General features: G+C 45.6%; 1 protein-coding gene across 6 annotated transcripts; it reads right to left on the bottom strand.

Moving 5' to 3' along the window:
• Positions 1-18,059: 18,059 nt before the first annotated feature.
• NFATC2 (nuclear factor of activated T cells 2) lies at positions 18,060-161,286 on the bottom strand. Of its 6 annotated transcripts, XM_073682732.1 has the most exons (11): positions 138,954-139,406; positions 121,310-122,306; positions 118,816-118,984; positions 92,017-92,219; positions 90,180-90,352; positions 87,145-87,285; positions 74,091-74,146; positions 72,427-72,553; positions 69,955-70,605; positions 36,085-36,171; positions 18,060-23,302 (listed from the first exon to the last, which is right to left on the bottom strand). In XM_073682732.1, exons 1-10 carry the CDS (start codon positions 139,051-139,053, stop codon positions 36,128-36,130), a joined length of 2,661 nt encoding a protein of 886 aa, XP_073538833.1. In that variant the 5' UTR covers positions 139,054-139,406; the 3' UTR covers positions 18,060-23,302; positions 36,085-36,127. The 6 variants fall into 6 exon arrangements, with proteins under 6 accessions (XP_073538833.1, XP_073538836.1, XP_073538835.1 ...); XM_073682735.1 differs by lacking the exons at positions 36,085-36,171; positions 138,954-139,406 and adding an exon at positions 160,954-161,286 and having other exon boundaries at positions 121,310-121,813; XM_073682734.1 differs by lacking the exons at positions 36,085-36,171; positions 138,954-139,406 and adding an exon at positions 160,954-161,286 and having other exon boundaries at positions 121,310-122,303.
• Positions 161,287-284,547: the final 123,261 nt, after the last annotated feature.

A 284,547-nucleotide genomic window follows, 5' to 3' on the forward strand; every position in this document is an offset into this window, starting at 1 on the left:
TGCACAAGTTGCATCTAAGGAATCTCCACCCCTGGATGTCATACTACCCGGTAAAAGCTGTTGCATCCATCCATGATTATACAGAGTGTGCGGACAGGGTGTAATTTTCTAGAATCAAACAAGTAGACCGATAGTCACATCAGACAACTATTTCATATCTTTCGCTCAAGCACAGATACAGTTATATGAAAAAGTTTGGGCACCCCTATTAATCTTAAGCTTAATGTTTTATAAAAATTTGTGTTTTTGCAACAGCTATTTCAGTTTGATATATGCAATAACTGTTGTACACAGTAATGTTTCTGCCTTGAAATGAGGTTTATTGTACTAACAGAAAATGTGCAATCTGCATTCAAACAAAATTTGACAGGTGCATAAGTATGGGCACCCTTATCATTTTCTTGTTTTTAATACTCCTACCTACTTTTTACTGACTTACTAAAGCACTTTTTTTGGTTTTGTAACCTCATTGAGCTTTGAACTTCATAGCCAGGTGTATGCAATCATGAGAAAAGCTACTTAAAGTGGCCACTTGCAAGTTGTTCTCCTGTTTGAATCTCCTCTGAAGAGTGGCATCATGGGCTCCTCAAAACAACTGTCAAATGATCTGAAAACAAAGATTATTCAACATAGTTGTTCAGGGGAAGGATACAAAAAGCTGTCTCAGAGATTTAACCTGTCAGTTTCCACTGTGAGGAACATAGTAAGGAAATGAAAGAACACAGGGACAGTTCTTGTTAAGGCCAGAAGTGGCAGGCCAAGAAAAACATCAGAAAGGCAGAGAAGAAGAATGGTGAGATCAGTCAAGGACAATCCTCAGACCACCTCCAGAGAGCTGCAGCATCAACTTGCTGCAGATGGTGTCACTGTGCATCGGTCAACTATACAACGCACTTTGCACAAGGAGAAGCTGTATGGGAGAGTGATGCGAAAGAAGCCGTTTCTGCAAGCACGCCACAAACAGAGTCGGCTGAGGTATGCAAAAGCACATTTGGGGAAGCCAATTTCTTTTTGGAAGAAGGTCCTGTGGACTGATGAAACCAAGATTGAGTTGTTTGGTCATACAAAAAGGCGTTATGCATGGCAGCAAAAAAACACAGCATTCCAAGAAAAACACTTGCTACCCACAGTAAAATTTGGTGGAGGTTCCATCATGCTTTGGGGCTGTGTGGCCAATGCCGGCACCGGGAATCTTGCTAAAGTTGAGGGACGTATGGATTCCACTCAGTATCAGCAGATTCTTGACAATAATGTTCAAGAATCAGTGATAAAGTTGAAGTTACGCAGGGGATGGATCTTTCAGCAAGACAATGATCCAAAACACCGCTCCAAATCTACTCAAGCATTCATGCAGAGGAACAAGTACAATGTTCTGGAATGGCCATCCCAGTCCCCAGACCTGAATATCATTGAACATCTGTGGGATCATTTGAAGAGGGCTGTCCATGCTCGGCGACCATCAAACTTAACTGAACTGGAATTGTTTTGGAAAGAGGAATGGTCAAAAATACCTTCATCCAGGATCCAGGAACTCATTAAAAGCTACAGGAAGCGACTAGCGGCTGTTATTTTTGCAAAAGGAGGATCTACTAAATATTAATGTCACTTTTCTGGTGAGATGCCGATACTTATGCACCTGTCAAATTTTGTTTGAATGCAGATTGCACATTTTCTGTTAGTACAATAAACCTCATTTCAAGGCAGAAACATTACTGTGTCCAACAGTTATTACATATATCAAACTGAAATAGCTGTTGCAAAAACACAAATTTTTATAAAACATTAAGCTTAAGATTAATAGGGGTGCCCAAACTTTTTCATATAACTGTATCTGTGCTTGAGCGAAAGATATGAAATAGTTGTCTGATGTGACTATCAGTCTACTTGTTTGATTCTAGAAAATTACACCCTGTCCGCGCACTCTTTATAATCATGGATGGATGCAACAGCTTTTACCGGGTAGTATGACATCCAGGGGTGGAGATTCCTTAGATGCAACTTGTGCAGCCACACAGGGGCCCACGAGGTATGGGGGCCACTACCACTTCCATCTGGGTTGTATCTGCAACCCAGTTAACAGTTCTTCCTTTGCGTCTGCAAATTGCCTCTTCACAGAGGAAGAGGACTTGAACGCTATAGCGCCACCTGTTGGAAGCAGCAATCCTACAAGTCACGCTTTAACGACCCTTTAACAAGTCTTGTAATATGACTTAGGATAAAAGCCAAATCAGAATCTCAATTAGCAGACACGGTGTTTCGGAGTATTGCCCCTCATCACTGTAAAGTATGAGAACTGATTTGGCTAGGTGAAAGGCGATACACCGAAACACCGTGTCTGCAAATTGAGATTCTGATTTGGCTTTTATTCTAAGTCATATTGCAAGACTTGTTATATATATATATATATATATATATATATATATATATATATATATATATATAAATAATTTTCTGGTTCGCCAATAAAGGTATCACTCCGAGAATATTTTTGTCATTTTTGACATAAAAGTATTTACATCGATTTTTCTGGCTAACACGGTACCACAATATAACTTTGTATTGTACATCAGTTCTCTATACATAAGACCTAATCGTGGTATGGCTATGTTCACACCACCATATTTTCAGTCTGAATATTTTCCATGGAGAAACCTGACAGCATTCAAATGCTATTAACCTGCAGATATAGGGTTAATGGCATTACAATACTATTCGGCCACCTTACTGAAAGCGCGGCTATCGGGAGAATTTAAAAAACATTTTTTTAGAAGAATGCCTGGTGCCTACAGTGAGACATGGTGGTGTCAGTGTCCTTATGTGGGGCTGCATGAGTGCTGCTGTTGTCGGGGAGCTACATTTCATTGAAGGGATCCTGAATTCACAGATGTACTGCTCTATAGTGTAAGAGAAGATGATGCCATCACTCCGTGCCCTTGGTAGACGTGCACTTTGACAACTTGACAATGATCAATAACACACATTTGTTGCATTTCTGAAGAACAGGGTCAAAGTGATTCAGTGGCCAAGTGTCTCCTAATCTAACCTCGTCCTAACACCTATGGGGAATTCTGAAGAGACAAGTTGTCATCATTCTCAATACAGCATATAGGCTCTAAAAAGGTCATTCTTGAAAAAAGAAAAAGATAGATGTTGAAATCTGTCGCTAACTTGCTCATTCCATGCCTAGAAGACTTGGTGCCACTCTTAAAAATCATGGAGGTCATACAAAATACTAGATGTAGTAGTTTTTGATGTGGGGTGTACTCATTTTTTTGTCAACTTATTTGAATGAAACTGAAGATTTTGTAATGAAAGTTATATCATTACCCTTACTTTCATGTTATGGATTAAAAATATGTTCTATGAAACTCAGTCTTGTCAAAATTTTGGATATTGTTTTTATGTTCAGTGAGATATTGATTAAAATTTAACTTTTCAAAGAGGGTGGAAAAAACATTAATCATATTTTCATATAGATTCGCAAAGGAATCCACACATATATATACACTGCTCCAAAAAATTAAGGGAGCACTCAAATAACACATCCTAGATCTGAATGAATGAAATATTCTCATTGAATACTTTGTTCTGTACAAAGTTGAATGTGCTGACAACAAAATCACACAAAAATCATCAATGGAAATCAAATTTATTAATCAATGGAGGCCTGGATTTGGAGTCACCCCCAAAATTAAAGTGGAAAAACACATTATAGGCTGATCCAACTTTGATGTAATGTCCTTAAAACAAGTCAAAATGAGGCTCAGTATTGTGTGTGGCCTCCACGAACCTGTATGACCTCCCTACAACACCTGGGCATGCTCCTGATGAGGTTGCAGATGGTCTCCTGTGGGATCTCCTCCCAGACCTGGACTAAAGCATCAGCCAACTCCTGGACAGTCTGTGGTGCAACATGACGTTGGTGGATGGAACGAGACATGATGTCCCAGATGTGCTCAATCGGATTCAGGTCTGGAGAATGGGCGGGCCAGTCCATAGCTTCAATGCCTTCATCTTGCAGGAACTGCTGACACACTCCAGCCACATGAGGTCTGGCATTGTCCTGCATTAGGAGGAACCCAGGGCCAACAGCACCAGCATATGGTCTCACAAGGGGTCTGAGGATCTCATCTCGGTACCTAATGGCAGTCAGGAGTCAGGCTACCTCTGGCGAGCACATGGAGGGCTGTGCGGCCCTCCAAAGAAATGCCACCCCACACCATTACTGACCCACTGCCAAACAGGTCATGCTGAAGAATGTTGCAGGCAGCATATCGCTCTCCACGGCGTCTCCAGACTCTGTCATGTCTGTCATTTGTGCTCAGTGTGAACCTGCGCACAGGGCGCCAGTGGCGACTTTGCCAATCCTGGTGTAATGTGCAAATGCCAAGCGTCCTGCACTGTGTTGGGCTGTGAGCACAACCCCCATCTGTGGATGTCGGGCCCTTATACCACCCTCATGGAGTCGGTTTCTAACCGTTTGTGCAGACACATGCACATTTGTACCCTGCTGGAGGTCACTTTGCAGGGCTCTGGCAGTGCTCCTCCTGTTCCTCCTTGCACGAAGGCAGAGGTAGCAGTCCTGCTGCTGGGTTGTTGCCCTCCTACGGCCCCCTCCACGTCTCCTGGTGTACTGGCCTCTCTCCTGGTAGCTCCTCCAGCCTCTGGACACTACACTAACAGACACAGCAAACCTTCTTGCCACAGCTCGCATTGATGTGCCATACTGGATGAGCTGCACTACCTGAGCAACTTCTGTGGGTTGTAGAGTCCGTCTCATGCTACCTACCACGAGTGTGAAAGTACAACCAACATTCAAAAGTGACCAAAACATCAGCCAGAAAGCATTGGTACTGAGATGTGGTCTGTGGTCCCCACCTGCAGAACCACTCCTTTTGTAGCATCTGCGTCTCTGCCCCCTGCCAGACAGAGACGCCGTCCCTCTCACCGCCGCGCTCCCTGCCCGGCGTCCTCCAGCGCTCCTCTTCCTGCTTCTGCTGCCGGCGCGTGCAGCTTCCCAGGCACTGTGCTTAAGGTGCGCGCGCACTCCCTCCCTCTTAAAGGGGCCGCGCACGCCACCCTAAGGAGTCCCCGGCCAATTGCCGGAGGTCCTCCCATATATAAGGCACCTCCTCCAAAATGGAGGTGCCCAAGCAATAGTTGATGCACAGTGTACTTACCTCTGCTTCAGCCCTCAGGTCCTGCTGCTAGCCTGACTACTAGTCCTGCCCGCCTGCCTGACTATCAGTCCAGTCCGCCAGCCTGACTACTCTCCAGTCCGACAGTCCGTCTTCCGTTCAGTCCGCCAGTCTGTCTATGGGCTTAGCCCACCTGATTACCTGGAAGCACCTGCCTGTTACCTGTCAGCCTACCTGGAGGCTCCTGCCCGTCACTTGCCATGACCACCTAACAGCCTACCTGGAGGCTCCTGCCCATCACTAGCCGTGACCACCTGACAGCCTACCTAGAGGCTCCCGCCTTTCGCCTGCTGTATCTGCCAGTTCATCTACCCGGATCTCTCGTCAGCCTGCCTGCTGTGCCCATCTGCAGTATCGCTCAGTCTCAGCCATCTGACCCGTGGGAGTCACCTGCTCTCTTACAAGGTCGTCCCCAGAGTAGCACCTGGTCCCTCTGCTCGGTCCCTCCCTGGTCACGGAGTCGTTAGCCGCCGTACGACCTAAGTCGGTCCGAGTGGATACTTAGTTACGCCTCTCTGGATCCCTCCTTGCACTGTAGCACAGAGGTTCCACCACCCGCATCTGTAACACCTTTATTGAGTGTGTCTTGATAATTGCCAATAATTTCCATCTATTGTCTATTCCATTTGCTCAACAGCATGTGAAATTGATTGTCAATCAGTGTTGCTTCCTAAGTGGACAGTTTGATTTCACAGAAGTTTGATTTACTTGAGGTTATATTCTGTTGTTTAAGTGTTCCCTTTATTTTTTTGAGCAGTGTATATGGTTACAATATTCATGTTCATATGCTTACTGTTATGCACTTGCCTGGGCTTGGCAGGGCTTCACCACCTTCCCCTATGGCCACTGCCCTCTGCTGCACTCTACGTTGAATTTTACAAGTGGCCCTCCATGACATCATCTGCATATTTAAAGGGAACCTGTCACCAGGTTTGGCCGATATGAGATTCGACCACCACCTTTCAGCTCTCATATACAGCATTTTATAATGCTGTATATAAGCTCCCTATCCGACCTACAAAACAAGGAAAAGGGCTTTTATTATACTCTCCTGCAGGGAGCTCCGGCCCGAGGGGTATCGCTTGTCTTGGTCCGGCGCCTCTCTTCTTCTTCCGATACCATCCTCCTTCTGGCTTTGTGTGGATTACGCATCCCTACGTCATTCACACAGTCTCCCGGGCATCGCGCTCCTGCGCAGGCGAACTTCCCTGCCCTGACGAGGGCAGAGCAAAGTACTGCAGTGCGCAGACGTGGGAAAAGGTCCAAGAGCCCCTGCGCATATACACTGCAGTACTTTACGGTGCCCTAGGCAGGGCAGAGAAATACGCCTGCGCAGGAGCGCAATGCTGGGGAGACTGTCTGGATGAAGTAGGATATGTCCCCATGTGAAGCTAGAAGGAGAACGGCATCAAAAGAAGAAGGGAGGTGACAGACCAGGAGGAATGACACGCCTTGGACTGCAGCGCCCCCCTCGGTGAGTATAATAAAAGCTCTTTCTCTTCTCTTGCAGGTCGGATCGGGGGCTTATATACAGCATTATAGAATGCTGTATATGAGGGCTGAAAGGTGGTGGCTGTATTTCATATCGGCCAAACCTGGTGACAGGTTCGCTTTAAAGGGAACCTGACAGCTGATACATGCTGCCCGGTCCATATCAAACACTGACTACATGATTTCAGCCATGTATGTTTGACTCTAAAACGCTGCTCCACAGGCAGCATGTATCAACTGTCAGGTTCCCTTTAATCCCTACCTTAACAAAATGGCAAGAGAATCTAAAAAAGTTGACAATTATTGCGCAAATGTAGCTTGCTCCATAATTTACGTCTTTTATTTATATATCTAAACCTTTCATATATTAAGCTTAATTCAGCAGCTTGACAAAGCGTATCATGTGTGATACAATCTCATACTTGGGTGTAGCTAAGCCTATGTGTCACAGTACTACTATACCAGTTATTCCGACTCCTGTGCCTTTTGTAGCTGCGCTGTTCTCCTATGTGCGCTTCTCATAGTCTCCACCATGTGGCAGGACTTCACCTTCCCTGGGTGATCGGGTATTTTCATACCTGCTTATTTTAGCATCTTGGGTTGGATTTTCTAATAGTGTAAAAAGTTCTAAGCTTCCCAAATCTTCACACAGGCTTGTCCTGGCAGTGATCTGATTGCTACAGGCTCCATTTTATGTCTTATGTCTGAATATAAGGCTTACATAGAGAGCTTTGAATATATTATTGCAGAGCGTTAGAGGCAGAAGATAAAATAGTGACATGGATGAATCCCATCATGCTCATGGAAATGCAAGTGATTGTATATTAAGTTGTGTGGCCTGTAGGTGGCACTTTGAACAGTAGATTGTAATAACACACACAATCCCCTTGTGTCCAACCGTGCACAGATCCTGTATAATACCCAGTGTAAAAGCTCAGACCTAAACCAACGTTAGGTTTTGGGTTTATGTTCAAAAACATGTTTTCTGTTTTAATCAATATTATTTTTAAGCAATGGGGAAAAAAATACTGTTTTATGTTGACAGCTCCAGTTCGGAGCTATGTGTCTCCATGGTAACAAAATCTGATCCTGCGGTCAGGTGTCACTCCTTGTCCTGGTCTCTCTTCTGGTTCCAATTTATGAGCGTGTAACATGGTACAGGACTGTAGGACGATAGCCGCCGCCCGCTGTGCTCTGTGTTTCGTCACATTGGGGCGCCTGGTCTTCATCCTGCACCTGGTGCTGGTTCTGTGTGACATGATGTTGAGAGTAACGCTGTGCGGTTTATGTGGGTGTCCCGGAGACATGTGCTGAACGCTTCAGTCTACTGTTTATTTGCTTGCTGCATTATGTTGGTTCCTGGTTTACACCAAACATCTGTGATACAAATACATAAATCTCCGAGAAGATGGCGGCTGTGAATCCTGAGCAATGGCCTCCTCTGCAGCAATGGGACACTCTCTGACCACAACGCTCGGCATGTTCTGACATCTTGCATTATTACTGCAGGCCGAAGGCTTTTCAGATAATCTGTAACTACTACCCCCAGCATGCCTACTGTTGTAGTTCCACAACAGCTGGCAACACTTTGGTTGCAGGCCTCTACTTTGTAGCAATGTGGTCTGGATGTAAAAATGTTCAATATTCAAGGAGTTTTAAAGAGTAACCATGATTTTAATTTTTATTTCATAAGTCAATAGTACATGTGAAAATAAGAAGCTTTGTAATATATTATTAGATAAATCTGCTTCTTTCTGCTAGAAATGATCAGTTATTATCAAAATTCTTAATTCTGAGGTAAAATCTGTATTCAGTGAAGACAGATTGTTACATTACTGAGATAAGAGATGGCGGCTGCTAGGTAGAACCTGACAAACCCGAACTTCCACAGGTCTGCTCATCCCTTATTGCTAGGTCCTCAGAATCAGGTCGGCAGGGTTCTGATTTCCAGTAACCGCCCCCTAACTGTTGTTTTCAGCTCTGGCGGAAGCTGAAAAGAATCGAATAAGACAGCTCCAATCACCGTGTAGTGGGAGATCCCAATGCTGCAGCTCAGGTCCTATTGAAGTGAACAGATGGTGATCTGCAGCACCCATAAGCAGCCAGTACGGAGGCATGCTGGGCGGTACAGTTCACTGTTTACATCCAGCCACCGCCTAAGGTGGCAACAGTAAATCGGTGTCGGATCCCCACCAATCTTATACTGATTACCTATCTCAGGGACAGGTCATCAATACAAAATTAGTCTGGAGCCCCTTTATGGATTATTGATTGTGATTTCTATAGTCGCTCAGATCTTTACACATGGGATGGGAATTGGAGACGATGCATATGACGCGCCCCCTGGGACCGTGGGGTACTCGGTAGCCGGGCCGGTCGGTTCTTTTGGGATAGTCACAGCGGCGTGACCCGGACCGTGGCCCCTGGCGGTCAATAACTAAGAGGGGAATAAAGTTTTGGGGATAAAGTTTCGTGACGCCACCCATGGTAAGCGACTATAGGTGGCCGCCGCTGCTGTTCAGATCCACTGGGGCCGTTGGTGACACAGCAGAGACGGTTCAGCTCTCCACAGGTAGAGCTAGGCCTCAGGGCAGTTAAATAGGAATTTTTGATGTTGGTGGTGTAGTGCAAGGCAGGAGACGCAGCAATTAAGTCAAGGACACAGCGGGATGCAGTCTTCAAGTTTTTACTCACAGTTTTTACGGTGCTCCAGGTTACAACTGCTAGCCATGTTATAACAGCCCACCGGGTTCTGTGTCCTCCGGGGAAGTGATCCACCCAACTCTCGGATAACTTGGGTGCACTTGATCGGGACCCCCTTCTTGTGTACCTTCCCGGGTCGTCTCTCTGCGCTGGCTGTGTCCCGCCTGCCCTGCGCCTCACACACAGTGTCCTGAGCCAGTGGCCTTGTCGGGCGACGTACTCTCTGTCCCCTTGGTCCTATATGGCCACCTTTTCAGCGAATGTGTGTTGTTTTTGACGCGCCCCCGGGGCAGTGGGGTACTCGTCAGCCGGGCCTATGGATGCTGGGGGGGTATGTCACAGTGGCTGGCACGGTCCGTGGCCCAGGGCGGTCAACCGAAAAGGGGATTGTAACTTGGATAGAAAATAAAAATAAAGTAAATAGTTTGTGACGCCACCTGTGGTACCTGGTAAGGTTTACCAGCGCTGCTGCAGACCTCCGGGGGGGGGGGTGATGGGATGGCAGCTGAGGTGTTTCTGCACCCCACAGGTGGAGCGGGCCCCCGGGGCAGTGTGGAGTTTGATGGTGGGTGGTGATGCTGGGGCTTGTAGTGCAGGCGGATGGCGCAACCGGAGTAATTGACCGAGACAGGGGATTCGCTTCAATACCTTTACTGGTGCGGATGTCAGGTACGGTCCAGGGTACTCGGTAGGATGGGTGCACTTCAGGACTTCTCCCCAGTGAGCGGGTATAAGGCCTCCTCGTCCGTGTCTGCCTCTCTGTATGCTCCTGGCCAGCCTGCAACTGGGCCTAGCTTATGTGTCGTGCTGTTCCTTCACCTGTCGCTCGGTAGTAGGACCTTCTGCTGGCAACCACTATCCCTGGGCGTCGGGGCCTTCATGGTTCCTGGTCCGGTAATGGGTCTAGCTTCAGGTCGTCCAGGGACTTGTAGTCCTCCTGGAATGCCGGTGACCCCTACTCGGTATAAAGGGACCCTGTACGCGTGGACCCGGTGTCCGGTTTGTATATCGGGGTGAGCCTATGATGCTCCTCTGCCCCCTCAACTCCTCTCTCCTTTCTCCTCTTGCCTTCGGCCACACTCGGGTCCCTCAGAACTCAGCAGCAGACGTGCTGCGTCTTCGCTGCTCTTAGCGTCAGCACGCTCTCTCTCTGACTCTGTCTGACTGATCTGAACTGCCTGGCTCCACCCTCCATATATATATCCCTAACAGGCTCCCTCTGGTGGTGTGAGGTGGAAGGGTGGAGGTGTTTGAATGTAATGAGGGCCTCTTGTGGAGAAGTCCGTCCATGCTCCCTTTTTGGGATCTGTGGTACCTGTGCACAGCAGGGTGCCACATTTTGGCTACGGCACTTAGAGATACCGCAACCTCCGGTTTGCTAGCTGAGTCCTGCAGTCCTCCACTAGTCTGGGGCCGGTCCCCTACTGCGACCTGATTCCTTCACGGTCGGCGTGACCTCGGGTGCACGGGTGGACTCCACACTTCCCGTGCCCCTAAGATCTGTTCTCTGTCTCTGGAGCCCTTCTCTCTGACTCCCTTGCCCCTCTCCTTCTCTCTCCTACTGGGCCCGTCTGACTGGACCCTACTCCTCAACGGTCCTCACTCACTGCACTCTTGCTCCTAGGACCCTACTCCTCAACATTGACAATCTAACACAATGGGCAGCACTTTGAACACATTTTATAAGTGGTCATAAACTTGTAAATAACTCATGAAAGCATAAAGTTATGTTAAAACCAAGTACACCATTGTTTTTCTTATGAAATTCTCAATAAGTTTGATGTGTCACATGACCCTCTTCCCATTGAAAAAAATAAAGTTGGATCCAAAATGTCCGACTTCAAAATGGCCGCCATGGTCACCACCCATCTGGAAAAGTTTTCCCCCTCCCATATACTAATGTGCCACAAACAGGAAGTTGATATCACCAACCATTCCCATTTAATTTAGGTGTATCCATATAAATGGCCCACCCTGAAGTATATATTCTATAGTGAGGTTGTGGTGTCGGCACTATAACCAGATATTCATGCCTTGACATTGTTGTGGGTGTTTTGCAGATGGACAGACAGGAGACTGAGGATTCAAGGGTTTTGTCCATTGACTTTGCTGTCAATATTGTGGTCACTAATCCCTCAGAAACACATTCCTCCCCATCATTTATATCCTCCTTGAAAGGTTCGGACAGGAGCGGTCAGAGAGCTTGGTATTGACACAGACACCACTTCCTGCATTACTGTCAGATGTGAGGATGTTAATGTAGTCAATCTAAAAATCCATACAAGAGGGAAGCGTAGAATCCACCGGTGCCATACAGATCCTGAGCGAGGGCGATTAGTGACACCAACGTCACGAGACGTGTAGCTATAGGTGTGTGTGTGAGACTGTGACACTGTGCCCATATAACTGGGCCATCATATCCTGCAGTATATATATACTAGCTATTGAGCACGTTCTACGCCCGGGTGGCGAGCATTTTTATTGGCATATGGTCCCCCATCCTGGTATTTGTGCTGCCCCCCATCCTGTTCCTCCATCCTGTTATGTGCTGCCCTCATCCCTATCCTGGTATGCATGGCACCCCTCACCCCCAATCCTGGTATGCATGGCACCCCTCACCCCCAATCCTGGTATGCATGGCACCCCTCACCCCCAATCCTGGTATGCATGGCACCCCTCACCCCCAATCCTGGTATGCATGGCACCCCTCATCCCCAATCCTGGTATGCATGGCACCCCTCATCCCCAATCCTGGTATGCATGACACCCCTCATCCCCAATCCTGGCATGCATGGCACCCCTCAACCCCAATCCTGGCATGCATGGCACCCCTCATCCTGGTATGCATGGCTCCCTCATACCCAATCCTGGTATGCATGGTACCCCATCCCTCATCCCTATCCTGGTATGTATGGTACCCCTCATCCTGATATACATGGTACCCCTCATCCTGATATACATGGTACCCCTCATCCCTATCTTGGTTTGCATGCCCCCCCAGATCCCTATCCTGGTGTGCATGGTACCCCTCATCCCAATCTTTGTATGCATGGTACACCTCATCCCTATCCTGGTATGCAAGGCACCCCTTATCCCAAATCCTGGTATGCATGGCACCCCTCATCCCCAATCCTGGTATGCATGGCACCCTTCATCCCCAATCCTGGTATGCATGGCCCCCTCATCCCAAATTTGATATACATGGCACCCGCATCCCAAATTTGATATACATGGCACCCCTCATCCCCCAATCCTGGTATGTATGGCACCCCTCATCCCCAAATCCTGGCATGTATGGTACCCAATCCCTCATCCTGGTATGCATGGCTTCATCATCCCCAATCCTGGTATGCATGGTCCCCTCACCCCCCAATCCTGGTATGCATGGTACCCCTCATCCCTATTCTGGTATCCCTGGTACCCTTCATCCCTATTCTGGTATTCCTGGTACCCCTCATCCTGGTATGCATGGCACCCCATCAATCATCCTGGTATGCATGGTACCCCGCATTCCTATCTTGGTATGCATGGTACTCCTCATCCCCAATGCTGGTATGCATGGCACCCCTCACCCCTCAATCCTGGTATGCATGGTCCCCTCACCCCTCAATCCTGGTATGCATGTTCCCCTCACCCCTCAATCCTGGTATGCATGGTCCCCTCACCCCTCAATCCTGGTATGCATGGTCCCCTCACCCCTCAATCCAGGTATGCATGGTCCCCTCACCCCTCAATCCTGCTATGTATGGTACCCCTCATCCCCTCAAACCTGGTATGTATGGTACCCCTCATCCCCAAATCCTGCTATGTATGGTACCCATCATCCCCAAATCCTGCTATGTGTGGCCCCCTCATCCCCCAATCCTGCTATGTGTGGCCCCCTCATCCCCCATTACTGGAATGTATGGTACCTCTCATCCCCCAATCCTGGTATGTGTGGCCCCCTCATCCCCCAATCCTGCTATGTGTGGCCCCCTCATCCCCCATTACTGGAATGTATGGTACCTCTCATCCCCCAATCCTGGTATGTGTGGCCCCCTCATCCCCCAATCCTGGTATGTGTGGCCCCCTCACCCCCCAATCCTGGTATGTATGGCACCCCTCATCCCTTTCACACTGCACACATGCAAAAAAAAACACTTATACTCTCCTTTCTTCCCTGTGCTCCAGCGCTGCAGTGCCCTGTTCTGCCGGAGGTCGGGGGAGGAGTGTGGCGCCGGAGTACGCGTGTGCCCATACCACGCTGTCCGGTGCCATTTTGCTGAAGACGCACTGCAAATGTGTCTTCAGTAAAACGGCGCTGGATAGCACTATGCGCATGCGCCGATTCTGACGCCTTCACTCCGCCCCTGGTCTCCGGCCAGAAGGGAGGCAACGCTCCTCCCGATCAGGTATGTATGTATGTAAGTATGGCGCTGGAGATTGCGGTATGCATTCTGTGTCTACGCATACCGCGATCTCCTGCGCCATACACTTCCTCTTACCTATACCGGCTCCATGCATTCTTCTGTCTGGAGCCAGACTGCGCATCGAGCATGCGCAGTCTATAGAGGCCTCAGACAGAGGGACGCTTGCAACGTTATATTATAGATATGTATTGGTTATATGGCTGTTTCATTAGTTTTTTTTCCAACATTCCAAAAATAATACTTGGCTTTCTGAGAAATTGTCCAAATGTGAGTGAGTATAGATTGCACTATCTCTGTACAGCGCTGCTGAATATGTCCGTGCCATGAAAGAAACGAAAATGATATTTTCCCATATTACCTAGCAGAGCCATAATCTGGAGCTGTCCAGCAAGCCACTGATCTCTTTTCTTACCGATTTATTAACTGAAGACAGAAATGTCTCTGGAATAAATTCTGTTCTGTATTGTGGCTTTTTGAAGACTGTTATGGATTGTGTTATAGATTAGATAAATCCAATGTCACTGGACGCCTGGCAGCATCTCCTGTGTGTAGATAAATTAATTACAGAGTAGCTGACAGTTTCTGAAAGAACATCCATGCATATGTCTGTGATCACAGGACCCAAGTGCTTCTGTTGGTTCAAGCACTAGGATTTTTGTCCCTGGGAAACCACATTAATGTAAAATCAAACCGAATTATGGATAGTCATTTTTGGTGTGTCTATGGTGGTGAAAGTATGCTCAGAAATATGGCGCTCATATTATTTCAGCAGGAGATTCTTGTGGGAAAATATAACAAATTAGATTTACGTCTTTTCAGCCATGTTCCTTGCATACAATTATCCATCCTCCTCTCACCTGACCAGCAGCTGAGATGAGGGGTGCAGATGAGACCGTTTATAATATCTCATCCAGAAAAAAACTCATTGTAAGATCCAGCAGAGACAACGTGGATTGTATGTCTGTCCAAATTTCTGCTGTGATTTCCTCTTCCCGAATTGCTCAAAGATCTAATTCGTAAGACGTTTCTGTATTTATCCTTTTAATTTCATACTGTTTTTGCTTTTACATATATCTTATTATTTCATCTTGTCATTTTTGCAAGCACTGTACTTTTTTTTTCGTATGTTACATCTAAAATGTATTTGATTTGTTCCTTGCTGGCTCTAAACGTACCCACAACCTCAAAGAGGGAAAGTATATCCTGGATGTGTTAACCTGTGTATCCCAGAGTGCAAGAAGAGTATCTATCCAGTGCTTGGAAATACTGGATGCTGTGTGTTACCAAGGGCAGGCTTCCTTGTGGCCTATCAAAACGGCGAGTGGTGGCTGCAAGACGTCTTGTGTGGATGTGTGAACTGGCTGTAGGGTGCGCTTAGCTCATTGTTAGACTATTCCGAGCAGGCGGTGTTCATGACCAAGACTATCGGCCATTTACAGGTGCAACTCACTAAATTAGAATATCATCAAAAAGTTAATTTATTTCAGTTCATTAATACAAAAAGTGAAACTCCTATATTTTATATAGAGTCATTACATACAGAGTGATCTATTTCAAGTGTTTATTTCTGTTAATGTTGATGATTATGGCTTACAGCCAATGAAAACACAAAAGTCATTATCTCAGTAAATTAAAATAATTAACAAAAAACACCTGCAAAGGCTTCCTAAGCGTTTAAAAAGGTCCCTTAGTCTGTTTCAGTAGGCTCCACAATTATGGGGAAGACTGCTGACTTGACAGATGTACAGAAGGCAGTCACTGACACACTCCACAAGGTCCCAGAGTTCCAATTTTCATTTGGAAATTGAGGTCCCAGAGTCTGGAGGAAGAGTGGAGAGGCCACAATCCAAGCTGCTTGAGGTCTAGTGTGAAGTTTCCACAATCAGTGATGGTTTTGGGAGCCATGTCATCTGCTGGTGTAGGTCCACTGTGTTTTATTAAGACCAAAGTCAGTGCAGCCGTCTACCAGGAAATTTTAGAGCACTTCATGCTTCCCTCTGCCGACAAGCTTTATGGAGATGGAAATTTCATTCTCCAGCAGGACTTGGCACCTGTCCACACTGCCAAAAGTACCAATACCTGGTTTACAAACAACAGTATCACTGGGCTTGATTGGCCAGCAAACTCGCCTGACCTTAACCCCATAGAGAATCTATTATAGAGAATCTATGGGGTATTGTCAAGAGGAAGATGAGAGACACCAGACCCAACAATGCAGACGAGCTGAAGGCTGGTATCAAAGCAACCTGGGCTTCCATAACACCTCAGCAGTGCCACAGGCTGATCGCCTCCATGCCACGCCGCATTGATGCAGTAATTGATGCAAAAGGAGCCCCGACCAATACTGAGTGCATTTACTGAACATACATTTCAGTAGGCCAACATTTCGGATTTTAAAATAATTTTTCAAGCTGTTGTTATAAAGTATTCTAATTTACTGAGATAATGACTTTTGTGTTTTCATTGGCTGTAAGCCATAATCATCAACATTAACAGAAATAAACACTTGAAATAGATCACTCTGTTTGTAATGACTCTATATAATATATGAGTTTCACTTTTTGTATTGAAGAACTGAAATAAATGAACTTTCTGATTGTATTCTAATTTAGTGAGATGCATCTGTATGTTTGCACCACGTGTAAGCGGCTTTAACGCTTCTGGACAGTGGTGATGATGTCTGTAAAACGCTATGGTATATGATGGCACTTTCTACTGTACGCAAATAAAATAACTAAATTCACATGGAGGTGATTTGGATCTGTATACAGTATATCAAGTGGTAAAATATGATTGTAGCTGAGTAGATTTTTATACAGGGAACTTATAATGATTTTGGCATTAAATACTTGTTCTCATGTGATGCTCGGAGTACAGGCTGTTAGAACTCCCGTATTCTGCAGGCGAGACCTACAGGGTACAGGTTGTGGATCTGCAAATTGCCCACATGAGATATTTGAGCCTAGCGTTTTTTCGTTTGTCATTTGATCGCAGGGCATCAAACAAATATTTGTACGAATGATCGCCAGGTGTAAAGAAATAAAAAACCCTTTACAGAAGTGTTAAGGTTTGGTCCCAATGCTACATTACCCCTCAGCCCCGATCAATAATCACACAGAGACGGGTTATGATATACTGAATATAAAATGTATTTATGTAAAAAAAAACCATGCTGTGTTAACATCTGAGAACATTTCCAAGCTGTACTGCGGCAGGAGAGCTGCGTACACTGTTATAATGAGACATTGTACAAAGTGATGAGTTGTATTTATAAAAGTGCAAATTGTATCTGTCGCCCTAGGACGCTGGAACGATCATGGATCTTTGGTCCAGTACATGATCAGACAATGAGACAACTCGATAACACTAGGGAGGACTACAAGTCACATAATCCATGGCCTCTGTCTCTATTACCTCTACATACAACTATTTACAATGTGTGGTGAGAACAGCGGTTATTCCTGATCGAGAATTTTCTCAAGAACTTTACTCTGTCGGCTAAGCTGCTCCAAAGAGTTTACAGTCCAAAGAAAGACAACATACAGATGGAGCAGATTTTTGTGCAGCACATGGTACTTATAACAATTATACCTGATTATTATGGACAGCACAAGCAAATATCGAAGACAAAGCTGAGTTAGGACGGGCGCAAAGTGAGTGAGAGTCTCTTTTGTTAGATGGGTCATATTAAAGGACTGGTAAATTATTGGTTTACAGAGGCCCCTACACACTGATTATTAGGGAAGAGTCAGGCAGCCATATAACTCAGACGAGGATCGCAATGCAATGCTTGGACTGGCCATCAGTTCTGCCAACCCGAGTGTGACAACTGCATAGAAATCAGTCAGGACAACCGCCGGCCAGTCCGAGCATTGTGTTGTCATCCTCATCCAAGTTATATGGCCGTGTGAGTCTTCCCTTAGGCTGGAAATCTACATACATACATGAAAAAATGGTACTGGTGTCATCAGTGTGTCCGTGTTCACCATTAGTAGTGTGCCATCAGTGTGTTATTCATGTGTTATCCATGTTTCATCAGTGTGTTATCCGTGTTTCATCAGTGTGTTATCCGTGTTTCATCACTGTTACCCATGTGTCATCCGTGTGTCCGTTTTTACCATCAGTGTGCCATCAGTATGTTATCCGTGTATCCTTTTTTACCATTAGCGTGTCATCCATGTGTCCATTTTTACCATCAATGTGTTATCTGTGTGTTATCAGTGTGTCATCCATGTGTCCGTTTTTACCATCAGTGTGCCATCAGTGTGTTATCTGTGTGTCATCAGTGTGTTATCTGTGTGTCCGTTTTTACCATTAGTGTGCCATCAGTGTGTTATCTGTGTGTCATCAGTGTGTCATCCATGTGTCCGTTTTTACCATCAGTGTGTTATCTGTGTGTCATCAGTGTGTCATCCATGTGTCCGTTTTTACCATCAGTGTGTTATCTGTGTGTCATCAGTGTGTCATCCATATGTCCGTTTTTACCATCAGTGTGCCATCAGTGTGTTATCTGTGTGTTATCAGTGTGTTATCTGTGTGTCCGTTTTTACCATTAGTGCGCCATCAGTGTGTTATCTGTGTGTCATCAGTGTGTTATCTGTGTGTCATCAGTGTGTCATCCATGTGTCCGTTTTTACCATCAGTGTGTTATCTGTGTGTCATCAGTGTGTCATCCATGTGTCCGTTTTTACCATCAGTGTGTTATCTGTGTGTCATCAGTGTGTCATCCATATGTGTGCCATCAGTGTGTTATCTGTGTGTTATCAGTGTGTTATCTGTGTGTCCGTTTTTACCCTTAGTGCGCCATCAGTGTGTTATCTGTGTGTCATCAGTGTGTCATCCATGTGTCCGTTTTTACCATCAGTGTGTTATCTGTGTGTCATCAGTGTGTCATCCATGTGTCCGTTTTTACCATCAGTGTGTTATCTGTGTGTCATCAGTGTGTCATCCATATGTGTGCCATCAGTGTGTTATCTGTGTGTTATCAGTGTGTTATCTGTGTGTCCGTTTTTACCCTTAGTGCGCCATCAGTGTGTTATCTGTGTGTCATCAGTGTGTTATCTGTGTGTCATCAGTGTGTCATCCATGTGTCCGTTTTTACCATCAGTGTGTTATCTGTGTGTCATCAGTGTGTCATCCATGTGTCCGTTTTTACCATCAGTGTGTTATCTGTGTGTCATCAGTGTGTCATCCATATGTCCGTTTTTACCATCAGTGTGCCATCAGTGTGTTATCTGTGTGCCATCAGTGTGTCATCCATGTGTCCGTTTTTACCATCAGTGTGTTATCTGTGTGTCATCAGTGTGTCATCCATATGTCCGTTTTTACCATCAGTGTGCCATCAGTGTGTTATCTGTGTGTCATCAGTGTGTCATCCATATGTCCGTTTTTACCATCAGTGTGCCATCAGTGTGTTATCCGTGTGCCATCAGTGTGTTATCTGTGTGTCCGTTTTTACCATTAGTGTGCCATCAGTGTTTTTCATGGATGGATACAGAAAAAAATAAATTACATCTTCTTCTATACTTTACAATGATAAACATGGCTAGTACACAGGTGCCACATAGATGCCATTCGTGTGCTGCATGTGTTTTTCACAGTCCCATAGACTTGTAGTGGCCCTTGTCATCTGTGCTGCTGGAAAAACACGGAAATGTGAATAGCACCATAGATTATAATGGGTACGTGTAAAGAACAGATACAACACATACAGGCAACGCGGATGTGTGAATGAGGCCTAAGAGAGTTATAGGATAATCCCAGACTAATGCCCTTTAGAGGATGGATGGATCAGGCACCTGCAGGGCTAAACACTACACCCAGAGCTGCTCACATTCCTGAGCCACTCTTCTGATGCCATATTACGCTCATGGAAAATCCATCAGAACCTGCGCAGCCGTCAGACAATGTGATATGAGATTCTTTGGTACAATGACAGGAAGGCACTGTGGTAAAAACATTCACATTGTTGAGGAAGAACAGAATTTCCTCATGTGCAAATATGGCCGTGGTCCAGGCAGCGCAAGTACATCTCTCGCATTAGGAAAACACATTAAGTCTTCGCTAACAGGGTGATGCGGAGGCAATGACAGCAGCCACCCGAAAGTTGAGGAGCAGCCGCATGCCTCTTTCTTTCTCCAGGAGGGGAGTGTCGATGAGCAGAGCTGTCAGGGTGCAAACACCAGGGATTAGGCTCTACACACACCCTGCTGTTATCTACTTTTAGGGAGAGACATATAGAGTGATGTGGAGTAAAAACTAGATATGGCACCCCTTAAGACATAGCTTTTACACTAATTTTGGGTGAAATTATTAAAATGCGTTACAAACACCGCTCTGCTACACTAATAAATGATAAACCATTTAGGAGGCTAATTGGCAAAACAAGGGGAATATAACTATGGGGTGGACTATAAACCATGGGTGCTGCCTATAGTGTTAGGTTATTAGCAATTAATTTGGACGTATTTTTAAAGGGAATCTGTCGGCAGGATTTCGCTATGTAATCTGAGAGTGCCATGATGCAGGCAGAGACCCTGATTCCAGCGATGTGTCACTTACTAAACTGTGTTTTGCTGTTTCAATACAAGCAGTGTTTTATCATTAGGAGATTATGACTACAGGACTAGGTGCCTTGTGCTTCCTGGTCCAACCAATCAGTGGTGTGGGTGGGGTTATACACAGCTCAGCATTCAGAGCTCTGCTAGATCTGCAGCAGAGAAAACTGTGATTCTATCACAATTGCTGCATCCAGTATACTAAGTGATACATTGCTGGAATCAGGGTCTCTGTCCCTACATCATGCTGCTGTCAGAATGCAAAGTGAAGCCTGCTGACATATTCATTTTCAGGCAGATTGGTAAATAAAGGAATCAATTACTATGGGGAACATCCCTGAATCTGTTACTGAGCAAGTGCAGGGAGCACAGGTTCCCAGAACGATGAGAATAAATGCCCGACCATCGATGATCGTCTTCTCTTTGGCTTTCCTTGGATTACTCCTTTGACCCATGCTCTTTGGTTTATGGCTTGTTATGTAATTTGATTTGCGCCGTTCCTCAAATTGATTGTATTTGTTCCTTTTTTTGTCTACTTTTCGGTGCTTTTCATCTGTTTTTCATTTGCGCCTAATTGTTCTATTAATTTGCGCCTTTTTTCAGGTCACTTTTTTGTGTTTTTCGGTTTTGTTTTTTTTTAAGTTCACCATTATGGGTAGGGTTTGGAGTCTTTAATGTTTTCGCATGTTTTTTACGTTTTTTGACTTTTTGATTTTACTTTTTGAAAAGTCGCAATTGTTTTTGGTGCAAATAGACTCTGCTCCCTCCGGACCTGAAAAGATTTTATGTACAAAAGAAATTTTTACGCAGTTTTTGCAACATTTTGATAAATGCACTAAAACATTGCAAAAAAAATTAAAGTGACTTTAGAAAAACACAAATGATGAATCAGGCCCTTTATCTTTCTGCCCTCTCAGGGAACTATTAAACTTGTTCATATGCAGGAAATTTGACCCGCATATAAATATATGGGCAAAAAAACTATCTGCAGTCTCGGTATGCCCAAATGTGTGATAAGCAAGACGTCGCCAGTGAATGCCCAGGTATCATCTCCTAGAGGCATTGCTTCTAGGGGAGAATATCACGGCACACAGAGTGCTTATAGCTCCATAATAAAGACTAGGACACTGTGTGCCGCCATCTGTGTATGCAGCTATGCTGTGTTCATGGATCCCAATTCCAGTTTTACATCTGACTGGGTCCTCATTGTACCAAGTCACACTTTGGGCCCTTGATGCAGCATAAATATACAATCCGCAAAGAAAGAAAAAGCATCCCAAACTACAGCAAATCCAAGAGGATTTTACTGCGATCAGTGAGCAATCAGCAAAGCAAATATGTAAAAAAAATAAAAAAAAAATGAAGGAAAAACCCCAAAATGTGCAACTATAAACTATGGCATGCCAAGCCCTGTTCTTGTAACATCTGGTAAATTACTGCAGCATGAATATTTCCTTGCACAACTATAGAGTTATCAGAAGGGATAGTCTTTGGTTTACTGATATATGGTCCTTGGGACACTTCGGATAAAGATTTTTTTTAAAGCATTATATACCACAGAAATATACAAAGGCGGCTCTTATATATAACTATAAAACAAGCAAATTAGTTAAATTCCTCGTTCTAAACGTTTGATTAGACACAATAAATAACATATTCTGCATTCAGTATTTACAGTAGCTGTCGGGAGGTCTCTACTCACAATATAAAGCAGGGATCAGTCTGCAGATTTTGGGGAGGAGTAAACGGGGACTGTACATATAAGAGGCAGGAACGGGGCGTCATTCTGGGGCAACTGCCGGCTCGGAATTTTACGGGATCCCTGCTTTAAATGGCACAAATCCTCTATACAAAAAAACAATATAAATGTATGTATATAATATCTATCTTAGATAAAATATAATAAATTTTCTACTTATGCATCTTCTGGATTGTGATAAGACTGAGGGGGCGAGGCAAAGAAGAGGCTAAAGAAGAGAATTAAGGCGACAGCAATGAGGAGACTGAGGACGTTGTTTAAGGCAGTGCATATCTCCATCGTCCTTCCAATAACAAGAGTAATGTAATAAAAGCAGATTGTACAGCACGCAGAGTGGCTCCCCGACAGTAAGGCATGCTGGAGGAATGGAGTTCAGGTAGCCCTTTTCTCAGTGTATCGGCTTGTATGGGACCTAGGTTTGTTATGGATGATTATCATGAAGGAGCATTCCTAGGAATGTTCCCTTCAAGATAATCTTGTAGTCTAAACAGGCTGCTGATCACCTGACAAAGAAGCAAAACTCTTGTTCCTAGGGTGAAATGATCTTTTGTGCTAGACAGAAGATCGTTAATCATGGCAGCACACAGAGCTGCAGAGAACAAGTTGCCAGTGAGCGGTTGTAAACAAACCCTTAAGCTCGGTTCACATCTACGTTGAGGTTTCCATTTGTAACGCAATGTCAGATGACACCGCATGCAGGGCCTCCTATGCAGATGTGAACATAACCTTATCTGTGTCCTTTAGATTATCATGGGCACCGTTCCCTTAATTCCACTGCTTCAGTCACGGACGCATCTGCCTTGCGACTCATTTAATTTCCTAAGTGTTGTCACTTTGATTGTTCTGCTCAGATCTTGCAGATCATCCTTCACATCTCACAGTCCTAGAGATGTCCCTTTCCCGGTCATCGGACCTAGCATATTTTTCTTATGACAGGACAATGAGTCTTACGGCTTTGATGTTTACAGAAGCACGGCGGAGTTCGGTGCCAGATTATTGTTTGTGGTGCTGGAGTCGGCAGCTTGCAGTGAACGTAGAGGAAACAGAAGGTGGGGTGTATGAGGCGGGAGGATCGCAGAGGTCGGGGAAGGAAGCGTTCAGTAAGAGAGGTCCTGGCAGCGTCACTCTTCTATGTTTGATTTCGAGCAGGCAGCACAGAGAACTCCTTCCTGATAATTTCATTAACTGTAGGGAAAAGAGAATATAAATAAAATTATTCCAGACAAAGTAAATATTCACAGATTCACAGTCAGCAAGGAAATGGCGGGGGGAGGGGGCATTCAAATAAAAAAATTTGTTTCCGTCCCTGTCACATCTTTATGTCCTGTACAATGACAAATTCCTTCATACATATTATACTATATCCTCTAGGTCAGGATGTAGAAATTCAGATTATTGACGCTCATATTCTCATCCCCCGATAATTTTACAACTTTTGCAATTTCTATTGAAATATACAGCGGGTGAAATAAGTATTGAACACGTCACCAATTTTGTAAGTAAATATATTTCTAAATGTGCTATTGACATGACATTCTCATCAGATGTCGGTAACCATTCATCCAATCCAAACAGGCCAATAAATCAAACTATAGATGTCCATAAATTAAGTTATGTGTAATAATGAGAAATAATAAAGGGAAAAAGTATTGAACACATGAAGAAAGAGGTACAAAAATTAATGGAAAGTCATGACACCTGCTGAAATCTATCAGTAATTAGAAAGCAGTCCTGCCACTTAATGAAAAGTAACATCGATTGGTTCAACTGATGGCCTATAAAAAAGGTGTCTCATTACCAAGGTGTCAGACAAGAAACATCTCATGATGGGTAAAACCAGTGAGGTGTCTCAAGACTTTAACATCCCTATTGTTGCAAAACATACTGATGGCATTGGTTACAGAAGAATTGCTAAACTACTGAAGTGTCCAGTGAGCACAGTTGGAGCCATAATTTGGAAATTCAAAGAACATAATTTCACCATAAACTGGCAAAGTGCTCACCGCAAGATTTCAGACAGAGGAGTGAAAACAATTATCAGAAGAGTTGTCCAAGAGCCAATTACACCTGTGGAGAGCTACAGAAAGTCCTGGAATCAGCAGGTACAATTGTTTCAAAGAAAACAATAGGTAATGAACTCAAACTCCATGGCCTGTATGCATGTTCACCACGCAAGACTCCATTGCTGAACAAAAATCATGTTCAAGTGTGTTTAGTTTTCTCAACATTTAGACAAGACTGTGAAATACTGGGTGAATATAGTCTGGCCAGATGAGAACAAAATTGAACTCTTTGGATGCCATAATACACACCATGTTTGGAGGACCAAAGGCACTGAATATGACCCCAAAAACACCATACAAATAGTGAAGTTTGGAGGTGGGAACATCATGGTGTGGGGCTGTTTTTCAGCATACGGCACTGGCAGACTTCATGTAATTGGCGGAAGGATGAATAGAAAGATGTACCGAGATTTCTTGATAAAAATCAAAAGCATTTCTGGCTCAGCACATGTCACTCAGAAGATGTACTGAATTAATTAAGTGGCATCCAATACTTAATGAATTTGGCGTCTTGTACTCTATCAAGACTGGCATAGTCTGAGCATGCGCTACACCAGTCTTGATTAATTACCCAAATGTGTTTTAGTTGAGAATCCATCCTGACTTTTCTGTCCATTTCTTTTCTATTCATTTGTTAATATTGTATTTAACCTAAAAATTAATTCTAAGAGATAAAGTTAGCAGAAACAAAAAAATCTGTTTTGAGTAGGTCATAAACCTTAGATAGCTGCCAACCAAACAATGGGCTCGGCCAAGCCTGAATGTGTTTTCAGTAATAAGACTGGAGAAAGTCCCTGCCGAACACCTCCAATGGCAGCTCATCTCCCCGGAGAACAAAAGCATTGAACAGATGAAAACCAACAACTGGATTCTTCCCTTCCCCAACAGCTGCCATCAGTGGAGGGCAGGGAGGCAGCCATACACATTACATGGTCATCCAGGCCTGCCAAAATCAGCGGGTTTGGCTGACAAGATCTAATGTGTATTTGCTTTAGTATAACAGGTTTTTCATACATTTTGCACATTTATCAGCCTTTGGTCAAAATGAAAATTGTTCCTAGTAAAGTAAGATCTTACATATGATGAGAAATTGTAGAACTCATCGTTGTACAATAAAAATGAACTTTTAAGACTAGAAAACCTCTGTAAGACTATGTGCACACGTTCAGGATTTGCAGCAGAAAATTGTGCTGCAAATCCTGATGAGTTGGCAGGAAAAGCTGCAAATACATAACTCATGAATAGCGTGACTACCTGGCAGCAAGGTAACTAATCCCCTAGTGATAATCTCTTGCAGATAAAACAATGATTTTATCAAAACTACAGCAAGTAGCCCAGTACACATGATTGGAATCAGGGTCTCTGACCCAACATTATGTTGCTCTTAGATTAGGTGGCAAAAATGTAGTGATAGTTTCCCTTTAAAGAGGTTGTCTCATGAAAAATTACTTACTAGTCCATGTGAAAAGAAACATATTTGCAATATACATCAATTAAAAATGGTTGTGCTGTTTGGTGCGTATACAGTAATGATATTTTCCTCTGCAGCAGTGCCCCCTGCTGTTTCTCCTGTGGCAGGAGTGCAGTTCCACCTTCAGTGGTGGACGCACATGTTCAGTAGCTTCCTTGCCATGTCGTTGCTCATGCTGTGCAGTGACTTGATAGTCGATGCTATGTGGTGATGAGAGGAGAAAGAGCATGTGCAGTATATGTAAAAACAGGGGAGTGAGAGAGAGAGAAAGGAGTAGATAGATGTAACCATCTTCCCACCCACAGGAAGAGAAAAGACAAAAAAAGGAGGGTGGGGGGAGTTCCTTGCACTGGAAAAATGCTATTTTTGTACATTGATATAGTTAAACTAATAACGTACAATACTCCAGAAATTTTTTATTGTTACTTTTCAAATCGTTGGACAACCTCTTTAAATGTAAATTACAGAAATTTTATTTACCTATGAATATAGGATTAATGTGCAGGTAAAAAGTTTTTTAAACTCTTTCCTGCCTGCCTTACTGGAGCTTCGGCTACAGCGAAAAAATTAACTTGTATACTTCGGCTCGCTTTCAGTCATAAGGGTCAGTGAGCGGGGATGGGCTACAGTCATTGCTCAGTATAGTCATGGCCAAAAGTATTGAGAATGAGACAAATAGTAATTTTTCCAAAGTTTACTGCTTCATTTTTTGTAATGGCAATTTGCATATACTCCTGAATGTCAAAGAGTGATCAGCTTAACAGCAATTACTGTACTTGCAAAGTCAATATTTGCCCAGAAAATGAACTTTAACCCCCAAAACACATTTCAACATCATTGCAGTCCTGCCTTAAAAGGAGCAGCTAACATCGTTTTAGTGATTGATCCATTAACACAGGTGTGGGTGTTGATGAGGACAGGGCTGGCGATCAATCAGTCATGATTAAGTAAGAATGACATCACTGGACACTTTAAAAGGAGGCTGGTTCTTGGTATCATTGTTTCTCTTCAGTTAACCATGGTTATCTCTAAAGAAACACGTGCAGCCATCATTGCACTGCACAAAAATGGCCTAACAGGGAAGAGTATCGCAGCTACAAAGATTGCACCTCAGTCAACAATCTATCGCATCATCAAGAACTTCAAGGAGAGAGCTTCCATTGTTGTCAAAAAGGCTCCAGGGCGCCCAAGAAAGACCAGCAAGCGCCAGGACCGTATCTTAAAACTGTTTCAGCTGCGGGATCGGACTACCAGCAGTGCCGAGCTTGCTCAGGAATGGCAGCAGGCTGGTGTGAGTGCTTCTGCACGCACTGTGAGGCGGAGACTCTTTGAGCAAGGGCTGGTTTCAAGGAAGGCAGCAAAGAAGCCACTTCTCTCCAGAAAAAACATCAGGGACCGACTGATATTCTGCAAAAGGTACAGGGAGTGGACTGCTGAGGACTGGGGCAAAGTCATTTTCTCTGATGAATCCCCTTTTCGATTGTTTGGGACATCTGGAAAACAGCTTATTCGGAGAAGAAGAGGTGAGCGCTACCACCAGTCTTGTCTCATGCCAACTGTAAAGCATCCTGAAACCATTCATGTGTGGGGTTGCTTCTCAGCCAAGGGAATCGGCTCACTCACAGTCTTGCCTAAAAACACAGCCATGAATAAAGAATGGTACCAGAATGTCCTCCAAGAGCAACTTCTCCCAACTGTCCAAGAGCAGTTTGGCGCCCAACAATGCCTTTTCCAGCATGATGGAGCACCTTGCCATAAAGCAAAGGTGATAACTAAATGGCTCATGGAACAAAACATAGTGATTTTGGGTCCATGGCCTGGAAACTCCCCAGATCTTAATCCCATTGAGAACTTGTGGTCAATCATCAAGAGACGGGTGGACAAACAAAAACCAACAAATTCTGGCAAAATGCAAGCATTGATTATGCAAGAATGGACTGCTATCAGTCAGGATTTGGTCCAAAAGTTGATTGAGAGCATGCCAGGGAGAATTACAGAGGTCTTGAAGAAGAAGGGGCAACACTGCAAATATTGACTTGCTGCATTAACTCATTCTAACTGTCAATATAACCTATTGGTACTCATAATATGATTGCAATTATATTTCTGTATGTGATATAAACATCAGACAAACACTAATAAAAACCAGAGGCCAGCAGATCATGTGAAAATATAATTTTGGTGTTATTCTCAAAACTTTTGGCCATGACTGTATACTGTGAGTGTGGCTGTAATCACTCCCCAGCTGTTTGATTGACAGCTCGCACTGCACACATATGCTGCACAGGAGGCTATCAATCAAAGTACCGGGAAGTGACACAGTATAGTGACCAATGACTGTAACCGCTCTGTGCATCACCCCCTATGACTGAAAGCAATTGGCTCCTGGAAGGATATCAGTTAATTTTCTCCCTGTAGCCGCTACTCCAGTAAGGCAGGCAGGCAGGCATGGATTTACCTGCAGATTCCCTTTAAATTCCTTTCTGTCTTTTCTTTCTTGCCATAATGTAGTCAGTACATACTCTGTGATCTAGTCATCTGGTACTTGTAAGGTATTAGCAAGATCACATCACTAAGGACAGTATAGATCAAGTTATCCATACAAGCAAGTTACAACACAATGCACATAATGGAAGAAATAGTCTATTCAGATTTGTGGGCGTGTTATGGAGTTCACCGTTGGCTTAGCAAAATGTGGGTCTGTGCCTCTATCTGAGTGTTACATACAGTGCCGGACTGGAGAGCCAAGGGCCCACCACTAACACCGACTCTGGTGGGGGGCACTGCTTAGCTACATGCAAATATCACATTACCCTCCTTCAAGAGTTTGCCTGTTTCTATATAATAATAAATGGGGTTGTTTGTTAAATGAATGATGAGATGCTGCCCTAGTCTATACAAATGTGAAACAAATGTATTGTGCCAACTTTTTCACATACAGTACAGGTGGAGTAGGGCCCAACGGGGGATTCTCCTGTTCTCCTGTGGGACAGTCCGAGCCTGGTTACATATGCAGATATTGAAGAGCCAGAAATGGAAGCTTTTGCTGGTTTTGTCTCACAATTGTAACAAATACCCAATATCAGCAAAGATGGTGTGATTGGCTCCTTGTGCCCGAATGCTTGGTTATCTATAAATACATCATGTGAGTATTTCTGTAGCCAGGAAGTTAGATGTGAAAGTTAGAATGAGTGGGTTATGTGATAGTCAAGCGTGATACTGACTCACGCACTCTCACTTCATATGTCACCCATATTGTACATCATGTGTCTTCCATAATGCCAGGTTAGCTTACATAATTGTTAAGGAGAGATCATTTAGAGATGTGGTGACGGAGTGTGAGCTGAGCTGCCATGACATCTGCATAAACTTCTGGCAGTCATGTTCACTATTAATTTAGATTTTGCTATAAAGATTGGGGACTTTAATTTGTACAACTATATCTGCCTAAACATATTGAAATTTCCTCCAGATTGGAAATTTAGAGCCACCTATTGGAAGTAGCAATCCTCAAGGTCAATATTGACCCTTTAATGAGCCTTGCAAGATGACTAATAAGAAAGATACTCCATCTGCAGACACATGTTTTGGGGTGTTTGCCCCTCATTAGTGCAAAGCAGAGACTTGCTTTGGCTGGGTGATAGACCTCTGATAGGTGGTCTAAGGGGTAATGTTTCTCCTTGTGGAGAGTGCCAAGTCAGCATAAGGAGACTTAGAGGCCATGCATGCTCCTTGGGGATTTTAAATATTCAAATAACCTATGTAAATAAGAAGAGGACTGAAATCTCAGTATCACCTATTGGATGTTGCAATCCAGCCAAATCAGGCCTCTGACTTTGCACTGATGAAGACCCCTAAACAAGTGTCTTGAGTGTCTGGTTTGGCTTCCCATTCAACGTCATGTGGCAAGGCTTGATAAATGGTCGATATTGACTTTTAGGATTCTAAAAAGTTGACACTGGATTTCTTGTCCTATTCCTAACTGAAGAGACAATTTGCATATTTAAAATTCCCAGAGGAGCATTGCATAGATTATACAGTGCTGCTCACCATTATTGGCACCCCATCATTTTTTCATAGACTGTACAATATCTTCAGAAATAAATGGAAATGTACCAAAGTTATATCCTCAGGATTTTTTAGATGGTGGTTAGATTGTTTTACAATTTCCATGTTGCAATTTCAAAAAAGAAACAGAATAAACAGCATGTACAGCAAAAAAGGCGCCCCTAATTAATACTTGGTTGCACACCCTTTGGCATTGCTGACAGCCTCCAAACATTTCTTGTAGCCATCTATTATCTTCTTGCACTTCTCAGCTGGAATTTTCTCCCATTCTTCCTTTGCAGTTTGTTCAAGCTCTTGAATTTTTGCAGAGTTTTTTTCCCAATGGCAGATTTCAGCTCACCCCAAAGATTTTCAATGGGATTGAGGTCAGGACTCATTGCTGCCCATTTTAAAACAATCAATTTTTTTCTTTTCCAACCATTCCTGTGTACTTTTGGATGTATGCTTTAGGGCATTGTCTTGCTGGAGGACCCATGATCTTCAACTCAAACCAAGTTTTCTTACGCTGGATAGGACATTTAGCTCTCTTGATAATTCTCTGATTTCATGATTCCTGTGATACGGTCAAGGCCTCCAGTGGCAGACGCAGCAAAGCAACCCCACCGATTATGGATCCTCCACCATGCTTAACTGTTGGTATGGTGTTTTTTTTCCCTTATAAGCTTCAATGCGCCATCTGTAAACAAACTGTTGCTTTGCATTGCTAAAAAGCTCTATTTTTGTTTCATCTGTCCACAGAACATTTTCCCAGAGGGATTGTGGTTTGTCAAGGTACTCTTTGGCAAAGATCAGTCATTTCTTTTTTATGTCTTTTCTTCAGCAATGGTTTCTTCCTTTGCCTTCGCCCATAAGGCTCCTTTGTCTTCACTATTGTAACAAAGGATCAGGGCCTACCATGTGGCTTTTTAAAACACTGAAGTCATCATTCATTGATTAATTCATGTCACACGGGCACATACAATTAATCTCAGGAGAATCTCTTGTGATTTACCACAGGCGAGTCAAATGGTGTTTCCATACTAAATTAATGTAAAGGGTGCCAATACCAGTGTCACAGCAAGCTTTAGGTTTTTCTATTTTTCCCTTCCATTGTTTTTTGTTTTAAATTATTGTTTATCATTTGTTCTTTGGCATTGAACACGAGTGCTCTATACAAAAAAACTGATTCACTTGATTAATTTGTTTTCATGAGATATTTCACATTATGTACTTAAACTTCATGGGTGCCAATAACAATGAGCAGGACTCCTTATGCAGACCTGGCACTCCCCACAAGAAGCAACGTTACCCCTTAAATTCTCTGCCCATAGTTATCATTTTTGACAACAGATTTTTTTGAAATTCGATTTCATGGACGAATAAAACAGTCTTCACACATTACATTATGCAAAGTGATAGTATACAATGGCGCACTTCCATTACTGGTCTGTGAATACTAAGTTATTTGAAAAGCAAAATTGAAGATAATTTGCAGATCAATCTCTACTTTGTGGCCAGTTGTAGATTTTTATTCATTTGGCTTGGTCAAATAACCGAAAAAAAACGAATAAGTCAACTTTTCAGCTGAAATCTGCCTATGGTTTTTGGCTGTCAGGCACTTTTGGATGATACAAATATCCAACAGTCATCAGAAAATGGCCCAAATTGACCAAATCTCTAGTCAATGGCAGCTTTGGTTTGTTTTATTTCTTTGTAATATCAGTATTTTGGAAACAGATTATCTCTTTAGTCATTTCCTTGGCAATCGCCTTATGTGTCTATTAGTTATAGCCACATGTAGTACATTTGTTTCAGAGCTTTCTGCATCTCGTCCATTCTTTCAAATGGGGCTTGTAGAAATCCATAGTATTTATGAAGAAACTACCCAATTCGGATCAATGCAGCTAAACATTAGTTGCAGAAAGTTCTGCAAAAAATCTGGCACATATGAATATACCCTTTAAAGTCCACATATATGCGTTCTCCAACCAGTATAGGGAAAAATTGAATATATTGCCTATTGTTACGCACTCGCACCTCTCCAGTCCGTCCTTAACCCTGCTGCCCGACTAGTTCATCTCTCTCCTCGCTACTCCTCTGCTTCTCCTCTTTGCAAATCCATTCATTGGCTCCCAGTTCCCCAATGTATAAAGTTCAAACTACTAACCCCTACAAAGCCATCCATAACCTGTCTTCTCCATACATCTCCGAACTAATCTCCAAAATATTCCCTTACGTAATCTCCGGTTCTCCCAAGACCTCCTTCTCTCCTCCACACTTATTTGTTCCTCACCCAATCACCTCCAAGACTTCTCCCGAATATCCCCCATCCTCTGGAATTCTGTGCCCCTACACGTCCGATTATCCATCAAATTTGGATCTTTCAGACAGAACCTGAAAACACATCTCTTCAAGAAAGTTTACAGCCTGCCATGACCCTGTTGCTGCTGCCTCACACACACCGGAGCTGCTGCAACCCCCAACCTACTGTCTCCTTCCCCACCATCCTGTAGAATGTAAGCCCACAAGGGCAGGGTCCTCTTCCCTCTGTACCTCTGTCATTGTTAGTTCGTTTACTGTAAGTGATATCTGTATTTTGTATGTAACCTCATGTACAACAACATGGAATCAATGGTGCTATATAAATAAATAATAATAATATTGAAGCTTTTGAATTATTAATGATCAGAATAACAATAGTTAATGATTCTACTTGCAAGAACTCAAAGCCTCGTCTGTAATTATTGCAGCTGAGTGAAGAATTCTGGCTAATTTGGCTGCTTTTATGTGTTTGTCCATAAGGTTTAAATGCCCCTGATGGAATTAATTTCCTGACACTTTCACCTACAAAATCTGTCAGAAAAAGAAAAGATATTTAGGCCACTTTCAACTAGGAGCTGTAAAAATCTATATTACAGTCCCCGCTGTCCATGAATGGGCCTCTGTTTGGCGAAGGTCTGGTTTCTGTGCCAGTCGCAGGTGCTGCCAAACCTTTAGTCATTGAATAGCGGAGTACCCAGGAGTACCTGCGGGCTACACAAAAGGAGATGTTCTTTACAAGTGCATGCTGGGTGGTGATATTGTGATTAGCGCAGGGCTGGAGGTGAGAAATATATTGTACAGAGCACTCACGTCACAGTTTTATAGCTCAAATTAAATCAGAAACCGTGAGAGCTAGAAAATGAATCAGGAGCAGTTAATCAATGATCCACAGGGCGTTCCGACAGTCCGGACTGACAGAATCTTGGCTGCGGGAAAAGGGCAATTGTTCAGGAATGGAAATGTTGTAAATGCTAGAAGTGACAGAGAGGTGGCCAGTGGCCACATCCAAGCAGAGCTGAGGACTAGCGGTCGGGGTCACCATACAGATGACCATATATAAAGGATGGACAACAAAGGTTCTCCATTATTATTCTGCGTAATGGTTCATTAATATATATTGCAGACTTTTTAAGGCTCTGTGCCTCTCATTATCGATATAAACTCCTAACATAATGGGAAATTTATATGAAAGGTGAAAGTGCAATAGTTGCTTATACAATGCCAATGTGATCCCACATTTCATTTTTAAAGACCTTTTGAAAAATGGAAGCCACAACTTGATGTTATGGACAACCACTCCACTATTGCATCAGTTTTTATATATCCCTACTAATGTTTGCACAAATGCATAACATTAATATATAGTTTATATACTTTTATGTATATGTTTATTCTTCTTATAATCTTTGCACAAAGACCTATTGTCCAGCATGATTTCATGCGATAAAGGGGGACTCCGCTTCTCATGCTTAATCGCCAACTCACCCCACAGCCTGTTCACACATCCGCATCACACATCTTGCTGTCACCACTTGTCGTTTTGTTACTGCAGAGAGACGACTGCCCTGGATCGCACTACTACACATGCACACCCAACTTTCGAAAGCACCTGATAGGTACACTGCTTCCACTCTGGCATACACAGGGTAACACAACCTGACTATACTTTCTCACTGCAATTTGTGGGTAGGTTTAGAGCAGCAAGGAACAAACTTAAATTTTATGTTTAATGTTCCAAAAAAGTAAAATGCTCACAAAAATTACAAAAGGATGAAATGCTAAAAATACATACACACAATACAAAAGCAGTGGGAGGGATAAAATACAGAAATACCCTATACATTGCATCTGTGAGACCTTCTGATGGAGGAGTCGCCGCTGAAATTTGAACAGATCTACCATTCATGTTGTTTCTCCTGGGTCTGACAATGAGATCCATGGGATGAGAGATTTTAAAGGGTCCCATCCACACGCCTCCCCCTTCCTCCTAGTCAGGTGAGAGGAGGATAGCTAACTGTATGCAAGGAAAAATGGGTGCAGGACATAACTCTAATTTATGACATTTTCCCACAGAAACCTCCTAGTGGGATAATATAAGCGCCATATTTCCAAGCATGCTTTCCCCATTTTAGGCACACCAAACATGAGTATGATACATCCATAATTAGGGTTGATGTAAACTTTTTGTCATTTCCCAAGGCCAAAAAACCTGGCACTTAGCACCACAGAAGCGATCATGTTCACTGATCATAGATATATCCGTGGATTATTTTGACATCAAATTATTATACAGTAGATATGTCATTGAAATATTGCACTTTTATTGTGCCATGTGATGTCCCCGGTATGGACTGGAGACCACTGGTCTACCTCAGGGACAACTATCTTCCCTGCATATATTAGCACCTCTTTGCTAGTGATGAAACACACAGGGAGAATTTGGTCTCCCTGTAGACTGGCTGACTCTTTGATAATTAAATTATCTACTCACAGAAGAAATGCTGCCAGTTGTCCAGTGATATCATATTTGTGTTTATCTAATCCATAACAGTAATAATTTGTTAATAGTCTAAAGGACGCACATTCAGCTGAAATTTATTGCAGCCCAGAGTCCTGCCGACTCCCTGCACTACAATACAAACGGCGTACAAGTCACTGGGGGCGGGCGCATGGCAGTGACATCATACGCCACGCGTCACTTGCATGCTGAAGTCAGCTGTCGGCTTCTGCACTGGCTACAGAAGAGGACACCTCCCATTGTTGGAGTGGGGTAAGGTAAGAATAATCAAGTGGGTTTTTTTTTCATTTGTTGGAGAAGAGCCACAGAACAAGGACATTATTACTGGAAGAAACCTAGGATGGGGAACAATATACCAGGATAGGTAACATATATTACTGGAAAGGGCTCAGGGTGGGGGGCATTATACCAGGAAGGGGCCCAGAATGGAGGAAATTATACCAGGAAAGGAAGACCTAGTACCAGGTAGGGACCCAGGATGGAGACATTATACCAGGATGGGGGACATTACTGGAAGGGGCCAATAATGGTGGACAGTCTAACAGTGAACATTATACCTGGAAGGGGCCCAGGATGGTTGACATTATTACAGAAAAGGGACACAGGATGCAGGACATTATTACAGGAAGCAGCCAGGATCGGGGACATTATTACAGGACGGGGAACACTGGTACATTGGAGGCAAACAGGTATGTGTTCACGGGATCTGGAAAGCTACAAGGGCCCATACATTTGACAAACATGAAGGTGGGAGCTCAGGTCCATATATTGCACTGGGGCCCATTGGACACTAGTTACACCACTACCCGGCAAAATGGGTGGCTAGGAGTGACGCTGTTAGGACATTGAGCCAAAAGGATCATGACCTCGTTGTTTTTTTTAATGAATGATTGGGACTCGGAGATGTTGAACCTCCACCAGTGAAAATGTCATCACATATTCTGGTGATATTAGAAAATGTTACAAAATAGAAGAAACCCTTTAATAGGCAGTCTACTTTCATTCATACAAGGCTCTTAGATATTTATATGGCCAATGATAAATAATATGATGTTAAAAATATCTACATAACATATCTACCAAACACGATTGTAACACTAGATGAAACAACAAGTGTCAATTCATAAAGATCTAGTGACATCACCAAAAGCTGCTCTGTATTGATCAGTGATGTCACAGGTTAACCCCATACAATCCATGCACAATCACAACTTCTAAAGATGAACTAAAAAAGGATAAAGATACTAAAAATATACAATGAAATGCAAATGATAACTACAGGCTTCTCTAATAAGGATTTCACAGCTGTCGCCATAGTTCTAAGAATCCTATGTAGATAGATTACCCCAAGTTATAAACCGGCCAGAATCCTCCCACAGTATGAAGGTGTCTCACAGCCCAGGGAAGCAGTATAGAAGCCTGAACCGATACTTCTGAGCAATCTCTCAGAGAAATTTACAGCGAATCAGAAAAACAAAGTTCTACTAAGTGAAAAGATCAGAAATGTAAGAAACTGCCAGGAAAAGGGAGTAAAGTGAGGAGTTACCTTTTACTTTCAATTCTCGCCTCATAGACCACTGACCTCGGCCTCATATAATGTTTTGTATCCAGCTAAGGTTTGTATCTATCAGTTCTGAAAAAGATTTGCAAAAAGCAATTTTGAGTTTCGAATAGATACAAAGAAAGGAGAAAAGAAAAAAAAATTCTACAACTGCAACTTTTTTTTTTCTGGTTTAAGGACCAGATAATTCTTTTTCCATGGTACCTGGGGCGGTTTGAGTCCAAAGAAATATATAAACGTTGACCAGCATTTGTCATTTTAAAAGCCTGGTGGCTATGCTTTTTTGGACTCTTCATAGGCCCCAGGCAGCATGTAAAATGTCACAAACCCCAACAGAAACCGTATATTCTGCAATAATTCAGAACACATTTCAGTCGTGCAAAAATATAACATTATATAGATCAAAAGTATCATCATCATCACAACTTGTGGCAGAACCCTGCTGACAGTGTAGAATTTATCAACGTAGACTTCCTCAACACAACACCGGAATCTCAGACACTGGATGGGTGTAGTACAGTGGTCTACAATATGCTGTAAGACTCCAACTCCCTACATGCCATGTGCTGACAGATCATGTGAGGAGTTGCAGCTCACTAAAGATAGACATTCATAGCTTGAAGACCACTGGCTGAGGGTATGTGCACACAACATCTTTTTCACGCGGATTCCATTTGGAATCCACCTGAAAAAGCACAGTAAAAGCGCTCGAAAAAAACAAGAACATAATGCACAGCAATGTAAAAACTACATGTTCATGGATTAAAATCCTGCAGGGCACGCAAGGTTCTCCTGATCACGCCATCACATGTCCAGGCCCGTTTGAAGTTGGCCAATGACCATCTGGATGATCCAGCGTTAGCATGGGAGAAGGTCATGTGGTCAGATGAGACCAAAATAGAACTTTTTGGTATCAACTCCACTCGCCGTGTTTGGAGGAAATAGAAGGATGAGTACAACCCCAAGAACACCATCCCAACCGTGAAGCATGGTGGGGGAAACATCATAGTTTGCAGGTGCTTTTCTGCAAAGGGGACAGGACAACTGCACCGTATTGATGAGAGGATGAATGGGGTCATGTATCGTGAGATTTTGGCCAACTTCCTTCCCTTAGTAAGAGCATTGAAGATGGCTCATGGCTGGGTCTTCCAGCATGACAATGACCTGAAACACACAGCCAGGGCAACTAAGGAGTGGCTGCATAAGCATTTCAAGGTCCTGGAGTGACCTGGCCAGTTTCCAGACATGAACCCAATAGAAAATCTTTGAAGGGAGCTGAGACTCAATGTTGCCCAGTGACAGCCCTGAAACCTGAAATATGTGGAGAAGATCTGTATGGAGTAGTGGGCCAAAATCCCTGATGCAGAGTGTACAAACTTGGTCAAGAACAGGAAAGTCTGACCTCTGTAATTGCAAAAGAATGTTTCTGCACCAAATATTAAATTCTGTTTTTCTATTGTATCAAATACTTATTTCATGCAATAAAATGCTAATTAATTATGTAGATTTCATACAATGTGATTTTCTGGAGGTTTTTTTAGATTCTGTCTCTCACAGGTGAAGTGTACCTACGATACAAATTACAGACGTCTCCATTCTTTTTGTCAGTGGGAAAACTTGTAAAATCGCAGTGTATCGAATACTTATTTTCTCCACTGTAGGTGTATGGTATGGGTAAATCTTTTTATTACATTTAAGCTAGGACGACTGTATTTTCTCTCATCTGAGAGAATTGGGTCAATTATGCTAATCGCACTATGATCAGAGTGTGATTCGATTTTCTCAGATGAGTGGACAATGATGAAAAAAAATTATCCATTTTCTCCATTGTCTCAGTCTATGAAAATTGAACTGAACTCAGAAGTCATACGAGTGTAGTATAATTATTTTTTTCCATTTACTTGCATGCCTGACTGCAATCTGAATATCGGATGCAAATCGGGCAATCTGCGATTTTGTTTTTTTCCTCGGTCCGACTCTGTCTGAGGAAAAAATTGGACATGTGCACAGCCCCATAGAATAACATTTGTCCGAGTGTGATCCGATGTTTTGCATAACATCTTTATAGGGAAGTCATCTTTTTGCAGGTGTGACCCAACACAGGATGGTTTAAATTACTTTAACCTTTTTTCATATATACCGTAGATATTTTTAATATAATGTTGTTACCATGCTAGGAGTTGTCATACATCTGCCCCCACTGTATTGTACATTATCTAAGACAGAACAACATCCTTTGAGATATTCTAGATTTCTTCACATAACCTCTGACTACTCTACTACGATAACATCAGTTATATCCGCCAGTATGTCATATATCAGAGTGGGTGATGTCAATGATCCTATAAGAGCAGTAGACTTGCATACAAGATATTAGATGCCCGGCCAGGGTCCTGCATGGACTGTAGGGTCCTTTTTAACAGTGGTAATCATTGGGGATTCATACCGCAGCCATGAGATGTGCAGAGGAGTTTTGCACAGCTATACTTGTAATCAGATGTTACTTATCTCTGTAGAAATCATCAAGGGGAAGAATATGAAACCACCAGACATTGAGGTTTACTGTAAACACAGTGACCTAATTTAAGGCTGTAATACAGTTTTGCACCAAGGCAAACAACCTAAGAGAGTCCTGTTAGGAGGGGGAGAAGAAGTACAGTAGACAACTGAACTACTGGCATTCCCTGGTGGACATGGACGAGAGGTCTTCTCTTACTGACCACTTTGCTTCTCTTCTCTCACTGACTGGTCTATGTATAATGAACATGATTAGGGATTATCGGACCCGTGGAAGTTTGGGTTCTGGTACCCGACCTGAACTTTATTCCAAAGTTCAATTCAGGTATTCGAACTGTACCTGTACTTGAACCATGACCCAAACGCCATTGAAAACAATGGGGATCCTAACTTTTGAGCTGAAAAATATTCTCTCTCTCTATAATAGACTTTCCTCGGAACTCTGAACATCGCAACGGACTCCCAGGAGAAATCCATGTTCGGTGTTTAACACCGGACGCTGACTGTCCAGTACGAATCCAAAACTTTTAAGTTCAGGCTCGCTCATCTCTAAACATGATCTCTAATATCACCACTTTATTCTGTGAACTTCTTGGCAGACTGCAACACAAGCAAATAGTGATTCTAAAAAAATTTGTCGGATGCAAAATCTCCTCTTTGGCACATACGGGCACGAGCAAGGGCCCAGATTTGTGCACCAGTGGATATTAAATAGAAATGGGAAAATTAAGCTTCTTTAACGTTTTAATACTTTGGGTTTTTGCTTTTCACCATTTTAAAGATCTCTTCTTGCTGTCAGTGAATGTTTACATTCATACACAGCAAACTGGTACAAAGCTCATCGTTCTACTTTCAGCTGAAAAATGGATACAGTCACATACAGTCTAAACACCACTCTAATATAAGGCTCTTTTTTTGGTTTGTGTTTTTTGGGGGGGTAAAATGATGGATGCCATAATAGAAACCAGATGGACATCATTATAGTCATTTAGGTTTTGTTACTATCTCTCATTTAAAGATTTGTCCTCTGCATGAATCCCATTTTTCTCCTTCTAAAACGGATTTGCCTAAAGGATCGTGCACATGAACGTATTTTCCGTCTGAGTGCAATCAGACAAAACATCGGATCACAGTTGGACCAATGCTATTCTATGGGACCGAGTCTGTCCAAGGAAAAAAATCACAGCATTCACAATTTGCATCCGTAAATCAGATCGCACTCGGCCATGCTTTCAATGGGTCCGTGAAAAAAATTGGACCACACGCTGATGACCTCTGAGGGCTGTCTGATTTCCACGGACTGACACAATGGAGAAGATGGAGACATTTTTTTCTCCATCTTCTCATCCGAGAGAATAGTATCACACTCTGATCAAACTCTGACCAGAGTGTGATTAGCATAATCGACTCAAATCCGGGGTGAGAGAAAATACAGTCATCTGTACCTGCCCTAATGAAGAAGTGAACGGAGCCGAACAGCTTGAACTCCAGACTGACATATTATGGCAAACTAGCATTTAAACGTTGTATCCTTTTCTTATCTGAGAGCAGAACTACTTATGTATTCTTTGCTCCTTCTGAAAGTGATGTGTTAAATATCTGTGTGTCAAAAAGACAAAAGTATTAATCATAAGAAAAATAATACATGCACCTCTGACGCCACGAGTCGGAAGAGTCGCCGGCCAGTCAGCACAACTGCTTTCCGATCTCACTCCGATTTATATGGCTGTCTGACTGCACTCTATCAGTATTTCATTCAGGTCTGTAATGGCCTTTCTTGCTCTAGCTTTATTATTGCCATGCATCAGGAGAGTGACCTAAAATAATTTAGTGCTACTACCTCCTCCAAGACAAGGTCCTCTAAAAAGCATGACTTATGTTAGGATAAGTTCACATTAGGTTTTTGCAGCGTTTTTTTTCTGTAGTGTTGGCAGGAAAAATGTTGGCAGCGGATAAATCTCTGTACTGTCCAGCCGCTCAACAGTGTATATACACTGCTCAAAAAAATAAAGGGGACACTTAAACGACAGAATATCACTCCAAGTAAATCAAACTTCTGTGAAATCAAACTGTTCACTTAGGAAGCAACACTGATTGACAATCAATTTCACATGCTGTTGTGCAAATGGAATAGACAATAGATGGAAATTATTGGCAATTATCAAGACACACTCAATAAAGAAGTGGTTCTGCAGGTGGGGCCACAGACCACATCTCAGTACCAATGCTTTCTGGCTGATGTTTTGGTCACTTTTGAATGTTGGTTGTGCTTTCACACTCATGGTAGCATGAGACGGACTCTACAACCCACAGAAGTTGCTCAGGTAGTGAAGCTCATCCAGGATGGCACATCAATGCGAGCTGTGGCAAGAAGGTTTGCTATGTCTGTCAGCGTAGTGTCCAGAGGCTGGAGGCGCTACCAGGAGACAGGCCAGTACACCAGGAGACGTGGAGGGGGCCATAGGAGGGCAACAACCCAGCAGCAGGACCGCTACCTCCGCCTTTGTGCAAGGAGGAACAGGAGGAGCACTGCCAGAGTCCTGCAAAATGACCTCCAGCAGGCCACAAATGTGCATGTGTCTGCACAAACGGTTAGAAACCCACTCCATGAGGGTGGTATGAGGGTCTGATGGGGGTCAGATGGGGTTTGTGCTCACAGCCCAACACTGTGCAGGACGCTTGGCATTTGCCACAGAACACCAGGAATGGCAAAGTCGCCACTGGCGCCCTGTGCTCTTCACAGATGAAAGCAGGTTCACACTGAGCACGTGACAGACGTGACAGAATCTGGAGACACTGTGGATAGCGATCTGCTGCCTGCAACATCCTTCAGCATGACCGGTTTGGCAGTGGGTCAGTAATGGTGTGATGTGGCATTCATTTGGAGGGCCGCACAGCCCTCCATGTGCTCGCCAGAGGTAGCCTGACTGCCATTAGGTGCCGAGATGAGATCCTCAGACCCCTTGTGAGACCATATGCTGGTGCGGTTGGCCCTGGGTTCCTCCTAATGCAGGACAATGCCAGACCTCATGTGGCTGAAGTGTGTCAGCAATTCCTGCAAGATGAAGGCATTGAAGCTATGAACTGGCCCGCCCGTTCCCCAGACCTGAATCCGATTGAGCACATCTGGGACATCATGTCTCACTGCATCTGTGACGCCTCAATTCTCGAAGGAGCCCTTTTAGTTTTGAGTTTACCCTGGGTGTTGGGGGACTCGGTGTCGGGCCCTGTGATGGAGAGGTGGGATGCAGCCGTGGCCCGGGCCCGACCCATGCTCAGGGCCGTCACATGAAAAGGAAGATGTTGTGGGCTCGTCCGGGTTGAGTGGCTTATTTTAACGAAGGGTTACCAGCGCCGCTACAGTCCGCTGAGGTCCGGTGTCATGGCGGCCAAAGTTCTCACTGCTCCCCACAGGCGGAGCAAGGCCTCAGGGCAGGCAAACAGGATGGAGGGGGGGATAGTAGCGCGGGGAGTACGGGCACCGCGTCGCATGGTATGGCGCATAATGAACAGTCCGGAGGCCATAGGGGTGTACTTCCAAGGCTTTACTCACTTAGAGATGACAGCGGGAAGGCGACTCCCTGCTCCCCATGGAGTCCTGCGGCCACCAGGGACGGGGGTCCGACTACCTCCGAGAAAGTCCAGTGTTCGCTAGCGACCCTACACCAGAGTGGTCCAGCACTACAGACTTCACCCTTTCCCGTCTGTGCATGTGTAGATAGGCCAGGTCTCCCTCTGAGCTCCTCTCAGGACTAGGGTACAGGTGGCAATTCCTCTCCATCCAATGCAATCCCATCCAATGCCCGGTGGGATCCTCAGGGCCTAACCGGGCTTTCCCGTCCAGGACATACAGTACAAGGTCGGGTGTCGGGGGCCGGTACCCCTCTTGCAGCCGGAATCCCTCTGAATAGATCAGGTAGGCGAGGACAGGTGGCGTGTTCCGCTCCGTCTGCATCCTCCCCGGGACCCATTTGCTGGGGAGCCACACTCTAAAGCTCCCGGGCCTTCTTGATCCTGGTCCTTGGCCGGGTTGAGACATTCCTTGTCTACAACCTACCTCTCGTCCCAAGGCCAGGGTACGAGGGCTGTGTCCCTTACCGGTGCAGGCCCACACAGGATCTGTGCTCCCGGAGGCAAGTCATATTAAGATACAGTAGTTTGACAGCGCAGCACGACCAACTAATCGCTGCAGAGAATTAGCAGAAGGACCAGCAACAGACCGCTTGACAGACGGACTGCCAGAGACCAAGATCAAAGATGGCTTTTTTTTAAATATGAAATCTAAAGTGTAACTAACTTGTAAGTCCTCCACCCTTACCCACTAACTGGTTCCTACCACTTTGTGTTCCCCAGTCTCCCTGTAACCAGGGGAGCAGCACCTAGTGCATACTAGCTCCCTCTGGTGGAGAAGTGTGGTGTTGGATGCAAGGCTGGGTCATGACTATCACACTGGCCTTACCTCAGAGGAAGAACACCACACTCCATTAGAGAAGTGCAGCATCCCTGTGGCGGTCGAACCCTCAGGGGCGCCACACATCCACCAACGTCACGTTGTACCACAGACTGTCCAGGAGTTGGCGGATGCTTAGGTCTGGGAGGAGATCCCACAAGAGACCATCCGCAACCTCATCAGGAGCATGCCCAGGCGTTGTAGGGAGGTCATACAGGCACGTGGAGGCCACACACAATACTGAGCCTCATTTGGACTGATTTTAAGGACATTACATCAAAGTTGGATCAGCCTGTACTGTGTTTTTCCACTTTAATTTTTTGGGTGACTCCAAATCCAGGCCTCCATTGGTTAATAAATTTGATTTCCATTGATGATTTTTGTGTGATTTTGTTGTCAGTACATTCAACTTTGTACTGAACAAAGTATTCAATGAGAATATTTCATTCATTCAGATCTAGGATGTGTTATTTGAGTGTTCCCTTTATTTTTTTGAGCAGTGTATATTTATTCAGGAACAAAGGTAAAATAGCTTACAACTGGTAATTCTTATAGCTTAAGATCTTAGAATCTTGTCTGTCAGCTTGCAAAGTAAAAGTAAACTGCTCCAGCAACACACACAGTGAGCAGGAACTTCCTGGCTCCTTTTTTTTTTTCTTTAAAAGTGCTTTACTGGCAATATAACACTATTACTGGAGACAGAAACTCATGCATTATTAAACAGTAGTAAATAGTAGTTGTTGCAATGTATAAAATAATATGCATTATTGCAACGAAAAACGCTGCTTAAAATGAGCTGTTTTCTTGTGTATTTTTCATGCGTTTTTAGTTGCATCTTTTCCATATTTATTACAATGGGTGAAAAAAGCTGAAAAAAGTGGAAAAAAATGATATGCTGCAGATTTTAAAAAAATGTCCAGTTGCTCAAAAAAACGCAGGGAAAAGAAAAAGGAGAGTTTTTGCTGCAGAAGACAAATGCAGCCAAAGAACACTGCAAAAATGCCATGTGTGAACATATCCGTATACTGCTGAGTAAGGGGACTGACTGATCCTCATGAGATCTGCTATTGTCATAGGGCAGGACGATAAAATACGGTGCAGGGTGATTACACGTTGTTATTTCCTGCTCTGTGCATTTCCTATCAAGAGATCTGATAAGCAAAATGCCAGCCCACGCTAATGTAATATATATATACATATATATATGTAATATATACATAGCCGAGAGCGGGAAAGTGAGAAAGGTGGACTTTCCCTGCTACATTCAGGACATTCATGCAGCACCCAGAGTCTTTGAAGTGTGTGCTGTCAAATTTCTTCCCCAAAGCCCAAATGAGGGGGTGCAAAAGGTTAGTGGTTTGGAGACCGGAGGTTTTTTTTATCATTATAGCTACACAACAAACCACATTGTTTATCTTCAAGGTGTGGAATTTACAAATATTGTGATCACTTACATACCACTAATTGTCATAAATATATCATAAGTAACAGAATATCCATTACTGTAATACAAGTTGCGGAAATTTCCCCACTTTTTGTAATAGTGGGGGGGCGACCGACCACACGACACAGTATGATTTTACCTCCTCAAACTGCTCGCTTGTGAATGATACCATAAAGGTGTGAAATAAGTGCTACATTACTGCAGAGTCAATCATGGCAGACAGGTACTTCCCCAAGGGGATGAATGCCGGTAAGAATATGTGATTCATACTGTATTACTTGTATGCATCATCCATGCATATTGCCAGGTAGAGGTCAGGCAATGGTTAACAGGCGCCCTACTCTCTTCTGAATATAAGACCCATGTAATGGAGTGGGGAAAAAAAACCAAAAAAATACTAGAAAAAGACCTTACATCTCTAATGCTGATGCTTCCTCATGCATAAAAGATAACATCTCAAAGAGCCCTGAAGGCTTTGCACTGAGAACCCTTGCTTAAAGGGAATCTGTCAGTAGGACCAACCCTCCTAAGCCGTCTATATGGTCATGTGGGTCATAGGAAGCTGAATGAAATGATACCTTGATATCTGTGATCTAATGTTTTATTCCAGAGAAAGCCACGTTTTTCTTAATATTTAAATGAGCTGTTAAGATCTATGGGCCGGACATAGATCTCCCTGAGAATCTGTCTCCAGACCTTATTGTAAAAGAAAGAGGGCAATACTAGTGTGAGACATGTAATGACTGACAGACTGCTCTCCTGATCTACATGTCTCACACTGGTGACATCCCCTTTCATTTAAAATAAGGACTGGAGGCAAAATCTCAGGGAGATCTATGTTCGGCCTATAGATCTTAACAGCTCATTTACATATTAGGAAAAAAACGTGGATTTCTCTGGGATAAAACATAGGATGATATCAAGGTATCATTTTATTCAGCTTCCTATGGCCTACATGCCTATATAGACGGCTTAGGAGGGTTGATCCTACTGACAGATCCCCTTTCAATTCATTCATGTTAGCAGTGAGTGTGATTGAAGCTATACAGTATAAGATCATGTCCACACATTGCATCTGCACTTGGGCAAAAATGTGCCCTCCGCAAAGCTAAAACTGTGTCAACCTTTTAAGCAGTGTCCTTATTAACACAGCTAAGCAGCAGCAATTATAACCCAATTTCACTGTTTTTTTGGCAGAAGCTGCAATATATGAACTGGGCCTAAATTGTACCTAAATACTTGTGAACAATTGGGATGCATTGGGAAAATTTATGGATGAAATGAGACCAAAGCTGCACGCTTGATGTGATTTGTGAAATGTGTGGAGAGCTACAGTTATATGAAAAAGTTTGGGCACCCCTATTAATCTTAAGCTTAATGTTTTATAAAAATTGCTGTTTTTGCAACAGCTATTTCAGTTTGATATATGTAATAACTGTTGGACACAGTAATGTTTCTGCCTTGAAATGAGGTTTATTGTACTAACAGAAAATGTGCAATCTGCATTCAAACAAAATTTGACAGGTGCATAAGTATGGGCACCCTTATCATTTTCTTGTTTTAAATACTCCTACCTACTTTTTACTGACTTACTAAAGCCCTTTTTTTGGTTTTGTAACCTCATTGAGCTTTGAACTTCATAGCCAGGTGTATGCAATCATGAGAAAAGCTACTTAAAGTGGCCACTTGCAAGTTGTTCTCCTGTTTGAATCTCCTCTGAAGAGTGGCATCATGGGCTTCTCAAAACAACTGTCAAATGATCTGAAAACAAAGATTATTCAACATAGTTGTTCAGGGGAAGGATACAAAAATCTGTCTCAGAGATTTAACCTGTCAGTTTCCACTGTGAGGGACATAGTAAGGAAATGGAAGAACACAGGGACAGTTCTTGTTAAGGCCAGAAGTGGCAGGCCAAGAAAAACATCAGAAAGGCAGAGAAGAAGAATGGTGAGATCAGTCAAGGACAATCCTCAGACCACCTCCAGAGAGCTGCAGCATCAACTTGCTGCAGATGGTGTCACTGTGCATCGGTCAACTATACAACGCACTTTGCACAAGGAGAAGCTGTATGGGAGAGTGATGTGAAAGAAGCCGTTTCTGCAAGCACGCCACAAACCGAGTCGGCTGAGGTATGCCAAAGCACATTTGGAGAAGCCAATTTCTTTTTGGAAGAAGGTCCTGTGGACTGATGAAACCAAGATTGAGTTGGTTGGTCATACAAAAAGGCGTTATGCATGGCGGCAAAAAAACACAGCATTCCAAGAAAAACACTTGCTACCCACAGTAAAATTTGGTGGAGGTTCCATCATGCTTTGGGGCTGTGTGGCCAATGCCGGCACCGGGAATCTTGTTAAAGTTGAGGGACGCATGGATTCCACTCAGTATCAGCAGATTCTTGACAATAATGTTCAAGAATCAGTGATAAAGTTGAAGTTACGCAGGGGATGGATCTTTCAGCAAGACAATGATCCAAAATACCGCTCCAAATCTACTCAGGCATTCATGCAGAGGAACAATTACAATGTTCTGGAATGGCCATCCCAGTCCCCAGACCTGAATATCATTGAACATCTGTGGGATCATTTGAAGAGGGCTGTCCATGCTCGGCGACCATCAAACTTAACTGAACTGGAATTGTTTTGTAAAGAGGAATGGTCAAAAATACCTTCATCCAGGATCCAGGAACTCATTAAAAGCTACAGGAAGCGACTAGAGGCTGTAATTTTTGCAAAAGGAGGATCTACTAAATATTAATGTCACTTTTCTGGTGAGGTGCCCATACTTATGCACCTGTCCAATTTTGTTTGAATGCAAATTGCACATTTTCTGTTAGTACAATAAACCTCATTTCAAGGCAGAAACATTACTGTGTCCAACAGTTATTACATATATCAAACGGAAATAGCTGTTGCAAAAACACCAATTTTTATAAAACATTAAGCTTAAGATTAATAGGGGTGCCCAAACTTTTTCATATAACTGTATATAGACACAAACCAATTTATCCGAAACTGATTAGAAGAGACTCAATAATCTACGGGATCAGAAATCCTTACAGATGGAGGATCAAATTTTTTTTTTTCAATATGAATTATTACAGAACAAAAAAGTTTTTCCTTGTTTCTGGCAATTTTACAGAATGTGACTAGTTCATGATTCCCAGATCTAACCCCCAACATTGTCCCACCTGTCCTTATAGTGACACTCTTCCACCTTACCCTTCTAAGTTGTGCACTTTTCTCATGAATTTTCTAAATCTCGGTAAGAAAACAACAGTCTGCACTATTGAGTAGGGGAACTCTGTTCCCAGGTTAAAAGCTGGACGTCCACACATGGGAAACATGCCTGTTCCATTCTGCAATGCTTTGAGTCATTTACTGTAATTGAGTATTTGTTTCTCATGGTATAAAGAGCTGTAACAGCTGCAGAGGGGCTCGGCTGCGTGGCGTGGGGAATCCTATGTTCTACTTGGCTTCACTTCATCTATGTATCCTGTTTTCAAGCAAATGTGGCCAAAACAGGTAGCTGGTGCTGCGTTATCAGCCTATGTAAGGTTCCCCCTGGTCAAACTGTCCACCCTTCACTGATAGACATATAGCCCGGGCTTGTACACACGTGAAGGTGGGGTGGGGTGAGAAAAGGTGAACTGGCCAACTCTAACAGATGAAATATCTTGTTTTTTAATTCCTTCCTGTTGTAGCTCCTCACCAGAGTGGTGCATAAAACAGGAAAAATCACTCCTCTACTCTGATCTGCGAGTCCTCACTGACCCCGGCCTGGGGGACATGATAATTTCTATGTACTAACAGTTGAACAGTAGATTATCTAAGGCTGATTCCCCACAGTGCCTATTTAGCGTATGTGGTAAGAAAGTGCACATATTTAATGGGAATTTGTCACCAGATTTTTGCTATGTAATCTGAAAGCTGCATGATGTAGGGGCTGAGACCCTGATTCTAGTGATGTGTCACTTACTGGGCTGTGCTTTGCTGTTTCAATAAAATCAGTGTTTTATCAGCAGGAGAATATCACTACTGGACTAGTTTTCTCGTGTCTCCTAGTCCAGCCACGCCCCTACCACTGATTGGCGGCTTTCTGTCAATATACAGTATACACAGAACCTGCCAATCAGTGGTGTGGGCGGGGTTATATAGAGATCAGCATTCCAAGCTCTGCTAGATCTGCAGCAGAGAATACTGTCATTGTACCAGAACGGCTGCACCCAGTAAACTAAGTGACACTTCATTTATTTAGCTTCCCATGGACAGGTGTCTGACTGGACCCCGATCCTGCTCTGCCCCCATCTACATTGAGGTCATCTGACACTAGATGAGGTTTTAATACTAGAGGATAGGACCGTCCCGATTGGGTACACCTTGTCGTGGCGGGATGGCTTTTACACTTTTTTTGATCAAAAACAGTGTTTACTAAGTACCCTATATTATTTATACAGTATGTATTATTACTATTTACAGCAGGGTATATGCTTATTTTGTTTCTGTCTTAGGTTTTGTCTGTTAAATGGCTAGTGTGAACGTGCTCTTATATGTTGCATGTGTACCAACTTATGCTCCGACTCATTTCTTTGGTTTAAGCGACACATCACTGGAATCAGGGTCTCTGTCCCTACGTCATGCTGCTGTCTAATTACATAGCAAAAACCTGCTGACAGATTCCCTTTAAATATATCCAACATATTCACTGAATGGAGGCCAAATCAGTGTATTTTGGCCTGCGTTGGGCTGGTATACCTCATTTTTTCTGCCGTGTGGAATATCATAGTCTGCCGCACAGTACCATACAGAGACATCAAGTTAAAAAAGTAAGCGTAGTTTTGACGAGGGAGTCTACGGATGCAACGTTAGACCTATAATTGTGGCATCCGTCTGAGGGGCAGCCTACCTCATTATACCGCTGATTTATACCGCAAACAGGGTGTGAAAACCTAATTTATAAATTCACTAATGCTACACCGTGTTGATGCATGGAAGAGCTGATAATCATAAGTCACGAAAAATAGACATGTTTTTGAATGCACTGTTACTTTTTAAAGCCACGTTCACATGGTGCCGCTTTTTATAAAGTGTTTGAGCTTCTCCAGTGCATCAAGAACTACAGGTTCCAAAATGGCTTTGACATTATTTGTGATGATGGTGAAGCTGCAGATCGCAGAAAATCATCATTATAAATGCATGTCAGCACACATGGACCACAAGAAGCAGGTTTCTAACACGTTCCGCCGTTACCTTATTCCTGGCCTCATGTCTAGGTAGCTATTTATATATCAAGGATTGTATGGAAGCCCTCAGGCTAATCATACCCAAGTCACCACTCCTAAATAAGAATAGAGTCAGTGCCAACGAGCTCCACGTTCTCTGCCCCGGCCGGCATCTCTCTACAGGTTTAGACAGATCCGCATAACCCATTGTATAGAGGAGAATTCACATTTCATCAGGAAATATTCTTTATATCCAGCCTAGTAACTATGGAGAGACTGCGATCTACTACTGGAATAGAAGGCAGGGTCGTATCTATAATGGCAGTGCTGTTATACCGAAAGCCTAGGAGGGTCCAAAAGGTTCCTTTGGCCCCTATGAGAATACCAATACCATTAAAGACCTGTGATAGTTGGGGGCCCTATTGGAGATTCTGTGTTGGGGCCAATGAGCTTCATGTTATGCCACTGAAGGGGTTACCGGATGAAGATAGTCCCCAAAATGATCACCCTGAGCCAGCAATTTCTCGATGTAATTCAATCTGGTGTGTCATCTATTGTCTCTGGTCTCTTTTTGGTAATGCTCCAAGGGAATTAAACCTTCCTTGCTAATGCTACCTATTAGAGTTAGCTATGGATTGTTTAACGAGCCGTGCAACATGACCAATGTTATTAGCTGAGCCAGCGCCCATCTGAAGACAGTTGTTTCGTGATACTTACCCCTCATCAGTACATAGCAGGGTTTGGTTGACTGACTGAAACCGCTCTTGTTAATAAGAACAATTGTGTATGGGGTCTTATTGTTAAAAAAAACAAACATGTAAATTAGCTCCCACATAAGGAGAGGTATGGCTATGTGCACACAACATCTTTGTTACGCCACTGGAACTGCCGAGTTTTTCTAGGCGAAGCCGCTGCTGGAAAACGCTTATGGTTTGGGAACAATATTACCAGAAATCCCTGAAGGGTGAACATGCTACTTCTTTTAACCACTACATGGTTTCCGAAGTAACAATAGACGGAACATGTGCACAGCAACGTCGTTTTGACATTGCTGTGCAGTATGTTTATTTCTTGTGGCGGTTTTGCTGCGCTTTTCACATGCCTGTAACGTCATGTCCACAATCCCTAAGGGCTCATTCAGATGTCAATTTCTTTCACATACAAGAAAACTGGACTGGTGTTAATTTCTTTCACATATGAGAAATCTGGACTGAGGTTCATCAGTGATTTTCATTAGAGTGTCATCCTAGTTTCATCAGTTTTTCTCATGTAGGTTATAAAAAAAGGTTCTCCACCTTCTTCTAAGAGCCCGTGAAAATGGGACTGCACATGGATGACATCTGAGTGCTGTTGAATTTTTTTTCACGGAACCATAGACTTGCATTGCCGATATTGATCCGACACTGGGATCAAAATCGGACACAATTCCATGATTTTGTGAGAACCATAAAAATCAGAGACCTGAAAACGACCTCATTCTCCAATAGAGTAGGGTCACTTGATTTCTTGTTTTCTCCACATCTGAAAAAAAACAGTGTGATTATTCGGATCAGACTATAATCAGAGTTTGATCAGAGTGGTATCAGTTTTTCTTGGATATGGAAAAAAAAAAGGTTCTCCACCTTCTCCATTCTGTCAGTCTGTAAAAATTGGACCACACTCGGATGACTTGGAGGTCCGATTTTTTTCAGAGATCCATAGATTTGCATTGCCGATTTTGATCTGACACTTGGATCAATATCGGACACGTCTCCGATTTTTTCCGCTGACCACTCGATACGAAGAAAAAGTCGTACATGTGCGCAGTCCCATAGAATGTCACAAACACGAATGCTAGCCGTGAATACCACAGATAGCACTCGCACTCGTATGGTCGTGTGCCCGAACCTTTCTAGGTACGAGTGCCATTCATGAAACACAGACATGCTAACAGCCCAAGACTAGAAGTGGTACGTGTTGTATCCGTGAAAAACACAGATAGCACCCGTACATAAAATACTGACGTCTGAATGACCCCTTACTATTTCACTGGTGTCTGTCTGTAGACAATCCTAGAGGGAGCCGTTTGGGTCCTACAAGCTTGTCACACCGTTATAGTGGTAATATCAGCTCACAATGCACCCTATGTGGATGATGCACCCACAAAGCACCAATGTGCAGGGGATGTCTGCAGTCAATAAGTAGCTGTAAGAGTTAATGGCGGTGCTGGGAGCAGAGCTTCGGTCACTACTGATCACTCCAGCAGAGCAGATGAACTCCGGCATACTCTGCGAGTTTGTTAGCAGCTGTTTACAGAGGGAAACCCAGTTACTCTGCCCCTAATCCATTCATGCTTCATTTTTTCCACCCTTCACGGCCACTGACAAGACTATCTTTAGGAGACCCAACATGTTTGGAAGAGAGATGATGGAAAGAAGACGTCCTTATGCCAGGTTGGCATTCCCTCTGGTGTGGAAAATGAGGAGGTTCTCCTGAGACCCCTTCTTCCACCCTCCCCCTGAAATGAAAGCCTCACTCTTCTTCCAGAAATCACAGAAGCCAAGTACAACAAACAAAAAAGCGGCTTTCCCCAACCCTCCAGAGAAGCCTGTCTCACACTTTTACAATGGTTTCCATAGAACTTGTTTTGCTATCATAACAAAATCAGTATATCCAGGCGCTGCAGAGCACACTGTTTTGTCAAGACAATCCGTTTCCTGGTTTGTCAGGGTGCCAGGGCATTTTTGTGTGGGTGCCACAGACGGGGGACTCCCTGGATACAGTTTCATCTGCCATAGCAAACGCTCATCACTGTCATATTTCATCTCCAGGAAGAGTCACTCCATGGGTGAGGTAAATGGGATCCATTTCAATTTAACACTCTATGTCTGGACAGAAAATCTGCACTATCCTGCAGTACAGTTATAGGAGAACACACATGTAGACACATCAAAGAGAGATGCCTCTATAATGTATGAAGGAAAGAAACCAATGGGCAAACAGAAGCCTCCAAATCCGAAATTCAGCCTCTATATAACTTTGTACTTTAGCTTCATTTTAGGGAAAGTTCAATTCTGAGCACTATATCCCTGTAAACTTCTAGATATATCCTACATAAAATCAGTCTCCGTATATTATATTATTACCTTTCCTTATGCCCTAATAGGGTATAGTGATATCATTTGGAGAGGGGGTCCTAAAAGCTGGAGTGAAGCGCTGCTGACGAGCTTCAGGGTAAATGTGAACCCAGCGAGATCATCTATATAACTTCTGCAGAAGCTCTTCTATTAGTCTGAATTGACACAAATAGTAGTGTGCCACATGGCAATACTAAATGCGTTTTATCACCAATTGACACAGTTTTGATGCCTGGTTATTGAATGTGGGATTGACTATGTAACCAAGAATCGCACCAGGTCAATGTGCAAGCAGAGCGGCCGCAAAGCACACCACTGGTATTCTGAATCTAGCATAAGACAACCCATTTAAATCAGAACCGATTTCAGGAAAGGAAAATAGAAAAAAGATTTTGTTTTTGGATTAAAAAAAACCTAACTGAACTGTAAGGTAAGACCATTATAAGAAAAGCGCATAAAAGTTTCAAATTCATATATAGATTGTATCTCAAAGCTGGTAGAGATGGGAGAATCAAATCGTGGGTCTAAGGTCCATCGGCCAGGTCAGTAATCTGTGACCGCTGGACGGTAGCCTTGCCAATCTCCGATCCTCCAAGCTCTTCTTTTGATTCGCTGGACTGGTGCGCCGCCCTGATGATAATGCGTCAACCCGGGTAATCAAGGAAAAAGAAAAGCCAGAAATGTCGACATGTAAGGATGATGGACAGAGTCCTGCAAATCAATTCTCTCATCTTTACAAACTGGTGTTTAAAGGTGGAAATAAGAAATCAGAAAATAATATATTGTTTAGATAAAGGAAAATTAACATGTTATTTGCTAAATATATATATGTATATATATATTTTTTTTTTTTTTCTTGTAGTCTTCAATCTAGCTGACACCTGTTCTGTAGAGATCACTTTTTATTAGTCATCTTATTGGATTAGGCTGGATCGCACACATACTATATATATTTACATATAAGCTCCACTATTTGCAATAGGTGATATTCACCACTCCCCATACCTCTACACAAATCACAGAGCATGCCTGCATTACCTTCCCATAAAAGTCAATAGGGCCGATTCATCAAGAATGGCATAGCGCACACTCGCGAAAGCAAGAAAAAATGTACTTAGAAAAGCCGTCCGGTGGCTTCTCCGCGCCCCACTGCCCTAGACTGACAGGTGTCTCCCTAAACACACATAGGGAAAGGTTAGTCATCCGAGACACATAGTTCTCGGCTGGCTTTTCAAAGTATGCTTTCCTCAAAATGCCGTTTCAGAGTAAAACCTACACGTCAGTAATAACACAGTCTGTTTCTGATTCATGCTGCTCACTGCTTGGGCAGCATGAATCTCCTGTCGGGGTTCCTTTAAAAAATAATAAGGGAGAGTATGGTATAAGCAATATATATTAAGGTCTGGCTCCATGATGATCTCACACTAAGGACTCATTCATATGTCGATGTTTTGATCAGAGTTTGATTAGAGTGTGTTCCGGGTGTCATCTGTTTTTCTTGTACGTGGAACAATTAAAAAAATGTTTCTCCACCTTCTATTATGTCTCAGTCCGTGAATAACAGACCACACTCTGGTATCATCCGTGTGAGGACTGATTTTTTCACAGACCCATAGACTTGCAATGCCGATTTTGATCCAACTATCTGATCAAAATCGGACATGTCTCCGCGATTTTCCGCGAACCTCTCGGTCTACGAGAAATCATGGACTTGTGCACAGTCCCATAGACTATCACAGGTATGATGAGTCCTATCTGTTCAAACCACGGAGAGCACTCGTACGAGAAAATCGGACATGTGAATGAGCCCTAATAATCACACATATGATATGGTATAAACACTAACAATGCGATAAGTGGAGGAGGCTTCAGCGTCTGTCTAGTAGGCAGCTGTAATATCAGTGAAGCACGGGCTGCCTCCTGCCTTTACTGCCGTCTGCACACATGGATAGTGAGAAGCATTTGTATTTTCTGTGGTTAGCATTCTGGTAGTGCCTCCATAGCACAGCAACGTATCAGGCTGAAAGGGTCTATAAACGTGATGAAATTCCACATCTATTCAGGATTCTATCCAGCTGTCAGTACTTCTGCTGTAACAAGATAATATCTGATACATATATGGACAGCATCATGGCGAAGACAAGCAGAAGACTGCCCAAGAGCAAAAACTGAAGAAGGGCCCTAGAATTTCAATAGTTCATTATAATGCACCCTTTTATGTCTCTGCGACAGAAGCGGCTTGCTGCTTTGGAGGTGGTAGTGGCCCCCATACCTCGTGGGCCCCTGTGTGGCTGCACAAGTTGCATCTAAGGAATCTCCACCCCTGGATATCATACTACCCGGTAAAAGCTGTTGCATCCATCCATGATTATAAAGAGTGTGCGGACAGGATGGAATTTTCTAGAATCAGACAAGTAGACCGATAGTCACATCACACAACTATTTCATATCTTTCGCTCAAGCACAGATATCTGCAACCCAGTTAACAGTTCTTCCTTTGCGTCTGCAAATTGCCTCTTCACAGAGGAAGAGGACTTGAACGATATAGCGCCACCTGTTGGAAGCAGCAATCCTACATGTCACGCTTTAACGACCCTTTAACGAGTCTTGTAATATGACTTATGATAAAAGCCAAATCAGAATCTCAATTAGCAGACACGGTGTTTCGGAGTATTGCCCCTCATCGGTGCAAAGTATGAGAACTGATTTGGCTAGATGAAAGGCGATACACCGAAACACCGTGTCTGCAAATTGAGATTCTGATTTGGCTTTTATCATAAGTCATATTGCAAGATTTGTTAAAGGGATGTTAAAGGATGAATTATAGGATTGCTGCTTCCAATAGGTGGCGCTATAGAGTTCAAATCCTCTTTTTGTCTGAAGAGGCAATATGCATATTAAATTTCTCAGAGGAGCATTGCACGGCGAATAAGCCTCCTTACCTTGGCATGCCAGAGCCGGCATGTCACTCTCCACAAGGAGAAACATTATCCCTTAGTCTTTTGTGTCTGGAATTTATACAGAGGTCTGTACAATCTACTGAGGTGTCACCATAGCAGGACTTGTTCCCCGTCATGGCGTTTCCTGCGCACAGCTATTCCCAGTCAGTCCTAGACATCCTTGATCTGACATTATGGGAGGACATGCTGCATTGGATAACGCTACGTTCCAGTGTTTTGAGCTGTTTTTTAGATGTTCACATGATGTAATGCTGGAAGCATGGAAGGGTCTTTATTTCATAGGGTTTCCTCCATAAATAAATACAAGCCATGTTGCTATCTAAGAGAATCCAAGTAATATTACACTTCACTGCCTGGACCAACACACGCGCCAACTAAGCCCCAGTCTGCCACAAATACAGAACAGTCAGGAGGTATTGCGTTCTGTTTTAAACATTTCAGATACTTATATTCCAAGGGTATTCTAGCCTAAACAAGCTATCACCTATCCACAAAATAAGTGATCATTGTTACATCACACCCTTACCAAATGCCAGAATGTGGGACTCGTATCTCATCTTCTCTCTTCTGGTTCACCGATGACTGCAATAGCAGGAGGGAAGAATGGAGAATCTGGGCACTCATGTGCTTTGACACTTTATCTAAGTTAATGGCACAGAAAATGCCATAGGCTTTGACTAGAGTAGCAGGGCGTACGCTTGATCCGCCACATCATGCAACCCCTACTGGTTGGATTTTTGCAGCCTGGGAACAAGTGGAATCATGAATTTTTTTTTTTTTACAGCTAACCTCCCCTGGAGTAGGGTTAGTAAAAGGAAGGCAGTTGGGGCAATAAAAAGGCACCTATAGGGAGGGATGTGAATTACCTGGAGAAGCGGTACTAATAGGTGGACAAGTCGGAAAGGGGCACTAGAGGGGATGCGAAAAGAGGGGCAGTACCTGTGGAGCAGAGAACATCTGAAGCAGAGGTACTAGAGGTAAGAAACATAGAGCTAGGACCTTTGGGGCAAAAAAAAGATATGCACCAGTATGCCAACACTTTGTTCAACAGAGGAACCAATGGGTTGGAACCTAACAAAACCAGGGATAAAAACAAATGAGCAAAATCCCTGCAGTAAGTAAATAAATAGTAAATAATATAGGGAACTTAATTAACACTATTTTGATCAAAAAAGCATCAAAGCCGTCCGACCGCGACAAGGTGTACCCAATCGGGATGGACCCTAACTCTTGTGGTTCACCTTACTATGTGCCAACAGACCTTAAAGAAGAGCAGGACCAGTGCCTGACTGTTTTGCACCAGCCCGTGGAAAGCTATATAAACAAGAGTGGGGAGCCAGATCCCTGTATGTACAAAGTGCAAAAAACTGAAGTAAAACCAAAGAAATGAGCCGGAACATAGGTTGGTATAAGTGCAATGTGTAGGTGCACATTTACACTGTGGCCATTTCACAGACAGAACCTAGAATAAAAACAATGAGTGGGTACCTAGTTAGTCAAGGGGTGAGCGAAAAACAGTTCCCAACCACTGAATAGGTGTCTGGACCTTTGGGTTGAGTTTGATGACGACCTCTTGCCGCCATGCTCACAAAACATTTGGCTGAGAAAGCTGCTCTTTTTGAGAGGTTGCAGGACACTTCTGCAGTGCCTGGGATAGTTGCTAACACTTCCAGAAGTTTGGGAGGTAACCTCTGTTTCTGGGAGTCTCACGGACTCTTCGGGATAGTTGGCAACTATGATTAGCTATATATAAATCTACACTTATATTGTCCATGAGCGCCTGTGTGAGCACTTTGCTCTTTCTAGACTGGCAGGAAATAATAGCTAGATCGAGCCCAGCGCACATTTTCCACTGGTGGCACAGGCCTTCCCCCAAGTTTGAATTGCACCCAATAACCACTAAATTGAGAATTTCATAGTAGACATTTTTCTTAACCTTACTTAGCTTAACACTTTTGATGCCAGAGAAGAGTCACAGGAGGCCAAGAAAAACAGTGCGGGTCCTTCTCCTATGGAAAGAGTCAACTGTATACATACATATATCATATAAACAGTACCGTGTATACATATATATATGTGTGTATATGTATATATAAATATGTGTACAGCTGGGTAATTGACTTGGTACACCCTGTAATTTGTATGTACAGCACATTTTCATGTAAACCACAAGCTACGAGGGTATTAAAACAAGTCTGAAGTGTGAAAAATGTTAAGGGTGTCAACCTGCCAAACTGTTACATTGTTACCGAGCTCATATAAAAAGACGGAAAGGAAAAGATGGTGCTAATTGTTGTATTTTCTGGGTACGATTCTGCTTCACGAAATAACAAAATATGGTTTAATACCATTCTCCAACTCATTAAATACAAAAAAAGACACGTGGCAGGAATCTAATCCATTTGTTACATTGGAAATAGCTTGTCATTTAAAGAGTCACCGTTGTTTCTATTTTACGCCATAAATCAATAGTACACATGATAATAAGCAACTTTGTAATATATTTTATAAGAGAAATCTGCTTCTTTCTCCTCCCGGACTGATCAGTCCTTCTGAAAATTCTCAATTAACGGATAAAATCTGTCTTCAGTGAACACAGATTTTCCCATTATTGAGATAGATGTTCTATGGAGAACTGTAACTGTCATTTCAGGAGAACTTGCAGCAGAATATGTCTCTAACTCCTCCCTGTCCATAGAATTTTATAAGCACCAACTGTCATCTCCTATCTCAGTAATGGAAAAATGTGTTGTTACTGAATACAGATTTTACCTCTAAATTGAAAGTAAAAGAAAAGCCTCAAGGAGAAGAAATAAATAAATTTATCTTATACAAGATATTACAAAGCAGCTTATTTTCATGTGTACTATTGATTCATGAAAAACAAATTAAACTGTTACACACCATCCTTATTGAAAAAATGACCAAGTATGCAATGGACCAGGCAACTGTTAGGTGGATTCATAACTGGCTTAGTGATCGGACTCAAAGGGTGGTTGTAAATGGCTTCACATCCAGCTGGATGAATGTCTCAAGTGGGGTACCACAGGGCTCCGTCCTGGGACCTGTATTGTTCAACATCTTTATCAATGATTTAGATGAAGGAATTGAGGGTAAACTGATTAAATTTGCTGATGACACAAAGCTAGGAGGGATAGCTAATACTAGAGAAGAGAGAGAGAGGATTCAAAAAGACCTAAATAAACTGGAGCAGTGGGCAGCAACCAACAGAATGGTTTTTAACAGGGAAAAATGCAAAGTACTACATCTGGGCAATAAAAATGAAAAAAGCATATACAGAATGGGAGGAATAGAGCTAAGCAACAGTACATGTGAAAAAGACTTAGGTATACTAATAGATCATAGACTGAACATGAGTCAACAGTGTGATGCAGCAGCAAAAAAGGCAAATACAATTCTGGGATGTATTAACAGAAGCATACAGTCTAGATCACGTGAAGTCATTATCGGTCTTTACTCCTCTTTGGTCAGACCTCATCTGGAATACTGTGTACAGTTTTGGGCACCACATTTTAAAAAAGACATAGACAAACTGGAGCAAGTTCAGAGAAGAGCGACCAGAATGGTGACTGGTCTGCAAACCATGTCCTATGAGGAACGGTTGCAGGATTTGGGAATGTTTAGCTTGCAAAAAAGAAGACTGAGAGGAGACTTAATAGCTGTCTACAAATATGTCAAGGGCTGTCACATTGTAGAAGGATCATCTTTATTCTCATTTGCACAAGGAAAGACTAGAAGCAATGGGATGAAACTAAATGGGAGGAGACACAGATTAGATATTAGAAAAAACTTTTTGACAGTTAGGGTGATTAATGAGTGGAACAGGCTGCCACGAGAGGTGGTGAGTTCCCCTTCAATGGACGTCTTCAAACAGAGGCTGGACAGACATCTGTCTGAGATGATCTAGTGAATCCTGCTTTGAGCAGGGGGTTGGACCAGATGACCCAGGAGGTCCCTTCCAACTCTACCATTCTATGATTCTATGATTCTATGATTCTTTAAAGGGGTCATCCAGTCTTTTGCTAATAGTCTGCAGTTACTCCATGTGAATCCTCACTGTGTACGCACCATGCGCTGTCAGCACTCTTCAGCATTGGCGGCAAGAGTGGGCGGTCATGTGACCACAAGTATGCAATATGCAAATGTTAGAAGATTGACATACCGCCCACGTTCCCCTTGAACACATGAGTATTGTTATGGTGTATAATGTGAATTGAGATATGCATTATTGGTGATAATGTTGTGTTTTGCCCTACAGAAGGGAGAGTTAGGGTTAATGTTTGAGACTAGCCCAGATTGGCAGATGATAAGGTGAAGGGACAGAGACAGTTTCCTGCCAAGAAGTCAGATAGGGCCCAGTGTGCCTCAGAAACAGACCTAAAGGTCTGGACAGTAAGCAGTGCTGCATGACATGGGTGTTCTGAAGTGAGAGGAGACCAAGAGAAAGGTTAGAGTGATCCAGTGTAAAGAGGAAGGAAAGCTGACAGAAGGACAGAGTGGTCAACTGGAAACAGTCCTGGGATGGGTAGCCTAGCAGTATGGCCTCAAGTTTATATCTCAGAAAGGTAAGAGGCCAGGATGGGACAGAGAACATGAGACAAAGTGAGTGCCCCGAGTTCCAAGCAGAGTTCCAGTACGTAGTAGAGAAGCTAAGTACTGGCCATATCGGCAACTAGTTCCCTAGAGGGGAAAGAAGACTCGGATTGAGAAAAGGACTCTCACTTACTGGACTGTAGCACTGTTCTGGGTTGTGGTGAAGGAAGGCGAAAAAGTGGAGATAGAGACCAAGTGAGTTAAGAGAAAGCAACAGAGTCTATTGTGAAGGAAATGTTCATCAAGATGTATGCCCACTATCTGCTGTACATAATCCCCACCAAGTTATCTTTCAGTAAAAATTTTAATTTTGACTGGTGGTCTCCCTCATTGAACTGCTCTACATCTGGTCCTAGCCAACCCAAGTCATCGGTAACATGCGGCCTGCTAGGGCATAGCGCCCCCATAGACGAAGTCCCCACACTCAGCCAGGACCCCCACTTTCATGTAAGGTGCCAGTGTGTAAAAGACGAGCACCTCGCCCACGGCTACCACTCTGCGCCACATTACGCATATATGAGGCCACATTCTGACTAGACGTGTGTGGCATCAGCTTATTGCAAATCGCTTACTTGCAGTTACATGACTGTCCGCTCTCGCCAATAATACCGGAGAATCCTGAAAATGAGCAGTGTGCACGCTGTGAGTATTTAGAAGTCTGCAGTTACATAGCGTGACTGCAGACTTTTTAGCAAAAGACCGGACAACCCACTGAAAATTGGACCCTTTTTTTCCATACCAGAAAAATCACTGAAGTCTGAATGAGGTCTAAAGCTTGCAGGATAGTGAGTGCAGCTCTGTTGTATAACACAGGATGAAATTCAGTATCAGTACAAGATACGTAATGTAATGTATGTACACAGTGACTCCACCAGCAGAACAGTGAGTGCAGCTCTGGAATATAATACAGGATGTAACACAGGATCAGTACAGGATAAGTAATGTAATGTATGTACACAGTGACTCCACCAGCAGAATAGTGAGTGCAGCTCTGGAGTATAATGCAGGATGTAACTCAGGATCAGTACAGGATAAGTAATGTAATGTATGTACACAGTGACTGCACCAGCAGAATAGTGAGTGCAGCTCTAGGGTATAATACAGGATGTAACTCAGGATCAGTACAGAATAAGTAATGTAATGTATGTACACAGTGACTCCACCAGCAGAATAGTGAGTGCAGCTCTAGAGTATAATACAAGATGTAACTCAGAATCAGTACAGAATAAGTAATGTAATGCATGTACACAGTGACTCCACCAGCAGAATAGTGAGTGCAGCTCTGGAGTATAATACAGGATGTAACTCAGGATCAGTACAGGATCAGTAATGTAATGTATGTACACAGCAACTCCACCAGCAGAATAGTGAGTGCAGCTCTAGAGTATAATACAAGATGTAACGCAGGATCAGTACAGGATAAGTAATGTAATGTATGTACACAGTGACTGCACCAGCAGAATAGTGAGTGCAGCTCTGGAGTATAATACAGGATGTAACTCAGGATCAGTACAGGATAAGTAATGTAATGTATGTACACAGTGACTCCACCAGCAGAACAGTGAGTGCACCTCTGGAGTATAATACAGGATGTAATTAGGATCAGTACAGGATAAGTAATGTAATGTATGTACACAGTGACTGCACCAGCAGAATAGTGAGTGCAGCTCTGGAGTATAATACAGAATGTAACCCAGCATCAGTACAGGATAAGGAATGTAATGTATGTACACAGTGACTCCACCAGCAGAATAGTGAGTGCAGCTCTGGAGTATAATACAGGCTATAACTCAGGATCAATACAATGTAAGCAATGTAACACATTTTCAAAGTGACGCTGTATTTACAGTACTTTTTTCCACAAAAGGATTCAGATTGCTTACATGAGCAGGTTGTCAGGAGCGCTCTATGTCTCCTCATCTGCTTGATCACTTGATTAAGCAGAAAAATCAGTCTAGGTTCACCTTCCAAATCCAAACCCAAATATCAAACTATTGGTGCCATGAAATGTAACTAAAGCAGACAACATTTTAAATAAGGCGTGTGACTATGTAGGGGCGCTCACACCAGTAGCACTGAAATTCTCATGCAGAAGGGGGTTAGCACAAAAATAAGAGGATTGGAAGGTCTCACCCAAGACTACAACTGTGAAATGGTTAAAAATGGTTTGGTAGCAGGAGATCATTACTAAATTCCGCTTTGGTGGGTTTTCTACACAGGAAATGCCAAACTTGAAGCCAACCTTTAGGCAGTGCACTTAAACCAAACCCAGCTACAGATGCTGGAACGAAGCGTCCCATCTGTGCCAGCATTGCAGTGTATTTGATTTAGTCTTGACTATGTTGACATAAAACACTTCCAAGTCTGTGGTGTATCAGATCCGACCTTAGTGGCATCTTTTAGAAATAACCCAAAGCCTCCCAAGGTCTAGTACTTATACTGTTCAGCTGACCCTGCAATCCTGTCTGCTTGTCTGGAAACGTCAAGATCCGCAGTCACCTAATAACCTTCCAAAATTATTAATTGCTGGACTTGTGTAACAATTCGGTAAAAAAAGTCATTAAAGTGGTTTTCTGTTTTATGTAAGTAAAGTTTAATTATTTTACAATTAAAAGTTTTCCAACTTTCTAAAAGTCTAATCAAAATAGAGTTTCTTATGAATGTCATCATTCACAGTTATACAAGATGTACATAAAGTACACCAAATTCATTAAGGCACACATGCCAAAAAAATGAATTTGTCACATCGTTCGGGCTGCCGAAAGCCAGAATGTGGAATAACACGAGCTTTAAGCTGGAATACATTTCTGCTGTAGTTTAAACTACTTTCTGGTATAAAGTATAGTGCTTGGTCCTGACCCTCCAACTAAGTCCTCCCTTGTTGTATAAAAGAGGCGGAGCTGGTATAAAAAAAGCCAGTTTTATACATAAATTACATGTAGATCTGTGTTTGTATAAGTGAGTGGAAACATTCATTGATTATATCCAAGCCAAATCAGAACAGACCCGATAGCGAGAGTTTGCACCAAGTATTTAGGAATCCTCTGTAAGCTACTGTAGAGGAAATCCAGAGAGTTTCCTTCCAAGCATTAGGCAAAACATTCCCATTAACACACAACAAATAGAGGAATTAATAATGGTAAAAAAAAACTTCTTAAACTATTTTAGCAACAGGAGCCTAAATATGGCAGTACCATACATATAAGGGTATATATCTTCCTTTAAGGCCGTGGTCAGACAAACATATGAAAAATTGTACAAGTTTCATCCAGAAAACAATTTTCAACCATATTGTCATCTGTGTGATATGTATTAGTCAATTTGGCTGAACCTGCAGGTTTCAACAGGACCACCCAACCATATGTGTGTATGGGAGCTTCCTGTAATAGAAAAAAATAAGAATCTTATAGATGTAATACATTTTAAAGGGAACCTGTTGTGTGAAAAAATGCTATCAACCTGCAGATATGGGGTTTATTTGCTGGATAATAATATTCTAAAGCTGTGCGACCACTCAAAGCAAAGCTACGGGGAAGAAATAAACGTTATTTCTCCCGGCAGCCTTGGGCTTTCAGTCATAGAGGCGGGCCAGCACAATTTCAGTCACCACTCAGTACATAGTAAGCGGTGGCACCCTGACACTGACTGACAGCCGGCCCTCCAGTGCATCAGTGCTGAGCTGGCTGTCAGTCAGTGTCGGGTCAAGGTTACAGTTGTCGCTCACTTTGTACTGCGCCTAACTGAAGCTGCACCGACCGTGCATCTATGACTGAAAGCCCGAGGCTGCCATGAGGAATAAAGCTAATTTCCTCCTGGCAGCGGAGCTCTCAATGCGGGCGCCGGGCAGCTTCAGAACACGATTAACTTGCAGATTAACTGGATATCTGCAGGATGATAGCTATTAAAGGGAACCTGTCCTGTCAAAAAAATCTGACAAAAATAAAATAAACTACAAAGCTACAAGCTTTCAAGACTACTTAGGTCTCTTCATATGGCATGATGTATATCAAACTAAACAAAGTATCTGAAGAAACAGACACGCACACATATGTGTAATATATACGAAAAGAGGAAAAGAGCAGAGACTTGAGAGGTTTCATTTTTTAGATGTCCATTTTTTCCACTATGCCTCTTCTCTTTTCATATATATACTGTATATACACACACACAGTGGCTGATAAAGTAGCCTCAAAGCTCGCTTCGTATAATCACTTATTTTATTTTTGCTAGCCATTTAAAGGTATCCTAACTACAAGGCTATTATTTATTTTGTTTCTCTGAGGCTAGAGTCACACCAGCGTATATTCTCTCATCCGAGAGAATCGGGACGATTATGCAAATCACACTCTGATCAGAATGTGATTTGATTTTCTCAGATGAGGAGAAGATGGGGATTCTGTCAGTGCACGGAAATTGGACTGCACTCAGATGTTATCCGAGTCCAGTCCGATGTTTTCCACGGACTCATTGACTTGCATAGCTGAGTGCAATCCGAATATTTGACATGCTGAGATTTTTTTTAAACAAGCCCAACTTTTCCAACCTCCCATCCTATGAGAGGCCTTTCATCCCATGTAATAATCTAGTTGCCTGCCCTTGAACTGATCTAATATCTGAATGCCCTTTTTAAAATGTGGAGCCCAAAACTGGATTCCATATTCCAGATGTGACATTACAAGTGATTTATAGAGGGGCAATAATAATACATTTATAAAAGGGTAGTAATACTTTGGGGTCTCTCTTTTTATACACCCTAAAATTTTGTTTGCTTTTGCAGCTGCTGCCTGACATTGAGTACTGCGGCTCAGCTTACTTATAACCAGAATACCCAAGTCCTTCTCCTGTTCTGTAGTCCAGAGTATATTTGTATGTGCAGCAATATGATTACCCCGGCCGCCCTACATTACTCTAAATTTATCATCAATAAACCTCATCCGCCATGTGTTTGCCCAGGCAGACATCTTATCTACATCGTTTTGTAGTATCACACTATTTCGCTCAGTTTTCGTTACCATACATAGTTTTGTGTCCACACATTGCTGTTACTCCCTTTATAAACAATCTGAACATTAAATAAGTGAAAAGAGAAGATTATTTTGCAGAACGAAGGCAGGAGCTGCAGTCACCTTCCCCGATTCTCACAGGTCGCTGATTCCTAGTGGGGATTTCAAAGTGAAAAAAACTCCCCAGCGCATTAGTGAAATGACCCCACGGCCGTGATCTAGTGCAAGACTGAGAGTCAACGCTCACTGATCCAGAAAGAGGTTTTTTTGGGAAAGCTGCTGCGCACATCGTACGAGCAGCCAGATGACTGCGGGCCACAGAATACAAACCCAGTTATTATACTACACGCAGCTCCGCGTTATTTATAATCCTCAGATGAAAAGGACTCTTATGATCCGGAGGAATGTTACAGAGCAGACAGGACTCGGGGCCATCAACTATCTTCGAGGCGATCACGTATTTTATTTACACACTTAACTGCCTCCATATTGGCAGCCCAAACCTTGGCCGGCGCGCCATGGACACTAAAAGACTGAACGGTAAAGCAGTGGAAAATACTTATCTAGATTTTCACTGAATTTTACAAGACCTATTTAAAATGTTATGGGCAAAAGAATAAAAGTAGCACAGACAGAGATGATGTCAGGGCCGACATCGGCATTACTCAGGTACAGCAAGATCGTCCAGAAAGTGAACGTACGGAGACTGAGCGCAGACAAATCTCATCTTTTTCCTACCTCCCAGGGAGAGATTTACCTTTTCTTCCCATAGTCGGAGCTATTACAGCATTATATACTTAATTAGCATAAGATACATTCAGGTTCTGGCAGGACCTGGCTGCTTATGGGATTATACACACGTGGACAGATGTCTATATCTAAAGTTCACATTGTACCCGGAATAGCAAGAATTAACAGTCAGTCCTCGCTCTATGGTGTCCTTGATAAAACTTGGCCAATACACCATCCGTATTTTATTCACTTGAAATCAACAAAAATGTTTTTTTTTTTCAGTTTTACTTAAAAACCTTAATTACAAATAACAATAACTAAAGGGTTATTCTCATGTTATATATTAGGTGCAGTCAGATAAACACAGAAAGTTTGCGATTAACTTGCTTTTTCCAGCTTGCTATGTATTCAGCTTTATTCTTTACTGACTGTTGACAAGTGGAGCAGCCACCGCTGATAGACCGTGTGCAGCGCTTACAAGTAGAGATGACCGAACCAAACTGTAAAAGTTAGTGGTTCGTACAGGACACCTAGTGTCCGGTGCTGAACTCCAAACTCGGACTTCCGTTTTACAGTTCGGGGAGGAGAGAGAGAGAAGGAGAAAGAGACTTTTTCCTGCTCTAAAGTTCAGGTCTACATTTATTTCTATGGGGTTCAGGTTCAAGTTCGGGTACAGTTCTGTTACCCGAATCGAACTTTGGACTAAATTTCAGTCGAACCCGATGAACCCAAACTTCAATGGGTTCACTCATGCCTACTTACAAGCTCTTTTGTGCCTTTGTTTTTTAAGGGGTAACATTTCTCCTTGTGGAGAGTGACATTCCAGCTCTGGCATGCCAATGTAAGGAGGCTTGTTCACCATGCAATTCTCCTCTGGGAAATTAAATATGCAAATTGCCTCTTCAGAGAGCAAGACTTGAACTCTATACCTGTCTATACCTAAACCTGTTGGAAGGGGCAATCCTACAAATCACTATCAACCGTTTAACGAGCCTTGTAATATGACTTAGGATAAAAGCCAAATTAGAGTCTCAATTTGCAGAGACAGTGTTTCAGGGTATTGCCCCTCATCAGTGGAAAGTATGAGAACTGATCAGAGCCTCTCACCTAGCCAAATAAATTTTCATACTTGCACTGACGAGGGGCAATACACCAAAACACTGTGTCTGCAAATTGAGATTCTGATTAGGCTTTTGTCCTAAGTAATATTACAAGGCTCGTTAAGGGTTGATAGTGACTTGTAGGATTGCAGCTTCCAACAGATGGCGCTATAGAGTTCAAGTCCTCTTCCTCTCTGAAGAGGCAATTTGCATATTCGTTTTCTAAAGCACCCAGAAAACACTCATGAGAATGAACATGTACATTTTCTATGTAGAAACAACTTGCTGGCCATATTTTCAGTCTTTTGAGCATTTTGTAACCACTTCAGATCTCCAAAGACACCAAGCGGTTGAGTCACTAGGCCATTCTTCAGGTGTTTTCTACTCTGTAGATGCTCTATACTTTACAATACAAGTCAAAGGGAAGGCTAAAAAGATGTCTTTTAGAGCGTTTTGTGTTTGAAAAAACAATAGCTGTTTCTTCATTGTTAAATGGAGGTAAAACAAAAGTCTGGAAAACGCCAGTAAAAAACGACGCCCCAAAACCGCTTAAAATAAAAATGCCGGCAGCCAAAACCATAAAAAAAAGGCCAAAAATCCCCACTAAAAATGATGCTTCAGTGATGTGTTTCCTGAAGCATCTTCATTTTGAAAAACCAAGTGGATTCGCCCACCTGTAAAAAAGTCATCTGCATATAACCTCAGTGTGAAAAACCAATGGGTCTACATTGGATGTATTTTAGAAAAGAAAAATCTGTTGTGGATTTTTCAAATGTATATTGCAAAATCTGAGTTAGTTACATGCAGACTTGTCATAAATTTTGCTACAGATGTAATACTTCAGAATACTTCCTTTCGGCACTGAAGTAGTTAAAGGGAGTGTTCCCGTAGTTAAACCTCTCAGAACTGTTGGTAGGCCAAGCTAAGAGGTTAGCATCAGTGGTCCAGTCAGTAGAGTAGAGGGGGGAACTTAGTGCCCTGACCAAGCCTTGAGTGTTATAGAGCTTGGTCCTGGCATAATGCCTTGTGGGCTGCAGTACCTATAATCAGCCACAAAATGCCACTGTCCTGGGTGCAGATGTTAGGTTGAGTCTGCTAGCAGTGTTACAGACAGTGATGGGGTTAATGCTGTGTGATGACAGTCCACAGAGGGTGGGCACATTAGGAAAATCTCCGCTTAGTTTCCAGAAGCAGGAAGTGATGAGTAGTAAGAGATAGGACAGTGAACTGTACGGGCAGCCTGTCTATATGGAAGCTGCTAGGGTAGACGGGAGCTCCATACCCTCAGACAGTGGGATCACCAGTGTAAAAGTCTCCCTACGCAAGAGTCCTCTTAGCTGGCCGGAGAAACTCAACAGAGGTATTGAGGACCCGGGGCACTTCTAGTCTGCAGGAAGCAGAGGAAGATAAATAGGACTCCAGGCTAAGACGTGGAGGAAATATCGGATCCAGAACACTGTTGGTATTGCAGAAGAGTCTCTTGGGCTAGAGATTAGAGTCACAGAGATGCTTCACTTAAAGAGGGAACCAGGGATGAAGATGTTGTCAGCTCCTGTGAGGGAGATAATAACCTGTCGGGCCTAAATACTGTACATATTCCTCTTCCCCAAGTAAAGTCCAAGTTATGGTTAAGAACCTCGTGTCCTCTTAATTTATTACAGCCCTGGTCCCAGAAGAGAAATGCCTGGAGACAGCCGCGATCCGATGGTTTGAAGTAAGTGGAGAGCCCCACATACACAGCCACACATCAGAGGGAGGACACAAATTGTCTGTAGGGTGCCAGAGCGAGAGGGGGCTACAGCTCGCCCACGACTACCTCGCTGGGGCACCTTACACAGATATGTCTCAACGTTTACCCATTGCAAAAGTAGTAATTCGTTATGAAAATCCGCAGGATACAATTTTCCACATGCATTTTGCATGGATTTTTTACTCAGCATGTAGAAGAGATTTAGTCAAATCTCTTTCAAACAAAGCCGCCTGAAGAATGAACATGTTACTTATTTTAGCCGCTTGAAAGTTTCCGAACCATCAAGAGGTTAAAGGAAGTAGCAAAAGATTGAACATGTGCACAGCAATGTCATTTTGGCAATGCTGTGCATTGTATTTATTTTTTACAGAGGCTTTGTGGTACTTTTTCAGGGGAATACCAGGCGTAAACCACCTGAAAAAGACGTTATTTGCACATAGCCTTACTATTCACTTTGGTCAAGTAGGTGGAAAAGCGTGAGAATCCCAAACTGTCTGTCCTCCATTAGTGATTACTAGGCATAAAGTTCTCTGTGACTCTATGACCTCCATACATTTGTTGCATTTTTACTTTTGCATTCTCATACAACTTGCTATTACCGTGACACCTCATCGGCTATATTTAGGTGGAAATATTACTTTTTTTTTCCATTACAAAAATATTTTCACTTTCCTACCACAAATAAAAAAAAGAAAAAAAAAAGAAACTGTTCAGGGCGGCATTGAGTATTAGTATTTCCGCACTAAGCCTCCCACACGTTTCGCAGTCATTCTGAAACGAGTAACTTTCAGACTGCTGCAAAGAGTCAATGTGGAAGTACCAATTAGTGTAGATGTTGTACATCCTAATATGACAATATAAGGTTTATTATGCGGTATAATATTAATTTCACAGCTTGGAAATGTGCAGGCTGAGCACATTTTAGCATAATTACAAAGTCACGGTCCTTACCATCATCCAAGTAGGCCTGATCCAGGTTCTGCTCTCTCTTAACAGTGACTCCTGAAGGTAAAATTTCCTTCTGTTCTGCGGCTGGAGGACCATTTTTAGGAGACCGCTGGCTGTTGGACTGCTGTTGGATTACAGTCGGATAGTTGGTGGGACTTATTCTTTGTGCTTGGGTTGGTCGTGTAAGACTAGGAGTGAAGTCGGAGCACATGATGTGCTGGAACTCTTGGTGGCTTCCACATCTTATCTGATGGTTGGTGGGAGAATAATGGATAACTGGAGATGGCTGATGGTTGGCTGAAGATTGGACTGGAGAGCTGGTATGGACAAGAACTGATCTATGAGGATCTGGAATGGTGATCTGAGAAGTCACCAGAGCGGGCTGTTGATAGCTTAGTTGACTGGGACTAAGACTTTTGCTTCTTTGGTATAGAGCTGCTGATGGGTTTTGCTGTGGGTATCTTGAATCTGGTGATGTGAGGCCAGCTCGTACTTGTTGACAGGAGCCCAAGTTGGCCACTAAGCATGAAGGGGAATCACTGCCCAGTGGATGCTGGGGGTAGAAGGCTTGTGGCGCTGTTCCTAGCCCAGTGAGTGCGCTACTCCCAACTATGGAGTGATATTCATCAAGAGGCTCTGTTTTAATGGATGGCACTGAAATAGGCAAAAAAATAAATAATGCTCCAAACAGTGACAAACCTAAAATATAATGCACACCTCAAAATTGAAATTGCAACACCAAGAAGATAAAGTCAATAGCGTTATAGAAATCACAAGATTGATAGAAATGTTAATGTTATGCAAATGATGAAAAAATGGAAGCAAAATCTGGATTTTTTCAGTATCGAGTATAAGCACCAGGTGCAGATATCATGGCATGCTATCAATAAGGTTAATGATTGTCTCAGGAATGTTCTGCGGTGCTGAATGCACTTTGGCAAATCATCATGTTTCGCTGCTGGCAGCTCCCTTTGTAATTGCCGACCAATTATGTCCTACATGTGCTTGACCATACCACTGGTTTTTCACCTCCAACCCAATCTAATGCCGAGCTGCTAGTGTATCTGGAATGAAGACTAGAGGGGTCTGGCTACCGTACAATTTGCTACCCCACACCATAATTCTGGGAATAGGACTGTTGTGACGTTCCCTCGTGAAGGCCTCTTCATGGCATTCCCATGTGGTCTCATCAGATTCGAAGAATGGGGTATCCATTCTCTACTGCAAGTGAAATTACATACGGAGCCTAAGGCATCACACAGTGTCTTCACAAACAATAGGCGTTTGTACGACGTTGGGCTACGAGCCAGATGTCGAGCTACAGGTGCTCCATTGACTTTAGGCCATCGCTCTCAAAAGGCATAATGGTGCTGAGAAAGTCGGCAATGAAGGCTGGAATGGAGGTCTGTCCTCTTCAGCGATAAGTCCCACTTTTGTCTTGAATGCAATAATATCTGGAGATTCGTCTGGAGATTATATGGGCAACACCATGAAGAGGCCTTCACAAAAGAATATCACACCGGACTGGGATTTTGGTATGGGATGGCATAATGTACAGTAGCCGGACTCATCTAGTCTTCATTCTAGGCACACTATCAGCTTGGTGTTATACTGATTTGGTTGTGGAACCAGTGGTACGGTCCTTTCTCCAAAGTGTCCCAGGAGCCATTTTTCAACATGACAACGGAGGCTACATGTTGCTCTTCCTACTGTGAGCAGTCTGCGAGGCCTAACCATACTACCATGGCCTGCAGTGTCTCCGAACTTGTCTGTCATCTAGCACATCTGGGACACCATGTAGAGGCTTTCACAAGGGAAAGTGAAATTGGACCAGGAGCCATTTTTCAACACGACAAAGCTAGACTGCATGTTGTTTGTGCTACTGTGAGCAGCCCGCGTGGCCTAATCATGCTACCATGGCCTGCGGTATCTCTGGACTTTTCTCCCATCGAGCACATCTGGGACATCACTGATTGGCAAAGGGAGCTGCCAGCAAGTGCATATAGCATGGCAGAACATTCCTTAGACAACTATTAATAAGCTCACTGATAGCTGCCCAGGCTGTAAGTGTGGGGATTTATGACATTCTATGACTAAGGGCTCCGACCAGAAACGTGTCAAAATGTTTCCTGTTTTTTTATTGTATGCATATCCCTCTTTCTATAGACATGAAATAAAGATTGCTAAATTTTATCAGCCGCTAGGATTCCATTTTTTCTCCAGTTCTATTTTGATCCCTGTCGTACATATTGCATTCATTTTTTATAAGTACCCACGTGTGAAAAAGGACTTAAAGAGTAACCATTGTTTTAATTTTCACTTCTTAAATAATGACTGATCAATTTTGGCAGAGAAAGAAGCTAATTTTTCTGATAAGATATATTACAAAGTTATTATCATGTGTACTATTGATTTATCAAATGAAAAAGAAAATGATGGTTACACTTTAAGTAAATATATGTGACGGTCACGTACCTGGCAGGTAGGTAAAGTGCTGCGCCTGGCTTCTTTTTCTTTTCCCATTTATGACATTGAAATTCACTTTCACTGGAGAGTTGATATGTCTATTGCGATATTCTGGCACCTCCACGAACAGCATGCTCTAAACATGACCAGAATGGCAGTTACTTTCTGAAAACCCATGTGCATGCTCACAAATTTAATTAAAGGGGTTGTCCACTACTAGGACAACCCCTTCTTGAACTAAATGTTTGGCCCCAATAAAATAAAAAACCTATACTCACCTCCAGTGTCGGCTCCATTCCAGCGGTGTTAGTACTTGCGGTCCCAGAGCTATGGTCCGGTGGAATGACACGTGGTACCCGGTGCCCAGTCAGCGCTGGCATCACTGTCCCCGCCTTTGTACGGATTGAACATGAAGAGGAAGTCAGAGATCAGCTGCAACCTTAGCTTCCTCTTCATATTCAATCCGTACGAAGGCGGGGACAGAGACCGCGATTGCTGACATCATTGGAACGGAGCCGGCACTGGAGGTGAGTATAGTTTTTTGTTATTTTATCGGGGCCAAACATTTAGTTGAAGAAGGGGTTGTGCTAGTAGTAGACAACCCCTTTAACAAAAATATTTTTATAGATACACTCCTCAACGTTGAAATTGCTACATGAAGAAGGAAAAGCCGTGGAGTTATAGAAATCACCAGATGGATAGACATGTTCCTAATCTGCAAATAATAAAAAATGGAACCAAAAGTTTCAAAACATCTCGATTTATTCAGTATGGAGTATGAGCACCACATGCAGGAATCCCCGCACTTACAGCCTCGGCTGCTATCAGTGAGGTAATTAATGGTTGTCTGAGGAAGGTTCTGCCACACTGAATGCACTTGAGCAAATCATCAAGATCCACTGCTTGCAGCTTCCTTTGTAATTACTGACCAATGACTTCCAAGATGTGTGAGATATTTTGAAAATTTTGTTTCCATTTTTTATCATTTGCATATCATTAACATGTCTATCGATCTTGTCATTTCTATTATTCCACAACCTTTCCTTCTTGGGTTGGTGCTGAAACTTTTAGCAGTGTGCATATGTATATTTATATATATAATAGTATATATATATAGATATAGGGCAGCAGTGGTTAGCATTGCAGCCTTGCAGCGCTGAGGTCTTGGATTCAAATCCCACCAAGGACAACATCTGCAAGGAGTTTGTATGTTCTCCCCGTGTTTGCGTGGGTTTCCTCCGAGTTCTCCGGTTTCCTCCCACACTCCAAAGACATACTGATAGGGAATGTAGATTGTGAGCCCCAATGGGGACAGTTCCAATAATGTCTGTAAATTGTCTGAATTGTAAAGCGCTGCGGAATATGTTGGCGCTATATAAATAAAAAGATTATTATTAGTATTATATATATATATATATATATATATATATATATATACACACACACACATATATACAGTATATATGAAGTCTGTATGTGTGTGTGTGTATATATATATATATATATATATATATATATATATATATACATATATACAGTATATTATTTTTATTGTTTCATTTATTATTATTATTCTTTTAATATTTTTTAAACCAGCTGTTGGAGGCACAGTTTTATCTGAGTTATATATGAAATTATACTCAAGCATCCATATTTTACTTTCTCCTACTTACAGGCTGACTTTTGTCTTTATCCACTGTGGCTTCTGTCTCCCAAATCTGTTGCCCATCTGAAAATAAAAAATATATATATATTTAATTGTTGCAGTAAACTTTTCATAAAATCTGGTACACTGGCAGCAAAAATTATATCCCCTGTACTGTGTATGGCTACAGGATTCCGGTGACAATTGATTTTTTAATATTTTCCAAAATTGTGGAGTGGATCCTGGAAAATGAATAATTTATTGGATCACATAAACTGTTCTGTGTGTTTTCACTAAATGATCACTTATGTCTGACGGGGGTGTTGAAGACTGACATTCCCTAATAGCAAAATATTAGGGTTGGCGGCAAAAAAAAAGGGCTGTAAAATATTAAACAATTATATTAAAACATCCTGTAAATGAGAGCCACAAAATGCGTCATGGATTTAATATGGGTAAGACAAGTGTGAAGAATTGGGATAGAGGAAAACAAAATAATACTTTCTGGATTCTTGCAGCTCAAAAGAAATAGAAGCCTAGATAACAGATGGTATGACTATTTCCCATTGACAAGATACATTAAAGGGATACACCCATTATAAGAAGGTATGGCAAATTAGACATTTTGCAAAACTCTTCTTTGGGTCAATATAGGGATTTATATAGGGTATCACCGCCTTGGCTTTCACTTCCTAATCCATTATCCTTCACTGACTCCTGTGACCAAAGCACATTGTATGGGATAAAGAACACAGTCAAGTAGCGGAAATGTCATTTTCCACTGTGCAGCAATATAGACGCTAGGTAACAATAGCATTTTCACTATTGGGATTTTGTCAGATAAGCAATTTTAAAATGGGTCCTGTCAATTTTTCCTAAGGCTACGTTCCCACTATGTGCTTTTGGTGACTTTTTTATGTTGCAGATTTTCTGCACCAATTCTCCAGCTGTATATGTAAATTAAGTGACCTGCATTTTTTCATTGCGTTTTTTTACATGTGTTTTTATCGGGTTTTTGAACCTGCGTTTTTTTGTCTCTTGTTGGTCTGTCATGTTCTAAATAAAGCTGCTTTGTTTTTCATACTTCCTGGTATTTGGCTTTGACAAAACTTTATTGTTACAGTCATTCGCAGCATCAAATTCGCACCATCAAAAACTCCCCAAAAACTCATTGTGGGCACACAGCCTAAAGGTGTTGCATTCTACCGCCTGATCTGACACTGGGCCTGAAGGGATGCAGCTGCACTCAGCCAGTATTGTGAACGGATCATGTTCTAATCAATCGGTACTATGCATTACACTAGGCGTTAAATGCTTCTGTGCCGCCCTGGGTGCAGTTGTATCTCTCCTTACCTCATATTAAAGCAGTCAAGACAGTTATAATTAATCCAGCCATAGCAAAGCCAGGAAGGCTAGAGTTACTATCATTGCTCTACAGGTTCTGATTAGGTCACCAGGCTGACCCTGCATATAACCAGGCTAGCTGTTCTCCTTAGTCAGTCAACTCAGGGAAGCTGACCAGACTGGATGTGTCTTGTACTGAATGTCAGTCAGCTCAGGGTAGCTGACCAGACTGGATGTGTCTTAGGGCGAAAAGTCAGTCATGTCAGGGAAGTTTACCAGACTCGATGCATCTTGGAGCTGAAGAGAGAGACAGGCCAGGATCCCTCTCTGAGAAGTCTGCACAGGCCATGTTCAGAGAGCCGCAAGTATAAGTGGTTGCTATGAACAACTACTGTTTTGTATAACCGAGCTGGGACTAGCTCAGCTGTGTATGAGTAGTCAGGGTCTGTTCTGTTTAGTTAGTGCCTGGCAAGGCTAGGGATTAATGTTTATGAATTTGGTTTTGGTGCTGTGCAACATGTGTAAACAATAAAAACTGCATGTGCTTGGACCAAAACTGCATTGCCTGTATGAACACTACCTAAGACCTAATGCCTATCAGAGAGAGCGAAACCCTACACAGAATTATAGGTCAGAAAGGACTGGGAAATAGTGTAGTCAGGCAGCATGGTGGATCAGTGGTTAGCACTGTTTTAGCACTGGGGTCCTGGGTTCAAATACCACCAAGGACAACTTCTGCAAGGAGTTTGTATGTTCTCCTCGTATTTGCGTGGGTTTTCTTTCTTCCCACATGCCAAAGACATACTGATAGGAAATGTAGATTGTGAGCCCCAATGGAGACAGTGATGCTAATGCCTGTAAAGCACTGCGGAATATGATGGCACTATATAAGCAAAGCATAATAATAAATAATATATAACATAAAATTTCTTTAGCGTCTATTTATTGCTAATCACAACTGTCACAAAACACCAATTTCCCCTCAAGGGTTAATTAAGCGTGCCTTCATTACATATAAATGTTCGGCAACTGACAACTGTGTTAATTTTTTTGCACTTTCCTGTTTTCTTAATAATCTGTTATCTGGTCCTTCTATCTCCGATTTCTGTCATATGAATCATCAACTAGAATGATAATGTGGTCTAGCAACAATCCTGAGGGCTGAAAACCACACGGGATTTAACAGGTGCAAAAATATTTCATTACTAAGCATATTTTTTTAAAGCATTTAAGAACAAAAAAAAATAGTCTGGTTATCAAACCGCACGTCAGTATCAAAGCAATTGCTCCCTCAGAGGTTTTACTGTAAGTCACAGTATAGTAGAATGAAACCATTTCTGCATCACATGGCTGCAAAATCAGGAGTAAAATAAAATCTATTAATTATCAGCCCGGCCATATACGTTAGATACCGGTTTGCCAAACTCGGTTTCGGCTGACAGTTATCTCTCCTAACCTCCATACACAAGCATCCTCGCCGAGTGCACATGTTTTGTATGGGTGTATAGAAAGAGGGGAAAAATCCGGTGGCATCATATCTTCTTTATGAACAAATGCATCAGGCATGCTGAAAACCAACAGCCCAATCCCTCTGTCCATGTGTAGAACCCCATCCACAGCACATGGTCAGCAGGTTTAGTTGATTTTAGTGTAATCTGTATGATCGGTTTTAGATAGCCAAAAAGATATGTCAAAAATAAATTATCTTAACCAATGTCAATACAGAAATTAAAGGAGTTGTCCACCCTTGGTGACTTTTTTTTTGCAATTAGGCTTCATTAAAAATTTTGCACCATTTGGCTTTTACAGGCTCTTTGTGTCCTAGTACATTTAACTTTGATGTGGTTTGTGGTCATATGTCAGCTGAGAGGAGCTCAGAAAAAGCCCCAAATGTGGATGAACATATATATATATACACAGTGGGGAAAATACGTATTTGATACACTGACAATTTTGCAAGTTTTCCCACCTACAAAGAATGGAGAAGTCTATAATTTTTATCGTAGGCGCACTTCAACTGTGAGAGACAGAATCTAAAAAATAATCCAGAAAATCACATTGTATGATGTTTATATAATTAATTTGCATTTTATTGCATGTAATAAGTATTTCATACAATAGAAAAACTGAATTTAATATTTGGTACAGAAACCTTTGTTTGCAATTACAGAGGTCAGAAGTTTCCTGTAGTTCTTGACCAGCAGCGATTTTCTCTCCTCCACACAGATCTTCTTCAGATCTTTCAGGTTTGCTAGGCAACATTGAGTTTCATCTCCCTCCAAAGATTTTCTATTGGGTTCAGGTCTGGAGACTGACTAGGCCACTTCAAGACTTTGAAATGCTTCTTATGAAGCCACTCCTTAGTTGCCCTGGCTGTGTTTCTCGGGTCATTGTCATGCTGGAAGACTGCTGTCATCAATACTCTTCCTGAGGGAAGGACGTTGTTGGCCATCCATCCTCCCTTCAATATGGTGCAATCGTCCTGTCCGCTTTGCACCCCCAAAGTATGATGTTTCCCTCACCAGTCTTTATGGTTGGGACGGTGTTCTCGGGGTTGTACTCATCCTTCTTCTTCCTCCAAACACGGCGAGTGGAGTGGATACCAAAAAGTTATATTTTTGTCGCATCTGACCACATGACCTTCTCCCATGCCTCTTCTGGAACATCTAGTTGGTCATTGGCGGACTTCAAACGGGCCTGGGCATGTGCTGGTGTGAGCAGGGGGACTTTGCGAGTCCTGCAGGATTTTAATCCATGACAGCACAATGTGTTACTAACGGTAATGTTTGAGACTGTGGTCCCAGCTCTCTTCAGGTCATTGATCAGGTCCTCCTGTGTAGTTCTGGCCTGATTCCTGACCTTTCTCAGAATCATCCTTATCCCATGAGGCGAGATCTTACATGGAGCCCCAGACTTAGGAAGATTGACAGTCATCTTGTGTTTCTTCCATTTTCTATTAATTGCGCCAACAGTTGTTGCCGTCTCAAAAAGCTGCTTGCCTATTGTCCTCCAGTCCATCCTAGCCTTGTGCAAGTCTAGAGTTTTTCCCTGGTGTCCTTAGACAGCTCTTTGGTCTTGGTCATGGTGGAGATTTTGGAGTGTGATTCATTGTGTGGACAGGTGTCTTTTATATACGTAACGAGTTCAAACAGGTGCAATTAATACAGGTAACAAGTGCAGAGTAGGAGGTCGTCCTAAAAAAAAACTAACAGGTCTATGAGAGCCAGAATTCTTGCTGGTTGGTAGATGATCAAATACTTATTTCTTGCACTGAATTGTAATTTAACTATTTAAAAATCATACAATGTGATTTTCTGGATTTTTTTTAGATTCTGGCTCTCACAGGTGAAGTGCACCTACGATAAGAATTACAGATCTCTCCACTCTTTGTAGGTGGGAAAACTTGCAAAATTGGCATTGTATCAAATACTAACTTTCCCCACTGTATGTGTGTGTATATATATATATATATATATATATATATACACTGTATGTATATATATATATATATATATATATATATATATATACACAGTACAGACCAAAAGTTTGGACACACCTTCTCATTTAAAGATTTTTCTGTATTTTCATGACTATGGAAATTGTACATTCACACTGAAGGCATCAAAACTATGAATTAACAAATGTGGAATTATATACTTAACAAAAAAGTGTGAAACAACTGAAAATATGTCTAATATTCTAGGTTCTTCAAAGTAGCCACCTTTTGCTTTGATGACTGCTTTGCACACTCTTGGCATTCTCTTGATGAGCTTCAAGAGGTAGTAAACTGGAAATGGTCTTCCAACAATCTTGAAGGAGTTCCCAGAGATGCTTAGCACTTGTTGGCCCTTTTGCCTTCACTCTGCGGTCCAGCTCACCCCAAACCATCTCGATTGGGTTCAGGTCTGGTGACTGTGGAGGCCAGGTCATCTGGCGTAGCACCCCATCGCTCTCCTTCTTGGTCAAATAGCCCTTACACAGCCTGGAGGTGTGTTTGGGGTCATTGTCCTGTTGAAAAATAAATGATGGTCCAACTAAACGCAAACCGGATGGAAGAGCATGCCGCTGCAAGATGCTGTGGTAGCCATGCTGGTTCAGTATGCCTTAAATTTTGAATAAATCTCCAACAGTGTCACCAGAAAAGCACCCCCACACCATCACACCTCCTCCTCCATGCTTCACGGTAGGAACCAGGCATGTAGAGTCCATCTGTTCACCTTTTCTGCGTCGCACAAAGACATGGTGGTTGGAACCAAAGATCTCAAATTTGGACTCATCAGACCAAACCACAGATTTCCACTGGTCTAATCTCCATTCCTTGTGTTCTTTAGCCCAAACAAGTCTCTTCTGCTTGTTGCCTGTCCATAGCAGTGGTTTCCTAGCAGCTGTTTTACCAAGAAGGCCTGCTGCACAAAGTCTCCTCTTAACAGTTGTTGAAGAGATGTGCCTGCTGCTAGAACTCTGTGTGGCATTGACCTGGTCTCTAATCTAAGCTGCTGTTAACCTGCGATTTCTGAGGCAGGTGACTCGGATAAACTTATCCTCAGATGCAGAGGTGACTCTTGGTCTTCCTTTCCTTGGGCGGTCCTCATGTGAGCCAGTTTCTTTGTAGCGCTTGATGGTTTTTGCAACTGTACTTGGGGACACTTTCAAAGTTTTCCCAATTTTTCGCACTGACTGACCTTCATTTCTTAAAGTAATGATGGCCACTCATTTTTCTTTACTTAGCTGCTTTTTTCTTGCCATAATACAAATTCTAACAGTCTATTCAGTAGGACTATCAGCTGTGTATCCACCAGACTTTTGCACAACACAACTGATGGTCCCAACCCCATTTATAAAGCAAGAAATCCCACTTATTAAACCTGACAGGGCACACCTGTGAAGTGAAAACCATTTCCGGTTACTACCTCTTGAAGCTCATCAAGAGAATGGCAAGAGTGTGCAAAGCAGTCATCAAAGCAAAAGGTGGCTACTTTGAAGAACGTAGAATATAAGACATATTTTCAGTTGTTTCACACTTTTTTGTTAAGTATATAATTCCACATGTGTTAATTTATAGTTTTGATGCCTTCAGTATGAATGTGCAATTCTCATAGTCATGAAAATACAGAAAAATCTTTAAATAAGAATGTGTGTCCAAACTTTTGGTCTGTACTGTATATATATATATATATATATATATATATATATATATAATTTAGCACCTATTCTCCTGTTTACACTTTGTATTAGTTGCGGTTTACTTATCTCTGAATAATTATTACCATTATTCTCAAATCTGATCACTCAAAATGTTTATTTCTGATCAAAATTGATTACACCAGAGTGATTGTTATCAGACGTGTACATTTGCATCTTGTTTCTACATGTTATGTGTCATTATGGGGGGCGGCTATCTTGCCTAAGCTGCTAGTAGCAGCATTTAGAGATGTGCTTTACAGCAGCCAAATGGGGCATAGGCAACAATAGTCTGAATGTTTTGATTGCCTTCTATGGGAGTGTGCAGTGGTCATGTTCTGTGACCTGTGCAGAGGTCATTGTACAGAGTAAGGAGAGGTAAACTGTAACCGTCACCTATTACGGATGGTGGAACCTGTGATATCTGTCATTTTCATCCCGCCTGTGATGATAATGAGATAATTATTGAGAAAGCGATCTCTACAGAACAGAAAGTGTCAGCCTATGATGAGGCTCAGTAGTCAGAGTGACAACTGCATGATTTCCTTTTTTTAAATATAGATAGCGAAATGAAAAATGCAAAAAAAAAAAGTAAAAAAAATATGTTTAACATCAAAAATTTGATACAATCGATCACACATTTCTAGACTAAAAGAGTACTGTACTTTTCTTTATAATGGGTAAACTATAGTTGATGGATTGCCTCCATTAAATGTATTTCTCTGCAAGCTGCAGTGACATTGCTGTCCCTACATGACGGAGAAAGCAACCAGAGTACCAGTCAGGTGAGTGTAGAGCTGCCTACAGAGCAAGTATCATGATGGAGGGGTTACAATCGAATCCTCTTAGCACTAGAAGTCTCTTTGCAGGGTAAACAAAGCCCCCAGTAAAGCCATCGGCGTAGTGATCTATGACTAAGCTTTGTAGGGCAAGCAACAGTTAAATAAATAAATGGGAAAAGGTCGGCCTTTGTGGGGTTAAACGTTTAAGGGGATTGGAAAAAGGGGTGGTGGTGACAGAACGGGCCTATATATAATTACCGGGGGGTTGGGTGCTACTAAACGGCACGCAGGCACCCATGAAAAAGGTCCTGCCCTCCATCCCTGTCAATTTGGGGTTTTAAATAATGCTGAATTATGGGAAGTAGGGTGTGTGCGGGGGTCGTTGGGTCATTTCGGCGAGCGGTGGTGAAGGGGTTCTTGGAGTTGGTGGCAAAATTGTGATGGGGGGGTTGTACATCGGGTAGATGGTAACCTTCCCTTTATGTTCGGATTTTGGTTAATTGCCTGGCAGATTTTGGGACTCCTTAGGGTGGGGAACTGGGAGTCGGTGATATGGATAAGATTTTCCGACAACAAAGGTGCCCCCGAGCCCGTAGTCGTGGCTTGGGGTAATACTGAATGGGTTATTATTATATTGGTTTCCGACAGGTTTTGGTGCTCCAAGATTTTCCGTATTTTCAAGTTATTTATTATTGTAATGTTTGTATAATAAAAGGCAGATTTGGCCACTTAATCCAAAGAACGGTGGTATGAGTGTTTATTGGGACGGGATTCGTGGAAGTGGGGCGGTGGTGTGAAATAGTTGAGTGGTAGCAGGGAAAAGTCGGAAGGGAAGCCTCTACAATACTGCAGTCATGGACTTTCTCACATCACCTACTGGAGAGCAATGTGGATGGGAATGGAGGGAGCTGTGTCAATAGCTGTATCAGAAATAGGTGCCGGGAATGAACGTTGTTCTCCGCCTTCTGGAGTCAAGATAAACCAGTAGTAAGGATAAAAATGTAGGTTTAATGTCTACGCATTTCATAGTCCACCGACTCCTTCCTCAGGATACCCATACATAACAACCAATAGTTAATAGCTGTATCAAACACACATTTCCCACCTTGCACTCTCCTTTGGATAAATAATTCTGATATAGACTAAAATAAAATGTGATATAGCAGAGCTTAAAGAGGACCTGTCACTTGCTAAAAAATGTAGTTAAATACCTTGAAAAAAATCTGCAAGCTCCCCTGGTTCTGACGCTCTTTTCTGTTTTGCGCTGCGTTGCTCCATTGAAATCTCTGCTTGTAATGCAGCTGGGAGGTTCTTCAGAGTCTTCTCTGGGGTCGTGCGCCTTCACTCATCCCACCCACATGCTGTCAATCGCAGGTGCCAAGCTTAGCAGTTGATCTAGCAGTGTCAGACACTGCTGAACTGTGACTGGCAATGTCTGGGAAGGAGTGGTGAAAGTGCACGCCCCAGAGAAGACTCTGAAGAAACACCCAGTTGCACTACAAGCAGAGATTTCACATGCTGTGCTCCAGAAGAAACTAATGTGAATATCTCTGCAATAGATCGACACAAGACAAAAAGGAAGAGAGTAGTAGACTTGGTGGAGCTCAGGGATTTTTTACATGGTATTTAACTCAAATGCCCTTTAAGACATCTTCTTGTCTATGACTGTCTCGCTGCCATAATGACTTCTGCATATGAGCACACACCATAAAGCCAGTATTATAAGAAACCTTCAAGCAGCAGGAACACATATTGCCATCAATCCACAAACGTTGTATGAATGCTCAAATTCATATTTTACTCTGAAATACTAAAAACCAAAGTGCAATAAAATGAGTCACTTGGAGTTTCTGACTCAGAAGGAGAACAGGGAGTTTCTCTAGCCAGACAGATTCTTAAAAAATCAGAGGCCTTCAACAGGTGATGCTTCTTTCTTTCTGAAATTATTTTTTTTCCCAAAGTCTAAAAAAATAATAATAATTTGGTTTCAGAGCAGAACAATCAAGTACAGGCTGGCTTCCATGTGCGCCCCCGTATAGAAGCCAGTGCCAGGACTGCTGGAGTGAATGGTGGATTCCTGTGTTAATGAGGATTTACCATCTGTAAGATTCCAGAGAACTGTGTCACAAAGGAACTTTCCAAAATATTCCATCCGTCTCCCTGCGTTTCTTATAACCATGGTAACTGGCTTGCAAAAGCTCTGTTTCTCAATCAGTGGACTTAGATTTTTCCTGTTTTGCAATGTTTCTTTGGGATATCCCAATTACATCAGAGTTCAAACAGATTTTAGTATTGTGGAGATTTATGTAATAAGAAAGTAACAGACAGCAAGACATTGCAAAATCCCAGGACCCTAAAGGGGTATTTCTATCTTATAAATTGAAGACATATTGCTAGGATATGTCATTGCATTATATTCAGTGGGGTCTGACCTCTGTGACCTCCACCGAATCTGAGAATATTCTTGTACATAGGTTGCGGTATTATGGTAGTTTTTATTCTTGTACATATGAGTTAGCATTTTAGTAGTTATGTTCTTGTTCATACAGTATGAGTAGTATTACAGTAGTTATATTCTTGTACATGAGAGCAGTATTATAGTAGTTATATTCTTGTACATGAGAGCAGTATTATAGTAGATATATTCTTGTACATGAGAGCAGTATTATAGTAGTTATATTCTTGTACATAGGGGGGCAGTATTATAGTAGTTATATTCTTGTACATGAGAGCAGTATTATAGTAGTTATATTCTTGTACATAGGGGACAGTATTACAGTAGTTATATTCTTGTACATAGGGTGCAGTATTATAGTAGTTATATTCTTGTACATAGAGGGTAGTGTTATAGTAGTTATATTCTTGAACATAGGGGACAGTATTATAGTAGTTATATTCTTGTACATAGGGAGCAGTATTATAGTAGTTATATTCTTGTACATAGAGGGTAGTGTTATAGTAGTTATATTCTTGTACAAAGGGAGCAGTATTGTAGTAGTTATATTCTTGTATATAGATGGCAGTATTATAGTAGTTATATTCTTGTATATAAGGAGCAGTATTACAGTAGTTATATTCTTGTACATAGAGGGCAGTACTGCAGGAGTTATATTCTTGTACATAGGAGCAGTATTATAGTAATTATATTCTTATACATAGGATCAGTACTACAGTAGTTATATTCTTGTACATAGAGGGCAGTATTATAGTAGTTATATTCTTGTACATAGGGGGCAGTTTTATAGTACTTGTATTCTTGCACATACGAGCAGAATTATAGTAGTTATATTTTGGTACATTGAGGGCAGTATTATAGTAGTTATAGTCTTGTACGTAGGAGCAGTATTATACTAGCTAGATTTTGGTACATGGGACAGTATTATAGTAGTTATATTTTTGTACATAAGAGTAGTATTATAGTAGTTATATTCTTACATATAGGGTCAGTATTATAGTTATATTCTTCTACATAGGGACAGTATTATAGTAGTTATAGTCTTGTACATAGGAACAGTATTATAGTAGTTATATTTTTGTACATAGAAGGCAGTAAGGAGAACATCTGTAAGGAGTTTGTATTTTCCTCTTGTGTTTGCGTGGGTTTCCTCGGGGTTCTCCGGTTTCCTCCGACACTCCAAAGACATACAGATAGGGAATTTAGATTGTGAGCCCCAAAGGGGACAGTGATGATAAAGCGCTGTGGAATTAATGGCGCTATATAAGTGAGTAAAATAAATATTATAGTAGTTATACCCTTGTACATAGGAGCAGTATTATAGTAGTTATATTCTTGTACATAGAGGACAGTATTATAGTCGTTATATTCTTGTACTTAAGGGGCAGTATCATAGTAGATATATTCTTGTGCATAAGGGGCAGTATTATAGTAGTTATATTCTTGTACTTAAGGGGCAGTATCATAGTAGATATATTCTTGTGCATAAGGGGCAGTATTATAGTAGTTATATTCTTGTACATAAGGGGCAGTATCATAGTAGATATATTCTTGTGCATAAGGGGCAGTATTATAGTAGTTATATTCTTGTACATAAGGGGCAGTATCATAGTAGATATATTCTTGTGCATAAGGGGCAGTATTATAGTAGTTATATTCTTGTACATAGGGGACAGTATTATAGTAGTTATATTCTTGTACATAAGGGACAGTATTAGGCTGTGTGCCCATGATGCAGATCTAATGCGGAAATGCATTAAAATCGCTTGTTAAGATGTCTGCCATGTTTCCCAATGATAATCCGCATGTGCTGTGCACATGCTTTTGAAATTGCCGCTGCGGATTATCATTGCGGAAAAATCCGCAGCTCAACCAATTTGGCCGCGATTTTGCGGTGAAATCACGCCCATTGACTTGCATTGAACCGCATAACATCTGCATGTATACATGTGGATGTTATGCGGTTCAATGCGCGGATGGTACCCGGGTTGGGAGAAGAGGAGACTCTTATCCGACCCAGGTACCATCGTACCTGCAAGTTAAAAAAGAAATATAAAGTAAAAAATATTCATACTCAACTCTCTGGCGGCCCCCGGTCTGCTCCTGACGTCGATCCTCTCTCCTCGGCGTCCTGCGGTGTACTGGCAGGACCTGCGGTGACGTCATTTAATCAGCTGATGGTCACGCGACCATCAGCTGACTGCTGACGTCACCGGTCGCGTGACCATCAGCTGACTAAATGACATCACCGCAGGTCCTGCCAGTACACCGCAGGACGCCAAGGAGAGAGGATCAACGTCAGGAGCAGACCGGGGGCCGCCAGAGAGTTGCGTATGAATATTTTTTACTTTATATTTCTTTTTTAACTTGCAGGTACGATGGTACCTGGGTCGGATAAGAGTCTCCTCTTCTCCCAACCCGGGTACCATCCGCACATTGAACCGCAGAGAGAGGTTGAGTATAAGGTTTTTTGGTTTTTTTTGCTTTTTAATTCTTTTTATTTACACTAGATGCACGATTTGAAGCAGAAATATCCTCATAAGTTGGTCACACAATATAAATCCATGGCAGCTGTGTGGCCATCTTGTCAAGCCCTTTTCCAAGTGATGCTCAAAATCGCTTGGAAAACAACTTGGAAAAAAACGCATGTAAAAACGCTGAAAAAACGCATGTAGAGTCAGCATGCGTTTTTTCTGCCAAGGAGATGCAGAAATGCTCAGGAAATTTCTGCTTCAAATCAGCTTCGTAGGCACAGGTTTTTACATCAGAACACTGGAGTAAAACATTTTGCAAAGTAGCAAATTTTTTGTGCAAAATAGTGTTGCCCAAAAATTTTGCAACTTTTGGCAGTCTTACACCAGTTTGAAGCAACTCCACCAAAATGGGCGAAGCTTATGAGGAGCAGGACAGAACGTGGCTACATCCACCTGTCAAATTCACCAAACGTCTTGTCTTTTTTTACCCAGATACGCTACCACATTCTTTAACGGGAGTGGCATTTCTTGTAGATTAGGGATACTATTGTAGTAAACACTTCATTATAAAAATGGTCCAGTATGTGAGTAAAAGTCACTGAGTAAGGTAATAATGAGTGTATGCGCACCTGACCGGACAAGTAGAATGTGAACATTGGTATGTACAGGGACTGATGGGATTGGAATAACACATATATATATATATATATATATATATATATATATATATATATATATATATATCACATGTATAAATATATAAATCATATATATTATATAGTGACATAACATATATCACTATATAAATAATGGGAACTAAATAATCATTAGTTAATGACTCACCAGGGGTTTTCTCTGTGAATACAACTTTGGATTCAGCTGTAAAATTTTGCCCAGTCAAAATCATCTGCTGTCCTCCATAAACAAGACAACTGTCAATATCCTGCCTCTCCACTAGAGGGAGTTCATGAGCTGATCGTTGAGCTAAAGAAAAAGAAAGAAAAGCAAGTTATAAAGGATATCGGCATCTTCAATATTTTATAAACTAAAGTCACATATAACCCATCCATAACTCTTACAATATTTTGTTCTTTTAACTAGTGCAATAGACAATATCTGATCCATGATTAAGCACAAGCTGCTATGTTTGCAAATTGTACAGAAAAAAGTTATTTTTTTTTCTTTTTGGGACGACCGATGAGTGATGTAGAGTATCTGACCAAAACCACACGTAGGAGAAAAACCCCAAATGTAGAAATAGTTAAGTAGTCCCCAAAAGTTTGTGTCTGTATTTCATTAAAAAGCACTTAGTGGGCTGACGCTGCTCGAAAAATGACTGTCTTCCAAGTCATTCAGTTGCCAATAGAGACCCACTTTTCAGGCAATAAAAATTGACCCTCCCAGCCAAGGTTTTCCCGAGAAATGATCTCAGTAGACTGAGCCGGATTGTGATCAGCATGCCTGGATTTGCACAACCGTTCATACGCTGAAGCTTCTGACACTCACATGGCAGTAACTGCACAGATGGAGTCTTCTGCTCAACGTAGCAAATCCAGAACCCAAAGAGTGTAACGATATTGTACAGGAATACTTCAAAAAACAGGGGCCTACATTAGCAAGGGGTTTTATTTACTCTTTAAGTGTATTTTTAAGTGTATTTTTTAATACGTTCTAAAATCTAAATTTTAAAGGCCATCTCTATGGGCATTTAAAACATTTTACAGAATGGCCATAGTGCGCATATCCATTGGATCTGAGCTCTTCAAATTCCCTACAGCCTTTTTTCACATTGCAAGGGAGTCTTTGTGTTCCCAGAGATCTGGCATAGGCTAAGTCCACACAAGAGTATTTTTGGTAAGATATTAGTTTTTTCACGGGTGCTCGGATCAAAAATACTGTTATTCAATTGGCACAGACCGAATGTCCTCGAAAAAAAAATTGCAGCATGCACTATTTTCTTCTGTATTTCGAATGAGACTTGCCCATTCAAGTCTATGGGCTCGGATTTTTGGTCCAAGCGCGATCCAACAAAACATCAGATCACACTGGGACCAATGTTATTCTATGGGGCAGTACATATCACTGGTCCGATGAAAAAAATCGCTGCATGCCTGAGTTGGATCCGATATGGTTCGCACTCAGCCATGCAAGTCAATGGAAAACATCGGATAACATCTAAGTGCAGTCAGATTTCCATGGACTGACAGAATGGAGAAGATGGAGACATTTTTTTTCTCCATCTTCTCCTCATCAGAGAGAATTGGATCACACTCTAATGAAACTCTGATTAAAGTGTGATTAGCATAATCGGTCTGATTTTCTCGGATGAGATAATACATGGTCGTTTGCATCTGATCCCCCAAAAATTGGATCCCTTAAGAATCAGCGGTAACAGTATCGGCTTTTTATGGATACTTTTATTTCTTTAACAATGAAAACTGTATTTGGTCTTACACTGATGATGTATAAGAACGGATGCAAGTGGATGACAATGCAGATGAAAATTCATCCGTTGTTTCTGGATGAAAATCTGTAATTTTTTTTTATACGCTTGTGTGACCTTATCCCTATAGAGGAAAACATCCAACTATTCACGATTGCAGTTAATTCAATACCTTTAATATCTAAAGCGTCTTTATAGAAGTATATTGCAGTAAGAAATGGCTATGACTTATCTGATCTGTAAAGTATTAATGTAGGAAAGAAGATGCACTTTGCCTAAATTTAAAACCCTTCTGTTAGGCTAATCTCATCCAGAGAAGATACAGATTAGAAATTAGAAAAAACTTTTTGATATTGGGGGTGATCAATGAGTAGAACAGGCTGCCACGAGAGGTGGTGAGTTCTCCTTCAATGGAAGTCTTCAAACAGTGGCTGGACAGACATATGTCTGAGATGATTGTTGGACCAGATGACCCTGGAGGTCCCAACTCTAACATTTTATGATTCAAAGTTGTGAAAGTGTTTGCATAATTCAATGGCAACCAACCAAGCGCAGAAGGCTGCGCTGGCATTGTGACAGATCGGCTCAATAAACCTGGTCATTACCCAGTCACAAGCTGCACAGAAGAACCGTATGCTGAATGATTAAAATAGACTATAATACTCACATGGAAGTAAAAAAACTGCATAAAATGTTTTATCACTCTTAGTTTATTGGTGTCATGAGTATAAATGGCCCTTAACAATTTAGTATATGATGAGTTACATTTTCTATGCTACAACTGCTAGATTGGCAACATTCACCAGGTCTAAATTTCAGACTTGATAAATTGTAATTTAAAGGGAATATGTCAGCAGGTTTTTGCTTTGTAATCTGATAGCATCATGAGATAGGTACAGAGACCCTGATTCCAGCGATGTATCACTCAGTTTATTGGGTGCAGCAGTTGTGATAGAATCACAGTTTTCCCTGCTGCAGATCTAGCAGAACTCAGAATGCTGCGCCCCGTATAACCTTGTCCACACCACTGATTCATGGCTTTCTTTCTCCCTGTTGTAGATGTAATAGTGGTCAGAATGCTGAGCTGTGTATAACCCCGCCTACATCCCTGCCTGGCCAATAAGTGGTAGGGGCGGGGTTACACAGATTAGCCAGACTGCTGTGCACATGAAATCTAGTCCTGCAGTGATAATCTCCTGCTGATAAAACACTGATTGTATTGAAACAGCAAAACATAGCCAAGTAACTGACATATACCTGGTATCAGGATATTAGCCCCTACATCATGCTACTCAGATTACAGAGCAAAAACCTGCTGACAGATTCCCTTTAAAATCGAGGGTGTAGGGGTATCACTACATGACTAAAAAAAAATCATTAGAAAACAAAGGCACTTACAATAAGATGGTAGATAAGTTTGGTGACTTGTACTTACAGCACTCTATCGGGTTGGATGCTGCTTGCAAGGAGACAATCCTCCCACTGGCTTCGGGAATGTGCACTCGGAAGACAATTCGCACTCGAGTGTTCTTCCTCCCAATGTCTGTCTCGCCTTTTCTCAGCTCGATGTCAGCATTTTTTAGCTTTAATATCCCAGCACAATCAATTCTATAAAAAAGAAGATGACATTATTAATCGGCACAATAAAGCCTGAGCACGTAGAATTTCAGATATCAAAGCGACTACAAAAAAAATAGTTTCACCCTAAACTGGAGAAAATGGAATGTGAGATAAGAGTTTTCTAGTGCAGTTTAATGGCTAATTGGTCACCATGGTTAACGGCACTTTTCTTTTTATCTGTCAGGGATACGCCAATAATATGACTAATCCAAATAATGATTCGTGCTCATGATAGTAATGGGTATTTTTAGCAACCAATCAATGAGACTCATCAACAAATCAATTAAATCACACATCTCACACATTTTATGATTTCCTGTGTAGAAAATGTCCCAATCATAGCAAAATATCTGAGAAGGAAAATGACAAAGAGGGGGGTTGGGATTTCCGATAGGTCTAATAATCGTTTACTAATGTGTGTGGCCACCATTAAACACTGACATGATCTATAATTTGGTAAGAGCACAAAAAAAATTACTTTGGCATATTCCATTTCATTCTTTACTAGAGCTAAAAGGTATCTGTCATCAGGTTTTTGTTATGTAATCTGAGAGCAGCACGATTTAGGGTCAGAGACCCTGATTACAGGGATGTGTCATTTATTGGTCTGCTTGGTGCAGTTTTGATAAAATCATTGATTTCTCTGCTCCAGAACCAGCAGTTCTCTGAATGCTGAGCTCTGTATAACCCCGCCCACACCACTGATTGGCCGTTTTCTGTGTACACTATGCATAGTCAGAAAGCTGCCAATCAGTGATGGGGGCGGGGTTACACAGAGTAGGACGACTACATGACGCAAAACAAGTAGTCCTCTAGTGATAATCTTCTGCTGATAAAATACTAATTATAATGAAACTGCAGCAAGCAGTCCAGTAAGTGACACATCGCTGGAATCAGGGTCTTTACCCTTACACCTTTATGCTATCAGATTAAATAGCAAACCCCTTCTGTCAAATTCCCTTTAAGCAAAAAGATTGGTAGGGCCCTAAAACAGTGGCTGTATTGGTAGTCCGTAGCCGTGACCAGTACATTGTGAGCCTCATACAACCTTAGCATCTATTGTGATTATTAGAACCTTGAAGTCATTATAATTCTGGCATGACACAATCAGGAGGATGTCATGGGGACTTACTAATGAGAAGAGGTAAGGGGATGTCACAGATATTAGGTCAATGGACCAGGGTCCTTCAAAGCTTTTTGCTCAACTCTATTCTCTATTAGGTTCACAACAACATTTGGAGTTTTCTGTTTTCTTATAGAAACAGAAAAACAGAACTCCTGAAGGAAACTGATCCGTGCCATGATCTACCCAAATGCCACAAGATTAATTCCATTTAGGTTCCCTTACGGTGTCCGGATAGCGTACATTCTTCTAGTGAAAATTAACTGGATTCCCCTAATGGAGGCTGTGACGTCAGTGTGAACCTAGCCTTGAAAAACGTTGGTGTTGATGAATCGGGGCCAATATGTCTACAACTGAACGTCTAATTGTTGTTTGTCTTTTGACCGCTTACCAATATTATCCTCCTAGAAAAGGTTAAGTGACATTAAAAAGTGAAAAGTTACAGGGAATGTCCACCAAAACTCACATATACTGTACAGTATTGTATTTGTGAAATATTAGAAAAGTATATCTTAAACTCCCAGCTTACGTTGCTCTCATGTTGTTCTTTGGCTCCAGCGGTATCTCCAGGACTTTGGTGTTCCCAATAATTTTTTCATAGCTGGTGGTAGTAACAGTTTTTCCTGTAATACGATGGACCTGGTAGAAAGCATGAGGCTTTAGGATCCGTTCGTCTGCGGTACCAATGAAGGTCTGAAGTCCCAGAGGCTTGTTTTCCATGTAGCCATGAAGCTGTGGAAATAGAAATGAATGAAACGTTGTTTAAACACAAAACACCATGTAAGGCCGGGGTCACAAGAGCGTATGAAACATCGTCCAGAAAACGCAGACGATTTTTATCCATATTATCATCCGTATCCGTTTTTACATCCGTTTTCATATACGTACATTCAAAAATGTACATGATCAAATACAGTTTCCTAGGTTAATAATGGAAATTTATCTGTAAAAGTTGGATGCAATATGGATGATCTGATTTTTTTTGTGCACCCAAAGATTAAAATGCGCAAGTCTCATCCGAAATACGGAAAAAATTAGTACATGCTGTGATTTTTCCCAAGGTCCCTGAAGGTTCCAAGTGAAAATAAACTATCATCTGAACAGCCCAATGTAGTTACTTTGGTCAGTGTGCTATCTTATTTCTACTTGGACAGCACATATCCAAGTTTGGACTGGCCCACAGGAGAACAGGAGAATCCTCCGGTGGGCCCCCATCCAGGAGAGAGCTACCACCTTCTTATATGATCAGTACTTGGCACAATATACCTGAATTACTATGTACAGACAAAAACAGCAGCTTATTCATGTAACAATCTACCCAGTTCATTGTTATATAAATTTGTGATTGAGGATAATGTCACATTTGCATGTAGCTGAAAAGTGGGGCCCTGGAGTTGGTTACTGGTGGGCCCTTGGCACTCCAGTCCAACACTGGGCACATCCATATTATACTCTCATCTCAACGAGCAGCCATCAGTTAAAGAAAAATGGTGCAAAGCGCTTGCACAAAGGTGCAAATGGTGAAATTCTACAACCTGACAGATCATATTTTCGGCAGGCACAAGGAGAAACAAGCAATTCAGCTGTTGTGTAAACCATACAGATTAGAATGTGCATTCTCATGGTAAAGCACATTGTCAGTGCGATGTACAGCCACTTACTGCATGGCAAAACTTCACCCAGTTCACCAAAAATGACTATGGTTTTGCAATTGAAAACGTTCAACCATGTGTATTTTCTAAGATGTGCAGGCAAATAACACATTGTAAAACAGTGGTAATTTGAGCAAAACATGTGCGGTTTTGCCACATGGCACAGTATCAGTGCTCTTCTGCTCGTTTTTAAATCATAACTCAGAAAGCCTTTCTATTGCGCACATAAATTTTATTCTCTTTTTGAGATTTAAAAAAGGTTTACTTTTCTGAAAAAGCGCCACTCTTGTTAATTGGCCATATGTGGTATTGCAGCTTAGCCTCACTCAAGTCAATAGGGCTGAGGTGCAATATCAGATAAACCCTATAAAAACGTCCATTTACACGTCAGATTTAGCACACAATGTGTCATAGTTTCCGCACTGGAAACTCTGTCAAATTCTATGATGATCTGCATTTCACACATAAATAGGGTTTCACCAACCTCATTTATATACCATGGAAAATTTGTCTATGGATTTCTGGCTGTGTTGTGTAAAAGAATCAGCTATTTTATGGGAATCTGCACAGCCGCATCACATTTGCACCGAAAACCTGAGCATCAACCTTGAATTTCTGCTGTGGAAATACACATTCGATTTACTGAACATGCTCTTTAAAGCGCACCTGTCAGCAGGACTGTGCTCAGTAAACCACATAGACTGTCAGGTGGGTGCCGTTACACTGATTAATATGATACCTTTGTTGATGAAATCCGTCCTGTGGCTCTTTTATAATCTTTATTTTCATTTCTTCCATAATGAGATGCAAAAAAGAATTTGCCTGCAGCAACATGGCGCCACGAGCCGCGCATGCACAGTAGCATCTCTCGGCACCCAGAGATGCTACTGCGTATGTGCGGGTCATTTTGATGCATGTAAATTTCAGGTTTGGCACACAAATTACACAAGCAATATTTAAAATAGTAGGCAGGTCACTGAAAACACAGTGACCTGTCAGAAGGCAGAGATATGAAGTTGACGCGCCCCTGGGCCTGTGTCGCGCTGCGTTGCGCACGCGGGAGCTTACCCGGAGCCGGATCTCTTGAGGGTTGTAGTCTCGTGGCGGTGACCCGGTCCGTGCCCAGGGAGTCAAACTGAGCGGCGATGTAACAGCGGTAGATGCAGGACGACTACGCCACCCGTTGAATGCAGCTATGGAGCTGCCGCTGCAGGACAGTCCGCTGAGGCCGGTGGATGGATGGTGCAGCGTAGATGGTATAACCCCCAACGGGAGGGGTATGGCCTCAGGGCAGCAGATGTGGATGATGGGGGTAGCAGGAACCACTCAGAGACGGTGCGGTGTAATTCAGGGTCTTTACTGGTAACAACGATAGACCCTCCCGGAGTACTTGCTAGTGAACGGGGCCTGGTCAGTCCTTGAGCAGATGGGATCTCCCCTGGCCAGGCGGAGTTGTAGGCCTCCCAAACTGACTGTACTCTTCTGGCTACCTTGCTAGAAGCGGATATAAGAAGCCCACGTCCCTGAGTGTATCGTGTGGTGCTCACCCGTATGGCCGGTGACTCGGGGCCTTCTAATGGCTTCCGCTCCACGATGGAGGTGCTGGTCCCACGCGTGTGACCGTGCCTTCGGGTTTCAGGGCCTGAGGACCTGAAATCCCCTGCCGGTCGGCTTCTGCTGCTGGGCAAGAGTTAGTCCCCACAGCCTCGGACGCCGGGTCCGGTAAGAAAGCTTCTCAGTCAGGGCGAGCTCTGCAGCTGCCAGCCCCTGACTCGTAGTAGTATTGCTTCTGCTGTTTCTTGTCTCTACTCTCCTTGACTGCTAACCCTGCTTCAGCCCCGGGTTTATATAGGGGAAGTTCTTCCCCTCCCAAGACTGGGCAGGAGGTGTGGCATGCACAGGATCCCTGACCAAAGGACCTCCCACCTGCTCTCAGACATAACATCTCTATCACTGTGGCAACCAGACCCCTGGGGTGTCACATTCCCCCCTAGTGAAATTTAGTACTCCGGGACTAAACATATTTTAGAAAAACATAACAAGATAAAAACAATAATAATACAATAAGAAAAACATATAAAGTTGGTTACGGCATGTCCGTAACCGGGTGCAGTCTTTGAAGAAAAGCAAGGTGTCCATTTCACCAAAACAGGGAGACGTAACCAGGTAGGGGTTTGTCCTACCCCGAGTCCTTAACAGTCTTTAGTCCGTCCTGGGTTATGCTCCAACTATGTACAAGGATTCCCGGTAAATCCACCAAGGATTCCTAAAAATAACTGGAAACACAAAATTATACACAAGCAACAATACACAGATAAACATATATAAAACAATTTATACACTTCAAATCCTCCAGCGTGCGGGTAACTGGCCTCTAGTGGCCCTAGTGGACCTACGGAGCTGACTGTCTGGCCCTGAACTACAGGGTGTAGGAGCTGTCAAGGGTAAACTGGGCAGCTGTCTACCGGCTCTTTGTCTCACTAGGGGTACGGCAGGCTCACTATAAGCAGAGGGTTGATCCTCCTGTTCTGTTTGTGTGGAATCTTCTGCCTCCTGGACCGGCTGTTCTTCCAGCTCTACCTGTTGCTCCGTAGGTGCTTGGGATGCTGGTTGGAGGAAGGTGAGTACGGGTACCACAACTGCACCATTGACTTGAGTCCAAGACCGAGGGAAGTCCCCGAGCACAGTACTAACCATATCTTCCCTTTCCTCTACGGGTCGATGGTCTTCTTGTTCCTCTTCAGGGTTCCTCAGTTGTTCGGGACACTTCTTCAGGTGGTCCCGGGATACAATGGCTGTGGTTTCCCCTCCATCTTTACTGATGGTACAAACCTTCGGGTTCTCGTGGCTTGAGGGCAGTACGGTGTACGGGTCCTTCTCCCACTGGTCGTCCAACTTGTAGAGCCGTCTCTTCCTCTTCAAGACCTGCTCTCCGGGTACCAGGGGAACAGCGGGAGCATACTGGTTGTAAGTTTTCTCTTGTCTTTCCCTAGCCTGACAGAGACTTCGCTCCACGCTCTCCTGTACTCTCCGGTACTGCTGCTGCCTCTCTGTGTCCCAGTCTGTTTCTGGTGAAGTGTCCTCGGGTGTCAGGACTCCCATTTCCAGGTCAACAGGTAACTTACCAGGTCTTGCCCTCATTAGGTAAGCCGGGGTACAGTTGGTGGAACCTACCGGGATGTGGTTGTATAGGTCCACCAGATCGGGCAACTTCTCAGGCCACAGACTGCGTTCTTCCAGGGGCAACGTTTTTAGAAGATCCATTACCACCTGGTTCATTTTCTCACAAAGTCCATTAGTTTGCGGATGGTAGGGTGTCGTCCTTATCTTCCGGTAGCCATACAGATTGCAGAATTCCTGGAAGACCTCCGCTTCAAAGGCAGGTCCCTGGTCCGTCAGCACTTGGTCCGGGTACCCGTGTGGACGGCAAAAGTGCTGCTGGAAGGCTCTAGCTGCTGTTTGAGCCGTTAAGTCCTTGACGGGGACGACAACCAGAAACCGGGAGTAATGATCCACGATGGTTAACGCGTAGACGTAGCCACTTCTGCTTGGGGTCAGTTTTACATGATCCAAGGCTACCAGTTCCAACGGTTGCCGGGTGACGATGGACTGCAGGGGAGTATTCTGGCTGGCACGGTCCTTCCTTCTCAGGTTGCACGGGCCACAGTCTCTGCACCACTTCTCGATGGTTCCCCTCATGCCTACCCAGTGGAACCGCTCGCGCAGCAGGAACTCCAGCTTCTTCCACCCGAAGTGTCCAGCTCCGTCGTGGTATGCCTCCATCACCATGGCTGCGTCTCTTCGTGGCACCACTACTTGCCAGAGTAATTCATGCGTCCGGGAGTTAACCATTCTGCGGCACAACTTCCCTTTGTAAAGGAACAGTCGACTCTTCTCTGCCCATAGTTGTTTGGCTTCCTCCGGAGCGTCTGGTTCAAGGCGAGCCTCCGGCCGAGTCAGCATCTCCTTCACCAGTCGGACGGCAGGGTCGCTGTCTTGCGTTTCCGCCCAGTTGTAGTGGGGTAAGGGGTTCAACGTAGCAGCCTGCTTACTCCTTACCCGGTGGGAATACTGGATAGTCCCATGACGGTGGAACGCAGGGAGTTAAACTTCTTCCAGTCCCTCCGGATCTTCTCCTCCGTCCGGCAGGTTGGGCATCCTGGACAGGGCGTCCGCGTTGGTATTGGAGCGTCCTGCCCGGTATTTGATTGCGAACTCATAGTTGGACAGACGGGCCATCCACCTCTGCTCCAGGGCACCGAGTCTTGCCGTGTCCAGGTGTGTCAACGGGTTGTTATCCGTGTACACGGTGAACCGGGAAGAAGCGAGGTAATGCTTAAAGCGCTCGGTGACTGCCCATACTACGGCCAGGAACTCTAGCTTAAATGAGCTGTAATTCTCGGGGTTCCTTTCGGTGGGTCGCAGTTTTCGGCTGGCGTAGGCGATTACTCGTTCCTTCCCCTGCTGGATCTGGGACAGTACGGCTCCTAGCCCGATGTTACTGGCGTCGGTGTAGAGGATAAAGGGCTGGCTATAATCCGGATACGCCAGGATTTCGTCCCCCGTGAGGGCCATCTTCAGCTGGCGGAAGGACTCTTCTTCCAGCTCCTCCCATTTGAAGGGCGGCTTCTGGTTCTTGGCCTTCCGGGACTGGCCTATCAGGAGGTCCTGCATAGGTGCTGCCTTTTTGGTGAAACCGGGAATAAACCTTCGGTAGTAGCCTACCAACCCGAGGAACTGCCGCACTTCTTTTACGCTGGAGGGGCTTGGCCATTCCTTAATTGCGGTGATCTTATCAGGGTCGGGAGCCACTCCGTCAGCGCTCACCACGTGTCCCAGGTACTGCACCTTTGGTTTCAGGAGGTGACACTTGGAGGGTTTCACCTTTAGGCCGTAACTTGCCAGAGCTTCGAACACTTCCGCCAGGTGTTTCAGGTGGTCCTCATACGTCTTGGAATATACGATGACATCGTCCAGGTACAACAGGACTGTCTCGAAGTTTCTGTGGCCCAGACAACACTCCATTAGTCGTTGGAAGGTTCCCGGTGCGTTGCAGAGTCCGAACGGCATGCAGGTGAACTCGCTAAGTCCCATCGGGGTGGTGAATGCGGTCTTCTCCCGGTCCGCCTCTGCTACAGGAACCTGCCAGTACCCGCTAGTGAGATCCAAGGTAGAGAAGAAGTTAGCAGATCTTAAAGCAGCCAATGACTCCTCTATCCTTGGTAAGGGGTACGCATCCTTGTGTGTGATACGATTGATTTTCCGGTAATCTACACACATCCTCATGGTGTTGTCTTTCTTTCGGACTAAGACTAGTGGAGCTGCCCAGGGGCTACAGCTATCCCTGATCACCCCAGCCTCCTTCATGTCTCTAAGCATCCCCTTGGCGTGTTGGTAGTGGGCAGGGGGTACGGGTCGATACCTCTCTTTTATAGGAGGATGGTCTCCCGTGGGGATGTGGTGTTCTACCCCCTTGACTCGCCCGAAGTCTAACGGGTGTTTACTGAACACTCTCTCGTACTCCTGAACCACCCGATAGACTCCTTGTTTCTGGTGGGCGGGAGTGGAGTCAGTACCCAGATGTAGTTGCTGACATCAGTCCTCCATGTTTTTCTTAGAGCCGTTACCTTCCTCCGGGTGAGATGGAGGCAAGGGTTCCACAGATTGTATAGAATTTTGGTTAATGGTATATAATTTGGCTAGCGTGGCATACCGGGGCAGGTACACTTCCCTCTCCCCGATATTTATTATGCGAACGGGCACCCTCCCATGGCGTACATCAATCACCCCCGTGCTGTCAAAATGGTGGGCCTACTGTCCGAGTAAACTGGTTCTACCATTGCCTGGTAATCTCTACCTCTCAGACCAATAGCTGCCCGGCACCAAATCATCATTTCACTTTTTGGGGGCATGGCAATAGGAAAAGGGTCACACATTCTTACGCTACCAATCTCACCGCCGGAGAGTTCCACCTGTTGCCGTCGCATCAGTGCCCGGAACTCTTTCTGGAGCACCCGCTGCTCGCCGGAGCTGGCGTTCTTGGCAACCTGCTGTAAAAGGAAAATCACCTCTGCAAGACAATTTTCAATTACATTAGTTCCTAGAGTTATTTTTGGGTGACTCTCATGTTTGTCAATATCTACAATGATCAGTCCCTGTGCTGCCAGTTCGACTCTACCGATTTTGATGGTCACCTCTTTAAATCCGATCTGTGGCACGGGCTGGCCATTGCTGGCGATGATACTCAAGTCGTCGTCAGGGTAGCGGGTAATATCCGAGTCATTCCAGTACTGCTTAAAGAGCACGTACGGGATGGTGGTGACCTGTGACCCGGTGTCCAGTAGGGCACTCATGGGAATGCCATCCAGTACCACAGGCAAGACTGGACGTCCTCCCACATATCTGTCGCGCCAGTTTGATGGGCCTGGTGATCTTTTTCCTGGGGGTTGGCCCTCTACCCCAGGTTGTGCCCGTTTAAAGAACAGTACCTTGCCATATGTCCAGGTTGATTGCAGCGGCGGCAGATGGGTCGTCCGTCCTCGCTGTATCGGTCACTGGGTCTCCCTCTGGCCGGTGGGGTCCTCCTTGGTCGACGCCACGGGATGTCCTCCGGTCCGGATGCCAGCTGGATCTTCCCTGGGGTGGAAACCTGTAAAGACTGCACAGTTCGGGTTAGCGCAGCAACGCTCTTAGCTAGCTCTTGGACCTGATGGTGTAGGTCTGGAGCCGGGTCATTGTCCAAAGCCTGCGCATCAGCTCCCACAGGCCCTGCCGACAAGGGCGCCGCCTCCTGGTGGTAAGTGATAGCAGGGCGCTTGTGGGTCACAACGCCACCCGGTGCCGGTTCTCGGAGCACCCGGATGGCTCTGTCCTTGAACTGTGCAAAGCCCAGATGGGGATCCTGTAAGGCCATTGCCCGCAACTGGGTTCGGTGGGTATTACAATACAGTCCCTCTATAAACTGTTCGGTCAACGGCCTGTCCTCGTTTCCCACTCCATCAGGGTCGGTCTGCTTAATGGCCCTCAGGGCCTCTTGTAGGTTTAGTGCATAGTCCCTTATACTCTCATGCGCTCGCTGCTTGCACCCGTAGAATCTAAGCTTAATCTCGGCTGAGGTGCGGGTATCAAAGGTGTCCTTCAGCCGGGTTAGTATCCCTGCGACAGTCTTCCTCCCAGGTGGCCAGGATTTTACTTCCCTTTTGGCTGCCCCGGTTAGTTGGGCCACCAGGATGCTCACTTTTTGCTCTTCTGTGAGGGGGTACACCTGGAAGAGGCTATCCAGCTTTTCTCTAAAGTCATGCAGGGTATGTGACTCCCCTGAGTACTGGGGTAGCCAAGCTGCTCCCGGGATATAGGGCATGGTGAAGGGCATAACTGCAGCAGCGGTAGCGCTGGCGGGGGTTGAGGCAGTGAAGCTCTCCTCCGTATCCGACGTCTTCCTCCCCCCTAGTGGACCGTGGCCTACCTTGCGATGATCCTCTTCCGTAGGCCGCGGCTCCGCAGTGGATCGTCAGGGTTGAGGACCTTCCGTCGCGCTCCTGTGACGTCGGCGTCTGCTGGGCTCCTTCCAGGACCTTACGCAACGTCCGGACGTGAGGCGGGGCTTCAGTTCTCGCGCGCTTTCGGAGTCCACGCCCCTCTTCTTCCCGCGCGGCGTCCTCAAGATGGCGTCCAATGGCGAGAAGAAGGCTGAAGATGGCGCCGGATGGCGGGAATCTTCACCACAGGTAAGTTTGAAAAGTCTCTTTTTCAGGCACGCAGTACCCGGTGGTTGCGGGCACGAAATCCTGCCGACTACGCCAAAGTTGACGCGCCCCTGGGCCTGTGTCGCGCTGCGTTGCGCACGCGGGAGCTTACCCGGAGCCGGATCTCTTGAGGGTTGTAGTCTCGTGGCGGTGACCCGGTCCGTGCCCAGGGAGTCAAACTGAGCGGCGATGTAACAGCGGTAGATGCAGGACGACTACGCCACCCGTTGAATGCAGCTATGGAGCTGCCGCTGCAGGACAGTCCGCTGAGGCCGGTGGATGGATGGTGCAGCGTAGATGGTATAACCCCCAACGGGAGGGGTATGGCCTCAGGGCAGCAGATGTGGATGATGGGGGTAGCAGGAACCACTCAGAGACGGTGCGGTGTAATTCAGGGTCTTTACTGGTAACAACGATAGACCCTCCCGGAGTACTTGCTAGTGAACGGGGCCTGGTCAGTCCTTGAGCAGATGGGATCTCCCCTGGCCAGGCGGAGTTGTAGGCCTCCCAAACTGACTGTACTCTTCTGGCTACCTTGCTAGAAGCGGATATAAGTAGCCCACGTCCCTGAGTGTACCGTGTGGTGCTCACCCGTATGGCCGGTGACTCGGGGCCTTCTAATGGCTTCCGCTCCACGATGGCGGTGCTGGTCCCACGCGTGTGACCGTGCCTTCGGGTTTCAGGGCCTGAGGACCTGAAATCCCCTGCCGGTCGGCTTCTGCTGCTGGGTAAGAGTTAGTCCCCACAGCCTCGGACGCCGGGTCCGGTAAGAAAGCTTCTCAGTCAGGGCGAGCTCTGCAGCTGCCAGCCCCTGACTCGTAGTAGTATTGCTTCTGCTGTTTCTTGTCTCTACTCTCCTTGACTGCTAACCCTGCTTCAGCCCCGGGTTTATATAGGGGAAGTTCTTCCCCTCCCAAGACTGGGCAGGAGGTGTGGCATGCACAGGATCCCTGACCAAAGGACCTCCCACCTGCTCTCAGACATAACATCTCTATCACTGTGGCAACCAGACCCCTGGGGTGTCACAAATACATAAACAGAGCACCAGTTACAGCCCCTCCCCACAGGACGTCCCGGAGCATGAGCATCCCATTATGGCACAAATGAAAATAATGATTATAAGAGAACCACTGGATGGATTTCATCAACAAAGGAATTATTTTACCTTACAGTGTATGTGGTTTACTAAGCACAATCCTGCTGACAGGTGCGCTTTAATTCACATGCCACAAACAGATCCCCCTTCTATAGTTTGTAAAAAAAATAAAAGGCACTGATAGATATCAGCATATGATTTTAAAGACGACCTTACAACAGGTCAAAAGTGGCCAATTTTTGCTTTTATTTTATTCTTGCTGTACCCCTGAGTATTCAGGTTTTTTTTTTAATCCATCATATGGTTCCTTTTTATTTAATTTTATGGTATTTACCACAGGGGCGTAGCTCATAGGATAATAACGCAGATCATCCTAAAGACACGCCCCAGAGGATCCTCTGATTTACTCTCCCTTGAAAGGACAATGAGAATTAGCAATAAATTAAAAGGCCCATATCTCTGGAACTGTATGAAGGATTAAATAAAAAAAAAAAAAAAAAAAGAAAATACTGAGGGGAGCAGCAGGAATAAAATAAAAGCAAAAATTGGCTACTTTTGACTTGGTAGCCAACAGGTCCTCTTTAAGTCATTTTAATTTTTATATCATAAATTAATAGTACATATAAAAATAACAAACTGCAATATTTTTCATCAGATACATCTGCTTCTGTCTCATCCTGGACTGATCATTCAGTCTCAATCCATGGGTAAAATTTGTATTCAGTGAAGATGCTGGGTGAGAGCTGTCAGACAATTTGCACATTTCCCAGAGAAGCATTGCGGCTTGAAATGTCTCCTCACCTTGACATGCTTAGCATGTCGCTCTCCGGAAGGAGAAACGTAACTTCTAGATACCGGTCTGACGCCTCTCACCCAGCCAATTTAGAACTCACACTTGGCACTGACGAGGGGCAGAACCCCAAAACACAGTGCCTGCAAATTGAGTTTCTTGTTTTGGCTTATATCCTAAGTCATGTGATAAGGCTCGTTAAAGAGTCACTATTGACTTTTAGGATTGCTACTTCCAATAGGTGGCACTAGAGTTCTAGTCCTCTTCCTCTCTGAAGAGACAATTTGCATATTGCGGCTTGAAAAGTCTCCTCACCTTGACGTGCTTAGCATGTCGCTCTCCGCAAGGAGAAATGTTACTTCTTAGATTTAGAAATATACACGCAGGGGCGATGAAATAATGCAGAGAAGCATCTGAGCAAAGTATACTTCAACTATTCCAAAAAGATCATGTAAATATCTTGTAATGGTCATCTGGATTAAACAAATAAACTGCGCGATTCTCAATCTTGACGATGTGCAGTCCTTATCTAAGAGGAACTATAAGCAAATGAAGTTTAGTCTGTCACTGGCTGGTGCCCCCTCGTTTTACACTGCGAGACACAGTAAAGGGAAGCCATGCAGACTCGCTAGCCTTAATCCCGTGAGTTAATGAATGTGACCCTGACAATGCACGATAAAGCTGCTCATTAGAGATGAGCGGACAAAGCAAAATTCAAATTTGCCAGTTCACGCGGATTTTATCAGGGAATTCGATTAGGAGAGAAGCTATTCTCCGCAAATGTATTGTTCCTTGTAATGCTCTGGGGTCTGGAGATAAGTCGTAAGATGTAAAAAATAAACACTTATACTGACCTCACCGCTCACCTCTCTGGTCACTGCCACTCTTCCCTTCCCACTGTCCGGTCCTCCACATCCGGTGTTCACTCTAGGCTGAGGCTTCTGGCCCCGCAGCATGCACCATGAACTCCAGGGCCTTCTCGCAGGAGGAAGTCCTGACCTAAAGTAAACACCGGGCTGGAGATGTGATGTGAAGGAGGCAAGGAAGACCGGGCAGTGGGCGGGGAGCAGTGGGGGCGTCCGGAGAGGTGAGCAGCCGGCAGAAAGTTAAAAAGAAAATTTCTCATCGCTCACACTTCCGGTCATACCCACAGGTCGGTCCTCAGAGTCTCCGGCCCAGTGTTCACTCTAGGCCAGCGGGGGAAGACGGAAATAGGTGAATAATGAGTATGTTATTTTTTTTTCTTTTTAACCTATTGCCAGCCCTATTCTGTTAAGCAAGAAGGCGGCTACAGCCGGCCGCCATTTTGCTGAATTCGCGCTGAGGGAATCTAAAAAATATATTTTTTTTCCAAAATACCATTTTTGTGTAAAATTCAAATAGAATTCAATCCAATTAGATGGCACGCCAGGTCTGCCAAAGTTGTCAGGTTTGGCTGACAATAATCTAATGTGTAGGGGCAGCTACATGACAGCCTTACATGGCAGCTACATGACAGCCTTACATTACAGCTCTACCTTTTTCCTCCACATTGGTGGCCGATCGGCAGTATGACGCCGAGTTTCTCTCTGTATTTAACATGCACAAAGAATATCCTCTCCAATGTCACAGGGACATTATTTGCTCTGCTTTGTGTGCACAGGCTTAGCCAGTGTGTAAGTACCGGATCCTGGTGATCATTGAGGGAACGTCCAGAACAGCATTAATGCTTTCATACAATCCTAAACAGTAAAAAATAGCCATTTTTTTATTCTAGATAAAATTTAACATAAAACAAAATGAGCATATACCCTGCTGTAAGTAGGTAAATAGTAATAGTGCATATGAATAACATTGGGTACTTAATAAACACTGTTTTTGATCAAAAAAGCATAAAAGCCATCCCACCGCGACAAGGTGTACACCGCCTTGGAGGCAGGGCAGGACCGGGATCTGACTGTTCAGACACCTGGCCATGGGAAGCTATATAAATGAAATGCCTAGCTCAGATAGTACGATAGTATTATTACTATTTACTTACTTACAGCACGGCTCATTGCTTTGGTTTTGCTGTAGTTTCTTGTACTTTGTACAAACAGCAGTGTGTTCCCCTTTTTTGAGCTGGGCATTCATCTACTAGCTTCTCATGGGCAGGCGTCTGAACAGTCGGATCCTGGACCTGCTTGGCCCTTATCTACATTGAGGTCGTCTTACATATGATGAGGTTTTAATACTAGAGGAGAGGACCGTCCCGATTGGGTACACTTTGGCACGATGGGATGACTTTTACGCTTTTTTGATCAAAACCATTATTTACTAAGTGCCCTATATTATTTATATCTACTATTACTATTTACTTACTTACAGTAGGGTATATGCTCATTTTGTTTCTATCTTAGTTTTTGTCTATGAAATGGCCACAGTGCCAACATGCTCATACATGTTGAATGTATGCCAACTTGTGCTCCGTCTCATTTATTTGGTTTTATTTTGTACTATAGGAATAAATGTATGTGCCAGGTGTAATGTGGGGACTCCCAGGTTGAGTATGTAGCAACATTAGTAGCGTAGCGCCAATGATGGCAGATCATGCGGCCGCTATGTGGCCCTTGAGTCGGGGGGGCGGTGCCAGCGCCAGTACCACTCCCTTAGCCTGGCATTGTACTTTCAACTGTATCGGCATCCATCACTGTGGAAGTATCATACTATGTTTCGGGCAGACACTATAGTTGGCATCATACTTTATTGGGTTAATGAAAGGGCAACTTAGGGGCTTCAATAGGAGGAGGAAAGTTTTCTGTGCACATACAGTAAACCAAGTGCAGCAAGAACCATGGCACACTTGATATACCCAAATAAACCCATAGGAATGTATTATGGAAGACTTTTACAATGTGACATTGCTTCTTTTCGTATAATATTAATAATAATTATTATCATCATTATTGTTATTAAAAATAATAATATTTTTTTGTATTCCGCAGCACTTTACAATTCAGAGATACATGTGAAAACAATATCATGAATTACAGAGTAAGGATACGTTCACACGTTGCGTTTTTGCAGCGGGTTTTTTTTCTCAGCGTTTTTTTTAATGCGAATTAAAAGCTTCTTTTTACAGCAAAAGCTATACGACTTCAGAAATCTCATGCACGCATTTGTTTTTTTTCTGACTGAATTTGAGAACTGCAGCGTTTTTTAAATCCGCAGCATGTCAATTCTTGCAGCGCTTTTATCCACCCATAAAAAGCAATGAGAAAGTGAAAAAACGCTGCAAAAAATGCAACAGCTTGACTTTTTGAGCGTTTTTGGTGTATAAAAATTAAACTTGTACTGTAGACAAAGCACACAAAATTTTCCCCCTAAAAATGCTGCCAAACACACCAAAAAAATGCTGCAAAAATGCTGAAAAACAGTCGTCTTGAATGCAGAGTTTTTACTGCTAAGAGATCAAGTTTTGACTACAGAAAAAACGCTGCGTGTGAACATAGCCTAACACATAATTCACACAAGAGCAGTGAGGCCCAAGAATTTCCAATCCATGAGGAAATGGGGTTGACCCAAAAGTTCTGCTATCTTTATACTAACAATGGAAAGCTTTGTGAGCAAGTCACCAGCCAGGATCTGTATATGTCCAGATACAAAGTGCTCATGAGTGCACGGACTGTGGGGGAAACAGAGGATAGAGAGCACCAGATTCTGCTGCAAAATGTAGGAAGAGAACTGAGATCAGTTAAATTAGCGAGGTGAAGTGATAGACTGGACTAAAAAGATGTGTTTTTAGTTCACACTTAAAACTGAGGACATTGGGAATTAACCAAGATTGCCTGGGGTAGTGCATTCCAGAGACCTGGTGCAGGACAAGAGAAGTTTTGGAGTGGCAGATTTCGATTATGGAAGATGCATAAAAGTTAAAAGGGAGGTTCTGCATATCTGCTATTTTTCGATTTGTCGTTAAGACTTGACGGAAGGAAACGTCATCGTGGAGATGTTTTACATGAGGTTTGTATCTTTAGCACCTTCTACTCTACAGATGCTGTATACATCTTGTGTGTGTAACTATTCATTGTCAGCACTGATACTTTACGGCTTTCAGGCATGGGTTTAAGCCTGACCAGCACTTCACGCATGGGAAGTTGAGATGTAATTCCCCATAAGTTTTCGAAGGGTACTCCAGCTTCTTCCCACATGCTAGAAAGGAGAAATGAACTCCCACAGAGACCCTGCTATACATAGTGAAGACATGAATTGCTGAGCTGAGCACTGTGGTTTCATCACGCTACCACAGATGGCCCCGTCATTGACACTCGGCACCACTATCTTCTGCCATAAAGCAAACAGTGGCCCCTTATAACCTTAGTAGTAAATCTTAACACAAAGGTCTTGGAGGATCCTAATGGAAATTACATTGAAATCTGAGTCTTCATATATTATGGTTCTTTAAGCAAAATTTGAATCCACTTTCACTGGTGGAAAGTACTCAGCAATTGCTTATCCTGACAGTATTTATGCTGCTTACATTATCTTCTTCATTTTCCCATTTTTACAATTTATTTTGTCAGAGCCAGGAGATTAGAGTTTTGACTGGCCCAGTGGAGCTTTCCTAATTTAAGGGTTTGTGAAGACGACCATATTTTCGGTCCGAGTGCAATCCGACAAAACATCAGATCACACTCGGACCAATGTGATTCTACATGTCCGATTACTTTCCTTGGACTGAATCTGTCTGAAGAAAAAATTACAGCATGCCTGATTTACATCTGATATTTGGATTGCATTCGACCATGCAAGTCAATTGGTCTGTCAAAAAAATCAGACTGCACTCGGATGACATCTGAGTGTAGTACGATTTCCTCAGACTGACAGAATGGTGAAGATGGAGACATTTTTTTCCACCTTCTCCACATCCAAGAAAATCGGATCACACTATGATCAAACAATGATCAGACTCTGATCAGAGTGTGATTAGCATAATCGGCCCGAATCTCTCGGATGAAAGAAAATCAGTCGTGTGTCCACAAGACTTCATGAGAAACCGCTAACATTATGCGACTTTTGGCATTCTCAAGCCATTTTTGCCCAGCTCCAACAAAGTGCGCAGAGCTTGGGCAGGACAGGGGAGTGGTGACCGATACTCGTCAAATTAATGAGGAGTGGCGGCTCTCGCTATGCCACAAATGTTATTCCAGCAGGGCCTGGAGTAGGATTTGTGGGGAGGGGCACATCGAGGTGTACGCTACTCGTCCAATGCTTCTGCCTCTTCATGTATCAGGAGCATCTAACTCCAGCTTGCCCCCTAATCAAGACCGACGTGAACAATTGCTATCTTGATGAATTGGGCTCTGAGCCTTTTTGCTGAGATTTAGGAAAAGAAACTGAGTGGAAACTTTACAAATCCTCCCAAAAATATCAAAATTGCTCAAAAAATTACTTTCCGCTCTGAAAAACTCAGCAAAAAAATCAGTACGCACATATCCTTAATGAAGCACATATTCTGCCTAGAGTTAGTTGTGGGTAACCACCCGTAGATTAGTTCTGTTGAATAGTGCTAGTCCACTTGTAGATGAGTGATTTTAAACCACTAACCTAAGCCAAGACAAAAATATGTCTTGGATTTCTGCTGCGGATTCCATTGCAAATCCATGGTGAATTTTCCACGGGATATATCCACTGTGTGAATTTGCCCTTCTAAAGCTGTAGCAAAGGTTATCAAGACTCACAAAGCACGGTGTTTCATAACCTGTCACTTACAGAGGACATTGAACAATATTTTTTACTTTAAACTGTGTACATCAATAAAAAGGGTCACAGGGGCTGATGAAAATGTCTTATTTTTTTTTCTCCACCACATTGGGTAGATATTGGGTTTTAAAGTTTATATGCAAATTTTAATTTTAACAAAGGAGCATTAACAGAGATTCGTCTTTGAGGGGCGTTTATTTTTTCCCCTGTATGACATTTGTCCAATCATAATGAGGCAGCGTCATACAGGAGAAAAAAAGAAAAAAAAAAAGCACATGCCCCCAAAGAAGAGCAGAACAAGTGATCTGTTGAGACTTGTGTCTTCACTCCAGTCTCCTACAGTCATCACAGTGCAGAGAGGAGGAGAGCTGTAGCATCAGAGCTCTGAGCTTCAAGCATTGTTTGGGATCATGAAGCTTGTAACATGGCCCAGTGACAGAATAAAATAGACATGTAAAATATAGTTATTGTGGATATTTAAAAGATTTCTCATACTGTAAGATGGGGTTGAACAAATCTGAGTAGTAACGTAGATAATATATTTTGAAATTCATTGCTGACACCTAATTTTTTAGGTTATTTTTATGGTTGTCCTATAACTTTAGGACAGCATTAAATCCCAATAAACCAATAAGTTTCCTATTTTTAAAGGATTGTCCACTGCAAAAAATTATCCTTATTTATGATCCTACAGGTACATTGATTTTCAGCTGCAGTTCTGAGGCGCAGCATTTCCACCTGTAACCTAACTGTGTGTGAAGAGGGCTGCCTGACTGGCTCATTGTGGTAGCTAAGCCATGCCCCTTCTCTATCATAACCAATGCCTAGATACGGAAGGGAGCTGACTGACTGACTCATTGCAGTAGCTAAGCCATGCCCCTTCTCTACCATAACCAATGCCTAGATACAGAAGCGAGGTGACTAACTGGCTCATTGCAGTAGCTAAGCCATTCCCCTTCTCCATCATAACCAATGCCTAGATACAGAAGGGAGCTGGCTGACTGGCTCATTGCAGTAGTTAAGCCAAGCCCCTTCTCTATCATAACCGATTACTAGACAAAGAATAGGGCTGCCTGACTGGCTCATTGCAGTAGCTAAACCATGCCCCTTCTCTATCATAACCGATGCCTAGACAAAGAAGAGGGCTGGCTGACTGGCTCATTGCAGTAGCTAAACCATACCCCTTTTCTATCATAATCGATGCCTAGACAAAGAAGTGGGCTGGCTGACTGGCTCATTGCAGTAGCTAAACCATGCCCCTTCTCTATCATAACCGATTACTAGACAAAGAAGAGGGCTGGCTGACTGGCTCATTGTAGTAGCTAAACCATGCCCCTTTTCTATCATAATCGATGCCTAGACAAAGAAGAGGGCTGGCTGACTCGCTCATTGTAGTAGCTAAACCATGCCCCTTCTCTATCATAACCGATGCCTAGACAAAGAAGAGGGCTGGCTGACTGGTTCATTGCGGTAGCTGAGCTATGCCCCTGCTCTATCATAACCGATGCCTAGACAAAGAAGGGGGCTGGCTGACTGGCTCATTGTAGTAGCTAAGCCATGCCCCTGCTCTATCATAACTGACGCCTAGAAAAATAAGGGGGCTGGCTGACTGGCTCATTGTAGTAGCTAAGCCATGCCCCTCCTCTATCATAACCGATGCCTAGAAAAGGAAGGGGGCTGGCTGACTGGCTCATTGTAATAGCAAAGCCATGCCCCTGCTCTATCATAACCGATGCCTAGAAAAAGAAGGGGGCTGGCTGACTGGCTCATTGTAGTAGCTAAGCCATGCCCCTGCTCTATCATAACCGATGCCTAGAAAAAGAACGGGGCTGGCTGACTGGCTCATTGTAGTAGCTAAGCCATGCCCCTGCTCCATCATAACCGATGCCTAGAAAAAGAAGGGGGCTGACTTAGCTACTGCAATCAGCCAGCCAGTCCGCTTCACACAAATCATTGGTTACGTGAAGACACAGCCTGGAAGTGTAAGCTGAGGATCGGATCAGCTTTGAAAATATGTTTACTAGTAAGTTGTATGTAGGACTTTAGAAACGCAGCTAATCAAGTTTTTTAGGTGAACAATCCATTTAAATCCTGTGTTCATTGAATGCAATATAATAGACCTATACCAGTCTTTGTATATAGGCTGCCAGAAAGTGACATCATTGCTCGCAGCCTGTAAAGGCATTACTTTTTTTTTCTTTTTCATTTCATATGTGCTTCTTCCCACAACACTTGCACAACCAACACAAATGAAAACAAAAAGCTGGTTGACATTGCCAATAATAGATGACTTATGAGCAACTTTAAGCTTAGAACTGGGTATTTGCTTTAAAAGAACTTCTCACAGGACCGTACATATTTCAATTTTATCATCTGTCAATTAGATCATAAAATGATCCCAGAAGTTCTACTTCCTCCAGTGCCGTGGGGTTCCAAGTCTTGCTTTTGGCTGATGCACTCGCTTAGCGAATCTCCAAAGAAACAACTGGGTGCAATGAAAGTAGACCAGTAAGAAGTCATCTGTTTAACCCAAGGTGGGATGAGGACTTGGAGTTGCTGGTGGTCCAGGTGGTCAAATAGCCACTGCTTACTATTATAGCTTATTACCTAATTGAAGAGTCAAAAAAGTTAGTTATGTTCAATCCTTGGACAGTTCCTTTAAGCAAAGTAACAGAATTTTACTGTATATATACTGTGTATATAAATTATATTAAAATTATATTGTGTCAAAAACAAATACTTTAAGGTAATCTGTCATCAAGTTATCTAAGAGTGGTATGATGAAGGGACAGAGACCCTGATTTCAATGATGTATCACTTGCTGCTTTGCAAGCTATCATTTTGGATACAATCACTGTTTTCTCTGCTGCAGATCAGTGGTGCAGTGGTGATCACCACTGATTGGCTGCTTTCTGTGTACTGTGGTGGAGGTGGGGTTACACAGATCAGGAGGACTAGGAGGCACAAGACACCTAGTCCTGTAGTGATAATCTCCTGGTGATAAAACATGATTTTATTGAAACAACAACACAGCCTAGTAAGTAATAAATCACTGGAATTAGGGCCTCTGCCCCTACATAATCCTGCTCTCAGATTACATAATAATAACCTGTTGACACATTCTCTTTAAATATTAATAAGTATTCGGTAATATTGGCAATTTTCGTTTAAAGCAACTGTAACATTTTTACACAAAAAGCTGCTTTTCTTTTAGCATTTCCCGATATGTGATAGATCTCTGAAATTAATAGTGGTGTATCCCAGCACTGCGCCCAGAACACCAGTCAACTCATTCTCTAACATTTACCAAATTGAATGAATTTATTTTCAAGGGCTAACAGACATGACATGAACACCCTTCCATTTATCAACACCTCCTCCTTGCACCACCTGCCTGGGTCACGATACATCTGTGCGTAAAATAATAAGGAGCAGATAAAACAAAAACAAACAACCAAGATTATATGGGGATGATAGGAGGGCGGCACTAACTGAATGAGCGAGGGCTAAAAAAGCAAAATTCTTTTTTTTTTCTTTTTTTTTAAAAGAGAGAACATTAAAAGTTTTCTTTGCCAGAAATAGAATGTATATTAACACATAAAAATACACATTTAATAATACAGCCAACACCTGGGAAGGAAATTATTTGCATTAAAAAGGTGTGCTGTTCACAATAAAAACATCTATAAAGAGTACACAGGACTAGCTGGACCGAAACCAAGAAGCCTGAGTCACATTTGCCACACAAGCAAAGAAAAGCCAGACGTAATGTCTACCTTTCCATCCCCTATTTTTGGGATTTAAAGATCCTATTTTTCTGCTGAAACGTTTTCTTAATCTTTTTTTGCATAATTGGTATGATATTATAACCCTGAACAGACGTGATCCGGTCTGTTACTGGAGGGAATAAGAGGCGCACTGACAGCTGAACACTCATCGTCCAGACCAACAAGGGGGTCTTTCTTGCTGGGTACCTTACGAGAACTGGGTAAACAAAATGGTAATTTGCTCAGTGATTTCAGCCATTGATTAAAGGACTGAGCGAGGATTATATTAAAGTATCCAGCAGCGGTCATCTTTAACTTCATTTACTCTTGCCAAAATTTGGGGTCTTGCAGAGGTAAGAATTGGTAGCTGAACAAGGAAGATGGACTTGGGTTTTTTTTTAACAAAACTGAATGGTAGATACAAAATAAAAGAAATGGTCACACTGGTTGTGAAGAATCAATGATGCTAAAGAAGCCCCCCAATCAAAGTTTTTATCCTCTTAATATATTGTATTCTTCATATTATACAGCACTATGTACTTACAATTGCTCATTTTACCTTTCTACCCAATTAATTCTTCTGTTTTCCATTAGATCTATGACATCACATGATTAAAAACTGACTAGCTGAATTCCTTCTAAGCTCTATGTAGAAACAGGAGGTCAATTTTCTCTGCACAAGTCATGGGTCATTGCAAAAGTCCCTGGCAGGGGGAGGAGGTGCAGCTGCATTAGGTGTTGAAGAGGGGAATGATTTTAGCAAGAAAAAGAGACTTCCTGTTTCTACATAGAGCAGAGAAAGAGAAGAATTAACTAGGAACAAAGGCAAAATGAGCAATTGTAAGTACTACAGCCTGTTGTTTAGCCCGGGTGTGTTTACTGTGTGTTGTTTAGCCGGGTGTGTTTACTATGTCCGGGTGTAATTTATCACTTTGCAGCCTGTAACAGAGGTTGAGTGCAAGATTGAGTGAGTTTAGATTAACCCTTGCAGTTGCACCCCACGTCACTTGCTCAGAAGTGTGTATGTGACATAAACCTTTGATAGTCGAAGCTTATAAGTGGTATAACTTGCTATCTTACACATATTTAAGATTTTTTTTAATCTGGCCACCCCTTTTAATCCTGTTTTAGACTAGTTGTGAAGCATTACAGAAGTGTGATTTATGAAAAACAAACATAATTTGCAGAATGATAAAGAAGGCTGCTACCTAAATCACGCCTCCTCTCCCCCCAAAAAATATATCAAACATAAATCCAACATAAGCGGCAGCAAATACTGTGCTTCTGCCCTTTCTCCGTCAAGGTTACTTCCTTCCTCTATTGTACTGAGCCACCTAAGAGATGGCTGTGAGTTCTCACCAAAGAAAGAGGAAATTAACGAACCTTCCGGTGTTCAGTCACATCTCTTTTGTGCTGTTATGGAACCTGCATCGAAGAGGCTTTAAATAAACACACATGCACACAACACTTGGCCTTGCTCTTTATATGCTACCCAAAAAAGAAAAAAAGTATCACCAACTGGCGTCGGCCAACTCATATTTCCAGGCACGATGCACATTTTTGTGCCAGATTTCATAAGGCGCCCAGTGCAGACATTGTTCAGAACTTGTGTCTGGCGTTGGCCGTACGCATGACTGTGGTTAAAAACACAAAGTAAAGGAAACCGATCACTTATGTTGGCCACAAGATAACAGCAAGGAGGCGAGCAGCATGTTATATACACTGCAAAAGCTTCATATTAGGTGTCCATGTAACCTAAAGGAGTTCAGAATGAAAAAGACTGTTCTACATCACCAACGCAGACACCAACCATCAGCCATGGCGTTAGTCATACCTGAATATGACTCTGCAAATGTAAAATCATGGAAATGCAAACCTTAACTAAATTTACATAGTTTTGCCATAATTTTTCTACAATTAACATAGAAAATTCTACTAAAGTTGGCCATACAGATTAGATGGCTGCCTGTGAAACACTGGTCCAAGCGACCACCGCTGGTCTTGAGTAATCAGATCCATAATGTAAAGAATGACTAACATCTTTCAGATAAGGTTCCTGTGGGGGAGGGACAGCACAGCTGAGTTTAGCTGTGTCACATCCTCTCATAGCCATGTCAGCTCTGCTGTACTGCCCCTTCCCCACACTCCCTGTCTGGAGATGAGATCTGAAAGGTGTTAGTAATAATACTTATGTCTGTTGTGCTCAAAGTAACTTGAACTCCGTCTGCAGTGAAAGCAGAACATGGTGTCATTTCATCTCACACCAGGAGTAGCCCAGAACAGACAGGTTACTCCTTTCTGAAATATGACACCTCTGATCTCACTGCAGAGTGAGTGCAAGTTGCTTGAGCAAAACAGACATATCACACTGAGTAATCAGGAGGTCTGAATGAAAGGTTTGTAATGTGACCCAGCTAAACTCAGCTGCACTGTCCCTCACCCCACACTGACTCATGCAGGAGATCAGAGCTATCCATCACATGCACACTGAGAAATCTGCTCTAAGATGGGGGCGTGTTCTTCTTTCCTTTGAGTGTTGCTGCCTGCTTATGATTGGTCAGTAGTATCATACAGGGAGAAGAAGTAAACGCCCCCAGTGAAAACTGTCAGATAACACCCTCTTGGCCTTAAAAAAAAGTTAACTCATTAGATGCCAAATACTTTGATTGCTAAAATCTCCACAAGGGAGAGGCGAAATTAAGAAGGATCAAAACAGTTTTATTCCTCTCTGCAGCCACTACTGCATCGTGTGTCCGGTTCAACATGAAAAATTTGGTAAACGGTCCTCTTTAAATTCCCTTTTACACATGGAGGTCTCTTTATCTTTAATTCAATATGTATCTGAGCTTAAGTTGCATTTGCTCAAGCAGAGAACATGGTGCGCAATAGGAGCCATTCTAGCTTGGTTTTAGTTTCTTCTTGAGAGGTTAAGGACTGATTGCGATGTAGAAGAAATTGCATAAGAATGCCGGCTGCCGGTGTCACCGGTGCCCGTCTAGCATTTTATTGTCAGGGTCATAGAGTAGACGGACAGACTGTGTCAGCGGTGGTTACAGTCACAGGAAGGGGAGTTTCTGAGTCTGGCGAGATGAAAACACCACTATTCATTTGCTTGAGAGAAAATAAATATGCGGCTCTGGATATTTTTAGCTGAAGCCTGGAGGGAGTCAGCAGCTTTTCGGACTAAACAAAGATATATCGCCATCCTGTCCTACGCTGCGGGCTGCAAATCTGTCGTACGCTTTGTGCAAATAGTGACCTATCATCACCCTGGATCCAGCTCACACCTGTCTGCAGCAAGTAGGGGACAACTCTCCAGATGACAGTAATCTGCTTGTTCATCCGAGCATTCAAACATACTTGTTTACTCTCATGGATGGAATAAGCAAGGGAAAAAAACGCCAGGTAGTGCTGAAATGGCCATAAAAAAGGACAGACAATTCTACAGCTACAATGTGCACTGCGGACAGGTTGTGTCTGGAAGAAGATAAAGTCATTACACGCCTTTTCCATTAAATGCACTTTGATCCTGGGAAGGACTGATCCTTTTTAAGATAAAAACTCACATTAGTTCTCTTGGCTTTTGAATGGGTTGTGATAAGAGTTCAGTGCCGTAAAGTTGAAGACATTGTACCCTGACGGGCAGGGAAAACATATAAGAAAACAAATATTTTTCACCTGTTAAAAGATGCATTGTCAAACTACAGAGATCCGAGGCAAAAATATTTTTGGTCGTGCACCACACAACATATGAATACTAGCTAATTTTCGTGCTGCACATCATCATGTCATGCTGTGAGTTTATTTGTAGGCAGCACGGTGGCTCAGTGGTTAACAGCGGTATTTTGGGGTCCTGGGTACAAATCCCACCAAGGACAACATCTGCAAGGAGTTTGTATGTTCTCCCCGTGTTTTGTGTGGGCTTCCTCCAAGTTCTCCGGTTTCCTCCCACACTCCAAAGACATACTGATAGGGAATTTATATTGTGAGCCCCAATGGGGACAGTGAAGATGGCATCTGTCAGCAGATCGGAAGCCTAACTTTTCTGATGAGAGCTGTGATAAGCGGCCATCAGACACATCTGGTGCATTTTTGCCATGTTCCCACTTGCAAAAATGCAGCATTTTTTTCTGCTTGTGTCTGCATCAACATATGCAATTAGCAATCTGCTCTGATTATTGTGGTTATTTTAGACAGTTTTCCCCTTTTTAAATGCGTTTTGGTGCAGATTTGACACCACAGTGTTTTTTTCTTAGATCGCATGGGTCTGACCGCTGGGATCCTTATTAATCCACCACTCCATTCACTTTTATGGAACTGATATATAGGCTCTAGTGGAAAATTCCCCTCAAAGTGTAACTGTCATTTTATAAAAGTTTTTTGAGACCCTCAAGAATTGGTCAAAATACCGCCCTGAAGTCCGCAGTTCCTGCATGAGCTGCATGCACAGTGTATGGGTCCAGACACAGCGCTATGAGAGTGACACAGACCTATAGACTTACTATTGAACCTCTACAGCTTATGCTGGAGCTACAGACTTCAAAAAGGCATTTTGACCAATCGGTGGGGGTCTAGGTGAGAAACACTATAATATAGAAAAAAATATATATAAAATGACAGTCACCTTTTAAAGGTCTGAGATGTCAAGAAAATTCCTTGCTTAGACAGACCTGGTTATAAACTTGTTTAATAATAAAAAAAAAAGCTATAAAAAAGCTACCAAAAGAAACTTGCAATATTCAAAAATAACTTTTAACTGTATCAATGGTGTCAGCATTTTTTTTTCAACTAACTTCCTCAACAAAAGCTAAATTTAAAGGGAAACTGTCACCAGGATTTTGCTACCCCAACTAAGAGCAGTATGATATAGGGGAAGAGACCCTGATTACAGCGATGTGTCACTTACTGAGATGCTTGCTACAGTTTTGATAAAATCACAGTTTTCTCTGCTGCAGATCTACCAGTTGAGCTGAGTAACCCCACCCACTCCACTGATGTGTACACTGTTCATAAGCAGAAAGCTGCCAATCAGTGATGGGGGGCGTGGTTACACAAAGCAAGAGGACTACATGGCACAAGACAACTAGTCCTCTAGTGATAATCTGCTGCTGATAAAATACTGATTTTATAAAACTATAACAAGCAGCCCAGTAAGTGACACATTGCTGGAATCAGGATTTTTGCCCCTACATCATGCTGCTCTCAGATTAAAGAAGCACTTCTTTGAATCCCCCCCAAACCTTTGCATATGTGTATGTATTGGGAAAATAAAGTTCATTTTCTTCCCTCATTGTTCGACTATGTGCAAGCGACGGGCAGGTTAGTAACGCTATTAACCTGCAGATTAACCCCATGTTTGCAGGTCAATAGTGTTTTTTCAGGAGATAGGTTCCCTTTAAGTTGCAGAATACTGAACACAATCTTGGACATCTATCCAAAGTTCAGGCAGCATGCAGACCAATGAGACATTCAGAAGGCGCTTCAAACTTATTATCGCATGCTGAGTGATAGCTCAGACACTTTTGCCTAACTTACGCCAACTCTTTTTTGACTTTTAGCCATCATTTTACGCCAAAAACACACACCAATAAGAAATCTGCGCCATTTTGCAACTCCACTTAACCATCGTACTATTTCTAGACACTTTTAAAAGTCTAGCGAGGAGCAAAAAGTGTCTAAAACACATAATAAATTGCACACAGCATATCCGTGAGTTTTTGGCACATTTTGAAAACAGATTTTGGAAAATTTGGATAGTAAATCTGCCCCAGCTTCTTTATATCTATTCTCAATGTAAAAATTTCTAAAAAGTTGCAATAATATAGAAAGCAATGAAACAATACTACATGCTGAACTTCTACGTTTGTCCAAAGCTTTATGTGCAACCTGCATGTACTTACAGTAGCACTTACTGTTCAGTTACGGATTCCTTTTATAACCATATACTTGGCTCCAGAATTTTGACCAGCAAAGGAACAATCAAATGCTTTACATGGGTCATCTAAAATGAACAGGGTTATCCAGGACTTTATTTTTTTGCTATGAAGCTAAACTACTTGCCTGTTCTGCCATTCACCGATCTTTCCTGGCTCAGAGTGGCCACAGACTGCTCCATCTTCCTGTGATATCACATCGACACAGCAGTTCCTTCTCTTCCACTCTGCTCTTAACAGGGCGTCACTCCTGACATCATGTTGATTGACAGCCCGCTACTCACTGCATTAGGCTGCACTCGCTGTCAACTGTCAATCGGCATGACGTCGGCAGTGACGTCCCTCCACAATGCTCATGGAAGAGCAGGAACTGCTCTGTCGACGCAACTGAAGACGGAGAATTGCGGCTGGTAGTTGTCCGTGACCACTCTGAGCCGGGACAGATCGTCACACAGCAGGACTGGTAGGTAGGTAGCAACTACCTGCTGATAAGTGCTAAGCCCTATAGAAATAAAAGTCCCAGATGACCCCTTTAAGCATCAATGATTCCTCAGCAGACAAATTTGGCTCTGATCAAAAAACACACAGAACGATTTTCAATAGTACAGAGTGAGTCAATCTTACCTGGACAATAGGGTGTCCTCCAGTGGTGGCTTTCACCGCTCCACGGCTGCCCTCTGTCTCATAGTGGGCTCGATGGTGTGGTTTAGGCTGTATTTCTATCTGAAGTTCGTATGAACCGGCTTGACTTGTCAGAGGCCACTCAAGGGGGGGCAGTGAAGCAACAGGGATGCTGGATTGGAAAAGAGACAGGATCAGTGTGTGTTAAAAAAAACCTATATTATTCCCAGATTTATTTAGCGAATTCTGCATTGCGGCAATTTTAAGAGTTAGGTGCTGTCCCGATTGGGTCACCTTGTCATGGTAGGATGGCTTTTACATTTTTTTGATAAAGCAATATTAACTAATTTGCCTATGTTATTTACATTACTATTATTATTTACTTACTGCAGGGTATTTGCTCATTTTGTTTTTATCTTAGGATCTGCTTGTTAAATGGTCACTATGCGAATGCACACCTACGCATTGCACTTTTACCAACATATGCTCCGGCTTAATTATTTTGGTTTTGATTTTGACAATTTTACTATCGGTCCTCCAAAATCAGTGTAAGATAAGGGAAAGTTACCTCTAGCTTCTTTTAAATCAATATGTTATTGGCGGGGAGCTGCTGACCATCCAGTGTATGGTGGCATCCTGACCCCTGATGACAGTTGTCAGGGTAAAGAAGGACCAGGCTGTGGGATTTCTACATGCTTTATCCTTCTGTTTGCAGGAGAAATAAGCTGCCGCCATAGGAGTCAGGCAGTGACTTATGTCCTTCTTACTATTAGGGCTCGTGCATGCAACTGATTATATCGGACGAGTGCTATCCGTGATTTTCACAGATAACACTCGTGTCTATGTTATTCTATGGGGCTGTGCACATGTCCCATTTTTTTCTTTTGACCGAGTGTAAAAAAATCTGTGACATGTCCGATTATGATTCAAGTGATGGATCAAAATCGGCAATGCAAGTCTATGGGTCCGTGGAAACCAGCGGATTGCACTCTGATGACATCCGAGTGCAGTCTGATGTTCACAGACTGACAGAATGGAGGAGGTGGAGAAACTTTTTTTTGTCTCCAACTCTGAGAAAAACTGATCAGCATAATCGGACCCTTTTTCTTGCGTGTTCACCTGCATGCTCGGCCATTCAGGATGAACCTCTAAATAATGAAAAACATTGGGACAATTGCCAGATATCATGTTCCATCAATGCTTTTTAAACCATTTACTATTGCACTCAGCAGAGTTCACACACAGAAAGTAATGAAGTTTCCCATATAACTGCATACACTCATCTGCTGGAACATTTAGGACATGCCTGTAAGGGGTCCATCAGTCTAGCTGTATGATTAAAGATCAGGCAAGTGCCGATAAAAGGACTGCATGCATTATTTAGCCACTTGTTTAACACTGGGATGGGTTATTGTGGTGTTTAGTAGTGGGAAATAAGTTAGGATGAAAACTCTTGGGACAAGCCGATTGTGAATATTTCTACTATCGGCTATGAAATTGTCGAATGTAATTATTGTATGACTTTACGGGATATAGAAGACATGAAGGCTATTTTCCATAGGTCTATTATTAATCAGTCATTAATAATCAATGGATGTCCTTCCAACATGTAAAACTCCAATGGACAGAGATTTAATGGACATAGATTTGCAATTAGCTTGGAGTTAACCCATTGCACTTTTGTACTCGATCTGATGACATCCTCAAATACATTCCTTGAACTATGACCATGGTGCACAGTCCAAGTGACCGATGTCTAATTGTGCCAATGCACCCTAGATAACTGTCAGCCAAAGGCTCGATTGGAAATCACCTATTTGTCCCAACCCATCTCATACAAACACATGCTCAGTTTTACCGACCAAGCACATATTTTCATTGGTAAGAGCGGAGAAAGCCACGGTATATCCCCCAGAAAAACAAAAGGTTCTACCGTTGAAATTAAACATGCTGAGTACAGATGGGCAGATCGATTCATGGGAGTCTGGTCCTTTGGCCAGAGACTGCTGACCGAATCGCAAATCGATCTGCCCATCTCTAATGCTGATCGTTCTCTACCTTGCCGATGGACCGGAGACACGCAAATTAATTTGCCCATCTGTTGATCCCTCTCTACCCCTATTCTGTAGGTTCAACCAACATTTTTCTAATGTATATTGGGACCTTTATCTGATGGAGCCTTTACTCTTTAAACACTGACCCTCTTGTTTTTCGGGAGATACTGTCGCCAAAGCTGTCTAGTAGTGTCTTCTTTCTCTGATCTCCCAACTTAAAACACGTGAACCTTGATGTGCAGGAGTCAGGAGAGATGTCTGCGACCAGCTATCATATGTGTATGATCAGCGCTAATCCCAAACAATATTAAAAATAGCTTAAACTCAATATGAAAGCAAACTATTATCCTGCTTTCTAACAATGTGTGTACAGTGATTTTTACATTGATTTTGCACATAACTGAGCATTATTCCACTGAAGAACCAAAAAGGGTTTACTATACCTGTAGTAGGGCATTGCAGGTAAGATCTGTTTGGGCCAAGTGGGTGGCACAAGTAGGATAGACCCAGGATCAGAATTCTTCCTCTCATCTTGCTCGTAAGGCCCAAAATATTCTGGAGGTGGGTAAACCTGACAAGACATGCTCTTATGAGGAACCACTGGGGAGCGATCTGGACTGTTTTTCCACATTTTTGTTGGTACATCACATGAAGGATCGGTAGATAGGCTTAGATCTTCCATAAGATGTGCAGATGTAGTAGGGTTAATGTAACTCAGCGAAGAGTTATCGTCCCTCGGATGGACACGGGGCGATGTCTGAGGAGAAGGCGTTCTTGACTGTCTTGGAGAAATGTTGGTTTGATGGCTATTGTAGAGCTCAGCACAAGGGTACCTTCTTTTGAAACCTGGGGATGACGACCGTGAGTTGGGTCGAGGAGACGGAGAACGTGGTCCCAGGCAGGTGTCCTCTGTGATGCTTGTCCGTGGAGACATTATTGGAGAAGCTCTAGGAGAATAACGAGGGAAGTTTTGTATCTGTGGACATAGGTCATCATTAGGACCATTATTTGGTGAAACGCAAGGCGAGGTGTAAGGAGAAAAATTAGTCTCTGAAATATAACTTGTTGATGACCCACTACTAGCAGGGCTCAAGCAAAGCGGTTCTCTGTAGCCATCATAACCATAGACTTGCAAGGTAGCAGCCAAGTTTGCCTGATGTTCTACCAAAGTATCTGAATCTCTGCTGCGGTATGAACCTGTATGAAATAGTTCATGAGATGGAGTGATCTCAATCCTTGGACTCAGAGCTGGAGCCCCTGTAGGAATTTTAGGGTCTAAGTACCTGGACCCTACACTATTGTGCTGTTCAATACTGCCCATGCGATCTGAGGTGAACCTAGGATAAGCCAGAGGTTTGGACCCGTAATCGGAGACATCATCATGAGTGTACACAACTCCAGAAGAAGATTGGCTGTTGATTTTATGTGGAGTCGATTCTTCTGGAAAAAGAAGGGTCTTTTTAAAACTAAATATTAACTTATGTTAACAGTCATGGACAATTGAATATGTTAATTAAAAAATATAATAAATTAAGGATAATAATCAAACTTAAACTAAAATACTTTATTAATATGGGAGAGTTCCTAGGGCATTGCTCTCCAACCAAACATCAAAAATCCTGATTGCTCCAGTGTAAATAAGGTCTGGAGATTGTACTTAAACAGTAAAGAACATCTGTATGAAGTCTTAAATCCAGGGTGAATGCAGAATAGTTGGACAAGTTTAGTTTGGAGTCACATTGACCCTTGTTTGTGGAGTGTCGCAGAGTGAACAGATTCTAAAAATGGGACACGGCTCGTTTAATTCACTTTCATTCTCTACAAGAAAATATATTTGCTCTATGCATAAATCCCATAGAATATAGGGTTATTATTGGGTTAAGCCTTTAGAACATGGTACTTTCCGCAGACTATGCTTATATAAAATAGGTCTGGCACTAAAAATAACCTATTATGTATAAAAGAGTATGGCCCGACATCATGTTGGCTAGAAAGAACAAATCCACACATGCTACCAAGCAAAATATTACAGACAGAAAGATATACTGTGAAATATGTTCTCAGTTTATGTAGCAAGCTAAGGAAAATGTACTCAGTGCACTTATAGAAGAAAAAATCTAAGAGAAAACTTGAACAGCATGAAGGTGAATTTCAGCTGAGGATTCGGCTAATGCCACATTTTCACATCCATGCGTCATGGTCCGAGCACGGATGGTTATCTACTGAGAGTCCACGGTTCTCATAGGCATATATGAGGCTGTAAAGTTTGGGTCAAGAGACCTATGGACAGTCCATGCATTACAGTACATGTGGTATAAACGATTGGATGACCACAGGTTCAAGTCCCCTAAGGGGACTAAAGTAAAAAAATGGTTTTCAAAATATAGAATAAAAATATATATATTCAAATAATCCCTCTTCTTTCCCCATTAATAATAAAGAAAACTTCAAATTGAAAAATAAACATGTGTCTATCCATAAAAGCCTGATCTACCAAAATATAACACTAATTAACTTGATCAGTAAATGCCGTAAAGAGAACAAAAAAATCAAAATGCCAGAACTGTAAAATTTTAGTCACTGCAAAAAAAATACAATAAGAAGGGGTCAAAACATTGTATCTATAAAACCGTCAGCTCGACAAGCAAACAACAAGCGCTCACACAGGGGATTGAAACCGTTAAGAATCTCGGAAAATGGCAACACAAGCAAATTTTTTTTTTTTAGGAATTTCCAATTTTTTTCACCATATAAATGAAAAAAAAACTATATTGCCATAATCATAATGACCAAGAGAATCATTTGCCAGGTAATTTTATCAAATAATGAACGCTGTAAAAAACAGAATCCAAGAACACAATTGCATATTTTTGTTCAATTTCACCACATTTGTAAAATTTGTTCCCGTTTTGTAGTACATGAAATGGTAAAATGAATGGTGTCATTCAAAACTAAACAAAACTCATCCAGCAATGAATTAGCCCTAATACTGCTATGCGGATGGAAAAATTAAAAAAAAGGTTAAGGCTCTTGGAAAAAAGGGAAGAAAAAAAACAAAAATGGAAAATTATCCGTGGAAGAAAGCCCTGGCAATCTACTTCCTTATTATGGAGAGCACAGCTAATGGAATTCGATATAGTGCATCCCTTGTTCGGAAGGCACTCAACAAGATACTGGGGAAGAGCCAATGGTCGACCTGAGTATGACCAATGGTCATAATGGGCCAAGATCAAAGCCGCGAGGACATCTTGATGCTGATAACACTTGGCCAAAAGGGAAGATCAAAAGCTGACCATGGTGGACCTACAGTATATAAGCTTGCACAAGATCGATTTTCCTACAGAGGGTTCATCCATCAAGTCGCCATGGCTCAAGATCGAGCTGATAAAGGCAGTTAATAATAATAAGTAGATATATCATATGAAAATATAGTCAAATTATCAAAAAAGTCTTACATAAATTCCTTCCATTTCCAATAAATCACTTTACTCCACCACTAGTTTTCGAAAGTAATCAGAATAGTGTTTTCTGCAGACGGCTTTTTTCGTGTTCCTGCTTTTCTGTTCCCGGTGTAATCCCCCAGTATGTTTGTCTACGTTATTGCCATCTGCTTTTGTTGTGAATATTCCAAACTCATCCCCAGCAATCTGATGTCACCCTGTCTGTTCCTTGTCCGGGAGACCAGTTCCCACACTCTCTATAGGAGAGGAAAGCGATGCTGAACTACACTTCTCACACTAGTACTTTCCTGATATGATATCATCAGTTTGTTACACACAATAATCCGGTTGAACACTGTTTTATCCTGTTAATATGTTGCGGTCGGATTATGTTTATCGGCATATCATGCGGACAAGGTATTAAGCCATTTACACCAGTTTTCTGATTTAAGGAAAAGTTGAAAATTTAGGTGCTCACCACATTTGTGCTAGAATGGTAGATTCTTTGTTGTGTTACACTTTCCTTAAAGGGAACCTGTCACTTATTTCATGCTGACCAAACCATGGGCAGCATGAATCTTGGTGTTGTAGAAGAACTATACATTGAAGAGCCGCTCGGAGACCTGACTTATCTGGTGCCACCCTTGTCCAGCTTTTCTCTACGCTGCTCCATGTGATTGATAAGTCTCTTCCATGTGTGTACATAACAAGAGAGCTGTTAATCACTTGGAGCAGCGCTGGGAGTAGGCGGCCAGGGGGCAACGCCGGACTAGTCTTGTCTCCGGCTACTGTCCCACGCTGGGTCTTCAAACTATGTTTTCTTTGAAACGCTTGAGCATTTCAAAGAAATATATACCTGGCTGCTATTATGTAGCCTGTAGATGTTATAGTGGTCAGAATGCTGAGCTGTGTATAACCCCGCCCACATCCCTGACTGGCCAACTAGTGGTAGGGGCGGGGTAACACAGATTAGCCTGACTGCTGTGCACATGAGACCCAGTCCTGCAGTGATAATCTCCTGCTGATAAAACACTGATTGTATTGAAACTAGAACAAACATCCTAATAAGTGACACATCCTAATAAGTGACACATCATTGGAATCAGGCTCACTTGCTCTATCTTATGCTGCTCTCAGATTGATTAGTAAAAACCTGCTGACAGATTCATTTTAAAAAAGGTGACACAGTCTTAATCCAACATGCAACATATGAAATGCCAGGTAAATCTGCCCCCATATGCTACCTTTGCTAAAAAATAATAATGAAAAATACTGCATCCTGTAAAGTGAAAAGTAACACAGCAGTGAAAGCTGGCAGCATTTTTATCCATTGTGCATAATGGCCAAGATCGAGGATAGAGTAAACATGCCAAGTAAACCGCGCCAGCAACTTATCCTTGTACAGTATGTCTTTGGTGATTGTTAAAAGAAGCCCTTGTCTTTAATCATGCTTCATTAGAGACTACATATGCTGCAGCGGTTACATTCACGCACTACAAAGCCACGTAACATCGTCTATTATGAGGCCTTGGTATGTTACAGCTTTTTGTCCTAATTAATTCCATGCTGTTAACAAGAACAAATTATTTCAATTATGGTTTTCTGTGCTTTGAAGATGAGAAGGACTTAAGAAAAATAACAAAAAAAGTTATAGAAAAAGTTTAACAACTAAATTATAAATAAGGATATAGGTTCAGTAAGAAGGCATTAAACGAACACGAAACAATATAGGCGTTAAATAGCATCCGTCATTAACATATTTGTATTGTCATGCTATTTCCTAAACTTCATAGAGTTAGACAGTAAAAAAAAAAAATTATATCTGGACTGTGATAATTCAGCACATAATAAGTTCTATGTACTAAACCTCATATTGTTGCTTAAAGGGAATCATTCATGAATGCTTTTCCCCCCAAAAGTTTGTACGCATGCACTGGCATACTTTGGAGACAAAGGAGTGGATTATGAGCTCTTCTCAGCGCCCTTTCACAGCGCCTGCGGTGCCCCACACTCACAATTGCTCCAACGCTGTATGGCACTGGAGCCCGGCACTCTGGAGCCCGGCACTCTGGAGCCCGACACTCTGGAGCCCGACACTCTGGAGCCCGACACTCTGGAGCCCGACACTCTGGAGCCCGGCACTCTGGAGCCCGGCACTCTGGAGCCCGACACTCTGGAGCCCGACACTCTGGAGCCCGACACTCTGGAGCCCGACACTGTGTAGCCCGGCACTCTGGAGCCTGGCACTCTGGAGCCCGACACTCTGGAGCGCGGCACTCTGGAGCCCAACACTCTGGAGCGTGGCACTCTGGAGCGTGGCACTCTGGAGCCCGGCACTCTGGAGCCCGGCACTCTGGAGCCCGGCACTCTGGAGCCTGGCACTCTGGAGCCCGACACTGTGGAGCCCGACACTGTGGAGCCTGGCACTCTGGAGCCCGGAACTGTGTAGCCCGGCACTGTGTAGCCCGGCACTGTGTAGCCCGGCACTCTGGAACCCGGCACTCTGGAGCGCGACACTCTGGAGCGCGGCACTCTGGGGCCCGGCACTCTGGAGCGCAGCACTCTGGAGCCCGACACTCTGGAGCCCGGCACTCTGGAGCCCGACACTGTGTAGCCCGGCACTCTGGAGCCCGACACTCTGGAGCCCGGCACTCTGGAGCCCGGCACTCTGGAGCCCGACACTCTGGAGCCCGGCACTCTGGAGCCCGACACTCTGGAGCCCGGCACTCTGGAGCCCGGCACTCTGGAGCCCGGCACTCTGGAGCCCAGAACTCTGGAGGCCGGAACTCTGGAGCCTGACACTGTGTAGCCCGGCACTCTGGAGCCCGATACTCTGGAGCGCGGCACTCTGGAGCCCGGCACTCTGGGGCCCGGCACTCTGGGGCCCGGCACTCTGGAGCCTGGCACTCTGGAGCGCGGCACTCTGGAGCCCGACACTGTGTAGCCCGGCACTCTGGAGCCCGACACTCTGGAGTGCGGCACTCTGGAGCCCGACACTGTGTAGCCCGACACTGTGTAGCCCGGCACTCTGGAGCCCGGCACTCTGGAGCCCGGCACTCTGGGGCCCGGCATCCTGGAGCCCGACACTCTGGAGCCCGGCACTCTGGAGCCCGGCACTCTGGAGCCAGTCACCTCCAGAGCTGCAGTCACTATTCTGCTGTAACATCATGTCTTATACTCCAAACTCTTCCAGCGCTGCAATCACTGTTCTGCTGTTCCATCATGACTAACACTCCAATCATCTCCAGAGCTGCTGTCTTTATTCTGCTGTTACATCATGTCTTATTACTCAGTCACCTCCAGACCTGCAGTCACTATTCTGCTGTTACATCATATCTTATACTCCAATCACCTCCAGAGCTGCAGTCACTATTCTGCTGTTACATCATGTTTCATATTCCAATCACCACCAGAGCTGCAGTGACAATTTCTATATACAACTTCTTAGTATACGTCACAGTGAGTGTATCGTCCTAACAATATAAACACTCTAATTTAATCTAATTTATTCCTTTCATTTCAGTTTTTTCGTTATTCTTCGGCATTATGTTGGGGCTTGACATCTGAGGCGTGCTTTTTTAAAGGGGCACAGTTTAAGCTCATAAAAATTGGGGGCAATCCATAATTTTAGGTTCACGTGTCCAGAAATAATTTAAAGGGAGTCGGTCAGCAGGATTTCACCCCCCCCCCAAACTATTTATATGAGTGTAGCTCTTTCAAAGACAAGTCCAGCAATACATTTACTTAGCCAGTCAGTTCCTCTGTTACTGAGAAATCAGCTTTTTAATTGATATGGAAATGAAGTTGAAGAGCTATTGTAGATCTGAAGCCTCTGTCACTCCAGCTCTATTCCCTGCCCAGTGCCGCATTCTCCTGTTTGACTGACAGCCTCTATGCTGTGTGACTTCAGGCAAAGGAGCCATCAGTCAAGCAGGAGGCGGAGCTGGGCGGGGAATAGAGTTGGAGTGACAGAGGCTTCAGATCTACAAATAATACTTAACCCTATTAGCATATCGATTCAAGCTTTGATTTCTCAGTAACGGAGGAACGAATTGCCCATGTAAAGAGATTACTGGACTTGTCTTGGAAAGAGCTATATATATATAAGTAGTTTGGGAGGTGAAATCCTGCTGACAGATTCCCTTTCAGAGTAGGTTGGCAACCCTGCTCTCGAGCCAAAACAACAACTGTATGCCAGAAGGAAATGTTTTATAAATCTTTTAAGAATCCTGCGCTTTAGCATTTGCAAAGTCTAGATCAGGGGCATAAGGCTTTACACTTTTTAGTATTAAATAATTAAATGCCGCTTTGCAATCAAAGTTACCAATAAACGTATAAAAAGTAAAACGAGGTCTGTACTTCCCCTAGCAATGCCAGGATTACATATATTACGCAGCACATGTCAGTAACCACATGTTTTACATCAGTTTAAAATAGAAGCAGGAAGATTAAATTGTCAACCTGCAAGGTAGAGACATATCAGAAAAACACGTAATAAATCTGTACATGTAGCGCTCCTGGTGGGCTATGGCTAAATCCAAGAATGTCTTTGGAAATCAGGTGCAGACCAAACCTCTGCATTGGCCCTGGGCATGCAAGGTATATTGTACTATGAAGTGCAGGTCATTATCCAAGGTTCCCTACTACTTGCCTTAATTTCTATTAGCCATTGATTATAATATGTGTCATTAACCCTTCTCCATAGATAAGATGATAAAGGGAAGTGTAGACCGATGGCAGCGAAAAAGCAAGTTTGCAATTTACTTCCTAGTTGTACTTGCCTCTATTCTCCTCCTATCCCTGATTTTCTCTTTTTTTGCTTTCATATACTTCTTGTTGACCAGAGGAACGGCGATCGATTCTGTCTGACATGAGCAGTGCTTATGACGCGCCCCCTGGGCCAGTGCTGTTAGGGATACCCGGAGCCGGATCAGATGGGGGTTGTAGTCTCCGAGTGGCTGTGACCCGGTCCGTGCCCAGGGTGTCAAACTCAGTGTGTGGCAGTCCTTATAGATGTTACTAGATGTTCTTTTATGTCGACTACGCCACCCGTTGATTTGCGGTCACTACGGCCGCCGCTGCAGCAGGGTCCGCTGAGGCTGGTGGTGTGTGTGCAGCTTTGGGTAGTATAACCCCCAACGGGAGGGGTATAGCCTCAGGGGGTCAGCCGTGGAGGATGGTGGTTGTGAAGGTGCAGCAAAGAGACTCAGAGGCATAAAATGCAGTTCCAGGGTTTTACTTACTGGTGTTGCTCGGGTCACTGTGTACAGCAGTGACCACCCGAGCCGTGCTGCGTCCACCAGGTCCTGGACTCGGTCAACTCCCAGGCAACTCCGGAGTGTGGTCCTGAGCTCCTTTCTGACTCTCCCTTCTTCTGGCCGTTCCCACCAGGGATCCACCTAAGTCCGGCTCCCTCGGGCCTCTTGTTGGTAAACCCTTGTCTCTGGGTTCCCTGACCCTATTCTTGGTCTGCCTTCCGGGTGGATTTAGTGGGTGGTCGTGGCAGATCCTGCCCACGACCTCCGGTCTCTGGCTGAGGATTAGTGCTGTGGCCTCCACCAGCTTGGGATCCGGTACCCTGTTGCCGACCCTTCACCCTATTAGCTCTCTTATGGGTTCTTGGGGTCCCCTCTTCCTGCGCCTCTGGGTCCCTCTTCCTTCTCCTCTGCTCTGCTTCTCAGGCTCTCTGACAGACTGTCTGACTGGCTGACTGACAACTGACTGACTGACCCTGATCTAAGATGGTGCCCACCTTATATACTCCCTCTATGTGTGAGCTCAGGTGACCAGCACCCAATGAGCTCCTAGCTTTACCCAGGCTGCTCCCCCTATCTGCCCCTACACTACTGGGATGTTCCACCCCCCCTCCCACTCCAGCCAAGGACAGACTCGGTCGTACCTGCACATTTATTAAGTGGGAGTACCGTCGGTCTGTCCCCCGGAAATGGGATGTGTGTAGTGCATGCAGCCTACTAGCTCAGTTCCACACTCCATCCTTACCCGGGAGTGGAATACCACACCTCTGGGTTGAGGTGCAATACCCCTGTAGCAGCCGAATCCTCAAGGTGCTACACTTACAAGCACTTTCCTACTGAGCTTGTAAGCACTGCACTGAGATCGTTGGAGAACGATGTTGGCTCCTAATCCCGGCGAGCTTCGGGCCCCACCATGCCTCCCCTTATAGCAGCATCGGAGGCACACAGATCAGGCCGGCAGTGCGGTGATCACTAGCCTAAACTGTCAATTAATCAGGAACTCCCATATCGACACCAACTTGGAGAGTGGTTTGCTCCTAAAGAAAAATCATGAGAACCCTTCAGGCTAAGGCAACATGGCGACTTTGCCTGCTACATCGGAGCGCAATACAAGTGAATGGGGTTGCATTGCGACTCCGAGGTCACTGCAACCAAGACAAACTAGTTGCGAGAAGTCCAACTGCACAGGTTTTTTGCAACACGCTTGTCGCAGTTCTCTTGGGGTCGTAATGCGACCCCATTCACTTATGTTGCAAAGCAGCAGTGACACCTAGCAAAGTTTGGTCGTGGCCAAAGTCACCGTGTAGCCCCAGCCTTAAGAAAAAAAGTGAAACCGGTCATGCAAAAATCAACACTGCTCCACGATCCCGAGAGTGCAAATGACATCAGATCACGAATACTTGTAATGTAAAACACGATTGATTCCTTTATTGTATTGTGCACTGTGTTTCAACCTCTCAAAGGGCCTTCATCAGTCAAAGATAACCTGATGAACACCCTGTTCGTGGGTTTAAAAGACATAGTCATAGCTCCCCAATACAAGAAAAGAATCAATCATCTGTCACATTCTAAGTGTTCCATTTCACGCGAGAATCATGATAGAGCAATACCACTTCTTGCATGGTGGTTTTCTTGTTGATGTGACCATCTCAGAGAAATGCTCCCTTGTCGGCCTTGTAGTCTGAAGCTCAAAATCCCAATAACTGTGTTCTCCTATACATGGTTTTTAGTCTTGTGCCCACTGATTGCACAAACCCTTCAGGTGAGACCACATCTATCATCAGTGTTTTTTACATTGTTGCCATACTACTCTAAGATTGGGCCCCCTTTGTCTCTCCTCTCTGTTTTTTTTTACTTGATCGCTCTAATTTAGAGCACATAAATATATTCTATATTTGATAATGTCTTGGAAAAAAAATTACAAGCTCATATATAGGATTGTAAGCAATTAGGGCTCATTCAGACATCAGAGATTTTTCTTGTATGCAAAAAACGGTCCGAGTTTCATCAGAGTTTTTGATCAGAGTCATCAGAGGTTGGTCAGTGTCACTTTTTACCATCAATTTTTCTCAAATGGAAAAAAAATAACTGATGGCAGTTTTAAATTTTCTCCTATAAAACAATATGTGAAAAACGCACAGGAGTTGGATGGCATCCGAGTGCTGTCCTTTTTTTTCACTGACCCATAGACTTGCATTGGCGAGATTCATTTGAAACTCGGATCAATATCGGACAAGTCTCCATCCTTTTGTGCGGACTCGGCCCAAGGAAAATATCGGACATGTGAACAGCCCCATAGACTATCATAGGCTTGAGTGCTATCCGTCAAAAAAACTGAGAAATACAGATGTCTGAATGAGCTCTTAGTCTGGTGTCAATAGAGAACTGAGTGTCTAACAAAACCCTTTAGGGATGAGAAATCATTTAACAAATTACCCGAAGGGTAAATGGACCCAACTTAAGGGATAATGTAATTAAAACTTTACTTTTATTGAAATTAGTCCCCTGATGAAGCCAGTCATGGCGAAACATGTTGGGGAGGCTATGAGTGAATTTTAATTAGCTCAAGTGGTCTTGAAATTGACATTTATAATTGTCCTTAGAAAAGCTATCCTAGCTAGTGGACTGCAGCCATTAATCTAGGTAGGAAATATATTAGATTTAGGAGAGTGATATCCCATAGAGGAGTCCCTAAGAAATGTTATACAGCAATACCACCTGAGTTATTTTAATCATTATTTGTTAAACCATATTAAATAATTTCAATAAAAGTCAAGTTTTAATCACATTATCCCTTAAGTTGGGTCCATTTACCTTTTGGGCAGTCTGGTGTCGGGCACAGGGGTACAGAATGAAGCATTTTAGATTTCTCCTTCTCCAGACAGGGTTAAGACACATTCGTTTGCCTCTACTGAGCACAGAGATCATTCAGGAAAAAAAAAAACCCTCAACCACTTCCTCAGTGAACTTCCTCCCATACACTTTTCTAATGAAAATAATCTATATCCATCTTCTGTTTTTTTTTTCTTCTTTTTTGCACTGAAATGTGATTTTTTTTTTTTAATATTCAGAAGTTTTACACTTAATGGACTGTAACATTGCAGCCTATGGGTTCACAGAAGTCCATGTTCACATGCTACAATACGACCACCTCATAAATCCACATGTATTTTTCTACGTCATCAGGTAGAATAGGTGAAATCTATAAAAGATCATTAGATAATTGGCAAATTGAAAAAAAAAATAACAGAAGGGTTGGATAAGCCCGGATTTTTTTTTCACTGGTATCTTGCTGTATTTTTTTTTCATCTGTCTAGATTTGATAGTATCTTGGCCATAATCCTTGGGTTTGCAGCAAAAACGCTGTCAAGTCTATGGGTGCGGAAAAATAATCAGATCTTATATGGATCATATAGTATCCTTTTTTTACCGATTCATTGCAATTCTTAAGACAGGAAAATGTATTTGCTCTTGCAACATTTATTACCTACTGATGTATAAAAATGCAGGCCGTATGGATGACAATACAGATGAAAAAACGTTATTTTATTGGATGGAAATCAGACCTTTCTTTTGTTATACGCTTGAGTAAACTTAGCCGCAGTTTGAGTTAGGATATGTTCCCAATGGCACCCGGAGTTCCCCATAATATAATAATATGGTCTATCAGCTTCCCAAAATCTTAAACAGGGGCTCCTGTTAGAGGTTTTAACAGAGCCTCATCCTAAGGGAAGAGTCGGACGACCATATAACTCGAACGAGGATAGCATCGCAATGCTCAGACTGGCCGACGGCTCGCCTGACCTGACCGTGAAAGCTGCATAGAAATACATGCTGTCACCCTCAGGCCGGAACAGCCTCCGGCCAGTCCGAGCATTGCGTTGTGATCCTCGTCCGAGTTATATGGTCGTCTGACTCTTCCCGTACACGATAATTTGAAAAAAAAAAATTATTTGGAGATATAAAGAAGTCTTTGAACATGTGACATCTGCCACAGATTACAGTGAGAGGAGGAAGCAACTTGTGCAAAAGATAACTCAGCTAAAAATACTGTAAACCAAAAATTTCTTTCCCCCATAGATTCAGGACTGGCAATCCGGCAATTCTCCCAGTCTTTGTTTACAATTAGCCGGTACAAAAACTGTTGGACACTTGTAGAAAAAGACTGGGAAGACTGTGAGCCTCAGTGGTGGATTTGCAAGAAAAAAAGTAAGCATAGATTTCTCATTAAAGCTATGGATTGTTTTACAAAATCTGCAGCTGTTTTAACTTGTTTTAAGCCTTTTAAAGAGGACCTGCCACCTGCCATAAACATTGGTCTGAATGTTGCTGTTCTACTGAATCTGGCATTGTTGTTTTTTTGTTCCCGGAATTCTCCGTTCTTGAAATATAGCCCCACTTCCCTATATAAAAATCTAGTTTTGTTAGTCAAGGAGGCGTGGTCCTCAACGCTTCTCTATTGGCATCTTTATGGGGATCACACCACCTTGTCTAAAAAGACTAGACTTACATACAAGGAAGAGGGAGCCACACCTGAGGAGCGGAGAGATTCAGGGGAACAGTGGCATTCATACGAAATAAAACAAGTACATATTATTGCAAGTGACAGGTCATGTCAACAGATTTTACCACCTAATCTGAGAGCAGCGTAATGTACAGAAAGAAACCCTAATTCTAACGATGTGTCACTTAGCGAGTTGGTTGCTGCAGTTTTGATAAAATCATAGTTTTATCAGCAGGAGATTATCATCAGATGACTGGTAATGGTATTTATGAGCTCCCTATAATTTTGCCCCCACCACTAATTGGCAGCTTTCTACCTATGCATAGTGTACACATAAAGCTGCCAATCAGTGGTGTGGGCGGGGTTATACAGGGCTCAGCATTTAGAGAACTGCTAGATCTGCTGCATGTAAAACAGTGATTTTATCAAAACTGCAGCAAGCAGCCCAGTAAGTGACACATCACTGGAATCAGGCTCTCTGTCCCTACATCATGCTGTTCTCAGATGAGGTAGCAAAAACTTATGACTTGTCATTTTTTAGGGGGTGAAAACCTCTTTCTTGTTTTTAGGATTTTTAGTTTTTGTCTGATACCCCCTGAGGTCCTATCGCCTGAATACCCAGATTTTTTTTTATTTTTCAATTAAGAAATTTGTATCATTAAAGTTCCATATCTAAGAATTGCATTTTACACGCATTACTGCTAAGCAGTTTTCCATTTTTGAACATTTTTGCAGATCGGATTAATAATCTTCCTGTGTCTGTAGCAAAACAGCAGAAATATGCATATAAATGGTATAATCACATGCTTTCGTCACAGTTTTAACAGTGCAAGAATACACAAAAAATAAACTGTATCCTGAAATCCACAATTAAAGGATTTATTTACATTAAGTTGCTGCTACTCATACAGTGGCAGGTATATAATCTGGTCAATATACAGTATGTTCTATGCTGTAGTGGTTGTCTGCTGTCTACAGCCCTTTAGGATTCGTAAATCCTAAAACCTGTTGCAAAATTCGCCATGGATGAAACGAGTGTCAAATCATGCAACTATCTTTAAAGGGAGTGCAGTAAACGACCACTATTCAGCCAATGGTGCTGTGCAGCTCCACAACTAAGCACGTCCGGCAGCAGCGAACACTGAGAACAGCTGATCGGTGGGGGTGCCGATCAGACATTGATGACCTATCTTAAAGATAGGCCACCAGTGTTAGATTCCCAGACAACTCCTTTTAAAGGGTATTCTCACGTTTGGAAGTTTTCCCTTATCCAAAAGATAGGGGATATCTTACAGATCGCTGGGGGTCCAATCGCTGAGACCTTAACCAATCCCGAGAACCGGGGTTCTGAAGAGCCACATGTGAATGCAGCGGTGGTCGATCATGTGCACTGCTGCTCCATTCATTCCTATGGAAGTGCCGAAGACGAGCCGAGCTCAGCGCGCTGCTCTCTCCAGAAGTCCCGTTAAGAGTGAATGGTGCAACGGTGTGCATGATCGACCACCGCTCCATTCACATGGGGCTCTTCAGAAACCCGATTCTCGGGATCGGTGGGCGTCCCAGCGGTCAGACACCCAGCAATTATATGGCTAGGGGATAGCTTCCAGACTTCCGGACTTGAGAATACTCCTTTAGACATTGAGCATGTTGAGGATTCGAAAATCCATAGCATGTTCTCAAATCCTATATGCACAGGTAGAAAATCCAGTTTAACTTCATATATAAATCAATGATTGCATTCATTTCCACGACGCCCACTCTATCTCCAACTGAAACCAGGAGGGTCTGCATGCAAGAAACAAGCTGTTTTGACCAAATCATCCAGCAGCTGCTGGTCACATAAAGGCAAGAATGTAAGTGGGTCATCGTCAATTCTAGCAGACACTATCTTCAGTACGTGAAAAAAATGACCACAAAGGTGTCACCACAATTAGATCAAATGTCTAATCTTCCTTTCTATAAACCATAGCACCTGCAAAGTGTAACCGCGACCATTATTTGCGGAGCATATATTTGTAGGACATATAATATTACAATGCAGAATAACTAGATTCCACTGTGAAAATATAATAATTTACAATATTTTTGCATAGAAGTGAGAAGAGTTCAAACAAAATATTTCTCCAACATTTTTCATCACTTTGGTTTCCTGACAGACCAGTTTGCCATAAAAGTTTTGCATTTTTTGCAGATTTGGTGAACCTTGGTTGTAATACTATAAATTCCACAGGAAATCAAGTGGATAAGTTCATCATTTCATGTCACAAGGATTTATTCTTGGAATGCTTTTTTGCACCAGTGGGCAAAATATGAAAGTAAACGCCTTTGGCAGCAGCTCACCTGTCATAGCCGCTGCCAGTCACAAAAATGGAACGTCAGTGGTGCTTGGAAAGTGCTCTGACATTTCGTTTGCTGTTGGCTTTACACTGATTGCTTCTGTGGCCACATGGTCAGTCAATTATAGTCAATAATCAACCATGTGGCTACCTGAAAAAAGCCAATCAGAGCCACCCGAAGTTCTTTGCACTGCTGCCACTCCGTTCTACCGTTAAACCCTACTGAACGGGCATTGGTGTCATCTCCTGTCAAAAAAACACCATTGTCAACGCCCTTTAAGCACTGCAGCTCCTTCATAGTTTTTTCCTGCACTTGAATAGAGTGATGTGGCATCGCGGTCAGACATAAAAAAGCCCAAAGGATCTCATTCCCTTAGTACTCACAATTGAAAAGCATCAAAGAGGTCAGACCCACTGATCATAATGATATGGCGTATTCCAAAATGGTAATAATAAAAAAAAAAAATAATAATTAAAAAAAGTAGTCAATTCTCACTTTCGCACCAAAGCTCTAGTAGTCCCTCAACTGGTCTTTGCTTCCCTGCAGTGATGAGGACAAGTCCATACAGTGCAATCATAGGCCTCAATGATGAGGTTAGTACGTCCGGCTCTAGATTGCCCAGTTATAGGCTGGAGTAATCACATATGCATATGATGCCATCACTGCAGAGGCGTAAATGAAACTTGGTGGACCCCAAATGGTCTGCGGTGGAGTAGCGAGAGTTTTAATATCTAAGCATAGTTTATTTTTCTTTTCTTTTTTTCATATCACTTTTCTTGCTTTTAACCAAATTTTTTCAAAGCAGTATTAATAAGCCAAAACCCAGAGTTGGTCCAAAACATTAAAGATGTACAAATCTTTTCACTATAGTTTTTTGTCCTTGTGTTTCATTTCTGATCTTGACTTACAAATACCAATATGGACCAAAATACCAAAGTGCGAAAACTGCCCCTAGCCAATTTTGTAAATGTTCTGGGCAACCCTTTTAAATGATAATTTAAGGAATTGTACCAAGTTTGGAAGTTATCCCCTATCTGTAGGAAAAAGAAAAAATTACTGTTCTCTGGGGGGGTCAATCCTGAGAACTGTCTGTTCTCAGCGAGCCATGGCCAGAAAAACCACCATAAGGGCTCGTGCAAACGACCGCATAGATGGGACGAGTGTTATCCGTCGTATTGACACATAGCACTTGTTTTTTTATGGGACAATGCACATGTCCGATTTTTACGTAGGAAAAAATTGCACCATGCACGGTTTGGCTGCGAGAATCGGACGGCACTCGCCCATTCAACTCTATGGGTCAATGGAAAAGAATGAGATGAGATCACGCTCTGATCAATCTCTGATTATAGTCTGATCAGAGTGTGATTAGCATAATCGTACAGATTTTCTTAAAAGAGAGAAAAATGATCGTGTGATCCCGGCCTTATAGTTGTTCCTGAAAAGAATTATTAAAGGGTTCCAAGTTTGGAAGTTATCCTCTCCATTCAGACCGGGCTCTTCAAAGCCCCATTCTCCATATCGTTGGACAGCAGTTGCACTTTCAGCAATAAGGAAATAATTTCCTATACATATAGGGGATAACTTTCAAACTTTGAACAACTCCTTTAATAGTTATTTTATGTCCATGGAGCCAACAGATAGACCATATTCTTTCATATTTGATTTACACAGTTCATCTTAAAGTGGTTTTATTAGATTTAAGTCTGGGAGGTATAAAAACTATCCAAAGAGTTAAAGCAGCCAGCCATCTGCCGCTCTCCTGCATCACACTGTGGTTTGTCCTCCCTAAATAAATCAATGTATTATCTTGTAGAAACATGTAAATATTTGCTCGGCATACAAACTAGATGCATGCAAAATTAGAAATGTACACACATATGCCATGAGCTCCATGCAAATTGTAGCTTTGCCGACTCCTCTGCCTTAACCCCTACAAGACCAACTTACTAAAGCGCATTGACATCGTCGGGGATGTATGATAATTATGAATTTACAGTTTTGATTGTCTTAACCTGCTGATCCTCTCGTTAATTTCAGATGTAATGCCGACACACGAGCAACAAAAACATCAACATGGTAAAAATGAAGACAAAAATACTCTTTCTGGAGAATACCGTTTTAGCACAAATGTGAGTTGCAAACCTGCCAACAGCGGATAAACAGCAGGTCAGAGGACAGCTGGGTCATATCGGGGGTCCGCTATTTGGTCCGGTAAAGGCGGACACCATAACGGAAACCCAATGGACACAATTAGAGTCACTGGGTTCCTTCAGACACTGTTGGTGTCCGTCACGAGACATATCTGGTATTTCCACCATTTCCATTGTTCTGGAGGTAGCAGATGTGAGCAAAGCCTAACGAACGTACACAATAGCGTACAAACAGTTAAAATAAAGAAGGTAAATATTATTTATGCTTTTATCCCCGTTACTACAGAAGCTCTTCCTAAAGAAGCGATGGAAAATTTCCATTTTAGTCCAATTTTACAAAACGTATCTGAATTTAGATCATGTATCCATCCCTCCATCTATCCTAATTATTTACAAACCTTCATAGTCAAACAGGATGTTGAAATCTAAGTCATCTTCAGGGTTGTCTTTATGGTCACAACTGGCCAACAGGTCAGTGACTCGGTCGACGTAGCTCATCTTTAGAATATCTTTACAGATCAGCACAAATCCTCAAGTCAAGAAGACCAGGGATCCAGAGATTCTCCCTTCTAAAAAAAAAACAAAACTATATCCACGATGAAATTCACTAGAAAAGTTTTAATCCTTGGAAAAACAAAGTCTTGATGTTCCTGGAGCTCATTTGGGAGAACCCCTAAAATATGTGCCACTGGTACAGGCGATAATGCAAGTAGGATGGTCCCCGTCAAAGGTATCCAAAAGTGATGGCTGGCTGGAGGACAAGCACGGTTCAGAGCGGCTCGGTGACAAGGGATCACAAGTGTGTGAAATTGGCAGAAATACAGAAAGCTAGTGCTGAACTTCCTGCTCAATACAGACACCTGCTATGGAAGAGGCGTGTTCTGCAGCCACAACTGGGGAAGCTAGCGTGTCAGCAGCCAGTGTCACTGTGACATGGCCCCGCCGCACAGTCCAGGAACAGCACTTCTGCTAACCCCTTCACAATGCACACAGAGCAAACCATCATGAAAGAGAGCAGCGGTACAGTGTCAGCTGCGAAGAAACCATACAAAAATACACTACGACACTATGCGGAAGATCATTAACTAGCTACCCGAGATACTGCAGTTGATATCCAACCATTTTCACAGTGCATTGCACAAAAAATTACCATAACCGTACAACGGTCACTAGACAAGTCATAGAACTGGACATTCATTACAAAAAACTGCAATGTACCGAGGGTCGCAAATATAAGATTTGTGTTACAGGCATCTATGCGATGAGAATGGCCGTAAATTTAGGATGTCCCATTCGTACACAAAAATTTATTGCATGACTGGCCTACTTTGGACACATCATACGAAGAGAGCAATCACAGGAGAAGGGCATCATGGTCGGAAGAAAAGAAGGAACAAAGTGAAGAGGAAGACCAGCAATCCGATGGCTGGATACTATCAAGGTAACGGTGGAGAAGATCCTGGTGGACTTATCTAGACTTGCACAAGATCGATCTTCCTACAGATCATTCATCCATCAAGACACCATGGCTCGAGGTCAAGCCGAAGGGCGTAAAAAAAAAAAACGTAATGGGATACCCATTCACCTACATTTCCAACTTTAGTATTTAGAGAGCTGGGAGCAGAAGCTGTTGCACGGCAGTAATTAGATGGAAAAAATGAGGTGGGTTTGTCCAGCTGGAGTCAAGTAGGTTAAAATTAGCAATTTATTTCAAACATTTAAGATCCATAGAAGAGTGGTAAATAGATACTGATCAGCAACGCGTTTCAAGCATTATATGCATTCTTTACACAATTAAATAGATTGTAGATTTTTGTCCAGAATAAAAATGCAAAAAATATAAAATATGTTCTAAAAGGGAACAGAAATGGGACCTGCATCTATCACACATTTATGGGACATCTTGTAGAAATGTCTGAGTGAAATAGTATAGTTTGTGACCTCTGAAGCCAATGATTGGCTGCAGTGATCCCGTGACTGACAATGCTAAGCAAAGACCACCGGAGTATCAGAGTTGAATAGTTATTTTGTCAAATCTCCTGCAGTTTTTCCTTGTTTTTTTACTTCGAAATTTTGGATAGCCTCTTTAAGCAATATCCATTCAAATGGAAATCTTCTGAAGATGTCATAGTGTAAAGGAAAAGTGGAGCTGTTCCCAGGATCAACCATTAGCTCAGCATTTTACAGAGGCTCATGGAAAATAAGATCCTCAAAACTTCTCCACATTTCCTTTGCACTATTTTAAATAAATCTAATTATGATACCCCTGCGCCACTTTGTCTGACCAAAAGTGGGTGGCAAACCAAAGTAAGCCTCATTCATCAAGATTTTCTATCACTTTTCCCACTAGACAAGTGGCAGAAACAATTGGCCACGTTTCATCAAGAATGGCATTTTGCACTCCAATCTTCATGAAGGGCTCGCTTGTGAAATTAATTAAAGGGAACCTGCCATCAGGTTTTCCCCATATGAAGTCCGGCCACCACTATTAAGGCCTCTTTTACAGCATACTAGAATGCCGTAAAAAGTCACCAATTCCCTCTTCATATCCCAAAAAAGATCTTATATCAACACATGGTGCAGTTCAGTCCGATGGGTGTCTCTAGTCTTGATCCAGTGCCTCCTCTCTTCCTTCAATCGCCATCCTCCTTCCCTACTTCATGTGGATGACGTATCCTACATCATCCACACAGTAATCAAAATGGAGAGAAAAAGGAGTTTTTTTGTAGGCGTAAAAAGTTACAATTTTATTACATCATTATTAAAAATACACGAGACAATATAGATAGTATAAGTTAAAATTACATATAGATGGCAGCAGTGGTCACTGGTATAAAGGCCAATAATCACATCCCCTAAAATCCCAAGTTATGTCTGAAAATTCCTAAGGGCAGCTAGATAATAAATTATTCAAGGGAATGGGTAGTATGGAGTTTTATATTTGTAAATAGACTATGTTCCATAAATATCAAACAAACCCAAATGTGTAACCCATATGATATAGCAATGCTGCCTGCCAATAGGAGGGATTAACATAGGAGAAATGTATGATAACAAATCATCTTACCCAGTAAGGGGCCAGGAGTGAACCAGTGATAATAGGAGCGCAAAGGCAGCCCCCCGACGCGCGTTTCGCAGCCCGCAACGGCCGCTTCCTCAAGGGGAATGAAACTTGGGATTTTAGGGGATGTGATTATTGGCCTTTATACCAGTGACCACTGCTGCCATCTATATGTAATTTTAACTTATACTATCTATATTGTCTCGTGTATTTTTAATAATGATGTAATAAAATTGTAACTTTTGGCGCCTACAAAAAAACTCCTTTTTCTCTCCATTTTGATTACATGTAATATGAGTTGGCATATTTTGGTTCTCAGGGAAAGTACCTTCTCCCAGATGCACCAATACGGCTATAATAGGGTTAAACTGCTGTTATCATCCACACAGTGTCGCCCATCATGTTACTGGCACACTTCTCTGTCCTGCCGAGGGCAGAGCAAAGTACTGTAATGCGCATGCGCTGGCTTTACTTCCGGGTCATAGGTCCTCTTGGCCTTTCGCAGAGCATGTGCATTATAGTACTTTGTTCTGACCCCGGCAGGGCAGAGAGATGTGTGCCAGTAGCGTGATGGGGGCCATTGTGTGGATGACGTAGGATACGTCCTCCACATGAAGCAGGGAAGGAGGATGGCGATTGAGGGAATAAAGGAGGCACCGGATCAAGAGAAGAGACGCCCATATGACCAGACCGGGCCATCTGTGGGTATAATGAAAGGTCTTTTTTGGGACCTGCAGAATGGATTGGGGACTTTTTTTTACAGCATTCTAGAATGCTGTAAAAGAGGACTTAATGCTGGTGGCCGCACTTTATATTATGAAAACCTGTTGACAGGTTCCCTTTAAAGGGCATGTACCTCTCAATGAATATGGCACATCTTTCGTTTGCCAGTGTAAGAAATGTTCTCCAGTCTGGAACTAAAATACATTTTGGTTGTAAATTATGATGGATTTGTCAGCCGCGCTCAGCCATGATCACTTTTCAAAAAGTTAGCTGAACTGACCAGGACTGTTATAAAGCCACAAATGGTCACATAACTGTGCACAACTTCAAGTTTTGTAAAACAATTGCGATATTTCAAATTGTTTTATTCCAGAAAACTGTTTTATGGATCCCGGCCATTATATACACTGTTGATGAATATACGGGAGTATTTATAAGTCTCCCCCATGTGTCTTTATCTGCTCACATATTGGGATGTAAATTTTTTTCACAAGTCATTTGTAAAACTGAAATACCTGTTCGGGTCACGCATCGGCCAACATTATGTCAACTTATCTCCTGCAGTCAGTCACCCCTAGCATTACTATGATCTTATAAAGCAAAATTAAGATTAACCACAGAAAATCAATTTATCATAATGACCCGAAGACGAACGATCGATCTCGAAGTATCCACAATGCAGGACAACTCAAAGTCCGGTTATCTTCCTAATTGCATATTTGATGATAATGGGACAAGACAGGATCTGGCTCAGATTTCAGAGAAATAATTTATTTTCCTGAGTAATGAGGATCTAGTTTCAATGGATTGAAAAGTTCATTTTAAGAATGACGCGTCTGGTCAGCTACTGATTTAACATTTTTTCTATATATAAACATAACCTGTAGGGAATGTTAACCCAGAGTTTATACCTTGCAGATTTCAGTGCATATTCCACATAGAATTTGCACACAATTTGTCACTGATTTCTGTAAGAAAACTGCACTTATATTTTTTCATTGATGTGAAAACCACATTGGGTAGCCATAAACATATTAGCCCCATTTTTATGTTCAATTTTTTGGCCATAAAGTGCGTTTAAGGTAGCTTAAATGTATGTTCACATAGAGCTTTTTTGCATGGAAAAAATGTGCGTTAGAATCCATAAAAATGCTGCTTCCAAGGCAAACCCCATTGTTTTCTATTAGAAAAACGAGTTGCAATTATGGATGAGCGGACCTGTGGAACTTCGGGTTCTGATACCCGACCGAAAACTGTATTCCAAAGATCAGTTCGGGTAACAGAAGTGTACCCGAACTTGAACCAGAACTCGGACCCCATTGAAACGAATGGGGACCCGAACTTTTGAGCTGGAAAATTCGCTCTCTCTCTCCCGGACTTTCCCCAGAACTTCGAACATTGCACCGGACTTCCTGGAGAAGTGCGTGTTCAGCGTTTAGCACTGGACACTAAACGTCCGGTACGAACCCCGTATGCACCCCGTACATATTAATGGGGCTAATCCCAGAGGGTTCCATGGTAAAAACCCAATTGAATAAATACTCTTATATTTACTTTGCATGTATATACCCTAAGGGTGGTTTTGCACACAGCATTAAAGAGAATCTGTCGGTAGGATCAACCCTCCTAAACCGTTGAATAAAATTATACCTTGAAATCTGTGATCCGATGTCTTATTCCAGAGAAATCCATATTTTTCTTTATATGTAAATTAGCTGTTAAGATCTATGGGCTGGACATAGATCTCCCTGAGAATCTGCCTCCAGAGATTATTGTAAATGAAAGGAGACGTCACCAGTGTGAGACATGTAATGACTGACAGTCTACTCTCCTGATCTACATGTCTCACACTGGTAACGCCCCCTATCATGTAATATAAGCTCTGAAGGCAGATTGTCAGGGAGATCTATGTCCGGCCCATAGATCTTAACAGTTCATTTACATATTAACTAAAACATGGATTTCTCTATAATAAGACATCCGATTACAGATATCAAAGTGTCATTTTATTCAGCTTCCTATGACATACATGCCCACTGACAGATTCCCTTTAAAAGCTATGAACACTTTTACACAGATTTTTTTTATTGTTCATTTGCTTCCTGAAATCAAAGTTATGCGACTTTCTAAATAGTCTACATTAAAAAGTTTTTAACGTTTTTGCTGCTGCAAATTTTCTGTAAGTCCTTTATCCAGCTGAGTGCTCTGCAAACTAGATACAAATGTGTCAGTGCTCCTGCTCCTGACAGCTGTCATTTCTTGTCCCCTTCCTTCTTTCAGTGTTGAGGCGTTGTCAGATGGCCGTATAAATCGGTCTGAGATCGGACCTCAATGCTCGGACTGGCCGGCGGCTTTCCCTACCCGAGCGTGACAACTTCATGTATTTTTATACAGCTGTCATGCTCTGGTCGGGAGAGCTGCCAGCCAGTCCGTGCATTACAGTTTGATCTTGGTCCGTTTTTTACTGCGCCCTTAAGTTAGGTTCACACGAAAGTTTAAAACATATGTCACAATTTCATCCAGAAAAGTGGAATGATTTTTTTCTCATTTGCCATCCGTGTACAATCTGTTATTTACCGCGGCAGCTATTTATCATTTACAGGACCATTTACAGTTTCCTATGTTACAGAATTGCAATATTATATCTGTAAAAATCGGATGCTAGACTGTGTCTCAATATGGGATCCGATTTTTGACGGACAGCGCTCAGCCTGAAAATGTGGTTGTGTGTATGAGCCCTTAGCGACAGAAGGAGGGAGGTGAAGGGGTTTGTACACTGAGGAGAAAGAGGGAAAGTATCTAAGGCTTTATGGAAAGCAGAGAAAACAGACTATGGACAAGGAGGAAAGCACACAGAGAGGCAATAATTGTGGTTCTAGAGCTGTGCTGATACATGAAAGTTTGTAAAGACAGCAGAATCCAGGATACACACAAAGCTCAACATCCAGCCTGTATGACTGAGAGGAACACTCACAGAAGAGAAAAAAATGAGACTTGGATTAGGCTATAAACTGCATGGGATCTGTATGAAGGAATAAAGACTGCAGACTGAAACTTAGTGCCATTTTTTTAATTAATGGAAACAGTTAACATACATCCCCAATTCAGTTTTTGATCCATTTTTTATCCAGAAGGAATAGGAAATATAAAGGAAGGACTTTTTAATTCTTCTTGCTGGATCCAGTTCTCATTTTGGTTCAGAAAAAGCTGCAATTAAGAACTGGGATGTTTTTCCCTAAACTTTATGTGTAAAACTACCATAACACCAGGGTGAGGCCCCAAACTTTCAGCTATATCTGTAATAGACTTTTTTTTTCCCTTTTTAATATTCAACCTGGCTCGAGACCTACAAAAAGTTACAGACCTTATAAAAATCATGTATTTCCAATAACTTCAGGAAACTACATTTCATACGTAGGTCCGAATGGCAACATGGAGGGATCGAGTTACTAATGAATTCACCCGTAATATTTATACCTGCCTCATGCCCTAAATTAAGCAAAATGGCTCTTTTGGTGCCTGCTGCAGTGATGACTGTGGTAATGGTTTCTAGGAGGGCTTTAAACCCCTCCAAAAACAGCACCAGCCCGATATTTAAAATGCTTCTTTCATCTGCCGTGTTTGGTTAAGCATTGAATAAGCTCAGTGTTTCACCCCAAACCCACAACATGGGCTGGAAAAGTAGTGTAGCCGTCAGTGAAAAACGCAAGCTCTATTTTAGCTGGGCACAATAATTCATTTCATTGGACGTCAAGGAAAATGAAATCTTGAGAATGAAATGACTCACTCATAGGGTCTTGGCAATGGACAGAGAATTCCATAGCAGTTGTCTAATCTGCTGATAACTACCAATTGGTTCATCGCATATACATCACGTATCTGGGAAATCTGCTGAATTGGGCATTGTATAATTATGTAAGGGGGAGGCGTTACAGAATGTGCTAAGTTTGCCCTTCTGAAAGTGACCTCAGCAGAGTTCCCCACTGGATGACCACAGCGGCACATAAAGCATTGACGTAACCCATTCGGCTCAGTAAATATTTGCTCGTAGTGAACTGTTAAAATAATTCATGATATAATCGTGTTGTAGTGTGTGTATCAGTGCACTTTCGTTGCGTCTTCTACATGCCCACCAAGGATAATACACATATTTCACGCCCATATTCCTTTCCCAAAAGCAGTCAGTACCTCCGTAGCCCAATGGAAAGCTGATGACATTTTTGGGCACAGTAATGTTCTGCTAGAGGCTCCAGCTTAGCTACATTATCAGTTGGAGTCAAGGATTTTGATGGTACTGTGGCGCCCCTGAGGGTTCAGTCGCCACAGAGGTACTGCACCTCACCCAGAGGTGTGGCAACTCCTTCTCTCAGGTAAGGATGGAGTACTGCCCGGGACCCCAACACCTGCACTCAACACTACACTACTCCAGGCCGGCTGGAAGGGCTTTATGCTCTTCTTCTGCTGCCCTGTCCCTGGCTGGAGTGGGGGGAACCAAAGTGAGGGGAACCATGTAGTGGGTGTGGGTGGAGGACGTAGACCAAGGGAGCACTTGAATAGTAGGTGTATATAAAAGGGAGCCATCTTAGTTAGTTAGAGCAGTGCAGTAAGTAAGTGAGCAGCAAGTGGAGAGGAGGGGAGCAGAGTCTCTTCAGGAGCTCTGGTCCAGAGTGAGGCCTAGTGAGAGAGGCCCAGGAGAGGAGTGGGAGCAAGGGAGGAATGCTCCAGGAACAGAAGGGATCCCAGGGGGTACGGTGAGTGCAGGACGGCACCCGTACGCCCAAATCTGCCAAGCGTCAGAGGGATCAGGCCGCAGGAAGGGAACCGGTCCCTGGCCCAGCCGTGTTACTCCAGGTCTCGGCTGGAAAACCGGAGGCTTCTGTACTTCCATGGTGCAGTTGCCACAACCTCACCCAAGCCGCCGTGAAGGGCACCAAGTAGGTCCGGGAACTCCAGGTTGCCCAGAGGGATCTCAGAGTACCCGATGGGTTACTTTGTGTGGGGGAGCGCAGGGCAGGAGGGAGAAGACCCAGTGCGGGAAGTCGGTCAAGGAAGGAACATAAAGAAAGGGGTTCCCGTTAAGTGCTTCTGATATACTTGAGGGAGTGTTGAACTCCTGCCTGGCAGACACAGTGCGACGCGGGAGGCTGACACCTGGACAGTGTACCCGAGGAACCTAAAAAGAGCTGTGAGTAAACTCGGATGACTGGACTCCACTGTCTCTGTCAGTTATTTCTACCACGCTACCGCGCCTGCACTACAACGCCCAGCATCACCATCTGCAGCTACACTGCCCTGGAGCTGTGCTCTGCCTGTGGAGAGCCGCACAAACCCAGCTGCCCTAACATCTGCTCCAGAGGTCTGCCGCAGCGCCGGTACTCATTACTGGGAACCACAGGTGGGGTCACGAGACAAACTGTTAACAAATCCCCTTTTTAAAGAGTGACCCCAAGGTACGGACCCGGGAGCTGACTGCCGTGACATCCCACAGAAGGTAAAGGCCCGGGTACCGAGTCTCCCCCATATCCCCCTGGGCGAGTCAGTACCAGTGATCCATCTGATGTGTATTGGGGTCTTTAAGCACATTAGATTAATATTGATGGGTTTGGCTGACGGTATAATGCTGCATAAAAATACATGCTGTCACGTTCGGGTCAGAAGAGCCGACTGCCAGTCCGTGCATTGCGATACGATCCTCGTCCGAGTTATACAGCCGCCTGATTCTTTCCTAAGTGGAACTGCTCACCTTATCGAGATGTGCTTAAAACAGGCATCATTTTCCCCAAAAACTTGCAAAGTTTGAACCAACTGCTGCTCCTCCGTGTGCCGGTTATGCACAATGGAAACTGCAGTAAGTGCAGAAGAGTGTAGAAGAAAAAGAAGGAACCACCAGTCGCTGCTGAAAAATATGTGGCTCATAGGAAGAATAGGTGCCTTCTTCATTCCGTATAGATAATGAGATAAGGACATATATATGTGTCTGTCCCCCATTATTTTTATGGGCTGATGAAGACACCTGTTTGGTGCTGAAAATTGTAACCCCAATAAAGTGACCATACCGCCAGCTGTCATTTTTGTCCAGCTGCACCCTGCGGTTCCATGTTTTTCTGCCAGACTCTACTGGATATCAGTATGACTTTGTACACTACAGGCCCCAATTCATCAACAATGGCATTGTTTCCACCAATCTTAATGAAGGGGCGTAGTGGAGTTAGAGGCGCCTGATTCATTAAGAGGTGCAAAACCCTTGTCCCTTGACAAAAAAATTTCACTCCAGTCATAGATCTCACATTCCACAAAAAATTGCGACTTTTCAACGTGTTTTATGCCATAAAAACTTTGATGAAGCAGGGTCAGGATGGTCGAGGTGATATGAGTGTGAATACACTAGCAGAAAGTACCCAATAAAATGATGAAAAATATATTTAATAATGTTTATACATTTCTCATTTGATTTATGATGACTTGGGTAATAGTATAGGAGAATATGTCATTGTGCATATAAACTTCCCCACTTTGTGTCTCATCCGGGACTCGGTAATTGATCACTCTGGGGCTAAGTAGCTGACAACACAGCCGCCATATAGGAAGCTTTAATACAAACATTTTGAGTTCTTAGAGGATGTGGAAACTTGTACAACTATTCACAAAAGGCTTGTGACTCTCTTATACGTGATATCTTAAAGAGAGCCATCGTTTTTATTTTTGTTTCATGAATCAATAGTGAAAATAAACAACTTTTTAATATATTTTATCAGATAAATTTGCTTCTTTCTCCTCCTGGACTGACCATTTACTCTCAATTCAGGGGTAAAACATTTTCCCATTAGTGAGATAGGAGATGACAGTTGGTGCTTGTAAAATTCTATGGAGGGGGAGGAGCTAAGACCAGAGACATTCCACTGCAAATTCTCCGTAGAACTTTATGAGCACCAACTGTCATCTCCTGATTCAGTAATGGGAAAATCTGTATTCACTGAAGACACAATTTAACTTTGAAATGAGAATGTTGAGAATAGATTATCAGTCCTAGAGGAGAAAGAAGCAGATTTTTCTGATTAGATATATTACGAAGTTTCTTATTTTGATATGTATTATTGATTTATGAAAATATATAGTTAGAATAGTAGCTACTCTTTTATCATAGTTTTGGAGATGTTGGATATTGTGTACAATTAATAATTAACAAAAGATATTTTGATTACAAGAAACACAGAGCCGGATTTTATGGCAAACCAATAGAAAAGTCTAAGTATTGAAATGTCTCACTTAGCCTCAAAGCCCTCAGCAAATGCTTGATTGTCCATTAGGACTCCTGACCTGCCTTTTTCAATGGGCAGCCGTTCTCTGCTGTGTAGTCTGTCAGATATGCTCATTAAACCATACACGTCCGAGAGCCAAAATCAAGCTTATTAGTGAAATGCTTTTAGAAAAGGTCTGCAAAGTGTCTAATGTATGTTATGTGGCTGGAAGAGGTGAAGTGCAACATGACTTCCTAATAAATTTTTCATCTCTTCTTTACTTAAGCACTTTGCAGCCTGAATTGTAGATTGAAGCTGTAAGTGGACAGGACATCTCCATATCTGGTAGAAGTGACAGTACATAGCTGCCACTGCCTGCCAAAATCTTTAGTTGCTATTTGACTAGTAGATGGGGTTTGCACATCTAGGACCTTCACCAATACCTTAAAAGAAAGCACTGTGATCTCTAGCAAAGCCACATTGGCTTTTTTTTCTCCTCCTTAAGTGCTGGGGTCCTGAGCAGGCGGGGGGCCCACTTACGGTTGGGCACCCCGCCGAGCTATGGGAGGAGGAGAGCGGTGCCAGCGCCCGCCCTTCTCCCCCGCTTGCTCAGGTCCCCGGCAGCCGGATACTTACCTCTCCCCGTGCCTCTGCAGATCCGCTGTCTTCCTGCTGCGTGCTCCCTGTGACGTCTCAGGTCAGAGGGTGCGGCGATGTCTTTCCACGGCGCCCTCCCCTGAGCCATCACAGGCAGCACAGAGCGGGACAACGCCGGCGTCGCTGGAGTCCGGACCTGAGCAGCGGCAGCAGGTGAGGAGAAGTGAGGTGAGTATTTGATTTTTTTTTTTTTTTTAATGTATGGAGGCATGGGGCATTATATGGTGGGGTGACATCCTGCATGGGGCATTATATGGGGGGGTGACATCCTGCATGGGGCATTATATGGGGGGTCACATCCTGCATGGGGCATTATATGGGGGGTGACATCCTGCATGGGGTATTATATGGGGGGTGACATCCTGCATGGGGCATTATATGGTGGGGTGACATCCTGCATGGGGCATTATATGGGGGGTGACATCCTGCATGGGGCATTATAAGGGGGGTGACATCCTGCATGGGGCATTATATGGGGGGTGACATCCTGCATGGGGCATTATATTGGGGGGGTGACATCCTGCATGGGACATTATATGGGGGCGTGACATCCTGCATGGGGTATTATATGGGGGTGACATTCTGCATGGGGCATTATATGGGGGGGTGACATCCTGCATGGGGCATTATATGGGGGGGTGACATCCTGCATGGGGCATTATAAAGAGGGGGGGGTGACATCCTGCATGGGGCATTATATGGGGGGGGGTGATATCCTGCATGGAGCTTTATATGGTGGGGTGACATCCTGCATGGGGCATTATATTGTGGGGTGACATCCTGCATGGGGCATTATATGGGGGGGGTGACATCCTGCATGGGGCATTATATGGGGGGTGACATCCTGCATGGGGCATTATATGGGGGGGTGACATCCTGCATGGGGCATTATATGGGGGGGGTGACATCCTGCATGGGGCATTATAAAGAGGGAGGGTGACATCCTGCATGGGGTATTATATGGGGGGGTGATATCCTGCATGGGGCATTATATGGTGGGATGACATCCTGCATGGGGCATTATATGGGGGGTGACATCCTGCATGGGGCATTATATGGGGGGTGACATCCTGCATGGGGCATTATATGGGGGGGTGACATCCTGCATGGGGCATTATAAAGAGGGGGGGTGACATCCTGCATGGGGCATTATATGGGGGGGTGATATCCTGCATGGGGCATTATATTTGGGGGTGACATCATGCATGTAGCATTATATGGGGGGGTGACATCCTGCATGGGGCATTATATGGGGGGGAACAGCCTGCATGGGGCATTATAAAGGGGACCAGTATCCTGTATGGAGCGTTATAAGGGGGGCCAGTATCCTGTACGGTGCGTTATCTGGGGGCCAGTACCCTGTACGGAGCGTTTTATGGGGGCCAGTATTCTGTATGGAGCGTTATAGATATCACTCATGTAATGTAAGAAGTGAAATCTTTGCATTGTAGTATACCTATATTTCTCTGCGGTATCTGTGAATCATGGTATGTGTTAAAGGGGCCCACTGAGACTCTTTCACCCAGGACCCAGAAAAACCTGGAGCCGGCCCTGTCCTTGAGTATGAATTAGAGGGGTTGTCCAGCCTTAGGCTACAAGTCTGCAGTCACTCTATGTGACTGTGTACTGTGAGGAATCTCCGGGACCGGCAGCGGCCAGTCATATGACTTCAAGTATGCAATTTGCATACTTCCGGCCACATTACGACTAGACGTATCCAGCCTCTCTCAATACACTGGCATTGAGCAAGGCCGTGTACATATAATCGGCATGTGACCACAAATAAGCAAATAGCATATTTACAGTCACACGCCTGTAAGAGTGATGGACTGTTTTGCTGCGTTCGCACCCCTGAAGACAACAATCGCGCTATGTGTACAGTGTCATGCAGTTTACAGATGTAATGTGAATAGTGATATGCGTCTTCTATATTGTATGATGGTAATGTACAGCGTATAAGAATGTAAAGTGTTAATGTATAATGTGAGTAGTGCATAGTGCAAGGTAAGCACAGGGTTAGACTTGGGATAGTATGAGTACTGTTCATATAGTTAAGTGGCTTAGCAACGGCATAAGATATATGATAAGGATAATAGGTTTAATCTATAGAATAGGATATAGTTAATGGATAGAACTATCCCAGTGGGTGGGGACTAGTATTATTAAAAAGTGGGCACTTCCTATAGTAGATCAGATAGGAAAGTACCGTGACAAGGTTAAGTTCAGGTGCAGTGGGCTGCTAGGGTCTTTCAAAGCAGTGGAAAGCCCTACTGGAATCCCGAGTGGATGTCCCTGTCGCATCCGGAGCCTAAGGTCTGGCATAGGGGCTGCCGGGTACATCGTGTCCTCTGGCGTACAGTGGAAAATGGACAGGGACCCGTGTAGACGGAATGTGGTGGATCCCAGGTGCACTGCTGAAGTGGACAGGAAATTCCTGAGGCTGACGGAGTCAGTCGGCTTAGGGATAGTCCAGGACGCATGAGTGGTTGAGCTGAAGTTACACTGTACAAAGGAAGTAAGAAACATGAAGTCCTGTGCCCTATCCCACATGTTAAACACATGTGCCATCTTAATGTACAATAAGACATAAGAAATCAGTACTATCTGTGCCAACTTAATTTACAAAAAGACATGAGAAACCTTATAATCTATGCCAACTTCATTTTCAATGAGACATGAGAAAGCTGTACTATCTGTGCCAACTTAATTTACAATAAGAGGCGAGAAAACAATACTATCTGTGCCAACTTAATTTACAATAAAACGTGAAAAAGTAGTGTTATCTTTGTCAACTTAATTTACAATGATATACGAGAAAGCAGTGCTATCTGTGCCAACCTAATATACAATAAGACATGAGAAAGCAGTACTAACTGTGCCAACTTAATGTACAATAAGACACAAGAAAGCAGTGCTATCTGTGCCAACTTAATTTACAATAAAATACGAGAAAGCAGTGCTATCTGTGCCAACCTAATATACAATAAGACATGAGAAAGCAGTACTAACTGTGCCAACTTAATGTACAATAAGACACAAGAAAGCAGTGCTATCTGTGCCAACTTAATTTACAATAAAACACGAGAAAGCAGTACTATCTGTGCCAACTTAATTCACAATAAGACACAAGAAACCAGGACTATCTGTGCCAGCTTAATGTACAATAAGACACGAGAAAGCAGTACTACCCGTGCCAACTTAAATTACAATAAGATATGAGAAAGCAGTGCTATCTGTGCCAACTTAATTTACAATAAAACATGAGAAAGCAGTACTATCTGTGCCAACCTAATGTACAATAAGGCATGAGAAAGCAGTGCTACCTGTGCCATCTTAATGTACAATAATACACAAGAAAGTAGTGCTATCTGTGCCAACTTAATTTACAATAAAACATGAGAAAGCAGTACTATCTGTGCCAACCTAATATACAATAAGGCATGAGAAAGCAGTACTACCTGTGCCAACTTAATGTACAATAATACACGAGAAAGTAGTACTATCTGTGCCAACATAATATACAATAAGGCATGAGAAAGCAGTACTATCTGTGCCAACTTAATGTACAATAAGACACAAGAAACCAGGAGTATCTGTGCCAACTTAATGTACAATAAGACACGAGAAAGCAGTACTACCTGTGCCAACTTAAATTACAATAAGATACGAGAAAGCAGTGCTATCTGTGCCAACTTAATGTACAATAAGATACGAGAAAGCAGTAATATCTGTGCCAACTTAATGTACAATAAAACACAAGAAAGCAGTACTATCTGTGCCTATAACATTTTGCTGTATAAAGGATACACAGGCTCTTTTTGGTAAGGTGAATACCCCATTATACTAGTCACAAAGATGGTAAAACATAGATATTCAAACAGTACTAGTGTGCCAGGGCAGCCATAGTCTGCGCGGTTTGCCAAACTTTGCTGGCATAACAAAATAAGTTTCACATCTTCATAATTCTTATTGGATACGAGAGTCGTATTTCATGGGGATAGGCTTGGCTCTGTCTGATGGGGATATAAAATATTTTTTTCAGAAATCTAGAATTAAGAGTTTTCTGGCACCCCTTTGGCTTTGCATGTTGTTGTTTTACTGGCACCAAGAACCAGCTAAAAATATCCAAGTCTTAAGTTAAAACACATGACTCGCTAATATCAAGTAAATGTGTCTTTAGTCATGTCAAATGACCATCAGCGAGTCCGTCTGATTTACAGCCTTCATCTCTTTCCTAATAAGTATCAGCCGTTTTACAGACTCCAGTATCTAAATGATATAAAATCCATATTTCCTTGGAAAATGTCACTGTTTCTCAGTGTCCCCCCTCGTCAGTAACACATCAGCTTCACGATCCCGTTCTTGGCTTAAAAATTGCTATTTTTTTTTGTTTTTACAGCTGTTTTAAGTTCTTGTTACAAATTTTTGTATGGAAAAAAAAAAATACAATACTACAAACAAAGAGGATGAGAGAAGGTCACCTCGATAAAAGCGACTGTGATTGTGGGGGGTTTATCTCTGCATTCAAAGGGCCGAGGGAGGTGAAGAATAATGGACTTGAAAGTCGGGCAAGCAGTAGTGATTTTTCACCAGTGACAGGTTGTACTCCCATCTCCTTCCTGCTTCTCTCATTAGTCACATGGACCGCCATCAAACAAGTGTAAGACCCTCCGATAACGTTAACCTCATCAATGCCGACTTATATTTCGTTTAGGCAGCAAACAAAACATAGGCAATCATGTGCACTGATTATGGGGGTATGACATCATCTGTGTGGTCAGTGACATCATCATGAAACCTCTATTGTGCTGGACTGTGCCATGCTAATGCAGCAAGGATTGCCACAGCAGTTATTACCATGAAGCTCTTATCTTAAAGGGGCTCTCCATCAGATTAACATGGGAATAGTTTTGCATAAAAGACAACTTTGCATATGTAAAAAAAAGAAATAAATCCTATTCTGTATTGTCCTACAACTGTGGATACAACTGCTGAAAGTGACTGCTCTGGGGTCCAATGGGGGCATCACTATACACAGTTATCAGAATTATAGAATATATTTTTTTATTAATTGTTGAGGGATGTGGACCAGAAAGCAAACTCCATATACACACTTACTGTAGCAGGGATGAATCAATATATAGTCTGCACTGACACACATTGACATCTCCAATAATAATAATAATAATAATTATTAATAATAATATTATTATGGTATGTGCCCATGTTAAGTATTTGGTGCAGAAATTTCTGCACCATTTCTTGATCTCAGAAAAAACATAGCGTAAAATAGGTGCGTTTTTTCCATGTTTTTGCTGCGTTTTGTTGCAGATTTTTCTCCACTCATTAGCATGACTGAAATCTGCAACAAAAACGCTAAAGTGAAATGTTGCAGAATTAAATCTGCACCAAATCTGCAAGTCCAAAATAAGCAACGTTTGCATGAGACTTCAGGTTTCTCATTCACTTTGTTTGCATCAGGAAACCCTCCAGGTTTTGTGACAAATCTGAGCAGGAAAAAAACATGACAAATCAGTGCTGTGTGTGAAGGGGGCTGGCTGAATATATGAGCATAGAAGGAGCTGGTTGACTGCATGAGCAGAGAATGGGGTTTGCTGACTGCATGAGCAGAGAAGTGGGCTGGCTGACTGCATGAGCAAAGAAGGGGCAGGCTGACTGCATGAGCAAAGAAGGGGCAGGCTGACTGCATGAGCAGAGAAGGGGCTGGCTGACTGCATGAGCAAAGAAGGGGCAGGCTGACTGCATGAGCAAAGAAAGGGCAGGCTGACTGCATGAGCAGAGAAGGAGGGAGGGTGACTGCACAAGCAGACAAGGGGGATGGCTGACTGCATGAACAGAGAAGGGAGTTGACTGTATAAGCAGAGAAGGGGTTGGCTGACTGCCTGAGTAGACAAGGGGGCTGACTGACTGCTTAACCAGAGAAGGAGGCAGGCTGACTGCACAAGCAGACAAGGGGGCTGTCTGACTGCATGAGCAGAGAAAGGGGTTGGCTTACTGCTTAAACAGAGAAGGGAGTTGACTGTATAAGCAGAGAAGGGGGCTGACTGATTGCATGAGTTGAGAAGGGTGTTGGCTTAGCAATTGAAACTAGCTAGTCAGCCAGCACTTATGAAGTGTGGACATTGTGTTGTGTCCTGTGTCCTGGAGGTGGAGTTGCCGGGATCCAACATTATTATATGAAGATTGTTAGACCCCTTTAAATACAACTATATTAATAAGTTGTATACACCTGCTCTTTTTTTGGAGGTGGATAACCCCTTAAAACTTTACAAACCAACACAGAGACTTTTTTGGTTGATGTATCATTCTCCATAACTTGCATATACGGTAAAGCCGATGCACCGATCACTCCCAGTGTCTTAGTCCAGCCTTGGTTTTCTTACCTACAGAGTACGTGGTGTGGTTCGTGCCACCTGAGCTGATATCTCAATGTGTGGTTTCCCCCTTGTGGCTTTTTATTGCACAACCTAATAGAATATGACAAGCCGACAGATTTTCATGGTCGGCGTGATTCTGGTTTTAGGCTTTAGTCTTAGCTTCTTCTGGAGGTCAGGGTTCTACCACTGATACCAGCCGCGCTGTGGAGATTCGGGTCTGTGGACTTTCTCTTGGATGACCGATAACCTTGCAAGCGTTCAGATTTTGTTTCTAGGTTATAGATAGAATATAACAATATAGGAAGGCACTGCTTAATGAATTTAGCTGTGCCCCATAACAAGTCCTCGTGGAGGCTGAAAATCCCTTGACTGCTGAGTGAAGTATAAAATTTTGCTACATTTTCCACAAGGAAATTGTCTCTTACTTCTCAAAGACACTAGTAATCTGTCAATGATATATGTCAATTTCAATATTTTCTGGGGGAAATTAGCAGGAGAATTGGTGATCTGCCATATATACTGGCCTCATCAAATTACATTCCCAGCACCAGGTATGAGCAGCTTGTGGTCTGCGGACTGGCTCGTACCCACTATGTGTATAGTATGACCTGATGTGACCTTTGGTATAGAATTACTGCTATTAGTTCTGAATGAACAAGCAAAGGGTGTAGATGATAGCTCAGGCTGTGAAATGCACAATTCATTTATTTCTTTACTAAGCGATCCATTTTTATAACTTTGGGTGGTCCAAAGCACAATGTAATATTCATCCTAAATTAATATCTATTTAGTGCCACAATAATAATAATAATAATCGAAACTATTTTCTAATATACTTGCATTAAAAATTCCCTATCTTTCCCTAACTACACTATCTAACTGCTTTTCTATTTATTTTTCCCTACTTCCTTTTAAATGATGATCCTTTTGAGAATCCCTGTGGATGCTGGGATACTCAAATGAGTCATCATCAGGGGGCTGTGGTCACTGCCGTAGCCTCTGCCCCCTCCCTTAAATGAACTGTCATCTTTATGCTTGTTTCAGGGGCTGGGCTAGTCCATGTGCGATGTGCACAGTGACAGTGCACTCTCTCGCTGGCTCAGAACAGCAGTAACGAGCCGTGAGTAGAGCGTGGTATCAGAATGTGCAGAAACCAGTGACATTACTTACAGGGGCAACGCTGGTCTCTGAACGCTGGTTATTCTGACACTGCTCTGTTACCTGCTCATTACTACTGATCTGAGCTGACAACAGAGAGCGCACTGTCATTGTGCACATTGCACAGTGTGCAGGGACTTGCCCAGACGCTGAATCAGATGTAATTGATGGCGCTTAATTTCAGGGAGGGGGCATGGGCTGCCGCAGTGACCACAGTCTCTACTCCCCTGATAACACTTTGTTTGAGTATCCCAGCATGCACTGGTTTGCTCAAATGAAGCGTCAACAAAAAGGAAGTAGGGATAAAAAATAGAAAAGCAGCTAGAAGGATAGGGAATTTTTAATGCAAGTATATTAGAAAATAGTTTAGATTATGGCATTATATAGACAGGGAGTGAGTCCAGTATAGAATTCCCATGCACCATTGATGAGTATGTGCTACTCGGCAGGACCTCCTACCAAGTCCAAAAACAGCAGCAAATTCAAAGATATCCAAAGAACCATAGAGATCCTTATAAAAATCTAATCTTTATTCCAAAAAATTTAAAACATCATAGCAGTGAAGAGACAAAAATAGAGCAACGTTTTGGCCAAATGGCCTGCGGCTGCCGCTCACTTCCTATTAGTTACTTAACCGTCTGAAGGCGGGGCCATTGACGCCAGCGCTGATTGGGCGCCGGGCTCATGTGTCATAACAACCACACAGGAGTCCTGGGATTGCGAGTGCCGACATTGCTGGAACGGCGCCGGCACGGGAGGGAAGTATAGGCATTATATTTTATTGGGGCCAAACATTTAGATCCAGAATGGGCTGCACTAGTAGTGGAAAACCCCTTACAGCCACATGATAGGTCATAAATAGTCGATCCATGGGAACCATGTGCTAGTACACCCACCATAATTGCCTAGTACTACTACTTTTTTAACCATTGCAGTTGGGGAAATTATAATTGTGTGGGTTTTGTAAAGAGATGCTATGAGGAAACTTACTATAGAAAAGAATAGAAGCCATTTCTCAGGAAGGCGCCGGAGAATATGAATATATATTGTATATATGCAGGTTTTATAAAGAGAAGCAAGAACGCTAGAAATATGAAGATGTGGGGCAACACGGTGGTTAGCACTGTTGCTTTGAAGCTCTGGGGTCCTGGGCTCAATTCCCATCAAAGTTCTGAATGTTATGACAATTAATGTTTTGGCAAACACTTTGGGGAAATGTCTCTTTAAAATGTTCCCCGTGAAATTTATGACCAAATATAAAAAAAATGACTATAAAATAAGATGCACTGCGTCTTCCGTTGTGTATTGAGACAGGAAAATGAGTCACTCTGCTTGGTCCACAGGGACCAGCTCATGGAAATGGGTCTGTGAGGTGCAGGGGATCTCCTCAGCGGGGTAACTCCTGGGCTTGTAGTCATATCTTCCAGATAACGTTGGACCTCCTTCAGAAAGCGAGTGGGAGAATCCTGGCAGCCACATTGGCCCCAATAGCCAGAGCCCTAAACTATTAACAATAGGTGTTTTTTCCTCAAACGGAATTCCCTCTCGAATCTGCCTGATGGTGACCTAATTATGGTAGAAGACATTCTTTCCAGCTTCCAATGTGATGTACGTTTACACCATAAACCAAGACGGGTTGCTGTGTACACTAAATCTCTTATAATTATCCGGTAACTTCTGACCAGCAGCCACAAGGAATCACACAAGCGAGTTTACTGTGTCCCCCTCCAAGGGCCGACGTCACCGGTGGCTCCGGCATTTACCTACTTTTTTTTTTTTACAGGTAGCTGTGTAATGCAGATTCCAGAAGAATTGCCACATTATATAGAAATGTGCGTTATATTACCCAACAATTACTTTATACACTATATTCTAGACCTGTTCCTTGTATTTCATATATTCTAAGCAAAGATCTGTATCCAAAACTACATAACTAATTGTGAAATTTACGACCGGTGGAGGATCTGACCTGTGCATGCCCAGCATGTGTTTAATCCACATCCATACATTACAGGGTCACCGGGTTAGACTTATCCAAACTATTATGTAACACCCTGACATTGTATAGGAAGTGGAACGGCCGGCATCCTGACGGCTCATTCTTTTTTAATATTCTATGCTGTTTAGTGTGGCTTTTTAATAGTTTTCTGTCTGTTCCAGTCATAGAGACATAGAAACAGTGCATGCCGGTGGGTTATCAACATAGAGGTACAGGCGTTAGGAACAAGAGGGCTCTGGTGAAACAAATGTTGCTCTCGCTTTTATACCATAGTTATAGCAAGTGTGCAAAAAATGGGCCCATCATGTATAGGTTATTGAGTTATATGTATTTTTACACATATATAGATTTAAAAAAGATATCTATCTATATATCTATATATATGTAGATAGATAAAAACATGGCGGCAGTATTCCAAAGTCATATGGTGAAAAAACGGTGCAAAACATCTCATGGGCTGATTACAATCTGTATTTCATCATCTGACATACTGCTCCCATTTTTAGAGTTTGTTTTGGTGATTTCTATGGGGGATTTGTACCCATCTTTGCATGGAAAACCGCTTCTTTTATTTTTCTAGATACGATACTCCCAAAAATGGGGGAAGCACTCCAAAGTTTCCGACATGAAACTTTGCATTGGCTGATTAAATATACGTAATATAATAATCATTTTTATATCTATAGCGCCAACATATTCTGCAGCACTTTACAATTTAGGTACGTATGTTCATCATCTGACTTTGGAACGCTTCCCCCATATTTTGGGGGGGGGGGTTTTGGTGATACCTTTGGGGGCTTTGCATCCATCTTTGCATGGAAAAGTGCAGCTGTTATTTTTCTATCTCTAGACAGATAGATAAATAGATAGATGATAGATATGATATAGATAGATGATAGATGTGATATAGATAGATGATAAATATGATATAGATAGATAATAGATCAATTTGCATATATATATATATGTATAAATAAATTAATATTTTTGCTTCACAAGCCTTTCTATAAGGATGCTATTACTAGACGTAGACGTTGCTATAATTTCCTAAAACTTTTTATACTTATCTAAAACAACATCCCCAAATAAGTGACCCCTACAGACACTGCGCCTAGTGTCACGGTGCCGTCGTATCCCCCCTCCCCAGCTTCGGCTGTGCCTTACCTTGATCCATAGAGCGCATTATGTAGTGATGGTACTGTGCCAGTCTGCAGGCTGCTTCTCTCTGCATTTGGATACAGAAAAATACTTAATAAAAAAAAATAAAATAAAAAATAAATTTATATTTAAAGGAAGAAGAGTCCTCCGTAGTTCATAATAAACCAATGCGGCTTGTCAAGAGGGAAAAAAAATAGGGAAGGGGGAGGGAGACCCTTTTCAGTTTAGGAACCCGGAGGAGAGGAACCAACAAGGATGAGAGCTTGACATGAAGTGAGAGCAGTTGTCTATGATCTAGGTTACTAGAGAGGGAAAGGCTACTTCCTTCCCCGCTCTGAGTGTTTATAGTGTTTGAATAAAGGGATTCCCTCACTGTTTCCTCCTGTTTATCCCATTGCTATGGGAACATTTGGATGTGCTCCATCTTCTAAACTGAGGGCTTTCCTGCAAACTTCACACTGTGGAATCCATGACGTCTCCCAGCCCTGGGCCAAGCCAGCAATCTGAGGCGCTCTCAGTATAGCAGTACAAGCACTTAATTGTTGAGAGCCGAGCTATGAGGGCGAGAGGAGGAAAACTACCCAGTAATATATTTGTAAAAAAAAAAATGAGCGAGAAGGAGAGAAAAAAATGTTGTGTGTACTCATGCTAATAAAAACTGCCTGCACAGCACAGCTTCTGTTCAGGGCCATTAGCCTTGGTAGGCTGCGCAGTGCCATTACATCACCTGTAATCTCGCAGTAAAAGGGGTTAACTAACAATCGCTGGGCTGTCAGCCGCTGACTGGTAACTTTTTCCCCTGAGGATACAAATACTGAGACAGTTATAAGTGGATCTCACACTTATCCTATATGTGCAAGTCTTAGAAAAAAAAGCACTACTAGAAGTGGAGGCTTAATACTCTCGGAAAATCCTCTTATGTATTATCTTTAATTGATGTGAAATAATAAACAGTGCAAAGGGCCGATAAATTGCCAGTCAACAATATGGAAAATTTTTGTCGTCCATCATTGACTCATAGCCAACATCTGGTCACAGCATTTTTTTGCTTCAAAAAAATACAAAACAACAACAACAAAAAAATTCTAAAGCTATGTCCAAACGACATCTTTTTCAGGAGGATTCCGAGCAGAATCCACCTGAAATAGCGTTGCGAAACCACGGCAAAAATAAATGGACATAATGCACAGCCATGTCAAAACGACATTGCTGCGGACATGTTCCGGCTAATGTCACTTCTTTTAATTGCTTCAGGGTTCGGAAATCCTGCAGAGGTTAAAGAAGATACGTTCATTCTTTAGGCGGCTCGTTCTCTATAATAGAAGATATGGGAAAAAAAGGCAGCCAAAAAGACTGCAAAACCACCGGAGGAACCGCTTCAGGGAAAGAGACACCAGCTTTTTTCTGAAGTGGCTTTATGGAAGAAAATTCCATCTCTGTTGTCAGATTAAAGATGTCGTATGCATTTAGCCTTAGGGTGTGTTCACACCTTTTTGCTGAGTTTTGGGGTTGAAAACTAAACTTAAACTCTTTAAAATCCTTCTCAAAAATTAAAAACTTCTCAAAAACTAAGAGTTTACGCTTAGTTTTAGGCTGTGTGCTCACAATGAATTTTTGGTGAGTTTTTGATACTGCGTATTTTTGCTGTGTAAAAATGCGGTGGGTGTTTCAAATCCGCAACATGTCAATTTCTCTTGTGGGTACACTTTTTATGTGCAGCTTTTTCCCATAGACCTGCATTAGATGCGGAAAATCCTCAAGTAAAAAACTCACATGCGTTTTTAGTGTCTTTTCTCTGTCTTAGAAGGTGTGGACTGCATGGCTCGATTTTAATTGTAATAACACAGTTGAATATAATAGTGGAGCTCCACAATTCAACTGTACTGCCTGCGGCTCGGTTCAGGAGGCATGATGACCTCACTATGTTCCACCTGCTGTGCTATGAACAGACAAAGCACGGAGCAGAGATCTGCTTTTCTTATCGTGGAAATAGGGCTAGTTTTTTTTGTTATTTTTATATTTGCAGGTGGAATGGAAGGGCTCCATACTGGGAAGAAAGGGGAATTGTGTGGGGCATAATTGTGGGGGGCTCTATGGGGAAACTGTGTGGGGATTTTGAGTGTTGGGTGGCACTGGGGACATCATAATGTGTGTGAGGGCATTATGCAGTCATCATTGTGTGTGAAGGGCTCTGGGGCATCATAATGTGCATGGGAGCACTGACGAGGCATTATACTGTGTGGGGGCACTGCGGGATCATACTCTGTGCAGGGGCACTGGGCACTTTATAATGTGTATGATATTTGCAAATAGAAGCAGCAAATAATAACGGTTGAAACTGATACATGAAATTTGTTAAAGGGGGTATTCATTATCATTACTTGGACAAACCCTTTTTAAACGCAACAGTGTTCTATGTAAAATTAATGCATCATATATTCACTTCCAGGACTGGCGCTGCTGATGGGCTCCAGTTCTCACATAATGTAAAAATGTCACACTAGCCCCAGCAGACTCAATGGTGACATATCTGGAATAATGCCTGTCTGGGGTGTGTATTGCCATAGAGAAAAATTAAAATCCATAAGACATCTTCGGAGAGGAGACATATCCCCCTCATATTGAAAATATGGGATTAGTTATAGCTGGGGAACAGAGGAAGAACTAACACTTCAACCTCCATTAAAGTAGAACTCCACATTAAACATTTGGGATTAATTATAGCTGGGGAAGAGAGAAACTAATTATGAGTAAAGAAGTGAGAGAGAGCTGACACCTGAACCTCCATTGAAGTAAGGGCCTCCTGCAGTGAATAGGTAATGACCACAGATTTCCCAGATTTGCTCTGGGAAAAAGACACCAAGACTGAGATTCTTTTACAAAGAAGTGGGGAAGTACACCTTCCAGGGATAGAGCTTCCTCTGATCAAATCACTGTTCTGAGACGTTTTGGAGCCAGTCGTCAGTGATAAATATTGGGGTTTGCATCAATACAATATTTATGGGAGATATATTTTCAGCGTTGTAGCGAAGGGACGAACATAACGCGTTCACTCACATCACCGTAAAGCCAGCAGAAATCCCTCCAACTTAATATTGTCCGATGGATGGTGCTATGCATGTTTCATCTATATAGACAGGTCGCAATAAGAAACATGATGACAATATCTACCACCTCCAGGGCTGAAGATATTCTTGGGGATCTCAAAATTCTAACAGACCTTGCACATCCAACAACCAGCCCCCACATAAGCTTACCAAGGAGAGGTATGTGGGCGTAACCTTGATCTAATAAAAACCAGAGTTTGGGTTTCTGTCATTTGTCAGTCCCGGAAGGTACAGCTTGCTGTGGGTTCTGTCCATTTTCCTAAGGAGTACCTCCCTCCACTAAGCTCCTAGAAATTTGTGTGACATCAGGTTTAGTCATTTTATTTTATTATCCCTTTTATCCCATGTAATTGTATATACCGAATTGTTTTGTTCCCATTTTGTATCATCTTTCCATATTTTTTTTTATAAACACTGCCCACCTAAAATGTCATAGCTCTGTTCCTCTTGCTCTCTAGACTGCACCTCTGAAGCCATATGCTTGGCAGTGACCATACTGGGGTATATATATATATTCCATGAGCTGAAATCGGAGGTGTATATACCATACGGTAACTGTGAGTTTCCCAATAACAGGCCTAATAGTGGATGTAGCCGTGGCCTCGTCCAACACTCATCAGCCAATTGCGTAATTGTCCTGACGATTGGAGGCAGCGGAGTTGCGTCTACCCGACAAACTGGTGACAACGGTGGGATCTGCACAACCTCCCTGGTGCCTTCCGTGACATGTAGGTATAGTATTAGTGATGTATTTAAGGATGGATTGTGCAAGTAGGGAACAACCCCCTTATTAGAACACATGGGAATCTATGGTTCTGGATAGTCTTCCTTTCAGTAAGGATACGGGTGTTCCTAGGTCTCACATAACGCAGATGCAACACATGCTTTTAGTTTTCCATTGCATCGGTTTACTAGCTTGTTTACTATCTTGTAAAAAACAAAACATAGGAGCAAGCACACATGGTCTCTGTAAAACATCCGTTCGCAGCATCCACTTCGCTGAGAGATATTGTTTTAAGAGTCAGTTGATTGTTATGACGCCAGTACACGCTGGATCCCCCCTTGTAGGGTGCACGCTGCCTGAATGGTGACATCACCCCAAGTGAGCTTAGCTTGGTGACATCAAGAGCCTCTGCCACTTTGCTCCGGGGCTTGTGACATCACTTTATAAAACAATTAATACAGAGCGATAGGTCATGGGGTGACTAAATCGACATGATGGGGAGGTCCGAAAAAAAGAGAACACAAAGACTCTCCACATTACAGTAGAATGCAGCGCTGGGCATGTTACTAACATGGGAAAAGTGCATCATCTATGATATAATGCACATTCTTCGAACACTAATTTTTATTGCTATTACTTTTCTCATTTAAATTGATCTTTATATCGCTATTAAGCATTCTTTTTTTCTTTGTCATACGATCATTATACGAATAAATACAATGTCACACAGTTGATACAATGTTACATATTCTTCTGTATACATATTTGCCCAGGTTACTATAATTTATGCATGTATAGTTTCTTTTATCTTCCTTAAAGAGGTTGTCCGGCCTTGGGGTACAAGTCTGCAGTCATTCTGTGTGACTGCAGACTGTGAATCCTTACAGTGCGCCCACTGCATGCTGTGAGGATTCTCTGGAGATTTACATACTTCTGGCCACATTTTGACTACACATGTCCAGCCTCACTCTCAATTCACTTGTATTGAGTGAGGCCACACACGTCTAGTTGGCACGAGACCGCATGTATGCAAATTAAATGCTTGCGGTCACACGCCCGCCTGCTCATGGCGCCTTGTACTGGAGAATCCTGACAGTGTGCACGGTGCGCTCTGTGAGGATTCACAAATCTATAGTCACATCGGGTGACTGCAGACTTGTACCCCAAGGCCTGACACTCCCTTTAATGCTCACATTTTTTCTATCTTTTTTTACAAGTTTGTAAAAACGCCATGAGTTTCATTTTTTTGTGGTATTATTTATTATTATAGAATTATATGTAATAGAAATATAGAATAGAATTTATACTTCTATATTGTAGGATTTTATTATAGAATTCTAAAAATTATTAGTGAGAGATTTTTTTTCTTTCCTGCATAGAAAAGGGAAAACATCTTTAAAAAGTCATAGCATGCTGCGTTTTTGGAAAAATGACTAACGACTCACCAAAAAAGGTTTCAAAAGAGAGGAAAATGGCGGAAAATGGCACAAAATTAAATATGTAGTGTGTTTCTTATTTGCCTATTGATTTACAGCTAACATCCAGTCTAATTATTTTGGCTTAAAAATTGGTAAAAACGCAAAAAAGCCACGACAACCATTTTTTAAGAGACACCATGTGTATGTGAAGGATCTCTTATAGTAAATTAGCATAGTAGTATGATAGTAGTATGTCACAAATTGTTCTAACTCTACCCTTACTATAGCATCAGCTCTGCTTGTGTTTGGAGCCAGAAATCTGAAGAAACAAGTCTATAGGCAGAGCGAGTTATGTAATCCACAGACCGCAGTATCACATGGGATCATGACAAGAATGTGATTTTGCTGTGAGTCAAAACTGATTACATATGTGGAAAATCAAAGATTTTTGCAATTAAATCTCACAGAGGCTTTCTGTAAGGTGCACTAGAAAGTATAGATGTGTTATGCACACGCCCGGGCTGACTGGCGTGTGCATGATTTAGTGATTCCACTGTGCCATGAACCGGAGAGTGCCTGGAGGGGCGTAACTAAGTATCAACCCGATCCGACCAAGGTCGCACGACGGCTAACGACGCCGAGCACCAGGGAGGAACCGAGCAGAGGGACCAGGTGTTACTCCAGGTCAGACCACGGACACGGCTGTTGACCCACACCGGGGAATACAGGAACAGGCAGGTTAGGCTGGCACACAGACAGGTGGGTATTGGCAGGCACAGCTGGAGTGCAGACAAGAGGATACTGACAGGCACGGCTGGTATGCAGACAGGGGGGTGCTGACAAGTACGGCTGGTGAGCAGACGGGGAGGTACTAACAGGTTGGAGCACAGGCTGGATAGGGTCCAGTACAGACTGGGATTCAGGAACAGAACCGCAGATGCGGTAGACAAGCAGAGCAGAGAGGAACCGCTGGAGCGGTGAGCAAGGCAGAGCAGAGAGGTGCCGCCGGAGCGGTGAGCAAGCAGAGCAGGGATAAACCGCCGGAGCGGTGAGCAAGGCAGAGCAGGCAGGAACCGCCGGAGCAGTGAGCAAGGCAGAGCAGGCAGGAACCGCCGGAGCGGTGAGCAAGGCAGAGCAGGCAGGAACCGCCGGAGCGGTGAGCAAGGCAGAGCAGGCAGGAACCACCGAAGCGGTGAGCAAGGCAGAGCAGGCAGGAACCGCCGGAGCGGTGAGCAAGGCAGAGCAGGCAGGAACCGCCGGAGCGGTGAGCAAGGCAGAGCAGGCAGGAACCACCGAAGCGGTGAGCAAGGCAGAGCAGGCAGGAACCGCCGGAGCGGTGAGCAAGGCAGAGCAGGCAGGAACCGCCGGAGCGGTGAGCAAGGCAGAGCAGGCAGGAACCGCCGGAGCGGTGAGCAAGGCAGAGCAGGCAGGAACCGCCGGAGCGGTGAGCAAGGCAGAGCAGGCAGGAACCGCCGGAGCGGTGAGCAAGGCAGAGCAGGCAGGAACCACCGAAGCGGTGAGCAAGGCAGAGCAGGCAGGAACCGCCAGAGCGGTGAGCAAGGCAGAGCAGGCAGGAACCGCCGGAGCGGTGAGCAAGGCAGAGCAGGCAGGAACCGCCGGAGCGGTGAGCAAGACAGAGCAGGCGGGAACCGCCGGAGCGGTGAGCAAGGCAGAGCAGAGAGGAACCGCCAGAGCAGTGAGCAAGGCAGAGCAGGCAGGAACCGCCGGAGCGGTGAGCAAGGCAGAGCAGGCAGGAACCGCCGGAGCGGTGAGCAAGGCAGAGCAGGCAGGACAGGGCTCTGTTCACACTGAACAGACAGGAAGGGAAAAGCAGAACCAGATACACACAAGGTACTTGCAATGAAGTAGCGAGTGGACTCTAAACTCACAACAGAAGTACAGAGACAACGAGTAGGAGTTAGGTGCAGGTACAGAGACTGCAGGAAAGGGAAGGTACGGACACAGAGACAAACAGGCTAGGAGAATGTTCAGACAGGAACTGACACTGCAACAAGATACAGGATCAAGTCTGGGTATACGGCCCCCAGAGAGGCGGACAAACAGGCTAGGAGATAGTTCAGACAGGCCTGGGAATACAGCCCTGGTTGGCGGACAGGCAAGAACAGAACGGGACCTGGCACATCAGAGGCAAGGAGCCCTCTGAAGGTAAGAGTTGCTCAGGCCCCTCCTACTGGGTGGAGGGGGTTTAAATATCCAGTAACTCACAGCAATAGGCTGGAGATGCATTAGAGGTGTGCCCACAGCAGCTACAAGAATCAGGAAGTAACCGGGCCGCCGCCCTAAGCAGACAGTCAAGGGACATGCACACAGCATGCACTGGAGCAGGAATAACAGACTGGACAGACAGGTAAGATTGCGGTCTTGCATAGTGGGAGGTGGTGCACTATGCAAGTACGCCGCCAGGGATGTTACAAGATGGATATGATAAACCTACAATAGGGGCAAAAGCCACAAAGCAAAAGGTAGCTAAAGTGTAGAAGGTGTAGTCATGAATTCAAATGTAATGTTCAAACTTTATTGATTAAATTCTACATATAAAAAATCATTAAAAATAATTCAGAAAAGTAAGGAAGGCTATTCAGATGCCAGTAAAGGTCAAAAGGTACATGTTTTTATGAATAAAGTATCAAAAATATCACATTTAAAGAGGATCTTTCATCATTTTTTTCATGTTGAACTGGACCCACAGTTTAATAGTGGCTGGAAAACGGGATAAAACATTTTTGCATGTTTTTTAAATTTATTTCACCTCTCTAATGCAGAGATATTTGCAATCGAAGTATTTGGCACCTAATGAGTTGACTTTTGATGAGTTAGAGTGGGTGCTATTAGATAGTTTTCACTGGAGGCGTGTACTTCTCCTTGTATGATGCTGGCCAATCATAAGCAGGCAGCAACAAACTAAAGGAAGAAGAACACACCCTCACCATAGCTTTAAGCAGGTTTCTCAATGTGTAAGATGTAATGACAGACAATCTGTTCTCTTGGTCTAACCTCCTGTATGATTAGAAAGTGATGGGAGCTGAGTATCGACGACTAACGCCTTTCAGATAAGCCCCTTGTAACGGGTCTGGGAGGCGGAACCTCTGAGCAACTTATACAAGGGGGCAGTCCTTGTAAGGAAGCGGGTGGCGACCAGGGAAGACAGCCAGGCGGTCACAGCAGGTGACTGGGACAGTCTCTGGGCAAACGGGCAGGAGGTCACGGCAAGTGACCGGGACAGTCTCTGGGTAAACGGGCAGGAGGTCACAGCAAGTGACCGGGACAGTCTCTGGGTAAACGGGCAGGAGGTCACAGCAAGTGACCGGGACAGTCTCTGGGTAAACGGGCAGGAGGTCACGGCAAGTGACCGGGGCAGTCTCTGGGTAAACGGGCAGGAGGTCACGGCAAGTGACCGGGGCAGTCTCTGGGTAAACGGGCAGGTACGACCTGTGACGGCTGAGCCTCCAGGTAGGCTAACAGGCAGGTAGCAGATGAGCGCTCCCAGGTGAGCGGGCAAGAGTCTCTGGACTGGCAGGTGGTCACAGCACGTGACGGCGGAGCCTCTAGGTAGGCTAACAGGCAGGTAGCAGATGAGCGCTCCCAGGTGAGCGGGCAAGAGTCTCTGGACTGGCAGGTGGTCACAGCACGTGATGGCGGAGCCTCTAGGTAGGCTAACAGGCAGGTAGCAGATGAGCGCTCCCAGGTGAGCGGGCAAGAGTCTCTGGACTGGCAGGTGGTCACAGCACGTGACGGCGGAGCCTCTAGGTAGGCTAACAGGCAGGTAGCAGATGAGCGCTCCCAGGTGAGCGGGCAAGAGTCTCTGGACTGGCAGGTGGTCACAGCACATGACGGCGGAGCCTCCAGGTAGGCTATCAGGCAGGTAGCAGGTGAGCGCTCCCAGGTGAGCGGGCAAGCTGGTCCATAGACAGACTGACAGGTGTCGGAAGGTAGACCGTCGGACCTCAGGCTAGCAAGCAGGAAAGCGGATGACAGGCAGGAATCAGGCAGCAAACTGGCAGGAGACTGGCAGGTAACTGGCAACGGGACCCGAGGGCTGAAGCAGAGTAGTGAACAGTGCAACAACATTGCTCGGGCACCTCCATTTTGGAGGAGGTGCCTAATATATGGAGGGATCCTCCGGCCATTGGCCGGGGACTCCTTAGGGCGACGCGCGCGGCCCCTTTAAGAGAGGGGGAGCACGCGCGCGCCCTAAGCACAGTGACCGGGGGAGAGCGGGCGCTGCAGGCAGAGCGGGAGGAAGCCGCCGGGCACGGAGCAGAGAGGTGAGGGGAACAGCGTCCCTGCCTAGCAGGAGGCAGGGACGCCGACGCTACAGTACCCCCCCCTTTAGGCCCCCCCTTTTTTAGGCCAGACAGAAATTTAGCAAGGATGAGAGGGGCATGGATGTTCTCCCGGGGCTCCCATGTTCTCTCCTCGGGACCAAACCCCTTCCAATCCACTAGAAAAAAGGTCTTTCCTCTTACCCTTTTGGTGGCCAGAATGTTCTCTACCTCAAACTCGTCTTCAGCAGAAACCGGAGCAGGAGGCGTACCTGTAGACTTGGAAAAGGAGTTAAGTACCACGGGTTTGAGAAGAGATACATGGAAGGAGTTAGGGATCCGTAAGTTGGCCGGGAGTTTCAATTTATAGGCCACCGGGTTGATCTGTTTGATAACCTCCAGTGGGCCGATGAACCGAGGCCCTAACTTATAGGAAGGAATCTTGAGCCGGACATATTTGGATGAGAGCCAGACTTTATCTCCGGGACGAAATTGTGGGGAATCCAGGCGTTTTTTGTCGGCCTGTCTCTTCATCCGCTCGGATGACTGAAGGAGTGCGGATCGGGTGCTCTCCCAAATGGAGGAAAATTTGCTAACGAGAGATTCCGCGGCCGGGTTGTCCACAGAGGTGAAGACAGGAAAAGGGATCCGAGGATGCTGACCGAAGACTACAAAAAACGGGGATTTAGAAGAAGATTCGCTCTCGTGATTGTTGTAAGAGAACTCGGCCCATGGTAGGAGATCCACCCAGTCTGAATGGTGGGCATTAACGAAGTGCCGGAGGTAACTGGTCAAATTCTGATTGATCCGCTCCACTTGACCATTGGACTGTGGGTGGTAAGCGGAGGAGAAGTCCAGGGTGATGTCGAGCAGTTTACATGTGGCTCTCCAGAAGCGTGAAGTGAACTGAACCCCACGATCCGACACGATGTGGAGAGGCAGACCATGGAGACGGAAGATGTGGCGGATAAAGTCCTTAGCTAGCTCGGGAGCAGACGGGAGGCCTGGCAGGGGAATAAAATGAGCCATTTTGGAAAAGCGGTCAGCGACCACCCAAATGACCGTACAACCGGCAGAGACGGGGAGATCTGTTATGAAGTCCATAGCTATATGTTGCCACGGGGCAGCAGGCACAGGCAGAAGAAGAAGGCGGCCGGCAGGCAGGTGTCTCGGAACTTTGTTGCGGGCGCAGGACACACAGGCAGAAACAAAGTCAATTACATCCTTGTGCAGGGTAGGCCACCAGTAGTGCCGGGTAATAAGCTGGAGGGTCTTTTTCTGACCGGCGTGAACAGCTAGCTTAGACGAGTGACCCCAGTGTAGAATCTTCTCCCGATCGGACTCCGTTACGAACGTCTTACCGGGAGGGAGACGATTTAGGCCCACGGGGGCTACCTGCATTACTCTGGCGGGATCGATGATGTGTTTAGGCTCCTCCTCAAGATCAGACACCAGAAAGGATCGGGACAGGGCGTCAGCTTTGATGTTTTTGTCAGCCGGACGAAAATGAAGAATGAAATCAAAGCGGGCAAAAAACAAAGACCACCGGGCTTGGCGCGGGTTAAGTCTCTGGGCGCTCTGGAGATATGCCAAGTTCTTGTGGTCAGTGTAAATTATTACCGGGTGGAGAGCCCCCTCGAGCAGGTAACGCCACTCCTCCAGTGCCATCTTAATGGCCAACAATTCTCGGTCTCCTATAGAATAATTGCGCTCAGAAGAGGAGAAAAGTTTGGAGAAAAAGCCGCAGGTTACCTTTCTTCCGGAAGAAGATTTTTGGGTAAGTACCGCCCCAGCTCCGGAGGAGGATGCGTCAACTTCTAGGAAGAATTGTTTGTTGCCGTCCGGACGATGCAGCACCGAGGCGGAGAGGAAGGCCTGTTTTAAGGAAAGAAATGCCTCCTCTGCTTCGGGCGGCCATTCTCTGGGGTTCGTACCTTTACGGGTGAGAGCAGAGATAGGGGCGGTCCGGGAAGAGAAGTGCGGTATGAACAGGCGGTAATAGTTGGCGAAGCCCAGGAACCGCTGAATAGCCTTCAACCCCTCTGGTCGGGGCCACTTCTGGATGGCAGACAGTTTCTCAGGATCCATTTGTAGACCAGTCTGAGAGATTATGTAGCCCAGAAATGGAAGAGAGGTCTGTTCAAAGATGCACTTCTCATATTTAGCGTAGAGGTGGTTCTGCCTGAGCCTGAGCAGGAACTGACGAACGTCCCTCCGGTGAGTAGGAAGATCCGGAAAGAAGACCAAGATATCGTCCAGGTACACCACCATGCAGGAGTAGAGAAGATCACGGAAGATGTCATTGACCAACTCTTGAAAGACGGCAGGAGCGTTACAGAGACCGAAGGGCATCACAAGGTACTCATAGTGGCCGTCCCGGGTATTGAATGCCGTCTTCCACTCATCCCCCTGACGGATACGGACCAGGTTATATGCCCCACGGAGATCCAGTTTGGTGAAGATTCTAGCCCCCCTCAGACGGTCAAATAATTCAGGAATAAGCGGAAGGGGGTATTTATTCTTCACAGTAATCTGGTTTAGGCCTCTATAGTCTATACATGGACGGAGTGAGCCGTCCTTCTTTTTGACAAAGAAGAAGCCTGCTCCCGCCGGGGAGGTAGATTTCCGGATAAATCCCCGGGCCAGGTTCTCCTCAATATATTCAGACATGGACCGGGTTTCAGCAGCGGACAAAGGGTAGATTCGCCCACGGGGAGGAGTAGAGCCGGGCATCAGGTCGATTGGGCAGTCGTATGGTCTATGAGGAGGTAAAGTCTCTGCCTCTTTTTTATCGAAGACATCCGCATAAGACCAATAGGGAACCGGAAGACCGGGCAGATTGGCTGGGGTAGGAGAAGGAAGGGCAGGATGAACGGGAACTAGACAAGTCTTATGGCAGTCCTGTCCCCAGCGAAGGACCTCTCCGGTCTGCCAGTCAAGCACGGGTGCATGTCTCTGGAGCCAAGGCAGGCCAAGCAATAGTGCGTGAGAGAGTCCAGGCAGAACATGAAAGGAGATGCTCTCGGAATGCAGCATTCCCACCTGTAGAGTCAGAGATTCGGTGATGAGTTGGATGGGATGTGGTAAGAGGCCCCCATCCACGGCGGCGACAGATATAGGTACGGCCAGAGGTTTGGTGGGAATGTGGTATTTTTCTACCAGGGATTGAGAGATGAGATTTCCAGCAGCTCCAGAGTCAAGTTGAGCCAGTTCAAAATAGCGGTTCTCTCCGCAGAGGATAGAAACAGACAGCATCAGGGATGGAGAGGGTTTACTTTTGTCTAGGGCGACCTCTCTGAGCGATCCTAGACACAGGCGTTTCCCGACCTCTCAGGGCAGGAACGGATCCGGTGCTCCTTACTGCCACAGTAGAAACAGCTCCCCTCGGCACGACGTAAGTCTTGACGGGTCTTGACCATCTTAGTCTGGTCGACCTGCATAGGCTCAGGTGAGTGTGCCTGGGGAGTAACAGGGGGAGTGACGGGTCTCTGGAAGGTAGGGACTAGACGTGGAATCCTCCTCTCACGGGTGACCTCCCTAGCGCGCTCCTGAAACCGGATGTCAATCCGGGTGGCAAGTGTAATCAAATCGTCGAGAGTGGTAGGAATGTCCCGACCGGCGAGTTCATCTTTAATACGGCCGGACAGACCCTCCCAGAAGACGGACACCAGGGCGTCGTTATCCCAGGCCAGCTCCGAAGCTAGGGTACGGAACCATATGGCATATTGGCCCACGGTGAGACTCCCTTGACGGAGGCGTAGCAGAGATGAGGCGGATGAGGTCTTCCGTCCGGGTTCGTCGAAGACCTTCCGTAAAGCCGTGAGAAAGGCTGGCAGGTCGGACCCCAAAGGGTCTCCTCTCTCCCATAGAGGATTTAGCCAAGCCAGTGCCTCTCCCGTGAGATGGGACATGATGAAGGCTACTTTGGCCCGGTCGGAATTAAACTGGTGGGACTGGTGTTCAAAGTGCAGGGTGCACTGGTTAATGAAGCCCCGAGCTTGAGCGGAGTCGCCTCCGAAGCGAGGAGGTGCAGAAAGCCGGATTCCAGAGCAGGATACTATGGTATTGGTGGGCAGCGGAGCAGCCGGGCTGCGAGTCATGACACTAGCGGTGGTTGCTGGTGGGGCAGTCAAAGTGTCCAGGCGAGTATTGACATTCCGCAGGTGACCCAGGATGGACTCCTGTTGGGACCTCTGTCGGGACAGTTCATGACAAAGGTCCGAGAGCGAGGGAGCTTGGGTGCCACCGGGTTCCATGGCCCGAGCAAACTGTAACGGGTCTGGGAGGCGGAACCTCTGAGCAACTTATACAAGGGGGCAGTCCTTGTAAGGAAGCGGGTGGCGACCAGGGAAGACAGGCAGGCGGTCACAGCAGGTGACCGGGACAGTCTCTGGGCAAACGGGCAGGAGGTCACGGCAAGTGACCGGGACAGTCTCTGGGTAAACGGGCAGGAGGTCGCAGCAAGTGACCGGGACAGTCTCTGGGTAAACGGGCAGGAGGTCACAGCAAGTGACCGGGACAGTCTCTGGGTAAACGGGCAGGAGGTCACGGCAAGTGACCGGGGCAGTCTCTGGGTAAACAGGCAGGAGGTCACGGCAAGTGACCGGGGCAGTCTCTGGGTAAACGGGCAGGTACGACCTGTGACGGCTGAGCCTCCAGGTAGGCTAACAGGCAGGTAGCAGATGAGCGCTCCCAGGTGAGCGGGCAAGAGTCTCTGGACTGGTAGGTGGTCACAGCACGTGACGGCGGAGCCTCTAGGTAGGCTAACAGGCAGATAGCAGATGAGCGCTCCCAGGTGAGCGGGCAAGAGTCTCTGGACTGGCAGGTGGTCACAGCACGTGACGGCGGAGCCTCTAGGTAGGCTAACAGGCAGGTAGCAGATGAGCGCTCCCAGGTGAGTGGGCAAGAGTCTCTGGACTGGCAGGTGGTCACAGCACGTGACGGCGGAGCCTCTAGGTAGGCTAACAGGCAGGTAGCAGATGAGCGCTCCAAGGTGAGCGGGCAAGAGTCTCTGGACTGGCAGGTGGTCACAGCACGTGACGGCGGAGCCTCCAGGTAGGCTATCAGGCAGGTAGCAGGTGGGCGCTCCCAGGTGAGCGGGCAAGCTGGTCCATAGACAGACTGACAGGTGTCGGAAGGCAGACCGTCGGACCTCAGGCTAGCAAGCAGGAAAGCGGATGACAGGCAGGAATCAGGCAGCAAACTGGCAGGAGACTGGCAGGTAACTGGCAACGGGACCCGAGGGCTGAAGCAGAGTAGTGAACAGTGCAACAACATTGCTCGGGCACCTCCATTTTGGAGGAGGTGCCTAATATATGGAGGGATCCTCCGGCCATTGGCCGGGGACTCCTTAGGGCGACGCGCGCGGCCCCTTTAAGAGAGGGGGAGCGCGCGCGCCCTAAGCACAGTGACCGGGGGAGAGCGGGCGCTGCAGGCAGAGCGGGAGGAAGCCGTCGGGCACGGAGCAGAGAGGTGAGGGGAACAGCGTCCCTGCCTAGCAGGAGGCAGGGACGCCGACGCTACACCCCTGTGGTGGGAGGAGCAGCTTAGCTGAGTATAGCTGTGTAACAATACAAACCCTTCTATCAGCTCTGTTCCTCTCATAGCACTGTCACCTCTGCTGTACTGCTCTTTCGCCTAAACTGCCTATCCAGAGATGAGATCAAAGTTGTCAATATGACACATGTCAGTTGTACTCTCTGCAACTTGTAATTGCTCTGCGTTGGAAGCAGAGCAGGCTACTCCTGTGTGCGACATATAATGACAGTCTGCTCTGATCATATAATGACCCTATCTGAAAGGTGTTAGTCATCTGTGCTCAAATCTCCCAGCACTTTTTAATTATGCAGGAGGTTAGTCCAGGAAATCAAAGCTGTATCAATACATCTTAGGGCTCTTTCACACGTCCGTGTTTCCAGTATGTGTGGTGACAGTTTCCACACATACTGGAGACACTGACACACGCAGACCCATTCAAATGAATGGGTCTGTGCACATATCAGTGTGTTTCCACAGACCGTGTGTCCGTGTGCTCCACACATGCCCGTTTTTTTGCAGATGCATGGTCCGCAAAAGTCCCACATGGATGACATCCATGTGTCATCCGTGTGACACGTACCAGTGCCTGGGAATCAGCGCTACAGTTAGCGCTGTTCCCAAGCCCCGGGTACTGAACACTGCCCTCATCATGGTTCCCTGCCGGCGCTGTGATCGGCACCAGCAGGGACAATTATTAGGGTAGTAATAGTCTGCTCCCGCAGTGTCCTTGTGTAAAAATAAGATTAAAATAATAAAATTCATATACTCACCTGTCCGGAGCTATCCCCCGCTGTAATCCTCTGACTGCTGACACTGAGGAGCTGGGGGGAATGAGCTGCTCCGGAGCTGCACTCAGTGAGTGACAGGACACCGCTCCTGAGCTCAGCTCTCGGGCAAGCTTGCTGGAGCAGCTCATTCTCCTCGGTGTCAGCGGTCAGAAGATTACAGCGGGGAACATCTCCAGACAGGTGAGTATAAGGATTTTATTATTTTAATCTTATTTTTACACTGCGGGGGCAGACTACTACTGCCCTCATCATTATCCTCTGCTGGTGCTGATCGCAGTGCCAGCAGGGAACCATGATGAGGGCAATGTTCAGCACCCAGTGTTTGGGAACAGAGCTAACTGTAGCGCTGATTCCCAGGCGCTGGTACGTGTGATCCTGATGCTGCACACGGTTGTCACACGTGTGACACACGGACACACGGGACACCGATATCTCCGGTACCAGAAATATACGGACGTGTGAAACCGGCCTTACACACTGAGAAACCTGCTCTGAGCTATTGTGGGGGCGTGTTGCTGCCTGTTATGATTGGTCAATGTCTTACAGGAGGAAGAAGTAAATGCCCCCAGTGAAAACTATCTGATGACACCCACTGGGATTTAACAAATGTTAACTCATTAGATGCCAAATACTTAAAAATGTTTTATTCTGCTCTGCAGCCACTATTACATTATGGTAATTGAATAGCTCCCCTATGCTGAGTCTCGTGCAGTGGCATTGCTGTCTGGGTTGAAGGCAGGATTGCCAACTTGAGGTTTTGTTTTTTTACTGGACAGCTTATCAAAAAATCACTGACAGTATTTTTAATGGACACATTGGAAAACGATAATAAATCATTATGATTATATAAGTGATACATGTCTACAGCTAGAGATGAGCGAACCCGAAGTTAAAAGTTCGGGGTTTGTACCAGACAGTTAATGTCTGGTGATAAACGCCAAACATGGAGAGAGAAAGAGATTTTTCTAGCTCAAAAGTTCGGGCCATCATTGTTTTCAATGGAGTTTGGGTTCTGATTTAAGTTCGGGTAAAGTTCTGGAACATAAACCAAACTTTGGAAGAAAGTTTGGGTAGAGTACCAGAACCCGCACTTCCAAGGGTCGGCTCATCCCCATCTACAGCCCATACTTTTGATAGAAAGACATTATCTGTATTCACTGTAAACTGTAAAATTATGATACTCACTGTCAAAACAATTTCTATAAGTTTCTTCAGTTTTAAAAAATCACGGACACCTTACTTTTTTTTTTACAGACAAAAAAGTGCCCTATTTTTATGGACTGTCCTGAAATTTCTGGACGGTTGCCAATCCTGGTTGGAGGTAGAGCTCTGAGCCATTGATGCATGGCATCTTCAACAAATTGTTTCTATCTTTGTGTAAGGAAAGAGTAATTCACATGTTATTAATTGAACTGGAACCACCAATATAGTTCTACAAAATGTATTTTTGTAGCTTTTTCCCAGAGGAGCATTGCATGGCCTATAAGCCTCCTTACACTGGCATGCCAGGCATGTTACTCCTCACAAGGAGAAACTTTAGATTATTGCTCCGGTGCTTGATAGTCTTTTCCTTTTCAGTATTCTGCTAGCGAGAGGTGTCCGCTGTGTTACAGTGAGAGGGTTAAAGATGGACAGGAGCTGATAGAATGCGAGACAGCGTTTAAGACTAATCCAGAAGGGTTTTTACATATGCAGTTTAAATGCTTATTGTTAGCAGAGGTCAGATTGAATTCTAGGCAAGAACAGAATGTGACTCATCTTCCACTTTCTTGCAGATGGGTTTCAACTTAAGCCGCATTGAGTACTGGCTGGCACCAGACACACATTTCCATTTTATACACTTAATCCTACAATAGAACTTCAGAGCTGTCACTATCACTGTCTCTGCTGCTGGTTTGTTGTCAAGGAGGATAGCAACTGCATCTCGCCCATTAAAGAAATCCCCCCTTCCCTTGTTACATAATGATTTATGGCCTATTGCAAGCCGTGCACCGACAATCTGATATGTGAGGAAATGTACAAACCATTAGTGGTGTCAGTCATGTCATGATGTTGATGGGTTCGCTTACTGTTCATGGTGGGTGTTACCTTCTTAAAGCTGTTTTCTCATAAATGATTATAAAAAGTTATTGAATTATGCATTTTTTTCTTAATCGTCTAGATCTTGCGTTGAGTTCAAGATGCAAGATAAGTAAGAAAATCTCCTGAGAGTAGGGGCTCAGACAAGTGACCATGCACCTACTGTTACTTCGGAGAATTGATGGATCCTACAAAGTTCAGATTTAAAAAAATATATATAATTATTTGTATGTTTTCAAGGATCAGGCCATCTATGTCAGACACTCTGGTATCTCAGGGGAATGGAAATCCTGAAGAAGATCTTCTCATCATTCTATATGATAATATTTCCATATTTGTTTTGGGCCAAGCCTCTGAAGTTCTCCTAGAGAATGGTTCTTTTATCAATAGTTAAAGGGGTTGTCCAAGAAAAACAAGTTATCATTATCCCCTTTTCAAAGAGGGCACATGCTCAAAAAGGTACCTCAGACAGACTTGGCATAAGCCACTCTGGCAGATTCCAGAGGAACCCTGACCTTCACCTTACAGGGATCTGATCTTACAACTGGGTCCACTGGATTGCTCCAATGGAAAGGCTGCCGTCTGGAGGAGCGTACCAGAGACGAGAAGTGTCGCCACGTGGGGTCAATGCCAAGAGGTCACGTCAGGGACAAAATCAGAAAACAAGCGGATGGCCAAAATTCAAGTCGAGGTCAGAAAACGGGAGAAATCAATCAAACAACTCAAAGCAAGGACTAGAAGAAGTCAGAGACCCAGGGGTTTAAATAGCTGACAGCCCTGCCCAGGGCTCTCAGAAAGGGGTAATGAAATCCAAACAATTAACTCCATATCTCCCTGATCTAGAAGTGCCAAAAGTCCCAGGAATAAAACAGGACTGACACAGTCACAAGACACCAGCAAAAAAGGTACGGCACCGCCTAGCGGTTGAAGTGGAAACAGAAGGGACAGGAACTAGCATAGATGTTACAGCACACTGTCACTCAACTCCAACAAGGGTAAAAGTTCCTCGTTCTGCTGACTGGTGAGGGTCCCAGTGGTCGGACCCCCACAAATCAACAAGTTATCATCACCTATGCTCTGGACAAAACCTTTAATGTGGAAAGTACAAAGCATTATATGCTCAAAGCAAATGATTGTCAACATGTGATATGAAATCTGTCTTATCAAAAGGCAGGAACTCAACCCAAAGTTTATCTGCTGTAAAGCTCTTGGGGCGTTTCAGATAAACTGTTGGCATAATCTAGTGATATATGTATACAGTACACATCCCTTTTGAGCTTTGATTGAAGCGCAATAATAAAAATACCTTAGCTCTGAAAGTTGCATCCAAACACAGAAATGTTTATTACTAATATGCATTTTTCTGTTTTAGTCCATAAACATTCAAGAGTTTGAAGAGATAATTGCATCAATGTTGGATAATTCTTAGATTGTATATCCATTAAATATAAAGGCCAATCTTTAGCAGACCATCGTCCACAATAAGTTTTGGGATTCACCATGTCCTAACCTGTAGCTAAAATTCTGGGATATCCTACTGTTCTGTAAAAGAAACCTGCCCCGTACATGCTGTCCTATCTGTAAGTAATATGTTATGGAGCATGAGGAGCTGAGCAAAATGGTATATTTTAATTATATGATATGATGTAGTATAACTTGTATTTTATTGATTTATTTGATCTGCTCTTTCTAAGCCTAGGAGTCTATTAGGCGGTCTGCCCACTGGACTCCTAGGTATAGATTGAACACTTATTTAAAAGGTTCAGTATTACAAGTTATACTAAATCTTTTGCCACAAACTTTAGAGATGCATCTCCGCTCTAAATCATATTGCTTGTAGATCAGCCACCATATTCAACAAGACAGTTAAACTTAAAATCAGATTAGCCTGTCCTGGGATATTGATTACATTTTCCTAAGCTATCCTGCCTATGAAAGAATACATTTTGGCTGTTAAAGGGGTTGTCCAGTCCTGGAGCTCAAGTCTGAAGTGACTATGTGACTGAAAACTTGTGAATCCTCACAGTGTGCACAGTGTGCATTGTCAGGATTCACCGGGAATGGCCAGTCATGTGACCGCAAGTTTACGATTTGCATACTTCCAACTATATTCCGACTAGATGTGTCCGGCCTCGCTCAATTCACTTGTATTGAGCGAGTCAGCGCACGTCTAGTTGGCTTGTGTCTACATGTATGCAAATCACATACTTGCAGTCACATGCCTGCCTGCTTTCGGCGCCGACACCAGCAAATCCTGACACCGTGCACTGTGCACACTATGAGGATTCACAAGTCTGCAGTCACAAGGAGTGACTGCAGACTTGAAACCCAAGCCTGGACACCCCCTTTACTAGTTGGCACTTACATAGTTGCTATTTATTAGTAGACATAGTAACATTATAATTCAAAGTATCTACCTGTATAATAGCTGAACATAGAAGTCAGTGGAAATAAATTGTGGCTGTAGAAAGCACAGGAGCAATGAGAGAGACACAGACAGACCAGGAGTAATTGGGATGCTCAGACTGGTCAGACTGGGAATCACTGGGATTTAAATAGCCTGCCTGTCATGGTAACCTGCTGGGACTGTGAGGAGAATGCACGAAGCATGGAGCGACACTGAGTAACGATGGTTTATATAAAGTTGCTCTGTGGAGCTTGGAAGCTGCTGAGTTTACTCTTGCTAATAATAGTTGCTCCTCTAGGTATAACAACTGTAAAGTTTACATTCATCTAAACTCTAAAAGCTGTGAGAGTTGTACTTTACAATATTGGTCCTGTCACAAAGCTCTGTCTACATAATACTTGAGACAAAAAGGGGCTCTTAAACAGCTGAAGTTCTAGCCATTGATCCAAGGTGGCTATTAGCTGGGGACGAGTTTACTTAGGATTATAGGCTGGATTAAATGTTAATGATGTTTTAGATATAATCAATGGCAGAACCTGTCAGCAATCGTTCGTGTTCTCAGCACAACCGTCGGGGGATATGAAGATTCACGCTCAGATTAATACATAGACTTGCCAGCAGAGGCATACCTAGAGATCATGGGGCAGCATAGGAAGAGTTCAGATTGGGCCCTTCCTAACCCCCAAAAAAATTCAGGGTCGGCACATATTGTAGGTGGAGTTGTGACACCCCAGGGGTCTGGTTGCCACAGTGATAGAGATATTACGTCTGAGAGCAGGTGGGAGGTCCTTTGGTCAGGGATCCTGTGCATGCCACACCTCCTGCCCAGTCTTGGGAGGGGAAGAACTTCCCCTATATAAACCCGGGGCTGAAGCAGGGTTAGGAGTCAAGGAGAGTAGAGACAAGAGACAGTCATAGGAAGAAACAGCTGGAGCTCAGTGGGAGCAATACTACTACGAGTCAGGGGCTGGCAGCTGCAGAGCTCGCCCTGACTGAGAAGCTTTCTTACCGGACCCGGCGTCCGAGGCTGTGGGGACTAACTCTTACCCAGCAGCAGAAGCCGACCGGCAGGGGATTTCAGGTCCTCAGGCCCAGAAACCCGAAGGCACGGTCACACGTGTGGGACCAGCACCGCCATCGTGGAGCGGAAGCCAATAGAAGGCCCCGAGTCACCGGCCATACGGGTGAGCACTACACGGTACACTCAGGGACGTGGGCTACTTATATCCGCTTCTAGCAAGGTAGCCAGAAGAGTACAGTCAGTTTGGGAGGCCTACAACTCCGCCTGGCCAGGGAAGATCCCATCTGCTCAAGGACTGACCAGGCCCCGTTCGCTAGCAAGTACTCCGGGAGGGTCTATCGTTGTTACCAGTAAAGACCCTGAATTACACCGCACCGTCTCTGAGTAGTTCCTGCTACCCCCATCTTCCACGTCGGCTGCCCTGAGGCCATACCCCTCCCGTTGGGGGTTATACTATCACGCTGCACAATTCTATACCGGCCTCAGCGGTCTGCCCTGCAGCGGCAGCTCCATAGCTGCAAATCAACGGGTGGCGTAGTCGACACTCAAATAACATCTATCAAGACTGCCACACACTGAGTCTGACCCCCTGGGCACGGACCGGGTCCCCGCCACTCGGAGACTACAACCCTCATCTGATCCGGTTCCGGGTAAGCCCCCGTGCGCGAGACGCTGCGCGACACAGCAGGCCCAGGGGCGCGTCAACCTTGGCGTAGTCGGCAGGATTTCGTGCCCGCAACCACCGGGTACTGCGTGCCTGAAAAGCAAAGACTGTTCAAACTTACCAGTGGTGAGGTTTCCCGCCATCCGGCGCCATCTTCTGCCTTCTTCCCGCCATCCGCGAGGTTTTCCCGCCATCCGGCGCCATCTTCGGCCTTCTTCCCGCCATCCGTGGAGTTTTCCCGCCGTTGGACGCCATCTTGAGGACGCCGCGCGGGAAGAAGAGGGGCGTGGACTTCGAAAGCGCGCGAGAACTGAAGCCCCGCCTCACGTCCGGACGTTGCGTAAGGTCCTGGAAGGAGCCCAGCAGACGCCGACGTCACCGGAGCGCGACGGAAGGTCCTCAACCCTGACGATCTACTGCGGAGCCGCGGCCTACGGAACAGGATCATCGCAAGGTAGACCACGGTCCACTAGGGGGGAGGAAGATGTCGGATACGGAGGAGAGCTTCACTGCCTCAACCCCCGCCAGCGCCACCGCTGCTGCAGTTATGCCCTTCACCATGCCCTATATCCCGGGAGCAGCTTGGCTACCCCAGTACTCAGGGGAGTCACATACCCTGCATGACTTTAGAGAAAAGCTGGATAGCCTCTTCCAGGTGTACCCCCTCACAGAAGAGCAAAAAGTGAGCATCCTGGTGGCCCAACTAACCGGGGCAGCTAAAAGGGAAGTAAAATCCTGGCCACCTGGGAGGAAGACTGTCGCAGGGATACTAACCCGGCTGAAGGATACCTTTGATACCCGCACCTCAGCCGAGATTAAGCTTAGATTCTACGGGTGCAAGCAGCGAGCGCATGAGAGTATAAGGGACTATGCACTAAACCTACAAGAGGCCCTGAGGGCCATTAAGCAGACCGACCCTGATGGAGTGGGAAACGAGGACAGGCTGTTGACTGAACAATTTATAGAGGGACTGTATTGTAATGCCCACCGAACCCAGTTGCGGGCGATGGCCTTACAGGATCCCCATCTGGGCTTTGCACAGTTCAAGGACAGAGCCATCCGGGTGCTCCGAGAACCGGCACCGGGTGGCGTTATGACCCACAGGCGCCCAGCTATTACTTACCACCAGGAGGCGGCGCCCTTGTCGACAGGGCCTGTGGGAGCTGATGCGCAGGCTTTGGACAATGACCCGGCTCCAGACCTGCACCATCAGGTCCAAGAGCTAGCTAAAAGCGTTGCTGCGCTAACCCGAACTGTGCAGTCTTTACAGGTTTCCACTCCAGGGAAGATCCAGCTGGCATCCGGACCGGAGGACATCCCGTGGCGTCGACCAAGGAGGACCCCACCGGCCAGAGGGAGACCCAGCGACCGATACAACGAGGACGGACGACCCATCTGCCGCCGCTGCAATCAACCCGGACATATGGCAAGGTACTGTCCTTTAAACTGGCACAACCTGGGGTAGAGGGCCAACCCCCAGGAAAAAGATCACCAGGCCCATAGAACTGGCGCGACAAATATGTGGGAGGACGTCCAGTCTTACCCGTGGTACTGGATGGCATTCCTATGAGTGCCCTACTGGACACCGGGTCACAGGTCACCACCATCCCGTACGTGCTCTTCAAGCAGTACTGGAATGACTCGGATATCACCCGCTACCCTGACGACGACTTGAGTATCATCGCCAGCAATGGTCAGCCCGTGCCACAGATTGGATTTAAAGAGGTGACCATCAAAATCGGTAGAGTCGAACTGGCAGCACAGGGACTGATCATTGTAGATATTGACAAACATGAGAGTCACCCAAAAATAACTCTAGGAACTAATGTAATTGAAAATTGTCTTGCGGAGGTGATTTTCCTTTTACAGCAGGTTGCCAAGAACGCCAGCTCCGGCGAGCAGCGGGTGCTCCAGAAAGAGATCCGGGCACTGATGCGACGGCAACAGGTGGAACTCTCCGGCGGTGAGATTGGTAGTGTAAGAATGTGTGACCCTTTTCCTATTGCCATGCCCCCAAAAAGTGAAATGATGATTTGGTGCCGGGCAGCTATTGGTCTGAGAGGTAGGGATTACCAGGCAATGGTAGAACCAGTTTACTCAGACAGTAGGCCCACCATTTTGACAGCACGGGGGGTGGTTGATGTACGCCATGGGAGGGTGCCCGTTCGCATAATAAATATCGGGGAGAGGGAAGTGTACCTGCCCCGGTATGCCACGCTAGCCAAATTATATACCATTAACCAAAATTCTATACAATCTGTGGAACCCTTGCCTCCATCTCACCCGCAGGAAGGTAACGGCTCTAAGAAAAACATGGAGGACTGGTGTCAGCAACTACATCTGGGTACTGACTCCACTCCCTCACACCAGAAACAAGGAGTCTATCGGGTGGTTCAGGAGTACGAGAGAGTGTTCAGTAAACACCCGTTAGACTTCGGGCGAGTCAAGGGGGTAGAACACCACATCCCCACGGGAGACCATCCTCCTATAAAAGAGAGGTATCGACCCGTACTCCCTGCCCACTACCAACACGCCAAGGGGATGCTTAGAGACATGAAGGAGGCTGGGGTGATCAGGGATAGCTGTAGCCCCTGGGCAGCTCCACTAGTCTTAGTCAGAAAAAAAGACAACACCATGAGGATGTGTGTAGATTACCGGAAAATCAACCGTATCACACACAAGGATGCGTACCCCTTACCAAGGATAGAGGAGTCATTGGCTGCTTTAAGATCTGCTAACTTCTCTACCTTGGATCTCACTAGCGGGTACTGGCAGGTTCCTGTAGCAGAGGCGGACCGGGAGAAGACCGCATTCACCACCCCGATGGGACTTAGCGAGTTCACCTGCATGCCGTTCGGACTCTGCAACGCACCAGGAACCTTCCAACGACTAATGGAGTGTTGTCTGGGCCACAGAAACTTCGAGACGGTCTTGTTGTACCTGGACGATGTCATCGTATATTCCAAGACGTATGAGGACCACCTGAAACACCTGGCGGAAGTGTTCGAAGCTCTGGCGAGTTACGGCCTAAAGGTGAAACCCTCCAAGTGTCACCTCCTGAAACCAAAGGTGCAGTACCTGGGACACGTGGTGAGCGCTGACGGAGTGTCTCCCGACCCTGATAAAATCACCGCAATTAAGGAATGGCCAAGCCCCTCCAGCGTAAAAGAAGTGCGGCAGTTCCTCGGGTTGGTAGGCTACTACCGAAGGTTTATTCCCGGTTTCACCAAAAAGGCAGCACCTATGCAGGACCTCCTGATAGGCCAGTCCCGGAAGGCCAAGAACCAGAAGCCGCCCTTCAAATGGGAGGAGTTGGAAGAAGAGTCCTTCCGCCAGCTGAAGATGGCCCTCACGGGGGACGAAATCCTGGCGTACCCGGATTATAGCCAGCCCTTTATCCTCTACACCGACGCCAGTAACATCGGGCTAGGAGCCGTACTGTCCCAGATCCAGCAGGGGAAGGAACGAGTAATCGCCTACGCCAGCCGAAAACTGCGACCCACCGAAAGGAACCCCGAGAATTACAGCTCATTTAAGCTAGAGTTCCTGGCCGTAGTATGGGCAGTCACCGAGCGCTTTAAGCATTACCTCGCTTCTTCCCGGTTCACCGTGTACACGGATAACAACCCGTTGACACACCTGGACACGGCAAGACTCGGTGCCCTGGAGCAGAGGTGGATGGCCCGTCTGTCCAACTACGAGTTCACAATCAAATACCGGGCCGGACGCTCCAATACCAACGCGGATGCCCTGTCCAGGATGCCCAACCTGCCGGACGAAGGAGAAGATCCGGAGGGACTGGAAGAAGTTGAACTCCCTGCGTTCCACCGTCGTGGGACTATCCAGTATTCCCACCGGGTAAGGAGTAAGCAGGCTGCTACGTTGAACCCCTTACCTCACTACAACTGGGCGGAAACGCAAGACAGCGACCCTGCCGTCCGACTGGTGAAGGAGATGCTGACTCGCCCGGAGGCTTGCCTTGAACCAGACGCTCCGGAGGAAGCCAAACAACTATGGGCAGAGAAGAGTCGACTGTTCCTTTACAAGGGGAAGTTGTGCCGCAGAATGGTTAACTCCCGGACGCATGAACTACTCTGGCAAGTAGTGGTGCCACGAAGAGACGCAGCCATGGTGATGGAGGCATACCACGACGGAGCTGGACACTTCGGGTGGAAGAAGCTGGAGTTCCTGCTGCGCGAGCGATTCCACTGGGTAGGCATGAGGGGAACCATTGAGAAGTGGTGCAGAGACTGTGGCCCGTGCAACCTGAGAAGGAAGGACCGTGCCAGCCAGAAGACTCCCCTGCAGTCCATCGTCACCCGGCAACCGTTGGAACTGGTAGCCTTGGATCATGTAAAACTGACCCCAAGCAGAAGTGGCTACGTCTACGCGTTAACCATCGTGGATCATTACTCCCGGTTCTTGGTTGTCGTCCCCGTCAAGGACTTAACGGCTCAAACAGCAGCTAGAGCCTTCCAGCAGCACTTTTGCCGTCCACACGGGTACCCGGACCAAGTGCTGACGGACCAGGGACCTGCCTTTGAAGCGGAGGTCTTCCAGGAATTCTGCAATCTGTATGGCTGCCGGAAGATAAGGACGACACCCTACCATCCGCAAACTAATGGACTTTGTGAGAAAATGAACCAGGTGGTAATGGATCTTTTAAAAACGTTGCCCCTGGAAGAACGCAGTCTGTGGCCTGAGAAGTTGCCCGATCTGGTGGACCTATACAACCACATCCCGGTAGGTTCCACCAACTGTACCCCGGCTTACCTAATGAGGGCAAGACCTGGTAAGTTACCTGTTGACCTGGAAATGGGAGTCCTGACACCCGAGGACACTTCACCAGAAACAGACTGGGACACGGAGAGGCAGCAGCAGTACAGGAGAGTACAGGAGAGCGTGGAGCGAAGTCTCTGTCAGGCTAGGGAAAGACAAGAGAAAACTTACAACCAGTATGCTCCCGCTGTTCCCCTGGTACCCGGAGAGCAGGTCTTGAAGAGGAAGAGACGGCTCCACAAGTTGGACGACCAGTGGGAAAAGGACCCGTACACCGTACTGCCCCCAAGCCACGAGAACCCGAAGGTTTGTACCATCAGTAAAGACGGAGGGGAAACCACAGCTATTGTATCCCGGGACCACCTGAAGAAGTGTCCCGAACAACTGAGGAACCCTGAAGAGGAACAAGAAGACCATCGACCCGTAGAGGAAAGGGAAGATATGGTTAGTACTGTGCTCGGGGACTTCCCTCGGTCTTGGACTCAAGTCAATGGTGCAGTTGTGGTACCCGTACTCACCTTCCTCCAACCAGCATCCCAAGCACCTACGGAGCAACAGGTAGAGCTGGAAGAACAGCCGGTCCAGGAGGCAGAAGACCCCACACCCGCAGACCAGGAGGATCAACCCTCTGCTTGCAGTGAGCCTGCCATATCCCTAGTGAGCCAAAGAGCCGGTAGACAGCTGCCCAGTTTACCCTTGACAGCTCCTACACCCTGTAGTTCAGGGCTAGGCAGTCAGCTCCGTAGGTCTACTAGGGCCACTAGAGGCCAGTTACCCGCACGGTGGAGGCTTTGAAGTGTATAAATTGTTTTATTTATGTTTACCTGTGTATTGTTGCTTGTGTATAATTTTGTGTTTCTAGTTATTTGTAGGAGTCCTTGGTGGATTTACCGGGAATCCTTGTACATAGTTGGAGCGTAACCCAGGACGGACTAAAGACTGTTAAGGACTCGGGGTAGGACAAACCCCTACCTGGTTACGTCTCCCTGCTTTGGTGAAATGGACACCTTGCTTTTCTTCAAAGACTGCACCCGGTTGCGGACACTCCGTAACCATCTTATGTGTTTTTCTTATTGTATTGTTATTGTTATACCTTGTTATGTTTTTCTAAAAATATGTTTAGTCCCGGAGTACTAAATTTCACTAGGGGGGAATGTGACACCCCAGGGGTCTGGTTGCCACAATGATAGAGATATTACGTCTGAGAGCAGGTGGGAGGTCCTTTGGTCAGGGATCCTGTGCATGCCACACCTCCTGCCCAGTCTTGGGAGGGGAAGAACTTCCCCTATATAAACCCGGGGCTGAAGCAGGGTTAGGAGTCAAGGAGAGTAGAGACAAGAGACAGTCATAGGAAGAAACAGCTGGAGCTCAGTGGGAGCAATACTACTACGAGTCAGGGGCTGGCAGCTGCAGAGCTCGCCCTGACTGAGAAGCTTTCTTACCGGACCCGGCGTCCGAGGCTGTGGGGACTAACTCTTACCCAGCAGCAGAAGCCGACCGGCAGGGGATTTCAGGTCCTCAGGCCCAGAAACCCGAAGGCACGGTCACACGTGTGGGACCAGCACCGCCATCGTGGAGCCAATAGAAGGCCCCGAGTCACCGGCCATACGGGTGAGCACTACACGGTACACTCAGGGACGTGGGCTACTTATATCCGCTTCTAGCAAGGTAGCCAGAAGAGTACAGTCAGTTTGGGAGGCCTACAACTCCGCCTGGCCAGGGGAGATCCCATCTGCTCAAGGACTGACCAGGCCCCGTTCGCTAGCAAGTACTCCGGGTCAGGGTCCTGAAAGGCCCTGAATTACACCGCACCGTCTCTGAGTAGTTCCTGCTACCCCCATCTTCCACGTCGGCTGCCCTGAGGCCATACCCCTCCCGTTGGGGGTTATACTATCACGCTGCACAATTCTATACCGGCCCTGCAGCGGTCTGCCCTGCAGCGGCAGCTCCATAGCTGCAAATCAACGGGTGGCGTAGTCGACACTCAAATAACATCTATCAAGACTGCCACACACTGAGTCTGACCCCCTGGGCACGGACCGGGTCCCCGCCACTCGGAGACTACAACCCTCATCTGATCCGGTTCCGGGTAAGCCCCCGTGCGCGAGACGCTGCGCGACACAGCAGGCCCAGGGGCGCGTCATAGTCACAGAAGAGCATACCTCCCAACTATTAAACACAGGGAGAGGGACATGTTTTGCAGTATATGTTTTCTCAGCCACTGGGATACCGCTTTTATGGTCCTAGTACAGTATGATATCCCCCTAAAAGCCTCTAACACATAGTACAATAATCCACAGTGGTTTCCCCCACACAATTTACCCCACAATACCCCTCATATGCACAGTATGATGACCCAACAGTATGATGTCCCCACACTGACCCCACTCAGTATAATTCCCAGACAGTATGATGCCTGCACAGCTCCCTCCCCCACACATGCACTATATGCAGTATATGAAGCCCATTAAGTAGATCCCCCAATAGTATGATGGCACACAAAACCCCCACAGTATGATGCCCCAACAGTTCCACCCACACGATATGATTCCTGCATATACCCCTACACAGTATAATAGCCCAGACAACCTCTCACACATTATGATTCCCCTACAGGCACCACACACAGTATGATGCCCCTACAGTCCCTCAAACAGCATGATGTCCTCACAGCCCCCCAAACAATTTAATGACCCTACAGCCCCCTACACAGTATGGTGCCCCTACAGCCCCCTACACAATATGAGGGCCCCCACAGCCCCCCACATAGTATCTTGACCACCACAGCTCCCCACACAGTATCATGACCACCACAGCTCTCCACACAGTATGATGTCCCCACAGCCCCCCACACAGTATGATGTCTTGATAACTCCCCTACACAGTGTGATGGCTCCCACAAGTCTCATACACAGTATGATGCCCCATCAGTTCCCCCTATACAGTATGATTCCTGTATAACACCCCTACACAGTATAATAGGCCCATTAGACTCCCACACAGTATGATTCCCCCACAGCCACAGCCCCAAACAGCATGATGTTCTTACAGCCCCACAAACAATATAATGCCCCCTTAGCCTCCTACACAGTATAGTGGTCCCACAGCTCCTCACACAGTATGATGTCCCCCACAGTATGATGACCACAACAGCCTCCCACACAGTATGATGTCCCCACAGCCCCCCCCCCCACATAGTATGATGTTCCCCATAACCCGCCTACACAGTATGATGGCCTGCACAAGCCACCTACATAGTATGATGCCTCCACAGTCCCTTACATAGTATGATACACAAACCCCCATAAAGAATAAAGGCCTCCACACCCCCCCTCACACCTTGGCATGGGGCCTCCGTAGCTCATAGGACCCATAGCGGCCATAGTCTGCCCCTGCCTACTGGCTTGTGACCTTTCTCTGTTCTAGCTAATGGGTGAGGGTCCGGAACGCCTCCCTTCTTTTAACTTCAAGATTCTCAATATGATATTTGAAAATAGGTTTTCTAATCAGACAATTACTTTAAATTTGTTTTCACCTACATTAATATAAACAGTCCAGCCTTCGGATGGATCATTCATCAGTATCAGATCATTGGGGTCCAATGTCAGGCGCCCCCACTGATTCAATGGGCACTGCGATGCTACGGCGGTTCTTCATTCTTTACTAGGACCAGGTCTGTACATGGCTGTGCCTGATATCGCAGCTTAGTGAATGGCAATTACTTCTAGGGAATGGGACTGAGCTGCAGAGAGCTGTGATACCAGGCACCGCCATAACAAAATGTACAGAGCCGTCCCTAGTAAACAATGAAGAGGTGCCGCAGCGCCACAACACCCATTCATTCAGCTGATTGACAGTGATCTCTGTTGATCACATATTCTACTGATAAGTATCAATATTAAAGTTTCAGGAAACCCTTTTAAGCTTTTTAGTGGCAAATATGTATTATTTCCATAATTTATGCTGAATGTTAGAAGATATTTGTACATTTCTTTTCTTTGTTGCTGCCTGGACCCCAATGAATATTATCTTCTATAAAAGACTACATTTTATACCAGGCAGATTTGCATGGCTGTTTTCTGCCTGAAATAAGATGTCTATTTTTCTACAAGTAGAAGAAAATATTGAAATGTTCTGAAACGCCATGTGTGTTAAGATTGATTTGTAAAGCAAGAAAAAAAATCAGAAAGGGTTTTCCCATATAAATAAGCAACTCGACAACAGATCTCTGCCAAGTCTTCCACACGTTCCGGCCAAGATCATTTCTTGTGGAAAATAGCAGTAAAATCCCATGTGGAGAGAGGCTGCTCACAATGCAGAGGAGTCCCCTTTTATCTCGGCTCTGTTTGGACTGTTGTATTAACAACTCCTACTCCACGTTGGACTGGATTCTGCGTTATGTAAACCCTTGTCCTGGGGTAACGGGGGTCTCCTCTTCTACAGCAGAATATACAGCTACATAGCAACACTTATTTAAGGAACATGTTTTACCAAGTGCCATCACATTGGTCAGAAGACATGCACCTTGTCATGATCCGGAGCCTGGTATTGCACACAGGAGTGGGAGCTTATTAAAAAATTACCAGTAACTAACTATACATTCTACAGTTGTCCTCTTCTGCCAAATTTTTACAAAATTTACTCAGCAGTTCCTTATTTATGTCTTTTCTTTTATTTATGTCTTATATCTATTTCACGAAAAGTTACCGTAAGCAACAACCAGATTGAATGCACTTCTAACTCCATAGTTATGACCTTGCTGTTCTTCGATCCCTAATACTACTCCCTAGTGATCACAAGACCAGGGTCCTGTGTCCCCTGCCTGATTAGTGAGGCAGTTGAGTAAGTACCTTCAAAGTCAAGACAAATAATGATGTAGCTACGTACAGTGCTTGCTTCTCTCCGTTAGTCCTGTAGACTTTGAATGGACCTTCGGTGCTCATGCTCGACCACCACTCCACTCCATTCAACCCTGTTCTCCTTAACAGTAATCATTGACCTCCAGTGAGCAACCACTTATATTCAATCCAGTGGTTAAATAATAAGTTGTGATAGTGGACAACCCTTTTCAGATGATAAAGCTTGTATGACATCCCTTAATAAAGCCATAGATATTATTATGGAGCTGTACCCCCTTTGCAGCTATAACAGCTTCCTCTCTTTTGGGAAGGATTTCTACAAGATTTTAGAGGTGTCTGGGGGAATTTTTACCCCTTTATCCAGAAGAGAATTTGTGAGCTCCGACACTGATGATGGAGAAGAGTGCCCAGCTGACAATCTCCATTGTGGTTCATCCCAAAGGTGTTGGATGGGGTTGAGATTTGGTCTCCGTGTGGCCGGTTATTTTATTTCTCACCAAACTCACCCAACCATGTCTTTATGGACCTTGTTTACTGGGTACAGTCATGGAGAACAGAAAAGGGCCTTCCCCAAACAGTTCCCACAAAGTTTTAAGCAAACAATTGTCCAAAATATCTTGTATGCTGAAGAATTAAGATTTCCCTTCATTGGAACGAAGTGGCCGAGGCCAACCCCTGAAAAAACAATTCCATAGCATTATTCTTCCTCCTCCAAACTACAGCTGACAAAATGCAGTCAGGCAAGTAACGTTCTCCTGGCATTCACCAATTCAAGACTCGTCCATCAGGCACCCGATACAGAAGTGTGATTCGTCAATCCACAAAACATTTTTCCCCTGCTCCAGAGTCCTGGTGTGATTTACATCACCACATCTGATGCTTGGCACCGTGCTTGGTGATGTAAGGCTGCATGCAACTGCTCAGTCATGGAGCCCGTTGAAAGTATTTGTGCTGATGTTAATGCCAGAGGAGGTTTGGACTGCACAGTTATGGTGACTTTTATGCCCTCTGCTCCTCAGCACTTAGAGATCTCGCTCTGTAACGTTACATGGTCTCCACTTCGTGGCTGAGTCGATGCGGTTCCTTACACTTTTCAATAATATCACTCACAGGTGATGGGGGAATATTTAGGAGGGATCAAATTTCAAGACGTGACTTGTTACAGTGGTGGCATCTTATTAGAGTATCACACTGGAATTCAGTGAGCTCTTCTATAAGTATGGTACAGTTCTCAATGAGTGATGGAAAGAAATCTACTCTATTTGGATCACTACTATGATACTATCCCTATAATCAAGGATACCAATAGTCAGACTCCCATTGATCTGATGCCGATGGCCAATAGCTGACAGCCGCCACTTCTTGGCCATCTGTTGACCACTTTGTAGGACTGTACCCTAAGGACAGGACATAAATCTTCTACTTCTGGGGAGCCCCTTTAACAGATATTTTCAGCTGTTTTTACCATCATGCCTCTATCCATTGTAAGCATTCACTATAGGCCACCTGGGCAAGCTGAGGATATGGATGAACTCTTTATGCATCAAATGGTCAAGTTATCAAAAAAATATGATGTAGTGGTCATGGGAGATTTCAACTATCCAGACATTTGTTGGGAATCTCTTTCAGGCAAAAGTAACAGGTCCAGCAAATTCTTATCCTCTCTTGTTAACTTTATCTTTCAAAAGGTAGAAGAGAGAACAGGGAGATCTACTACCTTGGATCTATCCTCATAAACAGCAAGGAAATGGTTTAGTTAGTTCTGGGCACCACATTTTAAAAAAGACATGAAGAAACTGGAGCAAGTTCAGAGAAGAGCGACCGGAATGGTGACCTGTCTGCAAACAATGTCCTACGAGGAACGGTTAGAGAATTCGGGAATGTTTAGCTTTAAAAAGAGAAGACTGAAAGGAGACTTAATAGCTGTCAACAAATATTTCAAGGGCTGTCACATTGTAGAGGGATTAGCTTTATTCTCATTTGCACAAAGAAAGACTAGAAGCAATGGGATGAAGCTGAATGGGAGAAGATACAAATTAGAAATTAGAGAAAACTTTTTGACAGTGAGGGTGATCAATGAGTGGAACAGGCTGCCACAAGAGGTGGTGAGTTCTCCTTCCATGGAAGTCTTCAAACAGAGGCTGGACAGATATCTGTCTGAGATGATTTAGTGAATCCTGCATTGAGCAGGGGGTTGGACCAGATGACCGTGGAGGTCCCTTCAAACTAGGGCTGCCACCAGGAATTTCAGGGCCCCATACGGGCAAAATTTTTGGGCCCCCTTGAGACCACGCCCAGCCTCCACCCCAGCTCCGCCTCCATCCACCGAATCTTCCACAGTCCCACCACTCACTCTTGGAAAACTCTACTTTCTGCACCACGTCTTCACCAATCACACATTAATAGTTCCCATCGAACACCACATCACATACATAGCCATCAGCTTTTGTTTTGGCCAAAAGATTTTTTAAGCTGCCACCACAACAAGGAGACTCTTCTGGTCGGGCCCTACTGTACTCTAACCTATTAAACATTTCATATAATACCCAATATTCTTTTTAAGTATATTTTTATTTATGGGAATGTGTCACATACATTTTTTAAAATGACCAATAATACCACATACAAGGGACAAATACCGCCACACCATAGCCAGATCACATATTACCACCACATAGTGATCGAATAGTACCACATACAAGGGACAAATACCGCCACACCTTGACCAGATCACATATTACCACCACATAGTGACCAAATACTACAATAGTGATCATTAATAAAAAACACATTACTAATATTAACATAAGTCCCATTACACACAGGAGCTCTGTGCATAGTATACAGTGTATAGTGTCAGTGTACAGATAACACACTGACATCTCTAGTTGAAGTCCTTCATCTTCGCTTTTCCTCTTCATCCAGCGCAGACTTCCATCACTTCTTCCAGCTAGGACTCGTCTCTGCAGAAAATAACACTATCTAGAGCAGCTTACAGAGCACATTCTCCAATTTTTCCCCAACTTCTACACTACACCAGATGAAGAAAAAAAAGTGACATAGTGCCGCCCTGCACAGTAACAAGACCCACCTCACTGAAAACAGTATCCTCAAAAATAAAATACATCACAGCAGTAATAATATCCTTTAATTAGCCTCTACAGTAATAATGTCCCACATCCTGGCCCCATGTCTCCATTCTGCCTCCATGTCTCCGTCCTGACCTCATTGTCTCCATCCTGCCCCCATTGTCTCCATTTGTCTACATTCTGCCCCCACTGTCTCTATTCTGCCCCCAATGTCTCCATCCTGCCCCCAATGTTTCTATCCTGCCCCCATTCTGCCCTCAATGTCTCCCATTCTGCCTCCATGTTTCAATTCTGCCTCCATATTTCCATTCTGCCCCCAATGTCTCCATTCTGCCTCCATGTTTCCTTTCTGCCCTCCATGTTTCTACGCTGCCCCTCATGTCTCCATTCTGCGCCCATTGTCTCCATCCTGCCCCCAAGTCTCCTTTTGTCTCCATTCTGCCCCCAATGTCTCCATCCTGCCCCCATTCTGCCCTCAATATCTCCCATTCTGCCTCCATGTTTCCATTCTGCCCCCCCTGTTTCCATTTTGCTCCATGTCTCCATTCTTCCCCCATTTTTCCATTCTGCCCCCATATCTCCATCCTGCCCCCAATGTCTCCATCCTGCCCACATTGTCTCCATCCTGCCCCCACCATTCTGCCCCCAATGTTTCCCATTCTGCCTCCATGTTTCCATTCTGCCGTCAATGTCTCCATTCTGCCTCCATGTTTCCATTCTGCCCCCATTGTCTCCCATTCTGCCCCCATGTTTCCATTCTGGACCTCATGTCTCCATCCTGCCCCCATTGTCTCCATCCTGCCCCTAAGTCTCCATTTGTCTCCATTCTGCCCCATTGTCTCCATTATGCCCCCAATGTCTTCATCCTGCCCCCATTCTGCCCCCAATGTCTCCCATTCTGCCGTCAATGTCTCCATTCTGCCCCTCATGTCTCCATCCTGCTCCCATTGTCTCCATTCTGCCCCCAATGTCTCCCATTCTGCCTCCATGTTTCCATTCTGCTCCCATATTTCCATTCTGCCCCCCATGTTTCCATTCTGCCCCATGTCTCCATCCTGCCCCCAATGTCTCCATCATGCCCTCAATGTATCCATTCTGTCCCCAATGTCTCCATCCTGCCCCCATTTTCTCCATCCTGCCCTCAATGTCTCCCATTCTGCCCCCAATGTCTCCCATTCTGCCTCCATGTTTCCATTCTGCCCCCAATTTCTCCCATTCTGTCCCCATGTCTCCATTCTTCCCCTCATGTCTCCTTTCTGCCCCATGTCTCCATCCTGCCCCCATTTGTCTCCATTCTGCCCCAATTGTCTCCATTCTGCCCCCATTCTGCCCTCAATATCTCCCATTCTGCCTCCATGTTTCCATTCTGCCTTCCATGTTTCCATTTTGCCCCATGTCTCCATTCTGTCCCCATTTTTCCATTCTGACCCCATATCTCCATCCTGCCCCCAATGTCTCCATCCTGCCCACATTGTCTCCATCCTGCCCCCACCATTCTGCCTCCAATGTCTTCCATTCTGCCTCCATGTTTCCATTCTGCCATCAATGTCTCCATTCTGCCTCCATGTTTCCATTCTGCCCCATTGTCTCCCATTCTGCCCCCATGTTTCCATTCTGCCCCTCATGTCTCCATTCTGCCCCTCATGTCTCCATCCTGCACCCATTGTCTCCATCCTGCCCCCATTTGTCTCCATTCTGCCCCAATTGTCTCCATTCTGCCCCCATTCTGCCCTCAATATCTCCCATTCTGCCTCCATGTTTCCATTCTGCCCTCCATGTTTCCATTTTGCCCCATGTCTCCATTCTGTCCCCATTTTTCCATTCTGACCCCATATCTCCATCCTGCCCCCAATGTCTCCATCCTGCCCACATTGTCTCCATCCTGCCCCCACCATTCTGCCTCCAATGTCTTCCATTCTGCCTCCATGTTTCCATTCTGCCATCAATGTCTCCATTCTGCCTCCATGTTTCCATTCTGCCCCATTGTCTCCCATTCTGCCCCCATGTTTCCATTCTGCTCCTCATGTCTCCATTCTGCCCCTCATGTCTCCATCCTGCACCCATTGTCTCCATCCTGCCCCCAAGTCTCCATTTGTCTCCATTCTGCCCCATTGTGTCCGTTCTGCCCCCAATGTCTTCATCCTGCCCCCCTTCTGCCCCCAATGTCTCCCATTCTGCCATCAATGTCTCCATTCTGCCCCTCATGTCTCCATCCTGCTCCCATTGTCTCCATTCTGCCCCCCATCTCTCCATTCTGCCCCCATGTCTCCATCCTGCCCCCAATGTCTCCATCATGCCCCCAATGTATTCATCCTGCCCCCAATATCTCCCATTCTGCCCCCATTGTCTTTATACTGACCTCATTCTAACCCCAATGTCTCCCATTTTGCTTCCATATTTCCCATTCTGCCTCCATGTTTACATTCTGCCCCCAATGTCTCTCATTCTGCCCCCATGTTTCCATTCTGCCCCTCATGTCTCCATCCTGCCCCCATTGTCTCCATCCTGCCCCCAAGTCTCCATTTGTCTCCATTCTGCCCCTATTGTTTCCATTCTGTCCCCAATGTCTCCATCCTGCCCCCATTTGTCTCCATTCTGCCCCAATTGTCTCCATTCTGCCCCCAATATCTCCATCCTGCCCCCATTCTGCCCTCAATATCTCCCATTCTGCCTCCGTGTTTCCATTCTGCCCCCCATGTTTCCATTTTGCCCCATTTTTCCATTCTGACCCCATATTTCCATCCTGCCCCCAATGTCTCCATCCTGCCCACATTGTCTCCATCCTGCCCCCACCATTCTGCCTCCAATGTCTCCCATTCTGCCTCCATGTTTCCATTCTGCCATCAATGTCTCCATTCTGCCCCCATTGTCTCCCATTCTGCCCCCATGTTTCCATTCTGCCCCTCATGTCTCCATTCTGCCCCTCATGTCTCCATCCTGCACCCATTGTCTCCATCCTGCCCCCAAGTCTCCATTTGTCTCCATTCTGCCCCATTGTCTCCGTTCTGCCCCCAATGTCTTCATCCTGCCCCCCTTCTGCCCCCAATGTCTCCCATTTTGCCATCAATGTCTCCATTCTGCCCCTCATGTCTCCATCCTGCTCCCATTGTCTCCATTCTGCCCCCCATCTCTCCATTCTGCCCCCATGTCTCCATCCTGCCCCCAATGTCTCCATCATGCCCCCAATGTATTCATCCTGCCCCCAATATCTCCCATTCTGCCCCCATTGTCTTCATACTGACCCCATTCTAACCCCAATGTCTCCCATTTTGCTTCCATGTTTCCCATTCTGCCTCCATGTTTACATTCTGACCCCAATGTCTCTCATTCTGCCCCCATGTTTCCATTCTGCCCCTCGTGTCTCCATCTTGCCCCCATTGTCTCCATCCTGCCCCCAAGTCTCCATTTGTCTCCATTCTGCCCCTATTGTTTCCATTCTGTCCCCAATGTCTCCATCCTGCCCCCATTTTCTCCATCCTGCCCCCATTCTGCCCTAATGTCTCCCATTCTGCCCCCAATGTCTCCCATTCTGCCTCCATGTTTCCATTCTGCCCCCATGTTTCCATTCTGCCCCCAATTTCTCCCATTCTGTCCCCATGTTTCCCTACTTCCCCTCATGTCTCCATCCTGCCCCCATTGTCTCCATCCTGCCCCCATTGTCTCCATCCTGCCCCCAATGTCTCCATCCTGTCCCCATTGTCTCCATCCTGCCCCCATTGTCTCCATTTGTCTCCATTCTGCCCCATTGTCTCCATTCTGCCCCCAATGTCTCAATCCTGCCCCCAATGTCTCCATCCTGCCCCCAATGGGTCCATCCTGCCTCCATTGTCTATTTCCTGTCCCCATTCTGCCTCCATGTTTCCATTCTGCCTCCATGTTTCCATTCTGCCCCATGTCTCCATTTGTCTCCATTCTGCCCCCACTTTTCCATTCTGCCTCCATATCTTCATCCTGCCCCCAATGTCTCCATCCTGCCCACATTGTCTCCATCCTGCCCGCATTCTGACCCTAATGTCTCCCATTCTGCCTCCATGTTTCCATTCTGCCCCTCATGTCTCCATCCTGCTCCCATTGTTTCCATTCTGCCCCCAATGTCTCCCATTCTGCCTCCATGTTTCCATTCTGCTCTCATGTTTCCATCCTGCCCCCATTGTCTTCATCCTGACCCCATTCTAACCGCAATGTCTCCCATTTTGCTTCCATGTTTCCATTCTGCCTCCATGTTTCCATTCTGCCCCCCATGCTTCCATTTTGCCCCATGTCTCCATTCTGCCCCCATGTTTCTATACTGCCCCCATGTCTCCATCCTGTCCCCAATGTCCCCAATGTCTCCATCCTGCCTCCATTGTCTTCATCCTGACCCCATTCTAGCCCCAATGTCTCCCATTTTGCTTCCATGTTTTCATTCTGCCCCCAATGTCTCCCATTCTGCCCCCATGTTTCCATTCTGCCCCTCATGTCTCCATCCTGCCCCCATTGTCTCCACCCTGCCCCCAAGTCTCCATTTGTCTCCATTCTGCCCCTATTGTCTTCTTTCTGTCCCCAATGTCTCCATCCTGTCCCCATTTTCTCCACCCTGCCCCCATTCAGCCCCCAATGTCCCCATTCTGCCTCCATGTTTCCATTCTACCTCCATGTTTCCATTCTACCTCCATGTTTCCATTCTGCCTCCAATGTCTCCTTTCTGCCCCATGTCTCCATCCTGCCCCCATTGTCTCCATCCTGACCCCATTGTCTCCATCCTGATCCCATTGTCTCCATTTATCTCCATTCTGCCCCATTGTCTCCATTCTGCCCCCAATATCTCCATCCTGCCTCCATTGTCTATATCCTGTCCCCATTCTGCCTCCATGTTTCCATTCTGCCCTCATGTTTCCATTCGGCCCCCAAGTCTCCATTTGTCTCTATTCTGCTCCCATGTTTCCATTCTGCCCCCCATGTTTCCATTCTGCCCCCATGCTTCCATTCTGCCCCATGTCTCCATTCTGCCCCCATGTTTCCATCCTGCCCCCATTGTCTTCATCCTGACCCCATTCTAACCGCAGTGTCTCCCATTTTGCTTCCATGTTTCCATTCTGCCTCCATGTTTCCATTCTGCCCCCATGCTTCCATTTTGCCCCATGTCTCCATTCTCCCCCATGTTTCCATTCTGCCCCCATATCTCCATCCTGTCCCCAATGTCTCCATCCTGCCTCCATTGTCTTCATCCTGACCCCATTCTAGCCCCAATGTCTCCCATTTTGCTTCCATGTTTCCATTCTGCCCCCAATGTCTCCCATTCTGCCCCCATGTTTCCATTCTCCCCTCATGTCTCCATCCTGCCCCCATTGTCTCCACCCTGCCCCCAAGTCTCCATTTGTCTCCATTCTGCCACTATTGTCTCCTTTCTGTCCCCAATGTCTCCATCCTGTCCCCATTTTCTCCATCCTGCCCCCATTCTGCCCCCAATGTCTCCCATTCTGCCTCCATGTTTCCATTCTGCCCCCATGTTTCCATTCTGCCCCCAATTTCTCCCATTCTGTACTCATGTTTACCTTCTTCCCCTCATGTCTCCTTTCTGCTTCATGTCTCCATCCTGCCCCCAATGTCTCCATCCTGACCCCATTGTCTCCATCCTGCCCCATTGTCTCCATTCTGCCCCCATTGTCTCCATCCTGCCCCCAATGTCTCCATCCTGACCCCATTGTCTCCATTCTGCCCCATTGTCTCCATTCTGCCCCCAATGTCTCAATCCTGCCCCCAATGTCTCCATCCTGCCCCCAATGTGTCCATCCTGCCTCCATTGTCTATTTCCTGTCCCCATTCTGCCTCCATGTTTCCATTCTGCCTCCATGTTTCCATTCTGCCCCATGTCTCCATTTGTCTCCATTCTGCCCCCACTGTCTGCATTCTGCCCCCACTTTTCCATTCTGCCACCATATCTTCATCCTGCCCCCAATGTCTCCATCCTGCCCACATTGTCTCCATCCTGCTCCCATTCTGCCTCCATGTTTCCATTCTGCCCCTCATATCTCCTTCCTGCTCCCATTGTTTTCATTCTGCCCCCAATGTCTCCCATTCTGCCTCCATGTTTCCATTCTGCTCCCATGTCTCCATTCTGCCCCCATGTCTCCATTCTGCCCCCATGTTTCCATTCTGCCCCCATGTCTCCATCCTGCCCCCAATGTATCCATCCTGTCCCCATTCTGCCCTCAATGTCTCCCATTCTGCCTCCATGTTTCCATTCTGCTCCCATGTTTCCATTCTGCCCCCATGTCTCCATTCTGCCCCCATGTTTCCATCCTGCCCCCATTGTCTTCATCCTGACCCCATTCTAACTGCAATGTCTCCCATTTTGCTTCCATATTTCCATTCTGCCTCCATGTTTCCATTCTGCCCCCCATGCTTCCATTTTGCCTCATGTCTCCATTCTGCCCCCATGTTTCCATACTGCCCCATGTCTCCATCCTGTCCCCAATGTCTCCATCCTGCCATCCTGCCTCCATTGTCTTCATCCTGACCCCATTCTAGCCCCAATATCTCCCATTTTGCTTCCATGTTTCCATTCTGTCCCCAATGTCTCCCATTCTGCCCCCATGTTTCCATTCTGCCCCTCATGTCTCCATCCTGCCCCCATTGTCTCCACCCTGCCCCCAAGTCTCCATTTGTCTCCATTCTGCCCCTATTGTCTCCTTTCTGTCCCCAATGTCTCCATCCTGTCCCCATTTTCTCCACCCTGCCCCCATTCAGTCCCCAATGTCCCTATTCTGCCTCCATGTTTCCATTCTACCTCCATGTTTCCATTCTGCCCCCAATGTCTCCCATTCTGCCCCATGTTTCCATTCTGCCCCTCATGACTGCTTTCTGCCCCATTTCTCCATCCTGCCCCCATTGTCTCCATCCTGACCCCATTGTCTTCATCCTGACCCCATTGTCTTCATTTGTCTCCATTCTGCCCCATTGTCTCCATTCTCCCCCAATATCTCTATCCTGCCTCCATTGTCTATATCCTGTCCCCATTCTGCCTCCATGTTTCCATTCTGCCCTCATGTTTCCATTCGGCCCCCAAGTCTCCATTTGTCTCTATTCTGCTCCCATGTTTCCATTCTGCCCCCATGTCTCCATTCTGCCCCCATGTTTCCATTCTGCCTCCATGCTTCCATTCTGCCCCATGTCTCCATTCTGCCCCCATGTTTCCATCCTGCCCCCATTGTCTTCATCCTGACCCCATTCTAACCGCAATGTCTCCCATTTTGCTTCCATGTTTCCATTCTGCCTCCATGTTTCCATTCTGCGCCCCATGCTTTCATTTTGCCCCATGTCTCCATTCTGCCCCCATGTTTCCATTCTGCCCCCATATCTCCATCCTGTCCCCAATGTCTCCATCCTGCCTCCATTGTCTTTATCCTGACCCCATTCTAGCCCCAATGTCTCCCATTTTGCTTCCATGTTTCCATTCTGCCCCCAATGTTTCCCATTCTGCCCCTCATGTCTCCATCCTGCCCCCATTGTCTCCACCCTGCCCCCAAGTCTCCATTTGTCTCCATTCTGCCACTATTGTCTCCTTTCTGTCCCCAATGTCTCCATCCTGTCCCCATTTTCTCCACCCTGCCCCCATTCTGCCCCCAATGTCCCCATTCTGCCTCCATGTTTCCATTCTACCTCCATGTTTCCATTCTGCCCCCAATGTCTCCCATTCTGCCCCCATGTTTCCATTCTGCCCCATGTCTCCATCCTGCCCCCATTGTCTCCATCCTGACCCCAATGTCTCCATCCTGACCTCATTGTCTCCATTTGTCTCCATTCTGCCCCATTGTCTCCATTCTGCCCCCAATATCTCCATCCTGCCTCCATTGTCTATATCCTGTCCCCATTCTGCCTCCATGTTTCCATTCTGCCCTCATGTTTCCATTCGGCCCCCAAGTCTCCATTTGTCTCTATTCTGCCCCATTGTCTCCATTCTGCCCCCAATGTCTCCATCCTGCCCCCATTCTGTCCTCAATATCTCCCATTCTGCCTCCATGTTTCCATTCTGCCCCTCATGTCTCCATTCTGCCCCCATTGTTCCATTCTGCCCCCATATCTCCATCCTGCCCCAATATCTCCATCCTGCCCACATTGTCTCCATCCTGCCCCCATTCTGCCCCCAATGTCTCCCATTCTGCCTCCATGTTTCCATTCTGCTGTCAATGTCTCCATTCTGCCCCCATGTTTCCATTCTGCCAGTCATGCCTCCATCCTGCTCCCATTGTCCCCATTCTGCCCCCAATGTCTCCCATTGTGCCTCCATGTTTCCATTCTGCTCCCATGTTTCCATTCTGCCCCCATGTCTCCATTCTGCCCTCCATGTTTCCATTCTGCCCCCAATGTCTCCATCCTGCCCCCATTCTGTCCTCAATATCTCCCATTCTGCCTCCATGTTTCCATTCTGCCCCTCATGTCTCCATTCTGCCCCCATTTTTCCATTCTGTCCCCATATCTCCATCCTGCCCCAATATCTCCATCCTGCCCACATTGTCTCCATCCTGCCCCCATTCTGCCCCCAATGTCTCCCATTCTGCCTCCATGTTTCCATTCTGCTGTCAATGTCTCCATTCTGCCCCCATGTTTCCATTCTGCCAGTCATGCCTCCATCCTGCTCCCATTGTCTCCATTCTGCCCCCAATGTCTCCCATTGTGCCTCCATGTTTCCATTCTGCTCCCATGTTTCCATTCTGCCCCCATGTCTCCATTCTGCCCTCCATGTTTCCATTCTGCCTCCATGTATCCATTCTGCCCACAATGTCTCCCATTCTGCCCCCATGTTTCCATTCTGCCCCTCATGTCTCCACCCTGCCCCATTGTCTCCATTCTACCCCCATTGTCTCCATCCTGCCCTCAAGTCTCCATTTGTCTCCATTCTGCCCCATATTGTCTGCATACTGTCCCCAATGTCTCCATCCTGTCCCCATTTTCTCCATCCTGCCCCCAATGTCTCCCATTCTGCCTCCATGTTTCCATACTAACTCCATGTTTCCATTCTGCCCCCATGTCTCCATCATGTCCCCATTGTCTTCATCGTGACCCCATTCTAACCCCAATGTCTCCCATTTTGCTTCCATGTTTCCACTCTGCCTACTTGTTTCCATTCTGCCGCCAATGTCTCCCCTTCTGCCCCCATATTTCCATTCTGCCCCTCATGTCTCCATCCTGCCCCCATTGTCTCCATCCTACCCCATTGTCTCCATCCTGCCCCAAAGTCTCCATTTGTTTCCATTCTGCCCCTATTGTCTCAATTCTGTCCCCAATGTCTCCATCCTGCCCCCATTTTCTCCATTCTGCTCCCATTCTGCCCCCAATGTCTCCCATTCTGCCTCCATTTTTCCATTCTGCCCCCATGTTTCCATTCTTCCCCTCATGTTTCTTTTCTGCCCAATGTCTCCATCCTGCCCCATTGTCTCCATCCTGTCCCCAATGTCTCCATCCTGACCTCATTGTCTCCATCCTGCCCCATTGTCTCCATCCTGCCCCCAATGTGTCCATGCTGCCCCCATTGTCTCTATCCTGTCCCCATTCTGCCTCCATGTTTCCATTCTGCCCCTCATGTCTCCATCCTGCCCCCATTGTCTCCACCCTGCCCCCAAGTCTCCATTTGTCTCCATTCTGCCCCTAATGTCTCCTTTCTGTCCCCAATGTCTCCATCCTGTCCCCATTTTCTCCATCCTGCCCCCATTCTGCCCCCAATGTCTCCCATTCTGCCTCCATGTTTCCATTCTGCCCCCATGTTTCCATTCTGCCCCCAATTTCTCCCATTCTGTCCTCATGTTTACCTTCTTCCCCTCATGTCTCCTTTCTGCTTCATGTCTCCATCCTGCCCCCAATGTCTCCATCCTGACCCCATTGTCTTCATCCTGCCCCCATTGTCTCCATTCTGCCCCCATTGTCTCCATCCTGCCCCCAATGTCTCCATCCTGACCCCATTGTCTCCATTCTGCCCCATTGTCTCCATTCTGCCCCCAATGTCTCAATCCTGCCCCCAATGTCTCCATCCTGCCCCCAATGTGTCCATCCTGCCTCCATTGTCTATTTCCTGTCCCCATCTGCCTCCATGTTTCCATTCTGCCTCCATGTTTCCATTCTGCCCCATGTCTCCATTTGTCTCCATTCTGCCCCCACTGTCTGCATTCTGCCCCCACTTTTCCATTCTGCCACCATATCTTCATCCTGCTCCCAATGTCTCCATCCTGCCCACATTGTCTCCATCCTGCTCCCATTCTGCCTCCATGTTTCCATTCTGCCCCTCATATCTCTTTCCTGCTCCCATTGTTTTCATTCTGCCCCCAATGTCTCCCATTCTGCCTCCATGTTTCCATTCTGCTCCCATGTCTCCATTCTGCCCCCATGTCTCCATTCTGCCCCCATGTTTCCATTCTGCCCCCATGTCTCCATCCTGCCCCCAATGTATCCATCCTGTCCCCATTCTGCCCCCAATGTCTCCCATTCTGCCTCCATGTTTCCATTCTGCTCCCATGTTTCCATTCTGCCCCCATGTCTCCATTCTGCCCCCATGTTTCCATCCTGCCCCCATTGTCTTCATCCTGACCCCATTCTAACTGCAATGTCTCCCATTTTGCTTCCATATTTCCATTCTGCCTCCATGTTTCCATTCTGCCCCCCATGCTTCCATTTTGCCTCATGTCTCCATTCTGCCCCCATGTTTCCATACTGCCCCATGTCTCCATCCTGTCCCCAATGTCTCCATCCTGCCATCCTGCCTCCATTGTCTTCATCCTGACCCCATTCTAGCCCCAATGTCTCCCATTTTGCTTCCATGTTTCCATTCTGTCCCCAATGTCTCCCATTCTGCCCCCATGTTTCCATTCTGCCCCTCATGTCTCCATCCTGCCCCCATTGTCTCCACCCTGCCCCCAAGTCTCCATTTGTCTCCATTCTGCCCCTATTGTCTCCTTTCTGTCCCCAATGTCTCCATCCTGTCCCCATTTTCTCCACCCTGCCCCCATTCAGCCCCCAATGTCCCTATTCTGCCTCCATGTTTCCATTCTACCTCCATGTTTCCATTCTGCCCCCAATGTCTCCCATTCTGCCCCATGTTTCCATTCTGCCCCTCATGACTCCTTTCTGCCCCATTTCTCCATCCTGCCCCCATTGTCTCCATCCTGACCCCATTGTCTTCATCCTGACCCCATTGTCTTCATTTGTCTCCATTCTGCCCCATTGTCTCCATTCTCCCCCAATATCTCTATCCTGCCTCCATTGTCTATGTCCTGTCCCCATTCTGCCTCCATGTTTCCATTCTGCCCTCATGTTTCCATTCGGCCCCCAAGTCTCCATTTGTCTCTATTCTGCTCCCATGTTTCCATTCTGCCCCCATGTCTCCATTCTGCTCCCATGTTTCCATTCTGCCCCCATGCTTCCATTCTGCCCCATGTCTCCATTCTGCCCCCATGTTTCCATCCTGCCCCCATTGTCTTCATCCTGACCCCATTCTAACCGCAATGTCTCCCATTTTGCTTCCATGTTTCCATTCTGCCTCCATGTTTCCATTCTGCGCCCCATGCTTTCATTTTGCCCCATGTCTCCATTCTGCCCCCATGTTTCCATTCTGCCCCCATATCTCCATCCTGTCCCCAATGTCTCCATCCTGCCTCCATTGTCTTTATCCTGACCCCATTCTAGCCCCAATGTCTCCCATTTTGCTTCCATGTTTCCATTCTGCCCCCAATGTTTCCCATTCTGCCCCTCATGTCTCCATCCTGCCCCCATTGTCTCCACCCTGCCCCCAAGTCTCCATTTGTCTCCATTCTGCCACTATTGTCTCCTTTCTGTCCCCAATGTCTCCATCCTGTCCCCATTTTCTCCACCCTGCCCCCATTCTGCCCCCAATGTCCCCATTCTGCCTCCATGTTTCCATTCTACCTCCATGTTTCCATTCTGCCCCCAATGTCTCCCATTCTGCCCCCATGTTTCCATTCTGCCCCATGTCTCCATCCTGCCCCCATTGTCTCCATCCTGACCCCAATGTCTCCATCCTGACCTCATTGTCTCCATTTGTCTCCATTCTGCCCCATTGTCTCCATTCTGCCCCCAATATCTCCATCCTGCCTCCATTGTCTATATCCTGGCCCCATTCTGCCTCCATGTTTCCATTCTGCCCTCATGTTTCCATTCGGCCCCCAAGTCTCCATTTGTCTCTATTCTGCCCCATTGTCTCCATTCTGCCCCCAATGTCTCCATCCTGCCCCCATTCTGTCCTCAATATCTCCCATTCTGCCTCCATGTTTCCATTCTGCCCCTCATGTCTCCATTCTGCCCCCATTGTTCCATTCTGCCCCCATATCTCCATCCTGCCCCAATATCTCCATCCTGCCCACATTGTCTCCATCCTGCCCCCATTCTGCCCCCAATGTCTCCCATTCTGCCTCCATGTTTCCATTCTGCTGTCAATGTCTCCATTCTGCCCCCATGTTTCCATTCTGCCAGTCATGCCTCCATCCTGCTCCCATTGTCTCCATTCTGCCCCCAATGTCTCCCATTGTGCCTCCATGTTTCCATTCTGCTCCCATGTTTCCATTCTGCCCCCATGTCTCCATTCTGCCCTCCATGTTTCCATTCTGCCTCCATGTATCCATTCTGCCCACAATGTCTCCCATTCTGCCCCCATGTTTCCATTCTGCCCCTCATGTCTCCACCCTGCCCCATTGTCTCCATTCTACCCCCATTGTCTCCATCCTGCCCCCAAGTCTCCATTTGTCTCCATTCTGCCCCATATTGTCTGCATACTGTCCCCAATGTCTCCATCCTGTCCCCATTTTCTCCATCCTGCCCCCAATGTCTCCCATTCTGCCTCCATGTTTCCATACTAACTCCATGTTTCCATTCTGCCCCCATGTCTCCATCATGTCCCCATTGTCTTCATCGTGACCCCATTCTAACCCCAATGTCTCCCATTTTGCTTCCATGTTTCCACTCTGCCTACTTGTTTCCATTCTGCCGCCAATGTCTCCCCTTCTGCCCCCATATTTCCATTCTGCCCCTCATGTCTCCATCCTGCCCCCATTGTCTCCATCCTACCCCATTGTCTCCATCCTGCCCCAAAGTCTCCATTTGTTTCCATTCTGCCCCTATTGTCTCAATTCTGTCCCCAATGTCTCCATCCTGCCCCCATTTTCTCCATTCTGCTCCCATTCTGCCCCAATGTCTCCCATTCTGCCTCCATTTTTCCATTCTGACCCCATGTTTCCATTCTTCCCCTCATGTTTCTTTTCTGCCCAATGTCTCCATCCTGCCCCATTGTCTCCATCCTGTCCCCAATGTCTCCATCCTGACCTCATTGTCTCCATCCTGCCCCATTGTCTCCATCCTGCCCCCAATGTGTCCATGCTGCCCCCATTGTCTCTATCCTGTCCCCATTCTGCCTCCATGTTTCCATTCTGCCCCCATTTCTCCATTCTGCCCCCAATGTCTCCATTCTGCCTCCATGTTTCCTTTCTGCACCCATGCTTCCATTCTGCCCCCATGTCTCCATCCTGTCCCCATTGTCTTCATCCTGACCCCATTCTAACCCCAATGTCTCCCATTTTGCTTCCATGTTTCTACTCTGCCTCCATGTTTCCATTCTGCCGCCAATGTCTTCCATTCTGCCCCCATATTTCCATTCTGCCCCTCATGTCTCCACCCTGCCCCCATTGTCTCCATCCTGCCCCCAAGTCTTCATTTGTCTCCATTCTGTCCCCAATGTCGCCATCCTGCCCCCATTTTCTTCATCCTGCTCCCATTCTGCCCCCAATGTCTCCCATTCCGCCTCCATGTTTCCATTCTGCCCCCAATGTCTCCCATTCTGCCCCCATGTTTCCATTCTACCCCTCATGTCTCTTTTCTGCCCCATGTCTAAATCCTGCCCCATTGTCTCCATCCTGTCCCCAATGTCTCCATCCTGACCTCATTGTCTCCATCCTGCCCCCATTGTCTCCATCCTGCCCCCATTGTCTCTATCCTGTCCCCATACTGCCTCCATGTTTCCATTCTGCCCCCATGTCTCCATTCTGCCCCATGTCTCCATTCTGCCCCATGTCTCCATCCTGCCCCCAATGTCTCCATCATGCACACATTGTCTCTATCCTGTCCCCATGCTGCCCCCAATGTCTCCCATTCTGACTCCAAGTTTCCATTCTGCCTCCATGTTTCCATTCTGCCGTCAGTGTCTCCATTCCGCCTCCATGTTTCCATTCTGCCCCATTGTCTCCCATTCTGCCCCCATGTTTCCATTCTGCCCCATTGTCTCCATCCTGCCCCCATTGTCTCCATCCTTCCCCCAAGTCTCCATTTGTCTCTATTCTGCCCCCAATGTCTCCATCCTGCCCCCATTCTGCCCCCAATGTCTCCCATTCTGCCTCCGTGTTTCCATTCTGCCCCCATGCTTCCATTCTGCCCCATGTCTCCATTCTGCCCCCCATGTTTCCATTCTACCCCCATGGTCTCCATCCTACCCCCATTTTCTCCATCCTGCCCCCATTCTGCCCCCAATGTCTCCCAATCTGCCTTCATGTTTCCATTCTGCCTCCATGTTTCCATTCTGCCCCCATTGTCTCCCATTCTGCCCTCATGTTTATATTCTGCCCCTCATGTCTCCATCCTGCCCCCATTGTCTCCATCCTGCCCCCATTGTCTCCATCCTGCCCCCAAATCTCCATTTGTCTCCAGTCTGCCCCCATTGTCTCCATTCTTCCCCCAATGTCTCCATCCTGCCCCCATTGTGCCCCCAATGTTTCCCATTCTGCCTCCATGTTTCCATTCTGCCTCCATGCTTCCATTTTGCCCTATGTCTCCATTCTGCCCCATGTCTCCAACCTGCCCCCAATGTCTCCATCCTGCCCCCAATGTCTCCATCATGCCCCCAATATCTCCATCCTGCTTCCATTCAGCCCCCAATTCTTCCATTCTACCTCCATGTTTCCATTCTGCCACCATGTCTCCATCCTGTCCCCATTGTCTTCATCCTGACCCCATTCTGCCCCCAATGTCTCCCATTCTGCCTCCATGTCTCAATCCTGCCCCCATTGTCTCCATCATGCACCCAAGTCTCCATTTGTCTCCATTCTGCCCCTATTGTTTCCATTCTGCCCCCAATATCTCCATCCTGCCCCCATTTTCTCCATCCTTCCCCCTTTCTGCCCCAATTTTTCCATTCTGCCTCCATGTTTCCATTCTGCTGTCAATGTCTCCATTCTGCCTCCATGTTTCCATTCTGCCCCTCATATCTCCTTTCTGCCCCTCATATCTTATTTCTGCCCCATGTCTCCATCCTACCCCTATTGTCTCCATCCTGCCCCCAATGTCTCCATCCTGACCCCATTGTCTCCACCATGCCCCCATTGTCTCCATTTGTCTCCATTTTGCCCCATTGTCACCATTCTGCCCCCAATGTCTCCATCATGCCCCCAATGTCTCCATCCTGCCCCTAATGTCTCCATCCTGCCCCCAATGTCTCCATCCTGCTCCCATTGTCTCTATCCTGTCTCCCATTCTGCCTCCATGTTTCCATTCTGCCCCCATGCTTCCATTCTGCCCCATGTCTCCATTCTGCCCCATGTCTCCATTCTGCCCCCATGTTTCCATTCTGCTCCCATGTCTCCATCCTGTCCCCAATGTCTCCATCCTGTCCCCATTGTCTTCATCCTGACCCCATTCTGCCCCGTATGTCTCCCATTCTGCCTCCATGTTTCCATTCTGCCCCCAAATGTCTCCATTCTGCCTCCATGTTTCCATTCTGCCCACAATGTCTCCCATACTGCCCCTCATGTCTCCATCCTGCCCCCAAGTCTCCATTTGTCTCCTTTCTGCCACTATTGTTTCCATTCTGCCCCCAATATCTCCATCCTGTCCTCATTTTCTCCATCCTGTCCCCATTCTTCCCTAATGTCTCCCATTCTGTCTCCATGTTTCGATTCTGCCTCCATGTTTCCATTATGCCCCTCATATCTCCTTTCTGCCCCTCATATCTCCTTTCTGCCCCCATGTCTCCATTCTGCCATTTTCTCCATCCTGCCCCTAATGTCTCCATCCTGACCCCATTGTCTCCATCCTGCCCCATTGTCTCCATTTGTCTCCATTCTGCCCCATTGTCTCCATTCTGCCCCCAATGTTTCCATCCTGCCCGCAATGTCTCCATCCTGCCCCCATTGTCTCTATCCTGTCCCCATTCTGCCTCCATGTCTCCATTCTGCCCCCATGTTTCCATTCTGCCCCCAAGTCTCCATTTGTCTCCATTCTGCCCTCATTACTTCCATTCTGCCCCCAATGTCTCCATTCTGCCATCAATGTCTCCATCCTGCCCCCATTCTGCCCTCTATATCTCCCATTCTGCCTCCATGTTTCCATTCTGCCCCCCATGTTTCCATTTTGCCCCATGTCTCCATTCTGCCCCCTATTTTTCCATTCAAACCCCATATCTCCATCCTGCCCACATTGTCTCCATCCTGTCCCCATTCTGCCCCCAATGTCTCCCATTCTGCCTCCATGTTTCCAATCTGCCTTCATGTTTCCATTCTGCCATAAATGTCTCCATTCTGTCTCCATGTTTCCATTCTGCCCCCATATTTCCATTCTGCCCCTCATGTCTCCATCCTGCCCCCATTCTGTCCCAATGTCTCCCATTCTGCCCCCAATGTCTCCCATTCTGTCCCCATGTTTCCATTCTGCCCCTCATGTCTCCTTTCTGCCCCCATTGTCTCCATCCTGCCCGCATTGTCTCCATCCTGCCCCCAATGTCTCCATCCTGACAGCATTGTCTCCCATTTTGCCTCCATGTTTCCCATTCGGCCCCCCATGTCTTCATTCGGCCCACCATGTCTCCATTCGGCCCCCCATGTCTCTCCATCCTGCCCCCATGTCTCCAATTCTGCCCCCATGTTTCCATTCTGCCCCCATGTTTCAATTCTGGCCCCATGTTTCTATCCAGCCCCCATTGTCCCCCATTCTGCCCCCATGTTTCCATCTAGCCCCCATTGTTCTCCATTCTGCCCCCACGGTGTGGGTTTAAAAAAAAAAAGTGAAAAAAAACCTTTCCCCTTACCTTGCAGCACTCCAGTGGCGCCTGGCTCTGCCATCACCGGAAGCACGATCGCTGGTGCATGACAGTGATGTCATACGCCGGTGGCGTGCGCGCTGACGTCTGCCGCCGGATTGTGATTTGTCGGCGGCTGTTAACTATTGCCTTGAGGGAAGCTTCTCGCACGGCAATAGATTTAAAGTGAACATTCGTCCTTGGACGCACATTCACAGTAAGTGCATCAGCAGGATTCTGCCGCTGGGGCCCGGTGAGCAGAAGAACAGGGGCCCGACTGAGCCCTCTCTGCTCACCGGGCCCCATACGCCAGTAAGGGCAGTGCTTCCAACTCTAACATTCTATGATTCTATGATCTTTTGATTTTATGTAGCTCCTCTTGTGGGAACTGAATGTATCCTGCTATACTCTGCAGATGCTCCTTCTCTTTTACGCCATGTCTCCTCTTATACCAGTGACTTACATTGTACATTAACTGTCTGGACGCTTCTGATCATTGATCTATTCTGAATACACAATGGCCGGTGGGTATTAGCGTTCTGTACAGGACTTTTAGTGCTTTACATTCAGCCCTCGTTTCTCATTTATCGTGAAACAGAAGATTCAGGTTTTTGCTGTTTTCGTAGTATTGGCTTTAGGCAATGGCTCTCTAAGGCTATGTGCCCACTTAGCGCTTTTGTAGCGTTTTTGCAGCGTTTTTACGGCCGCGAAAACGCCGCGAAAGCGCTTGTAAAACAGTCTGCCATGCAAAGCAATGTGAATTCGGATGTGCTGTGCACATGATGCGGGACTTTTTGTAACTTTTTTATTTCTTTTTTTCACCGCGTGCTAGCCGGGATGAGAGGAGTTGTAGTCTCCTCTTCATCCCGGGTACCACACACACCGCGATTACGCTGCAAATTCGCGGCCATTGAATTTAATTGAAACGCAGCAAATCCACATATACCTGCGGGTTTGCTGCGTTTCAATGTTCCTCAATGGCTGCGGTAGAAATGGTCATGCTGCGTTTTGCAAAGCAATGCGAATTCGGCGCGCAAATTAGCGCATCATGTGCACAGCACATCCGAATTCACATTGCTTTGCATGGCAGACTGTTTTACAAGCGTTTTCGCGGCTGTAAAAACGCCGCAAAAACGCTACGTGGGCACATGGCCTTACAGTAGTATTTCATGTTCAGGAATCAGTGACCTTTGCTCAAATGAGAAGTTCCTCATTCCATCATAAGGAGGATGGGGAAGAGAATTTTGCAAACATTAAAAAGCATAAAGGTTACAATCTACAGGCAAATATACAAAACAAATAGTTTGGTGGCTGACAGATGAGAACACGTGTGAAAATTTCTGGTATAATTTGTGTTCTTTGCCTTTTTCAGGGCCCAGATAGATGTCTGTGAATGGAGTCATCATTTTGTGCTCACATTATGCACATTGCTTTTTACAAGGTACTTTAACGCTTTGTAATGAGCTATACACCCATATATATCAGAAAGTTACATAATAAATAAAAGGTTTCAGATGACAAAATATTCATCTATGTGTTAATTTTAATACAGAATAAAATGAAACACAGATAGATAGATAGATAGATAGATAGATAGATAGATAGATAGATAGATAGATAGATATGATGCAAAAAATGGCAGCACTCCAAGGTTCAAGTAAAAAGAAAAAGTCTTGTCTTTATTAAACTGTGAGGTTACAGCTTTCCGATAGATGGATGATAGATAAGAAAGAATGCTGATGTGATTGATGTGGCGTCTTATTAATGAATATAACAATGATGTGCCTATCACAGATATCCTTAGTAATGAATAGAGTTGCATTATATTTGTGCAACTAAAAGGGATCCTTCCTACTTGAACATGGTGGCAGAGCTGCAGACAGCATGTTATTGAGCAGGAGAAGCTGAGCAAATCAATGTATAGTTTTGTGGGAAAAGATTTAATATTACTTGTGTTTCATTCATTGAAATCCCTGCTCTTTTTATGCTTAGGAGTCCGGTGGGTGGTCTTATCCAGTGGGCGGTCCTAATTAGTGATTGAAAGCCTTCCTGCTATAACTGCAAACAGAGATGTAAATCACTGACCATGCGTGGACTCCCCACTCTGTATCATACATATACAGGGGAGGCCATCAATCACAGATAAGATCCGCCCACTGGACTCCTAAACATTGAAAGATCAGAGATTTAAAAGAATAATACACAGGTTATATTGAATCTTCTGCCACAAAACTATATATTATTCTGCTCAGCTTCTCCTGCTCTATAACATGGTGCCCATAGATAGGACTGCAATAACTTTCATGAAAAAGCAGCCTAGCAATCTGCTACAAATAGGTGAGACTAGTAAGACATGAGTGTATGAGCCTCCATTCATAGGCTCAGAATAGTCTCAGCCTGCCGTCTGCTCTTCTCCTCTGTGTGTTATTGACTGGACATATTTAAAAGGCAATGTATATAAGAAATACCTGTGTTCTGGAGTTCCCTGTCCAGCAACCGCTGCCACGCTCCTTCTATCCAGACTCCCAAAATGCGTCTCCGCTACAGCACGACTGCCTTTACAATAAAGTAATGGATCCAAATTGGAGTCACACAACCTGCTCTTTATATCCCCCCAAAGACCCCGAATCCAAGCGTTCCCAGGTGCATGGATACATGTATTTATTTTAAAGCCTTACAAACCATTATGTTAAGCAGCGTGCAGTGTTATTTATGACTGTGCAGTTCGGGCGGGCTGTGTCTAATCCCTCTGCTGGACAAACCGGAGCAAAATTACACAGGGAAATTATGAAAACTCAGACATTCTTTCACAATAATTCTGCATGTAAAAATAGGGTCTTTGGCATCTTTCTGCCATTACCCGTTATGTTTCCGCCAGTTTTTATTCTACCGCAGGGATGACTTGAAGTGAGGTAAGTCTGTCCATTTCCGTTTTTCGGGGCTTTTGCCCAGGATTGTGTCTGGGACATGGAACAAAACATTGACTAGACCGACACAGAAGAGGTCTGCCAAGGCAGGATTGGGACAGACTGCTGCGTGTAGGCTCAGGTGAGACAGGATCAGCTCCATTCTGCACTTTTAGAATTTGGCAATTTTGGAATAAGCTCGATGGATAATAGTGAACATACAACGTGGCCGCCAGGAGCCATATCTAGTGTATAATGGTATATAGAAAAGTAATAGTGGCAGCCACATTGGGTATATTAAGGTATATGAGACTGCAGAAGTATGAGGGGATTGAGGTACCAAACACAGCAGCAGTGTCTGCCACATCAAATTTACCAAGCTGTAATAGTGACAGCTACATAAGTTATATATAGGACTGTGGTACTGCCTGCCCGGCCACATCAGACACAACTGTTCTTGCAATGGTTTTCCTTGTTCTTATTGCAATGTGCATATTGTAGATTCAGCCTGAAGGCAGCAAAAACACAAATCAAAATATGTATTAAACTTTGATTCCTCATGGCAGATTTGCACAGCCTTGGCAGCTTCATCAGGTATGATCAGGTATGTCTCATCAAGAGTTCATTTGTGGAATCACCGGCCTTCAGAAAGTGTTTGCGGCCATCAGTTGTGCTTTGAATAGGCAGTGTAGGTATACAGCTCCATACAGTGCTGAGTCTTATTCCACAACTGTTCTAAGCCAGTATATGACAAGAACCACTCAACTAAGTAAAGAGAAACGACAGTCCATCATTACTCTAACACATGAAGGTTAATCTGGAAAATTGCTAGAACCTTGAAGGCATCCTCAAGTAAAGTAATGAAAACAATCAGTTTATTTATTTATTTTACTTTTTTATATAATTGCTAAGATGAAACTGGCTTTCATGTGGATCACCCCAGGAAAACAAGACTGAGAATTACTTCTGCTGCAGAGGATAAGTTCATCAGAGTTTATAAACCACAAATTGACAGCATATTAGATAGCAGCCTTTACAAATGATGCACAGACATCAAGCAGCAAACACATATCGACATCAACTGTCCAGAAGAGCCTGTGAGAAGCAGGAATTTATGGCCCAATAGCTGCAAGACTCCACTCTCTAGGAGTACAAAGAAGAGGAGACTTGTTTGGGCCAAGCAACATAACAGCTGGACATTAAGTCAGTGGAAATCTGGACTGTGATCTTATTAATCAAAATTTGAGATTTTTGTACCAACCGCAATGTGTTTATGAGATGCAGAAAAGATGAGCGAATGGTTTGTACATGTGTGGTGCCAACTGTGAAGCATGGAGGGCGAGGTGTGATTGTGTGGGGGGTGCTCCTCTTGTGACACTGCTGGCGTTTTATTTCAAATTCAAGGCACATTCCCGAATATGGCTACCACAGCATCCTACAACGACATGTTATCCTTTCTGGATTGCTCTTAATGGGACCATCATTTGTTTTGCAACAGGAAAATGACCCAAAACACACATCCAGGCTATGTAAGGTCTAAGTGATCAAGGAGGAGAGGGATGGAGGCTGCTTCAGATGAGATGGCCTCCACAATCACACCAACTCAACCCAACTGACATGATTTGGGATGAGTTGTATGCAGAGTGGAACAAAACAGCCAGCAAGTGTTCAGCTCCTCTGGGAACTCCTTCAAGACTATTAGAAGACATTTTAGGTGATGAACTCGTAAAGCTGTGAAAGGGGATGAAAAGCTGTCATCAGAGTAAAAGTGCGGTACTTTGAGGAAACTAAGGTTTAACCCCTGGTGACGTAAGTGAATTTATTTCAAAATTCTTTTTCACCACCTAAATAAAAAATAAAACTATGCAGTTTTGTATTGCCATAATTGTACTGACTTGGAGAATCTTACTACCAGGTCTTTCTTACCGCACAATGATCACCGTAAAAACAAAGCCCAAAGTCGTCGTGCATAAAACAAGTCCTCATATGGCTATGTTAATGGAAAAATAAAAGTTATTGTCCCAGGAAGAAAGTGAGAAATAAACAAAAGCGCAAAAATGGAAAATCACCATGTCATGACATATTCTGGCTTATTTCACATACTGTATGTTTATTTACTCCATGTTCCCATATGGGCTTTTTGCTGTCTTCAGTCTGAATCTAAAATGTGCATGTTCCAATAAGAACAGGGAAAACCATTGTATGAACAGGTGTGGCTAAATTTTTGTATATGGTTTTAGTGACAGCGAGCCTACCGGTATTTGTTGCCGCAGCGGCCACATCTACGTAGTATATGCCGCCACTACTGGCTAGTTAATTCTGCAGAAGACAAGACAATGAACAAGTTTATCCATTTACATTTGGAAAAGCCCAAATGTTAGGACATCAAATTCACAATGTCTGAGCATTAAATATCCAGACTCTTCAGCACAAGAAGGAATACTTAGGAGGTGCATGCCGGCCGGATTTACTTGGTCACATTAACTCTGCATCTCTCCAGAATAATGCAGCATTATATCAGAGTGTTACAGTGTATCCAGATGCAGAGAGGCCTCCGAACTGTGCAACTTAAATCCAAGGTGTTGAAAGATATACAGCATTTGATATAATGCTTCAGGGAACATTTATATGCTTAAAGTAAGTTAATGACTCAATAAAAAGCCTCGTGCACAAACACACGCGTTAAATGTTTTTGTGAAATAGTAACAGTTTTCTTAACTGTATAAATCAAGTTTTACTGTTCCTCTCATCATGCTGCAAATGTGTAAAGTTTCTTAGGACCTGATCGGCGTCTGACGCTTTGGGTCGGCTATCACAGGAGACGTAGAAATTCTCCTCTTACAATACTTTATGACACCGCGGAACCACTTTATGAAGTCGTCACAGCGCATGCTACCTTTATAAAAGTCATTGTATATTCAACACTTTGAGAGTTAAAGAGTATCTAAACTTTTTTTTTTTTTTCTTGTGAAAAATTTTTTCCATCATGAAAACTTTCCAGATCACTTTATTAGGAGATTTGTCTTCATTCCTGTAAAAAAAAAAATTGCATGGAAGTGACTTCCAAACTCCTGCTTTCCCCAGTCTATTTGCCTGCCGTTAGCTGCATTAATGTCAGAACTAACTTATTTGAAGTACAGATGATGGCAGTGATGGGTCAGCTCAGCACCTTTGTCTCACTAAGGGCTCGTTATCACTTGCGATTAAATTGGACGAATGCAATCCGATAAGAAATCAGATTGCATTCAGACCAATTTAATCCTATGATGGTGTGCTCAGTTGCGTTTATTTATCCAGCGCCAAACGGATTGCGATCGGGCTGGAAAAAAATCGCAGCATGCTGCGATTGCAAGCTGCTATCGGATCGCACGCACCCATATAATCTATGGATGCGTGTGAAACAGCACCCGAGTGCAGTGCGATTCCCGACAATTCCAGCAACAGAGAAGATGGAGATATTGATTTCTCCATCTCCTCCGCAGCTGTGCTGTGATCCTCTCTGTGCGAGAAGATCGCAGCACAGAGCACTGACATTCAGCTACGCGGGAGCAGAATGTCATTAGCATATTGCATCCGATGCTATCGCATCGGATGTGATTCGCTAGTGGTACCCCGGCCTAACTCAGGGGATAAGCTGCAGCAGGAGATTGTTCTGATAAGGAGAACACTCAGAAGAGGAGACAGGAGTTGACCCATCACTGCCATCATCTGTACTCCAAACGAGAACATTCTTGTTCGTGCTCACCTGGCAGCTCCAAAATGGCTACCACAAATAGGTTTGGCGCAAGCTACTCTATTTCCCAGAACCCAGGGAATGCCCTTGTATTCACCCTTTAACCACTGTACAGGGATCTGGACTTAAACAGGGATCCCTAGGCAAAGGCCAAATAGATGCTGTTCGGTGGTGAACGCTGGCAAGCAGGATAGTCAGGTAACCGGTTCAGATCCAGGAGGTACTGGAGGCACAAAATTGTCAGGCAGGAGAAATGCCAATAAACTAGCTGAGGTCAGGGAACAGGATAAATCTGAATGAAACACCCGATGTACAAACACAGGTAAAACCAGGTAGCACAAACATTGACTGGCAGTGGGAACTGGCTCTCAGGGGCTTATATAGTGAACAGCTCCACCCAGTGCTGACAACAAGAACTAACTGAAACAGGATTAACCCCATAGCTTCTGGACTAGCAGATCCACAAGGCTCAGGAATAAAATAGGATTGGTGCCGTCAAACATCACCCGCAACAAAGGCACGGCGACGCATAGCGGCTGAAGCAGAAACTAGAGCAGATGTTAGAGTTCTGATATCTATGCAGCTACAGGCAGGAAAATTGACCAGGGAATAGCCTGGGTCCAGAAGCCGCTTAAATGCATTTTTTTTACAGGAATGAAGACAAATCTCTTAATAAAGTATTTGTAAAGTTTTTTGCGTCCGGTTTTTCCGGTGTCTCGCGGTTGTGTAAAAGGACCTTCCATGACGTCATTTAGTCATGTGACAGGTCACGCTTTATCAAGGTTCTACCGAAACACGCGTCGGGGTGACGTGTACAGCGGTGCCTAGCTGCCGGTGGCTATCCAGGTAATGATTTTATTAATATATTTCATTAATGTTTGGTGCATGTTTTGAATATCAGTATATCCAATAGGAGACTTGTTATTACGAATCCTGGATGGCATGACTCTACATATGAGAGCTAATGATATCATGAGAGTACTATGTCTATGCACTATGCGATATGAATATGGATATTAATTCTCTCTGAGTCTCTCTTAGTCATAAATTAATTGTCTATACACCACTGTATAGGCTAGCTACGTGTTGCCGCTGTGTCAAATGTTTTTATATTTGTATTTTTATAGTTGTATTATTGTCCTCAGCATCATGTTCCTTCACTGTGGAGTGCTTGTGTATATATATGAAATCTACATTGATGTGTCAAATAAATAAAAAATATTTTTTATAATTTCTAAATAGACTCTAGTGGCCGTCACTTTTTTCTGCCATGCAGAGACTTCCCAGTATTATGTATATGATGGTCCATCCGAGTTTTAGGTCATTTTGGCAGTAATATGGATTCATTTGGAACATATAGAGTCGTATTCTGTTTACTGCTTTGTTTTTTCAGCCATTCATTTAGAGAGAAACAGTAGCAGTGATGATATCTCCAAGGGGCTGGACTGTGGTCCACCATGAAAGAATATAACAGGAGTGTGTAGGATCTTGCATGAGACAGAATAGCTACCTGGGACCCCCTAACCTCATATACATGCACCTCCCACCACTTAGCCCAATCATCAACTATTCGACCAACGTTTATGACTGGCAGAACGACCAGCGGAACATGAACCGGTGATATCTTTAGCTGTGAATTCTTTTTGGATTTATTACTGTGTTTAATAAGCTTGTTTTACTGTATAAAAGTAGGATGTAGATCGATTTAAGACGGCCCCAAACCCATGCACCATTCCAAGTATTTAATAAGTGTTATAAGGTCGAATAAAGCCATTAACAATTTAAGCTAATAGACGAGAGCATGGACAGACTTTGCTTTGCCTCAACTCCAGCTTTGCCTTTAACATTCGGGAATATATAGAAAATATATAAAGTTGTAGGGGACCATTAGCAAAGGTGTTTCTGGCAATGCACAGAACCTTTGTTTTGGTGCCAGACTCCTATGAAGCATTACATTAGCCATATGTACTACATTCTGCCCCAATACACTCTCTAAACGTCCCCAGTACATAGCTCACATTTTTCCTTGCTTCCAATCTTTTCTTAGTCCACTTACAAGAAGAAGAGACTAGAATAGCTGCAGAACCGTAAGGTTATGTTCACATCTAGAAACCATAGACGCGTTTCAGACTACGTCTTTACTCAATGCATGCAATGAGTAAAGACATAGTCTGAAATGCATCTGCGGTTTCTAGGTGATGGATTAGATTGTAATGGATCTACAATAAATTTCTGAATTGTTAAGGATCCTTTTGCTGGATATGCCAGAACACTTGCCATACCACAAGGTCTCTGTGCAAACAAGATATCCTACTGAGGGCGAGCTGATGTTTTTTCTTCTTCTTCACTGTTATGTAATGCAGGTGTCAGAATGCAAAGCGCAGAGTCACAAAATAAGGGCAGTCAAATAGCTATAAATAACAATATATATATATATATATATATATATATATATATATATATATACATATATATATATATATATATATATATATATATATATATATAATATATACAAACCAGAGAAACCTGACCAGCACCTCCTAGTGTGAACTGGTGACAGCTGCCGTAACTATAAAATATATCAAAAGAATGCAGCAGCACTCCATATGGCAAAGATACGTCTTAACAATGAAAATATTGAAAATATTAGATCTAAACTGTTTTGCTTAGCAACATGTACTTACAAACAATGAAGGTTTTTAGCGCATAAATTGGCCAATTCATGTGTGCCCATCAACCACGGCAAGGTAACCTCCCCCTGATGGGTAACTACTCTGCCTAACATGCCACTTTTGGGCTACAAGCCTACAACTAAATGGACAAACATGTCTTCTTCTGGGCTAAAAACACCCACATTAACCCCTTAATAACATCTGATGTACTAATACGCGTCTGTGCCCTGGGACTTAAGAGCCAGACCCGTATTAGTACGTCATCGCGATCGCGCCCGCACACAGGCTGTGCGGGCGCGATCGCCGCCGGGTGTCAGCTGATTGTCACAGCTGACACCCGGTACTATGTGCAGGGAGCGGTCACGCACCGCTCCCAGCACATTAACCCCCGCGATGCTGCGATCGAAGTCGATCGAAGTCGATCGCGGCATTGCGGGGGCAAGGGGAGGTGATCGGCGATACTCACCTCCTCTTCCGGCTTCCAGCGCAGTCTGCAAAGGCTTCCCGGGTGTTGCCATGACGACCCGATGTCGTCATGACAACATCCGGGTCACCAGAGAGCAGGAAGATTGCTTGGACATGCGCAGTGCATCTCCAAGCAATCTTCACACTGTGCACTTCTGACAGCCTTCATGGCATAGGGATGGTGCTCCATTCCTGTGCCATGCAGGCGATCAGAAAAAAAAAAGTGAAAGTCCCAGAGTGGGACAAAGTAATAAAGTGTATAAACTGTGTGAAAGTGGAAAAAAAAAAAAAAAATGTGCAAAAATATTATAAAAAAATAAAAAAAATAATACACCAAAAATAAAAATATAATGTACCCATCAATAAATATTATTATAAAAAAAATTAAAAAAAAACAATAAAAGTACACATATTTGGTATCGCCGCGTCCGGAACAACCTGACCTATAAAACTGTCCCACTAGTTAACCCCTTCAGTGAACACGGTAAAAAAAAAAAAAAAAAAACCAAGCAAAAAACAATGCTTTATCACCATACCGCCAAACAAAAAGTGGAATAACACGCGATCAAAAAGACGCATATAAATAAAAATGATACCGCTGAAAACGTCATCTCGTCCCGCAAAAAACAAGCTGCCATATAGCTCCATCAGCCGAAAAATAAAAAAGTTATAGCTCTCAGAATAAAGCGATACTAAAAAATATTTTTTTCTATAAAATAGCTTTTATTGTGTATAAGCGCCAAAACATAGAAAAATGATACAAATGTGGTACCGCTGTAAACGTACTGACCCGAAGAGTAAAGCTGCCTCATCAATTTTACCACACGCGGAACAGAATAAAAAAAAAAAAAAAAAACAATTCCTGAATTGTTGGTTTTTGTTTATTCTGCCTCCCAAAAATCGGAATAGAAAGCGATCAAAAAATGTCACGTGCCTGAAAATGGCACCAATAACAACGTCAAGTCATCCCGCAAAAAACGACTGACTGTCTGCCAAAATCTGGAAAAATTATAGCTCTCAAAATATGGCGATGCAAAAACTAGATTTTACAAAAAATACGTCTTTTAGTGTGTGACAGCTGTCAGTCATAAAAACCCCATATGATTCTGGCATTGCTGTAATCACACCGACCCGAAGAATAAAGTCGTCTAATCACTTATACCGCACAAGGAACGGCGTCAAAAATAAACTCTTGAGTTAGGATTGGGCTAGGGTTAGGGCTGGGTTTGGGGCTAGGGTTGTGCTGGGGCTAGGGTTGTGCTGGGGCTAGGGTTGTGCTGGGGCTAGGGTTGTGCTAGGGTTAGGGCTGGGGTTGGAATTTTTTTCAAAAGTAAGAAAAAAAGATGACGATATGGCGACTAGTGTTGAGAGCAAGTGCTCGCTACTTGAGTTTGCATCGGGTGCTCTGGTATGCATTTAGTATCGTGGGTATTTGAGTGACATGCTCGAGTCTCTGCCCCATATGCTTCGCGGCCAAAAAACTTTACGGGGATTGCCTGCCATGCACGAGCGATCCCCGCATGTTTTTTTTTGGGTGTCTAATAACCGTGAAACATGCGGAGCAGGGACTCGAGCATGTCACTCGAGCACACGCTGTACATGGTGCATACCTGAGTACTCGATGCAAACTCAAGTAGCGAGCACTTGCGCTCAAGAATAATGAAAACTTATTCAATATGATGACCTAATGTAAACAAATAATGTGCCGTACCTCTGGGTTCAAAATGTTCACTATACACCTTAATAAAATCTTTGAGGGGTATAGTTTCCAAAATGGGGACACTTGTGGGGGAGCTCCACTGTTTAGGCACATCACGGGCTCTCCAAACGCGACATGGTGTCCGCTAACAAATTGAATGGAAAATCGGCTCAAATTGTTAGCGGACGCCATGTTGCGTTTGGAGAGCCCCTGTGTGTCCAAACATTGGAGCTCCCCCACAAGTGACCCCATTTTGGAAACTAGACCCCCCAAGGCACCTATCTAGATGCATAGTGAGCACTTAGAACCCCCAGGTGCTTCACAAATTGATTCGTAAAAATGAAAAAGTGAAAATAAAACACTTTTTCATTTTTATGAATCAATTTGTGAAGCACCTGGGGTTCCAAGTGCTCACTATGAATCTAGATAGGTGCCTTGGGGGGTCTAGTTTCCAAAATGGGGTCACTTGTGGGGGAGCTCCAATGTTTGGGCACACAGGGACTCTCTAAATGCAACATGGTATCCGCTAACAAATTGAATGGAAAATCGGCTCAAATTGTTAGCGGACACCACATTGCGTTTGGAGAGCCCCTCTGTGCCCAAACTTTGGAGCTCCCCCACAAGTGACCCCATTTTGGAAACTAGACCCCCCAAGGCACCTATCTAGATGCATAGTGAGCACTTGGAACCCCCAGGTGCTTCACAAATTGATTCGTAAAAATGAAAAAGTGAAAATAAAACACTTTTTCATTTTTATGAATCAATTTGTGAAGCACCTGGGGTTCCAAGTGCTCACTATGAATCTAGATAGGTGCCTTGGGGGGTCTAGTTTCCAAAATGGGGTCACTTGTGGGGGAGCTCCAATGTTTGGGCACACAGGGACTCTCTAAATGCAACATGGTATCCGCTAACAAATTGAATGGAAAATCGGCTCAAATTGTTAGCGGACACCACATTGCGTTTGGAGAGCCCCTCTGTGCCCAAACTTTGGAGCTCCCCCACAAGTGACCCCATTTTGGAAACTAGACCTCCCAAGGCACCTTTCTAGATGCATAGTGAGCACTTGGAACCCCCAGGTGCTTCACAAATTGATTCGTAAAAGTGAAAAAAAAAACACTTTTTCATTTTTATGAATCAATTTGTGAAGCACCTGGCGTTCCAAGTGCTCACTATGAATCTAGATAGGTGCCTTGGGGGGTCTAGTTTCCAAAATGGGGTCACTTGTGGGGGAGCTCCAATGTTTGGGCAGACAGGGACTCTCTAAATGCAACATGGTATCCGCTAACAAATTGAATGGAAAATCTGCTCAAATTGTTAGCGGACACCACATTGCGTTTGGAGAGCCCCTCTGTGCCCAAACTTTGGAGCTCCCCCACAAGTGACCCCATTTTGGAAACTAGACCCCCCAAGGCACCTTTCTAGATGCATAGTGAGCACTTGGAACCCCCAGGTGCTTCACAAATTAATTCGTAAAAATGAAAAAGTGAAAAAAAAAACACTTTTTCAATTTTATGAATCAATTTGTGAAGCACCTGGGGTTCCAAGTGCTCACTATGAATCTAGATAGGTGCCTTGGGGGGTCTAGTTTTCAAAATGGGGTCACTTGTGGGGGAGCTCCAATGTTTGGGCACACAGGGACTCTCCAAATGCAACATGATATCCGCTAACAAATTGTCGGCTCAAATTGTTAGCGGATATCATGTTGCATTTGGAGAGTCCCTGTGTGCCAAAACATTGGAGCTCCTCCACAAGTGACCCCATTTTGGAAACTAGACCCCCCAAGGCACCTATCTAGATGCATAGTGAGCACTTGGAACCCCTAGGTGCTTCACAAATTAATTCGTAAAAATGAAAAAGTGTTTTTTTTTTCACTTTTTCATTATTACGAATCAATTTGTGAAGCACCTGGGGGTTCCAAGTGCTCACTATGCATCTAGAAAGGTGCCTTGGGGGGTCTAGTTTCCAAAATGGGGTCACTTGTGGGGGAGCTCCAAAGTTTGGGCACAGAGGGGCTCTCCAAACGCAATGTGGCGTCCGCTAACAATTTGAGCCGATTTTCCATTCAATTTGTTAGCGGATACCATGTTGCATTTAGAGAGTCCCTGTGTGCCCAAACATTGGAGCTCCCCCACAAGTGACCCCATTTTGGAAACTAGACCCCCCAAGGCACCTATCTAGATGCATAGTGAGCACTTGGAACCCCTAGGTGCTTCACAAATTGATTCGTAAAAATGAAAAAGTGTTTTTTTTTTCACTTTTTCATTATTACGAATCAATTTGTGAAGCACCTGGGGGTTCCAAGTGCTCACTATGCATCTAGAAAGGTGCCTTGGGGGGTCTAGTTTCCAAAATGGGGTCACTTGTGGGGGAGCTCCAAAGTTTGGGCACAGAGAAGCTCTCCAAACGCAATGTGGTGTCCGCTAACAATTTGAGCCGATTTTCCATTCAATTTGTTAGCGGATACCATGTTGCATTTAGAGAGTCCCTGTGTGCCCAAACATTGGAGCTCTCCCACAAGTGACCCCATTTTGGAAACTAGACCCCCCAAGGCACCTATCTAGATGCATAGTGAGCAGTTGGAACCCCCAGGTGCTTCACAAATTGATTCATAAAAATGAAAAAGTGTTTTTTTTTTCACTTTTTCATTGTTACGAATCAATTTGTGAAACACCTGGGGGTTCCAAGTGCTCACTATGCATCTAGATAGGTGCCTTGGGGGGTCTAGTTTCCAAAATGGGGTCACTTGTGGGGGAGCTCCAATGTTTGGGCACACAGGGACTCTCTAAATGCAACATGGTGTCCTCTAACAAATTTAACGGAAAATCGGCTCAAATTGTTAGCGACACCATGTTGCGTTTGGAGAGCCGCTGTGTGCCCAAACATTGGAGCTCCCCCACAAGTGACCCCATTTTGGAAACTAGACCCCCCAAGGCACCTATCTAGATGCATTGTGAGCACTTGGAACACTCAGGTGCTTCACAAATTGATTCATAAAAATGAAAGTGTTTTTTTTTTTCACTTTTTCATTGTTACGAATCAATTTGTGAAGCACCTGGGGGTTCCAAGTGCTCACTATGCATCTAGAAAGGTGCCTTGGGGGGTCTAGTTTCCAAAATGAGGTCACTTGTGGGGGAGCTCCAAAGTTTGGGCACACATGGGCTCTCCAAACACAACATGGCGTCCGCTAATTATTCAAGCAAATTTTACAATCAAAAAGTCAAATAGCGCTCCTTCCCTTCCGAGCCCTGCCGTGCGCCCAAACAGTATTTTTTCCCCAAATATTGGGTATCTGCGTGCCCAGGGGAAATTGCACAACAAATTTTGGGGTCCATTTTCTCTTGTTACCCCTGTGAAAATAAAAAAAATTGGGTCTAAATTAACATTTTTGTGAAAAAAGTTAAATGTTCATTTTTTTCTTCCACATTCAAAAAATTCCTGTGAAGCACCTGAAGGGTTAATAAAGTTCTTGAATGTGGTTTTGAGCACCTTGAGGGGTGCAGTTTTTAGAATGGTGTCACTTTTGGGTATTTTCTGTCATAAAGACCTCTCAAAGTGACTTCAAATGTGATGTGGTCCCTAAAAAAATGGTTTTGTAAATTTTGTTGGAAAAATGAGAAATCGCTGGTCAACTTTTAACCCTTATAGTTCCCTAACAAAAAAAAATTTTGGTTCCAAAATTGTGCTGATGTAAAGTAGACATGTGGGAAATGTTATTTATTAACTCTTTTGTGTGACATATCGCTCTGATTTCAGGGCTTAAAAATTCAAATTTTGAAAATTGCAAAATTTTCAAAATTTTCGCCAAATTTCCATTTTTTTCACAAATAAACGCAAGTGATATCGAAGAAATTTTTCCACAATCATGAAGTACAATATGTCATGAAAAAACAATCTCAGAATCAGGGGGATCCGTTGAAGCGTTCGAGAGTAATTACCTCATAAAGTGACAGTGGTCAGAATTGTAAAAATTGGCCCGGTCATTAACGTGCAAACCACCCGCGGGGCTTAAGGGGTTAAACAAGCTGACAGGGATTGCAACAGGGATTAGTAATGAGAACACTATCACAATAGCAATAATGACTCGCCCAGGGGGATATGGGGGACTCGGTACCCGGGCCTTTACCGTCTTGGGATGTCACGGCAGTCGGCTCCCGGGCCCGTACCCTGGGGTCACTCTTTAAAAGGGGTTTGTTAACAGTTTTGTCTCGTGACACCACCTGTGGCTCCCGGTAATGGGTACCAGCGCTGCTGCAGACCTCCGGGAGTGATGGGATGGCAGCTGAGATGTTTCTGCTTCTCACAGGCAGAGCGGGCCCCGGGGCAGGGTTGATGGAAGGGATGCAGGTGAGAGGTGGCCCGGTCGGGTCAGGGGGAATGACGGACATGCACACAGGGGATTCGCTTCAGTACCTTTACTGGTGTAACGGCAGGTATGGTCCAGGGTACTTTGTAGGAAGGGTGCACTTCCGGACTCTCCCCAGTGAGCGGGTAGTAGGCCTCCTGGTCCGTTTCTTCCTCTCCCTAAAGCTGCTGGCCAGCCTGGAACTAGGCCTAGCTTCTGTACTGTTTCACTCTCTCACCTGCTTGCTTTGTAGTAGAACTTTTCTCTGGATACCACTATCCCTGGACGCTGGGGCCTTCGTGGTTCCTAGTTCTGTAAATGATGGTAGCTTCAGGTTGAGCAGGGGTCTGGAAGCCTCCTGGTATGCCGGTTGTCCCTACTGGGTGTAGAGGACCCTGTAGGCGCGGACCCGGTGTCCGGCTTGTATCCTGGGGTGAGCTTTAGATGCTCCTCTGCCCCCCTTAACTCCTCTCTCCTTGCCTCAGCCACACACGGGGCCCTCAGCACAGCAGCAGACGTGCTGCTCCTTCACTGATCTAAAGTGTCAGCATACTCTGCCTACCTAACTCCACCCTCCAGTATATATATCCCTAACAGGGCTCCCTCTGGTGGTATGAGGTGGAAGGGTGGAGGTGTCTGTTATGTAATGAGTTCCTCTTGTGGAGAAGTCCGTCCATGCACCCTTTTGGGTCCTGTGGTACCTGTAGTAGCAGGGTGCCACATTCCCCAATAGTACAACTCAGTACTCCTGGACTGAAGCATTTTAACAGGTAACAATAACAATTACAATAACAATAACACATATCAAAGTTACAGTGAGTCCCATAACCAGGTGTTCATCTCACTGGTGAAGGTACAACATGAGCAGCATGAGGGTCCCGTCTGAAAACCCTCAACGTAGGCCCTGGGCGTTGCTACAGGGCATAAGTGATCCAGGTGTTGGACCACGTCTTCGGCCACGCCAAACGGGTTTTTGTTCAGTGGTCTTTTAATATAAAACCAATAAGGGGCACTTTAATAAGTGCAACTATTTACAATGGACAGTTTTTGGCTGCTCACAGTGCTCAGCCTGCAAGTCTTTATACCCTTTAAGGGTAACTAAATGCACACATATAACTTTTCCAGTTCACACAAACAATGCTATACCTTTCCGAGTAGCTATTTACACTGTAGGCATTTTGTACCTTATTCCCTATACCTGGTAGAGATTTGGCCTTGTGTGCTGCGTGTGGATCTACGTAGCACTGGGGTGATACTGGTGTCTGTGCATGTACTATCCGCTAACCTATCAGGTCTATGTGCGGGTAAGTTATAGAAGTGCCTCAACATCTCTATAGGACTGGCAAGTGCACTGTTTACTGGACCCTCAGGCTCTGTTCCAACTGGTGATCCTCCTCTTACTGGGGACTCTTCCTGTTCCTGAGCAGGTTCTTCTAGGGTACTCACAGGTTCTTCTTGTGGTGGAGGTTCTTCTGGTGGCTGACAGAAGTGCATCACTGGTATGATAACTGCTCCATCGAGTTGAGGCAAGTCTGCGGGGTAGTCTCCTAGGACTGTATGAACTACATCTTCCTTGGGTTTTTCCGGTATTATAAGAGGTACTTCTTCCTCCTGTGTCTTCAGTAGACCTGGGCACAATTTCAAGTGGTCTCTTGAGACTGTTGTGGTTGTCCTACCTCCATCCTTGCTGATCAGGCAGGTTTTGGTGTTGTCAAATCTGGAATTTAACATGGTGTAGGGCTCTCTTTCCCACTGATCATCGAGCTTGTGACCCCTTCGTTTCCCCTTTAGCACTATTTCTCCGGGTGCCAAGGGTTCTGCTGGTGCGTGCTTGTTATACTGGTCTTCTTGTCTTTCCCTTACTTTGTTTAGGCTGTCTTCAACACAGGCCTGTTCTTTCCTGTACTGCTCTTGTCGATTTGTGTCCCAGTCTTCAGTGGACATATCTGCAGCAGGTTCTACCACTCCGAGCTCCAGGTCCATGGGCAATTTTCCAGGTCTTGCTCTCATGAGGTACACTGGGGTACAATTAGTAGAACTCACAGGTATGTGGTTATACAGGTCCACCAGGTCAGGTAGTTTGTCTGGCCACTGGTTCCTCTCTTCCAAAGGTAGGGATTTTAACAGGTCAATGACGATGTTATTCATTTTCTCACACATACCGTTGGTTTGGGGATGATATGGTGTAGTCCGGATCTTCTTGCATCCATATGGGTGACAGAATTCTTTAAACAGCTCAGCTTCAAAGGCAGGGTCTTGATCTGTTAGCACCTTGTCCGGGTATCCATGGGGCCTGCAGAAGCAGGTTTGGAATGTTCTTGCTGCAGTTTCTGCTGTCAGATCCTTGACAGGGGCTACCACCAGGAACCGGGAATAGTGGTCCACCATGGTCAGGGCATAGGAATAGCCTGATCTGCTGGGCGACAGTTTGACGTGATCCAGAGCGACAATCTGCAGAGGTTGGGTTGTTTTGATGGACTGCAAGGGTGCTTTCTGACTTCCGTAGTCTTTCCTTCTGAGGCTACAGGACCCACAATTCCGGCACCACCTTTCTATGGAACTCCGCATTCCAACCCAATAGAACCGGTCCTTCAGCAGGGTTTCCAGCTTCTTCCAGCCAAAATGACCTGCTTGGTCATGGTAGGCCTCTAGCACCATCTGGATATCCGTTCTGGGTACTACAATCTGCCACACCATTTCATGGGTTCTAGGGTTGACATACCTTCTGCACAGCTTCTCTCATTCCACAGGTGTTTCGCTTGTGGAGGAGCATCCTTCTCCAGGTGAGAACCTTCTTGGGTTATCAGTCCTTTGATGAGGCTGCCAACCGGGTCACTGTCCTGGGTCTCCTTCCAGCTGTGATGAGGTAAAGGGTTTAGCGTCTTACCATGATGTCTTCTGGAGGTGTGTTGCTCGTGGACCATTCCATTTCAGTGGAAAGCAGATAATTCAATTTCTTCTAGGTCATCCACTTCATCCTCGGTGTCCGACTGGTGGGGCATTCTTGACAGGGCATCGGCATTGGTGTTCTTGTGACCTGCCCGGTACTTGATTGTGAACTGGTAATTCGACAATCTGGCCACCCAACGCTGTTCCATGGCTCCCAACCTGGCTGTCTCCAGGTGTGTCAAGGGGTTATTGTCAGCAAAGGCTGTGAATTTAGTTGAGGCTAGGTAATGCTTGAATCTTTCAGTGATAGCCCAGACCAAGGCCAGGAACTCCAGCTTGAAGGGACTGTAATTCTCTGGGTTCCTCTCAGTAGGGCGAAGCTTCCTACTGGCATAGGCAATTACCTTTTCTCTGCCATCTTGCTTCTGGGACAACACGGCTCCCAGTCCCTCATTGCTGTCATCTGTGTATAACAGGAAAGGTTGGCTGTAGTCGGGGTAAGCCAGAATTTCTTCACCGGTCAGGGCTTCCTTCATTAATGCAAAGGACTCAGTCAGCTCTTTCCCCCACTGGAATGGGGGACTTTTACCTCTTTTGGACTGTCCTATTAAGAGATCTTGTAAAGGTGCTGCCTTTTTGGTGTAGTCCTTAATGAACCTCCTGTAGTACCCGACCAGTCCCAGAAATTGACGTACCTCTTTGACGTTCCTTGGTTCTGGACACTTCTGGATGGCAGTGACCTTCTCCGGGTCTGGTGCTACCCCCTCTGAGCTGACTACGTGTCCCAAGTACTGAACCTTCCGTTTGAGCAAGTGGCACTTGGAAGGTTTTAGTTTCATCTCATACCGGGACAATGCCTCAAATACCTCCACCAGGTGCTTTAGATGGTCTTCATATGTCCTCGAGTACACGATAACATCATCCAGGTATAGCAGCACTGTCTCAAAGTTCCGGTGTCCCAAGCAAAACTCCATCAACCTCTGGAACGTCCCGGGTGCGTTGCGGAGTCCAAATGGCATGCTGTTGAATTTGCATAATCCCATCGGGGTGGTGAAGGCTGTCTTCTCCCGGTCTTCCTCAGCAACAGAGACTTGCCAGTACCCGCTAGTGAGATCCAATGTGGAGAAATAATTGGCAGATTTTAGTGCAGACAGGGATTCCTCTATACGGGGCAAAGGGTATGCATCCTTATGTGTTATTCAATTAATCTATCTATAATCTACACACATCCTCATGCTACCGTCCTTCTTTCTGACCAGGACCAGGGGAGCTGCCCTGGAACTACAGCTATCCCTTACTACCCCTGCCTTTTTCATGTCATGCAACATTTCTTTTGCTTTTTGGTAATGTGCTGGTGGTATGGGTCTGTATCGCTCCTTAATGGGTGGATGGTTACCTGTGGGTATGTGGTGTTGTACCCCTTTGACCCTTCCAAAATCAAGTGAGTGTTGACTAAACACCTGTTCATATTCCTGAACCACTCTGTAAACACCGTGTTTTTGATGGACAGGAGTGGCGTCAGTTCCAACATGGAGCTGTTGACACCATTCCTCCAGCTGGGTTTTGGAGTCATTTTCCTCCACTGTATCTGGTGGGGTCAAGGATTCCACTGTGTGTATGGCATTATTATTCACAGTATACAGTCTGGCAACAGTGGCATATCTTGGCAATTTGACTTCCTCCTCCCCACAATTTAGGAGACGTATGGGTACCCTCCCATTGCGCACATCAACTACCCCTCTAGCAGTTAGGAGTGTAGGTCTGTGCTCTGAGTTAACGGGCTCTGTCCCTTGAGACCTATTGCTGCCCTACACCAAATCAGCATTTCACTCATTGGGGGAATCACAATGGGTATCGGGTCTATCACCCGTACATTACCAATCTCACCACCTGTTAGTTTTACCTGTTGCTGATACAGGAGGGCTCGAATCTCTCTCTGGAGCACCTTCGTCTGCCCTGGTTTGGCAGTGTCAGCAATCTGTCGGAGTAAAAACAACACTTCTCCCAAACAGTTACCAACAACATTTGTGCCAAGTATCATATATGGGTTTGTATCGCCAGGGTTAGACTCTATTACAATCAATCCTTGTCCTTTAGTTCCACTCTTCCCACCTTCACTGTCACGTCCTTAACCCCGACTAGGTTAAGAGGAAGGCCATTGGAGGCATACACAGAGAGGTTTGGGGCTGGTGGGTGGAGTTCATCTATGGACCAGTACCTGTTGTAGAGGGCATCAGGTATGATGGTTACCTGTGACCCGGTGTCCAGTAATGCATGTGTTGCTATGCCGTCCAGCACAATGGACAGGAAAGGCCTTCCTCCTACAAACCGGTCGTACCAGCTCCTTGGGCCTGGTTGATCTACTTCTGGGTGTCGGCCCTTGGCCCCAGGGTTTGCCCGTTTAAAGGACAAGTCCATGTGATGTGGCCTGCCTTGTGGCAACGGTAGCAAATGAGTTCACCTGGAGGGCGAGGTCGGTCGTTGGTCCTCCCACGGGGTGGCGTTGTCCTCCCTCTTCTCCTCATCCAGGGGACATCCTCAGGACTGTCGGCGAATAGGATCCTTCCATCCGGCTCGGGCTCTGTCTGTAGCTGCAGGGCACACAGGACAGTGGCCAGGGTTTTACTTAGCTGACGCACTTCAGAGCGCAGGCTGTCCAGCTCGCCAGGGGACGCTGCTTGCACTTTTGCCTCAGCCGCTAATGAAGGGGCTGTGAGTGCTGTGGGCATTGGGGTGGCCCCACCCTGGTAACGCTGGATAGCAGTATCTGATGTTTCCAGGGGCTGAAGGCCCTTACTAGCCATGTCCTTCAGGCCCACCACCGTAAAGTTCTGCTCTCCTCCTGGGACCTTAACCCCCGGATGAATTGTTCTATCAGCATTTTGTCTTCATCATGTATGCTGGCTGGACTAACCCGTTTCAGGGCCCGCAGGGCCTCTTGTAAATGCCAAGCATAGTCCCGGATACTGTCCTCAGGTTTCTGGGTACAGTGGTAAAACCTCATCCGAAGATCCGTCTCAGTGCTGTTTTCAAAGACAGTTTGCAGTCTCTTAAATATAATGGATACTGATTCCTGGTCTGCGGCTGGCCAGGTTTCAACTTCCCGCTCTGCGGCACCAGCCAATTGTCCCAGCACAACAGCGGCTCTCTGTTTACCAGTCATTGAGTACATGTCCAATACACCGCATATTTTCCTTTTGAACCCAGACAGGGTGTCTGGTTTGCCATCATACTGGGGAAGCCATTTCGCTCTGGGAACGTATGGCAGGGCCATGGGTATCACTGGAGTCACGACCCCTGCTGGTGGGGCGGTCGCACCGGCCTGAGCAGCGCCGGGCGCGAGTTGAGCATCGGGAGCGTTAACCGTTGCTCCGGCGTCTTGCTGGTCGTCGGCCATGGTTTAACCCCCCTAGTAAAACCGTAGCCTACCTTCTTTACTTTTATCAGGTAGGCCACAGTTCCGCAGATCACGGTCTCCTTCCAGGACCTGACACCTCCTGGTGCTGCGCAAGAGCGCGAGGCGGGGCTTGGGCGTCGCGCGCTACCAACGGTCACGCCTCTCTGGTTCCCGCGGTTATGCCCCTCTTCTTCCTACGCGGCGACGCGGTAATGGCGGCGATGTTCACCACAGTTCAAACACAGTTCAATTACGGCACACAGTACCCGGTGGAAACGGGCACGAAATCCTGTTCGTGACGCCAGGAAGAGATGACTCGCCCAGGGGGATATGGGGGACTCGGTACCCGGGCCTTTACCTTCTTGGGATGTCACGGCAGTCGACTCCCGGGCCCGTACCCTGGGGTCACTCTTTAAAAGGGGTTTGTTAACAGTTTTGTTTCATGACGCCACCTGTGGCTCCTGGTAATAGGTACCAGCACTGCTGCAGACCTCTGGGGGTGATGGGATGGCAGTTGAGATGTTTCTGCTCCTCACAGGCGGAGCGAGCCCCCGGGGCAGGGTTGATGGAAGGGATGCAGGTGAGAGGTGGCCCGGTCGGGTCAGGGGGAATGACGGACACGCACACAGGGGATTCGCTTCAGTACCTTTACTGGTGTAATGGCAGGTATATGGTCCAGGGTACTTAGTAGGAAGGGTGCACTTCCGGACTCTCCCCAGTCAGTTGGTAGTAAGCCTCCTGGTCCATTTCTTCCTCTCCCTAAAGCTTCTGGCCAGCCTGGAACTAGGCCTAGCTTCTGTACTGTTTCACTCTCTCACCTGCCTGCTTGGTAGTAGAACTTTTCTCTGGATACCACTATCCCTGGATGCTGGGGCCTTCGTGGTTCCTAGTTCTGTAAATGATGGTAGCTTCAGGTTTACCAGGGGTCTGGAAGCCTCCTGGTATGCCGGTTGTCCCTACTGGGTGTAGAGGACCCTGTAGGCGCGGACCCGGTGTCCGGCTTGTATCCTGGGGTGAGCTTTAGATGCTCCTCTGCCCCCCTTAACTCCTCTCTCCTTACCTCGGCCACACATGGGGTCCTCAGCACAGCAGCAGACGTGCTGCTCCTTCACTGATCTAAAGTGTCAGCACACTCTGCCTACCTAACTCCACCCTCCAGTATATATATCCCTAACAGGGCTCCCTCTGGTGGTATGAGGTGGAAGGGTGGAGGTGTCTGTTATGTAATGAGGGCCTCTTGTGGAGAAGTCCGTCCTTTTGGGTCCTGTGGTACCTGTAGTAGCAGGGTACCACAATAACAATAGCAATAAAATTCTTTTCTAAAATACTATATCTAGCCGAAATATGGGATTAGCACTGAAGTCCATTGGTTCTGCAAATGGCCCTAGTGGGGGTCTCCAGTTATTCCCGCTAGGCCTTTAAGTCTTTTTCTGAAAAAGCCAATTAGATCCCGTTTGGCTTGTTCCACCTCACCCGTCCCCCTCCCAACCTGATACCCAAAACCCGATTGTTCCCGGTACCGTGAGAGAGCGGTTGAAGTGACAGCACTGTTCAGTGATGTCACTCGTCGGCTTCTGCTGACGAGATCTCCCTGGCATGACTCGTTTCTATCCTCTCTTTGTCCTGTCAATCGGGGCGGTTTACCACGTCGTGGGTAGGAGGGTCTTGTACATTTCCTTAATGTCGTATCCAAGTCCCGGTCCTCTTCCGTAGCCGTGACACCCGAGGAACCGCTGCGCTGAATCCCGCGCTCGTTCATTGGCAGCCACCCATCTTGCCTTACGGGTCTCTCACCCCAGTCTCTCTCGCTGGTTCCTTCAGCGTGTCCGGCTTGCGTCACGTCTCTCTCTGTGTCTGGCACCGAAATCACCTCAGGCACTGCGCGCATGACCGTTAAATTTTGAAATCCTCTGCTGGAGGTCACCTGATCAGGTCCAGCATGCAAACTTGAAATGCTCACCAGATGGTGCTCTTTCTCCTTATTACATACATCTCGCATTGATTCTCTGAAAGACTTTTCTCCTTCTATTACATTCCTCCCTCCTTTTTGATCGCCAGTCCCCGGGCGAGTGGATTCTTAGCGAAATCGATGCCTCCTTCGAGTCAGCGTAAGTTCAGACATGAGTTGAGCACAATCTTCTGTTTTCTGCTGAATCTGAAACCAGATAAACTCCTCTTGAGCATATCGGTTAGCAGGGATCCCGGCATTAGCCCGTTCGGTTCTGCGGGGTTCCTCTCGCGAAGGTGATTCCGGGGTATCTGATAAATCAAGCAGTGAAGATTGTAAATCACCTCCTGATCCATTTTGTATCTCACTTGGGACTGAAGGGCTCAAGTGCATTGTAGCCCATCCTTCTTCATCTTCCAGAGTCACCATGTGTGGCACTTCAGTTAGTTTTTCCGCAGGCTCAATTCTGTTACAGTCCTCTGCTTCGGACGAACAGGGTCGTAGCATATTACGGTGCAACACCCTAGATGTCGTGGCATCACCCCCTTCAGGCCGAACCTCGTAGACTGAATTCTTTGGATGGATCTGCTTCACCACTCGATATGGTACCCCCTCCCAATAATGGTCTAGCTTACTCCCAACCGGTTTGGCCCTTACTAACACATGATCTCCTGGTTGGAGTGGGCTCACTGAAATCAGGGGCCGCCCTATATGCTCTATTTCCTGAAATTTCTGCGCAACCAGCTTTCTCACTGTATGAAGCCGCCCTTTGTGTTTTCGAATCCAAGTAGTTGGACTGTTGTATGGACCGGAATCTTCTGAGTCTAGCTCCAGCTCAGTAATATCTCACCCATTCCTTCCAAACAGCAGCATATAGGGTGTGTAACCAGTAGTCGTGTAACACGGGTACTTTAGATGCAGTGACACAGAAACACAGAGCAGCCAATACAGGGTTAATAAACAGGGGAGGTTTATGATAACAGGGTCAATCTCCACGCAGTGAGTAACAGGGGAAAATATGGGGAAAAACAAGGGAAGTAGCAGGTAAAAGTCTATAACTGACAGTTCACAGTTTAACTAGATGTAGCAGAGTCAAACCGGTTGTAACCGACAGTTTTTACACTCAGCTGACTCTTATCCTCCACAAGGCAGCTGCCAGCTGATACTGGTGTTGCTTTCTTCAGGCTTCCCCGCCCAAACAATGCTACGTCTTCTGGAGGAAGTGGGCGGTCTCCGGTTTTACCCACTGAGCCCCTAGTCCATAACACGGCACCTCACGTGCTCGGCTCCACAGACCCTTCGTCTCTTCTCCCTCTAGTCAGCTTGACTCCTCCGGTCCACTGCACTTGGATCTTGCTCCAAGTACTGGAGCCAGGAGCCTGGACCCTCTCACACTGCTCTCCTAAGCGGGACTCTCCTGCCGCTTTCCCGCGCAAAAGTCCTTGTCTCCCCCTCTCTCTAGCCACGCCACCAGTTTCCCCGTCACCTGACCTCCCAGCTCTCACTCTGGACACGCCCCCAGCTTCCCAGTCACCTGACTCCTGTGCTCTCAGTCTGTCTTCCCCCTGCAACCAGAGGTACAGCCCCGGCAGTTCCGGATCCCTTGTTCTGAAAGTACTTACACCCCGGTCTTCCCCCTTACAGTCGCATGAACGCGATTATTATACACCCACACCAACTCGGACGCGAACTCGGGCCATTTCATTTTCTTGTCCTCTTCCAACGTCCGTAACTGTAGCATCGGCGCCTCTGCCTCCTGCCGGGCAGAGACGCCGTTCCCCTCACTGCTGCGGTTCCGATTCGGCGTCTTCCTGCCCCCCCCCTCCTGCTGCTGTGGCGCGCACAGGGAGAATATTCATGCCACTCATCTTCTTAAAAAAATTTCTCACGGGCCTAAAGAAGAGGGGGCGTATAGGGGGGGGGGGTACTGTAGTATTGGCATCTCTGCCTCTTGCCAGGCAGAGACGCCATTCCCCTCACCGGTCCCGGTCTGGCATTATCCTGCTCCCCTCCTGCTGCTGTGGCGTGCACCGCGCGCAGCTTCCTGGGCATTGTGCTTAGGGCGTGCTCTCTCCCTCTGAAAGGGGCCGCGCGTGCCGTCCTAAAGAGTCCTCGGCCAATGGCCGGAGGACTTCCCCTATATAAGGCACCTCCTCCAAAATGTGCAAGGTTGTTGTTTTGTGTGCTAACACTTTCCTCAGTCCTCAGGTCCTGCTGCCTGTCAGTACTGCCTGCCAGTCTGTCTAAAAGTCCAGCCCGCCAGTCTGTCTAACAGTCCTGCCAGCGGGTCTGTTTATCAGCCATGCCCGCCAGCCTGCCTACCCGGAGCACCTGCCAGTAACCTGCCGTGCCCGACAGCCTGCCTACCTGGAGCACCTGCCAGTTACCTGCCGTGCCCTGGCCAGTCTGCCTACCTGGAGCACCTGCCAGATACCTGCCGTGCCCGCCAGTCTGCCTACATGGAGCACCTGCCAGTTACCTGCCGTGCCCGCCAGCTTGCCTACCCGGAGCACCTGTCTGGCTATCCGCCGTACCTGCCTGCTTGCCTACCCGGAGCACCTGTCTGGCTATCTGCCGTACCATACCTGCTTATCTACGCGGACCACCCGCCAGCCTTCCCGCCGTGCTCATCCGCTGTACCAGTCACCTGAATCCTGTGCTCGCAGTCTGTCTTCCCCCTGCAACCAGAGGTACGGCCCCGGCAGTTCCGGATCCCTTGTTCTGAAAGTACTTACACCCCGGTCTTCCCCCTTACAGTCGCATGAATGCGATTATTATACACCCACACCAACTCGGACACGAACTCGGGCCATTTCATTTTCTTGTCCTCTTCCAACGTCCGTAACTGTAGCATCGGCGCCTCTGCCTCCTGCCGGGCAGAGACGCCGTTCCCCTCACTGCCGCGGTCTCGGTTCGGCGTCTTCCTGCCCCCCCCCCCTTCCCGCCGTGCTCATCCGCTGTACCGGTCAGCTCCTGTCATCTGACCCGTGGGAGTCATCTGCTCTCACACAAGGCGGGTCCCAGAGTGGCACCTGGTTCACCTGCCCGGTCCCTCTTTGGTTCACGGAGTCGACTAAGCCGCCGTGTGACCTGGGTTGGTCCGAGTAGGCACTTAATTACGCCCCTCTGGTCCCTCCTTGCACCGAAACACAGAGGTTCCACCACCTGGACCCGTAACAGTTTGCACAGGCCATGGAATCCGGTGGCTCCCAGGCTCCTTCGCTCTCTGACCTGTACCAGGAGGTCTCATGTCAGAGATCCCAACAGGAAACTATCCTGTCCTATCTGCGGACTGTCAACTCCCGCCTGGACACGCTGTCCATCCCATCTGTGTCCGTCTCTAGCCGAGTGACACCTCAACTCAGTGGCGCTGTGGCACCCGGCTTTGGACCCCGGCTCTCTGCGCCTCCACGTTTTGGTGGTGACCCCGTTCTATGTCGGGGCTTCTTAAATCAGTGCACACTGCACTTTGAACTCCTGGCACACCAGTTCACCTCCGACCGGGCCAAGGTGGCGTTGATCATGTCTCACCTCACCGAGGCATGGCTTAACCCTCTGTGGGAAAGAGGGGATCCCCTGGTGTCCGATCTTCTGGCTTTCCTCGCTGCCTTCCGGAAGGTCTTTGATGAGCCTGGATGACAATCTTCTACTGCCTCCTCACTTCTCCATCTCCTACAAGGGAGTCTCACTGTGGGCCAGTATGCCGTACGTTTCCGAACCCTCGCATCTGAACTTGCTTGGAACAATGAGGCCCTGGTGTCCACCTTTGGGGAGGGTCTTTCCGGACGGATCAAGGATGAGCTAGCCGGTCTTGACATCCCTTCCACCCTGGATGACCTGGTGTCATTAGCTACCTGGATTGACATCCATTTTTTGGAGCATGCTAAGGAGACGACCTGGGAGAAAAGATTTCCGCGTCTCGCTCCAACATTCCAAAGGCCAGCCTCGCAACCAGCAATCCCCCGGGCATGTTCGTCAGAACTTATGCAAATTGACCAAACCAAGATGGTCAAGCCTCGCCTGGAGACACGCCGAGCCGAGGGTAGTTGCTTCTACTGTGCAGCATAGAGCATCTGATCCGTTCCTGCCTGGCGAGACCCGAAAACAACAATGTCTAGGACCGCTCGGAGAGGTTGTCCTAGGCAAGAGTAAATCCTCTCCGTCTTTGACTTTGTCTGTTTCCATTTCCAGTGTTGAGACCTGCTTCTTCGAGACAGCCCATCTGGATTCCAGAGCCACTGGGAATATCATTCAACAGGCCGTTGTGGAGCGTTATCAGATTCCTACCGTACGTCTGGCTGAACCGTTGATGGTTGCGTCTGTGGATGGGAAGCTTCTCCCGGGAACCATCTTGCTTGTCACCGAGCCTGTAACCCTTCAGGTGGGCATGCTGCACTCGGAGAAGATCTTCTTTCATGTGCTGTCCGGTCTCTCTCACTCCCTCTTGCTTGGTCTACCCTGGTTGCAAAGACATGAGCTGGTCCTGAATTGGAGATCTGGTGAAGTGCTCCGTTGGGGTCAGGAATGCCATGAGTCCTGTCTGGTTCCCGTTCGTCCTGCTCAACCCCCGTCTACTCTGGCTAATCTACCTGGTCTACTGGGGCCCTACTGGTCCTATGCGGATGTCTTTGACAAAAAGGAGGCTGAGACACTACCACCTCATAGGCCGTATGATTGCCCCATCGACCTGGTACCTGGTGCTACTCCTCCCCATGGGCGAATCTACCTTTTCTCGCTGGCCGAGACCCGTGCCATGTCTGAGTACATAGAGGAGAATCTTGCTAGGGGATTTATCCAGAAATCCACCTCTCCGGCTGGAGCAGGATTCTTCTTCGTCAAGAAGAAAGACGGCTCTCTATGTCCCTGTATCTATTACAGGGGCCTAAACCAAATCACCATCAAAAATAAGTACCCCCTTGCCTCTCTTCTCAGAGCTGTTTGACTGCCTTAAAGGTGCGAAGATCTTCACCAAGCTCGATCTTCGTGGGGCGTACAATTTGGTTCGGATTCGCCAGGGAGACGAGTGGAAGACGGCATTCAACACCCAGGACGGTCACTACGAATACCGCGTGATGCCCTTTGGTCTCTGTAATGCTCCAGCAGTCTTCCAGGAGCTGGTCAACGACCTCTTCCGAGATCTCCTGTATTCTTGCGTGGTGGTGTACCTGGATGATATCTTGGTTTTCTCTCCGGATATGCCCTCACACCGGAGGGATGTTTGTGAGGTTCCGCTGAGGCTCCGGAAGAATCGCCTATATGCTAAACACGAGAAATGTCTCTTTGAGCAGACAAGAACATTAAAGCTGATGCTCTATCCAGCTCATTCCTGTCTTCCGACCAAGAGTAGGAGACTCTACATATCATTGACCCCTCCAAAGTAATGACTGTTGCTCTGTTTGACCTGTCTCATCTTCCACCCGGTAAGACCTTTGTAGCGGTTCCGGATTGAAAGAAGGTTCTACTCTGGGGCCATAGATCCAAACTAGCCAGTCATGCTGACCAGAGGAAGACCGTTCTGCTCGCTGCCCGACATTACTGGTGGCCTCTCACACAAGGTCGGTCCCAGAGTGGCACCTGGTTCACCTGCCCGGTCCCTCCCTGGTTCACGGAGTCGAATAAGCTGCTGTGTGACCTGGGTCGGTCCGAGTAGGCACTTAGTTATGCCCCTCTGGTCCCTCCTTGTGTAAGGGGGAAGACCGGGGTGTAAGTACTTTCAGAGCAAGGGATCCTGAACTGCCCGGGCCATGCCTCTGGTTGCAGGGGGAAGACAGACTGCGAGCACAGGAGTCAGGTGACTGGGAAGCTGGGGGCGTGTCCAGAGTGAGAGCTGGGAGGTCAGGTGACCGAGAGAGGGTGACGTGGGAAGAGAGAGGAAGAGACGAGGACATTTTGCGCGGGAAAGTGGAGCTGGGTCCTGCTCAGCAGAGCAGTGTGAGAGGGTCCAGGCTCCTGGCTCCAGTACTGGGAGCAAGATCCGAGTGCAGTGGACCGGAGAAGTCAAGCCGACTAGAGAAGAGACGCAGAATCGCTGGAGCCGGGCACGTGAGATGCCGTGTTATGGACTAGGGGCTCAGCGGGTAAAACCGGAGTCCGCCCGCTGCCGCAAGAAGACGGAGCACTGTTTGGGCAGGGAAGCCTGAAGAAATCAACACCCGCCTCAGCTGCCAACTGCCTTGTGGAGGAAAAGAGTCAGCTAAGTGTAAAAACTGTCGTTTACAACCGGTTCGACTCTGCTATATCTAGTTAAACTGTGAACTGTCAGTTAAAGACTTTTTACCTTCTACTTTCCTTGTTTTTCCCCATATTTTCCCCTGATAGTCCCTGCGTGGAGATTTACCCTGTTATTATAAACTTCCCCTGTTTATTAATCCTGCATTGGCTGCTCTGTGTTTCTGTGTCGCTGTATCTAAAGTACCCGTGTTACACTTGTGTAATAGTGGGGAAGGACGTAGCCTTCCCTTGGCACTGAAGTAGTTAAAGGAAGTGTTCCCGTAGTTAAACCTCTCTGGACTGTTGGAAGGCCAAGCTAAGGGGTTAGCTTCAGTGGTCCAGTCAGTAGAGTAGAGGGGGAACTTAGTGCCCTGATCAAGCCTTGAGTGTTTATAGAGCTTGTTTCTGGCACAATTCCTTGTGGGCTGCAGTGTTTGTAATCAGCCACAAGATGCCACTGTTCTGGGTGCAGATGTCAGGCTGAGTCTGCCAGCAGTGTTACAGACAGTGATGGGGTTAATGCTGTGTGATGGCAGCCCACAGAGGGTGGGCACATTAGGAAAATCCCTGCTTAGTTTCCAGGAGCAGGAAGTGATGAGGTAGTAAGAGATAGGACAGTGAACTGTACGGGCAGCCTGACTATATGGTGGCTGCTAGGGTAGAAGGGAGCTCCATACCCTCAGACAGTGGGATCACCAGTGTAAAAATCTCCCTACACAAGAGTCCTGTTAGCCGGCCGGAGAAACTCAACAGAGGTATTGAGGACCCGGGGCACTTCTAGTCTGCAGGAAGCAGAGGAAGATAAATAGGACTCCAGGCTAAGACATGGGGGAGATATTGGATCCGGAACACTGTTGGTATTGCAGAAGAGTCTCTTGGGCTAGAGATTAGAGTCACAGAGATGCTTCACTTAAAGAGGGAACCAGGGATGAAGATGTTGTCAGCTCCTGTGAGGGAGATAATAACCTGTCGGGCCTTATCCATTATATCTGCCTGTAAATACTGTACATATTCCTCTTCCCCAAGTAAAGTCCAAGTTATGGTTAAGAACCTCGTGTCCTCTGAATTTATTGCTGCCCTGGTCCCAGAAGAGAAATGCCTGGAGACAGCCGCGATCGGATGGTTTGAAGTAAGTGGAGAGCCCCACATACACAGCCACACATCAGAGGGAGGACACAAATTGTCTGTAGGGTGCCAGAGCAAGAGGGGGCTACAGCTCGCCCACGACTACCTCGTTGGGGCACCTTACACTTGCACCGAAGCACAGAGGTTCCACCACCCGGACCCATAACAGTAACATCTGCAACAAGGTTCGGTTGAAGCGCTCACATGCTCCATTTCCCTGGGGGTGATAGGGCGTTGTTCGAGATCTGTTGATCTCATAGATATGATATAACTCATCCATGACTCGCCCTTGGAAGCAGGCCCATTGGTCAGAATGTATCCGCTTTGGACACCCAAAGATCCGAATGAAATCTTGACAAATGGCCTTGGCTGCGGTTTCTGCCGTCTGATCCCAAGTAGGTGTCACCACTGCAAACTTGATGAAGTGATCGGTCATTGCCAAACAATACCTGTAGCCTTTGTATGAAGCTCCAATCGTCAGATCATTAGATCGATCATTAGAACCTCTAATGGTGCAGAAATTTGGATGGTCTGAATGGGAGCTCTTTGTTCAGGAGGCTTGCTCAACTCACATTGTCGACACTTTCAGCAAACTTCTTTGATTTCTTGCCACAGTTGGGGCCAATATACCAGTCATTGTAACCACCGTAAGGTCTTCTCCACGCCAAAATGGGCACCTCTTCCATGAGCCTCCTGGGCTAGTTGTGTTACTAGTGTACCTGGGACTAATACCTTCCAGGTCACGTCAAACTCTCGTGGTAGCTGGATTTTCCGGCATAGCAAGCCATCCTTCAAGAAGAGTCTTTCCTATTGACCTAAGATTTGTAGGGTAGTGGGGAGTGAAGCAGCTCTAGCCTCCTGGTCGGGTCTCTGACCAAGAGTGACCCACTCCCTAAGCTTTGCCAACTCTGGGTCGAACTGTTGCAACTGTATCCACTCGTCTCTTGAGCGACCCAGGATTTGAGGGGGTCTTGCCTTTTCTTTGGAGTACTGAGCATCGATTACAGCTGCAGCGAATTGACAAAAATCCGGAGTCTCGTCACCTTCCAGCTCTTCATCTATATCTCTCTTCAGCCCCGGGACAGAGCATCTGCATGGGTGTTCAGGGCCTTAGATAAGTGATTTTGTACTGATATTTAGACATCCTTGCAACCCATTATTGTTCCAATGCACCCAACTTTGCGTTTTCCAAATGAGCCAAAGGATTATTGTCCGTCCGCACTTGTACTTCTGAACCTGACAAGTACTCCACAAATTTCTCAGTCATTGCCCATACCAGTGCCAGTAGCTCCAGTTTTAACGAACTGTAGTTATCTGGATTCCTCTCAGTGTCCCGAAGTGACCGACTGGCATACGCGATTACCCGCTCTTTTCCTTTTTGCAAGGAGCCAACACTGCTCCCAGTCCATGTAGACTTCCATCAGTGTACAATGTAAAAGGCTGTGAGAAATCAGCATAGGCCAGTATTGGGGCGTTCGTTAGCACCATTTTCAATACTCGAAATGCCTCTTCTTGTCGTGGTCCCCACTGAATAGGTTGCCACTTTGCTCCTCCAGCCATTCCCCTCAGTAATTCATTGAGCGGGAAAGCAATCTTAGCGAAGTCTTTTATGAATCGGCGGTAATATCCAGCGAGTCCTAGAAATGCTCTCAACTCCCTTAACTTGACTGGTGTGGGCCACTTCTGCACTTCAGCTACTTTCTCAGCAGTGGGATACACTCCCACACTGGACACAGTGTGCCCCAAATATTCAATTTCTGGTTTGAAGAGATGACACTTACGAGGCTTGATTTTCAATCCATGCCTCTGAAGTCGTTCTAGCACTTGTTCCAGTCGGCGGAGATGATCTTCAAACGTGGCTGAATGAATAATTATATCATCCAGATAAATTAAAGTAGCTTCGAAGTTGAGGTCCCCCAAGCATCTCTCCATCAATCTTTGGAATGTTCCTGGTGCATTTGTCAGCCCGAACGGCTTCTGGTTAAACTCAAACAAACCCATAGGAAGAGCAAAGGCAGTTTTCGGACGATCTTTCTCAGCTACTGGGACCTGCCAATAGCCACTGGCCAGGTCAAGAGAAGAGAAGAATTTAGCACTTCCTAATGCAGATAGATTCTTCTATTTCGGGTAATGGGTATGAGTCTCGCACAGTACATGCATTCAATTTCCGATAATCTACGCAAAATCTCAGAGTACCGTCTTTTTTTAGAACTATCACAATAGGAGCTGCCCATGGACTCTGACTTTCACGAATTACACCATTCCACAGCATATGGTCTTTCACCTCTTGGTACATTTGAGGTGGGATCTGCCGATACTTTTCCCGAATGGGAGCCGCATTTCCTGTGGGTATTTCATCATGTTGTGCAAACACCCCCTGGTAACACTGTAAAAGTTGCTCAATCTGCTTAACTTGTCCAGCCAAGAACTCAGTGAGATTAGCCTCCATTTGCTCTAAGAGGCGACGCCCAGCCAAAGGTTCCCTTTTGACTTATTGCCTGTGAAGGGACACCTCTACGATCCATGGTTCTCCATCCATTGGCTCCAACTCTATAGCATCCACTCTGGTTTGGTCCTCTGGCATTATGCAAACCCGCGCTATGTCTTGGCCGGGCAACAACTGTAGGCTTGTGCCACTTAGGTTAATACAGCGTACGGGTACTCGACCCTGACGCACGGTAGCCAGTGCGCGAGCAACCAGAAGTCCAGCAGGCACTTCTTCCCCTTCTATTGGTTCTACCTGAATGTCCATACTCTCTAATGATACATGTGCCAGCACCGGCAGAGTGAGCACAGTCTGTCCTACTGGTAATGTCACTGTATCTTCAGACGGCATAGACACTCTACCAAGATACTGAGAAGCAACAGGCAATTTTTGAATTTGACTGACTCGTACGAGGTGTTGAAAGAACCTCTTGCTGGCTGGGTTACGAGTGGTGCGGGTCCAGTTATTCCTGTCAGAATTCTCAGCCAAGAACTGTCCGACTTCCTTAAGCACATTCATGCCCAGGGTTACAATGGGCCGGTCACCTCCAGATCCTGTGGTCAGTATTATCCCCTTTCGGCTGAGGTTCTTTCCACATGCCCGGACCGACATCCATACTACCCCTGCCACCGGGATAGGTAATTGGTTAGCTGCTACCAATTTGACGGTAGTTTCCTTCCAGGAACGAGTAACCTCTGGAAAATGACTTTGAAAATACTCTTTAGGCATAGTGGTCACCTGAGACCCAGTGTCAATTAGGCAAAGACACCGCTGTCCATTGAATTCATCCCAAATAATAGGCCTCTCGGAGACAATGTCTTGAGAGGTTCTCCTTACACGCCCTGAAGTTTGAAACCCCACGGTATGCTCCACGACCGTGGGGCGTCTTAGTTTAACAGCTGCCCTCGGCTCCTCTTTTCTTTATTCGGACAGTTTCTGGAGATATGACCTCTACCGTCACAGGTCCAACACTCCGGTCATCGCTCTACCGGTGGACTGAGTGCATGACTCATTGGAACCTGATAGGAACTTCTTCCTCGCTCTTGTCTCCGTCCACGTGAGGCAGAGCAGTCCATTAACAAGAGGGCTGCAGGGGTCTCTCTAGTAGTGCTCAGTTCATTTCGAAGGTCTTGAATCTCTTGATGTATCTCTTGTGCCCAATCAGGCAACTGACTGAAAGCAGCGTGCTGAGAATTGGGTGGAAGGGGGGTTATTGCCTCATGACTTCTGACATTGGCCTTGAGAACAGGAAATTCTTCCTCCAAGACTCTAGCTTCCACCTCAATCTCTGAGAAACCTAGGCCAGGCCTCTGACGTAGCCGCTCCTTTAAGATCTGTCTCAGGGAGGGGTCTTTTAATCCAGCAATCAATTGGTCGTGCAATATTTCATCTAATGATCCCAGTCCTCGATTCCCATCTCGAGCCTTCTTAATTATATGGGCTGTCACTTCCTGCAATGCATTAATATATTGATTAATAGTCTCATTTTCCTTTTGAACTCTCTGAAATAACCGCAACCATAAATGCCCCAGATCCGTAGTATCACCGTGCATGTCTTCCAGAATTTGATCACTTTGTCTACAGTGTCACAGTCCCCGGGTGGGCGGTACATTACAGTCTGTCGGGCTTCCCCATCAAGGGTTAAAAGGGCCAACTCAACCTGGGCTAGGGGATTAAGGAGATACATGCATAGCATACTTTTCAGTCTCTCTACCCAGTCCCACAGTAACATACCATCCCCCGTAAATTTGGGAAGGTGACTGAGCATAGCCCCCAAGGGTATATGTCCACTGACAGACCCAGTCACAGACTGATCCTCCATCTCTGCGTCTGAATGTTGCATCCTGCCGACTACACCAAATGTAATGCATGTGTCAGAATGCAACGCGCAGAGTCACAAAATGAGGGCAGTCAAATAGCTATAAATAACAATTTATATATACACTGCTCAAAAAAATAAAGGAAACACTTAAACAACAGAATATAACTCCAAGTAAATCAAACTTCTGTGAAATCAAACTGTCCACTTAGGAAGCAACACTGATTGACAATGAATTTCACATGCTGTTGTGCAAATGGAATAATAGATGGAAATTATTGGCAATTATCAAGACACCCTCAATAAAGGAGTGGTTCTGCAGGTGGGGACCAGAGACCACATCTCAGCACCAATGCTTTCTGGCTGATGTTTTGGTCACTTTTTAATGTTGGTTGTGCTTTCACACTCGTGGTAGCATGAGACGGACTCTACAACCCACAGAAATTGCTCAGGTAGTGCAGCTCATCCAGGATGGCACATCAATGCGAGCTGCGGCAAGAAGGTTTACTGTGTCTGTCAGCGTAGTGTCCAGAGGCTGGAGGCGCTACCAGGAGACAGGCCAGTACACCAGGAGATGTGGAGGGGGCCATAGAAGGGCAACAACCCAGCAGCAGGACCGCTACCTCCAGCAGGCCACAAATGTGCATGTGTCTGCACAAACTGTTAAAAACCGACTCCATGAGGGTGGTATGAGGGCCCAATGTCCACAGATGGGGTTTGTGCTCACAGCCTAACACCGTGCAGGATGCTTGGCATTTGCCGCAGAACACCAGGATTGGCAAAGCCGCCACTGGCGCCCTGGGCTCTTCACAGATGAAAGCAGGTTCACAGTGAGCACATGTGACAGACATGACAGAGTCTGGAGACGCCATGGAGAGCGATCTGCTGCCTGCAACATCCTTCAGCATGACCGGTTTGGCAGTGGATCAGTAATGGTGTGGGGTGGTATTTCTTTGGAGGGCCGCACAGCCGTCCATGTGCTCGCCAGAGGTAGCCTGACTCCCATTAGGTACCGAGATGAGATCCTCAGACCCCTTGTGAGACCATATGCTGGTGCGGTTGGCCCTGGGTTCCTCCTAATGCAGGACAATGCCAGACCTCATGTGGCTGGAGTGTGTCAGCAGTTCCTGCAAGATGAAGGCATTGAAGCTATGGACTGGCCTGCCCGTTCCCCAGACGTGAATCCGATTGAGCACATTTGGGACATCATGTCTCGCTCCATCCACCAATGTCACGTTGCACCACAGACTGTCCAGGAGTTGGCGGATGCTTTAGTCCAGGTCTGGGAGGAGATCCCACAGAAGACCATCCGCAACTTCATCAGGAGCATGCCCAGGCGTTGTAGGGAGGTCATACAGGCACGTGGAGGCCACACACAATACTGAGCCTCATTTTGACTTGTTTTAAGGACATTACATCAAAGTTGGATCAGCCTGTAGTGTGTTTTTCCACTTTAATTTTGGGGGTGACTCCAAATCCAGGCCTCCATTGATTAATAAATTTGATTTCCATTGATGATTTTTGTGTGATTTTGTTGTCAGCACATTTAACTTTGTACAGAACAAAGTATTCAATGAGAATATTTCATTCATTCAGATCTAGGATGTGTTATTTGAGTGTTCCCTTTATTTTTTGAGCAGTGTATATATTAAACAAGCTGACAGGGATTGCAACAGGGGTTAGTAATGAGAACACTATTACAATAGCAATAACACACAATACATCACAATAGCAATTAAAATAGAAATAAAATCCTTCTCTAAAATACTATATCTAGCCCAAATATGGGATTAGCACTGAAGTCCATTGGTTCTGCAAATGGCCCTATCGGGGGTCTCCGGTTATTCCCGCTAGGCCTTTAAGTCTTTTTCTGACAAAGTCAATTAGATCCCGTTTGGCTTGTTCCACCTCACCCGTCCCCTTCCCAACCTGATACCCTAAACCCGATTGTTCCCGGTACCGTGAGGGAGCGGTTGAAGTGACAGCCCTGTTCAGTGATGACACTCGTCGGGTTCTACTGACGAGATCTCTCCGGCACGACTCGTTTCTATCCTCTCTTTGTCCTGTCAGTCGGGGCGGTTTACCACGTCGTGGCTAGGAGGGTCTTGTACATTTCCTTAATGTCGTATCCAAGTCCCGGTCCTCTTCCGTAGCCGTGACACCCGAGAGACCGCTGCGCTGAATCCCGCGCTCGTTCACCGGCAGCCACCCGTCTTGCCTTACAGGTCTCTCACCCCGGTCTCTCTCGCTGGTTCCTTCAGCGCGTCCGGCTTGCGTCACGTCTCTCTCTGTGTCTGGCACCGAACTCACCTCAGGCACTGCGCGGTCGACCGTTAAATTTTGAAATCCACTGCTGGAGGTCACCTGACCGGGTCCAGCGTTCAAACTTGAAATGCTCACCAGATGGCGCTCTTTCTCCTTATTACATATGACGCGCACCCTGGGCCTGTGCTGATGCAGGGGATACCCGGAGCCGGATCGCTGGGGTTGTAGTCTCAGTGTGGCGGTGACCCGGTCCGTGCCCAGGGCGGTCAAACCAGTGGCAGTCTTAGGTAATAACAATGTCCGACTACGCCACCCGTGGATTGTGGTCAGTGGGGACCGCTGCTGCGCTGCCGACCGCTGAGGCTGATGTTGTTTGCGCAGCCGAGTATGGGATAACTCCCCACGGGAGAAGTATTGCCTCAGGGCAGCTAGTGTGGATGATGGGAGTGATAGTGTGAGAGTCCCAATACTGATGGTGCTGGTGCGGCGATGAAACACAGAGACTTGTGGTGCAGTTTCCAATGCTTTACTCACAGTTTTCATCCAGGTCACTTGTGCACATGAAGGACCGCCTGAGCCGTGCTGCGTTCACCAGGCAAGGGGCTTGACCAACTCCCAGGCAATTCCAGAGCGTGGCGCAGGGCTCCCTTCTCTTCCCTTCTCTGGCCGTCCTCACCAGTGACCCACCTTTGTCCAGCTTCATCGGGCCTTCTATTGGCGAAACCTCTCTCCGGTTTCCCTGACCCTATGTGGTATGCTTTCCTGGTGGATGTAGTGAGGGGTCGCACCAAGATGTGGTCACAACCTCCGGTTTTGGCTGAGGATTAGTCGCCTCCACCAATTTGGGTTCCGGTATGCTGCTCTGCCAACCCTTCACCCGTTATTTCGTGGGTTCTTAGGGTTCCTTCTTCACTCGTGTCTCTGGGCCTTTCTCTGTGTTCCTGTTCCTTGCTTCCTTTCTTACTGTCCTTTCTGTTCATTCTCCTTTCTCTCTCTCTCAGTCTCCAGCCTCCTGACAAGGCCTGCCTGTGGAGCAGAGCCCATGCAGAGGCTCTGCTTCCTGTCTTCTCCTCTGACTCTTCACACTAACTCTAAGATGGTGCCCACCTTTTATACCTCCTTCTAACACCCGAGCCCAGGTGACTAGCAACCAATGGGCTCCTACTTATGCCCAGAGACCCACCCCTATCTGCTCCTACACCACTGGGTATTCCACCCCCCGCCCCACTCCAGCCAGGGACAGATGCTGTCGTGCCTGCACTTCTGTCTAGTGGGAGCACCGTTGACCTGTCCCTCGGAAATGGGGTGTGTGTGGTGCATGCAGCTACTGAGCCCTAGTCCACACTCCATCCTTACCCGGGAGTGGAATACCACACCTCTGGCAGAGGTGCAATACCCCTGTAGCTGCCGAGCCCTCGGGGTGCTACACATACATCTCGCACTGATTCTCTGAAAGACTTTTTTCCTTCTATTACATTTATATTCACATGTTGCATTTTTGCAGCTTTATTTTCCGCACAAAAAAAACAGAGTGTCGGCAGGAAAAAAGCTGCGTACAATTGCAACATTTTTACTTGCGTTTTTCACCCATTCATTCTAATGAGTGAAAAGCTCTGCAAAAACCCTGTAAGAATTGACATGCTGCATCGGGGGGAAAAAAATGCAACATGTGCATGAGATTTCAGAATTTTCATTGATTATGCTAGTACTGTTAAATGCTACGTATATTACTCACCAGTAAGCTACGTAAAAACGTCATGTGTGAATAGTTCCTAATAAGGTTTCACTGCACCAAGGGGAAAAGTTCAATTTGATATCTAAATAACCTGGACAAGACAAAATGCCATGTTGGCATCCCCTGGCACGTTCCCTAGTACAGTATATCCCTGCTGTCTGCAGTTTTTTGAGATTTTATGGTGTCTACTATATGCTTCATGCTGATGGCAAATGTGCAAGATCCCGGACATAGCAGCCCATATCTCCGTTTCCATGACCCCTACAGGTAATATTGGGGGCAGCCAGTGAACTTAGCTATGCTATAAATCTACTGTAAACCTCTGTTTCCCTGTGAGGTCCTTCCTTCCATATTGATGTCTCCACATCTTGTGACCGTACTCCCCTTTTAATGCGATTGGATAAAAGTAAAAAAAAAGAAGTAGTTTTCTTTTCCTAAAACTTTATATTTAGCTGTTATTTTCCACTAATTATAAAAAGCGTCTCTGAGAAGAATTCTCCAGTGGTGGAGTCTGTAATGACTTCCCAGATATACAGCGCTGCTGACCATGTTGGCGTCCGATGAATAATTGATCAGAGCAGGGTCGTAGCTTAAGAGTCTGAAATGTGTTTTAATTTCCATTGCCACCCACCGGCTGTTCCACCTTGCTAGAAGCTGTGGAAGATTAACCTTTAGCTGGAGAGACATTGCTTACTGTGAGCGGAGGGCACAGCTGCAAATAAAACATTACAAATTGGCGCTTCTTTTAAACGCGTTCACACTTTTCTGCCCGGTCCGCGGGACCCATCGTCCATTAGATTTTCTAACATAAGCAGAATTCAGTGAACATAAATATTTATACAGCTATTTGGTTGGAGCGTCCGCCAGCTCTCCATGAAAACACCATTAAAAAATCAAGATAGAAATGGTTTGAAGTAAAGCTGCAACTTGGGAGTCAGATTCCAGCTGCTGGGTTGCAAGTTATAAGATAAAGAGAACAGGTCGTGGCAAATTATACGTAATAAGTGAGATCTGGGCTTTCTGGTCATAAACCTGTCTGATCCTTGTACTCAAAGGACTGAGAAAATCAACTTTACTTAAAGGGAATCTGGCAGCAGGTTTTGCTATGTAATCTGAGAGTATCATGATGTAGAGATAGAGACCCCGATTCCAACGATGTGTCACTTACTGGACTACTTGGTGCAGTTTTGATAGAATCCCTGTTTTTTGTGCTGTAGATGTAGCAGTGCTCCGAATGCTGAGCTGTGTATAACTCCGCCCACACCACTGATTCGCAGCTTCCTGTGTACACTGTGCATTGTCAATAAACTGCCAATAAGTCTTGGGGGGGTTACAGATTAGCTGGATTGGTCTACACTTGAGCCCTAGTGCTGCAGTGATATCTGCTGGTAAAACACTGATTGTATTGAAACTACAACACACATCCTAAGGCTATATTCACACGTTGCATTTTTGCTGCATTTTTTTATGCAACGTAAAAGCTGCTTTTTACAGTACCAGCAAAAGCTATGAGATTTCAGAAATCTCATGCACACATTGTTTTTCTTTCCTGACTGAATTGGATGCTTTTTTGAAAACTGCAGCATGTCACTTCTTTCAGGGTTTTTGCAGTGTTTTTTCACCCCTAGAAAGCAAGGGGTAAGTTAAAAAAACAGCAAAAACACTGCAAAAAAGTGTCATCAGGTTTTGCTGCATTTCTAGTGAAAAAAAGCAGGTACAGCAGGATGTAAAACTCATTTATGTTTGTGATTTTCTCAAGATTAAACCAAAATGTCTTGGTCTCCTCACCTGAGCATGGCAGTTAGGATTAGTACAATTTAATTAAATTTCTGGAGTCGAGGTCTCTGCCCCTACATCATGGTGTTCTCAGATTACATAGCACACACCTGCTGGCAGATTCCCTTTAGAAGGATATGCATGCAGTCTGATCTCTGGACATGTTGTAGAGCAGGAGGAGTTGAGCAGATTGATATTTATCGTTTGGGGAAAAAAAATCATTATAGGTTCCTTTTTTTTATTGGAATCCTTACGCTTTCTATGCTTAGGAGTCCAGTGGGCGGTTACCAGCTATCTCTACATGCAAAGTCACACAGAGAATGCTGTCAATCACTGATTGTTACCACCCACTACATAAATATAGTATGAGCAGGATATAAATGAATAAGATGTAACTTATAATGAATCTTTTCCCACACCACAAAACTGTATCAGCTTGCTTCCTCCTGCTTTATAACGTGCTGCCCGTAGGTTGCACAGCTTTTTTTGAAGGTGGCAGGTTCCCTTTAAAGAAAAAAAGTACAGTCAAAAATTCAGTTCCTACAGAGTTTGTAGAAATCTTATTTAATGTTACAGTGTAGTTTCTACATGGTAACAACCTGCTATCCAACGATTCAACCACTTATATGCATATATATATATATATATATATATATATATATATATATATATATATATACAGTACAGACCAAAAGTTTGGACACACCTTCTCATTTAAAGATTTTTCTGTACTTTCATGACTATGAAAATTGTACATTCACACTGAAGGCATCAAAACTATGAATTAACACATGTGGAATTGTATACTTAACAAAAAAGTGTGAAACAACTGAAAATATTTCTTATATTCTAGGTTCTTCAAAGTAGCCACCTTTTGCTTTGATGACTGCTTTGCACACTCTTGGCATTCTCTTGATGAGCTTCAAGAGGTAGTCACCGGAAATAGTTTTCACTTCACAGGTGTGCCCTGTAAGGTTTAATAAGTGGGATTTCTTGCCTTATAAATGGGGTTGGGACCATCAATTGTGTTGTGCAGACGTCTGGTGGATACACAGCTGATAGTCCTACTGAATAGACTATTAGAATTTGTATTATGGCAAGAAAAAAGCAGCTAAGTAAAGAAAAACGAGTGGCCATCATTACTGTAAGAAATGAAGGTCAGTCAGTCCGAAAAATTGGGAAAACTTTGAAAGTGTCCCCAAGTGCAGTTGCAAAAACCATCAAGCGCTACAAAGAAACTGGCTCACTTGAGGACCGCCCCAGGAAAGGAAGACCAAGATTCACCTCTGCTTCTGAGGATAAGATTATCCGAGTCACCAGCCTCAGAAATCGCAGGTTAACAGCAGCTCAGATTAGAGACCAGGTCAATGCCACACAGAGTTCTAGCAGTAGACACATCTCTTCAACAACTGTTAAGAGGAGACTTTATGCAGCAGGCTTTCATGGTAAAATAGCTGCTAGGAAACCACTGCTAAGGACAGGCAACAAGCAGAAGAGACTTGTTTGGGCTAAAGAACACAAGGAATGGACATTAGACCAGTGGAAATCTGTGCTTTGGTCTGATGAGTCCAAATATTAGATCTTTGGTTCCAACCACCGTGTCTTTGTGCGACACAGAAAAGGTGAACGGATGGACTCTACATGCCTGGTTCCCACCGTGAAGCATGGAGGAGGAGGTGTGATGGTGTGGGGGTGCTTTGCTGGTGACACTGTTGGGGATTTATTCAAAATTGAAGGCATACTGAACCAGCATGGCTACCACAGCATCTCGCAGCGGCATGCTATTCCATCCGGTTTGCGTTTAGTTGGACCATCATTTATTTTTCTACAGGACAATGACCCCAGCACACCTCCAGGCTGTGTAAAGGCTATTTGACCAAGAAGGAGAGTGATGGGGTGCTACGCCAGATGACCTGGCCTCCACAGTCACCAGACCTGAACCCAATTGAGATGGTTTGGGGTGAGCTGGACCGCAGAGTGAAGGCAAAAGGGCCAACAAGTGCTAAGCATCTCTGGGAACTCCTTCAAGATTGTTGGAAGACCATTTCCGGTGACTACCTCTTGAAGCTCATCAAGAGAATGCTAAGAGTGTGCAAAGCAGTCATCAAAGCAAAAGGTGGCTACTTTGAAGAACCTAGAATATAAGACATATTTTCAGTTGTTTCATACTTTTTTGTTAAGTATATAATTCCACATGTGTTAATTCATAGTTTTAATGCCTTCAGTGTGAATGTACAATTTTCATAGTCATTAAAATACAGAAAAATCTTTAAATGAGAAGGTGTGTCCAAACTTTTGGTCTGTACTGTAAGTCGCATTAATGCGGACACGTGTCCGCCAACTTGTGCCGGGAATACGGGGGAATTGTGACAACATTCACACAGCACACTGTCATATTCAGCAGTCTGCAGTCACGTAAAATAAGTTCAGACTTTTGTCCCAAGACTAGACAACCCCTTTAAATATATCCGACCATTGCATGAAATGCATTATCTTTGATCTATTGCATGCATTAAATGCATTATCTATTCCACTAATTGTGAGATTTTTATGACATTTCCTTTTATGCCCCAATATAAAATAGACATATTACATAACAGATTGGGCCACTGCACTGTGACCTGACTGAGTTTTCCATTTCTATCATGGAAAAACAGTGCATTGTATAGAGACTCTGAAGTTGGGAACAATTTGCGCAGCTTGAAAGTTCCAAAGCACAAAATCTATAAGCAGAGCGTCTTGGAAAATTCCCTGTTTTGTCATAGGACGGATTAGAACTTTATGACTTTAGAGAGCAGTTCCAGCCCTTCTCCTTTTGCTGAATACCAAACCATTTCACTGGAAAAGACAGATTTAAACTGTGTGTTTATGTGGAAAAATGAGGTGAGCATTTTCACAGCGGAATTCTTGGAAATTTCTGCAAAGTCGGTGCACCTAATACCCAACTGGCCAACGGGCTTATCTACAGTATATTTAATACTGGTCAAGTGAAGACCTCATACCTAAAGTATGTTTAGCAATTTGTCAGATGGAGAACCCCAGGAACTGATAAAATAAAGAACTAATAGGTAAGGTCACCGAAACATAAAAATTCCAAATTTGCTAACTGCTATAAACCATATCTCCGAACTGCTGTAAAAAGGGACTATCACCTATAGTTTTCACACATTTAAACCAAATAATGATTAATATTTTTTTTTTGTTTTTATTTTCTAATAAAATGAAACTTGTAGTCTGTAGATTTACACTGGTCTTTATGGTGGAATGTTTTGGTCATGCTCTGTGACCTGTGCAGAGGGTACTGCGCAGGGAGGGAGAAAGAGGCGAGCTGTGATCACTGACATCACTTTTTGTGAATTTTGGCTCCTGTCTTATCTATACGTAGTTGATACTTTTTAAAATAATTCTGCCTGTGATGATAATGAGATGGCTGCAGAGAACTGATCTTTACAAAACAGGTAGTATCAGACTATAATGAGGCTCAGTGGTCAGGGTGAAATCTGCAAGATGTGCATAATCAGCAGGCTCTCCTGTTTATACTCAAAGGAAAGTGGTTAGCACTGCAGCCTTGCAGCGCTGGGGTCCTGGGTTCAAAACCCACCAAGGTCAACATCTGCAAGGAGTCTGTATGTTCTCCCCATGTTTGTGTGGGTTTCCTCTGGGTTCTCCGGTTTCCTCCCACATTCCAAAGACATACTGATAGGGAATCTAGATTGTGAGCCCCAATGGGGACAGCGTCCATAATGTCTGTAAATTGTATGAATTGTAAAGCACTGCGGAATATGTTGGCGCTATATAAATAAAAAGATTATTAAAGGAATGACAGACCCGGACCTTTAGGAGGGGAGCACTTGATCTTCTTCTAAAGGGTTAAAAGTAAATAGGGTTTTTTGGAGGGAATAATGTTTTTCCAGTTGGGTTTTGCCGCCACAGCAGCATGGTCTGGATTGGCTGCGGATTCCAGCCAGTAGTGAGGTGTCGCAGGGGAAGATGTAAATAAAATAAGTGGTGGGGGTATATAGTGACTGGCAGCGCCGATGAGCTTGTCAGTCCTTGGCGCTGCCATAAGAAATTGCTGCCGTACGTGTATAACATGGAGGCCGTTCTGGAGGAGCTGCGCAGCCGGTTAGGAGAAGAGGGAGTCCTTGCCTGCCTTCATCGCTGTCTGGAGACAGCGAGCGGTGATGTTCTGGGGCCGAGCGCGGCGGTGAGACTGAGCAGAGGTTTGGAAGTGCAGGGGGAGCCAGCCGCAGTGGAAGCACCGGAACCCCAGATGACGTCATCCAGCGGCATGCACACTGGTGGGAGAAGCAAGAGGAGGAGAGTGCTGTATTCCCCATCTCCAGTGCGCACACAGAGGTCCCAGGGGGGAAGAAGAAGTCGCAGGGGAGCAGCTGACTTGTCACCGGACAGCAGGACCAGGCTGGCCTCAGTTGATCAACGGCTGGAGGGAGCCGTTGCGGGTCCTGTGGCTGCCGGTATGGAGAATGGAATGTCCACGGCGGGGGTTGTCATCCAGCATGACCAGACCCAGGACCCTGCATCTGAGGGTGGTGAGTATAGCCCACCTGTCGCACATCACACATTAGAACAGCTATCACAAGTGTTGTCATCTCTTAGGCATATATTGCAAACCCCTGCTGTCACTTCTATGTCAGCCAGCCAGTGCTCTGGGGCCACAGGTTTAGCCGGAGTTTGGAGGCACCTAGACATTGGCCCAGAAGCAGTTAAAGAAAAAATATGGCGTAATGAATTCATTGATATCCTGTCTTTGTTACCAGCCACCAAGGAATTTTTGGCAAGGCTGGACAAAGACGAGGATAGGCGTAGGCCGGTACCTCGGTCCTTTAATAACTGGTTGCAGGCTTTTTGTATTTACGCCAGTGTGATGGGCGAAAAGTTTCCGAGCAAGTGCTCTGGCCTTTTCCAGCATGTCGAGATAGTGTTAGAAGCTTACAAACATTTTGGTAGCTTAAGCTGGTATTTTTATGACGAAAACTTTCGCCAGAAGATGGCAGTATATCCATCCTTGAAATAGGGAGTTAAAGATGTAGGTTTATGGCTTAATTTAATGCTGCCAAGTAAACCTAATAATGTTCAGCGTAATGTACCAGCTCAGACTAGTGCCTTTAGGAAAGGTACATGTTTTGCGTTTAATGAGGCTCAATGTAAGTGGCCGAATACGAGTAAATACAAGCACGAGTGCTCCTTTTGTGGAGGTTCGCACGCTATGTCTAGATGCTTTAAAAAAGCAAGTGGGCAACCTTTCACAAAGGAGTACTTGGATAAAAGCAGTGACACCGGTAAATCTGGAGAGAATGCGGCTATGGTTAGAGCAGTACCCAAACCGCAAGATGGCCAAGTTAATAATTGATGGGTTTGCACATGGGTTTATGATTCCACATTTTTCAGGCAAAGGGTGCATATGGGTAAAGAATTTGAAATCCGCGGAGCTGCACCCAGAGGTTGTAGAAGCAAAATTGCTAAAGGAACTAGCTGAAGGAAGAGTGGCGGGCCCCTTTAAGGAGCAGCCATTTAAAGATTTTCGGCTATCTCCTCTGGGTGTAGTTCCGAAGAAAGAGATGAATGCTTTCAGATTGATTCATCACTTGTCTTATCCATATGGTACCTCTTTGAACGATAGCATTGATAGTATAAGTACTGTTACCATGGGCGTACCCACCGTGGGGCAGGGGGGGGGAGCTGCCCCCCCCCCTAGAAGCAGGGACGCACGCCGCACACCAGGGCCGGCGTCAGCACCCGGCGCACCCGGGCAAATGCCGGGGCCCTGAGCAGGCGGGGGGCCCCTCACCGTCGGGCACCCCACGCGCTATGGGACCCATGAGCGGAGGAGAGCAGTGTCAGTGCCCGCTCCCCCCCGCTTGATCAGGGCCCCGGCACCCGGCACAATACTTACCTCTCCCCGTGCCTCCGCAGCAGCTCCTGCATCCTCTGCGGCTGCTACACTGTGACGTCTCAGGTCAGAGGGCGCGGTGATGTCTTTACTGAGGAGGAGTCCGGAGCAGCGGCAACAGGTGAGAAGTGAGGTGAGTATTTGATTTTTTTTTTTATTGTATGGAGGCCTGTGGCAGTATAAGGGAGGGGGGTGAGGTGGGGGTGTGTGACATCCTGCATGGGACATTATATGGGGAGGGTGACATCCTGCATGGGGCATTATATGGGGTGGTTGTGTGACATCCTGCATGGGGCATTATATGGGGTGGTTGTGTGACATCCTGCATGGGGCATTATATGGGGTGGTTGTGTGACATCCTGCATGGGGCATTATATGGGGTGGTTGTGTGACATCCTGCATGGGGCATTATATGGGGTGGTTGTGTGACATCCTGCATGGGGCATTATATGGGATGGTGGTGTGACATCCTGCATGGGGCATTATATGGGGTGGTTGTGTGACATCCTGCATGGGGCATTATATGGGGTGGTTGTGTGACATCCTGCATGGGGCATTATAAGGGAGGGGGGGTGACATCCTGCATGGGGTATTATAAGGGAGGGGGTGTGTGTGACATCCTGCATGGGGCATTATAAGGGAGTGGAGGGGGTGTGACATCCTGCATGGGGCATTATAAGGGGGGGGGGTGACATCCTGCATGGGGCAGTATAAGGGAGGGGGGTGTGACATCCTGCATGGGGCATTATATGGGGTGGTTGTGTGACATCCTGCATGGGGCATTATATGGGGTGGTTGTGTGACATCCTGCATGGGGTATTATAAGGGAGGGGGGGTGACATCCTGCATGGGGCATTATAAGGGAGGGGGGTGTGTGTGACATCTTGCATGGGGCATTATAAGGGAGGGGGATGTGTGACATCCTACATGGGGCATTATAAGGGAGGGGGTGTGTGTGACATCCTGCATGGGGCATTATAAGGGAGGGGGTGTGTGTGACATCCTGCATGGGGCATTATAAGGGAGGAGGGGTGTCATCCTGCATGGGGCATTATAAGGGGGGGTGACATCCTACATGGGGTATTATATGGGGGGGAACAGCCTGCATGGGGCATTATGTGGGGGGAACAGCCTGCGTGGGGCATTATGTGGGTGGAACAGCCTGCATGAGGCATTATGTGTGGGGAACAGCCTGCATGGAGCGTTATATGGGGGCCAGTATTCTGAATGGAGCATTATATGGGGGCCAGTATCCTGCATGGGGCTTTATATGGGGGCCAGTATCCTGCATGGAGCATTATATGGGGGCCAGTATCCTGCATGGAGTGTTATATGGGGGCCAGTATCCTGCATGGAGCGTTATATGGGGGCCAGTATCCTGTATGGAGCGTTATATGGGGGCCAGTATCCTGTATGGAGCGTTATACGGGGGCCAGTATTCCGTATGGAGCGTTATATGGGGGCTAGTATCCTGTATGGAGTGTTATATGGGGGCCAGTATCCTGTATGGAGCGTTATATGGGGGCCAGTATTCTGTATGGAGCGTTATATGGGGGCCAGTATTCTGTATGGAGCATTATATGGGGGCCAGTATCCTGTATGGAGCATTATATGGGAGACAGTATTCTGTATGGAGCATTATATGGGGGCCAGTATTCTGTATGGAGCGTTATATGGGGGCCAGTATTCTGTATGGAGCGTTATATGGGGGCCAGTATCCTGTATGGAGCGTTATATGGGGACTAGTATCCTGTATGGAGCATTTTATGGGGGCCAGTATACTGTGTGGAGCTATTTGCTGGTTTCTGAGCTATTGTGGAATTTACAATAGATATCACTCATGTAATGTAAGAAGTGAAATCTTTGCATTGTACTATATATATATTTCTCTTCGGTATCTGTGACCATGGCTTGCCCCCCCCCCCTAGTTTTGATCCTGGGTATGCCCATGACTGTTACATATATGTCTTTTGATAAGGCTGCTGAAATAGTTAGAAGTTTCGGTCCCGGGGCATTAATGGCTAAGGCCGATATAGAATCAGCCTTTAGGTTATTGCCTTTGCATCCTAGCGGTTTCAATTCATTAGGTTTTCATTTCAACGGTTTCTTTTATGTTGATAAGTGTTTGCCCATGGGGTGCTCGGTATCTTGTTTTTATTTTGAGGCCTTTTTATCTTTTATAGAATGGGTGACAGCACGGCAGTGCATGAAAGGCGGTATAGCACACTACTTAGATGATTTTTTGTTTATACTGTAGGTCCTGGTGACTCATTGGTGTGTAATGAGCTTTTGTCTACGTTTCAATTAATTTGCAAGCAGTTTGGTATTCCGCTAGCGGAGGGAAAAATGACTCGCCGCCCTCCCTGAGCGGTGGGGTTACTCGGAGCCGGGTCAGTGCAGGTGTCGCGGGGATGCAGTCGTGGCCTAGACCCGTTCCGTGCCCAGGGCTGTCACATGAAAATAATGGGCTTCTTTTAGGATAAGTGATTTGCTCAACTACGCCACCTGTGGTTTCTGGTGAAGGCCACCAGCGCTGCAATAGTCCTGTGAGGCCGGTGTTTTGGGCAGCTCGGTTGGTGCTACTCCCCGCAGGCGGAGTAGGCCTCAGGGCAGTAGTTGGAGAACTGTTAGGAGGTATGGTGGGTGCAGTGCCGCACAGGAACAAACAAGCGGAGGCAGTGAATGAAGTCATCCGGGTCTTTACTCACTTTAGTTGAACTTTCAGCCGCAAAGCTTGTCTCTGCTACACACGGCGTACTGCGGCCACCGGGAAGGGGGTTCAGCACTTCCCAGGTAGATCAGGAGCACCTGTCAAGACCCCGTCAGCGTGTTCCTCTCCTTCTCCATCTCCTTCTCCTTCTCTTCCCGCTTGTGTCCCTCCCTGGGATCCACTAAGCCGCTGGACCTTTCCAACAGTGACGTGAAGTACCCAGTCAGATATCGGGGGCCGGTCACCCCTTTTGCAGCAGGAATCCCCCTGGCTAAGCAAGAGTAAAGAATACAGGTGGCGACTCCGCTCCGTCCGTATCCCCCTTGGATCCTTTTGCCTGTGGAGCCTATCTCCTCTGCTCCCCTCCAAGGCCTTCTTAGGACAGGACCTTGACTGGGTAGAGACAGTGGTTAACTCTGACCCGCTCCTCCTCTCAAGGCCAGAGTACGAGGACCGTGTATCTTCAGCCAGCTGCAGATGTAGCACCCTGAGGATTCGGCTGCTACAGGGGTATTACACCTCAAGCCAGAGGTGTGGTATTCCACTCCCGGGTAAGGATGGAGTGTGGAACTGAGCTCAGTAGGCTGCATGCACTACATACATCCCATTTCCGGGGGACAGACCAATGGTACTCCCACTAGAGAAATGTGCAGGTACGACAGTGTCTGTCCCTGGCTGGAGTGGGAGGGGGGTGGAACATCCCAGCAGTGTAGGGGCAGATAGGGGGAGCAGTCTGGGTAATGCTAGGAGCTCATTGGGTGCTGGTCACCTGAGCTCACACATAGAGGGAGTATATAAGGTGGGAACCATCTTAGATCAGGGTCAGTCTGTCAGAGTTGAGTCAGAGAAGCAGAGCAGCTCAGCCAGCTCCAAGGCCAAGAGAGAGAGAGAGGAGAAAGAAGGACCCAGAGGGGGAGAAGAGGGAACTCCAAGAACCCAAAATTAGACCAGAGGGTGAAGAGTTGGCACAAGGGTACCGGATCCCAAGCTGGTGGAGGGCCCTAATCCTTAGCCAGAGACCGGAGGTCGTGGGCAGGATCTGCCACGACCACCCACTAAATCCACCCGGAAGGCAAACCGTGAATAGGGTCAGGGAACCCAGAGACAAGGGTTTTACCAACAAGAGGCCCGAGGGAGCCGGACTTAGGTGGATCCCTGGTGGGGAAGGCCAGAGAGAAGGACAAGTCAGAAAGGGAGCTCAGGACCACGCTCCAGAATCGCCTGGGGGTTGGCCGAGTCCAGGACCTGGTGGATGCAGCACGGCTCGGGCGGTCACTCAAGGCCGGAGTGACCAACACAAAAGCAGTAAGTAAAACCCTGAACTGCACAGCCCGACTCGGAGTCTTATTACCACTCTCACTGCACCACCACAACCACCACCCTCTACAACTGACCCCCTGAGGCTATACCCCTCCCGTTGGGGGTTATACTACCTGAGCTGCACACACACCACCAGCCTCAGCGGACCCTGCTGCAGCGGCGGCCGTAGTGACCGCAAATCAACGGGTGGCGTAGTCGACACTAAAGAACATCCAGCAACATCTGTAGGACTGCCACACACTGAGCTTGACACCCTGGGCACGGACCGGGTCACCGCCACTCGGAGACTACAACCCCCATCTGATCCGGCTCCGGGTATCCCCCAAACAACACTGGCCCAGGGGGCGCGTCACAGACTCTTGCTAAACCCTGACAGAAAACCACAATCAAAAGACCTTGAACCCAAGATGGCCGTAGATTAAATATGAATCAATAAGTGCTTCCTAAAAGTGTGTCCTCCACCCTCACCCACTACATGGTTCCCCCTATCTTTGGTTCCCCCCCATCTCCTCTATCCCGGGCCGGGGCAGCACCCTGGTGCATTTAGACCCCCTACAGCAGTGGTCCCCAACCTTTTTTGCACCAGTGACCGGCTTGAAGCAAGATCATTTTTCCATGGCCCAGCAAGGAGGGGGTGGGGTGGGCGGGGTAATGGAGGGATTTGGAGTTTAGTGCATACTTATCATATAGTGTAGACCAGGTCCCCGCCAGGAGCTATGCCAGGAGCCCCACATAATGTGCTGTGCCAGGAGCCGCATCACTGAGGCCCCATCACGCCCTGCAGCAGGACAGGGCAGCTGTCCTGACAGGTGCTGTTCAGCTGCATTTACTTCATCCCAGGGGCGGACACAGACTGTAGTGGGCCCCTGTGCAAGAAATTTTTGGGGGCCCCCCCCGCCCTTCATAAGGCAACAAAGTTATGTAAACATAACCCCCCCATGTGCATCTCTCACCCCCCCATGTGCAGCTCACCCCCGTGCATCTCTCATCCCACTCCGTGCATCTCTCATCCCCCTCCGTGCATCTCTCATCCACCCCCCGTGCATCTCTCATCCACCCCCCGTGCATCTCTCACCCCCCCGTGCATCTCTCATCCACCCCCCGTGCATCTCTCATCCCCCCCGTGCATCTCTCACCCCCCCGTGCATCTCTCATCCACCCCCCGTGCATCTCTCATCCCCCCCGTGCATCTCTCACCCCCCCGTGCATCTCTCACCCCCCCGTGCATCTCTCACCCCCCCGTGCATCTCTCATCTCTCCCCTCCCTCCCATGTGCATCTCTCATCTCTCCCCTCCCCCCATGTGCATCTCTCATCTCTCCCCTCCCCCCATGTGCATCTCTCATCTCTCCCCTCCCCCCATGTGCATCTCTCATCTCTCCCCTCCCCCCATGTGCATCTCTCATCTCTCCCCTCCCCCATGTGCATCTCTCATCTCTCCCCTCCCCCCCATGTGGATCTCTCATCTCTCCCCTCCCCCATGTGCATCTCTCATCTCTCCCCTCCCCCCCATGTGGATCTCTCATCTCTCCCCTCCCCCCCATGTGGATCTCTCATCTCTCCCCTCCCCCATGTGCATCTCTCATCTCTCCCCTCCCCCCATGTGCATCTCCCATTCCCCCCACTCCTAGTTAATTGTATTTAAAAAAAAATAAAACTTGTTATACTTACCCCCATGCGATCCCTGCAGAATCCTGGCGCTCGTCCAAATCGCTGACACCAGGTTCTCCTGACTTCCGGCCATGTGACGGCGCCGTCACATGACCGGAAGTCAGGGGAATCATGAAGGTGCTGCCGCAGCAGCGCAGCGCTAAGATGTCCCGGACCCGGCGCTTAGCATGCGGCCGGGGGCCCCATGAGGAGAGAGACGCACAAGAGGGGGGCTCCGAGGGGGCTCCTACCGGCCGGGCCCCATACTGGAGTCAGGGCAGTCATGCCCTGATGGCGGCCCTGCTGGAGGCTGGAGGGGCCCCCTCTCCCCGCGGACCGGCTGAAAAACCCCAACGGCCCGGTCCTGGTCCGCGGACCGGCGGTTGGGGACCTCTGCCCTACAGGACAGGAGTGGTGTAGTGTTGAGTGGTGAAGTGGGGTCCTGTGAGATGCTCCATCCTTACCTGGAAGAGGAGATACCACACCTCTATCTGAGGTGCAGTACCCCTGTGACGACTGAACCCTCAGGGGCGCCACAAAAACAGTTCACCCAACCAATTGTTTAGAGTATCTAGGTATAGTGATTTATACTGTTAAAGGGGAATTTAGGTTGCCAATAGCTAAGATTGTTAAATGTAGAGAAGCGTTGTAAGCAGTGATGAGTAGGAAGAAAGTGACAGTGAAGGAGGTTGAGTCGTTGCTGGGACTTTTACCCTTTGCGTCTAGAATAATGCTTATGGGCAGAGTATTTTGTAGACGCCTGTCAACACATATTGCAGGAATCAGGAACCCTGTATTTCATGTTAGAGTCATAAAGGAAGTTAAGGAGGACCTACAAGTTTGGTTGGAGTTTTTAGAGTAATTTAACCCCTTTAAAGCCCATGACGTACTAATACGCGTCTGTGCCCTGGGCTTTAAGAGCCTGACCCGTATTAGTACGTCATGGCGATCGCGCGCGCACACAGGCTGTGCGGGCGCGATCGCCGCCGGGTGTCAGCTGATTGTCACAGCTGACACCTGATACTATGTGCAGGGAGCGGTCCTGCACCGCTCCCAGCACATTAACCCCGGCAATGCTGCGATCGAAGTCGATCACAGCATTGCGGAGGCAAGGGGAGGTGATCGGTATACTCACCTCCTCTTCCGGCCTCCAGCGCTGTTTGCCGCGGCTTCCCGGGTGTTGCCATGACGACCCGATGTCGTCATGACAACATCCGGGTCACCAGACAGCAGGAAGATTGTTTGGACATGCGCAGTGCATCTCCAAACTATCTTCTCCCTGTCCAGCGCTGACAGCCTGCATGGCACAGGGATGGTGCTGCATTCCTGTGCCATGCAGGCGATCAGAATAAAAAAATGAAAGTCCCATAGTGGGACAAAGTAAAAAAGTAAAAAAACTGTCTGACAGTGAAAAAAAAAATATTTTTTTTTTATAAAAATATAAAAAAAAAAAAAAAAAAAAAAAAATCCACTAAAAATAAAAATATAATGTACCCATCAATAAATATTATTATGAAAAAACAAACAAACAATAAAAGTACACATATTTGGTATCGCCGTAACGACCTGACCTAGAAAACTGTTCCACTAGTTAACCCCTTCAGTGAACACGGTAAAAAAAAGCAAAAAACAATGCTTTATCATCATGCCGCCAAACAAAAAATGGAATAACACGCGATCAAAAAGACGAATATAAATAAAAATGGTACCACTAAAAACGTCATCTCATCCCGCAAAAAACAAGCCACCATACAGCTCCATCATCCGAAAAATCAAAAAGTTAGAGCTCTCAGAATAAAGCGATGCAAAAAAATAATTTTTTCTATAAAATAGCTTTTACTGTGTAAAAGCGCCAAAACATAGAAAAACTATATAAATGTGGTACCGCTGTAAACGTACTGACCCGAAGAATAAAGCTGCCTTATCAATTTTACCACACCCTGAGCAGAATAAAAAAAAGGAAAAAAACACAATTCCTGAATTGTTGGTTTTTGTTTATTCTGCCTCCCAAAAATAGGAATAGAAAGCGATCAAAAAATGTCACGTGCCTGAAAATGACACCAATAAAAACGTCAGCTCATCCCGCAAAAAACAAGCTGTCACATGACTCTGTCTGCCAAAATATGGCGATGCAAAAACTAGATTTTACAAAATATGTGTCTTTTAGTGTGTGACAGCTGTCAATCATAAAAACCCGATATGATTCTGGTATCGCTGTAATCGCACCGACCCGAAGAATAAAGTAATCTCATCACTTATACCGCACGAGGAACGGCGTAAAAAATAAACGCTAGGGCTGGGGTTGGGGTTGTGCTAATATTAGGGTTGGGGTTGTTTTTTTTTTCCAATGCAAAAAAAAAAAAAAGAAAAAAAAAGATGACGATATGGCTACTAGTGTTGAGCGCAAGTGCTCGCTACTTGAGTTTGCATCGGGTGCTCGGGTATGCACTGAGTATCGCGGGTGCTCGAGTCTCCGCCCCATATGCTTCGCGGCCAAAAAAACCTTGCGGGGATTGCCTGCCATGCACGAGCGATCCCCGCATGTTTTTTTGGGGGTGTCTAATAACCGTGAAACATGCGGGCGGGGACTCGAGCATTTCACTTGAGCACCCGTGATACATGGTGCATACCTGAGTACCCGATGCAAACTCAAGTAGCGAGCACTAGCGCTCAAGAGTAATGACAACTTATTCAATATGATGACCTAATGTTATCAAATTCTGTGTCGTACCTCTGGGTTCAAAATGTTCGCTATACCCCTTAATAAAATCCTTGAGGGGTATAGTTTCCAAAATGGGGTCACTTGTGGGGGAGTTCCACTGTTTAGGCACATCAGGGGCTCTCCAAATGCGACATGGTGTCCGCTAACAAATTGAATGGAAAATCGGCTCAAATTGTTAGCGGACACCATGTTGCGTTTGGAGAGCCCCTGATGTGCCTAAACAGTGGAGCTCCCCCACAAGTGACCACATTTTGGAAACTAGACCCCCCAAGGCACCTATCTAGATGCATAGTGAGAACTTGGAACCCCTAGGTGCTTCACAAATTGATTCGTAAAAATGAAAAAGTTTTTTTTTTTCCACTTTTTCGTTTTTACGAATTAATTTGTGAAGCACCTGAGGGTTCCAAGTGCTCACTATGCATCTAGATAGGTGCCTTGGGGGGTTTAGTTTCCAAGATGGGGTCACTTGTGGGGGAGCTCCACTGTTTAGGCACATCAGGGGCTCTCCAAACGCAACATGGCGTCCGCTAATTATTCAAGCAAATTTTACAATCAAAAAGTCAAATGGCGCTCCTTCCCTTCCGAGCCCTGCCGTGCACCCAATCAGTGTTTTTTCCCCACATATGGGGTATCTGCGTGCCCAGGGGAAATTGCACAACAAATTTTGGGGTCCATTTTTTCCTGTTACCCCTGCGAAAATAAAAAAAATTGGGTCTAAAGTAACATTTTTGTGAAAAAAGTTAAATGTTCATTTTTTTCTTCCACATTCCAAAAATTCCTGTGAAGCACCTGAAGGGTTAATAAAGTTCTTGAATGTGTGTTTGAACACCTTGAGGGGTGCAGTTTTTAGAATGGTGTCACTTTTGGGTATTTTCTGTCATAAAGACCTCTCAAAGTGACTTCAAATGTGATGTGGTCCCTAAAAAAATGGCTTTGTAAATTTTGTTGGAAAAATGAGAAATCGCTGGTCAACTTTTAACCCTTATAGCTCCCTAACAAAAAAAAAATTTTGGTTCCAAAATTGTGCTGATGTAAAGTAGACATGTGGGAAATGTTATTTATTAACTCTTTTGTGTGACATATCTCTCTGATTTAAGGGCATAAAAATTCAAATTTTGAAAATTTCAAAATTTTCAAAATTTTTGCAAATTTCCGTTTTTTTCACAAATAAACGCAAGTGATATCGAAGAAATTTTACCACAATCATGAAGTACAATATGTCACGAAAAAACAATCTCAGAATCAGGGGGATTCTTGAAGCGTTCCAAAGTAATTACCTCATAAAGTGACAGTGGTCAGAATTGTAAAAATTGGCCTGGTCATTAAAGTGCAAACCACCTTGGGTTGTAAAGGGGTTAATGGCCAGGCTTTGTGGCGTCAGCCTTTTATTGCAGAAGAGGAGTTAAGTTTGTACAGGGATGCGGCTCCTGAATCAGGCTTTGGTGTTTTTTGGGATGGTAATTGGTGTGCGGGACAATGGCATTGGGCATGGCGTAAGAATGGGGTGTTGAAGAATGAAGTTTTGTTAGAACTATTTTCTATTTTAGTGGTTATAGTGGTTTGGGGCAGTCAGCTAGCTAATAGAAATATCATCATTAAATCTAGTAGAAAAGGGGTGGTCCTTGCAGTGAACCATTTGTCATGCAAATGTAGTTTCGTTATTAGAGCTCTAAAGCCCCTGTCTCACATAGCGAGATCGCTAGCGAGATCGCTGCAAAATGTCCTGGACCATTTTTTGGTCGTTGCCCTCCCGCTGGTCAGCACACATCGCTGTGTGTGACCAGCGGGAGCAGCGACCAGGCTGGTAATCATGATAAACATCGGGTTACTAGGGGCACACGCGCACCTAGTAACCTGTTGTTTATCATGGTTACGAGCCCGCTAAAGTGAGCGGTAACCTCCCGCTCACTGTAGCAGAGTGGTAACCATGATAAACAACGAGTTACTAGGTGCGCGTGTGCCCCTAGTAACCCGATGTTTATCATGGTTACCAGCCTGCTCCTGCTTCAGCAGACTGGTAACCAGGAGCAGGACATCGTGGAAAGATTTGTGGCACCCCAGGGGTCTGGTTTCCACAGTAATGTAATGTTATGTCTGAGAGCAGGTGGGAGGTCCTCTGGTCAGGGATCCTGTGCATGCCACACCTCCTGCCCAGTCTTGGGAGGGGAAGAACTTCCCCTGTATAAACCCGGGGCTGAGGCAGGGTTAGTCAGTCAAGGAGAGTAGAGACAAGAAACAGTCATAGGAAGAAACAGCAGAAGCTCAGTGGGAGCAATACTACTACGAGTCAGGGGCTGGCAGCTGCAGAGCTCGCCCTGACTGAGAAGCTTTCTTACCGGACCCGGCGTCCGAGGCTGTGGGGACTAACTCTTACCCAGCAGCAGAAGCCGACCGGCAGGGGATTTCAGGTCCTCAGGCCCAGAAACCCGAAGGCACGGTCACACGTGTGGGACCAGCACCGCCATCGTGGAGCCAATAGAAGGCCCCGAGTCACCGGCCATACGGGTGAGCACTACACGGTACACTCAGGGACGTGGGCTACTTATATCCGCTTCTAGCAAGGTAGCCAGAAGAGTACAGTCAGTTTGGGAGGCCTACAACTCCGCCTGGCCAGGGGAGATCCCATCTGCTCAAGGACTGACCAGGCCCCGTTCGCTAGCAAGTACTCCGGGTCAGGGTCCTGAAAGACCCTGAATTACACCGCACCGTCTCTGAGTGGTTCCTGTTACCCCCATCTTCCACGTCGGCTGCCCTGAGGCCATACCCCTCCCGTTGGGGGTTATACTATCACGCTGCACAATTCTACACCGGCCTCAGCGGTCTGCCCTGCAGCGGCAGCTCCATAGCTGCAAATCAACGGGTGGCGTAGTCGACACTCAAATAACATCTATCAAGACTGCCACACACTGAGTTTGACTCCCTGGGCACGGACCGGGTCCCCGCCACTCGGAGACTACAACCCTCATCTGATCCGGTTCCGGGTAAGCCCCCGTGCGCGAGACGCTGCGCGACACAGCAGGCCCAGGGGCGCGTCAGATTCTTTCCACGATGTCGCTGCTCCCCTGATCGTTGGTGCGCCTGCCTGTTTGACAGCTCACCAGCGACCACATAGCGACGCAGCAACGATCCCTGACAGGTCGTATCGTTGTCGGGATCGTTGCAGCGTCGCTAAGTGTTACAGGGCCTTTAGGCATCTAGTGCTGCTGTGTTTAAAAGTGGAATATTTGACTGAAGGCTGTACAGGGTGATAATAGTGATCCTTCAGTGGCTGTTTTACTTTCTCATTTGCAGTTCAAGAGTTTCTTCAGTATCGCCCCAGGCACCCAGGAGAGGGGAGTGGAGTGTCCTGAGTATCTCTGGGGATTGATTTGGTCAGGTTAATGGAGCTGTTACAGTGGTCTATGGCCATTTCTACATGGAAAGGTTATTCGTTGGCTTGGGTATCTTGGGTTACATTTTCTAGGAGAATGAAAATGGATGCTAATAGGTGTTCAGAGCAGTCCGTGTTGCATTTTGTATTATCGCTTTTTGACAGAGGGCTCACTTATTCCACGGTAATGAAAACATTATCTGGTGTGTCATTTTTTATGAAGGTTATGGGCCAGAAGGCATGGAACGATTATTTTTTAATAAAGCAGGTGCTAAAGGGTTACAAGAAAGAGAAAGTAGTTCGGGATGGCAGACGCCCCATTTCTCCTGAAATGTTGGTAAATTTATGTACAGTGTCATTCTCTTGCTGTTACGATAACTATGAAGCCCTTTTATTCTGCACAGCAGCTGCACTATTGTTTTTTGGAGCTCTGCGTATAGGCGAGCTATTGCCGAGGGGCAGAGAGGGTATTGAAGGTTTGGCTTTTCAACATATTACATTTAAGAGGGGGATAGTAATAATTTTTATTGCTAAATCCAAAACGGATCAAGCCGGTAAGGGTACGTCTTTAAAATTACAATGTTTAGCGGGTAAAGGTATTTGTCCGGTTTGCGTGGTGCAACGTTATTTAAGGTTACATCCCCTGGGAGGTGAGAAGTTTTTAATTCACCAGTCTGGCAGGCCTTTCACTCAGTTCCAATTCAGAAGCATTTTGAGTAAATGTTTGTCAAAATTGAATATGGCTAATAAATATTTCTCTACTCATTCTTTTAGGATTGGAGCTGTGACGGAGGCTGCCAGACTGGGTTTGAGTGAGGGCTTAATCAAAAAATTGGGAAGATGGAGTTCAAGATGTTATCGGGTGTATATCCGGAAGTGATGTATACTAATGTTTCTTTTTGTTTGTAGTTTTTGTAGGTATAACAGTATGGATCTTAGGTCGTTCTTTCGTGCACTGGGCGGAGTGGAGAGCGCAGCAGCGGTGCTATGGTCCGAATCTGTCTTTGTCTGCCGATAACATAAGAATCTTCTGGTTTGCAATCAGGGGGCAAAGATGGGAAGGACTATTGGAGCAAGCTGCCATGATGAGTGAAAGATCTCCGTCCCCGGATATAATCATTGTGCACTTAGGAGGGAATGATATTGGTAAATTAGGTACAGTGGATTTACTATTCCAAATGAAAAAAAAGTTTAATAGAGCTAAAGAAATTGTTTTTTGGTGTCAAAATTATATTTTCTGAGATCATTCCCTGTTTAGTGTGGGTGAAATCTATGGATCTCAAATTTTGTGAGAAAATTTGCAGAAGGGTAAATAGGTGCATGAATAAATTTATGCCATCTATTGGAGGTTTTTCTTTTCGGCACACTGACTTGGAGGAAGCTTTGCCAGGCCTATTCAGAAGTAATTGGACCCATTTGTCTGAAGTGGGTAACAACATTTTTAATTTAGATCTACAGGCGATGGTAGAGTTGGCCCTGGGTGGGGCGGCGCCATGCTTGCCTGCTTAATCCAGGCAAGATGGCCGGGTGGGTTAGTCGTTCGGGAACCGAATGGACAATAAGTTATAGGTAATGTAAATGGGCTGGAGCTTTGGCTAAGTTTATAATTATTACGTTATTAATTGAAGTTACCTGTATTATATGTTTTTAATAAAGGCCGTGGCCAATTAATCTTCCAAGCAAGTCAAGTGTGTCGGTGTAATTTTGTTTAATCATAGATAAGTTTAAGGTATGGTTTGTGCATTGTAATGCCACTTAAAAGGGACTCAGAATGACTGTCCAAACCAAGTACAGGCGCTCGGTGCACCCATGGTGTGGCCAAACTTTTAAGTGCACCTTCCCGCCTACTTGTTTTCAATGTATCTCCTCCCTTCTCTCTATAAAACCAGAGCGGTCAATCAAAATAGAAGGGGGTAGAAGTAGAGGAGAAAACAAGTAGGTGGGAAGGAGCACTGAACCATTTGGTCAGGCCAAGGATGCGCCTAGCGTCTGCACTTGGTTTGAACAGTTATTCTGTGCTGACAGAGTCCCCATTAAAAGGGAGCAGCAATCATGAAGTCACTCAAGATAAGACTAAGTGCAGACGATCGTGTATTCAATCATCCGATTGAATCGGTTTGATCAAATCACACTCTAATCAGATTTTGATGAGAGTGTGTTAAAAGTGTGATTCGACTCTCTTGGAGGAGGAGAAGATGGAAAAAATAATTTTTCAATCTTCTCCATTCTGTTAGTCTGTGGAAATTGGACTGCACTCCGATGTCATCCGAGTGCAGTCCGATGTTTTCCACTGACTCATTGACTTGCACGGCCAAGTGACATTCGAATATCAGATCAAACTTGGGCATGGTGAGATTTTTTTCTTGGATGAGCTCAGTCCCAGGAAAAAAATCGGACATGTGCACGGCCTCATAGACTAACATTGGTCTGAGTGTGATCTGACGTGTCAGATCGCACTTGGACCGAAAATACAGCCATTAGGGGAATATGTTTACTGCCATAAGGAGTATGCAGCACAGAACAGTAAAGCCCCAGTGTATGCTGACAGCGACCCCGGTGGTGACGGTCCCTCTGGCAGTTGCTGTGGCATAAGGATGGAGCAGACAGACAGACTGCCTGAGCCTCAGCTCTTCTGAGTCTGTAACTATGTGCTTTATGGGTATTATGATGTGAACCTTCTACCCACTGCTTCACCTGGGCACATATCATGTCATAGAACAGACGTCTCCTCTGTTAACTGCAGGGGCTGGAAACCGAGAGCTTTATTCCAACACAAACCCAGCAAATGAAGTGAAGGTGATAGAGGATCACAGACAAGCGACGGAAACTGTGAGTAAACATTTATAAGAAGCCACTATTACTCAACACTATTTCATGATGACTAACACACGTCTGCTAACATTATGACATCCGGGTCTGCTGAAAAGCCCAAGAATAGTAAAATCTGTGATGATACCATTCATAGCAACCAGTAAAGTAGTCGAAGACATGATTATTTCAGTGGTCCGTTATGGAAGTGTGGCACCCCAGGGGTCTGGTTTCCACAGTAATGCAATGTTATGTCTGAGAGCAGGTGGGAGGTCTCTTGGTCAGGAATCCTATGCATGCCACACCTCCTGCCCAGTCCTGGGAGGGGAAGGACTTCCCCTATATAAACCTGGGGCTGAGGCAGGGTTAGAGAGTTCAGAGGGAGAGTTCAGCCAGGAGGGCTGACAGGGAGCTGTGGCTCCGGCTGGGCCCAGCTCCTGGGCCATGCCAGAAGTAGAGAAGAGAAGCAGCATAGGAAGAAACAACAGGAGCTCTGTGGGAGCAGTGCTACAAGGAGTCAGGGGCTGGCAGCTGCAGAGCTCGCCCTGACTGAGAAGATTTCTTACCGGACCCGGAGTCCGAGGCTGTGGGGACTAACTCCTACCCAGCAGCAGAATCCGTCAGGCAGGGGATTTCAGGTCCTCTGGCCAAGAAACCCGAAGGCACGGTCACACGCATGGGACCAGCACCGCCGTCGTGGAGCGGAAGCTACTAGAAGGCCCCGAGTCACCGGCCATACGGGTGAGCACCACACGGTACACTCAGGGACGTGGGCTACTTATACTCGCTTCTAGCAAGGTAGCCAGAAGTGTATCGTTTGTTTGGGAGGCCTACAACTCCGCCTGGCCAGGGGAGATCCCATCTGCTCAAGGACTGACCAGGCCCCAACCGCTAGCCAGTACTCCGGGAGGGTCTATCTTTGCCACCAGTAAAGACCCTGAACTACACCGCATCGTCTCTGAGTGGTTCCTGCTACCCCCATTATCCACGTCGGCTGCCCTGAGGCCATACCCCTCCCGTTGGGGGTTATACCATCCACGCTGCACCATCCTTCCACCGGCCTCAGCGGTCTGCCCTGCAGCGGCAGCTCCATAGCTGCATTCAACGGGTGGCGTAGTCGTCCATCATCTACCGCTGATACAGCGCCACTTAGTCTGACTCCCTGGGCACGGACCGGATCACCGCCACGAGACTACAACCCTCAAGAGATCCGGCTCCGGGTAAGCTCCCGCGTGCGCAATGCAGCGCGACACAGGCCCAGGGGCGCGTCAACTTTTGGCGTAGTCGGCAGGATTTCGTGCCCGCAACCACCGGGTACTGCGTGCCTGAAAAAGACTGTTCAAACTTACCTGTGGTGAAGATTCCCGCCATCCGGCGCCATCTTCCGCTTCCTTCCCGCCATCGGTGGAGTTTTCCCGCCATCCGGCGCCATCTTCAGCCTTCTTCCCGCCACACGTGGAGTTTTCCCGCCATTGGACGCCATCTTGAGGACGCCGCGCGGGAAGAAGAGGGGCGTGGACTCCGAAAGCGCGCGAGAACTGAAGCCCCGCCTCACGTCTGGACGTTGCGTAAGGTCCTGGAAGGAGCCCAGCAGACGCCGACGTCACAGGAGCGCGACGGAAGGTCCTCAACCCTGACGATCCACTGCGGAGCCGCGGCCTACGGAAGAGGATCATCGCAAGGTAGGCCACGGTCCACTAGGGGGGAGAAGGATGTCGGATACGGAGGAGAGCTTCACCGCTTCAACCCCCGCCAGCGCCACCGCTGTTGCGGTCATGCCTTTCACCATGCCCTATATCCCGGGGGCAGCCTGGCTACCCCAGTACTCAGGGGAGTCACATACCCTGCATGACTTTAGAGAAAAGCTGGATAGCCTCTTCCAGGTGTACCCCCTCACAGAGGAGCAAAAAGTGAGCATCCTGGTGGCCCAATTAACCGGGGCAGCCCAAAGGGAGGTAAAGTCCTGGCCACCTGGGAGGAGGACTGTCGCAGAGATACTAACCCAGCTAACCGAGGAGGAGCTGCAGTACTACCAATACGAGGAAAGCCAAGAGGACCCGGACGGGTCTGAGGACTACCCTCAGGAGGGAGCACAAAGAGGACATAGCTACTGAAGGGAAGTAGCGTGAATAAAGAGCTGTAAATAGTTACCCGTAAGGGTACAAGGACTGCTGCTAATTAAAATATGGTCCCCGTTGGGATTAGTGAATTGTTCCCCATGTGCCCCTATCTTAAACCAGGCTGAGGACTGTGAGCAGCCATTCCTTATCCCCACTGGCCGAGGACTGAGAGCGGCCATATCTTGTGTATAATTATGTGTTTCTAGTTATTTATAGGAGTCCTTGGTGGATTTACCGGGAATCCTTGTACATGGTTGGAGCGTAACCCAGGAATGGACTAAAGACTGTTAAGGACTCGGGGCAGGACAGACCCCTACCTGGTTACGTCTCCCTGTTTTGGTGAAATGGACACCTTACTTTTCTTCAAAGACTGCACCCGGTTGCGGACACGCCGTAACCATCTTTATGTGTTTTTTTTTTATTGTATTATTATTGTTTATACCCTGTTATGTCTTTCTAAAAAAAATATGTTTAGTCCCGGAGTACTAAATTTCACTAGGGGGGAATGTGGCACCCCAGGGGTCTGGTTTCCACAGTAATGCAATGTTATGTCTGAGAGCAGGTGGGAGGTCTCTTGGTCAGGAATCCTATGCATGCCACACCTCCTGCCCAGTCCTGGGAGGGGAAGGACTTCCCCTATATAAACCTGGGGCTGAGGCAGGGTTAGAGAGTTCAGAGGGAGAGTTCAGCCAGGAGGGCTGACAGGGAGCTGTGGCTCCGGCTGGGCCCAGCTCCTGGGCCATGCCAGAAGTAGAGAAGAGAAGCAGCATAGGAAGAAACAACAGGAGCTCTGTGGGAGCAGTGCTACAAGGAGTCAGGGGCTGGCAGCTGCAGAGCTCGCCCTGACTGAGAAGATTTCTTACCGGACCCGGAGTCCGAGGCTGTGGGGACTAACTCCTACCGAGCAGCAGAATCCGTCAGGCAGGGGATTTCAGGTCCTCTGGCCAAGAAACCCGAAGGCACGGTCACACGCATGGGACCAGCACCGCCGTCGTGGAGCGGAAGCTACTAGAAGGCCCCGTCTCATGTTGCACATAACACATCTGCATCTCTGGCTGCTGTGGGCATAAAATGGGACAAACTTATGGTGTGGCCCCCATGCTCCCCTGTCCTCAACCCCATTGAGAACCTCTGGAGCATCATCAAAAGGAGTGTCTATGATGGCGGGAGGCAGTTCACATCTAAGCAACAGCTCTGGGAGGGTATTCTGTCCTCATGCAAAACAATTGAAGCAGAAACCATCCAAAACCTGACAAATTCAATGGACGAGAGAGTTCAGAAGCTCCTTTCGAACAAGGGGTCCTATGTGCAAATGTAACATCACCTAGAATAAAGTTTTGAGTTGAAAACTGTTTGATTTCAGTTTGTAATAACCTGCTAATGCTTATAATTTCAAAAATGACCATTTTTTTGTTCTTTATTAAAATGAAAAGGTTGAAAACGCTGCTGTGCATAATAATTTGGAACATGCATTTTGAGAGCAGTTTGAGTTTTTTATTTTTTAAAAAATATACTGTTATCATAGGCAGTTTGTACAAAAACCTTTCAATTGTACACTAATAGTTATTTGACTGGAAAATTACAATGACTGCAATTCATATAGGTAATTTGGGAAAATCTGAGAAAATATTATTTGAATAATAATTTGGAACACAGTGTAGTTCCCAATAAGGCTCCATGCTCTCAAATGAGCATAGTCCGAGCCACAAGCAGGGCCAAGACAATGGGTAGGAAGTGTAGACACCCGCCTAGGGGCGCGATCACACAGGGGAGCAGTGTCAGTCACTGCAGCAGTGCCGGAAACTCCAACAGAACGCGGGCCGGAAATGCACTGAAGGAGATGGCGTACACAGGGGACGATGCAGTGAAATCTGCTCACACTGCTGTACAGGAAAGAAGAGTACAAGGAGCCTGGATTAGGTGAGTATAAGGCTATGTGCCCACGATGCAGAAATGCTCAGGATTTTTTCCTGAGCGTTTCTGCATCTCCCTGGCAGAAAAAAACGCATGCGGATTGTACATGCGTTTTCCTGCCAGGGACATGCGGAAGTGAAGCCGTTCTTCACTTGCATTTCCGCATGCGGGTTGACAAGCGCTTTCCAAGCGATTTTAGCATCACTTGGAAAGTACTTGACAACTTGGTCACTCTATATAAATCCATGCAAACGACATGGATTCATATAGTGTAACCAAGTTATAGTAAAGGAATGGTAAAAAATAAAAAAATAAATATATACTTACCCTCCGATGGCCCGCGCTGTCTTGCTTCGCTCGGTCCCGGCTGCCGGCAGCGGTACACTGAAGGACCTGTCGACGTCAGCGTCGCGTGACCCGTCACATGACTCTGACGTCAGCGCAGGTCCTTCATTCCATCGCGAAGTGCCGGGAAGCAAGGAGGAGCGCAGCTCAGGCCGCCAGAAGGTAAGTATACATTTATTTTTTATTTTATTCTTTTACAGCTTTTTTAATGGTACCTGGGTGTGGATGAGACTCTCCTCTCCTCTACACCCGGGTACCATCTGCACATTAGAAAGCGCCAATTACGCAAGTACAGATGCAGTCTTGCGGAATTGGCGCGTTCTAATGCAAGTCAATGGTGGCGAAAACGCAGCGCTTCCGCAAAATAATTGGTAGTGCTGCGTTTTTTTCCGCAATGATAATCCGCAGCGGAAATTTCCGCAGCATGTGCACAGCACATGCGGATTATCATTGGGGAACATGGAAGACCTTCTACCAAGCGTTTTTTATGTGTTTATGCAACGTTTTTGCCGCTGCGGAAACGCTTAAAAAAAAGCATCGTGGGCACATAACCTTAGTCTTTTTCTTATTTTTCTGATATTATTTTGCCAGTGAATGGGGGACATTACATGATGGCTGTGGGAACATAAGAGGTGTTGTCTGCGATGACATAAGAGAGTCTGGCTTTGAGAACATACGAGGGTCTGGGTGACATAGGAGGGTCTGACTGTGGATGATATAAGAGCATCTGGCTGTGGGGACATAAGAGAGGCTTGCTGCTTTGACATTAGAGGGTCTGACTGTGGGGAAGATATGAGGGGCTGACTGTGGGGGACATACAAAGGTCTGGCTGTGGGAACATAAGAGAGGCTGGCTGTGGAGAATATAAGACGGGATGTCTGTGGGGGACATACGAGGGGCTGGCTGCAGTGACATAAGATGGTCTAGCTATGGAGGACATACGAGGGGCTGGCTGCGGTGACATTGACTGTGGGGACATGAGAGGCTGGCTGTGGCGGACATAAGACGGGCTGGCTGTGTGGGGCATAAGATAGGCTGGCTGCAGGGACATACAAGGGGCTGGCTGTGGGGGACATCATATTAAATGGGAGACTGTGGTGAACATTATACTGGGAGTTGTGGGGGACGTTATACCTGGGCTGTGGGGACATTATACTATATGGAATATGTGGGTGCATCATTTTGTATAGGGGTTGTGGGCTGCATTATACTGTATAGAGGGCTGTGGGGGACATCATACTGTATATTGGGGGCTGTTGTGGATATCACACTGTATGGACGGCTGTGATGAGCATCATACCGTGTAGTGGGACAGTGTGATGAGGGTATACAGTTTGAATAGAACAAAGTGGTGGGCAATATGAGGGCATAGTGTGAGAAGGGGGCACAGAAAGGATATGGAGAGGGGGCAGTATGAAATGGAGGCACAGTATCCAGAGAGGTTAGCAAGGCGAGGTGACAGTGTGGAGAAACCTGATATCTCAGGACACAGGTACAGTTGAACATTATGGTTGAGCAATGAACTATTCCTACGCCACCATTCCATCTGTGTAGAGATGAAGGATCTGAAATGACCTTCAATTCATGTAACACTTTAGGCCACATGGGCAGCAGAGACAGCTCAATTTCAGAGGAGCAAGGAAGAGAAAGAACACACAGGTAATTGGGATTCTTGTGTGGGGGCTATTGTGGGAAATTCATATTGTGTATGGGGGACTGTAAGGGCTTCATACTTTGTGAATGTAGGCCCCCTATGTGTGTGGATCAAAGGCTCTCAAGCACCATTCTGTGCTTGAGAGCCTTTGTGGGTGTCGAGATGACTCGCCGAGGGGGATATGGGGGGAGACTAGGTACCCAGGCCTTGACCTTCTAAGGGATGTCACGGCAGTCGGCTCCCGGGCCCGTATCCTGGGGTCACTCTTTAAAAAGGGGATTGTTAACAGTCTCCGGTTTTCCAGCCGAGACCTGGAGTAACACGGCTGGGCCAGGGACCGGTTCTCTTCTTGATCCCTCTGACTCTTGGCAGATTCGGGCGTACGGGTGCCGTCCTGCACTCACCGTACCCCCTGCGATCCCTTCTGTTCCCGGAGCATACCTCCCTTGCTCCACTCTCACTCCTGGGCATCTCTTGCTAGGCCCACTATGGAGCAGAACTCCTGAAGGGACCTCTGCTCCCCTCCTCTCCTTACTACTCACTGACTGAACTCCCCAAAACTAAGATGGCTTCCCTTTTTATATCTATTCTCTAAGTGCTCCCCTTTTCTACGTCCTCCACCCACACCCACTACTGGTTCCCCCTCTCTTTGGTTCCCCCCACTCCAGCCAGGGACAGGGCAGCAGAAGAAGTGCATAATGCCATTCCAGCCGGCCTGGAGTAGTGTAGTGTTGAGTGCAGGTGTTGGGGTCCCGGGGCAGTACTCCATCCTTACAGTGAGTCCCAATACCAGGTGTCCATCTCACCGGTAAAGGCGCAAAATGAGCAGCATGAGGGACCCGTCCGAAAACCCTCAACATAGGCCCTGGGCGTGGCTACGCCAAATGGGTTTTTGTTCAGTGGTCTTTGGTTGCAGATATAAAACCAATAGAGGGCACTTTAAGAAGTGCAACTATTTACAAGGGACAGTTCTTTGGTTATTCACCGTCCATAACCTACAGTCTCTATACCCTCACGGGTAACTAAATGCACACACGTATTTTTAGTTCACACATAAACAAATTTTAACTCTTAAACTCTCTTTATGTACCCTTACGGGTAACTAGTTGGCAGTTTGGCCACTTTAGCTTATTGGTGGTGTTCCCGCCGGGGGTAAGCCTGATGTTTGCCGACTGACCCAGCTGGGTCATCAGTCTCAGGCTGCAGGGGCATGTCCTCCTCCTCCTCGACCACTCGCACTTGGAGGGCATACCACCCGCGTTCCCAGTGGTGCCTGGTGTAGGTGATACGGTCACCAGGGTACAAGTTCCGGTCGGGATGGCCCTGTTCCAGGTGGGGCTTGACATCCCGCCGATTTACAAAAATGTCTCTGTCAAACTGGGGGTCGTGGATAAAGTCCCACCCGGCCTCTAAATCAAATTTGACGATTAGTCCCTCCACACAGGGACTAGGCCAGACGGACTCTGTTTGGCGAACTTGGGCTTTGGCGGCCTTGTTCCTGGCCTCCATCTGTTCCCAGCGCACCTTGCCAGCTGCAGGAGCTCCTGTCTGCAGAACTCCTCCCTCTGCAGAGCTTGGGCTTGGGTCTCCTGCGGGAACCCCATCAGGCCCCCCCCCCCCCCGGTTGTCCCACCTATATTCTTCTCCTTCATGGCGGGCAGCCGGGGGCGCTGGTGCGGGGAGTTGAGGGCATTGTTGCTGGTCCTCGTACTTGGCAGACCAGTCAAACGAGGGAGCTCCGTACACCCACTCGGGTGCCAGGGCTGGCCGTTCCGGGAGAGAGCCGAGCAGCAGGTCCGCAGAGTCTGCGCCCGGGGGTGGAGGTTCCGGGCTCAGGAGTTGCTCCAGGGTGTATGCGGCCGGGGACGGAGGGTGCTGCAGGAGGCCCAGGAGCAAGTCGGCGCTTTCAGCGCCCGGGACAGGGGAGCTTCTCCTACCTGCTCCTGTGCTGGACTCAGCCTCCTGGCGCTCATCAGGCTCTGCCGGGGCTGGGGTGCCGCTGGTGGCACGCAGCGCTGACTGCCGCTGGGCTGTGATTTTCGCCAGCAGCTCCTCCTTCCACAATGCGATCGCTGCTTGCTGGGCCTTCTCTACATGCTGGCTCAGCTCCTGTACTTCACTCTGGAGGAATTCGGCATCCTCCGGGGACAGCTTGCTTGTTGCTCCTTGCAGGGTGAGGGGGAGCACCTGTTGCTGCAGGCCAGAGGCGGAGGCTTGATCCTGGCTTCCTTCCGTGCTGGCTGCTGGGTGCGGTCTGTCTAGACTGGTTAAGACCACACCCTGTCTCCACTGCTTTTCTCCTCCTCCTCTCCCCTTTCGGGGGCGGTTCCTTGGCAGCCTGTTGTCGGTCACTCCTAGGAGCGGCCCCCCCACCTTGACAGACACATCTACATACATGGTCACGGTTGCTTGGGGCGGGCCTTGCTTTTGGCACCATTCTGGAAGCTGGCCCACGATGGGAGGTGATTCCTTGTTGTTTTTGAGTACCCACATAATGGCGCCCATTCTTCTGGGGCGGGCGCCACATTCAGTGAAGAAAAACAGTTCAAATACAGCACACAGTACCCGGTGATAACGGGCACGAAATCCTGTTCGTGACGCCAGGAAGAGATGACTCGCGCAGGGGGATAAGGGGGGAGACTCGGTACCCGGGCCTTGACCTTCTAAGGGATGTCACGGCAGTCGGCTCCCGGGCCCGTACCCTGGGGTCACTCTTTAAAAAGGGGATTGTTAACAGTTTTTGTCTCGTGACGCCACCTGTGGTTCCCGGTAATGAGTACCGGCGCTGCTGCAGACCTCCGAGGGTGATGGGATGGCAGCTGGGATGTTTCTGCTCCCCACAGGCAGAGTGGGCCCCCGGGGCAGTGTAATGGCAGATGGTGATGCTGGGCGTTGTAGTGCAGGCACGGTAGCGTGGTGGAAATAACTGACAGAGACAGCGGAGTGCAGTCATCCGAGTTTACTCACAGTTCTTTAAGGTTCCTCGGGTACATTGTCCAGGTGTCAGACTCCCGCGTTGCACTGCGTTTGCCAGGTAGGGCCTCAGCACTCCTTCAGGTGTATCAGAAGCACTTAACGGGACCCTCTTTCTTTATGTTCCTTCCTTGGCCGACTTCCCGCACTGAGACTTCTCCCTCCTGCCCTGCGCTCCCCCACACACAGTCCAGATCGGGTAGTCTGAGATCCCTCTGGGCAACCTGGAGTTCCCGGACCTACTTGGTGCCCTTCACGGCGGCTAGGGTGACGTTGTGGCAACTGCACCATGGAAGTACAGAAGCCTCCGGTTTTCTAGCCGAGACCTGGAGTAACACGGCTGGGCCAGGGACCGGTTCCCTTCTTGCGGCCTGATCCCTCTGACTCTTGGCAGATTTGGGCGTACGGGTGCCGTCCTGCACTCACCGTACCCCCTGGGATCCCTTCTGTTCCCGGAGCATACCTCCCTTGCTCTCCTCTCACTCCTGGGCCTCTCTTGCTAGGCCCCACTATGGAGCAGTGCTCCTGAAGAGACTCTGCTCCCCTCCTCTCCTTACTACTCACTGACTGAACTCCCCAAAACTAAGATGGCTTCCCTTTTTATATCTATTCTCTAAGTGCTCCCCTTTTCTACGTCCTCCACCCACACCCACTACTGGTTCCCCATTCTCTTTGGTTCCCCCCACTCCAGCCAGGGACAGGGCAGCAGAAGAAGTGCATAATGCCCTTCCAGCCGGCCTGGAGTAGTGTAGTGTTGAGTGCAGGTGTCCCGGGCAGTACTCCATCCTTACCTGAAAGAAGGAGACACCACACCTCTGGGTGAGGTGCAGTACCT

Source organism: Phyllobates terribilis, unplaced genomic scaffold (genome assembly GCF_046119375.1).
Source record: "Phyllobates terribilis strain yellow unplaced genomic scaffold, ASM4611937v1 Scaffold_5__5_contigs__length_657084704, whole genome shotgun sequence".
NCBI lineage: Eukaryota > Metazoa > Chordata > Amphibia > Anura > Dendrobatidae > Phyllobates > Phyllobates terribilis.

Excerpts from the sequence above, each read along its gene's own strand:
- NFATC2 (XM_073682730.1), bottom strand. The coding sequence starts at position 139,053 with ATGAGCTACGTCGACCGAGTCACTGACCTGTTGGCCAGTTGTGACCAT. Across the intron at positions 122,307-138,953 it reads CATCCTGTTTGACTATGAAG|AAGAATCGACTCCACATAAA; the intron begins GTTTGTAAATAA and ends TTCTTTTTCCAG. Across the intron at positions 118,985-121,309 it reads CCTGCAATGCCCTACTACAG|CATCCCTGTTGCTTCACTGC; the intron begins GTATAGTAAACC and ends TTTCCAATCCAG.